We start from the raw sequence: 260,252 nt of genomic DNA on the forward strand, positions 1-260,252 counted from the left end.
CAGTTTCATGGTGTGTTGTGGAGGGTCATCTTGAAAGAATTCACAGACTCAGACCATCTCCAATCCAAGCAAAGGCATTATTGAGGATTATGCTGTCCATCAGGCTGAGTTCCAGGAGGAACCCACAATTCATTAGAGGAAGTCGGGGATTTTTATAGGGCAAAAGATGTAATTACATAACGGAATATATGAATATTAAAAAGTCAGGAGAGGTCTGTCAAGAGATTAGGTAATAGGGAAGGGACCCCAGCTTCAGTGGAACTGTGCATGCGATTACCCACAATACATGCAGAAAAACCCTTTGGGGGGAATGTATATATGATAATGATATTATAATAAGCCTCTCTATGTCATAAATTCACCTAAAGGACAGCTTTTTCTATTACTGCGTAGGTGCCTACTTAGGGAAAGTCCCTTCTGTTGTTTTGGGGTCCACACCCTACTCGGGCATCCTGGTGGTGCTTTCTGATTGTCTGGCTATTGTGGTCCTGTCTGAGATTAGCTGGATGCGGTTGTAATTGAGTACATGAACATACCTGTTGTTTCTGTGAGGAATATGAGGAATGGGTCTGGGGGCAGTGGCTGGTATTCCACTACATGGACGCGCCTGTTGTTCTAGTAGGGCATGAGTTCACGGATACGCTTACTGTTTTAGTGAAGCAGTGAGGCATAGGTGAGGAAGTTAGGATACTGAGTTGGGGGGCAGTGTCTAGGTAAGGGCAGTGGCTGTATTGAGTCTGGGGGCAGGGCCAACTAAGGGCAGTGGGCCTGCTGTTCAGTGAGGCCTATGATTGAGTCTGGGGGCAGTCTGGGTGTGGTTAAAGCCAGATTGTGTGGTTAAATCAGGACATGCCTGCTGTTCATCGAGGCCCATAAGGAAGTGAGAATATTGAGGTTTTATTAGGATTCCATCAGGGCGAGGTTGAGGTTTTTAAAGTATTCTGAGTTCTGATTCAAGCAACTTAGCAGAGTAACATATGCAAAACAAAACTGTCGCAACACACTTGGAATGTTCTTTCAAAGGAGCTAGAAAGGCAACACAATGTGGTGGGGGAAGAACAAGAGGCTCTAGATTGTTCCTAATTTTGCTACTTCTCATTTGGGCAACCTTTGGCCTGAGCCTTAGTTTCCCCATCTCTATATAACCTTTGTGTCAGAGGCTCCTTTTAGACACAAAAGATTCAAGTATTCTATGGGGACCTCTATAGTCTCTATCTAATTGCCACCACCTGGTGGGACCTAGAACTTCAACAATTAGCATTCTTCCTTACAAGCCCTCTGGCTCACAAGGCATCTAAACATATAACAGTCTGTGTGATCCTGGGAAAGTCACTTAACCTCTGCCTCAGTTTCTTCATCTGTAAAATGGGGATAATAACACAGGCTTCCCAGAGTTGATGGGAGGATACAGTGTATTTGTAAAGTGATTTACAAATCTCAGAGTACTACAAAAATGCTATTATTGTGTTAACAGTAAAGGAACAGAAACAACTCACATTCAAGCCATAGCAAATCAAGAGATTCCTCTTCCATGCCCCCATTACCAAGGACCTGGTTAGTCCATGTAATTTACAATATTACCTTGGGTTGGGGCTGCTGAACGAGGTGAAAGAACTCACCTCTCAGCCCATAGAGTCAAAGAGGACCCCTTCCCCTGCGCCAACTGGTCTCTCTGGGGCCTGCACAATCCTAATCTGGGTGGGGCTTTCAAAAAGGTGAAAGGGCTTGAGACTCATTCCTCCATACAAGAAACTGAGTACGGTGTTTGGTTTTCGCAACTCTTCCGCCATAGGTGTTCCCCTACTTTTGATGCTGAATGACAGCCAAACAATGGGGAGAACCCAAAAGGCCTCCAACAATTCTCTATTATCCTCTATAAAATGACTCACCATTGACAGCTGTTTACCTCTTTCCTCCCCCAGTCTCTATGCAATATTCCTATTACTGATATCAATACTTCTCACTGAGTTTTGGAAAAGCCAGGCAAGGCCAGCCTCAGGGTGCCTTGTTGGCTTAGGTCCAGGACTGGCACAAAACAGAACAGTCGGCTTAGGTCCAGGACTGGCACAAAACAGAACAGTCATACACCATCTAAGAGTTAATAAAAGGAAACTTACTTAGCTCTAGCATGGAAAGGCTATTCAATAACGATATAGCACTGATTCCACTGGGTACAGCTTCCCTTGCTATGTGTTGGCTATCAAGGAGAGCAATTTCTATCTCTTCAAGGCCTGACTTCCTAGCACCAAGAAGCCACCTCTGATGAGGATGGGAGCCAGACCCCAAAAAGGAAAAACCTTGGACTTTCCCACATGGCCAAATCTCTGGCATTTGCCTGAGGCTATAATCCTATCAACTGGCCTTTCATTGTGGCTACACCCAATTTGTTACCCTTAACCTACCCTGGCCCTCCATTGTCTTACCTCCGACCATTTCCCACCCTTAATCCTAGCTAGGGACTTCAGAAAAACCTGGAAAGACTTATATGGTCTGATGCTGAGTGAAGTGAGCAGAACCAAGAGGACTTTGTACACAATAACAGCCCCGTTATGCAATGACTAAGATTGTTAAACTGAACCCTTCTCAGCATTACAAGGATCTAAGACATCTCCAGAGGATGGAAAATGCTGTCCACATCCAAAGAAAGAACTATGGAAGTCGAATCGCTCTTACTTATTTTTACCTTCTGTTGAGTTTTGTTTCGTCTTTCTGATGGTTCCTCCTATTGGTTTTAATTTTTACTTACAATTTCACTAATGTGAAAATATGTTTAATGGGTATGTAAATGTAAAGGCTATATCAGATTATGCACCATCTTGGGGAGGGTGGGGGGGAGGAAGGGGGAGAAAAATTTTCAACTCAAAAGCATATGGAAGTGATTGTTGATATATCAAAATAAATTAATAAAATAAAAAATAAAAAAATAATAAAAATCCTAGCTAGGCTCCATTCTCTCTTGGCCACGAGTTCCAAGTCTGTTCACCGAGTTCTGTTCACCCCAGTTTACTGGCCACTCCCATCCAGATCCCCTTAGACCCCCTCCTCCAGTCACCCCAAACTACTTGGTCACTCCTAGATCCCTCCCAGTCTTTCTGTATATAAGTTCCATCTTGTCACCGTTAAGGTGCTTAGATTTTTAAAATCTAGCCACTGCTCAGATTCTTATAAAATAGCTTACTAATGTTCAGACTCCTTAAGAGTCTGCCCAATGTGCCCGATATACTAATAAACCTTGCCTTTGGCTGAAAGAAGGCTTGGGCCGAATTCTTTTGGACAGGACCTGTGTGTTGTGATTCTGGGGTCCCAGCACCCCTAAACCCCTAAACCTCAACACTTTAATGGCCCAAGTTTTAGTTCCATGGGTCAATTAAGTCTGGAGGACAGTTTTATTACCTTTTTAGGGAAAAATCTAGTTTTCATGGTAAGAAAAATAGCTAGTAAACTAGGTTTTCATTAAAGGGTATTAGAATCCATCGCTGAAATTTAGTTGGCTCATTTGGAACTATGCCCAAAGGGCTACAAAACTGTGCATACCCTTTGATCCAGCAATACTACTACTAGGTCTGTATCCAAAAGAGATCATAAAAAAGGGAAAAGGACCTACATGTACAAAAAATATTTATAACAGCTCTTTTTGTGGTGGCCAAGAGTTGGAAATTCAGGGGATGCCCATCAACTGGTGAATGGCTGAACGAGTTGTGGCATATGTATGGAATGGAATACTACAGTTCTATAAGAAATGATGAGCAGGTGGACTTCAGAAAAACCTGGAAAGGCTTACATTAACTGATGTTGAGTGAAGTGAGCAGAACCAGGAGAACCTTGCACATAGTAACAGCAACATTGTGCCATGACCAACTATGATAGACTTAGCTCTTCTCATCAATACAATGATCCAAGACAATTTTAAAAGATTCATGATGGAAAATGCTATCCACATCCAGAGAAAGAACTATAGAATCTGAATGCAGATCAAAGCATACTATTTTCTTTTTTTTTTCTTTCTTATGGCTTTTCCCTTTTGTTCTGATTCATCTTTCACAACATGACTAATGTGGAAATATATTGAATATGATTGTTCATATATAACCTATATCAGATTGTTTGCTGTCTCGGGGAGGGGGAGAGGAGGGAAGGAGGGAGAAAATATCAATGCTGTACCCTTGTTCAGTGTCTTTTCCATGCTATGGCTAAAGATCCTTTTGTGAAATCTTAGATGGTCTATGAATGTCTCGCTTCATTCCAGTTACAATCCTGAATATAATATAATCTTAAAACAATTGGTGGTAATTGACAGTATTTATATCAGAACAGCTTTGCTGAAGTTGGGAAACTCTGAGGCAAAATAGAGCCCAGCGCTTTTCTTGGTACTAATCAGCCCAATAGGTGTCCCCCTGTTGGTGACACATGAGGTATCCCCATGAGGATGAGACAGGACTGGAAGGAAAGGAAGCACCCAAAGACCATCAAAGAACTAATAAAAGCAAGTTCACTTGACTGTAGTGTGGAAAGGCTATTCAGAAAGGCTATAGCATTGAATTCAGTTGGGCACAGCTTCCTTGCTGTAAGTTAGAAGCTTGTGTCAATCCTGAGGGAGGAGCCCCAACTCTTTCATCTACTGGCTTTTGTACTCAAGCCACCAAGAAGCTAAGTCAGAGGTCAGAGTCATAATCCCCAGGGAAAATTAAGACCGAAGGGCAGGGGAAAATCTCACCTAAGTGGCAGAGAACCCTAATATAAATTCCTCCTACTCCAGCTGTGTTGGGAGAGGCACTGCAGCCCCCTTTCTGTTCTTCCACCTCCTGTCTTATTCTAGGACATCAGGGCTGCCCCCTAAAAGGGAGCCAAGTATCGGAAAAGGGAGGCTAGATGACAGCCCTCCCCCAGGTACCTTTAATCAAGGGAAAAGGCCCTGAACTAAGGGAAGAGATTGGTATAGCCCTGCTACATGTAAAATAAGGCTTTGGGAGAGAACATGGTCTAGATATTAAAAATTAAACTCTTAAAATTTCTAAAAGAAAATCCTATGCAATGGTTTTTTTTGGATTAGGTCAGTATCCTGGGCCCAGCTGCAGGGGAAAAAAAAAGGCAGCTAGACTCCTCTTAATTGTCCTCACCTCTGATGGAGGGACTCAGTACTCTGCTGCTTTAGGTTCTTAATTTGACAAATGAGGTCCTCACCCTTCCTCTTACCTCTCTCCTCCTCCTCCTCCAACCCCTATTCCTCTCTTCTTCATTTCCCTTATTCCCCTCCTCTCCCCCTCCTCTCCATTCCCCTTATTCCCATCCTCTCCCTCTCCCCCTCCTCTCCATTCCCTTTATTCCCATCCTCTCCCTCTCCCCCCTCCTCTCCATTCCCTTTATTCCCATCCTCTCTCTCCCCCCTCCTCTCCATTCCCCTTATTCCCATCCTCTCCCTCTCCCCCCTCCATTCCCCTTATTCCCCACCCTTTCTCTCCCCCCTCCTCTCCATTCCCCTTATTCCCCACCCTCTCTCTCCCCCTCCTCTCCATTCCCCTTATTCCCATCCTCTCCCTCTCCCCCCTCCTCTCCATACCCCTTATTTCCATCCTCTCCCTCTCCCCCTCCTCTCCATTCCCCTTATTCCCATCCTCATTCTCTCCCCCTCCTCTCCATTCCCCTTATTCCCATCCTCATTCTCTCCCCCTCCTCTCCATTCCCCTTATTCCCCACCCTTTCTCTCCCCCTCTCTCCATTCCCCTTATTCCCCACCCTTTCTCTCCCCCCTCCTCTCCATTCCCCTTATTCCCCACCCTTTCTCTCCCCCTCCTCTCCATTCCCCTTATTCCCATCCTCTCCCCCTCTCCATTCCCTTTATTCCCATCCTCTCCCTCTCCCCCCTCCTCTCCATTCCCTTTATTCCCATCCTCTCTCTCTCCCTCCTCCTCTCCATTCCCCTTATTCCCATTCTCTCCCCCTCCTCTCCATTCCCCTTATTCCCATCCTCATTCTCTCCCCCTCCTCTCCATTCCCCTTATTCCCCACCCTTTCTCTCCCCCCTCCTCTCCATTCCCCTTATTCCCCACCCTTTCTCTCCCCCCTCCTCTCCGTTCCCCTTATTCCCATCCTCATTCTCTCCCCCTCCTCTCCATTCCCCTTATTCCCATCCTCTCCCTCTCCCCCCTCCTCTTCATTCCCCTTCTTCCCCACCCTCTCTCTCCCCCTCCCCCTTCCCTTTCCTCCGGTTCAGTGGCACTCCCGCCACCGGCCGCCTGGGGGCGCTGCCAGCCGCCCGCCCCTCCTGCCCACAGCCTCGGGGAGGCGCGGGGAGTCACGCTGGGAGAGGCAGAGGCCTCCGGCAGTGGCCCTCCAGACCCGGGGACGCGGAGCTTCCGGGTGAGAGGAGGGGGGGGCAGGGAAGCGCGGGGTCCTCCGGCCGGGCTTTTCCAGGGCCGGTTTTTCCCCTTGGAACTTCCAGCCTCTGGACTCCTGCCTGCGGGCCTGGACCCTGACTCAGGCCGGGACTCCCCCACGCCGGCTGCCCTTGACCCTAGCGGCCCCCTCCTCCCGCCGGCCCCCCGCGGCGAGGCGGCTTAGTCCCGCCCCTCGTCCCGCCCGGGCCGCCCTGAGCCGGCCTTGGCGCTGCCTGCCTAGTTCCCGGAAACTCCTCGATTTCGCCGTCCGAGCCGGCTTTGCAAGAAACCGAAACTGCGGCCGGAGGCGCCCGGGGCCGAGGCGGGCGGCCGCCGCGTGCGGGGGGGTGGCGGCTCCCCCTGGGCTTGGCTCCGCGAGACAGTGACCGGAAAACCCGGAACGGAGCCCAGCGGGAGGGGCTGGGCAACCAGAGGGCACCTAGATGGGGAAACTGAGGCCCGGAGAGACGGGCGTGCCCCGGGTCACACAGGCAGTAAAGGCTCGAGGCTGCCCCGTCTACACTGCAGAGAGGCTGGAAGGCTTCTTCTGGCCCTCTGTTGCTCTTGTGTTACCTTAGGCAGCTCACTTCTCAGCCCTCGCCCACGTTTTCCTCCCTATAAAAGAGACTGGACTAGCTGAGCCCCTTCCAGTCTGGAAAGGCCGTGATGTCTGTGACAGTCTTAGGTACTGTCCCGTCTCTTCTCTGACCTGAGCCAGACACCCGCCTCAGTGACCCATCCTTCCTGTGCACGAAGCCCTACTTGTATGCATGTCTCCCTGCTGTCTGTGCTGAAGGGCAGAGGCGGAAAGGCCCCCAAACTGTGCATAATCCCCGGGTCAGTCCCTACAGAATATTTACCCTTTTAAACTGTTGATTTGCCTTCTGGATTTTGCTTGTCTCGGACTAATCAGTTAGCAGTCCAGGGCACCAGCCAGCCAGGCAGGCCTGAGAAGGAAGAGTCTAGAACCTGGCACAGTTGCAGGAAGGTGCTTAAAACCAGGGCTGGCTAGACTGTCCTGCCCCCTCCTTGTAACCCTTCCCGCCTGGTGCTGAAGCTTTTGCCGCAGGTGAGCTCATCTGACCTGTACAGCGCCCCCTAAAACAGCTGAGGCTTACTCTTCTTGCCTTTTCCAGGAAATCAGCCCAGTTATAACCTCCACAGCTTCCTCACCAGGACTCCTCCCTAGTCCTCCCTCTTCTTCTCTCCCCTCCCCCCTTCCTGGGTAGGAAATCAGCCTGTTTCCTTGCAGAGCCTCACAGAGCCAGGGAGAACAGCTGAATGCACGGGGGAACCAGAAAAAGACATTTTGCAAGAGGAACCAAAGTGATAGAATAAGCTGCCCAGAGAGCATTCACTTGCCACTCTCCACCAAGGGAATAGTCAAGCTCCATTCTCCCTGCTCACTCCATATCCGCTCAGTTCTTCCTGTTTAGGGTGTATTCAGGAATGTAAGCCAATATTATTATTGCTGTTTTGCCTCCCTGTGGGCAAGTGACTCTCACTCAGAGCCTGGCCTTTTTCCTCTCAGACAGGCATTTACAAGAAAGGAAAACCTGCCCTCCTTATCTCCCACACCAACCTCTTTTTATGATCCCTGATGTCAACCACTTGCAGATTTTGTTCTTATAAACAGTTCTTTTTAAAATTAAGTGTTTCTTTTTTTCTGAAAATAGTTCAAAGTTCTTCCTGATTCACGTAGGCACTTCAGCCTCACCACTTGTACTACATCACCTCTTACCTGGACTGCTGAAATATCCTGCTTCTTAAAGGGGCTCCCTTCAACTAGTAGTCTGTCCCCCCTGCAATCCATCCTCCCCAGTTACCAAACTGGTATTCCTAATTATATTATATTCCTATATATAATTATATTCCTATAATTCCTATACTCTCATCCACTAAAGCTTCAGTGGCTCCTCACTGCCTCTGGCATAAAATATAACCCCCCTGGCATTGAAATCCCTTCACAATCTAATTGCAGTCTCTCTGTTCAGGGTACACAACATTATAACTCCTGCCTTTGCCCAGGCTGCCCAGATGTAGGAATACTCCATTTTTCAGTCACTTGATGGCTCAGGTCAAATGCCACCTCCATCAAAGGACCTTTGCTGTTGCTAGTGCTCATGGAAAGCATTTGAATTCATCTGTGTCCCTGTATTGCCTCCACCAATGCCCCTAATATAATGTCTTTTTGAAGGCTAGGACAGGTTTGCTCTTGACTCTTGTATTCTGCACTGAGCAGAGTGCTTTGCACATAGGAAGAGCTTAATAAATCTTGTTCTTTGATTCGGTGACCTTGATCAAGTCTCTTAACCTTTTTAGGCCTGAATTTCCTCACCTGCAAAATGAAGGTGTTGGACCAGATATGCTCTTTCCTTTTCAAATTCTACATCTACCATTTTCTGATCACTGAGCCCTAGCCATGTCTCTCTTCATCCCCTGTTGTGATGGAAACAATGCTGTATTTGTAGCAGAAAGCTTGGTTTCAGATCTCACCTCTGATACTATCTATACCTGTGTGAGACAAGGAAGGGACTTTGCCTTTCTGGGCCTCAGTTCCTTAGCCATAAAATGAGGGGAGTGCCCAAAGGTCTCTTCCAGCTCTAAATCAGCACTATGACCCTATGATCTCCCTCCCAGAGGCCCTGAGACAATGCGATTGTCTCCTAGTCACAAGTTGGCCTGGTTTCTACCCCTCCCCAGAAAACCATATTCTCTCACTCCTAATCATAGCTGTGCCTGGCCCCTGTCCTTTTAAGAGGAGGTAGGCCCTTTCTGCTCCCTGTCAACAAATAGTTCCTCTCTAAGTACTCATGGTTCAGTGAGTTTTCAGATTTTTTTTGGTCTCCTCCTGTGCTTCCTCCTTAGAGTTCAGGAGTCAGGAATTCCTGGCAGCAAACATTCCTCCGATTACAATCAACAAAGTTGTTGCACTAGGGTGGAAGGCGAAGGAAAAGAGAGAAAAAAGGTGGCAAGGTAGTAACTCTAATTAATATTCAGCTGTTGTAGACCCTTCTGTTTAACTGTGGGGATGGAGATGAGGAGAGGGAGGTATTGAGGGGGGCACTATCCTTCCAATCACTGAGGTTTAAAACCTCAGTGTCATCCTTGACTCCTCTCTCCCTCATCTCTCCGTTTCTAACCAGTCATGAATATTTGCCAGTTCTACCCCCACAAAATCTCAGGAATCCATCCCCTCTCCTCTCTATTCACATGTTCACATCCCCTTAGTTCAGGCTCCTCTCCTCTGGGTTATTGCAATGATCCCCTTTTAGTCTCTCCCCTCTCCGATCTAAGCTTCGAAACAAGCCACAAGTCAGACTATGCCACTCTTTCCGAAGAACCTCCAGTGGTTCCCTATTGCCTCTAGAATAGAATATATATATATTTCTTAGTTTAGCACTTAAAGTCCATCATCTGACAGATTTAGAACCAAAAGTGTTTTTTAAACATATACTATGTTCCAGGCACTAAGCTAAGCACTGGGGATACAAAGAAAGGCCAAACAAATAAATAAGTCCATTCTCTCAAGGAACTCACAGTCTAATGGAGCAGATAATATGCAAACAGCTATGTACAAAAAAACTAGACAGGACAAATTGGAGGTAGTCTCAGAGAGAAGATACTAAGACTCAGGAAGACAGGTAAAGTCTTCTTGTATATGGGACTTTGCCTAAGACCTGAAGGAGCCAGGGGAGCAAGGAGGCAGAGATAAGGAAAAGGGTTCCTGGCCTTGGGGACAGTCAGTGAAAATGCTTGGTCAGGACTTAGAGTGTTACGTGTGAGGAACAGCACAGAGTAAGTGGATAGGAGTAGAAGGGTAGGAAATAAGCATTTATATAGCACCTACTGTGTATTATCCTCACAACAACCCTTCCAGGTGGATGCTTTTATTATCGGAATTTTACAGTTGAGGAGACAGAGGTTAAGCAACTCGCCTAGGGTCACACAGCTAAGGAAGATGCTAAGGTAGACTCTAAGGGCAGATTTGAACTCAAGTCTTCCTGACTCCAGGCCCAGCCCTCTATCCACTGGGCCACCTACCTGCCTCTGGAGGTGGTAGGGAAGGAGGTTATGAAGAGCTGGGAACAAAAGAGGATTTTACATTTGATCCTGGAGGTGATTGGGAGACACTGGAGTTTACTGAATAGGGAGTGACATGGTCAGACCTGCACTTTAGGAAAATCATTTCACAGCTGAGTGGAGGATGGGCCAGAGCAGGAAAAGACTTGTAGCAGGGAGATCAACTAGCAGGCAGGTATAGCAATAACCCAGGCTTCAGGTGAGGAGGTCTTACACCAGGTGATAGCGAGTAGCAGAATGGATACCAGAATGCCTCTTGAAGTTGAGGTAAATTAGATCAGTCACTTAGCTAATTAGCATGTGTTAAAGGCCCTACTCTGTACTGGGCACTGTGCTGAATGCTAGAGATATAAAGAAGGGCCCTTGTGACAATGGACAAATCACTCACTTCTCTGGGCCTCAATCTCCTCATCTATAAGATGAGGTTGTTTTATGTCTATTCTCCTACTGGATATGTAGCTATGCCAGTATGAACTACACTATTTTTAATGTTCGTTGAGTTGAATATGAAAGCCCTTGCAAAGTAAAGTTACAAGTTCTCTTCAGAAGGTACCATCTCACCCATCTTTGGAGAGGTGGAAGACTATGGGTGTGGAGCACTGCATAAAGTGTTATACTTTCTTGATATATTGTTTAGTTTTGTTGAACTTTTTTCATCTTTTTTTTTAAATTTTTTTGTTAGAAGGAATGGCTTCCTGGGGGAAAGGATACATTGGGAAATATAAGTCATATACAAATAAAAGATGTGAAAAATATTTAATTTTTAAAGTACCCTTTAGATAAGAACTATTTTAACTTCTACATGTCTGATCTGATCTTTGGACTGCAGTTATGATTTTGTTACTTGATTCTGCCTACTCTAGCCAAATGTGTTCACACAAGGGTGTTCCTACTTCTCCTTCCTATGGGCCTAGTTCCCTGGTTGTATTTTAGAGGGAAGTTTGGTCAAGTGACAGAGCCCCAAGGCCCTAAAAGGACCAAGAAGAAATTCCTCACTGGGGAGCCCACAAGAGCCAGGCTGAGAAGAGTTCCAGGTACTCTAACTCCTTAGAAGACATGTCCCCAAAAGCCTTCATCCCTCCCCTCCTGGGGACTTAAGTTCCTCTAATAAATATAAACATTCTGTCCACCAATCCCTCCCTTCTCCCCCATTGGCAGAAGAGTTTGGCCAGAAATTATCTCCTGGGAACACCTGAATTGAGAGCGTTAGGGACCGGATTGATAAGGCCTGTGAAGAGGGTGGAAGTAGCCTGGCAGTCTCCATCATAGTACATAGCTGCCATAAGAAGAAAAATCCCTTCCCTGAGCGAGTCCCTTGTGGGTGTTGGCTGTCCACCTGCAGTGGTCTGTGGCCATGGTCTGTGAGGGGAATTACCCAAGGACCATAGCAAGGGAAGTCAACTCATGGGGGAGGCCCAGGCTCTGTATTAAAGTCAATGAGTCCGGCCTCAGATTGTTGTGCAGGAGGAAAGGGGCAGAGCCAGTGAGTGACCTCTCTCCACAGACTGAAACTTGGATGAAAGCCCAGCAAGGGGCTGAGCTTCTCCTGAGCTGTTTTCCATTGCAAGACCAGGCATCCATTGCCACAGCTATCCCTGGTTCCCTGCTGATTGAGCTGCCAGAGATGGGATGCAGTCTTTCTCCAAAGAACTCCCCTTCTACCCTCCTAACTACAAGACATTCCCACTTGCTGACCCTAGCTGGAAGAAAACTCGTCATGCCTGGGTCCCTTGACACTGCAGCCAAGGCTGATTCCTACGGAAATGCAGGAAGAGGAGACAAGCAGTGAGGAGGCATAGGAATATGGGCAATTCCTCAGTATTTTTCAAATGAAAATGAATTTGGAAATCACACCTATTACATTTGTATTAACAGTTCACATAGTTAGAAATAGAATTGTAGCACTGATTTCAGTCTAGTATTCCTGGCTGGCCCTTCTCTTGCATTTGGAGAACAGGGTAATTTGGTTCAGATCTCATCCACAGCACCCAGTAAGTGGCTGTGCTTGGTGAAGAAGTTATTTTCTTTGGACATAACAGACCAGATGCTAGGCTCTTTCCCAATGTGGTTTCCCTGAAAGTATATCACATTTGTATAAAAATATGCCACACATTTTCCCCAAATCTGGCTTTTCTAAAAGCCAAGTGCAGGCTAGAGTTGCTGCTACTTAATAATAGTTACTATTTATATAGTGTCAAAGCTTGCAAATCACTGTACAATAGTTGCCCCTCACAACAACCCTATGAAATAGGGACTGTTATCTTTCTCATTTTACAGATAAGGAAACTGAGGAACTAAGGTGCCATAACTAGAGTATATCCAAGAAGTAAACTCAGTTCTTTCTGACTCCAGGACTAGCACTTCTCTGACGTACCTCCCCCACAGGCTAACTTTTTTCCTCCATCAGCCAGCCAATACATACAATTAGTTTACAGCAAGGGTATTTAATCAATAGTAAATGAGAAACATAAAAACAGAACATTTTCCCCAGAAAGTTGGGACAAATTTTCCCAAAACTATATGCCCTATCTCTGGGAAGAGTGAGCACATATAGGAATCATGCATGTGAAATATGCACATATGGAACATGTATGTGTGTCCAGGGCACATGGAAGAAGAAGTATTTTTTGCTGGCTAAAGTAATACATGTGTATGTGTATTTCCTATCAAATAGATCTCATTTTAACGGTGCAGTTGACCATCAGAGCAAAAGACATTTGCTGGGCAACTATCCTATCCAAGATACTGTGAGGATTAAAAACAACAACAACAACTATATGACTGTGGCCCCATGGAGCTTACAATCTAGATGGAGAAGGTGCCAAAACAAGGCCATAGAAGTTATGTGCCAAAGATAGACATGAAATAGTGATCAAGGAATTCCATGGAGGGAGCGATGAGTTACAGCTGTAAGGATGTGATTTTTGAGTTGAGTCTTGAAGAACCATCAATTAGACACAGGAAGGGACTTTAGGGGCCACCAATCCAACCTCTACTTTTTGTAGAGGAAATTGAAGCTGAGAAAAATGAAGTGACTTGCTCAGAGACACTGGGTTAATAAGTGTCAAAGGCAAGGTTTGAACCTAGGTTTTCCTGCTTTCAAGCCCAGTCTAACCACTCTACCACCTAGCTACCTAACCAAAATTCTCCTATGTCCATATTTTGTTAGGCAGCCCTAACTACAAGGACTAGAGTATGCCTTTTAGACATACCTAACTGGATGTCTTGTTCCCACCCCACACCCCTCAAACAAGGGCACCACCATCTTCCTAGGCACCCAGAGACTTGAAACCTAGGTGGCATCCTCTACTCCTACTCCCCACCCACTCCCCCACCCCTGCCTACACTCAATCATCGATCAAGTCCTGTAAGTTTCTGCCTTCAAAACATCTCTCTGTGTATGGTCCTTTCTCTTCTCTAACACTACCCCAGACCTGGTATTACCTCAGGCCATTATTACCTCACCCCTGGACTATTGCAATGGCCTTCTGGTGTCCCTACCTCAAGTCTCTCCCTACTCTAGTTCATCCTCTACTCAGCTGTCAAACTGATCTTCGTAAACCTAAGGTCTAACTATGTCCCCACCCACTCCACCTATTCAATACATTTCAGTAGTGCCCTATCACCTTCAGGATCCAATCTAAAAATCCTCTGTTTGGTTTTCAAAGCCCTTCATAACACGGCCCCTTCCTACCTCTCTTGTCCTCTCCGACTTTCCACATATTTCACAATCCAGTGATGCTGGCCTCCAGTCCAGCTCTTGACTCTGAGTACTTTCACTGGCTATCCCCCATCCCTGGAATGCTGAAATGCCCTGCCTCCTTACCATCCCTGGATTCCTTCAAAGTCACACCTTGTGCAAGAAGCCTTTCCCAATCCTCCTGAATCTTAGTGCCTTCTCTTTGAGAGTGCCCCCAATTTATCCTGTATCTCTACTGCTTGTACATGGTAGTTTGCATGCTGTTGCCTCAGTCAGACTGTGAGCTCCTTGTGTGCAGGGGCCAGTTTTTGTGGCCGTTTGTTTTGTCTTTCTTTGTGTCCGCAGGGTTTGGTGCGCAGTGCCTGGCATAGGGTAGGCACTTAATTAATGCTAACTGACTTCCTGACTCTCTAAGACAGTAAGTTGCAGAGAAGGTGAAAGACATCCATTTGGAGATGTCCAAAAAGCAGTTGGAGATGTGAGACTGTCCGAAGGGGTTAGGTCTAGACAAGTAGATCTGAGAGTCATCTGCATAGAGATGATAATTAAAACCATGGGAACTGATCAGATCACCAAGTGAAACAGTATAGAGGAAGAGGAGAAGAGGGCCCAGGTCAGAGCCTTGGGGGACTCTCTATGTTAGTGGGCATGATGTGGATGAAGAACCAGTAAAAGAGATAGAGAAAAGACAAGCAGGAGGAAAATCAGGAAAGATCATTGTCACCAAAACCCAGAAAGAAGAGAAAAGAGTGATCAACAGTGTCAAAGGCTAAAAGGAGACTTAGGACTGAGAAAATGCCATTAGATTTTGCAACTTAAAGATAATTGGTAACTCTGGACAGGGCAGTTTCAATTGAATGATAAGGTTGGAAGCCAGACTCCTGAGAGTTAAGGAGAGAGTGAAAGGAGAGGAAGTAGAGGCACCTCTTGTAGAGGGTCTTCTCAAGGAATTTGCCACAAAAGGGAGAGTCACGGAGAGGGTAAGTGACTTACCTGAGGTCACAGAGCCACTCTATGCCAGAGATGGGACATCTTGGTGTCAAGGTCAAGCTCCTCTCCCACTATCCATGAGCCTCTACACCAGGGGTGAGGAACTTGCAGCCTCAAGGCCACATGTGGCCTCGAGGCCTGAAGGTTCCCCATCTCTGCTCTACACCACGGGGCCTTTCTGAGCATGGATGAAGTTTCCATAAATAGACATGGGGAAATGGGGAAAGCATTCCACAAAGAGAGGATGGTATGAGCAAAAGCAAAGAGGCAGGAAACTAAAGGAGATGCTCTAGGAACAGCCATGATACAGGTTTGGCTGGAACAGAGGGTGCAGAGTAGGTATCAGTACAAGTTGGGTTTAGAATTGTAGGTTGGGGCCTTTTGTGTTTGAATACCAGGCTAAGGATTTTGGACTAGTAAGTGAGGAGCCATTACTTTCCCCAAATCAGTTTCAACATATCACAGATCTTAATTAAAAAATTAAATGGGAATTTTGGGGGAGTTTTATGGAAGCCGCACACATGAAGGCCAACACACAACGAAGAAAAAGTTTAGAAACTCAGAAATGCACAAAATATATGTATGTTATTATATAATATCAACCCAAATTTTACAATAAGTTACCATAAACAACAAAAAGAAAAAATTCAGACTATTTCTCTAGTTATGAAGGGATAGCCAAAAATTTTAGGGGGACTTTCCAGATCTAGGGGTGCCACACCCCTAACTCCCCCACCCCTCCCCTCATGTGGAAGGGATAACTGTATGTGCCAGGAACTTCGAAAAGCACTGAAAGACCAAAGGCAGCCCCTACTCTCAAGGAACTCTCAATCAAATAAAGCTTAAAGCCGCACTGTGACTTCTGAGATATCCTATGTTGGCAGACATGGGGAGGTCAAAAGAAGTAGATGTGTTTTGGGAGAAATGACTTCATTTTTGGACCTGCCGCATGTAAGGTACCACTGGGATAGACAGGCAGAGATACACAGCAGGCAGTTAGAAACTTAGAACTGGAAGTCTGGAGAAATAATCAGGGCTAAAGTTAGAGATCTGGGAGTCCTGAGCGCAGACCAGATGGTCAAGACCACGAACAGGATCTTTTGACCATTTGAACAAGAATAAGCACCAGGTTTTGAGTCAGCTCCCAGGTCCTCCTGCTCTTTGAACTTCACAACCCTGTTGCTCGATAGTCATGTGAAAGGCCTTGAGTCCAAAAGAGAGGCAAATTACTTCCCATGTACTCAGTTGACTAAAGGAAAAGGGTTATACAGTGTAGTTTAGAAAGACTTCCAACAAAAAAAAAGTTAAAAATAACTGGTACCTACAGAGTTACAGCTTACAGAGACTGGTTTTGCCTTCATTGGTCCCCAGTGCTTAACAGTGCCTAATACATAGTAAGTGCTTAATAAATGCTTGTTGACTGACTGAATGAATGAATGAATGAATGACCTGGAAAATTTTCTTAACAAGAATGCCTCCTGCTCATACACATGAGCTAACTAAGCAGTTACTGGGCCTAGAAACTGATTCTTAAAAGCTCTAATGTAGAACAAAAAATCTTTAAAATGAAAATTCCAACGGGACTCAAAAAGCAACCCAAGTCCAAACGTGAGAGGCAACCTGGTGAATACTGAAAATGAATATCGTAATCCAAGGCAAAAAAGCATCATTTCACTCATGAAAAGCTTTCATGAAACTGCTTCTTCATGATGAGTCCCTGTCACAAAGGAGTGAGTCATCAAGTCCCTGAAACCACTCACTCAACAAGAGGTTTTTTCTGATACCCTTAGCAGTTTCCTTCAGACCAAAAAAGCACATTCCTGTGAACTTCTTAGTGATGAAATCCTATTCTTTCTCCATAAATGGGAATTACCATTATCAGGCTCTGTTCTGTTCAGAGTTGAACACTTCCCTGGCATCATCCCATCAGCTAGTAACAATTTGCACAATGACCTTAGTAATATAAAGGAAAATAATACTCGAAGATATCAGAACTCTGATCAAAGTGACCAATTATGACCGCAGTGAGGGTGAAGCAGGCAAAGAGGTTGTAGACTACAGGTACAGAATGAGGCAGATATTGCTAGACATGGCCAGTATGTTGGTTTGTTTTACTTAACTGTGTTTCTGTTAAAAGCAGGATTCTGATGGGGTGGGGAAGAATCATTGAGAAGTGGTAAAGATGTTTAAAGAAAAGAATTCCAGTAAAATTTTTATTAAAAAAATAATAAAACAACCCAACCCATCTAAACTAAACGTCTAACTGGAGGATTGATTCTGTTTGCAAGCATTTTACCAAGAGAGGAAATTGTGGTTTCAGTAGATGTTTGACTTTTTCTCAGGTCTCACATATTCAGGGCCAGGGGCTTAGGAAGCAGCACAACCTCAGTCCCTCAGCTGCCAATCTTGTGGTTTTCTTCCTCCAGTAACCAGGGATATTGTTGATGGACAACACGTCTGGTACTGATCCTGGGCTAACCAGGGCAAACTAAGGCACCATCATTGGGTGATATCCAGAACAACAGGCCAAACTCAGTCTGGGTCATTGGTGTCCAGTGTTTGTTTCCCACCAGGCACCATGGGGCAGGTTGACTCACCCCAATCTTGCCTCAGGGAGAGCAGATCCTTCTTTTACTTCCAGCAATTGGACAGCTCTCTTCCATCAAGTTATCACCCTGAATAAGTTAAGATCATACAAGATTCCTTAATAAATCCAACCACATAAATAATCCTGTTCAATGACCAGTCAGTCACCAAGCATTTTTTCAAGTGCCTACCATGTGCCTGACAGTGTACTAGGTGCTGGGGTTACTAAGACAAAAGTGAAACTTTAGTCCCTGACCTCAAGGAGCTTACACTCTAGCTAGCTAAGGGAGACAACATAGACATATAAAGGAGTATGCAAAACTGATACAAGATATTGGGGTGGAGTGGGGAGAGTGTCAGTAGCTATTAAACTACATTACACAACCCTTCTCTCTTAGTCAACTGAGTCCATGAAAAGTAATTTGACTCTTTTTTTAAACTCAAGGCCTTTCATATGAATAGCAAGCAACAGAGAGGATCAGAAAAGGCTTCATGCATGCTACCCACCTCCTGAAAGTGAGGTGATGGAAGTAGGATGCAGAATGAGAAAAATTTTGTAGGCATGATCAATGCAGGAACTTGTTTTCCTAAACAACAAAAAATGGTTTTGTTTTTCTTTCATTTTTCCAATGAGAAGAGGGACAGAAAATAGATTTTTTTTCATTTAAATTTTTTTTTAAATTTGTGCTATTTTTTAAAAAAGATATTATGTAGAAGGTTCTGTCTGATGCTCAGGTAGCAAGAGCTGTTCATACCTTCTTAAATATTACTCATATCTACTAAAATGAGCCAGTAATTTTCGCTCCTCCTGTTGCCCCAAGGGCTCTGATCTCCAATCCCTAACCCTCATTTGCCTTTGGCTAAGAATCTTCTTTCTGTCCATGTACACCTCCTGATTTAATTAACTTAGCCTTGAGCTCAGTGCTTATCTACATCCTGACTCCTTTCCACCATCATACTAGAACCCCACCATTGCCAGCTGCCCCAGCTAACCTATTCCCCTAGACCACCAGGGGAATGTAGGAGCACAGATGGAGAGCTAGAAGGAGCTTTGGAGATCGTCTAGTCCAGAGGTGTCAGACATGACACCACAAGCCTCTCAAGTGCAGCCCAAACCAGATTAAAATGTAATTGGGAAATCTTTAACAATATAAATAAAGATACAATAAAACATAGATAATATTACATCTTAAAACTAAGTCAAGATGTGGCCCACATGGATTATTATTAGAGTTTAATGGGCCCCACTTCTGTTTGAGTTTGACGCCACTGATCTGGGCGTTCAGGGAAGACTGAGGTGTGAGGGCTACCAAGCACTTTTCAAGGCTGCTTATCCACCTTTAGCATCCACCTGATTCACCCAATTTTCACCTGTGGCTCCAAGAATCTTAGCATGTGCAGTGGCCATACCCCAGTAAACCATCTGGCAGATGGGCAAATCAGGTTGAGGTCTCAAACCCATTGGTGAGTTAAGAGGGTGTCTACCCCAAGCATGAGAAGACTTCCCCCCGGTGGCATGGACAGATGAAAACAATTTGTTCCACCAGTGACAAAGGTGGCTGAAGCACATACTGTGGAGTGCTTAGAGCTCAGTTAGAGAGATGTCAAAGATACCAAAGTCATCCACTGTATCCCAGGCCATCTCCAATCATCTTGACTTTTGCCTTGCCACTGGACTCCAATGACTCTGGAAGACAGAGTGAGGCCCATGACTTTGATCAACTCTGCCTCACTTAAATCCAATTTACATGCCAGTCAAAAGACAACACCTATACTATTTTACCATTTTTGCCTACCTCAAAGTCCTGTGGTGATAGGCAAGTGATGAGGCAACAGGTGTAGATACACTGGGAGCCCTGCATACAGGTGACACAGCCCACAGAGTTATCTTCTCACCATACTGAAGCAGCATTGGGATTTGTCAGCCCCTTGGGTGGCTGAGGTGCCTTTTTAAAAAATTTTACTTATTTATTTTTAGTTTTCAACAATCACTACCATAAGCTTTTGAGTTTTACATTTTCTCCCCCTCCTTCTCCACCTCCCTCCCCAAGATGGCGTGCAATCTGATATAGGCTGTACATATACATTCCTATTAAACATATTTTCACAAAAATTATTCATGTTGTAAAGAAGAATTAGAACTAATAGGAGGAACCACAAGGAAGAAGAAACAAAACAAAACAAGAAAAAAAGAGCAAATAGTATGCTTCCATCTGCATTCAAACTTCAAATTTCTCTGGATGTAGATAGTATTTTCCATCATGGAGATGTCTTAGATCCTTGCATTGCTGAGAAGAGGCTAAGTCTATCAAAGTCAGTCATTGAACAACATCGCTATTACAACATTCTTCTGGTTCTACTCATTTCATTCAGCATCAGTCCATATGAGTTTTTCCAGGTTTTTCTGAAGTCTGCCTGCTCATCATTTCTTATAGCACAATAGCGTTCCATTACATTCATATACTACAATTTGTTTAGCCATGACCCAATTGATGGGCATCCCCTCAACTTCCAATTCTTGGCCATCACAAAAAGAGCTGCTATAAATATTTTTTGTGTACATGGATCTTTTTCCCATTTTTATGATCTCTTTGGGATACAGACCTAGAAGTGCTATTGCCGGGTCAAAGGGTATGCACATTTTTATAACCCTTTGGGCATAGCTCCAAATTGCTCTCCAAAATGGTTGGATCAGTTCACAACTCCACCAACAATGCATTAATGTTCCAATATTCCCACATCTTCTCCAACATTTGTAATTTTCCTGTTTTGTTATGTTGGCCAATCTGATAAGTGTGATGTGGTACCACAGAGTTGTTTTGATTTGCATATCTCTAATCAGTAGTTATTTAGAGCATTTTTTCATATGACTATAGATAGCTTTAATTTCTTCATCTGAAAACTACCTGTTCATATCCTTTGACCATTTATCAACTGGAGAATGACTTGTATTCTTTTAATTTGACTTAGTTCTCTCTATATTTTAGAGATGAGGCCCATATCAGCGATACTGGTTGTAAAATTTCTTTCCCAGTTTTTTGCTTCCCTCCTAATCTTGGTTGCACTGGCTTTGTTTGTGCAAAAACTTTTCAATTTAATATAATCAAAATTATCCATTTTGCATTTCATAATGTTTTCTATCTCTTGTTTGGGCATAAATTTTTCTGTTCTCCATAAATCTCACAGGTAAACTATTCCTTGCTCTCCCAGTTTGCTTATAGTATCAGCCTTTATATCTAAATTGTGTACCCATTTTGACTTTATTTTGATAGATGATGTGAGATTTTGGTCTATGCCTAGTTTCTGTCATACTTTTTTTCCAGTTTTCCCAGCAATTTTTGTCAAGTACTGAGTTCTTGTCCCAGAAGCTGGGGTCTTTGGGTTTATCAAACAATAGATTACTATAGTCATTGACTACTGTGTCTTGTGTACCTAATCTATTCCACTGAGCCACCACTCTATTTTTTAGCCAATACCAAGTAGTTTTGATGATTGCTGCTTTATAATACAATTTAAGATCTGGAATGGCTAGGCCACCTTCCCTAGCATTTCTTTTCATTAGTTCCCTTGATATTCTAGACCTTTTGATCTTCCAAATGAATCTTCCTGTTATTTTTTCTACTGAGCTGCCTTTTTTAAGGACTCTACTGCTTACCTCTTGGCATGAGAAAGGGGCTAGAAAAGGTTCCCTAAAAATTGTCTGCTTCATCTAACCTAACCCTGGCTGGTTGCTGTAGCAGGCAGGGATCTAGCCTGTGGTCAAAACACAAAAAAAGTTCAAAAACTTTTGTGAAGATGAGTCCACTCTGCATTGGTACATGGAATGTAGGCATACTTATGTACAACAAGAAATCCAGTAGACTTGAAAAGACAAACAGCTCATGTTGCTAGAAAACTCAGCAGTTATTGCACACAATACCAGCCCTAAGTAAAACAAGTCTGGCAAATGAAGGCCAGTGCACTGAAGCTGGAGCTGGATACGTGTTTTTCTGAAGTGGTTGCCATGATAAGGAGCACCATGAAGCCTTCAGAGCTTTCACAATGAAATCTTAACTAGTCAATAAGGCCGCATGCCTCCCTGGAGGAGTGAACAACAGGCTCCCGACAGTGTGATTGTCACTTGCAGAAAAGTGTCATGCCACCATCATTAGTGTATATGCTCCCATCATGACTAACCTGATGAGGTCAAAGAAAAATTTTATGAAAACCTAGAAACCCTCATCATCAATGTGCCAAAAGAGGACAACTTGTAATTCTGTGTGACTTTAAAGACAGAGTAGGTACAGTCTATTAGACGTGGCAGCGAGTCCTCGCAAGGAACGGAGTCAGAAACAACAACAGCAATGGTCACTTACTACTGATGACTTGTGCAACTCATGACCTTCTCATCACTAAAATTGTCTTCTATTTACCTAAAGGCAATAAAACCTCATGGATGCAGCCTTGCAGTAAACATTGGTGTTTAATAGACGATGTCACTGTAAAGCAGAAGGGACAGACAGGATGTGAGTGTGCAGAAGATGATGTGTGGCATAGAGCACCAGACTGACCATAGATTTATCCTCTCCAAGTTAAACATTCCCATTCAGCAAAATTGGAGGCCCCAAGGCAAGACAAGTACCAGAAGATTCAATGCCAACAGATTAGAGTGCTTCTCCATGGGCAAACAGTTTGTTGCTGACTTGGAGGCAAGGCTGAGTCAACACATGGTTGGCAGTAGTAGAGCAGAAAAGGTGCAGGCAGCTTTCAGGGATTTGATGTACAACCCTACATTTACTCATTTGGGCCAGAACATTCACAAACATCAAGATTGGCTTGACAAAAATGATGGGGAAATTCAGAAGTGGCTAAATGAAAAATAAGGACTCCACAGGGTTTACTAGAAGGATAGTTTGTCTATTTCCAAGAAGGGAACATTTAGTTTTATCAAAAATTCTTGGCTTAGTAAGAAGGCAGATGAAATTCAGTTTTTCGTTGATGGTGACAATCCAAGGTGATTTTATGATGCCTTGAAGACTATTTATGGGTCAAAGACCTATGGTACATCTCAACCACTCAGTGCTGATGGATTGATTAGTGATAAGAATGTGATCCTGGAAAGATGGATTGAACACTTCCATAGTGTTCTCAACAGACCATCATCAACCAATGCTGAAGCCACTGACTATATATCTCAGGTTGAAGTCAGTCCCTCTCTAGCAAAACTTCCAACTGAAGAAGAGGTTTTGAATGCCGTTAGACTCCTCTTGTGTGGCAAAATGCCTGGTGATGATTCTATTTCAGTTGAGATTGACAAGGCAGGGGGTCGAGCTGACTGATGTCTTCCAGGTTAAATGGTAAGAGGAGGTTATCACCCTCCCCCTCCCCCCCCACAGGAGTTCAAGGTTGCCTCCATTGTCCCTCTCTATAAAGGAAAAGGTCATCATGTGACAATCACAGGAGAGTCCCTCTTAGTCAATGCTGGTCAGATTCTTACCAGAATCCTTAACAGGCTGATCCTTCACCTGGAAGATGGTCATCTACCCAAGAGCCTGTGTGGCTTCAGAAAGGACTGAGGAATGGTCATTATGGTGTTTGCTGCCTGATAACTCCAGGAGAAGTTCCAGGACAGAACAGAGGTCTGTACATAATGTTTGTCTATCTGACTAAGGCCTCTGGTATTGTCAATCATGAGGGCTTGGGGAGCAACATCACAGAATTTGGTTGCCCAGAGAGGTTCATCAGTACTGTACACTAGTTTCATGATGGCGTGCAGGCCTGGGCTCTGGTTAATGGCCAATGCTCTTGTGCTTTCCCAGTCACTAATGGAGTAAAGCAGGACTATATGCTTGTTCCCATGCTTTTTAATTTTCAGTGATATCAGTACCTTCAACCAAGACAAAAGCAGAAGGAGAGTTGATGCATGACTTTTTGTTTGCAGATGACTGTGTACTCAATGCAAGCCTCTGAGGCTGAGATGCAAGAGTTTGGAGTGATTCTCTGCCACTTTTGGCCTGACAATTAACACCAAGAAAACACAGCTTTCTCTACCAGCCAGCACCACCCCATCCAGATGTAGAACCACTGTTTACAGCAAATGGAGAAATTTTAAATGCTGTGGATAAGTTCATTTCCCTTGGCAGTATGCTTTCCAGAGACATACACATAGATGATGAGGTTGACACATGCATCACCAGAGCTAGCTCAGTGTTTGAGAGGCTTTGAAGGAAAATGTGGGAGAGAAGAGTTAGGCTGCCTAGCAATCTGCAGGTCTACAGAGGGATTGTGCTGATCTCATTGTTGTATGCCTCTGAAACCTGACAGTATGCCAATGCCTAACCAGGAAACTGAATCATTTCCACTTGAATTGTCTCAGGAAGATTCTGAAGATCACCTGGCAAGAGAAAGTACCAGACACTGAGATCCTTTCTTGAACTGAATTGTCAAGCATTCAAACTCTACCGCAGACAACACCACTCTGATGGGCTGGCCATATTGTTTGAAGGCCAAACATCGGTTTGCCTAAAGGACAGTTTTACAGAGAACTCATACAAGGCAAGTACTTACACACTTGGAGGTCAGAAGAAGCAATATAAGGACACCCTCAAGATCTCTCCAAAGAACTTTGGAATTGATTATGAGACATGGGAGACACTAGCACATCAGACCACTCAGCAAGGCATGCCTGCATCAAGGAAGGTGCTGTGCTCTATGAGCAAAGCAGAATTGCAGTAGCGCAAAGGAAACATAGACGAGCAAATTTGGAGATATCTCCATTCCAAATACTGGTATGGACTATTTGTACCTACCTTCTGGTGGAGGCTTCCAAGATCTTATTGGTCTGATTAGTCACAGTCAGATACGTGGTACCTTGACTCTGACATAATGATGTCATTTTGATTCTCTTCAGGCATGAAGGACAACAACCAACCAGGACCAGATACCACTTATCTAGGCCCCCCCCATTTTACAGATGAGGAAATTGAGGCCCAGAGAGATTACATTACTTGCCAAAAGTTACATAGGGTAAAAATAACAGAATTGGGATTCAAATGCAATCTGACTTGGGTCTATGACTTGAAATACGGTCCTCTTTCCATTCAGGGATGTGCTGCTAACAATTGGCTGGGGTGGGGGGAAAGGGGGCAGGAAATGTGTACAGGACTCACTTTTAAGTTTCATCTGCGTCATTAACATTTTCTCCTTCACTTTTCTAACTCTAGACAATCAACAAAACAATAAATCGAGCCCTGATCTGCAGTGATGTAAACGCTCATTCTGAAAATTTAACAGTAAGCTCTCACTAGACCTGTTTGAGCTGACTCCTGCACATCCTTGGTTTTCATACACCAAAGACAGGTGAGAGACACCACAGGAACGCTGGCTTTAATAATATTGACTCAGTGATGTACAAATTTGCTGTAAAGGAAAGACAAAGTTGATCAAGTGAAAAAGGAAAAGGGAAAAAATATGTATTTCTGGCCACAAATTACAATAGTCTAATGCTCTTAGAGGGGCAGTCAGAGGTTGAAGTAAGGGACATGATGAGCTAAGTCTCTGGGGCCAACTAATGAATCAGCAGCAACTCCTTGGAAGGTTGAAGGGCTTAGGCAGCTGGGGTCATCTGAATGCAAGATCAACCCCAATGTATCAGGAAGTCAAATACCACAGAGATTAACTGTGTGAGAACAATGTTATTGGCCTGAAATCTGATCTGAACTTGGCTCAATTACCACTCCTTCTGAGGTGCCACCAAGTAATAGCTAAGAACAAGAGAAGACTCATCCAGTCTCACCTCATAGGAACATAGATTTAGAATTGGAAGGAACCTTTGGGGCTACCCAGTTCAATTCTTTCATTTTACAGATAAGAAAACCGAGACCTACAGAGCTGAAGTGACTTGCTGAAGATTACAACAGTGGTAACAGAGGTAGGATCTGAATGAAGATCTTCTGACACCAAATCCAGTACCCTTTTCCCCTGTACCACACTAAGATCCACACATGGATACCCAGGCCCCTAAAGCCCTCCAACAAACTCTCCATGCCAAACGTGTCTGTGTATGCACAAGCTTCAACCCTTCCTCTTTTGTCTCTGAAGTACAATCAGTTATCTGAGCTTTCTCCCTCTGGGGATGGCTCCAGGGCCAACAAGGTAGTCTTCAAGTCTGTTTGAAGGCTTATGCTCCTCCCCTTGGCAAAGGTTCTTCAAGAGAGGTTCTTCTACAATTTCATTCAACATTCAACAACCACTGTGAGAGGTGCTGGGGTACCCAAAGCCAAAAATGAAACAGTCCTTGCCCTCAAGGAGCTTACATTCTATTGGAGGAAAACAATATGTACAGAGATAAAGAAATATGAAATAGATGTAAAATAAATATACAGTAATTTGGGTGTGGGAGAGGGACTGAGTGCCTGGGGGATATCAGGATAGGCCTCATGCAGGAAGGACCACTTGAACTGAACCTTGAAGGAAACTGAGGATTAAGGGAAGAACTTCCCAGGTATAGGGGTACATCTGGCCAGGGACAAGGAGAGAAGGGGAATGGAATGCTGTGTACTAGGAAGAGCAAGAACACCAGTTTAGCTGGGAAGCAGACTGTATGAAGGAGACTGACGTGCAATAAGCTTGGAAAGGCAGGTTGGAGTCAAAATGTGAAGTGTTTGAAATGCCAGAATGAGGAGAAAGCAACCTCCTGATGTTTCTGAGAAGCTCTTCACTCAGGTGTTGGGAGCTGATTATGAGTTCCACCTTTAGTGTGTGAGCTCCTTGAAGGCAGGGACTGTTTTTTACCTCTTTTTGTATCTCTGTCCTTTAGCACCACAGTGCTTGGCAGAGCACACAGTACTGTGAACAGCGAGGGGGCACAGTGGATAGAGCCTAGGCCTGGAGTCAGGAAGACTTGAGTTCAAAACTAGCCTCAGACACTTAGTAGTTGTGTGACACGAGGCAGGTCACACAAGCCTGTTTGCTTCAGTTTCTTCATCTGTAGCTGGAGAAGAAAACTGCAAACCACTTCGTTATCCTTGCCAAGAAAACCCCAAATGGGGTCACGAAAAGGTGGACATGGCTGAACAACAGCAAGTGGCACATAGTAGGTGCTTAATAAATGTTTATTGATTGAGTTTTGTATCCCCAGTGCTTATCACAGCGCCCAGCACATTGCGGGCACTTAATCAACATTTACTGACAGAGTTGAAGCTGGCGGAGTTGCTAAAAGAGAAAGGTGGGGGAGGGGAATCTTATGTCTCCCCCAAACAAATTATTTTTTTACTCCGGATTTGTACTGAATTGCAAAGTACTTGCATCCTACTTTGCCTCTTCAACACCCAGATCATTAGGGATGGAGAAGTTCAGTAGATTGAAGCCACTCCTATAGTTGAGAGACATTGTGAGTGGAGAGAGGCTGCCTGTAGAGTTCATATCTAGTGTTCTGTGATTCACAAAACACTTTCTTCACAATAACTGCAATATAGGTAGAGTAACAGAATCAGGACTGTAAGTTTTCTACTTTCAAGTTTAATTCGATGATAGATAGATAGATAGATAGATAGATAGATAGATAAGATAGATAGATCTGCCATCCAACTCTAATATCGTTTAGGGAATCAGGGGGCAAGATAAGAAGTAGAAACTCCAGATCTTTCACTGCCTGGTACAATGGCTTCTGCTGATTTTCCTGGTTTCAATCTCTGTGGCCACCCTGAAGGTGGCAGATACTACATTCCAGAGAAAGGTGAGTCCCTGGCACCACTGCTTAGCACCCTCCCCCTGGGGCAACACCCCTGACTGCTCTCTCACCTTGGTCCGGAAAGTGCAGAAAAAAGATGGCAAGAGGAATAAGATAATTGTGTAGAAGTAAGTGCAGGATTCCAAAGCCTGGTGTGAAAATGAAAAATCAGGAGCACGGTTTTCCTGAATGGCCTCTCTCCTCCTTTTCCCTGAGGGCAGGCTGCTGGAAGCTTGGAGCCTAAAGGGTTTCTCTCTTGGGTAAGCCAGATTGCCTATTGGGGGTGTGTCCGTAGCCCGCGGAGGCGGGGAGCTGGGGGAGGAAGGCAAAGGGAGATGTAGCAAGCGAGCTGGGGAGGAGGGAAAGAGGTTCTGTACTTCCCCCCTAGCCTCTAGCTCTACAACGGCCTGATTTCCCCGAAATGATGCTCTCTGATCAGCCAATCAGCGGTGGCGCGGCTCCCCATTGGGCGGGGACCGGCTCTGCCCAGAGCGGGGAATCCCGCTCAATGTTTAGTCTTCGCGGCCGGCTCCAGGACCTAGGCTCAGTGCGAAAGGCGCCGTCCAAGAGGTAGGAGGCCAAGAGCAGGACCGGGAGCACACTCCGTGCCACGGACTCTGCTGACTGTCCGCGGCTGGGGACAGTTGGAGCAGGACCCGCGGACTTCCAAGATTAGCCTTCCCTGCTTGAAGCCCGTGGAGCTGCCCCACGGGAGGCGACAGCGGGCCCACAGCTAGGCGGGCGAACACTGGGGACAAGGCGAGCTCCAGCTTTCCAAGCCAGACTTCTAAGGCAACGGCGGCGTGGGCCCCCGATCCAGGTAAATGGAGCCTCTAGCTCACATCCTTTTCTGGGAGACCTGGGCCATAACACTACCCTCCCCCAACCCCATCCCTCCTCCCTCGCACCTGGAGAGAGCGCTGGGACAGAAAGTAGGAAAGCTGTGTATGTCTGCAGCCGGGGGCTGACCCTTTGGGGGAGGGGGAGGGGCGCACTCCTAGCTAGGGCGCCCCTGACATTGCTCCTACTAAAGGCTTGGGCGTCGCGTCTCCTAGACCAGGAAGTGAAGACCATTAAAAAAGAAAAAAAAACCAAAAGAGCTAACCCGGCGTCGGCGCTGCTGCTGAGCTGAGTTGTAATGCGTTCCCAGGGCTGCTGTGTATGTGCCGAGCTTGCTGCGCTGTGTACTGAGCTGAGCTGAGCCGAGCCGAGTCGAGCTCTGCTCTGCTTCTCTTCTCTGCTGTGCCTGAGGAGCTTGGCCTTGGGAGGGCGTTTGAGGACAAGCAGCCCAGAGGGAGGGGGTGCTAGCTGCCCACGGAGAGGAAAGGCCGGGACGCGCTGACCCTCCCTCCACCCAACCATTTCCCTTCCCAAGCCCTCAGGCCAGAAAGCCGTTGGCTTTTAGTCTCTGATCCAGGGATCATTTGCGATCATTTGGCCCCGGCCTAAAGGTGATGATATCTGGCTGCTTCTCAGGGCAGACGTCGCCGTGAAACTACCCAACCCCAGGAGCACAGGGTCATTGCCCCAGGACAGCCACAGGCTGTAACTACCCTGCCAGGGAGCCACTGGGTGGCTACACCACCAGAGCCTGTGTTGCACGTGCCCCCAAGAGAAGGCCAACAGAGGGCCAACCTGCCCATCCCCCTAATTCTGGGAAGAATGGCCCAGTTGCTGACTAGTCCACAACTTTCAGAAAACCCAGCTCAAAGCCACCTGTCCCCGCGAAGCAAGTGGATAGGCTCAAACTCTAGTGACCCCATGCCAGGGCCGCTGGGGGCAAACTGTTCTTGCAGGGAAAGGTCTGGGGGACTGGTTGCAGGGATGAACTGGAACTCCCAAAACAGCCTTGGGAGGGGCTTCCTGGAGGAAGCAGAGCTCCTCCTTAGAACAAGGGGGTGGGTGGGGTGGGGGTTCTAATGAGACTGGAGAAATAGTTAACGCTCTGCAGGATGGCTGGCAGATCAAGAAAGCTGCGTTTTGAGAAGTTGTTTAGTAAATGCTAAAGTCTCCCTTTGAAAAATAGGGAGAAAAATCTCTGGCTGTCCAAAGTGATTAGTTTTGTTAATAACAGAGTGGAGAGAGAGTGGACTGTTCCTCTCTGTGGTGATAATTCATAGCTGGAGATACTTTTCTTGGCAACAGGTGGCCTAGAAAATGAAATGAAGGCCCCACCTTTACAAAGAATTTTGTATCGGTGAAAAAAGACAGGGTGGGCATTTAAACATAAAAGTGGGTCTTAATCTCCTCTTCTACAACATTCTCAATTTATTTCATTTCCTGTCCTTCTTTGGCTCATATGCCTTTGGACTGTTTGTTGAGAAGGGAAGAGCTCAGAACTCTAAATGTCTGCCCTGTGTTTAAGGATGTCCTCTTGCCTTAACTGCCCTTCACTATGCATGCATCACCCTTCGTGTTGTAGCTGCATATGTGTCTCCCTGTGTCTGTGGGATGGAGGTGGGTGTGTAGAGCAGTTACTTCCTTCAGCAGTTAAACCTGAGCCTTTTTCTTGGCTTCACAGACAACATGCCCATTGCCAGAATGCGCATGAGACCCTGGCTAGAGATGCAGATTAATTCCAACCAAATCCCAGGCCTGACCTGGATTAACAAGGTGAGAGCCCCACCTGTTTTGGTTTTTTTTCCTCCTCTCCTGTTAACCAATACCTCATGCTATATAAACTAAAGATCCAAACGGATCTGGGAGAGGAAAGAGATTGGGTGGCAGAAGAATGTGTTTTCCCAGGCCAGACCCTATGAAGTATGCTATAAGTGTGCAAAGTAGGTACCTGGTCTCATTGATGTTTGGGACTCCTGGGCACTCATCCCCTCCCCCCATTTTAGCACATACAAGACCCAAGCCGAACCAACAACTTCCAGTGGTATCCGTTTCCAGCATTTTGAGCTCCTCAAACTGGCCTTAGCCACTGCAGAATCCCACCCTTCGTGCTGGAGATAGACAAAGAACACTTTGTGACTGAGAGTTGTAAGGAATAAAGAGCCAGCCAGAAGAAGTGTATTCTACCTTTAGGACTAGGAATGAGCCTTTAATCAGTTACTTAGCTCTTTCCTAATGCAGGTGCATAATAATAACTTATATTTTCTTTTCTGGACCTGTGATTTCATCAGCATAGGGAACCCCCTGTGATGAAATTCCCTCTACAATGCAAGTCAGCAATTGGTGCAGTTTATATAATCTCCCTTAATTTAAGGGAACTGCCTGGGACATTAGGGGATTACGGGATCTAGTCAGGATCTCACAACCAGTATATATCAGAGGGAGTACTTGAACCCAGACCGTCCTGGGTTCCCTCCCACTTGTATCTATCCACTACCCCATGCCGCCTCTCATCTTGTATTTTTTACTTTTCAAAGTTGTCATGTACACCATCTCATTTGACCTTCATAAACCCTTCAGAGATAGGTATCCTCATTTTACTGAAGTCCAGAGAGTTGAGGCAACCTGCTCAGAGTCTGATAGCGAGTTAGCAGCAGAACCTGAACTCTAACTTGGGTCTCTTACTCTTCAGCCAGTCGTTGTGTGGGGTAAGGGGATCTGTCAGTTTAGGAAACGATATTGAGGATCACTGTGCTCAGAGGAGGACCCCATCTCAAAAGAATGTATCATCACTCATCTCTCTACTTAGATCCGACTGTGTAACCAGAAAAAGGATCCAGACAAAGCCCAGAGCCAGGGTCAGAGGGTTCCTTGTCAAAGGCAGGAGTAGGTTTGCTGTGAATATAGCATATATGCTCAGGAACTTGCCAAATAGCATCAAGTCGTATCATGGGGGTCTAGTTGGGAAGAGATGAAATGTTCTATCATGATTAACTTCCGATTTTATACTTGACATAAATTTCTTGCCCCTTGTTTTGTTACTGTATAGCTCCAACCTTAGTCTATATACTTTGCCTTTGCATGTTACTGCTTCTTGGTGACTTGTATACCCACAGAGGTACAGTTTTATATTCATCCTGAGCTCTGCTTTAAACTCCAGGAAGAGATGACTTTCCAGATCCCATGGAAGCATGCAGCAAAGCACGGCTGGGACATCAACAAGGATGCCTGTCTTTTTCGGAGCTGGGCCATTCACACAGGTAGGTAGGTAGGTGCCATGCCTGGAGCTGGGCCTTCGGCATGGGAAACCTCATCGATGATGCAGAGAATGGATCCAAACGGATGGGATTTGTTTAAAATGCTCAGAGCTCATTCTAGTCAAAGAGAGGACTGTTTCTCTTTGCTTTGAGTCCCTCATCAGGGTCCCTTGTCATTGCTCATCTTGAAGGAATATCTCTTCTGACTGATCCCAGTGCCCAGCCCAGTCTGGGCTTTTTCCTATACTATAGAAACATGTAGACATGGCTTTCTTACCTTATGTTGCTGGCCAGCCACTTACCCATCCAATTAGTTAATCAGCCAACCAGCTAAGAATTTATTGACAGCCCTTATGTTATTGAGCTAGATGTTTTTAAAAATCTGATTGGCCCCTTCCTTCAGGAAGTTTATAATCAAGCTGGAGAGCTTAGAATGTACCCATGTAAAACAATTAGAGAGTATTATATGAGGAAATGCCAAAGCACGGAGGCAAATATGGTGTTTTCGAGCATGCCAGGATGACCTAAGGTCATACAGTGGTTTACAATAGACTGTAAGGGGCATAGCAGACACTGCCTATATCAAAAATGAGCCTAAGTCTCCCCAGGGAAAATATAAGACATTCCACTTGCCTTTTCACAATGATCCTGACATCCTTCTTTTATCTTCTTTAGGCCGATACAAAGCCGGGGAGAGGGAGCCAGACCCTAAGACGTGGAAGGCCAATTTCCGATGTGCCATGAATTCACTCCCTGACATAGAGGAAGTGAAGGACCAAAGCAGGAACAAGGGCAGCTCAGCTGTGAGAGTGTACCGGATGCTCCCACCTCTAACTAAGAACCAGCGGAAAGGTACAGGGGAGGATACTACTAGGTGGAAGGTATGGAGGAGGTGAGGAGGGGAAGGGCAGATAGGATGGAGAAGGGAGGCTGTATTCAAGGAGAGTATAGATGCTCACTCAATACGTATGTTTCACAGAGAGAAAATCCAAGTCGTCCAAAGACTCCAGAAGCAAGAGCAAGAGAAAGGTAGGTATTTCCTTGAAGAGACTGTCTGATCGGTGACTTCCGGGAAGTGGGAGATCAGCCCTAGGCAGGGGCCTGAATCTCTTGTTCTCGGCAGTCATATGCAGAATCCAGCCCTGATACCCAGTCGGATGGGCTTAGCAGCTTGACTCTCCCCGATGACCACAGTGGATACACAGCTCAGGTTTACATGGATCAGGACATGGAGGTGGAAAGCTCTTCGGTTTCATTGGGTGAGTCAGGGAACGTGTGCACCACTGACTTGTGAGAGCCTTCCTGCTCTTTGTGGCCCTGAGGATGGAACTGACAGCCTCGCAGAGCTCAGTGTCCTGTGATACCTCAGCTAGAAGAGACCAGTAAGGCCCTTGGAGGGGAGGGAGTTAGTCATAATTCTACTGTAGTTAAATAGGCAGAGGCGGGACAAGAACCCAGGTTTTTCTCAAGACCATTGTTACTAAGGAAGGGGTCTCAAAGCTCTTTTTAGTGCTTAGCTATTTGTTAGCCAAGTCGATCCATTTATTTTTGGATTCAAAATATACTAGACACTAAAGGCACCCAGGAGCTGGTGCTTAGGAATTTAAACGTTGTGCCCTACCCTAGGCAATTTCACATTGTCCTGAATCATCACCAGTCAAGTTTGTGGTTCAAGGTCATGTGTTTTTCAGTGAATTCAGATCTTATGTGGGTCATATTTCTACAGCTTAGGACAGGAAAATCTGGAGGTCTCAGTGGATTCCAAGCTCAGTATGAGTTATAAGCATGATATGGTGGCCAAAAAAAGGCTAATCCAGTGTTGGGCTGAGTTAGGGCAGGAATAGCTTCCAGGAATAAAGAAGGAGTGGTCCCATTGTACTCTGCTGTGGTTTGACCACACCTAGAGTACTCTGTATAATTCTGGGCGCCACGGTTTAGGATAGCCATGAGCTAGTTAGCATCCAGAGGAAGATAACCAGGATGGTAGATAGTCCTTGAGTCTGTGCCATATGAGACTGGTTGAAAGACCTGTGATATTTAGCCTGGAGTAATGAATACTCTGGGCACATGATTCCTGTCTTCAAATATTTGAAAGGCTGTCACATGAAAGAGAGGTTAGCCTTGTTCTATTTTGTCCTAGAGGTCAGAATCAGGAGCGATGGCTAGAAATTGTACAAGAGCTTGAAATTAGGAAAAACATTATTCTAAACATTAGAACTGTCCAACAGTGGAATGAATAGGCTGCCAAGGGAAGTAGCCATTTTGGAAGTCTTCGAGCACAGGTTAGATGGGCCATTTGCCGGGTATGCTTTAGTGCAGACCTGTACAACTTGGCAGTAGGTAAGGGCCAAAATTAAAATAGGCTAACCTTCTTTGGGCCAGAGGTAGATTTTTAGCGGCTCACTTTCCAAGTAAAGGTTACTGGAGACAAACTGACTGTGGTTGGTTGTCTCAGGTCACATGACAAACAGGAGAGAGCGTGCCGTGGTGGGCTGTCTGTTGTGCAGGCCTGGCCTGCTTTAGTGGGAATATTTTTTTCAGCTACGGGTTGGTCTGATTGACCTTCTAATGCTAAGATTATCTGAGTCTGTGAATGGGAAGAGCTGTGATCTTTTGCACAGATCTGAAGTTCTGATTCCTGGCTTTTACCCATTCCCCAGATCTCTCCTCCTGTGATGTCAGCAGCACTCTCCCGGACTGGCAAGTCTCAATGGATATCATCCCTGATAGCACCAATGACATGTACCCCTTCCAGGTGTCGCCAATGCCTTCTAGCTCTGATGGTTTGTATCTCCTGGGACCCATACAGCTACTCCTGGTCTTGACCACAGACAGCACTTTAGGATTCCCATTTTCTGCCAAGGTTTCCTAGAAGGTTCCCTGGAGTGTCCCAATAGGATCGGTGCCCAGGAGGGAAATGTTAGCATTTCCTTTTTATTGGGAAGCTTCAAAGATAGGCCGGGAAGATATGAGGCAGCAGAGATATCCTGGCATTACAGGCCAGGGTGGACTACAGTAGGCATGGGAGGGAGGGAGAGGACATGGTAAAGAAACCCTCTCTGAGAGGGAATTATTGGTAGCACTGACAAAGGTTTGGCTTAGGAGGGAGGCAGCTTGTTTCTCTGGTTTCTCTGTAGGTTGTCACTGGTACATCCCTCTTCCAACATGGAGAAGATGGGGTAGGAACAGTGACTGGCTTCCAGGAATCTGACTGCCCAGACTAGGTTCCCGAGTGAGGACTGTTTCCTGGAGTCCGGTCAGTCCAGCCTGTGAGCCCGAGCTGTTAGGAGGCTGGTGTGCATTGTCCCATTGGGTGTAGGGAGAGTTTGGTGGGGCTGGCTTCCCAAGGAGAGTGCAGACATGACTCAAAAACCACCTTTTCTCTACCCTTCACCACAATACATTAGCAACGGACGAGGAGGAGGAGGAAAAACTACCTGAGGACATCATCAAGGTAAAAATCTCTTTCTGCTTTTATGGTCAGCTTTAAGGAAGTGGCAGTTTGTTAGTCTTGGGAAAAAAACCAAAAAACAAGGAAGTCTCTTGAAAAAAAAATGGCACGTGCTAGTTTGTTGCCACAGAGACAGAGGCACACACAGATTACTACAGGAATTCTCTGCTGTCTTTGTCTAACTGCAAAGAGGCTCTGTATTGCGGGGGCATTGCAGTAATGAGAGAAAATATCAACTACTTTCATATGGTTAATCTAACCTGTTCTGAGGTTCACAGCCTATGTTGAATCCTCAGCCAGCTTCCTCCACCTTTGTCAGTGGGCACTGAGGGAATGTAGGCTAATGCTTAATTCTGGCCCTTGGAATGCAAGATTGTATCTCTTCTTGCCCGCAGAAAACTTGTGTACCTACTTATGTCTTTCTAAAGAAAAATTTCATTCCATGAACATTATTAAGTGGCTAGCATGGCTGAGGCATCAGGCTAGTGACTAAAGTGCTAGACTTGAAATCCAGAAGACCTACGTATGAATCCTGCCCCACACACTTGGGAGCTGTGTGGCCCTGGACAGGTCACTTAACCTCTCTGATGCTGTTTCCTCATCTGTAAAATGGAAATAATAACAGCACCTATGTCACAGAGTTATTACAAAGCTCAAAAAGAGATGATGCACATAAGGGAGTCTGTAAAATGTAAAGCGCTACATAAACATGAGTTATTACTTCTAGATGTTGAGTTTACAAGCATAGAAAAGATACAGGCTTTCAGTCTAGCGAAGGGAGGAAGCTTATAATCTAGTGAAGGGAAAAGACACACAGAGCTAATGACTGCCTTTGGCATAACACAGTGTGATAAAAGCTGTGGGAAAGCCCATACAAGGTGTTATGGGAAATTATTTGGGATAGTAGATAGAGCTGGAGGAAATTTAGAGGTCACTGAGTCTCAGTCCCTTAAGGAGGAAGGGACTATTTCAGCCTTGAGCTGAGGGTGGTAAGGGAGTCAGAGCAGAGGAAGGAACACCTAAGTTAGGTCTGGAAGAAAAAGAGGGATGTGAGTGGATGGAGGTAGAGTTAAGGTCAGGGAGTCTATTCAAAGCATGAGGTTATATACCTTGAATCCATGGAATGCATGGAAACCAGAGAGGGCAAGAAGTTGAGAATGACTGGGGGAGAGAAACTCAGTTTGGCCACCACATAGATAAGAGTATGTGGAACAGATGAAATAAGGCTGAGAGGGTAGCTGGAGCCAGATTAGGGAAGAATTTGGAAGGCTCTGGAGTTTCAAATTTCATTGGTAAGCAATGCGGAACACTGAAGGATTTTGAGTTGAGGAGTTCTGTGATCAGCAGGTAAAGGCAGGAAAGCTAGAATGTGAGGAGACAAACCAGGACGCTATTACAATAGTCCAGGGGAGAAAATACGCAGACTGAACTTAGGTAGTTGCCGTTATACAGAAAGCAGAGGCCAGGTGCAGAAGATACTGTGAACATTAAAACCTTGACAACTGAAGAGATCAACAGAATGAGGAGCAGGAAAAAGTCCAAAAAGGCCTCCTAGCCCCAAGAATCTTTGAGGCTGGCAGGGCAAGGTTCCACTGAGAGAAATAATGGTGTTAGGAAAGATGGGGTTCAGCTTTAGACATGGGGAGTTTAAGGTTTCTGTGGGACAACCAGGTGAAGATGTTCAGCAGGCCTTCGAAAGTGTAGAGCGTGGTTGGCAACAAGGAGACACTGAAGCCTTTTAAGCAAAGGAGTGATGTGATCGAAGCTACCTATATTTCACTTCTGATCTTGTTTGATATCTAATCTAATTAAGCTCATCTAATTAAGCTAAAATACCATAGCATGGTAGTGTTAAGACTACTGAGTCCAATGACCTCAGTTCAAATCTTGATTTTGTCACTTGTTATCTGTATGACCTTGGGCAAGTCACTCTTCTTTGGCTTCAGCTTCCCCATCTGGAAAATGAAGGGTTGGACTAGATTTCTAAAGTACCTTCCAACTCTGACATTATGACTTGAAGATGAACTCCACACTCTTGGTAGAGCTCAGTGGAAAGGACGCCATGGAGAGAATGAATAACGTATTAGGGAGTTAATAAGCCTATGGGTCAGTGTAGCGGGCTGGCCATTTAGGTTTTTGCCATGGCTTGAGGGAATGTTGTCATTCAAGGCCCCTTATGCACTAGGCTTCAAGAGCTGAGTCTGAGGCCACAGCACTGGTCCTGGGTATTGGTCCCTTCTCAAGGGCACTTTGATTTGTCAAGGAGACTACGGGGAAACAAGAACACAGGATAACCCCTTCCTTTCTTATCCCTTCCAGCTAATAGAACAGTCAGAGTGGCAGCAGACTGATGTCGATGGAAAAGGGTATCTGCTTAATGAACTAGGCACCCAGCCTCTCCACAGTAACTTCAACTTAAAGGAAGAGGAGAGCGACGTGGACGGGTCAGGAGGTAGGGAGAACCTCAGGCTCAAAGTCCTGGGGAAGAAGGGAGGCCCCCAAGGAGAGGATGAGGCTTCATGGCTCTGTAACCTTGGGCAAGTCTCAGTTTCCTTCTTCAGAGAATAGGGATGATAAAATTTGTATTTGCCACCTTACCATGCCGTCAGGAGGCTCACATCTTTCCATTTGTCTCCACTCACCCAGACACCACCCCAGTTGAGACCCTTATCCCCTGCTGCCTGGGTTATTGCAGAAACCTAACTGGTTTCCCTGTCTGATGTCCCTCCACTCCAACCCATCCTCTGCAGAGTGTTTTCCTTAAAGTGCAGGCTACTCCCCAACTCAATAACTTCCAGGAGCTCCCTGTCACTTCGAGTTTCAGATAGGAATTTGTCTGTTTGGCATTCAAAGCTTTTCACAACCTAGCCCTTACTTAGCTTTTCTTACTCCATGTTACTGCCCTATACTCCGTGGACCAGCCATACCATCCTTATTGTTTCTCAGCCACTCTCATCTCCTGTCTCTACTCCTTCTCACTGGCTGTTTGTTCCCCATGGCCTGGAGCTCAAGTCCCACCTAATACATGAAGCCTTTCCTGGTCCCCCAGCTACTAGTGCTCTCCCTACACTCTCTTTAGCTTTCACTTGGTCTGACTCCCCTGAAGGTAAATTCCCTGAGGGAATTGGTAGTGCTAGCACCTAACACAAAGTCTGGCACAAAATAGGTGTTTAATAAATGCTTGTTAATTGAGTGATTAAATGAGATAACAAAGATGCTTTATAACTAAAGATTGACAAAATGTGAGGTATTATTAGTGGGCAAATCTCAAAGAATAACTGAAGCAAAACATCTCCAATTCTAAACGTCTTCACAGTGCGAACCATATCTCTAACACTGGCAGATTAAGAAATAGCTGCTGTTTCTTATCTCCTGAAATGCCCCTAAAATAAGAATGGCTTTCCCAGATGCTCCCTCACCCATTGGCATGCAAGCTTGGGCAAAACACACAGAATTCTTGTAGAGAAACATGTATCTCCTTCTCTTCTCTATTTCTGCTGATTACATTTGGGTCATATACCTCTGGGACCCATGGAGCAGTAGCCTTAGGGTCTGGGAGCCTTCTAAGAGAGGTGATTGGCATGCCTCTTAAATTTGCAAGTCTTGCAAAAAGGATTTTGTCCTTTTAGCCTGTGGCTGACGAATCTCACACCTCCTTTCTCTTTTTCGTGCAGAGGTTTTTGAGTTGAATTTACATCGAGCCTTCACAGAACTGAGGACCCTGGATACAAGTTGGATGGACACCCTGCTGACACCTGTCAGACCACCCAACATCCAGGCTATTTCCTGTGGGCAGTAACCACGTCCTCTGCCTCCAGTGAGCCCACAGGGCAGTGTTTTGGTGGCTGGTGAAGACAGCCCTTTTATTGCATAGCCTCAAGAAACTGAGGGTCAGAAGAGGGCCTGGACCTGCCTCCTAAGAAGACTGGTATCAGGATTTCAACGCATATCAGAAAGACAGTGAAGGCACAGTCTGCAACTCTGTTTCTACTCATTAGTTTCCCACTTCGTAAGCTCCCAACTGCTATATTCTGGGCTGCCCCATTGACATATAGTGGCTGTGAGGTCTGGGCAAACTCCTGTTCTGGCTGAGGGAAGAAAGGGTCAGTTCAGTCAGGCCTCTTGATGCTCCTGTGCTGAACAAGAGAGTTCAGCAATAACCACTGGTAACAGTCATTTGCACTAAAAAAAACCCAAATGATCCTATTTCATAATCATTTGCACTAAATGAGCCCTTTCCCCTAAAGACCGTTGGGCTGGCGTGTAAATGTTTGAGGGCCAGTGAAATGTGAAGGAAAAATGAATCACATACAATATTACTTCCTCCAGACTTTCTAATAGAGAGGAAGCCCTCTCCTGAATCCTAGTTCACATTGGCTGTGAATATTTTTCCTCACAGAGCTGTGTACACACTATTTCCCCCCCAAAATCTTTACCATCTACATTTATTTATACTGTCCCTTGAGGCAGTGCCCCCTCCAACTCTTCAGTAATGGGCTTGAGGAAGTGCTGTGTGCTGCACAGTGCTTAAGGAGGGAAGTGAATGTGCCTTGGCTTTAAAGTCTGAAATACCATCCATTCCTAAATCATGTATGTGATCCCATGTATATATGTAAATATGTGAATTGTTTTTATTAAAAAATGTTTACAGAGGAATCCTATGAGTATGGCCCTTTATGTGGAAATATAGCAGAAAATGGAGATGAGGATAAATTTATGCTTTATAGTCAACATTTATTAAACCCTTTCTATGTGCCAGGCATTGGTGCCAGCCCTGGGGATATAAAGAATGGTAAAAACAGTCCCTGCTCTCAAGGAGCTCATGGGGGAGACAAGATGTAAACAACTATGTACTTAAAAGAAATATACAGGATAAACTGGAAATGATAAACAAAGGGAAGGCATGGAATTAAGGAGATTGGGAAAGGCTTCCTGTAGAAAGGGGGATTTTAATTGACACTTGAAGGAAGCCAGGAGGTGGAGGTGGGGAGAGAAGAGCACAGGCATGGGGAACAGCCGGTGAAACGTCGGGAGATTGTATGTCGTGTAAGGAGCAGCAAGGAAGGCCAATGTTACTGGAATGCAGGGTAGATGGAGGGAAGTCAAAGTGTAAAAATAACTGGAAAGGCAAGAAGAGGTCAGGTTGTCAAGGGTTTTAAAAACTAAACAGGATTTTCTGTTTGATCTTGGAAGCAGTCAGGAGCCACTAGAGTTAAGCTGAGTAGGGAGTGATGTGTTCAGACCTGTGCTTTAGGAAAACCTCTGGCAGCTTAGTAGAGAATGGACTGGAGTGGGGAGAGACTTGAGCAAGAACAGCAAGAAAACTATTGCAATTGTGGTAAAAGAGGTAAAAGGCTCACTGAAGAAAAATCATCTTTTTTAATTTTGTTTTTTTTTGGTTTGTTTGTTTTTGGAGGGGGGCTAGGCAATGGGGTTAAGTGACCTGCCCAAGATCACACAGCTAGTAAGTGTTATGTGTCTGAGGCCAGATTTGAACTCATGTCCTCCTGACTTCAGGGCCGGTGCTCTATCCACTGCACCACCTAGCTGCCCCCCTCTTCTCTTTTCAAGAGAAAGAATGCACAGTAGGGCATTTAATTTGATAAACATTTATTAATATGTAACACAGTGCTAGGCATTGGGTATACAAAGGTAAAATGAAATTACACAGAATGAAGTCCTCAAGAAGCTTGTAATCTAACATATACACAAGGAAGGATGTTAAAAGAACAAAGAGGCCTGGCCAAAGCACACTGAAAAACTGTAGGAGAGAAATTTTCTTTTGGAGGAGGTTCAGGCAAATGGGAAGGTTTCATGGAGGTGATATCAGAACTAGAATTTGATGGATTTTAACTGAAGAAATGAAGGGGAGGCAGAAGAATAGATAGCACTTCTAAGTGTGAATAAACACAGATGACGAGAACAAAACAAGGAATGAGGCAGAGAACTACGGAAGGATTCCTTTCATTCACATGGATCTAAGATCTCATCAACATGGGTATTCCTTTCAAGGATACAAGATGCCATCCATCCATGCCAGCCCATCCCGTGTGACTCTTGTCTGTGTTCTTCTACAAGTTTCTTATGGGAAGTTCACCCAAAGTGCATCATTATGTCTTCTTGACCCTGTGACTATGATAGCAAGGATGAATGTGAGCTGTCCAGTAGGTAGCTCTCTTTCCCCTCACATACCTGAGCCATCTTTGATGACATCCTTTACTCTGTCACTCCAAAATCCTTGTTTGTAACATGTTGTCATCTGATCATACCCACTCCATTCCCTTTTGGGTGGTTTTCAATTTCAGTTCTGAAGAGACTGAGTATTCTATGACTCATGGCCATACAAAAACTGGGGACAGTATACACATCATTCCTTAGAAGCCAGAAGAGACAAGAGGGATGATTTATATAGAACACTCAGCAGAGGCAAAGGATAGTCCAGATAGCCAAGCCTATGGTCTTTCTACCACGCTATGCGTCAGAATGAAAAGCATGATTTATTTTGTGAATGAACATATCATTCTTTTTTTGTGTGAGACCAAAGGGAATGGGGAAAAGGGTTCATCAAGGCCATATAGCTATGGCAGGTATGACCCTGGCTCTTTTGGAGTGGTAAGGAGGATTATGGGCAAAACGTGGGTCAGGGAACCGAGGTAGAGAACACAAGTCTGGAAAATGAGGGAAGAGGCCTGAGTCAAGGGAAGGGATGTTATGACCCATCTCTCGCCTTTTCTGCTTCTTGTTCAAAATTTAACGAAGGCTTTCTCAGTTAATCTTGGAGATTTAATGAACCTTCCTCCACTATAAGCCCCTATAGCAATGTAATACTAACCATTTGACAGCACCAGGACCGAGGTTAATTTGTGTAATTAGAGAGGGAGAGAGGGAGAGAGAGGGGAGAGAGAGAGAGAGAGAGAGAGAGAGAGAGAGAGAGAGAGAGAGAGAGAGAGAGAGAGAGAGAGAGAGGGAGAGATTTCTTTGGCAAAGTCTCTTAGATCATGGTTGATTGGCTCAATTCACCTCATTTGACCTGAGAAGCTGTGAAGGAGATGCTCTTGCAGGTTCTCATCTATTAATCCCAATACCTCAATTATCAAATTAAAATAAAGAACAATTTCCATCATGTTCCATCCAAGGACCAAACACAATGCCCTTGGAGCTTCCCTCCTGAGCAGTATCAGAATGGAGACCTGAGGTCTTATGGCTTCAAGGACCGAAGTAATCCTATAAATAAGCATCAAATCCCTATCAGAACAAAGAGGAATCTCTGGGGTCCCTGTTCCAAGTGGAGTCACAGACTAAAGCTTGGAAGTCAGACACACTGTAGGAGCAGTTGCTGTAACTTTGTTCTGTGACCTCCTAGTTTTACAATCTCCTTATTCTGACATTCTGAGTGGCCTCAAGGCTATACATGACCAGGCCTGTGGTTTAATTAATACAGGGAGCTCCCAAGCAAGAACATTTGTGTAGATAGGGAGTTAGATCAAAAGACTGGAGATGGCCCCAATAGGTTACATAAGGAGTAGGTGCACTTGCACCTGCTACTTTGGAGGGCACTTCTTTGTGCCAATAAATAAGCTGATTTAAATGGTAGGATGGGGTGAGGGTGGTAAAGTTCTAGATTTTGGCTATAATATTCCAAGGAGTTTTCATCTTGGGGTTTCTTTTGGGAGGTGATTGGCAGATTCTATTTCCACTTTGCTGTCTGGTTCTAAGAGATCTGAGCAATTTTCTTTTAAGATTTCTTGAAATATGATGTCTAGGCTCTTTTTTTGATCATGGCTTTCAGCTACTCCAACGATTCTTAAATTTTTTTCTTCTTGATCTGTTTTCCAGGTCCACTGTTTTTACTGTGAGATACCTTACATTTTCCTCTGTTTTCAGTCTTTTGACTTTGTTTTAGTATTTCTTGTTGTCTCATGGAATCACTGATTTCTATTTGCTCCACTCTAATTTTCAAAGAGTTTGGGATTAATTGTTACTTAAATGTTTGATAGAATTCGCTTGTGAATACAGCTGGCCCTGGGAATTTTTTCTTAGGCTTGTTCAATTTCTTTTTCTAAAACAGGGTTATTTAAAGTATTCTATTTCCTCTTCTGTTAACCTGGGCAATTTATATTTTTGTAAACATCCATTTCACTGAAATTGTCAATTTGGTATATAACTAAGCAAAATACCTCCTAACAATTGCTTTAATTTCATCTTCACTGGTGATGGATTCACCCTTTTCATTTTTGATACTGACAATTTGGTTTTCTTCTTTCTTTTAAAATATTTATCACATAATTTTACTTTTAAATTTTGAGCTCCAAATCCTCTTCCTTCCTCTTACCCTCTCCCCCACTCACTAAGAAGGCAAGTAATATGATAGCAATTATACATGTGAAATCACGTAATTGAGAAGATTACACTTCAGTTTGTATTCAGAGTACATCAGTTCTCTCTGGAGGCAGATAATATTTTTTCATCATGAGTCCTTTGGAATTATCTGGGATCACTGTATTGATCAGAACAGTGAAGTCTTTCACAGTTGATCATCATTGATGTTGCTGTTGTTCATCTTCCAGTCTTGAAGAGGACCAATGACATTAGAAGGGTGATATCTTGACTTGCAAGTGAATTGGATTTAAGTGAGGGAGGGCTGTGCAAAGTCATCAGCCTCACTGTCCCCTTCAGAGTCATCTGAGTCCAGTGGCAAGACATAGGTCAGGATGACTGGAGGTGGCCCCAGATGGAGTAAGGGAGACCTTGGCCTTTTTAAGCTGAGGTCTTTCCAGGTCTCGGTTTATCTGAAGCAACACCCATTCAGTGACTCAGTTATTTAAGGCTAGGTAAGAAATGAGGCAAAGAATGGCCTCTTTTATCTAGTGAAAAAAAATCAATCTGAGAGGGGAAGACCCTCAGGGTTTCTGTCCAGAACAGAAACAATTGCTATTTACACTCACTCTGAGCCATCAAAACCCAAAGATGGCCAAATGAGGCTTGGGTTGGGACCTATTATTGGCCAATCAGTAAGAGGCAGCGTGATTTGGGTTTAAGGCATAGTCAAGCAGCTCCATGTGAATCATTATTACAACATTGCTATTACTGTGCACAACGATCTCCTGGTTCTTCTCACTTCATTTTGCATCAATTCATATAGATCTTGCCATGTTTTTCTGAAACCACACCCCTCTTCTTTCTTTTTTTTTAAATCGAATTGACCAATACTTTATCTTTTTACTTTATTTTTTTTTTTATAAAACTAGCTCCTAGTTTTACTTATAAGTTCAACAGCTTTTTTTAAACTTTCAATTTTATTAATCTCTCCTTTGATTTTCAGGATTTCTATTTTGGTTTTTAATTGCAGATTTCAAATTTGTTCTTTTTCTATTTTTTTTTTTTTGTAGTTGCATGCCAAATTCATTGATCTGCTCTTTCTCTCTTTTACTGATGTGTTTAGTGATATAAATTTTCCCCTATGTACTGCCTTGCCTGCACAAATTTTGGAATGTTGTCCCATTGTTGTCAGTGTAATGAAATTATTGTTTCTATGATTTGTTCTTTAGCCCACTCAGGCTTTATGATTAGATTATTTAGTTTCTAATTAATTTCTAATCTATGCTTCCAAGGCCTTTATTGAATGTATTTTTTTCTATGATTCAAAAATACTGTATTTAATATTTCTGCTTTTATGCATTTGTTTGTGAGGTTTTTATGCCCTAATACATGGTCAATTTTTGTGAAGGTATGAAAAAGCTATGAAAAAGGTACAACCTTTTGTATTTCCATTCAGTTTTCTCCAGAAGTCTACTATCATAGCTAACTTTTCTGAAATTCTATTTGTCTCCTTAATTTCTTTCTTATTTTGTGGTTGGATTATCGAGTACAGATATACACTAGTATAGTTTTACTGTCTAGTTCCTCCTGTAACTCATTTAACATTTTCTTTAAGAATTTTGATGCCATGCCATTTGGTGCATATATGTTTCGTTTTGATGTTACTTCTTGTCTATGGTACCCTTCAATAAGATGTAGTTTTCCTAATTATCTCTTTTAATTTAGTCTATTTTTGTTTTTGTTTTGTCTGAGAACATGATCGATACCCATGCCTTCTTTATTTCAGCTAAAGCATAATAGATTTTCCTCCAGCACCTTATTTTAACTCTGTGTATTTCTCTTTCAAGTTTGTCTCTTAAAAAAACATGTTGGATTCTAGTTTCTTATTCATTCTGCTACCCTCTTCCATTTTATTGGTGAGTCCATCCTACTCACATTCACAGTTATGATGACTATGTATTTTCCTCTATCCAATTTTCTTCTGTAATTCTTTTTTCTCTTCTTTTTTACCCTCTCCCTCCTCAAAAATCTGTTTTACTTCTGACCACTGCCTTGCTTAATTCACTCTCCTTATCACCCCTTTCTCTTAACCCTTTCCCCTCCTATACCATGTTGGGTAAGATAGATTTCTATATCCAACTCTGTGTGTGTGTGTGTGTGTGTGCGCGTATATATCTATATATGTGTATCTATCTATCTATCTATCTATCTATCTATCTATCTATCTATCTATCTATCTATGTATTCTTCCTGAACCAATTTTGATAAGAGTAAGGCCCAAGTGTTATTCTTTGCCCTTCTATTTCCCCCTCTACTATAAAAGCTCTTCCTTTGACACCTCTTTTATATGAGATAATTTTTCCCATTCTTCCTCTCCCTTCTCCTTTCTCCCAGTGCATCAATCTTTCTCACCTCTCCATTTTACTGAGATCATCCCAACATAATCAACTCACACCTGTGCCCTCTGCCTATGTAGGCTCCTTCTAACTGCCCTAACAATGATAAAGTCATTAGGTGTCATATGTATCATCTTCTCATATAGGAATGTAAACAGGTTAACCTTACTAAATCCTTTATGACTTCTCTTTCATGTTTACTTTTTTATGCTTCTCTTGAGTCTTGTGTTTGAATATAAAATTTTTTTATACAGATCTGATCTTTTCATCAGGAATGCCTGAAAGTCCTCTATTTCATTAAATATCCATTTTTTCCCTTGAAATCAGTTTTGTTAGATAGGTTATTATTGTATTATTGCTCCTTTGCCTTCTAGAATTTCATATTCCAACCCCTCTCTTCCTTTAACATAGTAGTTGCTAAATTTTATGTTATCTTGATGGTGGCTCCATGATATTTGAATAGTTTCTTCTTAATTGCTTGTAATATTTTCTCCTTGACCTGAAAACTCTGGAATTTGGCTATATTATTCTTGGATTTTTCATTTGGGGATCTCTGTCATGTGTCTAGTGGTTTCCTTCAATTTCTATTTTACCCTCTGGTTCTAAAATATTTGGGTAATTTTCCTTTATAATTTCTTGAAATATAATATCTAGGTTCTTTTTTTGATCATGGCTTTCAGGGAATCCAACAATTCTTAAATTATTTCTCCTTGATCTATTTTCAAGATCAGTTATTTTTTCCGATGAGTCATTTCACATTTTCTTCTATTTTTTTTCATTCTTTTGACTTTTTTTTTAATGTCTCATGGAGTCATTAGCTTGCATGTGCCCAATTCTAATTTTTAAGAAATTATTTTCTTGGGCAATGAGGTGGCGCAGTGGATAGAGCACCGGCCCTGGATTCAGGAGGTTCAAATCCGGCCTCAGATGCGTAACACTTACTAGCTGTGTGACCCTGGGCAGGTCACTTAACCCCATTGCCTAGCCCTTCCCCAAAAAACCAAAACAAACAAAAAAAAAGAAATGATTTTTCCTTCAGTGAGCCTTTGCACCTCTTTTACCATTTGACCAGTTCTGCTTTTTTAAGGGGTTCTTTTCTTTTCTTTTTTACATACATTTTATTCTCCCCCCTCAACCAATTACATGTAAAAACAATTTTTAACATTCAGGTTTTTTTTTTTAAGTTTTGAGTTCCAAAGGCTATTATTCTTCCCTCCCTCACCTTCCCTTCCCTAAGATAGTAAGCAATCTGATATAGGTTGTACAGGTGCAAGCATGTAAACATATTTCCATATCAATCATTTTATAGAAGAAAACTCTAACAAAAAAATGAAAGAAGGGAAAAAAGTAAAAAATAGTATGCTTCAGTCTGTATTCAGATGCCATCAGTTCTTTCTCTGGAGGTGGATAGCATTTTTCGTCATGATTCCTTTGGGATGGTCTTGCATCATTATATTGATGAGAATAGCTAGGTCACTGATAGTTGTTCATTATACAATATTGCTGTTACTGCGTACAATGTTCAAGGAGATCTTTTCTTCAGCAAGGTTTTGTACCTCCTTTTCCATTTGGCCAATTTTTTTTAAGTTCTTTTTTTTTCTTCAATATTTATCATGCTTCTTTTCACTGAGCTGTTAATTCTCTTTTCATAATTTTCTTGCATTGTTCTCATTTCTTTTCCCAATTTTTCCTCTACCACTCACATAAGTTTTCAAAAAGATTTTTTGCATTTTCTTTAGCTCTTCTAGGAATTCTTGTTGGGCTTATGTTCAATCTGCATTTTTTTCTTTGAGGCTTTACCTGTTGTTTTCACATAGTTGTCTACTTCCAAGTTTGTGTCTTGACCTCTGTTCCCATAGTAGCTTTTTATGGTCTGGTTCTTTTTACTCATTTCCCCAGACAATTTCTTGACTTTGAACTTTATGTAAGGTTGGACTCTGTTCACCTGAAGCAGTTCCCAAGCTTCAGGCTTTTTTCAAGCTGCTGTTTTCACAGCTAGTTCTGACGGTTTGTAAGTTTTCAGTACTTCTAATGTGGTACGATTTAGGGAGAGGTGTGGTCACTGGCCTGCACTCTGATTCTTACGTAGGAAGGGCCCCTATTTCCTTGCAGCTGCAAGCGCTAGCACGCTTCTGCCCTGAAACTGTGACTAGCAACTGGGTATGGGCAATGGAATTGCCAAACAATGCCTGGTCCTGTACCCACTGTAAGCAGAGGGATCCTCTTTAATCTCTTTCTGTCCAGGTGTCCAATCCCCTTACATCTCTAGGCTGAAAACTCCCGCTGCTGCTGCTGCTGCTGCTTCTGTAGCCACCTCCAAGGCCCAGAGCTGGCACTGCCACAGCATATGCTTCAGCCTAGCCTCTACCTAGGCATCACAGACCTCTCCTTCTGATCTTCTAAGTTGTCTTGGACTGGAAAAATGTTTCACCCTGACCTTTTGTTGGCTATGCCACTCTAGAATATTGATTTGAAGTGTTAAAGTTGTTCAGAGGGGAATTTTGGGAGAGTTTGGCTGGACTTCTCCCTCTACTCTGCCATCCTCACTGCTTGAAGTTTCACAGGCTCCTTTGATTTCCTTGCTCTGATCCCAACCCAAATCCTGTGCCTTCAAAGGGACATGCTTAGCAAGAGGTTTTTTCGGTCCCTGGAAATAGTTCAAAACTGGCTCTAGCTTTAAGGACAAAACTAGGAAAAATGGATCCCAAGAGGGATTTATGCCTTGTTTGAAAATAGATTTGATCCCACACGTGCTTTTGATGTGTTTCCCTGCTATGTAACAGTACAGTGTTATTCAACAAAAATTAATTCAGCTTTAAAAATATTTACTAAGTCCCTAAAGTGGGCCAACTATTATGCTAGGTGCTGGGGATACTAAGACAAAAGCAAAACAGTCCGTGTTCTCCAGAAGCTTATATTTTACTGGAGGATACAACATGCACAAAGAGAAGTATTATACAGAATAGGGAATGAAGGAGGGCAATGAAGAGCTCTAGATGTAGGCATGTGGAAATAATGATGATCATCCAACATATAGCAATGAAGAGGGCTAGTTATTTAATCTAATCATTAAAGGTAGGCAGGGGGAAGTAGGTAGGGAAAAGTAGGTACGGGAAAGAATTTGCTCGACCTATCTAGTAGGATAACTAGAAAATTAGCCTAACTGTAACAAACATCTGACTGTACCCACTTACCCTGCCCAGGTCCTTCTAGTATCAGTTTATGGTTTTAAAAAGTAAAAAATAATTTTCATATACTATTTTATAAAACTGGGTGGCACAGTGGATAGAGTACTGGATTTGGAGTCTGGAAGAGTCATCTTTGTGAGTTCAAATCTGGCCTCAGACACATACTAGCTGTGTGACCCTGGGCAAGTCACTTAGTTGCCTCAGTTTCCTCATCTTTAAAATGAGCCGCAGAAGGAAATGGAAAACCACTCCAGTATCTCTGTTAAGAAAACTCCAAATGGGGTCATTTGGTAAATAAGACAAGACTTAAAACAACCAAACAACAACATCACAAATTGGGCTTGTATCTCACTCCAGATTGAAATCCAGAAAAATCTCCCAATACGCTATTTCATTTCTTGCCTTAGGTCCATCTCAGTTTTGTAGAGCCCAGAAGGAAGACACATTTACATTATAACTTAGGCATATTTATTGTAAGAAATTAGAAGATAGTAGGACACACTGTAGAGACTCCCAAATGCTGCTTCTGTTGCTTGATAAAAAAAGGATCAGCCATGAGCAAACAGCACCAGCTACCAAATCAACGACTGAGTTCACACATTCACTCTTCCCAGGGGACAACTGGGGTATTCCAATCTGGACTCCTCCTACTGGCAAAGAAGAGATATTCTGTCACAGATACGGGAGAAGGGATAGTGTCACCTTGTCCTTATGGATGCAGTAGAGGTTCTCTGTCCAAAGCTCGGTGACTCTAGAGCTCTCCAGGGTCCTGCAAACTCAACTCCACATACAATAGCCCTGTTTTTCTGACTGTACTTAGGCACTTCTTGCCCCATCTCCCCAGCATTCTGGGTGGTTAGAACTCCAACCCCACAGGTAGCCAAGAAGAAAATAGGCAGATGGCTGCCATGTAAGGTAACCCATTCATGGTGGGTCACATGGTAGTAGGACCTTACTGTCTATCAGTGGTCAGCTAGCTTCCTTTGTAGTCACTTCTCAAAATCCTCTGGCATAAGCACCTACATTCTCAAACCTGAGCTTATGATAGATAGCTCAAATGTTATGGAATGCCTCTGTACTTTAAGGCTCTCCACAACCAAAATGAGCTGCCTGTAGGTTCAATCTTCCCCAGTCACCTAGATTTGAAGTCCTTCTCAGGCTAAGGCAGAGTCATAGTACACAGTGTCTTCTTAATCTGAATCATTACCTTCTAAGCTATCATGTAGTCAAAATAGTCCATACCACCAAAAATAGACACTTCTCTTCAGATACCATTTATGATTTCTTTTCTCCTGCTCACTAGGAAGGCTAACCAACTCCCCTATAGACAACAGACAGTTGTTTTTATAGCCTTCAATAGCCTTCAACCCATGATTCAACTTACAAAAATTACCTCATCTTTTAAGGCCTTTTTATAAAAAGCAAAAAGTTGCTCAATCTCCCAACTACTTAATGTAGACTAGCTTTCGATCTGTAGCTATCCTTTGTGTTATCTGATGAATAAAGCTCTGTAAGACTTTCATTTTGACAAAGAACTTGAACATCATCCTCTGTTAGAGCCCTTTTGAACTGAAATCATGCCTAGATGGCAGGATTCTTTCATGTGAGACATACATTAGTTATGAGTATTTACATCCTCTACATCTTCTAAGACACAAGTCCATAGGTAGGCCAAGTTCCCACTAAGAACATCAGTAAGTATGGATGTAAATTCCTGGCATGTATTGATTGAATCTACTGAGATTTCTACTCAAGCCTCAATGTTCTCAGAATGTTCATCAATGCATGATTAAAATGCTTAAGCTGTGGGTCACCTTGGGGATAGTAAAAGTATAGTTCTAGAATATTATATTATGTCCTATCATATTATATTATATTATATCATATCATATCATATTATATTAAGACCATTTCTGCCACCATTTCTTCAAGTAGTTTGTTTTCAAATTCTCTACCTTGATCACAGTGGGTTCTTGCAACGAAGCCATGTATAAAGAAATACTTCTTCCACAATATTTTAGCAATTGTAGAAATTTTTCTGTCTTCCTGATCAATTTTCTTCCAGAGGTCAAAAAATTAATGCACACCAGCTCCAAAGATTTCCTGGTATTTATGCCCTAAGTCTAGTTTTTTTCTTAGTGCTTTATGCTGCTGTCTGGGGCCAGGAAAGTCAGTTTCTTACTAGCTCTAGGGTTCTCTCTTGACCCACACTCCAAAGTCATCATGTAATGCCTTCATGACCACGCAGCACAGCACTAACAACTTCCTGGTACCATGTGTAGGCACAATTACAGTCTGCTGCAGTACTCCTTTGCCCAGTTCCAATTCCTTCCACTGTCTCCTAAGGAAGGTGCCTGAAGAAATGCTGCAGAAGTGTGTTATCTGATGAATAAAGCTCTGCAAGACTTTCATTTTGACAAAGAACTTGAGCATCATCCTCAGTATCTAATGGGAGAGACAACATGCAAATAAATATGTACAAATAAGCTACATACAGGATAATTAGGAAATAATCAACAGAGGGAAGGCACTGCAATTAAGAGGGATTGGGAAAAGCCTCCCATAGAAGGTGGAAAATTTTAGTTGGGACTTCAAAGAAACCAGGGAAGCCAGGAAGTGAAAACGAAGAGGGAGCATATTCCAGCCATGAGGGACAGCCATTACAAATTTCCAGGGCCAAGAGATCAAGTGTTTTGTTTTGTTACTATATCAAAGAGTACATGAGCAGGTGTAAGGTATAAGAAGACAAGGAAGGTGGGGTTGGGGTGGGGTGTGGGAGCTAGGTTGTGAAGATCTTTGAATGCCAAAGAGAGGATTTTATGGCTGACAGGGAGTCACTGGAGTTTATTGGGGGGGAAAGTGACATGACAAGATCTTCATTTTAGGAAAATCATTTTGATGGCCAAATGGAGGATGGACTAGAGAATGAAGAGAATTGTGGCAGGCAGACTAACCAGCAAGCTCTTGTAGCAGTCCAGGTGTAAGGTGATTAGGGCCTGAACCAGGGTATCAGAAGAGAGAATAGGGTATATTCAAGAGACAGTTCCAGGGTGAAATCAACAAGCATTAGCAATAGATAGGATATGACGGGTGACAGGCAATGATACTTGTCAGTAATTTCTCTTTGGGCAAATGCAATTAGCTTCTGATGATAATCATTCTTTTGGTATAGGACTGCTCTCAAGTCTTCTAGGTTAGCATATGCATGCAAGACAATTAGTTTGCTTGGATCTGCATAGACCAACACCAGAGTATGTATTTAAAGACCAAGTCTTAAAAAGCTTGTTCATATTTGTGAGGCCTGTGATTTCGAAATGGCTTCAGAGAGTACAGGGCAAACCGACTTTTTATATCCACCAGCTAGGTCACTCAAGTGAAGTCAATTAGCATTGAAGAGTCTACTATGTGACATTCACTAGTTCATCAATAGAAACATAATTCTTTCATTTTATAATTTTATTGACATCTTCTGTTTTTGTCACTTTTATTTCCAAATGTATCCCCCCTTCCCTACCCAATGAGCCATTCCTTGTAAAAAGAGAGCAAAAAAGAACAAAAGAACAGTTCAGCAAAACCAACTGTTGTCTGATAGTATATGCAATATTCTGCATCCATAGTCCCCACTCCCCCACCTCTGCAAAGAAAGGAGGGAGGTGCATTTTAGTTAACTCTTTTCTGAGGCCAAGTTTGGTCATTATAATTAATTACACAGGGTTCAATTGTGAGTTTTTTGTTCTTTTCATTTCCATTGTTAGAGCTATCATATATATTATTTTCCTGATTCAGCTTATTTCATTCTTCATTGGTTCATATAAGTCTTCCCAGGCTTCTCTGAATTCTTCATATCAATTGTTTCTGATCGTGCTTCTTTACACATTTGCAGTAACAACCAATAAATCCTGAAGAAGACCTTAAATCTTCGTTTTGTTGAGGCAACAAGGGTTAAATGACTTGCCTAGGGTCACGCAGCTAGTAAGTATCTGAAGCCAGATTTGAACTCAGGTCCTCCTGACTCCACAGACAGTGCTCTATCCACTGTGCCACCTAGTGCCCCAAGACCTTAAGTCTTAAAGATTCTTTGGATGAAGCCAATTGAGAAATATTTTTATCTTCTCTGGATCAGCGCTCACTCCTGGCGAAGATGCTATGTGGCCCACTCACTTGACAGAAGCTCTAGAAGAACTGGCATTTCTCAGTTGATAACTTCAGATCAGCATCCTCTGGATGATCCAACATATTTGGGCTTTTCTCGTGTTATTCCAGCATCTTTCCAAAGACAATGAGGTCACTGAGATTTGCCAGCTCTTCTATAAGCTTTGTGTTTCTACTATAAAGCCACTGAAAAGTGACAGGTGCTTCAAGATGCCTTGGGATATACACTTAAACTGGTAAAAATCTAGTTGGACAGACAAAAATTGTCTTCTCTTTGTCTTTCCCTGTCATAGGAATATACTAGCATCGGTTATGTAAACTGAACACTGAAAACCACTGCCAGCCTAGCAAACAATACGAGGCATCTTAAATTCTTGGTATGTTGTATTAGAGTACTTAATTCTCTTATTCAAAATTCAAAATCAAGGACTCTATACATATTTGCATTTTCCTATTCTTCTGTATTACCGCTACAGGCAATATATACAGAATAACAGCATTTATGATGACACCATTGAGAGCAAAAAAAAAAGGAACAAAGCAGTTTAGAAAAAACCCAACACATCAGCTGTATCTGACAGTATATGTAACAGTCCAGGTGGAATGGTTCCATAAACAACAGCTGGAGCAATTAAGATGAACATTTTCAGGGTCTAGGTGACCTCTGTACCTGACCCTATCCCTGTATGCAGAAGTGAGTTCAGTGGAAATCAGACTGTGCAGAGCCAAAGCTGAATTAGCCTGTCAAATACAACCAACATATTTGTTGCCTTGTAGTCCACTTCTCTAGCAGAAGAAAACTCTTGTCTCTTCATCTGTCTTCAGCTGGTGTTTTTGTAGCAGTCTTGCTGTGACCTCTGCTTCCTCTCTTTTTTCTTTCTTCCAATCTTTCTTTTGATTTTTCTCTATACCTATCTGTATGCCCACTTATTCTAAGTTTCTTTTGCTGGATCTGGAATCACGTTATGTCCAACTGCAGTGTTCCCCAAGGCTTTTCTTGGGACCCTCTTCTCTTTTCTCTCTATACTCTGACTTGGTGATCTCATCACTTCTCATGGATTCAATTAACTCTGTGCTGTTGATTCCTAGATATACAGATACAGATACAGATGTATATGTATGTATGAGCATATGTGTATAGATAGATAGATAGATATGTATAGATACATAACTATATATGTGCATATCTCCAGCCTTAGTCTCTTTTCCGACCTCCAGTCCTACATCGCCAACTTTCTGTTGGATCAAGATGGATGATATCTCATAGGCATCTTAAACTAAGCATGTCCAAAACTGACCTTATTATCTTTCCACTCAAATCCATCCCTCTTCTGAACATCTCAAATGCTATCAATAGCCTCAGACACTTTATACTTACCAGCTGTATGACCCTGGGCAAGTCACTTAACGCCAACTGCCTTAAAAAAAAATGCTATCAAATACACCACCATCCTCCCAGGTACCCAAATGATATCCTCGAATCTTTACTCCCAGTAACCCCATTTAACCAATCAGTTGCTATCTTGTTATTTCTAATTTCATAAACTCTCTTACATATGTTCCCTTCTCACATGAGCACTGCCCTAGTGCAAGCACTCATCATCTCTAATTTGGATTAGTGCAACAGCCAATTAGTCTCCCTGTCTCAAGTCTCTCCTCACTTCAATCCATCCTCTATATACCTGTCAAAGTGATTTTTCTTTCTTCAAAAAATATTTATTTTTAACATTCTTTTTCATTTGAGTTCCAAATTCTCTCTCTCCCTCCAGCCCCTCCCACACATATTGAGAAAGCAAGCATTATGATACCCATCATATACATGTGAAGTCATGCAAAACATTTCCGTATTTAACCATGTTGCAACAAAAATGCAAGAAAAGTAAAAAACAATATACTTCAGTCTACATGCAGAGTTCATCAGTTTTCTCTTGGGAGGAGGATAATATTGTTCATCATGAGTCTTTTGGAATTGTCTTGGATCATTGTCTTAATTGTGGTAGCTAAGTCTTTCACAGTTAATTATTGTTACAATATTGCTATTACTGTGTACAATGTTCTCCTGGTTCTGCTCATTTCACAAAGTGATTTTCCTAAAATGCATATCTGACCATGCCACTCCCACCACTAGTCAAAAAACTCCAGTATCTCTCTATTTCCTCTATAATAAGCTATATTTGGCATTTAAAGCTCTCTGTAACCCTGTTCCTTCCTATAGTTCAGTGTTCTTACACATTATTTTCCTCTGCCCACTCTAGGATCTAGCCATTCTGGCCTACCAGGCCCTGTGCTAAGCCTTTTACAAATATCATCTCATTTGATCCTCACAACAACCCTGGGAAGAGGGTGCTATTATTATCCCCATCTTACAGATGAGGAAACTGAAGTAAACAGAGGTTGAGTAACTTGCAAGGGGCACACAGCTAGTAAGTATTTGAAGCTAGATTTTAATTCAGGTTTGTCCTAACTCTAGGCCCAGCTCTCTATTCACTGGAATACTTGGCTGTATTTTTATTTACGTGGTTTCTCTCAATAGAATGTAAGCTTCTTGAGGTCAGGGACACTTTTTGTTTTTGTTTTGTAATCGTCAGTGATTTACACAGGGACTGGAACACAATATGTATTTAATAAATGATTGTTGATTGACCGATTCCTGGTTTGAGGGACTCCATGAATTTCATATTAGCTTTCTTTCATTGTTTTTATAATGTCCTTATTTTTGCAATCAGGGTCTGCAGGTCTAAGATGAAAAGACCCACTCATGTTTTTATTACCATTGCTCCTTAACCTTTTTATAAAATGGACTGACTTCCATTTAATTTAAATTCTAGTTCAAACTGCATTCGGCAAATCAATAATGCAAAAGCAAATAACCAAACATGCAGGTCCAAGTAGCAAAACTGATGTGCAAATGCAAACAACAATAACTGAACAAAATACGGCAACATTCAGTATATGTAAGACAAGCAATACCAATCAATGCAATGGCACGTGCAAATAACCAGTGATGTGATCAATAACGTACCTCCACACAGCAGTTAATTAACAGCAGTCGGTACTATCTGAACTAAGGACACAAGGCACTATATATACATTTGCAACATTTGGACCCAGCTGGGTTAGTCCAGAGGCAAAATCTCAATAGGAAAGACAAACACCAAATCCTAGGATGGAATTCCAAGATTTCCTGGGAGAAAGGAGAAAAAAATTTAAATCCTAATTAAAGTTTAATCGGTATTATTAACATTTTCTCCATCACTTTCTTCTAGACAATCCACAAAACAATAAATCAAGTCCTAATTTGTAGGGCTTGTGGGGAATTTGTCAATTTCTGAGGCGTAAGAGCTCACACTGAAAATTTAACAATTGAATCTCCCAAGCTAGTTTGTGTTGGCTCCAGCATGCCCCTGCCTTGACCCTGGCCACAGATCAGCAAGGCTAGCCATAGCTATCCCTTATATTCATGATATTAGTCACAAGGTCTTGGAACAGTAGGGATGGCCCAATGAACACCCACCCTCATTACTAAAAGCACAACTCTGTTTTGGGGCTGGAAATGAACAGGGAAGAAGGAGAAGGTGTTCCTCCTTCTCTAAAATCATTCCCACTGAGCTTTTGTCACACAAATCCTATACAAGTTACCTCCCTTAGTAGGATTAGTTTGCTGCCCATGAACTCCAGTTAAAGTTTATTTTTAAGTAATGAGTGGGAGGAAGCAGGGCAAGGAGGCTGTTCATAATCTTCACAGTGCTTCCTCAAGGGGAGAGCAACCATTTCAGTAGTTCGAATTATATTTTCAGTACTTTCCCCACCTCAACCTTTCAGAAGATTCCAGTTGGCTATTAGGGGCGCTCTTCCTCTCCCCATCAAAGAGCATCAAAGGGCCTTTCCTACCAGTCTCCGTGCCTAAAGCCAGTAGATTCCCCAGCCCCATTGGATTCCTCCTTGCATTCTTAGTCATAAGCTCAGCACAAGACAAATATCAAACATCAAGGCTGTGGTCATTGTGGCTTCCTATGTTTCAGCCATTTCACTACACTTTACAAACTGAAAGAACAATATATATAAGATGCTTAATAAATGTTTTTGGCTTTGGTTTAATTTGAGGCAATTTAATTCCCAAAAGGCTATGCTCCCCAGATGTTCCTCCAGCACTCCCACTTTGACTGAATTCAAACGTCACAGAACAAATCCCCTTAAAAGGATTTGTTCTGTAAAACTTGGACTCAGTCAAGAGGCTACACCCAAGGACCTAGAAGTCTACATGTGGCCTCAAGGCCACAGATTTCCCCATCCCTGGTCTAAGACATCAAGATCAGAATTATCCTCTGCTCTTCTCTCTAATTTTTTGGGTTTTAAAGTATAAATTAGAAGCTCAATTATGCTTCTTTTTCCTACCCATATTGGAGATCAATTCTGAATTAGAACCTGCTGTAAGGGTCCTACAAACTCTTTCCGTAGCAGTTTAACAACGTCTATGTATCCCTACCCTGATCAGAGAGGTTAAGGTACATATCAGAAGCACACAGCAGGATACTACCTATATTCAAATTAGAAAGTCTATGCCAGGGCTTCTTAAACTTTTTGCACTCGAGATCCCGCCAGTGCTTCTTAAAGAGTTTAAGAAGTAGGGAGGCGGAGCCAAGATGGTGGAGTAAAAGCAGTGACTTGCTTGAGCTGTCCCCCAAACCCCTCCAAATACCTGTAAAAAATGGCTCTAAACAAAGCAGCAGAACCCACAAAAAGACAGAGTGAAACAATTTTCCAGCCCAAGACAACCTGGACGGTTATCAGAAAGAGTTTAAAAAGTGCTGGGACTTGGTGATTTCCTCTAAGGACATGAATATATGTAAACTATTTGGAAACTTGGGAAGGGGAGGATGGTCCTAGTTCTAAGTGATATTCCTAGCATGATTCAACCAATGGCCAGCCTGGTCCTGAATTCACTGAATAAAAATATTAAGGGGAATGTTGTTACTTAATTAAAAGCAAAACTAGCCAGAGGAGCTGATTCTGACATTGTTAAACAGCAGCTTTGGGCTGATCATGGAATAAGTGGCAGAGATTGAGTTATCAGAAGTATGAGGAAGGGAGGGAGAAAAGGGACTCCTCCTTGACCTTTGCCCTCCATCCCAAATGCTTCTGAGATCCTTTAGGCAGTCGGTGGCTGGGGAATGAAGAAGGAGGCAATAATGTCACTTTACTTTAGCACCTAAGCTCACTGCAGTTAGGCACTGCAGTCTGAAATTTCTCTCTGAGTATGTTGCCCCCCTCCACTTTTAGGGACATCGGAAAGTTCCAAGATCTCTGAGAGGTGCCCAGTTTTCTAGACACAAACATTCCTAGAGCAATTCTAAGGAAGAGATCAGCCATGTGACTCATCTCCTTTCTCCTCCCAGGGCCCAGCTAAATTGGTTCTCATGCAGCAGCTGAATCATGCTGCCAAGAGAACAGCTGGTATGGAGCTAGAGCCTGGAATCTGTCACCAAACAGCCCTTTCCCTGGCCACTCAAAGCGTGGGGTGGGACACTGAATCAAGGCTCCTTGAGGAATCCCTTGTACACAGAGGCAGAGAGACCTTTCTAATCATGAACTCAGTTGGACCCCACAAACTTACGATGAAGCTAAATGAGAGTATAAAGGCTATTCCAGGGAGTATGTGCTCAGACACCCCTGGGAAATTCCAAGACAAAACAACTCCTTCTTTGAGTTTTAGGAGATTAAGAACTTCCAGGTTGCTCTCCAGCCATGTGGTGGCCCAGTGCTGAAAGAAGGATTTGGTATTTTTGAATGACCTGATGCGATAGACCCAGAGACCCTTGACCCTCCCCCTTCCCATGAAAGCAGGAAAGGAGCTGAGTGCTGCATCCATTAAAAGACTGGCAGCTCCCTTTGATCCCAAGAAGGGGTGGAGGATGGCCCTTCTCTCTCACTAAATGATGGCAGTGGGGCCTGCTCCCAAAGATCAGATTGAGTAGTTCTGTCCAGAAGCCCTGGCTGCCCTTGGCTTCTCCTGCATGCCATCTCCATTAGCATTAGCACTGAGCATCACCAGAAAGGTCCTGTGGGGCCTAGGAGGCTCACTGCACCTGCCACTGGTTTGGTTGATCTAGCTGCTTCTTCACAGCACTCACGGCCTTTCAAGACCACCATGCAAGCTCATAAGGTCAATGTTAAAGGGGCAAAGGGCAGCCAGAAGCCCCATGCAAACCCAACCAACTCAAGTCCATGCTCCAAATGGAGAAGACAGCAGCTCTGGAAACAGAGAGAGATCCTGGGTTCCAGTTCCTTCCCTCCCCCACCACTTCATACTGACTGTGATATCTGGCAAGTCACTTAACTTCTCAGGAAAAAACCCCAAGCATTTATTAAGCATCTACCATGTGCCAGGTACATTTGATCTCATTTGATCCTCATAACATGGGGGTGAGGAGTAGGTGCTATTATTCTCCTCATTTTACAGATGATGAAACAGGCAAGTGGAGGTAAATGACTTGCATCCGAGGCCTGGTCTGAACTCTGGTCTTCCTGACCCCAGGCCCAGTGCTCCAGCCACAGCACCATTTATCTGCCTGTAAGGCAGCTCTCTCAGGGCTCTGAGCACACAATTTTCAGAGATGGTAGAGGGAACTTCCTGACTTAGAAGAGGCTCTCTGTGCCTGAAAAATTCTAGGTCTAGTACCTAGCCAAAAATTATATATGTGGACTACTGCCCTAATATATGATATGCATTACAAAACATACATAAAGTAGATATTAAGAAGGATGAGATAAAGATGAAATAAGTAATGTTTTAAAAATGATTTATTAACAGTGCAAAAACCTTTTTATATTTTTTAATGAGAGTAATATGATTGGATATGTTTCATCATGTTTTTAAATCTTGGTTTAACATTTTGTGATGCAGTGATGTAAAAGGTCTTGTCCTAAGTTTGGTATATTTTGAGTCTTGCTTTGAATGGCTGTCATAGCCAAAAAAAGATACCTCACAAAGGCATAAGGTGAAGCATGCTGCCCACCTTCAGATAGAGGGGTGGTGGACTAAGAGTGCTCCCCTTAAGCATGGTGTAGTTTCTTTTCCAGAGCCCTTGTGGAGCTATCAATCTATATCTAGTCTGTAACTGGCTTCCAATCGCCAGCTGATCCAGGATACCACTAGGGCGCTGATGGGAAGATGGGAAGTCAAAAGTTCTCTGGACCGTTCGAAGCTTGTAAGGTCTTCCTCCAGCCAAAGCAAGGGGAGAAGCAGGAAGTCCAGGCTGAGGCCAAGGCTCCTTCTTCCTCAGCCCCACCAAGTTCCTCCTAAGGAGTTTTATCAGAATCCTGTAGTCACACCAATATCTTGAGTAACTCCAGATGTTCAACTAGCTTGATGTTTTATTGAAGTGCCAACCAAGTTTCTTGAACTTATCTGCACAATGTTCCCAAGCAACTTCACTCTAACTCCAAGGACTTGATCTAAAGCTTATGATTGATTCGTTGAAACTACAGCTATCCTTTCTACCTCTCAGGGGGGTTAGGGGCATGGGGTCCCTGCGATCTGGATGTAAAATGTCTTGGCCCTCTCTTTGTACCATAGGAGAAGTCTGAATTTTTTTCTTTTTCTTTTATGGGTATTTACAGTACCTTACTGTAAAATTTGGGTTGATATTATACAATACATTACAATATATTTTATGAATGCAACACGATATATTTTATGAATTTCTGAGTTTCTAAACTTTTTCCGTGTTGTCATCTGTGACTTCTGTAAAACTCCCCCCACATTCTCATTTAATTTCTTATGCCAACCCTGGATATTTTGAAACCACGATGGAGAAAGTCTCAATGAGGAAGGGATATCTGTAAAGCTTGTGATTGAGGGCAGTTGGTTGACTGACACTTGTTCTCATCTGGCTAAGATATGCAAAGCATCTTATCACTTATTTTAGGTGAGTGGGGTGACCTGATTTATTTACTCAACTGACATCCCATCCTTACATACATATACACACTCACATATGTCTGATCATATGTCTTCCCTTGGTAAGGAATAATCTGGGCATAGGAAAAGAGGTACAGAATGCTAATTTAATTATAGAAATTTATATCTACTGTATAATACATTGTCTCTACAGGGAGTACATTCACAGAATTTCCAACTTGGAAGGAATCTGAGGTATCATATAAACAGATATTATGCAAATAGTCTGTAAATAGACAAGCCTCTCCTTACAACATTCCCAATGAGAGGTTACACAGTGTCTGCTTGAAGACCTTCAGAGAAGGAGATTCTACTGTCTCCTAAGGCTATTCCATTTTTTGGAATAGTGTTTAGAAAATTTACCTCTCTAAAATGTACATGTAATAGGGATTTGATCCAGGAAGGCCCTGATAAATTTGATCAGTTCCCTTAACCAACTTGTTGAGATTCCAAGGTATTGAATTATATGTGAAGGAGTCCTCCCATGAGGTAGCTAGGTAGCCCAGTGGAAAGAGCTTTGGACCTGGAGTGAGGAAGACCTGAGTTCAAATTTGGATCTAAACACTTATTAGCTATGTGAAACTAAGTCACTTTTAACCTCTGTCTGCCTCAGTTTCTTTATCTGAAAAATGGGGATAATAATAGCACCACATTACCTAGGGTTGTTGTGATGATCAAATGAGGTCATATTTTTAAAAATGCTATATAAATGCTAGATATTGTTATGGAGGTAGACATGTGTCCTAGCCCCTTGCTGACAGGATATAGGAAACTTCTTTTCCTCGATACCCCCCTATTTTATTAGGCTTTCTCTTCCTTGTACTTCCAAAGAAGAGTGCAGTAAGGGAAGAGAGGAAGATTTGTCCTCCCTCTGACACAAGAGCAAAAAAAAAAAAAAGGTAACAGGGACTAGGAAAAAGTTCCTCATTTAAGGAAATGCGCAGAATGTTCCACTGATCAAGTCCCCATCTGGTCTATGGAGCATGTTTAGACAATTCTGTAACTGGTTCTGGTCAACTAACCATGTGGAGAAGAGAAGCCTCTTTGGCTCTGGAGCTGGAAGTGGACCTCATTCATAACTAGTCAACTCAGGCCTGTCTGTTTCAGTCTGACTCTTCCTGCTTGGCTGAATTCTGGTGAGAGAAGCGATAATGCTGAAAGGGGAGAGGCCTCAAGGTCCTCACCCAAGGTAATATGTAGCCTGGGAATATGGGTCTCTGCTCTTTGCTTCTTTGCATTTATTTTTCCTGGTTATAGGTGAAAGAGATTGGAAATGGCTACAACTTTGTGAGCTTCAAAAGCTCAAGACAGTGAATCACCTGAGGTCTGGGACTGGGGTACATGCCAGGTTTTGCAGCCAGCCACTCCAGCACTGACACCCAAAGTGTGCTTCATTAGTGTACATTAGCCTGCCTTTGGGATCCAGCTCAGTGGGAGCTAAGATGCAGATTCAACTAAGAGCTACATTGCATTTGGACACACACTTGGTGGGACCAATGCTATGTAGAAACTGTGTTAAGTTTAAGTCTACTTTCCCAAGCAACAGAGGAGGTAGAAGAGAAAGTGTGCCTCTCAGGTGCTAGGGAAAAATTTGTGTGCTTCTATTGTTTCTGTATCCCCTAAGTAAACACTCCTTTGTAAAAGCTAATCAGTGTTGCTTAAATGGAATTGGGTTGTTAACTACTGGTAGGTAACAGTTGGGGAAAGCATGTAGAATGGTGGCTTAAGATGATACCATTAGAAGAAGGATGCCCCAAGTCCCAGCGATTCCCCAAGAATCTTGAAAGGGAGATGTAGCCTGCCTCACTTTGCGAGCATGAGGTCAGAATCAAGGCTATAAAGGGTGAGTTACAGGAGAAGCACACAGCATGTAGCCTGAGAGGGGAGTTTCTGGACCTCCAGTTCCTCATTGCCACCTTCTGTCTTCCTATTTCTGAACAGTGATCCTTCCATCCTCAGAGGTTTCCTCATAAGGAATCCTCAGCTCTAGAGTTCCCAATTCTAAAGTTTTCCAGAGTCCATGGGGAGGGAGGAGGCCTATGGGTAGAACTTATTAAAAATATGAAAAGACTTAAGACTGGAGGTATTCTAATACGATCCTTTGCTGCTTAACTTTTTTATTTTGGGCAATCAAATACTTTAATCTGTAAGAGCCAACATCTCCCTCCATCCCTCAGCAAGTATCTCTCTTCAGGTCTAGCTTCATGCTGCCCCCTTATTCTTTTTGTTTGTTTGTTTGTTTTTTGTAGTGAGGCAAATGGGGTTAAGTGACTTGCCCAGAGTCACACAGCTAGTGAGTTTTTATGTGTCTGAGGCCGGATTTGAACTCAGGTCCTCCTGACTCCAGAGCTGGTGCTCTATCCACTGCACCACCTAGCTGTCCCTTTATTCTTAACCCATTATCTCAAATCTGTCCCCTCAGTCTTGGGTAGACATGGCTCCACTTCTGACTCTCTGGACTTTCTCTACTATGTCACAGCAGCCTCTTTACCCTAGAAAAAGGGAGCCTGTCATGGAGGTCAAAAGATAACAGCTAACAGAATTTTCATTGTTTGGTAGATATAGATTGAGGGAACCTCAAGGGAGGAGAGCTTACTGAGTGATGGTGGTGGGGAGTATTTCAACTCCCCCATCTTGACTAGTGAGAACAGATTAATGAACTGAGCATGCACGTAAAAAAAAGCTAGAAAACAAAATTTTTAACTCCAACTAAACACTAAAATAGAAATTAAATCAAAGGAGAAAATAACAAAATTGAAAGCAAAAAACCCCCCTGAAAACACTAAACTAATAAATAAAATTATGAACTGAATGAGGGGAAGAGGGAAGAAAAACAACAAAATAGATAAACTATTGGTCAATTTGACTTAAAAAAGAAAGAGGAAAACCAAATTATAAAAATCAAAATGAAAAAGGAGAATTCACACAACAAAATAATAAAGAGATGAAGGAAATCATTAGAAATTATTTTGCCCAACCAAATGTTAACAAAACTAACAATTCATATGAAATGGAAAAAATATTTATAAAAAACATAAAGTGCCTATGTTAAGAAAACAAGAAATGAAAAATTTAAATAACCCTTTTTCATAAAAAGAATTGAACAAGCAATGAATGAATTCCCAGAAAGGAAAAAACCCAGGACCAGATGGATTTACAAGCAAATTCCATCAAAATTTAAAGAAAATTAATTCCAATATAATACTAACTGTAAAAATAGGAAAAGATGGAATTCTACCTAGTTTTTCCTATGATACAAATACAATCTTGATACCTAAACCAGAAAAAGAGCCAATCCAGAGAAAGAAAACTATATACCAAAAAGTTTAATGCATATCTACACAAAATTTTTAAACAAAATATTAGCAAAAAGGATACAGCAACATATCAGAAATATTATACATTACACCATGACTGGGACTATACCAGGAATGCAATGTTGATTTGATATTAGGAGAACTACAGAAATTTATAATACTACATTAATATTAAGAGCAATAAAAATCATATGATTTTATTAATAAATACAGAAAAGGCTTTTTACAAAATACAATACCCATTTCTATTAAAAACACTAACATAATAGGAATAAATTAGCCTGTCCTTAATTTAACAAACAATATCTATATAAAACCAAGAGTCAGCATTATATGTAATAGGGATAAACTAGTGGCCTTTCCAAGAAGATTAGGGGTAAAGCAAGAAATTCACTATAATCAGTGTCCACTATCATCACTACTACTTTGTAGACAGGGTGTAGGGTATGCTCAGGGAGGACCAGTACCTCTGGTGTGAGGGCTGCTGAGCCCTTTTTAGGGCTACTTCCCACCGTTGGTGTCCACTTCATTCACCCAACTCTCATCTGTGGCTCCAAGAAGCTGTAGCACATGCAGTGGCCACACTTGGTAAACCATTTTGGCAGAAAGACTAAACCAAGTTGAGGACTTATGGAAAATTATGGCAAAATCTGGTTGCCTAGAGAAGTTCATCAGCATTGTACACTAGTTTCATGATGGCATGCTTGCCTGGGTTCCAGATAATGGACAATGCTCTAGAACTTTCCCAGTCACCAATGGAGTGAAGCATGGCTGTATGCTTGCTCCCGTGCTTTTTAGCATGATATTTTCAACAATGTTGTCCGAAACCTTCAACAAGGATGAAAATGGCATCAAGGTCAGTTACTGTACTAGTGGCAAACTGTTTAACTTGAAAAGGCTACTACAAGCCAAGACTAAAGTGGAGGAAGAGCCGGTGCGTGATTTTTTGTTTGTAGATGATTGTGTACTCAATGAAGCCTCTGAAGCTGAGATGCAACAAAGTATGGATGGATTCTCTTTTGCTTGTGCCAATTTTGGCCTAACAATTAATACAAAGAAAACACAGGTTCTCCATCAACCAGCACTATACCATCTCTGGAACCATTGGTTACAACAAATGGAGAAATTTTGAATGCTGTGAATAAAGTCACTTACCCTGGCAGTATTACTTTCCAGGGAGGTACATATAGATGATGAGGTTGACGCACTCGTTGCCAGAGCTAGCTCAGCATTTGGGAGGTTCTGAAGGAAAATGTGGAAGAGAAGAGGTATTAAGCTGCCTACCAAACTGAAGGTCTACAAAGCTGTTGTGCGCACCTCGTTGTTATATGCCTGTGAAATATGGACAGTATGCCAGTGCCTAGCCAGGAAACTGAATGGCTTTCATTTGAATTGTCTCAGGAAGATTCTGCAGATCACCTGGCAAGATAAGACACTGAGGTCTTTTCTTGAACTAAATTGCCATGCATTCAAACTCTATTGCACAGAGCACAATTCTGATGGGCTGGTCATGTTTTTCAAATATCACATGTATTTTTGCCTACAAGACTATTTCACAGAGAACTCATGCAAGGCACTCACATGGTGGTCAGAAGAAGCAATACAAGGACACTTTCAAGGTCTCTCTGAAGAACTTTGGAATTGATTGTTAGATATAGGAGACACTAGCACAGAACCACTCAGTATGGAGTGCCCTCATCAAAGAAGGTACTTTGCTCTATGAGTAAAGTAGAATTGCAGTAGCTCAAAAGAAACATGAGGTGCACAAATTTAGAGACATCTCTACTCCAAATGTTCACATGGGCTATTTGTGCCTGACCTCTGTAGAGCCCACAGTTGGACACACTGTACCTTGACTCCAACATAATGATGCCATTTGGGTCCTCTTTGAGAATGAAAGACAACAACCAATCTGTACACAACCAGGAATTCTAGCTATAGTAATAAGACAATAAGAAGAAAATAAAGGAACAAACGGGCAAAAAAAATTGATTTTTTTTTCAAATGGCTTACTTAGAGAACACTGGAGAGTACACTACAAATTAACTGAAACATTAATATCAGCAAAGTTGTAGGATATAAAATAAATTCAAATAAATCATAAGCACTTCTGTATATCAGAAACAAAAGCCAGCAGGAAGAAATAGAGAAAATTTATTTACAATAACAATAAAATACTTGGAAATTTACCTGCCAAGATACATGCAGTAACTATGTGAACATGACTACATGATTACTCATGAGTACCAAGCCAATATAATAAAAATGGCAATACTACCTAAATTAACTTACTTACTCAGTGCCATATCAATCACACTACCAAAAGATTACTCCACAGAACTAGTAAAAATAACAATGAGATTCATCTAGAGGGAAAAAAGGTCAAGAATCTCAAGAGGATTAGCGAAAAAAGTGGGACAGAAGAAAGCCTACCAGCACTAGTTTTCAAATTATACCACAAAATAGTAATAATCAAAACACTAATTTAAAAAGAAAGTTTTAAAAGAAAAATACGAATTGTGAAAGCAGAACTTAATGGCCCACACAGCAAAATTATTGACAAAATACAAATACCTGAATCCATTGTGGCAAGTCTCACCAAAGAAACCAAGGAGAGAATAAATGACTGTGAATGTGAATACACAGAACTGAAAGACAATCTGGGAGAAGCAAAAAACAATTACATTAAAACAAAATGTGATTTCCACAAAAGCAAAATATATCGATCTTAAAGACAGGATGCACAGTGACAACTTAAGGATTATAGGATGCCCAGAACAACATGACAAGAAAGGAAAAAAAAACCTAAGTACGATTATATAAGAAATAACACACTTGTCCCCAAACTTCTGAACACAGGAAACAAAGTGCCAACTGAAAGAACCTCCAGAACAAAAAAAAAAAGCTCTATATTATAAACTCCAAGACACATACATAGGGGTTAGATTTAACAATTTCCCTGACAAACTCTGAAAGTGACCAGGAGAAAGACCTTCAGATATAAAAGAAATTTAAATAACACAAGACTATCCTACACTCTACAGAAACTTCTAAAGACAATGGAATAATGTGTCCTGAAGAGCAAAGAAGGTCAGGATGCAGCCCAACATGACCTACCCTGAAAATCTGAGTCTAACCATTAATGAAAAAAGTTCACAAGAGAATTTTAGCAGTCTATAATGGAACAATTAGTACAAATACTTCACAAATTATTCTCAAAACTGCCAGATTTCTGTTATAAAACTAAGATAGCCCTAATTCTTAAACCAGGGAAGGATAAAGCACAGGACAACTATAGACCTCTTAATGAATACAGATTAAAAAAGTTAAATAAAACCCTGTCAAACAGACTAAAGCAATTCATCTAAGAAATTATTCATGATGAACAAGTAGGATTTAGATTGGAGATGCAAGGATGGTTCAAAATTAGGAAAACAATCAAGATAAACAATCATATTAAAAACAAAAACATCTAAAAATGCATGATTATCTCAATAGATAGAAAAAAACCTTTGACAAAGTACATTCATTTATTATTTTAAAAAAACCTCTATAAAGTATAGTTATATACTTTATGTAACATATACTTTATGTAGTTACACATACTTTATATACTGATATATGTACATATTCACATGCCTTTTTAAAAATATGATTAAAAAGTATCTAAAACCAAAGGCAACATCATATGCAATGGGAATACACTAGAACATTTCTGAATAAATGCAGGGGTAAAGTAAGGCTGTCCATTCTCCCTGCTATATATAGTTTGTACTAATACAGTTCTGGAAATGCTAGCAATATCAGTAAGATTAGAGAAATAATTAAAGATAGATAAAGAGGAGATAAAACAATTCCTTTTTTTCCCCCAATATGATGGCTTACTTCTTAGAAAATCCTAAGGAATTAGCAAAGATACTAATTGAGGCTATTAAAAGCTTCAGCAAAGTTGCAGAATACAAAATAAGTCCTCAAATATCAATAGTATTTCTAAATAATAATCACAATAAAATTCAAGAGTCAACAATAGAAAGGAAAACGCCATTCCAAATAATTAGAAAACGTATAAAGTACTTGTGGATCAATCTACCAAAGCACACAAAATACTTACATTGACTCAATTACAAAGTGATCCTTAAAGAAATAAAGAATAATTTAAACAGCTAGAGAAACATAGAGAAACATTCACTGCTCATGACTAGACTGTGCCAGTACAATGAAAATGACAATACTACCAAAGTTAATTTATAGTTTAAATGCTATACCAATCAAATTATCAAAATAATATTTCATAGAACTTAACAAAATAATTTTGAAAAATTTGAAAAAAGAAAAGATCTAGACTATCAAGGAAAATGATGAAAAGAGGTAGGGATGAAGGGTGAATAGCACTCCCAAACCTCAAACTACATTATTAAGCAGGAATCATCAAAACCATCTGGCACACGTTAAAAAACAGAAGATTAGATCAACAGATTAAACTAGACAAGGGAGAATCTAAAACAATGGAACAATAATCCAGTGTTTGATAAAGTAGAAAATATAAATTACTTGGGAAAGAACTCACTATCTAATAAAAACTGCTGGGAAAAGCGGAAATCAGTCTGTCAGAAATTAGGTTTAGACAGCACCTATACCATATTCTACAATACATTCTAAATGAATACATGACCTTAATATTAAAAGTAAAATAAAGTGAAATAAAATAATTACAAGAGAAGCAGATCATATACCTCTAACAGCTATAAGTTAGAAGGTATTCTTAGCCAAACAAAGGATAAAAGTAATTGCAGAATATAAAACACAACTTTAATTACATGAAACTCAAAAGCTACTATGTAAAGTTAATGCAACTAGGATAAGAAGGGAAATGTTCAAATAGAAAAAAAAAACTTTATATCAAATTTCTCTGATAAGGGTTTAGTGTTTAAGATATATAATCAATGAACAAATATGTGTGTATACATATATATTAAATATATATTACCATAAGTCACCCCCTCATAGATAAATGGTCAAGAACAAAGTTTCCAAAAGAATTGCAAACTACTAACACTCATATGAAAGAATGCTCAAAATCAGTAGTAATAAGAGAAATATAAATCAAAACAACCTTGAGGTTGGCAAACCTAAAAATTGCAAAGATGACAAAAGATGGGAATAGTCAATGTCAGAAGGACTGTGGGAAATAGGGACATTAGTGCATTGTTAGTGGAATTACGAATCAGTATTACCATTTTGGAAAGCAATTTGAAATTATGCAGATGAAGAGACCCTTTAACCCAGAGATTCTATCAGCAAGCTTATACCCCAAAGAGGCCATTGATAAGAGCAAAGTCCCATATACACCAAATTATTTATAGCAGCATTTTTTTTGTGATAGCAAATAATTGGAAATAAAGTTAGATACCTATCAATTAGGAAATGACTAAACAAATTGTGGTACATGAATGTAATGAATCTTAGGAAATGATAAGAGCATGGAGAGACAGACTGAGGAAGAGTGAAATAAGCAGAGCCAAGACTGGATAATGAGCCCAGTCCTTACGAGCACTCATAGTGTGCTCTGCTAATGAAATCCCCATGTGGACTTTAAGTAGGCACCAGTTTTGTTTCTGCTCAGTTTATCACATGAAGAAGAGCCTTTTTTGATTGGCTGCTAAGCTGGAATTGAAAAGGCCAAAGTGAAGCCATCTCTTCTTCACTCCTGGCTACTATATGCAAGCAAGGAGGCAAGAACTAAGCCTTTAGTGGGAGGAGAGGCCTCAGGTCTTCATCTCCACACTGTGACCACAAGGCCGGTGACCACATAATCCCCTTGTTAATTCTGTCTCTCATGTTTATTTTTTTTTTCTGATTTTAGGTGATGATGGGAAATAACTATGACCTTGTGAGCTTTCAAAGGTCTATCCTGGATTATCTGAGTTGCTTTTATTTTTTCATACTTTCAGTATATAAAATAGACCAAAGAATACATTTTAAAGTAAACACAGTCTTACTGTTACAGGGAAGAAGCAACCATAAGTATATGGGAACTGGCATCTATGCTGGGTTTTACAGCCATCCAGCTAACCCAGTGGCAAGGTCCTGAAGAACGACCTTCGGGACCCAGCCCAGCAGTAGCTGAGACAAAGACTCATGCAATGGCAACACTGTGTTTGGAAGTGAATTTGGTGGTGTCAGCGCTACATAGAAAACTCTTGTCAAGTCTGAGCCCACTTTCCCCAGGGACGGAGGGGCCATTGAGGAGAGTGTGGAAGGAATGTTTGCACTTCTGTTCTTACTATATCTTCACAGTAAATATCCCTTTGTAAAATCTAACTGATGTTAACTGTTTAAATGGAATCGGGGAGCTAATTACTGGTAGGTAACAGTAGAAAAACAATAGACTGGAACGGTATTTTCAGCTAATAGTATTAGAGAATAGACACCTCCAACTCTTCAACACCTATAACTCTAAGAGGGTGATAGAGATGGCCTTGCTCTGGGAAAGTAAGTCTAGTATACTGCTATACTAATTAACATGAATGTTTCCATATACAAAGACGAACAGGAAAAAAAGGCTTGTACGTGAAGCTGTGAATCTCCATTATAGCTTGCCCTTTTTAAAAAAAAAAGTACATAATAAATTCAACATGTTAGTTTTAAATTTATATTGCTGATCTGTCTCCCTCCATATCTCTTTCTGTTCTCTTATCTGGATATATTTTAAATGCTTTAATGTCCCTCTTTTCTTTCTTTTTCAGAGAGAGAGAGAGAGAGACAGACAGACAGACAGAGAGCGAAATAAATTGTGAAACTTACAGCACACTCACCATAAGTACTGACCAAGGGCTTCAAGTTTCTCTCCAGCAAAGCAATGTCCAGTTAAGACTACACACCTGCCAGAGACAACATGTCTGCCAGTATCCATCAGTGGATCCATCAGCAAAATTAATCAGAGAAGCATTCTGTTGAGACTGTGAAGCAAGCGGAGAGCATACCTGTCCATCAGAGGCTGAGACCCACGATACAGAAAGAGCATAATGACATCACTAGAAGACATCAGAAGTCCTTTAACACTGAAGGTATGAGTTTCCCTTCCATGCATGAGCCCTGGCCACTTATGTTTGGCACACACCTCTCCTAGTGTATTAGGTACGTATCTTTCCCACTCCTGTGTATATCTGTGGGGAAAGTACCACCCAGGTTTAGGATGAAATATTTTGTTGCTTTTTTTTTTTACTATGTCACATTGAACTAATTGCATCTTCTGGCTGACTATTAAAGATAAACACATTGCTGGGGGCTCTTGAACTATAGTTTTAGTGATTATAGACCTATATACAGTACCTTTAATGTGGAGTAGCTGTTTGGAACAGGGGAACTGCCTAAGAGTTCCCTGAGAGTTGCCTCTAGGTACCACACCATAATGAAAAAAATAACAAATTAACATCAACAATAGTTCTACCAGCAAGGCTAGAACTATCATAAGATACACCAAACTGGACAATAGATACTGAGACAAATAAGGGAAGAACTACCTTAAGCAAAACAGAATTTGACCTTAGTAAATGGAGATCTGACCTAAGAAGGAAAGAGACAAAACAAAAACAAAACTCAACATTTTCGAGGCAACAGTAGAAAATATAAATAAAAATATCAACTACAATATAAGATTGTTCTCCTGGAAGACAAAGTAAATGGTAAAATAGGAGGATTGAAAACTTTGATAAAGCTTAACAATTAGAAGACAGAGCTCAGAGAGACAATTTTAAATTAATTGTACTCCTTAAGAAATATGTACAATGTCTACCATATTTCAGGAAATCACATAAAAAAATTTCCAAGTATTATTTGAATCAAATTTAAACACACATCAAAGCAGAGACAGCAAATTGACAGGGTCCATTGGATAGGAACAGGGATGAATGCTGGACTCAGGTCAATAACACCCACTCTGTTATCAAAGTTCAGAGCTACAACAACAAAGACAAGCAGCTAAAAAGAAAAACATTACCTAACAACAGCTAACAAACCCTGTAAGTATCTGAGGCAATATCTGAACCCAGGTCTTCTTGACTGAGTATGCTGTCCACTGTCATGCTGATTCCCATACAAAGGAACACCAATCTGAACCACATAGGATCTGAACTGCACTTGCTATGGGACGTGACAAAAAAAGCTGAAGTGATATGTTGAAAATCAACGAACACGGGGATTCAGCCCAAAATTACAACTCAACGAACCTGAGGGAGTGGAGAAGAATGAACATGTGACATTGTATAACTATGCCAAGAATTTCTGCAAAAGAAAGCAACTTTTTCCAAAGCCTTGGATGCACGAATCAAATCAGATGCACACGTCCACAGGATCACAGATTTAGGGTTAATTTTGACATCAGAGATTATATAATCTAATTTCATTTTAAAGAGGTTTCCGAAACAGGCCCAGAGAGATTACTTGACTTGTTCAAACTCACAGCACCATCAGGATTTGAACTCAAGTCTTCTGGATACATTCCAATGCAAGGTAAAACCATGGTCTTGCCTCAATATACATTCTATAATCAGATGAGTGGCAAAACAATAGTAGGGTTGTTTTCATCAACAAAAATCCCAAGGCATTTTACCTTGAGAGCCACAAAGACCTGGTTAGGACTTTCTGTAGAGGGTTGATCAGGAGAACCTTTATTCCAGACCATAATTGCATCTAGGCCCAGCTCCATTTCATTCCTGCCTTTATTCTAGCCACCCAGACCAGAAACCAGTCTTCAATGACTTAACCCTTTCATGTCTAGAGTGCTCACTCTAGGTCCCCTTTGCCTGCAATGATTGCCTCAGCTGCCCACTACATCTAAGCTTGGTTCTCACAACAATTTACTTCACTCTTCAGCCACCTCCTTTCAACTTTCTGTATGCCCTAAACTCTTATCACCAGCCTCCCCCCCCCCATTTTACAGTTATGGAATTATAATCCAATCAATTCTTTATTCTGGTTAATCTACTGAGCCCCACCCAACATCACTGCAGCATAAATTCCCTCTCGAGCCTCTATTCTTCCCTGTGGGTTGTTTCCCTTATCAGAATATAATCTTGATGTTTGTGGGTGTTCTGGCCTAGATGAGTAAATGATGTACACCAAATCCCTGAAAGCTGCCTGCTCCTTTTCTGTGGCTTCTTGGAGCCACAGGTGAGAGTTGGATGAATCAGGTGGTCACCAAAGTTGGAAAGCAGCTTGAAAAAGGGCTTGGCAGCCCTCACACCAGAGTTACTAGTCTTCCCTGAAAATCTGTACACTCCAGAACTTTACATTTATCTCCGTTGTTAAATGTTCATCTCCATTAATGTGTCTTGTCATTAACTTGACTTGTCATTCTAACCTGCTGAAATCTTTGGGGGTCCTGATTCTGCCATTAAAAGTGCTCAGTTTTAAGCCCTCTACAAATTTGGCAAGCATGTCATATATGCTTTTATCCCAGTCACTGATAAAAATTTTGAACAACATGAGACCAAGGATACTAATATACACCATTAAAGATATCCCTGGGAAACAGCATAGTACAGTGATTCCCCACTGAACATTTTAAATTAGATGTCCTGTAAACATCTCAAACTCAACATGTCCATAACTGAACTTATTATCTTTCCCCTAAGCCTCACTCTTTTTTTGAACTTCCTATTTTTGTCATCACCATTCTTCTAGTTTCCAAGGTTTGCAATCTTGATTTATTCTTGATTCACTTTTCCTCATTTCAAAAGTCTAGCCAATTCTCAAGTTTTGTTGTTTCTATATCCACAACATCTCTTAGTTCCTTTTTCTCTACTTGGTCATTTTCCTAGTTCAGGTCCTTGTTACTTCTCACCTGGAATATTGCAATAGCCTCCAGATTAAATTTCCTGCCTCACAACTCTACCTTCTCCAAACTATACCCCATATTGCTGCCAAAATGACTTTCTTAAATTGCAGATATGACAGTGTCACTCGGTGGTGTTCTACTGCCTCTAAGACAAAAAAAAAACACAACTCTATCTGCCTTTTAAGGCTTATTACCATCTAGCCCTAACCTACTTTTCTAACCTTATTATACCTTACCTTTCTTCTTGCACTTAACAATTCAGCTACATTGGCTTTCTTACAGATCCTCACACATAACACTCCATCTTTCATCTCAAGGCCTTTGTACTGGCTGTCCTCCCTGCCTGGAATATCATCCTTCCTTCCCTCCCTCCCTCTCTCGCTTCCTACCCCTTAGAATACCATACTTCCTTCAAAACTCAGTTCAAGTGCCACCTCCTACTTGAAGTCTTTCCTGATCACTGCAGTTGTTAGCACACTTCTCTGCCTTTCTCACCCTCAAAAGTTTACCTTGTATTTAACACAGACATAGTGTGTATGTGCTTACTGTACATGCTATGTCCCTGGTGGAATCTAAGTTCTTTGAGGATAAGAAACCATAATGAAACCATTTTTGTCTTTGTATTCTCAGAGCCTACTATAGTACTCGGCCCAGAAAAAAGCTATTTAATAGATGCTTGTCAATGGACTGGTTTTCCATTATAAATAATGCAATAATCTCAAAATGGATAAACAACCTGAATATTAAAGTTCACACCATAAAAAAAATGAGAAGAGAACAAGATTAAAGTACCTTACAGAACTATGACCAGGTGCAAATGTTTAACCAAACAGGTTCACAAAAGAATAAAATACATAATTTTGTTTACTTGAAATTGCAAAGCTTTTGCATGTATAGCTAGACCCAGGGGATCTTTATGCCAACATCCAATCTCCAGACAAGTTAGGTTCTCAGAACTAGGCTGGCTGCATCCCCCACTCAAACCCTTGTGGCACTCCTGAAATATTGGGGATGTCTTTTCCTATAACATCAATTAGCTTTTACAAAGGGATATTTACTACAAAGATATAGCAAGAGCAGAAGTTATACAACATTGCGCCCAATACCTGTGGACACATTCTCTGTACTACCTTGATCCCTGGGAAGAATGGGCTCAAACTTAAAACAGTTTCTATATAGCATTCACTGGACTATATAGTTAATGAATGGATGGATGATTATGGATCTCTGCTATTGCTGGACTGAGTTAAGCAGGTCACTAAATAGGGTCTTGGCTACTGCCTCACCTGTGCTTGGCCTACATATCCTGGCATGAACTCTAGCTTCCGTACTTGCTGGTACTTGCTATTCTGACCTTTTGAAACTCAAAAGGTTGTATCCATCTTTGGTACTCCTTTAAGTAAAATAATAAAGAATAGAAACAACCAAGACAGAAACAACAAGGACACGAACTCATGGGCCACACGACAGAGACCCAGGTAGGGAAATAAATGCCCGAAGCCTCTCTCCCTGTTTAAAGGCTTATAACATCTCTTATTTCTACACTCACAGCTATGCAGGAAAGCAGAAGAGGCTCTACTTTTGTCATTTAGTGTTATCTGCATGCACCCTTCTTCTGGCTCAGAAACCGAACGATAGTCCATCTCTTTACCCCATGGCTATCAGATCAGGGCCAGTTATAGAATGCTATTCATGTTCCAAATAGGGAAATAAGAAACTTCTATTGCACACGATTTGCTATTCCGGAGTAGACTCCCCAGCCTCTTCTAAGTAGGCTGTCAGAAGGCACTGCACATATTCCAGAGGATGGAGCTCTATTGGCCAGGTCTATTACATACAAACAAAATCAATGCAGCTAGGATAAGAAAGGAAAATATTCATTGGGGAAAAAAAATCTTGGCATCAAATATCTCTGATATCTCTGATATAAATATATAAGAACAATATGTGTTTTCTTATATGTATGAGGCTATATATGAATATACACATATATATTATTCCTCAACAGATACATGGTCAATGGATATGAATAAATAGTTCCCAAAAGAATTCCAAACTAATTAAAACTATATGAAAGATGACCCCAAACTAATGATAAGAGAAAAATCAATCCAAACAACATTGAGGTTTTACCTCACACAGAAAAAACTGGCAAAGATGGCAAAAAAAAATGAGAATAATCAATAGTGGTGGAGATGTGTGAAGATAAGCACATTCCTTTTGGTCAGGCTGTGAAATGGTCCAGGCATTTTGCAAAGTAATTTGAAATTATGCTAAAATTAAAATGACCAAAGGAGGTTGAAGACAGAAATAGAGGTCTTATACAGACCAAAATAGCCATAGCGGCACTTTTTGTAGAAATAAAGAATTGGAAACAAAGCAGGTACCCACCAACTGGGAAATAGCTAAACAATTTATGGTACGTGAATTTCTAACAGTGATAGTAATAAGAGCTGTTTTGCTTCATTAAAGAATCATTTTTTCCCATGATATAGTAGGCTGTGTTTTGTAAGAGGTAGGTAATCTTCAGGTTCAAGTTATTTGATTTTCAGTATATATTAGATTCTAGGTGATTTCTTTTATTTTTGGTCACTGCTGAATAATCCTGTGTAATTCAAATTGACACTTGTTTCTTTAACTCACATTTATTTGATTTTCAGTTCCGTCTGCTCTCTCTCTCTCCCCCACCCACGGAGAAGGCAAGAAATACACTCATTATAAATATGAAGTCATGGAAAGCAAATTTCTGCATTAGCCATGTTCTAGATAGGGTAAGAGAGAGAGAAAAAAAGAGAGAGAGAGAGAGAGAGAGAGAGAGAGAGAGAGAGAGAGAGAGAGAGAGAGAGAGAGAGAGAGAGAGAGAGAGAGAGAGAGAGAGAATATGCTTTGATCTATTTGGACGTAAATAACATTTTTCATCATGAGTCCTTTAGAATTGTGTGGATTAGAGTTACTAAGTCCTTCACAGTTGATTATTTTGACACTATTGTTATTAATGTATAATTGCTCTCCTAGTTCTGTTCATTTTAGTTTGCATCAGTTCATATAAGTCTTCCCAGGTTTTTCTGAAACCATCCTCTTCATCATTCTTCTTTTTTATGTTGTTTATTTTTATTTTTTCTTGATTACATGTAACAAAAAATTAACACTAATTTTAAAAAGTTTTTTGAGTTCCAAATTCTTCCCTTCTTTCCCTCTTTCACTCTCTCCCCCCATGTTGAGAAGGCAAGCAATTTAACATAGATTATACATGTGATGTCTTGCAAAGCATTTCCACATAAGCCATGTTGAAACAGAGAACAGTCCAAAAAAATCAAGGATAATAAAGTTTTAAAAAAAAGTATGCTTCAATCTGCATTTAGACTCCATTTCTTTCTCTGGAGGTAAACAGCATTTTTCATCATAAGTCCTTCAGATCATTGTATTGCTGAAAATAGCTGTCAATCACAGTTAATCATTACACAATATTGCTGCTACTGTGTACAATGTTCTCTTGGTTCTTCTCATTTCACTTTGCATTAGTTCATCTAAGTCTTTCCAGGTCTGTTTGTTTTTTCAAAGCATCCTACTCATCATTTCTTATGGCACAACAGTATTCCATTACAATCATAAACCAAAATATGATGGATATCTCCTCAATTTCCAATTCTTTGCTACTACAAAAGAGCTGCTATAAACCTTTTTGCAATATAGGTCTTTTTTCCTTTTTAAAAAGTCTCTTTGGGATACTAACCTAGTAGTAGTATTGCTGTTCAAAGGATATGCAGTTATATAGCCTTTTGGACATAGTCCCAGAATGGGTCAGATCAGTTCACAACTCCAACAGTGCATCAGTGTCACTATTTTTCTATATCCCTTCCAATATTTGTCGTTTTCTTTTTCTGTCATATTAGCCAATTGATAGGTGTGAGGTGGTATTTCAGAGATGTTTTAATTTACATTTCTCTAATCAATAGTGATTTAGAGCATTTTATTTTCACATGTCTATAGATAGCTTTGATTTCTTTGTCTGAGAACTGCCCTTTTATATCGTTTGATCCTTTATCAATTGGAGAATGACTTGTATTCTTATAAATTTGACTCAGTTCTCTATATATTTGAGAAATGAGGCCTTTAACAGAGAAACCGGCTGTAAATTTTTTTTCCTGTTTCCTGCTTTCCTTCTAATCTTGGCTGCATTGGTTTTGTTTTGCAAAAACTTTTAGATTTAATATAGTCAAAATTATCCATTTTATATCCAGTAATGCTCTCTATCTCTTATTTGGTTCTACATTCTTCCCTCATCCATAAATCTGAGATGTAAAATATTCCATGCTCTCCTAATTTGCTTACGGTATCACCCTTTACATCTAAATCATGTAATCACTTTGACTGTATCTCTGTATACAGTATACTTCCTCATTTTTTTAACAGCACAATAGTATTATATCATATCACATTCACATCTCACAAATTATGGTATATGAATGACTTGGAGTGCAACTGAAGCACACATTTTCTTTCTTTTCTTCCTGGACATAGCCAATGAATGTATTTGTTTTGCTTGATTACACCTATTCGTAACATTTTTTCTTGCTTTCTCACTGGGGTTGAGGAGGGAGGAAGTGGGATAGAGAGGATGAAAATCTGAAAATAAAATAAAAAACAAGACTGAATTAAAAAATAAACAAAATGAAGCATTTGCCAGTCATTTAACACAGAAAGTTTGTGTTGCCAATGATACACAACAAGCATAGAGAGGCACTTAGCTTCTCTGGAAGCAATCTCCCTTGTCTCCATAGGGGAATTCACGTGGTCAGTAGAGCAGGGTAAGTTGTGTGTTCTCAGACTCATCAAGTGTGAGAGGCCTAGACATCATATGGTTGGGACTTCATATTGCCCATAGATGATCAGGAGGCTGCATCAGGGAATTTTGTCTTTTTTTTTTTCTTTAGGTAAAGATTCCCCATGTTGTGGTTGGAAGGAAAGAAGCTGTGTCAGGGAAATGCCAGTCCTATCACAGATGGTACATCGAGTCAGTACTTTACTAACCCAAGAGGGGACTGGCCTGAGCCAGACCCAGCCCAGAGCCATTGGTGCAGTCTTGCAGGATTGGAACATAATGACCTCACTGACATTGGAAGCAGGCAGCTCAGAAGAAGGTGACTGGCCTTGATGCTTTTCTGGTGATGCTTTTGGTGATGCTTCTAGAAATGGTGGTTCCTTACTGTAAAGCATCTCCTACTCCTAGGAAACTGGAGAGCAACCTGGTCATTCAGTAATACATGAAGAATGCGAGTGCACTTTCCCTTAAAAATATTGCTTTCTTTTTTTCCTCTTATTAGTATTTTACTTTTTCCAATTACATGTAAAGATAGTTTTCAATATTCACTCTTATAAGATTTTGAGTTCCAATTTTTTCTCCTTCTCTCCCCTCCCCTCTTACTAAGATGGCAAGCAATCTGATATAGGCTATTCATGTACAATCATATTAAACCTATTTTCACATTACTCATATTATGAAAGAAGAATCAGAACAAAAGGGAAAAACCACAAGAAAGAAAAAACCAAAAAAAAGTGAAAATGGTATGTTTTGATCTGTATTCAGACTCCATAGTTCTTTCTCTGGATGTGGATAGCATTTTCCATCATAAGTCCCTTGGAATTTTCTTGGATCACTGTATTGCTGAGAAGAGCTAAATCTATCATAGTTGATCATCACACAAAGTTGCTGTTACTGTGTACAATGTTCTCCTGGTTCTGCTCACTTCACTCAGCATCAATTCATAGATGTCTTTCCAGGTTTTTCTGAAGTCTGCCTGCTCATCATTTCTTATAGCACAATAGTATTCCATTAACTTCATACACCATGACTTGTTCAGCCATTCCCCAATTGATGGGCATCCCCTCAATTTCCAATTCTTTGCCACCACAGAAAGAGCTGCTATAAATATGTTTGTATATGTGGGTCCCTTCCCCTTTTTAATGATCTCTTTGGGATACAGACTTAGAAGTAGTATTTCTGGGTGAAAGGGGATGCACATTTTTATCGCCCTTTGGGCACATAAACTGTTTGAGTTTGAATGGCTTTTTGGAAATGAGGATGCAGCTGACCTAGCAATCCTCCGTCTTACAGCTGTATGTAGGCATGGCATGAAGGACCCAAACAGTGAGAATGCAAACCAAGCAGATGCTTGGAATTTCAAGACAAGTTTAACAACTGTGGTCATGAAATTGTTTGGGTTTTTTTGTTCTGTTTTGCTTCTTACAATGTGGAATTTGACAGACCAACCACAACGATTTTGTGATTCTTCGGTGCAAGCCACTGGGGGCAGCACTTGAAAGGACAATGCTAATGCTCTCCGAGGCCAAAGACACACACAGAATTGGGAATGTGGATAAATGTGCCAACTCTACTTATTTAATTAGCTGAGGATAGGCAGGGTTGCTTCATCAGCTTAAAAAGTTTACACGGACCTCCAAACCGTGAACTGTAATTCTCTCTCAGGAGTCTGCACTGAGGGGCCCATGAAGAGCACAGAGCATTTCCTTAATCCCAGTAGATATAGCTACTGCTTGCACAGAAGAGATAGACTCCACATACCTGCCCGGAGGAACCTCTATATGGTTGCTTTTTGTGCTGCTATGTCTTTCCCCCAGCCCAGGAAGGCAGAGTCAGGACCCAGCAGTAGCAGCCACCACGATGCTCCTGCTAGACTGGAGAGCAGTGGTAGTGCAGGCCCTCAGCAATCTTCTGCAGACAGGAAGAGTCAAGATTGTCAACATGGAACAGTTAGGGAGCACAGTAGGTAGAGTCCTGCACCAGGAGTCAGAAAGACCTGAGTTCAAATATGACCTCAGATACTAGCTGTTTGACCCTGGCCAGTCACTAAACCTCTGTCTGCCTCATTCTCCTCAATTAGTAAAATGGAGATAATAACAGCATCCAAGGTTGTTGAAGGATCAGACGAGATATTTGTAAAGATATTTGTAAAAAAAAAAAAACTTAGCACAGTTCCTGGCACACAGTAGGTGCTATATAAATGCTATTATTATTATTATTATTTATTATACTGGGGCAGAGTCAGGTCCCAGCAATGGCAGCAATAATAATAATCAGATCTAAAACAACACTGTCGTAGCATAGGGTTAAAGAGCTCAGACCATAGTAGTAGCAGTTTTCCTGCCCTGGTCCATGACGGAGCAGCAAGTCCTAGATGAATAAGCATTGGGCAAAGACTCAGGCTTCAGTGGCAGCAGACAGTGGATTAGCTCTCAGCCACAGTGGCAGCCCAGTGGCAGAAGAGGGGACACTGCCATGTGAAGTGGCAAAGGGCAAGCCCAAGAGAGTCCACTCCTTAATGTAATGTAAAACTTACTGGCCTCTATACATTGCTGCCAGTGATCCTTGTACAATTTCTCCTTGGGAGGACTTGGATGACCAGGGGTTAGCACTGTTGGGAGAGAGATTGCTTGAAGGTGAGAAAGTGGAAGTCAAAGTGTCTAATCTGCCCTCACAGAAGGAAAAGCAGCTCTTCAGAGGCTTTTCCTAAGGCAAAGATTTGTTTTCCCTCCCTGGGGATCTCCCCCATGGGACTCTAAGTGGATAGGGAGGTCTTGGTTGGTGGACCAGAGGATGAACACTACATGGGTGGTGGGACAGTGCAATTCTCCCTGTCCTGTGATGAGGATCAGTGACTTTGCAGGAAGTATCATCATCTTTGCTATCAACCTGATGTTCCTGGTCACTGTCGCTGCTGTCAGGAGGCCCACTATGAACTGCAAAGATCTGGCATCACTGAACACAAGGACCTGATAGTTTAGACCTTCCTAAGACTCTCCCGAATTCAATCGCTCCTTCAAAAAGGGTTACATTTTCTTTTGTTTTTATTATGTTTCTGTTTTAGTGTTTCTCTTTGTCTTTTAGTGCTGCCTATAGCAATCTTCCTAAATATGGAGGTCTGGGCCCAACAGTAACAGACCTAAAGTAATTTTAAGTGGTGGAAGGTCCCTTAGAATAATGGTATCAAATTCAAATAGAAATGGATACCTATATCCCCACTTGTTGATTAGAAGACTACAAATTAAGAGTATCGGTTGTATTTTTATTTCCTTTACTAAACATTTCTCAATTACATCTTAACCTGGTTCAGGCTTGCAGTCAAGAGTTTTGCAGGAGTTTGCAGCAGAGGCCTCAAGTTTGACACCTCTGCTCTAGAAGGCCACCAAAGGGTGGAGTAGGAGTATGATAAGAGCAACATCCTCCCCACCCTCCTCCCCAAGCAGTTTAGCCTAGTTTTTTTTTAAATTTTATTAATTTATTTTGATTTATCAACAATCACTTCCATATGCTTTTGAGTTGAACATTTTTCTCCCCCTTCCTCCCCCCCCCTCCCGAAGATGGCACATAATCTGATACAGGCTTTACATTTACATACCCATGAAACATATTTTCACATTAGTGAAGTTGTAAGTAAAAATTAAAACCAATAAGAGGAACCATCAGAAAGATGAAACAAAACTCAACAGAAGGTAAAAATAAGTGACAGCGATTTGACTTCCATAGTTCTTTCTTTGGATGTGGACAGCATTTTCCATCCCGAGGCCTCTGGAGATGTCTTAGATCCTCGTAATGCTGAGAAGGGTTCAGTTTAACAATATTAGTCATTGCATAACATGGCTGTTATTGTGTATAGAGTCCTCTTGGTCTGCTCACTTCACTCAGTATCAGACCATATAAGTCTTTCCAAGTTTTTCTGAAGTTAGCCTGTTCATCATTTCTTATAGCACAATAGTATTCCATTACATTCATATGCCACAACTTGCTTAGCCATTCCCCAATTGATGGGCATCCTCTCAATTTCCAATTCTTTGCCACCACAAAAAGAGCTGCTATGAATATTTTTGTACATGTGGGTCCTTTTCCCATTTATTTGATCTCTTTGGGATATAGCCCTAGAAGTGCTATTGCTGGATCAAAGGGTATGTACATTTTTGTAGCCCTTTGGGCATAGTTCCAAATTGTTCTCCAAAATGGTTGGATCATTTCACAACTCCACCAACAATGTATTAGTGTTCCAATTTTCCCACATCTTCTCCAACATTTTATCATTTTCCTGTTTTGTCATGTTGGCCAGTCTGATAGGTGTGATGTGGTACCTCAGAGTTGTTTTGATTTGCATTTCTCTAATCAATAACGATTTAGAGCATTTTTTTCATATGACTATAGACGGCTTTAATTTCTTCACCTGAGAACTGTCTGTTCATATCCTTTGACCAGTTATCAATTGGGGAATGGCTTGTGTTCTTATAAATTTGTCTTAATTCTCTATATATTTTAGAAATAAGGCCTTTATCAGAGAGACTGGTTGCAAAAATTCTTTCCCAATTTTCTACCTTCCTTCTAATCTTAGTTGCATTGGCTTTGTGCAAAAACTTTTCAATTTAATGTAATCAAAATTATCCATTTTGCTTTTGATAATGTTCTCTATCTCCTGTTTTGTCATGAATTCTTCTGTTCTCCACAGATCCGATAGGTAAACTATTCCTTGTTCTCCCAGTTTACTTATGGTATCAGCCTTTATATCTAAGTCATGAATCCATTTTGACTTTATTTTGGTATATGGTGTGAGATTTGGGTCTATGCCTAGTTTCTGCCATACTCTTTTCCAGTTTTCCCAGCAGTTTTTTTTTTCAAAGAGTGGGTTCTTATCCCAGAAGCTGGGGTCTTTGGGTTCATCAAATAATAGATTACTTTGTCATTGACTACTGTGTCTTGCATATTTAACCTATTCCACTGATCTACTTCTGTATTTCTTAGCCAGTACCAAGCAGTTTTGATGATTGCTGCTTTATAATACAATTTAAGATCTGGAATTGCTAAAGCCTAGTTTTTTCTTAAAAGGTAATGAAACATTTCTCAATACTTAATTGGCTCAAGGGATTAAGGTCTCAGACTATTGACATCACTTCCTCATCACCTCAGTACAAATGAGCCACGAGGAGCTGGAGCCATTCTGCGTGCCTGGCTGGTGAACTGGTGTTGGGATCTTTACTCACCTGAATCAACTCAAAGGGTTCTTAATGCCTATCCTTGTTGAATATCCTTTTCCTGCTACTGCTAAGCAAATCCCCTTTTGTTAACTACTGAACAACCTATGGAGTATCTCATTTTGTCCCAGTATCAAACCCAAACTACCAGGGGACTGGCCTGAGCCAGGTCTAGCCTAAAACATCATGTTAAAATCTGGAAGCCTCCAGAGAAAGCCAGTGAGGAGAGGGTCCACCCTATCCTGACCCTGGCTATGGAACCATCTCAAGATATCATGGGTTCAAAAATCCTATGCCCACACACCAAAACCCTGTTCCTCAGATTGGTGAACTCCAAAGAAGGTATTGGAAGGGCTGCAAGAGATCCCTGGGACTCAAGGCTGTTATTACACCCAGACCTAGCCAGGGAAAATCTGAAATGTTTGACTGGCTTCTTGTTCCAGTTACATTCAATACATGTCATCTAAATCCCCACCAATCCACATCTCTGACCCAAAAGTAATGTTTAGGAGCTATGATCTCTAACTTCAGGGACAACAAAACCTTCAACTCTCACATGGTTGGAGCTATATCAACCATGCTGCTCCCTTCACAAGATAGGTTGGATTGGGATTTTTTTTTGGGGGGGGGGTCCAAGAGGTTGAAGTGGGGCAGGGGGCTAGACTGCCCCTTTTAGCAACCAACTAGTTCCTAGCACCCCAATATGGAGCTGGAGTATAATTAGTGAGGAAGGTACTTACTATTTTTAAAGGAGAGCCTCACATTACAGCCATGATTCTGATTCCCAAAGTATTTGTGTCCTTTCTATAGTTCCCTCCGAAGACTCAAGACAGTAGGACATTCCCTTCCCTAAGCCTAAGAGGAGAGGGAAGTAGGATGGCAGTGATATCTCATCAAGGAGGGAGGAGGAATCATTTCTGAGATTCGAGCTGATGCACTTTCTTCCATCTCTCAGCATAAACATCCCTTCCAGCCTGGAAGTCTTGAGCAGCCCTTTCCTAAGAATCATAGGATTTTACTGGCCCAATCAATCAATCACCAAGCATTTATTACTTGCCTGCTATGTGCCAGACACTGTAGTAGGCACTGGGGATATAAACAGAAAGAGTAAAACAACCTCTATTCACAAGGAGCTTACACTCTAATGATGGCAACAAGTACATATAAAAGCATATAAAGAAAAAATACAAAGAGTTAAGTATGAAGTAGTCAATTACACGATAGCTTGGGAAGGAGAACACTAGCAGCTGGGGAGATCAAGACAGATTTCAAGGAGAAGCTGGTGCTTGAGCTGTGTCTTGAAAGAAAAGGAGGACTCTGTGAGCTGGAAGGAGAGAAGGAGTGCATTCCAGGCTTGCAGGATGGCCAGGGCAGCACAGAAATCAGGAAATAAAGAGCCCTGGCTAAAGAACACAGAGAAGGTCAGTTGTGTGGAAGGAAGAGCCATATTCAATGAGGCAGAAAGATATGCTGAGACCAGACTGTGAAGGGCTTCAAAAGATAAACTGGGGAGTTTGTATCCTAGAGGCAACAGGAAGCCACAAGGAGCTTACTAAGCAGGGGAGGGACATGGTCAAATCTGCACTGCTTTGGTAGTGATAATTAGGCTAGACTAGAGTGGGGAGAAACTTGAAGCAGGGAAACCAGTTTGGAGGCAGCTGAAATAACCTAGATGATGAGGCCCTGAGCTAAGGTGGTAGCTGTGTGAGGAGAAAGAAGATACCAGGTGCTGGAAATGTTGTGGAGGAAGAAATGACAAGACTTGACAACTGGATATGTGTGGCAAGGAAGTGGAAAATTGATGGTAATACCAAAGTTATGAATTTGGGGGACTAGAAGAAAGGTGGTTTCTGACAGAAATAGGGAAGTTTGGATGAGAGGTGGGTTGGGGAAGAAAGATAATCAGGTCAGTTTTGGACATGTTGAATTTGTGATATCTACAGGACATTCAGTTTGAAACATCCAATAGATAATTAATGATGAGAGTTGGGGAAGGCTGAAGCTCAGGGGAAAAACTGGAGCTGGATATACACATCCGAGTCATTTACACACAAAGATGATAATTAAACATTTGGGAGCTAATGATGTCAACAAGAAGGAGAGAGAGTACAGCTATTCAAGAGGGCTCAGGATATATCCTTGAGAGATACCCACAGTTAGAGGATGTGATATGGACGTTGAGTCAACAAAGGGGACTAAGGGACTTCAGGGAACTAAGAAGGCAGAGTAAGCATGCCTTGGCATAACCAGGGGAACCTGCAGACACCAGCACAGAGAACCACCAATTGTGAGGCAGATGGGCGTCCACCAGAGGCTAAGCCTACCCATGCTCTAGTGCAGCCCTGGCTGAAGAGGTGACCTCCAGTGGCCAGACTACCACACCTCCACCCCCACACCCCAACCCATGAGCTTCAGTGTAACCTTGAGGAAATGCAGAAAAAACCCACCTGGCCTCAGCACACACCAGCCACCACCAGCAGCTCTAGCTCAGCACCAGGTAAGCTACAGCCTCTACAGCCTCCAGCTGCCAGAACCTGAGGCCTCAGCACAAAAAGCCAGTAACCAGGCCTCTAGCCCCCAGCACAAGAAATGTGGGACAGTGCCCCTGTGCCCCAGAAGCAGAAATCAACTTTAAAAGCCAGGAAAAAGGCAATCACCATGAGCAAAAAGCAAAAGCAACATAGAAAAACAAAGACCATAGATTTTTACTATGGGGAAAGGGAAGATCAAAACACAAATTCAGAAGAAGACAACATTGTCAATATATCCATATTTGATTCTTTGTTTTGTTTTTTTAGGCAATTGGGGTTAAGTGACTTGCCTGGGGTCATACAGCTAGTAAGTGCCAAGTGTTTGGTCTGAGGCCGCATTTGAACTCAGGTTCTCCTGACTTCAGGGCCGGTGCTCTATCCACTGCGCCACCTAGCTGCCCCCAATATATCCATATTTGAAACCTCAAAGGGGAATATGAGTTGGTCTCAAGCCCATAAAGCCTTTTTTTTTTAGCTTTTTAAAAAAATTTATTTTAGTTTTCAACATTCATTTCCACAAAATTTTGAGTTCCAAATTTTCTCCCCATCTCATCCCTCCCCCCACCCCAAGATGGCATTCATTCTGAATACCCCTTCTCCTAATCTGCCCTCCTTTCTATCTCTTCCCCCTCTTCTCTTATCCCCTTCCCCTTCAGTTTTCCTGTAGGGCAGGATAGATTTCTATACCCCATTTCCTATACATCTTATTTTCGAGTTGCATGTGAAAACAATTTTTTTAACGTGTATTTTTAAAACTTTGGGTTCCAAATTTTCTCTCTTCCTCCCTCTCCACCCACCATCACTGAAAAGGCAAGCAACTCAATACAGGTTATACATGTGTAGTCATGCAAAACACTTCCATAGTAGTCATGTTGTGAAAAACTAAGTATATTTACCTTAATCCTATCCCGCCCCCCATTTACTCTATTCTCTCTTTTGACCCTGTCCCTCCTTAGAAGTGCTTGCTTCTGATTACCCCCTCCTCCAAACTGCCCTCCCCTAGATCATCCTCCTGCTCTTTTGATCTCTTCCCCACCTATTTTCCTGTAGGGTAAGACAGATTTCCATACCCAATTGAGTGTATATGTTATTCTCTCCTTAAGCCAAATTCAATGAGAATAAGATTCACTCACCTTCCCGTTTCCCCTCCACTGTAAAAGCCTGTTTTTGTCTATTTTATGTGAGATAATTTACCCCATTCTACTTCTCCCTTTCTCCTTCTCTCTGGATAATCCTCTCTCACTCCTTAATTTTATTCTCCAGATATCATCCCTTCATCTTCAATTCACCCTGTGCCCTCTATCCATCTATCTATCTATCTACACATATGTACATATAATTTTTTTCCCTCCAACTACTCTAATACTGACAAAGGACTCATGAGTTACAAATATCATCTTTCCATGCAGAATATAAACAGTTCAACCTTAAAAAGTCTCTTATGATTTCTCTTTCCTGTTAACCTAATTTTGCTTTTCAAAGCATTCTTCTCCTCATTGGCTTTTTGGACCTTTTGCCATTTGGGGTAGGCTATTTTTTAAGGTGTTATTTTCTTCAGTATTTTTTTGGGTCTCCTTTAGCAGGCTGTTGACTTGTTTTTCATGATTTTCTTGCATCACTCTCAGTTTTTCCTCTACTTCTCTTACTTGCTTCTCAAACTCCTTTTTTAGCTCTTCTATCACCTGGGACCGATTCATATTTTTCTTGGAGGCTTTGGATGTTGTCTTCTGGTTGTATGTTTTGATCTTCTTTGTTACCAAAGAAAGATTCTATGGTCTGATTCCTTTTGAGCTGCGAGCTCATGATCCCAGCCAATTACTTGAGTTATAAACTCTTTGTTAAGGTAGGAGTCTGCTTCCAGGGTGGAGAATGTACTGTCCCAAGCTCCAGGGGTTTTGTCTAGCTGTTTTCAGAGATACTTCTAGGGACCTGAAAATTCTTAGTTCTTCCAAGGTGCTATGATCATGGGTGAGATATTTACTCCTTTCCTGGCCTGTGCTCTGGTCTATGAGTGACCACAAGCACTCTTTTCTGTCTTGGAACTGTGAGGAGGATTTTCTATTCACACGTACTACAAGCTCATGCCAGTGCTCCTCCTCTCCCCAGAATTGTGACCCAGATCCAAGCACAGGCAAAGCAAGAGAATCCTACACCAGCAGAGAGATCCCTGCAATCTCTCTCTGATCAGCCACTCAATTCTCCCTTAGTCTGTGGGCTGAAAGCTCTGGAGTCAGCCACCACCCCATGGCCATGCTTGGGGAGTGGGACTGGGACCCAGCGCTTCTCTCTCACCGCAGTCACAGACTTTTCCTACTGACCTTCTAAGTTGTCTTTGGCATTCATGCGTTGAAAAGTCTGGAAACAGCCACAGCTGCCCGTGATTCAGTCCTCTGAGGCCTGCTCCAGGTTCACAGAGGCTTGCCTTGCAAGCATGCCCACGCTGAACTGTGCTCCTCTTCCCGCCCTGCACGATATACCTTTCTGATCAACCATCTAGGTTGTCCCGGGCTGTAAATTTGTTTCACTCTATCTTTTTGTGGGTTCTGCTGCTTTAGAATTTGTTTAGAGCCATTTTTTACAGGTATTTGGAGGGGTTTGGGGGAGAGCTCAAGCAAGTCACTGCTTTTACTCTGCCATCTTGGCTCTGCCCCACAAAAAGCCTTCTTGGAAGAGCTCAAGAAGTATTTAAAAAGTCAAATAAGAGAGGTAGAAGAAAAATTAGGAAAGGAAATAAGAGGTATGCAAAAGACAATCAACAGCTTGGAAAAAGGACAAAAATTGACTGTAGAAAACAAGTCCTTAAAAAATACAATTGGCCAAATGGGAAAAAAAGTACACTTCAGAAAACATCTCCTTAAAAAATAGAATTGGCCAAATGGAAAAAGAGATACAAAAGCTAACTGAAGAAAACAATTTGTTAAAAATTAGAATTGGGCAAGTGGAAGATAATGACTCTATGAGCCATCAAGAATCAAACAAAATCAAAAGAATGAAAACAATGAAGAAAACGTAAAATGCCGCATTGTAAAAACAACTGACCTGGAAAACAGATCCAGGAAAGACAGCTTAAGAACTATTGATCTGCATGAAAGCCATGATGAAAAAAAGAGCTTGGACAGCATCTTCCAAGAAATCATCAAAGAAAACTGCCCTGAGATCCCAGAACCAGAGCATAAAACAGCCACTGAAAGAATCCACTGAGAGATCCCAAAAGGAAAACTCCCAGGAATATTATAGCCAAATTCCAGAATTATCAGGTCAAGGAGAAAATACTGCAAGCAGACAGAAAGAAACAATTCAAATATTGTGGAACTACAGTAAGGATTATGCAGGACCTTGCAGGTTCTACATTAAGAGATCAGAGGGCTTAGAATATGATATTCCATAAGGCAAAGGAACTTGGATTACAACAAAGGATCAACCACCCAGCAAAACTGAGCATAATCTTTCAGGCAAGGAGATGGACATTCAGTGAAATAGGGGACTTCCAGATCTTCCTGAAGAAAAGACCAGAGCTCAATGGAAAATTTGATCTTCAAATACAAGACTCAAGAGAGGCATAAAAAGGTAAACAGGAAAGGAAAAAAAAATGTTATTCAATAAGGGCAAACTGTTTACATCCCTACATGGGAAGATGATACTTGTAACTCTTGAAAACTGTATCTTTATTTAGAAGGGATATACATAGTCAGAGGGTGTGGGTGCAAATTGATGTGATGATAAAAAACCTAATTAAAGGGTGAAAAGGTATTATAATGGGAGAAGAGGAAAGGAGGAGGTAGAAAAGGGTAAGTTAAATCACAGGAAGAAGCACAAAAACATTACAGTAGAGGGAAAGAAGGGAGGGGGTAAACATTATTTGAACCTTACTCTCATTGGATTTGGCTCAAGGAGACAATAACATACTCAGGTATAGAAATGTAATGTGCCCTACAGGCAGTAGGAGGTAGAAGGGGAAAGAAACAGAAGGGAATGGTTAGAAGGGAGGGAAGAAGTAGTAAGGGAAAAGGGAAAGAAAAGGGAGAGGGTTGATAGAAGGGAGGGAAGATTGAGAGAGGTGGCAGTCAACAAAGGGGACTAAGGCACAGGGTCCACCTGGATCTAAGCATCCTAGGATGGGTCCTGGGCACTGGGTCTTCAATAGTAATCATCCCAGATGGAGGGATTTAGTTGTATTTCTTCCTTTTCCAGGTCTTTTGTTTTGATTTTTCATTTTACATCCAGAATCTATCAATCACTAATCAAGGGCTCTGGGCTACCATCAGACAGGGGCAGCAACTCTGGTCTAACTTCCAAGGTTACTTTGATGTGGATGCGCCTCAAGCTCACAAAGGTGAGAATATGTCTCCTATGCCTCCCTTCCCCTACTTTCTAATTTTTTTTCATTGCATGACCCCTCTTCCCACACACATTCACAGACAGGCAGACAGACAACACACATGTTGGGGACACAAAATAAGGAGAGAAACAAGTCCTTGTGTTTGAGGAACTTCTAGTTTAGTGGGGGGGGGGGAAGGCTGATAAACATAAGACAGTATAAATGAGTGTTAACATGTGTGGTTACTGCCTAGGTTACTGCTATAGGAGTTCAGGGTAGGGAGAGGTCGGTGAGATCTTCAACAGTCAGGGAAGCCTCCATGAACAAGACACTGGGGCAGGTCCTTGAAGGATGGACAACAGAGAGAAAGTTATTACAGGCAAGAGCAAAGGCAAAGTATGAGAATATAAATGGCATATCCTGGGGACAGTGAAGGAAGCAAACTGGACAATTTTGTTTTAAGGAGTAGCAGGAGGTAATATTAAGAGATAGGACTGGGCCAAATTATGTTGGATCTTGACATAGGTAATGAAACAAGTCCTGGAAAGAGTGTGAGGGGATCTGAGTTCTAATGCCAGCTCTACCACTAAATTCATAATACAGGGCCAGAGATTAAGAACTGGAAGGGACCTAAGAGACTGTCTGATCCAATTCTTTCATTTTACAGAAAAGGAACTTTTTTTTTAGGAAGGTAAATTACTTGTCCAAGGTCACACAAGGAATGAGTGGAAGAGAAAGAATTTGAACTTGGGTCCTCTGACTCTGTCACTGTCTCGCTTGTGGCCCTATGGTTACATAATGCCTCTGGGCCTCATTTTCCTTACATTTAAAATGAGAGCACTGAATTAGAGGTTCTCAAAGTTCTCTTCTGGCTCTAAATCCCACCAGGGATGGGACTACGGGGGAATATCCACAAGCTTCCCTTCCAGGAACCTCAAACAGGATGTAAGAGACCCCCACCCAGCCACCATTCAGGATGTGACCAGATGGGCTCTGCTCTTTGCATTAAAAAAAAAAATTTTTTTAAAGGAAGAGGGCAGCTAGGTAGCGCAGTGATAGAACTCCAGCCTTGGAGTCAGAAGGACCTGAGCTCAAATCTGGCCTCAGTCACTTGACACTTACTAGTTGTGTGATCCTGGGCAAGTCACTTAACCCCAACTGCCTCACCAAAAAGCAAAAAAATACAAAAGAGAGAGAAGAGGAACCTTTTAAGAGTTCCTCTGTACCAAAAACAGTCACTCACACCTTGTATGCCAGAAAACATGACAAATTCAGCTCAAGAGGTTAAAACGTGATCTTGTACCCAGTATGACACAGTAGGCGAGGAGAAGCCTTGGGTTCTAGTTCTGGTTCTAGCCCAAACTAGCTGCGTGACCATGAGCAAATTGCTTCATCCTCACCACAACATCCAGTTCTTAGCTTCCTCCCCTTCTTCTTCCAGTCTGAACATCACCCTCTGCTCTGTTCTCATTTTTCTCACTTTGCAGTTTTGACTCCACAAAGATCTTCCACCCTTCCATTCCTTGCCTCCTTCTCCTTCACGCTCCACTAATCCTCTAACCTGGACCACCGGACATATTCATTTTCCATTTCTGCTCCTGTGCTACCAGAAGCTTACGGAAGCCACAAAGCTGACAGGATCTACCGCAGGTTCCTAGTTTTGAACCTCAGCCAGGCCCTCACTGCTGCCCAGCAATCCTTCTTATCCAATACAACTGACTCCCTATCACACTCCCTGAGACAGCTGATCCAAACCTTCACACTTTAAAGAAAGGGGTCAGGCGATATCTCATATCCCTTTTTCCACACCTCAAAAAATGGACATTTTCACTCATCCCCTTCTCCTCTGCTCCAATCTCAGAGGATGAGGGGACATCTTCTTGCCGTCTTATCCTCCTACAAATCTGTGCCCTCGATGCTATGCCCCTCCCATCTCCTTGAGAAGTTTGCCCTGTCAACCATCCCTTCTTTTTTTTTTTTTGGCTAGGCAATGGGGTTAAGTGACTTGCCCAGGGTCACACAGCTAGTGAGCATCATGTGTCCGAAGCTGGATTTGAACTCAGGTCCTCCTGACTCCAGGACTGGTGCTCTATCTACTGCACCACTTAGCTGCTCCTATCATTACTTCTTTCATCTGCAGTCCCTCTTTGTCTATTGGCTCCTTTCCCACTGACTATACTTTTTCTTAACTCTACCATCCCCTCAAGCAACTGTCCTCTATCTTTCCTTCTTTTCAAAACTCCTACAGAGTAATCTATTTGCTGCCTCCACTGCCTCACTACTCATTCACCCCTCAAACCCTTGAAATTGAGCATTTACCTCGGGGTGTGCTGGGTAAATGTTTAGCATACTGCTCTCTAGGAAAAACATGGATATGAGACATGCTTTTATGTTTAATCTGCATTATTAACATTTTCTCCATCACTCACCTTCTTTTTTTGGGGGGGGTCATATATCCATTTTGAATTTATTAGAATATATAGTAAAAGATACTGACCTAGACCTTACATTTTCCACCAAACTGCTTTCCTTTTTTCCCAGTAGTTTTGGGTAATAGGGAGTCTTTACCCTAGTATTTTGTGTTCTTGGGTCCTATGACCATTTTTTCCCTACAACTATACTCACATTTAATATGATTCTTAATTATACAGCCATTCTTTGGGGCCTGGCTTACAGTATGTTCTATAGTAAAGAGATGGAGCTGACATAAAGTTTAAAAAAAAAAAGGGGACTTTTAAAAAGCCATTTTAAGCCATTCTTTTTCTTTTAGAATTAATTAACTAATTTTTAGTTTTCAACATTCACTTCCATAAGATTTTGAGTTTTAAATTTTCTTCCCTTCCCTCCCCTCCCCTTTCCCTAAGATGGCACCCAATGTGAAATAGGCTCTACTTATATATTCATATCAAACATTTTCACATTAGTCATATCTCCATCACTTTCTTAAGTCTAGGCATTTGTAGCATTTCTCAATTTCTGAGGTGCAAATGCTCTAGCATAGCCTGGTTCTATTCCACTAAAATTGCTCTTTCAAAGGTTACCAATAACCCTTAATTGCTAAATCAAAGGGCATTTTACTCAGTCCTAATCCCGAGCAGCTAGGTAGCACAGTGGATGGCAGACTGGGCCTACAGTGAGGAAGACTCATCTTGAGTTTAAATCTGGCTGCAGACACTGACAAGCTGTGTGACCCTGGGCAAGTTACTTAACTCTGTTTACCTTGGTTTCTTCATCTATAAAGTGAGAAGGAAATGGCAAACCACTCCAATATCTTTGCCAAGAAAACCCCAAATGGGGTTATGAAGAGTCAGACATAACTGAAAACAATCCTCCTTTGTCCCACTGTAGCTTTTGATGTTGTCAACCACCTGGATCTTACTGGAACTCTCTCTTTCCTTAAACTCCAGATATTAGTGTCAATTCAATTCAACTCTCTTCCTAGTTGTCAGACTTCTCCTTAAGTCTCCTTTGCTATAACATCATTTATATGCCATACCCTAAGCATAGGTGTGCCCCAAGGTTTTCTCTTAGGCCCTCTTTTTTTCCTACTCTCCTCTCTTCGTTGACATTTTCTGTTCACATGGATTTAATTATAACCTATATACCCAGTCCTAATCTTTCTCCTGAACTCTAGGCCTACATCTTCAACTTCCTGCTAGACATCTTCACCATTTTGTATCACCAGAACTCATCATATTCCAAATTGAACACTATATCTTTCCTCAAAACCTGCTCTTCTTCAAAACCTTTTATTTGTCTTAAATGCTGTTGATGGAAATACTATCCCCCAATCAACCAAGTTCATTATCTTTGACTCTTTTTTTCTCCATACCTAATCCCCACTTGATCAATTGCCAAACACTATCAATTCTCCCCCATGTCCCTGGTATCTGACCCTTTCTCTCCAGACCCACTGTCACATTCAGACCATTTCTTTGCCTTTAATTTCTTCTCTCCCAACCATATTTCACACACCTACTAAAATAACCTCTCTAATGCACAATTCTGACTACCTCACTTCTTCTCTCAGAATCCTTCACTAGCTCCGTATTGTCTACAAGATGCAATGCAAACTCCTTAGCTTGACATGTAAAGCCCTCCACAATTTGGTTCTGATTTACCTTTAAAGTCTTACTTCATATTATTATTCTTTATTGTTTCAGCCAAACTTGACTACTTACTGTTTCCAGAATTCTACTTGCCATTGCCCATTTTGGGCTTTTGTGCAGGCTGTCACTCACCCATTCCTGAAATGAACTTCCTTCTCATCTCACTTTAGTCCCTAGCCATCTTTTTACTAGTCACCTTGACACTCAGGCAGAGACCTTGTTCTGAGACCCTACTGCCTTGATTGCTGAGATCCTCATTAGGCTCACTACTTCAGACATGCCCCACTCCCTGACCACCTCATCATATCTTGCCACCTTTTCTTCCCTTCCTCACCTGCCAGTTCTGGAACCATAATAAAATCAACTCTATCATCACCCCTGGAGGGAGCATATCAGTTTCCTCTTCTATGGCTCCATTCATTTTCCAGATCAAAGTGCCCTTCCCCTCCACCATATTTGTTTTCTCCATTAAAAAGCAAAATCCTTGAGAGCAGGGGATGTCTTTGCTTTTGTATTTGTATCTCCAACACTTAGCACAGTCTACGACACAAAGTAAGCACTTAATAAATGTTTTAAAATTTATTTATGCCTGATATTCAGAATCTTTCCAGGCTCAGTTGAGAAGCCACCTCTCATGAAGCCTCCTCATTTCCTCCAGTTGAAAGTGATCTCTTGCTCTTCAAATTTTTCTTAGAGGCTTTGTCTTCATCTCTCCTTTGCTCCTCCATAATACTCTTGTTATGTTTATCTCTGAACATGCTGTTTTCCATCCACGGCTGTCTCCTAGTAGAAAATAAGTTCCTTTTCTTTCTCTTGGTTTTTCCCTTTTGTTCCGATTTTTCTTTTACAACATGACTAATGTGGAAATATGTTTGATAGGATTGTATATGTGTAGCCTGCCATCTTGGAGGGGGGGAGAGGAGGGAGGGAGAAAAAATGTGAAACTCAAAATCTTATACAAGTGAATGTTGAAAACTATTTTTACATGTAATTGGAAAAAAAATACTATTAAGGAGGGAAAAAAGTAAGCTCCTTGAAAGCAAAGGCTGTCATTTAAAAAAATTTTTTTTTGGTCATCTCTGGGGTTTAGCATAGTGTCTTTATATAAACAGAGTAGGCACTTAATAAATGTTTAACTGAAGATGAATTAAAATGTGATCTTCCCTAGCCCTATTCTGTAATTCCTATGGAGTCATGCATCCTTCCTTTGTTTTTTTAAAATGTATTTTATTGATATATTCTATTTTTATATTACCTATCATTTCCCTCACTATACCTTCCATCACCATATCTCTCCTTCATACCTTCTTTCAGAAAGCCAGGACTTACAGTAAAGAAAAAAAGTTCAGCAAAACTAATCAACATACTGAAAAAGTCTGATGTTTCATGTAGTATTCCACCCCTCCATCTCTTCGACGATGGAGTGAAGAGTCTTCTCATTTCTATTCTTTGGAGTCAAGCCTGGTCATTATAATTCTTCAGCCAGTCAGTCAAAAAACATTAAGTGCCTGTGATGTGCCAGGTACCGTGCTAAGCACTGGGGAAACAAAGGCAAAAGCCAGTCCCCTCTCTCAGGAAGCTCGAAGTCTACAAGAATGACAAGAGGAGAGAGGAACAATATGCCAATAATTAGGTACAAACAAGATAAACAGGAAGTAGCTGACAGGAAATGCACTAAAATTAAAGAAGGTCAGTAAAGTCTTCCAGCAAAAGGTAGAACGTTAGCTGGGGGCCATCTCCAGTTGTCCTGATCTGTAACTGGCCACTGGACCCAAATTGCTACAGAGGAGAAAGTGAGGCTGGTGACTGCACAGCCCTGCCTTAATTAAATCCAATTCGCTTTCAAGTCATGGCATCATTTTCCTGATATATGGTCTTCTTCCAAAACAAAGGACAAAGAACAACAGCAGCAGAATTTTAGCTGATGTTTGAAGGAAGCCGGGGAAGCCAGGATGCCAAAGAAAATTCCCAGAGCCAGGATATGGATCATCTTGTTGACAGGAAGAAGGCCAGTGTCACTGGATTGCAGAGTGTGGGGGTGGGGGGAGGGGGCAGAGTGAAAAGTGTAAGAAGCCTGGGAAGTTCTGGGAAGTGGGAGGTTATGATGAGCTCTGAACGCTAAGCAGACTTTTATGTTTGATCCTAAAGGTGATAAGGAGCCAGTGGAGTTTACTGAATGGGGGAGTGATGTGATTGGATCTGTGCTTTAGGAAGATCACTTTGACAGTTGAGTGGGGAGGAGAGTGGGGAGAGACCCCGCTTGAGGCAGACAGACCCCCAAATAGGCTCCTGAATAATCCAGGTGTGAGATGATGGGGGGGGGTGGTACTGTCAGAGAAGAGGAGGCAGAGGAGAGATTTTACAAAGGTGAAATGGGCAAGCGTTGGCAACAACTTGGATGTAGGGGATCGAGGACTCAAGGAGGACTTATAGGTTGTGAGTCTGAAGGATTGGGAGGATGGTGGTGTCCTCAACAGTAATAGGCAAGGTAGAAAGACAGGAGAGTTGGGGGGGAGATAATGAGTTCGGTTCTATTGTTTTATTTTTCTTTTCATTTACACTGTTGTAGCTGTGTATGTTGTTTTCTTGGTTCTTCATTTCTTCAGTCTTTCTTTGCTTCTCCACATTTAACACGTTCACTTTTTCCTACAGCACAATAACATTCCATCACATTGATGTACTATAATCTATTTAGCCATTCCCCACTTGATAGATACCTACCTTTTCCCCAGTTCTTTGCTACCACAAAAAGTGCTACCACAAATATTTTGGGTAATAGAGCCATTTGTTTTGTCATGGACTTCCTTGGGGTATACGCCTAGCAACCAATCTCTGGGTCAAAGGGTAGGCATACTTTAGTCCTTTTCTTTGCATAATTCCAAATTGCTTTCCAGAATGGTTGTACTAATTTATAGCTCCATCAATAGTGCACTAGTATGCCTGTCTTTCCATAAACCCCACCCTCAACATTTCCTATTCCCGTCTTTTGCCACATTTACCAATTTGCTGGTTGTGAGGTAAAACCTCAGATACATTTTAGTTTGAATTCCTCTTATTATTAGTGATTTGGTGAGCTTTTCTTTAAATTATTAGTAATTCACAATTCTTTTAAGAACTGTTTGTTCCTGTCCTTTGACTACTTATTTATTCTATTGGGAATAGCTCTTGGACTTATGTTTCTGTTAGTTGTTTATGTCAGACCCTTATCAGAGATATATGATAACAAAGATTTTATCCTAGCCAAATACTTCCCTTCTTATCCTACTTTACTTAATGTGAAAATTTTTCAAGCAGTGAAAATTATCTCCTTTATCTTTTGTATTTGCCTTTATTTGTTGTTAAGTAAAGATTTCACCCTCTTCATCTTATACAAGACGATTTCAGGGGAAAGGCACTGGTAACAGGGTGGAGGTGGGGGTGAATCAGGAAAGGTCTCCTGTAGGAGTTGAGCTTTGAAGGAAGCTCGAAATTCTAAAAGGCCAAAGCAAGGAGAAAGTGCAGGCCAGGCATAGAGTCTGTACAAAAGTACAGAGATGGGAAATGCAATATCCTGCGTGACAAACAGCAAGGTAGCCAAGGTGGCTACACTGCAGAATGTGTGAAAGGGACAGTTTAACAGAAAGATTACCACGGTCAGGGCAAATATGGGCAAAGTGCCTGGAATACCAACCTCTCTTTTGTACCTTACACTTGTGAAGAGACATTGACAAGCTGGAATATGTCCAGGGATGGGCAGCCCCTGTAGTGAGGACACTGACAATTATGTCATATCAGGAGGGAAAGGCTGAAAGGATTTGGCATGTTTCTCCTGGAGAAGCCCTGGGAGTAACTCCATCACCATTTTCAAGTATTTGAAGGGCTCTAACACGGCAGAGTAAGCCGATGTAGCCTGAGTACCTCCGAAGGGGAGACCTGAAACTACTAGATGCAAATACAGGAAAGAGAAATTTGGCTGAACGTAAGGGAAAACTTCGTAAGTGTTAAAGCTGTCCAATAATGGAAACATGCACCTGAAGAAGTAGTAAGCTTTGAAAGTTTTCATACAGATGTTAAATGTTATCCTTTGGGGATGATATAGAGTAGTGCTTCTTAACCTGGGGTCTGTGATCTTGTTGTTTTAAATATTTTGATAACTATTTTTTAAAATGATTTCCTTTGTAGTTGTATTTCATTTTATGCATTTAAAAACACGATTCTGAGAAGGAAGGCGTCTAAAGGCTTCACCAGACTGCCAAAGCGGTCCTTGATACGGAAAAAAAATGAGAATCCCTAGGTAGAACTTACTATATAGAGTGTAGGTTAGATTAAATTATATCAGTGGTTTCTTCTAACACTAAAATCCAAAGAATGTATCTATTCCATTTCATTTCAATCTAATTCAATAAACACTTATTAGATAAAATTCAAAAAACAGACAATTTAATACTAGCCTTAGAGAGGCTAATGGTGGATACTTAGGCTCTTGCCTTCAGGTACCTGGTGAAAAATACACCAAAGTGAAAGATCAGGAGAAAGGAATTAAACAAATTATTAGCGATTTGGTGAATTTTTTCACAGGTACAGGGAAAGAATGTTGGATCTGGAATTCAAGGAGTTTGAATCCTGATTCTCTTACATAATACTTTGGGTCATGTAACTTCTCTGGGCCTCAGTTTCTCATCTGTAAAATGAGGGAGTTGAATTAGATGACCTCTAAGGTTCCTTCTATGTCTGAACCTATAATCCTATGAAATACTCATTAAAGGCCTACTATATATAAAACACCATATTAGGTGCAGAGCTACAAATAGATAAGACAGAGTTCCTGCTCTCAAGGAGTTTATAATCAAATTGAGAAGGGGGAGAAGTATGTTAAATGCAAAGATGCAAAGGAAAGAGAAATCAGAGGAAAGCTCATTTTTACCTTTTCAGAATAGGGATGGGAGTATTAGCTAAGGAAGGGAGAGATGTTAGCACCCAGTAGATGAGGAAGAGGAAGGAAAAGAGCTATCAGGGGAGGGCAAGTTTTTGCTTTTGCAGAGGGTTCCAAGTTCATTTTGGGGTATTTTTGAGTGTGACATGCTATCAGGACATACAGGTGAAGATAATCAGCAGGCTTAAGGAGATGTAGGACAGGAGCTCTTAGAAGAAGCTAGAGATAAAGATTTTGGAGTCATCTGTATAGAAGGGATGTCATGGGGATGCATGAGGGATGACATGGGGATGGAGGCAGCGTTGAGTGAGAAAAGAGGGCCTGGTATGGAGTCTTGAGGCATCCGTGCTTAAGGGGCAGGAGAGAGATGTGAAGCTAGCAAAAGAGGCAGGAAAATGGGCAGAGATGTTGAAAGAGACTCATACAGATTTGGTTTTCTGTCTTAGGTACAGTAATATACAATCCAAGAAAAAAGAGAGTATCAAGGAGGGGGTCCTACAGAGAGGACAAGGGCTCTTCTACCTACATTTCTTGGGGCTGTGTTCTTCTCACCAGGAGTAGGACTTCATTTATTGTTCTCTCCCTGCCACTAGATAGGAGACTGCACAGAGACGGCCTAGGGTTTGGGAGAGGGCACTATAGACCCACTATCAGAGAGGGGAAGGAAAAATGAGGGTCCAAAAGTTTGTGTTACCATGTTACTAACATGGAGAACCTGGTGCTCAGGACACTGCTGCTCTGTCCCTACTGTAGAAAAAGCACAACCAGTGTACTGGATTTGATCCAGGCTTCTGGGAGAATCTCCAGGGCCGTAGTCTTTGTTCCCTCCCTTTTTCTCCCCTCTGATCAAATGTAAAGAGAATATAATCCAAGATTTCAGAATCAAAAAGCCTTCAAAGATCTTTTACTTTGATTCCTTGCCTTTCACAAAGCCATGGCAGTATGGTAGTAATCTCCTTGTCAGCTGGTGGGGTGTGAGGGCAGAGGAAGATGGAGGAGGGGTGGTACACAGTATGACCAGGACTGTGAGAACGGAAGCCCTGACTCGGGAAGGAAGGGCCTAGAGCAGGCGCAGGGGCCAGAAGCTGGAGACAAGTACTCAAGAGGCTTGTGAATAAAGTTTCATATGCTACTGACAGGAAGAGGTTTCTTACTTCTGTTCCAAGCTGTATACTCCTTGCAACATGTGTGAAAAAAAAAATCAAGTTAGGTACTTCTGCTGCACACAATAGCCTTAAACTAGGCTGGTCTCCTCCCTCCAACAACGGTTCTTTATTTTTTTTTTTTAGGGGGACAGGCAAAGTAAGAAATCCCTGGCAGACAAACGCACTCTCCATCTATAGAGACATGGTTCTTCCTAGGTACCTCCAGCAGCTAAGATCTCTCTTCTCCAGTCCCTGCCTCAACATTCACTTCCTAGGAGCCAGCCTGAAGTGTCTCTAAGCCAAACGGACAGGGCAGAGCAAAGGGGGGCTCAACACAGTGGAACTTCCTTTGTAAACCTCAAGGTTCAACTCTTCTCACTGGATGTGTCTCATTCATAGGTCATAGGGCCACCTCTCATCCCTAATTCCAGGGCACTGGGTGTGGGTGGGGCAGCCTGGGTGTGTGTGTGTGTGTGTGTGTGTGTGTGTGTGTGTGTGTGTGTGTGTGTGTGTGTGTGTGTGTGTGTGTGTGTGTTTTTAAAATGATAAGACCCAGATGGGAAGAGATGGATAACAGAGGTACAAAGTACTATGGGAGTAGAGAAGAAGAAAGACTACTGCTGGCTGAAGGATAATGAAGCAGGTGGCATCTGAGTTGGGTCTCAAAAGATAAGTAAGATTTTGACAGGTGGACAGGGGTGAGAGTGGGAAGGGCATTTCAGGCAGAGGGAACAGTATAAAGCAAAGCCATGTTTAAAGGGTAGAAGGGTAGGTTGGAGCCAGATTGTGGAGAGCCCTCAGTTTGTGCATTATCCTATGGGTAAGGGCAATTCAAAGTGGGGTTTTGAGCAGTGACAAGACCAGTAATACCATGGTAAGCAGATCTGAGGTCAAAGAGAGGGTCTGGGTTCAGATACCTATGTGACTATGGTAAAGCCACTTTATCACACTCTTTGGAACTCAATCTTTTTAACTGAAGATGGGCTGTGGTGGATTAGATAACCTCTAAGGTCCCTTCCAACTTTAATCTATGAGCCTACACCTAAAGAAAGAAGTCGGGTAATGTAAAAGATGGTTTGGAGAAGGGAGAGGGGAAGCATGAAGACCTGTTTGAGAGTTACTAAAGTATTCTGGGGCTGACAGTAATGAAGGCTCAAACTAGTGCAACAGCATGGGGTGGGGGAGAAGGAGTGGGGGCGGATTCCAGAATGTTATATTTGAAGGATAGGCCTTGGTAACTAATCATATTTGAGAGGTGAAGGAAGGAGAGAAGTCCAATGGAAGCAAAGTTGAGACAAAGGAGAAAAGACATTATCCCCTTACTTAGACCCCATTCCAGACTGCTCTGGGTTATGCAAAGATAAATAAGTCTTAAGTTCTATGTACTTCTCTTCCCATCCCCACCACATATGTGCGCGCACACACACACACACACACACCCTACACCTATACCATTGGTACTAGACCATACACAGTAAACTCTCAACACTGCTGAAATGTTGTTTAACTCAGGGCTGTGCACAAAAAGTAGGAGGAACAGTACTTAAAATACTTGCTGACTTTTTTGCTACAAAACAAGGGCACATACTCATTTGTAATAATAACGGCAAGAGTATACAAGTCTTAGGTTTTTATACAGTGGATAAAGCACTGGGCCTAGATTCAGGAAGACCTGAGTTCAAATTCAGCCTCAGACACTTACGAGCTGTGCAACCCAAGGTCAGTCACTTAAACTCAGTTTGCCTCAGTTTCCTCTATTGCAAAATGGGGTTAAATAATATGACCTACCTTACAGGGTCATCATTGTGAGGATCAAATAAGATCATATTTGAAAAGCACTTGGCATATTGCCTGGCACACAGTAGGGGCTTAAAAAAATGCTTGCTCCCTTCTCCCCTCCTCATGTCTGTCTTCATGTACAGGGAGTAGAGGGTAAGCCAATTCACGCATGTTCTAATTAGCACTGACCAGCTGCACTATTCTTGTGGCCCTGACCATATGTTGCCTCAGATTATTTACCTCTCCACATGTCCCATGTCACCCATCCTGGACTAGCAGGATGTGTATATAGTAGTAGCACATATTTCTATAGGACATAAAGGCTTACAAAGTACTCTCCTCTCAGCTATACTATGAGGTTGATACTTCAGGTATTATCCTGTTTTAGAGACAAGGAAACAGTCTCAGAGAAGTGACTTGCTCAAGGTGGCCTGGCAGTCTGTTCCAAATTGCTTCAGCACTGCCTCCACAGCTCAGTGACCATTTATTGAGTGTGTTTGTAGTTTCCAACTCGCCTCCAAGGACCTGTGTCTGCCCAGAGCTACTAAGGGCAGTGATTTCTCGTTAGAGAGGTTCTTTTGATCTGTGGAAACCACTTAAGGCAAGTGAAGGTTCCATGCTAGCTCACTGCTAGGCCCATGGTGGGGATTCAGTAAAAACATGATGAATAATGGGTCCTCAGCTGTGGAACAGTTTTCTTACTTACTGTTAGTCAACTAAGAGTCTTATCCACTCTGGCCTCCCTCAACTCCAGCAGGGAAAGGGGAAACTGAGACTGAACATAAAGACTGAAAGGTGGTCTGGTCACCAAACCACAGAGTTTCAGCAACATCTGTGGGAAGCTCATGAGGAACTTGGCCCCATTCCCTTCCCCCTTTCCTTGGGGTGGGGGTGGGGGAGAGGGGCATGCATAGTACAGGAACCTATAACCAAATTACAGCATCTCTCAGTTTTACTCAGACCAATCAGTTCTTTTGGGGAGGTCCTTGGGAAGGTATCCTGTGTTGTGGTCAGGAGGTAAAGGAGGGTATAACTTCCATTTCGGGACTTGTCTCAATTTCTAATTACCACTATCATAAGAAACATTAAAACTGCATGAACTAGCAGTGCCTAGGAATAAGTTCCATTGAATTTAACACATTTGTTAAATACCTATTATGCGCTAGGATCTGAAAATCAAGACCCTGTTCTCAAGAAGCTTACATTCTGGGGGCAGTGAGGTGGCATAGAGGATAGAGCACTGGCCCTGGAGTCAGGAGGCCCTGAGTTCAAATCCGGCCTCAGACACATAATACTTCCTAGCTGTGTGACTCTGGGCAAGTCACTTAACCCCAATTGCCTCACAAAAAAAAAAAAAAGGAAAAAAAGCTTACATTCTAAGAACAACTGACTTCCTGTGCCTTATGCCTCTTTTATTTCCTTTCTCAACCCCCATTAGACCTAAATTTCAAGGCTTGTGGGTACCCTTGGACAGAACAGTAGAAACACAAAGCAGCTGCTCTGTGGTTTAGGACTTTGGTCCTTAAGAATCTGGCTGGATTTACTCATAAATTAGGGGAAATTTATGATACCATCCCCTTAACACCTCTCTTAATCCATCTCAAAGAGGCGAGCCTTTCGGTATCTGCTGACAACTACAAAGTACAGTGATTTTGGGTGGGGACCGTTTCTCTTTGTCTTTGGAAACCTCCAAGTTTGAGATAAAACTAAATCCCAAGTTCAGTTACAGCTTCAAAGCCATAGACATTTAGTGTTCAGGAAGCAAGCTGAGAGGACAGAGCCAGAGCTTCAAGTGCCCTGAGCCTGTTGCTAAGGTCACTCCAAAGCCTGTTTTGGCCGCTTCTCTCTGACCCTACATTCACCTCCCAGCACCCTGGGAAACATCAACCACAGATATGAAATTAACATCTCAAAACCACAAGTGCATTTCCTTTTGACACAAGGCTCTGCTCCTCTTTTCTCTAATTTGGCCTTTTAGCTGGGACCACCAATTCATAGTGTGGGCCTAGCTCAAAGAAAACCCCTAAACCTGGGGATGTCGTTTGTGCAAAGCCAAAGAACTAGGGAAACTAAAGCAGAAATTGCCCTGCTGGCAGTACAGCCCTGACATCTTCCAGCCCAGCCTCCTGGGCCTATTTCTCAGCTGCAGCTGTTAGGCCTTACCTAAGATTCTCCTCCCAAGACCCACACACCACATAATGCCCACTCCTGGGCCCCATTTCCTGCAGGGGCAGGGCTGGGGACGTGAGATGAAGACCAAGGTGGGAAGGAAATGGTGCCAGCAAGTTATCTTCATAGGGGCGAGGCACCGGGAGGAGGCTGGGGAAAGTGTCCCTGCTGGGCCTCCACAGTCACCTTGTTTTGTGATCATTTTCAAAGTCACTCTTTCTGCTTTTACTGACTCTTTAGTTTATCTTTAATTAGCCCAAGAGGCTGAAAAGTCTCTCTATCCCCCGACTTCCCCAAGCAAATCAAGGAAGGATGTAGCTTCTTGAAAGGATCCATGGTCTAGGTACTACCCATCCTGATTGCTCCCCCTGATATCTCAAATCCAAGGTCACTCTGTTACCTTCTCTAGACACCCAGTTTGGAAATAGGCATCTCAGCCAGTAGCTCCCATACTGAAAGGCTCATTGTCACAGCTGTGCCAGGTAGATGATCTAGTCTTTATCCCAGCTTTTCTTTCACTCCCATTAAAAACTTCCTCAGGGAGACTGGAAAGGGACTGGAAGTTAGTTTCACTCCCATCCCCGTGGGAAGCAGCTTCATGTAGTCGTTCCAGGGGGCTGGCCTTGGAAGTCAAGGGTCAAGACATCAAATTCTGACAACCTATCTGGGCTTGCTTCTTCATCTGTAAAATGGGGGTGGGAGTGGGGAAGGAGAGAGAAAAGGACTGCTTTACATGACCTTTAAGGTTCCCTACTCCCCCATGGCTGTCATTCTCAACATCCTGGCCTGATTCAAGAAGGAGGAGGCACAGGAGGCTCATGGGGAACAGAGAGGCAATAATGTAGCTAACTTCTTTGGTCATGCTTCTCTGGCCTGACTTTCCTTGCCTTCACATCTTACTCCCCCATCCCCCATTCAAGCTTCTTAGAAAATATGCTGCTCAATAATTTTAAGGATAATCAACTGCAAAAGACTTAGCTACTCTGATTAAGACAAATGACCCAAGACAATTCCAAAGGACTCTGTGGAAACCACTTAAGGCAACTGAAAGTTCCATGCTAGCTCACCGCTAGGACCATGGTGGGGAGTCATTAAAAATGTGATGAATAATGTGTTGGATTCATGTCCTCACCTTTCACCTTTGGCTCCTTCCTAGCAGTCCCTCAGCCGTGGAACAGTTTTCTTACTTACTGTTCAGTCAATAAATGATGAAAAACGCTATCCTCTTTCCAGAGAGAACTGAAGAACTTTGAGGACAGATTGAAGTATCCTTTTTTTTAACTTTTTCGTGTGTGTGTGTATGTGTGTGTGTGTGTGTGTGTGTGTGTGTGTGTGTTTTCTTCTGCAACATGGCTGATATGGAAATGTGTTTTACAAGACTTCACATGTATAATCAGTATCATATTGCCTGCCTACTCGAGGGGTGGGGGAAGGGCAGGAGAGAAGACAATTTAGAACTCAGTATTTTAAAAAATGAATGTTTAAAAAATTTTTATGTGTAACTGGGAAATATTTAACAAAATAAAAATATATTTTTGAAAAAGAAAAAAAAACATGCTGCTGCTGTCTTGCATTCAGCTTAGCTATGCTAACTTCATGTTGGAGCTATCTTACTGGCTAGAAGCTGGTACCTCTGGTAAGGGGAAGGTCTGGGGCACTTGGTGGCCCAGAATTCTCAGCTAGGTCCAAGCTTTGTGTGGGAATTAAATATTCAAAGCAACAAGTGTGTCAAAGAATAGTATGTATAGGGAGTGGGACAGGGGAGGAGACCCCAGCTGGGAAGGTATATGGATAGATAAAGGACTCAGGGTCAAAGAGGGAACCAAAGTAGGAAGAAGTTAAAAACTCCTAAAAAGCACTGTATTTCGATGTAGATGTTTAATTAATGCTAATTGAACTGAATTTGGGATAGATTACTTACAGTCATATCAAGTCCAATCTAATCTTAAACTGAAAACATTTTTTTGAGCCTATTCATACAAATGAAGCTCTAGATAGAGCCAATATCTAAAAAAAATCAGCCTCGGGCCAAAAGGAAGTCAAGCAACAGGCTTAAAAGAAAGCTATTATGCTCATCCTCTCCTTGTGTTTCTGAAGAGTTTTAGAAAGTATGAGCTGCAGTAAAGCCTAAGGTTTCTCAGCCCAAGGATGTGGGAAGGTCCTACCATTCAGGCCAGAAAGAATGTTTAGGGCCTTCTTCCCTCTCCTACTTCTGACTGGGAAAATCCCAGAAGAAAATCACTTCAAACTTCTGCTAGTACAGAGTTGTTTCCTGTTTCAGTTTCTAGTTTCAGTTTCCAAGATCTAACAACATCTCATCCAAGATGCCCAGGGGAGGCACCAGAGGGTTGGCTAACCAAGAAACCTGACCAGCCACAGGCAGACTCCTTGGCCTCAGCAGCTCTTCAGCCCTCAAACTGGTCTGGACCCCAGTGACTGGCTTGTTATCAAGCCCAGTCTAGAATATACCCCAACACAAGGCCCCAGTGCCAAGTACAGAAGAAAACAAATATCTATTAGCATGTTCTATCTCCAAAACAAATGAGTATACTGAGGTCTCCTGGGTCATCACCGACACTGAGGCATGAGCTCTTGAGAAATCTCAGGCTGCCATCATATGAGATTTTGTCACACCACTTCAGGTTTTCCTTTAATACAGATGTGTGTTCTGTGTAATTATAATGATCAAACTTGGCCTTCAAGAAGATGGGAGAAAATGCACCTCCTTCCCTTTTTGCACAAGTGGGGACTATGAGTGTGAAACACTACATACTTTGCCAGACTAGGCACTGGTTAGTATGGCTGAGCTGCCTTTCTTCCTTTTTTTGTTTTTGTTACAAGGGAAGGCTCTCCAGGAAGCAGGTGAGACTGGATATATGAAAATTAAGGTGATGCAAAAAAAAAAAAGGCTATCAATAAAATTTTGATTAAAAAAAGCCAAGATGTATTCCAAAGATAGTTAAAAGACAGAATAACAAGAAAAAAAATCCTGTAACACCAACTTTAGGGGGAAGGGGTGTCAGGGGAAGGTCTCTACAGACAGCTCTTGTCACAGTTTATAGTCAGCAGTCAGTCTGAGAAATGGTTGGGTGGGGAACTTGTGTCTGCCCAATGTCCCCTGGAGACCAGCAGGTGTAGCAATATGTTAATCTAGTGCAAATTTGCTCTTCAACATGGCTGTTATCAGACTTTTGATAAATCATTAATCAAATACACCATAAAAAGATAACATGTTCAGAACTTGGCTGTAAAGATCCAAGCTAAAACATTAAATAAACCTGTCTTTGGGATTGCTTCAGAGCACAGAAACAAACGCAAGTTTATTAGGTCTAGTTCTGACAGAAACAAAAATATAGTCCCTCCCAAATAAGTAGATGTTAAAATTCACTTCTGCAGCAATCCATAAGTGTGGCTGGATTCTCACCCACTTAAGTCTGGTTTAGAACATAAATATTTCTACCTAATTGAAAGCCAGACAGCAACAGTTCCTCTGATGTTCAAAGGTCCAAGTCAGTCAGGTCCGAGGCCTGGGACAGGAAAGCCATTTATCCATCTGCCTAGGAAATGAGACAGAACCATCTTGTCGGGGCACAGGCTGCCATGCTAAGCTGTCTGGTGGTCAATGAAAAGACAGAGCAATCAAGTCTGCGCTCCATGATGCCGTCTGGGTGTATCTGAGTCAGCATCTGTTTACACGCTCACTGGTACCATCAGCTGGACCCTGAAAGGAAATTTCAAAGCAAGAGCTTTTAAGGAAACATGCTCAGTATGGTTTTCACAAGCATATAAGGACTCACAGTGCTCCCTCTGACCCACAGTAACATGATCTGCCATGGGGGGAGGGGAAGGGTTGGGGGGAGTCAACAGATCACAAGAACTGCTCTAAAGGAGGAGAGTATTCCATAGATGTATTTGTCTAGAAATTAATCACTAATACTAGTCCTTCCTTCTCTTTAAGGCACATTGTGGACCTAGAGTCCACAAATGAAAGAAAAAAAATACATCTTTATTTCAATATAATTGATTTCCTTTGTAATCTTACATATTTTATTTTACGCATTTTAAAACATTCTGAAGAGTTCACAGGATTTGCCAAAGGAATCTATGACACAAGAAAGGTTAAGAACCTCTGTTTTAGAGGATGGCTGGGATCTGAAGATTCTAGTCCCAGCAAAGGCCTAACTAAAAACTGACAAAGAAGTGACTAGAATATTAAAAGTAGGGACTGATGGGAGAAACATGCCCAAAAGACTTGGTTGCACTGTCAACCTCTGAGGTATTTTATCAGACCTGGTTTCTTCTGTTATCAACATCTCCACTAATTGATACCTGGCAGCTCTTTCCCTGTCCCCCCCCCTTCATTCCCAAAGCTAGCTTTGAGCTACAGAACAAAGAACTGGCTCTCACTTTACCTTCTTACTCTTGCTCTCAAAAGACGAAAGAGGGAAGAGCAAGGAAGCTACTGGGTTGCAACCTGCCTGGAAGCTCTCTTGGGAGTCAAATATCTTAGTTATATGCACAGACTTTCCAGAGAAGCTGGTTAAGAGACTTCTCAGGTGAAAATTAGAAGAAAGGGCTGAAACTGGGTCAAGAAACAGTAACTTCAATCGTTCATTCTCACCTCATAAACTGTGAGTCAACAGGGAAACCCAAAGGCCTGGTGAATAATGACTTATTTTTCAGTCAGTCAGGTAACGCCATCTATGTATGCATGACTCCATTTCAGTCACTATAATAGCTAACAGAAGTACACAGCTTTATTACTGACCATATATTAGCTCAAAATCAGTGTGAATCAGCAAATGGCCTTAGGATCTGGTTTCCATCCCCCAAATGATGTCCTAATACATTCTAGGACTTTGTCATGAATTAAAAATCTCACTGGCATGTAATTTGCAGGCTCCATCCTTCTCCCCCCCCCATTTTTTTTCGTGGGGGAAGGGGTTCTACAGGTGAGGTGGAGGGAATAGGAATCAGGATATCTGCCCTCGTTCAGTGCTGAGACATTGTTCCTATTGTCCATAACTTTTCAAATATGACTGACAGCTACTCAGCAATCATCTGTAGATTTATTCATTTAGTTTCAACTAATCTTCCATCAGAAGAGAAAAATCTCCTTGGAAGAAAAATAGCAACAAAAATAAGAAGTGTGTAATTCTTTCTCTCCATCATCTGCTCTCATCCCATTGATCCCAAGCAGTAGTCCTCTCCTTTTTCTGATCCTCCTCTTGCTCCCAACACAGATCAAGAAAATTTTTCTGTTGTTCTTTATATTCAGAGCCAACCTCCACCAATTCTGAGATTCAGTGCTCTTAACAGTATTCTTACAGAACTACGCCTCTCTAAAATACTCCTTTCCTGTTTACTGCCTTTACTTCCGTCTTTTATATATCTTTTTAAAACACTAACTTTAAAAATCATTTGGTTCCCAGAGAAGCTATGTGGGTCTCTTTAGTTGGCTCCCCCTTTTCTCCCTCATCATGGTCTCTGTGCTTGTGTTCTCAGAATTTCATTTTTGAAAGTCTCCCATGTCTCTTGTTCCAATTTCCTCTGTCAAATTTTAGACCATGGAATCCCACCTGATTCCATTTCTCTGAACATTTTGAAATCTGCTTTCCAAATTCTAGGGAAATATGTTTGGTTTTCCTCTCCTTATTCATTATAAATTCTAAGATGGAGTGACCATTTCCCTCCACGGTTCCCATCATTTCTACTTCAGCAGCCAATTCTTCCTTGTTGGTCCAGAATGAGATGTAAAAGTATAGTTCCCTTGGTTGTGGGGTTTTTTTTTTACCTTTTGAATAATAAAATTATCATTAAAGGAAGTAAAAAATTGATTAGCTCTTCTATTTTTGGCAGAGGAAGCTACAATATATATTCAAACAGTTTCTGTACCAGGCCTCCACCGCAGCTTTGTGATGTGTTTCCTGAACATCTCATCAATTTTCTCCTCCTATTCAGAAGGGGGTCTATAACGTACTCCATCAAGAATATAGTTTCAATCTTTTTTCACCACTCTACCACGCTTCTCCATTAAATTTCTAGATTTCCTCACAAGTTAATCTTTTCAAAACACACTGCTACACCACTGACCCTTCCTGTTGTTTTTTAAAATAAGTTATAACCTTCCATATCTATATTTCAGAGTCACTAGTTCCATCACTTTATTATCTAAATTTTGAGCTTCTGAGTAAAGGCACATTTGAGGCCATGAGTTTTACTGCTGGTTCTCTTTTTATATATTATGTCCAATGACTTACTGGACCTTTCCACTGATTCTTCCTATGATAACAGCTACTTTTTCTGTATATTTGGGCATTTTTTTCTCTCTTACCCTTCAATTTTAGTTTAAAATACTTTTGGTCTGATTTGCAAAACTGTTTCTTCCTTAAGCCAACTTTAACTCAGAGCAAATGAGGGTAAAGTTCTTAAGAAGCAACACAAACCAAAACAGGTAAACTACAGCTTTAGACATGGATATTTATTTGTGAGTTCCTGGCTAAGAGTCTTGTTATTAAATACACAAGTAAAATAAACCTTGATCCTTCCATTTCCTACAAAAAGATTCGGAAGCAAAAAGACTAGGAATAGAGAGACTGGGGATCAAAGCCCACCTCTGGCATTAAATGTTACATGGTTATAGTTGCTTTGGACAAAGGCACCTTTTCTCAATCTTCTGTGATGTGTGGGACAAGTGTGGATCCCTCTTCCTGTTCACAAAGATTGTGCAGAAACATGAGCAACTGTGATACCAGAACTCTCCTGCTATTCCATCTTCATGCACACTAAAGTCGATGGCCTGTGCATTCCCTCTCTGATCTTGACCTCCCTTTTTCACTGCACTCTCACTTTTGGACTTTGACACAAAGATAAACAAAGGCTTACAGATCACGTTACACAGATAAGTTGTTTCAATAACATTACCTCTTCCTAATATTTTCCCAAGACCATGTTAATTTCTATAGCTTCAGAAATCTCAACAGCCAGACAAAAAAAATTATCTTTTGGCTATTCTGAATAAAGCAGAGGTTTCTAAGATTTGCTAATTTTCTCCTTAAGACATGTACACTTCAAAGCAACAAGAGATTAAACAAAGGCAAAGAGCTAACTAGGATGAGTAAGAGAGAGAAAGCTGCTAATGGTCAGAAGTTCTCACTGAGTGAGTAGAGAATCTAGGCATGGGAATCAGGGCATCCACTTCTATTACTGGTTCTTTCATTGACATGGATGACCTCAGGTAAGATACTTCACTTGAGGGCAAACACACCTGCCTGGCAAAAAGAAAATAAGAATAGTACGTGCCCTTCTTAAGAGAAAAGATGTTTTTTAAATGGGAACAACAGTACTGGTACTGTAGCCTAAAGGTATCATGAAAACATTAAAACTATTACGGTGAGTCAGAAACTTTCTCTACTTGACTGTGGATTCTGCCTTTAATGAGGTGCCAAGGGATATGCTATATGAGTCATGATTGTCCTTCCTAATATCAACTTCAAGGTTTAGGGATATGCTCTAGGTGTTGCAGTGGATAAAGCACCAGGCCTGCAATCAAGAAAACCTGTGTTCAAGTTCAGCCTCAGATACTTACTAGCTGTGTGACCCTAGGCAAGTTACTTAACCCTGTTTGCCTCTGTTTCCCCAATCTATAAAATGGGAATAACAATAGCACCTGCCTCCCAGGGTCGTTGTGAGGATTATGTGATGACACACACAGGACTTTGCAAACTTTAAAGCTATCATTATTGATAAAACACTGTTATTTCCTCCAAAAAGTCCATTACAATAAAATTATTATCTCATGTTTATATAGTATTTTAAGGTTTGCTCAAAACCCTCTGTGCAAGTATCATTCCCATTACATGGATGAGGAAATCCATGCTCAGACACGTCAAGTTACTCTTACAGTAAATGTCAGAGTTAAGATTTGAACTCAAATCCTTTGACTCCAAGACTAGGGGGTGCTCTTTTTGCTACTGTTTGTTACTTTTTAAAAAATGTAATAATTATTTTCCTGAAATTATTGGTGTTTTCAACCTATATCTGGTGAAATTTTGTCAAGAGTTGGTTCCCTTCTTATCTATACATCTGCCCTTTGAATAACTTACTCTCTTGGAATACACCTGAGAACCAGAAAGAAAACCCCAAAGACCTTTATGCAGCCAAAAGAGATGCTACAAAACTCATGCGCAAACAGATACCAGACTCAAGAGAGTCATCCACGCCCTCAGGCAGAGTCACTTTACTTTTACTTTAGATAAGCTCCTTTATCCAGAGGTTCACTAACCACAAAGGATTACAGTAAGGTTATACGTACAAAAACACTACCCTATAGTAGACACAGGAACTGGTGGCATTAGCATTTTTACCTTAATAGCCGCTTCTTAAAGAAGTTTACAAAGGGCGTTCAAAGTGATATCCAAGTCCCTAATAAAAAAGGCTAAGTCTTCAACAGAATACATTTAAGGCAGGAAAGTCTACAACCGTTTTTAAAAAGATTTCCATGAGGAATTATTAAAAATAAAAGTGTTTGGGTATGTAAAGGTCTATTTCAATTATCTGGAAATTTCAATTATGTGGAATGACTTATTTCTTTCAATGCTGATTAATGAAGGGTTGCTATATTTTACTGTGGTCTGGTCTAACTTTCCCTTAGAGCAACAACTCTTCTGTCCCTGAAATAAGTTATGTTTGTTTCAGGAGCCTTTCGTTGGTTCTATCAGCTTGACAAATGGCTTGTGGTTTGGAGGGTTAGGTATCCATGGAGTAAGCACATACACGTGGAGGTAGGCGGGTAAGATAAGTCACCTGAGTTACAGGACCATACATGTAGAGCTAGAAGAATTCTCAGACATTACTTACTTGTTCTAATCTCCTCATTTAGGAATCATTTGCAAAAAAGGCCTTCAAGTATGTTACTTTGGTATTACCCTGGCCTCGGCCATTGTGCCTAAATCTGGGCCATCCCAAAGCAGACAAGATAAAGTAAGAAGTGTCTTTCAGATCCAGAATGAAGATTCTACCACTGACTGAAGTTAAGGGACATGTTCCTAGGTGGAGACAGTGAAAATCCCATCCTTCAGTTAACCAACCATTTATGAAGCCCACAGTGCTTTGTTCTAGGAATGCAAAGTCAAAACAGAAGTCTCTGCCCTCAAGGAGCTTACATGTGTATTGGAAGGAAACAATACATGTATTAGTTAAATAAGAAGTGCTAAAAACCAGGGATAAAGAAAGGACTCTTATAGGAAGTGACTTGAGCTAGCTCCCAAGAAGGAGAGATGAGGAAGGGGAATATTTTAAGTTGGGGGGTGGGGGGGTAGGGGGGGTAGGAGGGGGCCCGCGGGGCACAGCATGCCACCTAAGCAAAGGCACAGAGATGGGAGACAGACCATATGGAGAAGAACAAGTAGGCTACTTGGCTGAGGTGTAGACTGAAGGTGAAAGAAAGATGGGTGCTCAGCCTTCAAAGACAGGCTGGAGTCAGATTTTGAAGGGCTTTAAATGCCAATACGAAGAAGATATATTTTATCTTCAAAACAATGAGGAGCCACTTAGAGGTTCTTGGTAAAGGGAATGGCACAGTCAGACCCATGCTTTCAGAATATCAATTTGTCAGACTGTAAAAGATGAACTGGATAGGGGAGAGACAGGATATAAGGAGACCAATTAGGAGGCTACTACAGCTACACAGCCCCTGTGTGCAAGGGCACAATGGCAGGACTCAGGGTAATGGTGATGTGAACTGAGAAAAGGGGCCAGATACAAAAGACGTAGAAGCAAAATCCAGAAGAACCAGCAACCAACAAGAGAGGGCCTGTGGGAGAGAAGAGCCCCAGTGCGGGACTGGGTAAATGGAAGGGTAGTAGTGAACAAACATGTGCACCAAGAGAAACCAAACGGTAAATATATTTGAGCAATTAAAATACTGTGATGAAGTGTTTACATTCTAATTAGGGGAAAAGAAACAAATGTCTCTTTCAGAACCCTATGTCTTCAAGGTTCATAGAGGAAATTAAATGAGAAAAACAGAGGGACTAGGGAAGATTCTGTTCTGTTTTGATAGTCTGAAGACCGAAAAGAAAAGCGAGGAGGAAAAAATAAATATGCTAGAGAAGAATGGAGGGAAAAGGGGGTGGAAAGTGCTATTTCTCATAATCAAGTCACAGAGAAGAGCAAATAAAGGGAGAAGGATGAGGGGAACAGGTACCACATGAACCCCACTCTTACCTGAAACAGACAAAGGAGGGTTGAAAACACATATAAGTTTGGATAGTGAGGGGGAGATTAAAAAGGAAAAGAGCATAAGAACTGTTGATCAGGGATCAGGGAAGACAGCTGAGGCAACTGAAAGCCTAAGCAGAATGCTTCAATAACAGATCACTAATGCTTAACACACTCCTTTTCCTCTATTTTCTTCCCCTTCATAAAGAGAGGGAGAGAGGCAAAAAGAAGGTATAAGAGGATAGGATGCTGAGAAATACCCAATTAATAATCATAACTATGAACACGAATGGGATAAACTCAACTATAAAAGGGAAGATGACAGCAGTAACAAAGCAGAAGCCAAAAATATGTTGTTTACAAGAAATGTACTTGAAACTGATATGCAGACAGAGTTAAAATAAGGAATTGGGGAGGAAAATCTATTATGCTTCAGATGAACTAAAAAAAGCAGGGACAGTAGTATATGAATGTAATGGAATACGATTGTTTCATAAGAAATGATCAGTGGGTGGACTTTAGAAAACCTGGAAAGACTTACATGAACTGATGCTGAGTAAAGTGAGCAGAACCAGGAGAACATTGTACATGGTAACAGCCACATTATGTGATGACTGACTTTGATAGACATGGCTCTTCTCAGCAATGCAAGGGTCTAAGACAACTCCAAAAGACTAATGATAGAAAATGCTATTCACATCCAGAAAAAGAACTATGGAGTCTAAATAGAGATGGAAGCATACTATTTGCTTTTTTTTATTTCTTCTTTCTCGTGGTTTCTTCGATTGGTTCTAATTCTCCTTTACAACATGACTAATGTGAAAATGCTTAATATGAATGTATATATAAAGACTATATCAGATTGTATGCCATCTTGGGGAGGTGGGAGGGAAGGAAGAGGGGGATTTAGAATTCAAAATCTTATGGAACTGGATGTTGAAAACTAAAAATAAATAAATTAATAAGAAAAAAAAGGGGATAGCAACAATGACCTTAGACAAAGCAACAGTAAAGAAATGCTTGGGAAAGCTACATTACACTTAAAAGCACCACAGACAGTGAATTCAATTATATATATATATACATATGTATGTGTGTGTGTGTGTATGTGTGTGTATGTATACAGATATGTGTGCACACGCACATGAGTTCATGTGTACTAAATGGGAAAGCATATAAGTACCTAGAGGAAAAGTTAAGTGAAGTAAAGAGATAAAAGAGATAGTAAAACTGTAATAGCTGGGTACCTCAATGAAACCCTTTTAGATCTAGACAAATCTAACAAAAATATAACGAAGCTAAGGATCTGAAGACAATTTTAGAAAAGTTAGTTATGATAAGTCTCTGGCAATTACTGAATAGGAAAAGAAAGGTATATATAAATTTCTTAGCTGTGCATGGCACCTTAACAAAAACTGACCATGTGCTAGGGTAGAATCTCTCAAACAAATGCAGAAAAACAAAAATACTGAACACATCCTTTATTGACCACAATGAAATACAAATAATGTTCAATGAAGTGCATTTGAAGAAAGGAAACTTAATTGGAGACTAAATATTCATAAAGAATTGGTAGGTCAGAGAAGAAATCATAGAAACAATACATAATTTCATGAAATAAATGACAATGAGACAATATAACAAAACATTTTAGAAGTGCCAAAGCAGTCCAGGGAGAGGGGAAAATGGGAGATCTTTATTTCTAAACACTTCCATCAACAAAGGAAAGGACAAACCAATAAAGTAGGAATAAATAAAGATTTTAAAAACCTCAGAAAATAGCACATTAAGAAATACTAAACACCAAATATAAAGTCTAAAAATCAAAAAATATATTAACAAAATTGAAAGGAAAAAACCTACATTCAATTAATAAATAAAACTAGCACCTTTATTTGGGAAGGGAGGGGAGCTAATCAAATAGATAAATCATTAGGGAGGCTAATTTTTAAAGGGAAATGAAATTGTTAGTATCAAAAATTAAAAATGAAGAATTCACAGCAAATGAAGATGAAATAAAAGAAGTTACAGGAAATTATTTTGTCTGCTTATATGGCAACACAAATTATAACTTAAATGAAATGGATAAATATTTATAAAAATAAAAAATACCCAGATTAACAGAATAAGAAATATAAAATTTAAATAAACCAATCTCAGAAAAATAAACCGAATAAGCCATAAATTCCTAAAGAAAAAATTTCAAGACCAAAATAGATTTTCAAGTTAAGTGTATCAAATATTGAAAGAATAATTGATTTTTATGCTACACTGTTCACAAAAAAAAACAGGAAGAGATTCTACTAAATTCCTTCTATGAAATGACTATGGTCTTGATATCTCAACTAAAGAAAGCTACAAAGCAATATTCCAAAAGAATATTAATGCAAAAATATTAAATGTTAGCAAAGAGGCCATAAGAACCACCATATTAAAAAGGTTATAAACTATGACAAAGTTGGAATTATACAAGGAGTGATAATTGCTGGAGGGGCTATGGGAAGTCAGATATACTAATGCATTGTTGGTGGAAAAGTGGTCTAACTATTGTGGAAAGCAATTTGCAGCTATACCCCAAAAGTCAGTGAACTTGGACATATACCCCAAAGAGACCAAAGGCATAGAGAAAAATATTTGTAGCAGTATTTCCTGCTGTAACAAAGAAATGGAAACAAGATGGGTGCCCATTTATTAAGGAATGGCTGAACAAATTATTGCCATAAATGTAACAGTATATTATTCCCCATAAGAAATGAGGAAATTAACAAATTCAGAGAATTCTGGGAGAACCCGTACAAACTGATACAGAATGAAATAAGCAGAACAATTTATACAATGAGTACAAAGTTGTAATGGAAAATAAACATGAAAGACCTAAGAACTATGATCCACAAACTTAATAATCAAAACCCCAAGAGACAAGAGATGACAAATTATGCCCCCCTCCCCCCACTTCTTGACAGAGGTGACTGACCAGAGGTAAAGAATGAGACATATATTTTTTTGCATGACTATACTTATTTTTTGTAAGGGAGGGCTTTTGAGGGGAGGGGAAGAGTTAGGATAGTGACAGTACACTAAAAAATAGAAGAAAAGAGCATCAATGAATTATTAAAAAAAATGCAAAGGGAGCAAAAGTTCATTCAGAAGGTGACACCGACAAGTTGGATAGTGTTGGAACTACCATGCTAAATTTAAAATATTTTTAAAAATAACCCTAAGCTGTATAAATAAATTGTGATTTGTGTTTTCATATGTAGTCCTCTTTTTTTTCTGTTGTTCTTTGCATAGGGAAATGTTTGTATCTGTTGATGTTGTCTAATTCACAATGATGAAAAGGAGAATTTTAAAGCAAATCTTCAATCTAGAGCGGACAGATTCTTGGGGTATTTCCAGCCCAGTCAACTCGAGGTTCCCTGAAGGTGGTGAACAAACTGACTCAGAATTCACACAAGCACTAAGTACGAAGTGCTAGTGATACAAAAAACCCTGCCCAGAAAGAGCTTACATTCTAGTGGAGGGAAGACATAGAAACAAATAAGTAACATAAATTAATTGTTAGGCAAGAGCCACTAACATTTGGAAGAACCAGAAAAAAAGCATCATGTAGAGACATGGCACCCAAGCTAAAACTGGAAGAGAGCTAGGCATTGTAACAGACAGAGAGGAGGGAGAGTATTTCAGATATAGAGGAGAACATGTGCAAAAGGACAGAAGCACAAGATGCAATGCTGCTAGGTTTGGAGAATAAGCTAGCAGGCCAGTTTAGCTGGAGATTGTTTTATCAAATCACACAAGAGATTTCATCAAATGCTTCAATAAAATCTACATACATTATAGTATTTCCTTGATCTACTCATTTAGTAACTCTATTAAAAAGTTAGACTGGCATGGCTTGATTTTTTTTGCATGGAATAGTATTTTGGTTTTTTCCAATTACATGTAAAAATAGTTTTCAACATTCATTTTTCTAAGATTTTGAGTCCCAGATTTTTCTCCCTCCCTCCCTTACCTTCCCCTGTCCCAAAATGCCAAGCAATAAGATATAGGCTATACATGTACAATCACATTAAATATATTTCCACATTAGTCATGTTGTGAAAGAATCAGAACAAAAGAGAAAAACCACAAGAAAGAAAAAACAAAAAGGCAAAAATAGTACGCTTCGATCCGCATTTAGATTCTGCAGTTCTTTCTCTGGATGTGGATAGCATTTTTCATTACAAGTCTTTTGGGATTGTCTTAGATCATTGTATTGCTGGGAAGAGCTGAGACTGTCATAGTTGATCATGGCACAATATTGTTGTTACTGTGTATAATGTTCTGCTGGTTCTGCTCATTTCACTCAGCATCAGACCATATAAGTCCTTCCAGGTTTTTCTGAAGTCAGCCTGTTCATCATTTCTTATAGCACAATAGCATTCCGTCACATTCATATACCACAACTTGCTCAGCCATTCCCCGACTGATGAAACTAAGTTGGCTCTTAGTGAACACTCTTTCTTTTCCAAATGTTCAATAACCATCTCTTTAGTAATCTATTCTAGAATTCTACCAGGAATTGAAGTCAAACTCACTGGCCTATAGTTTGCAGAAACCATTCCCCTCCTTTTTTTTTTTTTTGAAAATTGATACATTTGCTTTCTCTAAACCTGCAGTAGCTTTCCCATTTCTTCACACTTTTCAAATAATGCACTAACAATGGTTCAATAAATATACTTCTTTTGAGGTTCCCTTTCTATTTTTGGTGACCCTCCCTTGCTGGCTTCATTGATATGTCACTGAACTGACATCAAGAGGCTTCAGGTTTGCTCACTCTGCCACTCCCATTTTAACCACTTTCCTTTCTTTTCCTTTTCCCTCTTCTCCATTCTTTCCTTCTTCCAGGCCTGTACCTGGGTTCTTTAAGGTTATCTATATTGCTCACAAGTGAGTTGTTTTTAGGTATTTTTGTTTTGGAAAAAAAGCTTCTGTAACATTCCAGGAATAAGTGGCAGCCAGTGAAAAGGCAAGGAGATGGGAGATATGAGTGTCATTCATACAGGTCTGTAGGAGACCAGTTTGGCTGAACTATAGATTGCATGAAGGAGAGTAACAGGTAACAAGGATAGAAAGGTAGGATGTGGCACGGCTGTGAAGCATTTTAAATGCCAGTAGTATACACCTGCCCCTAGAGGCTGATAAGTTTAAGAAGGGATATTAGCAAACACTTAGTATTCCTTATTTTCCAGATAAGGAAACTGAGGCCTAGACCTACACTTTAGGAAACTCACTTTGGCAATACTGTAGAGATTGGAATGGGGTACACAGAAAGACTTGAGGAAGGGAGACCAACTAATAAAGTACTGCAATAGTTTAGGTCAGAGATGAAATTAGAGTGGTGGTTGTGTGATATAGAGAGGGAGATGTATACATGAGGTACTGTGGAGACAGAATCAACAAGATTTGGCAACTGAAGGAATATATAGTGTGGGCAAGGGTGAGGAGTTGAAAATAACAGTCAAGTAGGTGGTGCAGTAGACAGAATGCAGAACTTGGAGTCAGAAAGACCTGAGTTCAAATCTGACCTCAGATGCTTACTAGCTGTGTGACCCTGAGTAGGTCACTTAACTTCTGTCTGTTTCAGTTTCCTCATCTATAAAATGGGAATAATAATAATAGTACCTACCTCCCAGAGTTGTTGGAAGGATAAAATGAGATAACACATGTGAAGTACTTTGCAAAGCTTAAAACATGATATAAATACTAGCTATCATTATCAACACCATCATCATCATCATCATCATTATCATTATACCGAGTTTGAGAATCTGGGTGAATGGGAAGCATGGTAAAGCTCCATCAAAAATAGGGAAATCTGGAAAAGGGGTACACTTTTGAAGAAAAGATAATGAGTTCTGTTTTGCACATATTGAGTTTGAGATGCCTATAGGACATCTAGTTTGACCCTTTTATAAGATGGTTATGTGGCATGTGGTTATGTGGAAAGATGAAGAGTAGATACACAGATCTGGGAGTTATTTGCATAGAGATGATAATTAAACCAATGAGAGCTGATGAGTTCATTAAGAGAACTCCACTGCAGCAAAACATGTAGGGCTACGTGTCTGGTGGGTAACAATAAGGATTTCTTTTAGGTCTGAGTTGCACTTGATGGCCCCTCAGGGTCCTTCAACTCTGAAATTCTGTGATTCTGTGAAGTGGGAAAACTAGTGACTGGAAAAGTATCTTCTCTAGCTCTAAATCTTTCTTAAGACAAATGATAATAGGATGCCCTGGACTCCTAACATTGACCTTTTCCCACAGTAGTGGCAAAGATAACTTTCTACTCACTAAAACCATATTTGGATCAGAGCCAAAAGAAAGTACCTTGAAGGGAAAGAGGGCAGGAATCCCCATCTACTGCTGAGGAAGAGTAAAGCACTAAAGACAGTTTCAATTCAATTAAGGGCCTCTTGTGCGCAAGTGAAAAATAGAAACAGTAGTGAATCCGGTATAAAAATGGAAGGCAGGAGTGTTCTCTGGGGTTTTACTCTAATGCCATAGAGGCTGATTTGATCCAATGATTCACACAGACTAATCTTTCCTCCCTAGCACTGGAAAAATCAAATGGCTTCTCCTCAGACCCAGGGAAAATTTAAAGAGGATTCACTACACTAGCCAAAAAGGAAGAAGGGTCACTTCCAATGTCCTTAGCAAAGAACACCCTCTGTTCCTCCCCTGGTATACTCCCAGGTTTTCTTCTTCCTCCCATCCATCAGGGAAGCAGCAGCTGTAGCTGTGGTACTTAACCTCCCCATGAACCATTATGTCTTTGATATAGTCACACAAGTTATGCCTGTGTCTGCCAGGCTCTTTAACACATAGGAACAAAGAGGATGAGAACCTCTGGCCCTTCAGAAACACATGCCAAGGAAGGTAGGCATGCAGAGGGAATGAAGAATGAAGGTTGTAAGGAGAGGGGCAGGGGTAGAATGCCTTAGGGAACACACTTGCAGCATTTCAACGTTGGTTACCCAGCAACATGCAACAACCCTGCCCATCACCCTTTGGCCCAGAGATCTGGGGTTTGGCTTGGAGCAGCCTATGTAAATATAGAGATGCCTCCCAGTAACAAATTCTCAGGGGGGGAAAAAAAGATCCTTTGGACAGAAAAACAAATCGGGGGAAGCCGGGTCACTTCTGCTTCAGAGTATGGGCAGCTGGAGACAAGGCAGCAGAAGGACTTTAGTGACCTGGTCACCTGGGAACAGGAGAAGAGCCATGAGTGCCACAGCCCAGTAAGCCAGGCAGAACGTCCATCCTGCTCCATAAACGTAAGGGGTATTGGGAACTACCACCTAGAAAGAAGGCAGGGAGAGAATTTGTTCCCAGGTATAGTAGGCATGAAATAAAGAAGGCTTCCTATATTGTTTCTAACTCAGGTCAATAAGTTTATAACAACAAAGCATGTCACTGGAACCCAACTTCATCAAAAGTAGAATATCCCAAGAATTATTATCCAGTTAGCCAGGTTCTCTGACTTTATAATCATGAATTAACTAATAATCCAGACAGTCACCTGACAGCCAATGCTAACTCCTGGCCAGTACTGTATCTCTGCTGTTCAGTCACATACACAATACAAGATGCCCGCCCTGCAACAGAGTAGAGTTGTTTGCAGAGGCTCAGAATTTGGGGGGGAGGGATTGCTGAACATAAGTAAAGGGTGATAAAATAGGAAGAGAGCACTGGATTTGTATCTAGAAGACATGAATTCCAACCTCAGCTCAGCCACTTATTATTTATGTAAACTTAGGTAAGTCGTTTAACCCCTAAAGCCCTCAATTTCTTCCTCTATAAAATGAGGGGTTTAGACTGGAATATATCAAAGGTCCATTCCAACTCTATGCCCATCAATAAACATGTATTAAATGCCTACTATTTATCCTATGAATAATCTACAAGTGGGGAGAATGACAGCATCACTTTGCATTTCTGTAGTACTTAACAAAACTTAACAGTTCTTCAAAAAGGGTTTCTATGTACATTATCTCATTTGATCAGCACAACAGCTGAGTGAAGCAGGTAAATGAGATTTTCCCCATTTAACAGATGTGGAAGCCAAAGCTTCAAGAGTAGAAGCATCTTGCTTACAACCACAGGACTGGTGAGCAGAAGAAAAAGAACCAGAACCAGTTTTCCTTCCTAGATCTTAGAATGTCAGTACTAGAGAGATCTAGTACAACCTCCTCATTTTACAGAGGAGCAAGCAGAGGCCTAGATATAAAAAGCGATTTGTCCAAAGTCATAGAATCAACCAACAAGCATTTACTGAGCACTTAATGTGTAGCAGACACTAAAGATACAAAAAGCAAAATTTAAGTAGACCCTGCCATTGATGAACAGGCAGAAAACACAAACATGGATAGGTATATATAAAATGAATAAGACAATTTTTTTTTCTTGGGGGCAAGGGGTTGCTAGTAGCTCTGGGGATCAAGAAAGGTTTCATGTAGAAGGCGTTGCTTAGGCTAAGTCTAAAAGCAAACTAGAGAATCTAAGCCACAGAATGCTCTCTAGGAAGGAGGATGGAGTGCCACATGTGAAGTACAGCAAGAGGGCCAGCCTGGATGGACTGTTATGTCCATGAATGTAGTGTGTGATGTGACTGGAAAAGCAGCTGGGGACCAGGATGCAAACAGCTTCAAGCATCAAAAGAAGAGCTTATATTTGATCCCAGAGGTAAAGGGGAGCCACTGAAGTTTACTGAGCAGAGGGCTTACATGGTCATGAGAGGAGAATGGACTGAAGTGGAGAGAGATCTGAGACAGGGAGACTAATTAGGAGGCTACTGCAATAGCGCAGGTGATAAGTGAGGAGAGCCTAAAGGAGGGTGGTGGTCAGTATATGGCAGACAGGATGAGATATATATGAGAAAGAAGGTACAGCAACTAACTGGATAGGTGGGGTGAGAATAAGAGCTCAAGGATGACACCAAGGTTGGGAGCATGTAAAAATGAGAGGATTACAGTGTCCTCAGTAAAAAAGAAGTTTTAAAAAGTGTTGGGTTGGGTGGGGCGGGTAGAAGGAGAGAAGACAGTGACTTGTTTTGGACATGTTGAGCTCCAGAGGCCACAAAACTAGTGACAGAGCTGGGACTGATGGTGAGGTCATCTGGTTTCCAGTCCTCTGTGCTTTCAACTACACTAGGCCTGAGCAAGACGTAAGACAGTCTCCTCGGATTTGGAAAAGTTAGAGGCCACACATCACAAAAAAAGATCATTTAAATCAGTGGTGTCAAACTCAAATAGGAATTCCTTTCTACTGGCTACATACTGACTTAGAAAACCACAAATTAACATTATCTATATTGTATTTTTATTTATTTGTTAAACATTTCCCAATTACATCTTAATCTGGCTCAGGTGCTGATCTGGGAGTTTGATACAGCTGATTTATTTCACTGAGTTCTAGGTTAAATCCCAAGATACCAACTTCCTTTCCCTATTATTCCTCAAAAACCCCCATCTCCCCTACACCTTGTGTATCATACTAATACCACACTATTCAGTGGTTATCTGTTTGCTAACACTCTCTGGAGGCTCTGTAAGGAGCAATTGTCTAATTCAAATTGTACAGTGTCAAGGATGGCATATTAATCAAGACTTTTTGGACCAAATACTTCTATGGACAAAGAATTGCCTTCAAATACCAATAAGGGCTATCTCTCAGAGATCAGAGATCAAGATGGTACATTTACAAAGCAAAACACACTCACCTGGATATGAATCATCAGCATTGAAGAGACCTCCCAAAACATGAATGAAATCAGAATATCTAGAAGTAAGGGTACTAAGTCACCACTAGCACATGTATAAAAACTGCATAACATCCCCTGTCCCTCAACCTTGGCCCTGCTGAAACAGAGTACAAGTGGAGGAAAGTGTCTTAGCTTGGAGAACAGGACCTCAGCATACCCGTTCAAAGCAATAATCAAAAACGTTTAGCATCTTAGTAAAGTTAACTCGGACACATAGGAGCTATTAGGGACAATTAGAGGCAGAGGAATCAGCCAGGTTGACATCTGAGTTGAGCAAATCACTCTGACAAAAATACAATGAGCTCTGTCTTCCAGAGACTGCCTTTCAGACACAGATGAGTGGCTGGTCTGAAATAAAAGAAAACATATTCCTATGTGGTATGAAAGGGCTACCCCCACATAATGTAAGAATTGTGGTTAAAATAATCTGCTTCAAGGTTTAGAAGTAAAATGGTATATTTGATGTGTGAGTGTATTTATGGACCCCATTTGAATTACTAGCATCACTTCCATGACATAAATGGGAGAAGGATTTGAGGTTTAGATTAACAGTGGTCACAAAGGTCTCCATAAGCTGACTTGGAGACACAGTATTTTGACACTCTCTTTTTTGCTATCAAATTCTAATCAATGACTCTGAAGCCCTCGGGAACTGCCCAGCAGACAGGCTCAGACCCTGAGTCCAAACCAAACAATAACAATAACATTACTTATTAATTCTGGCTCAAGACAGAAAAATTCTCCAATACCTGAGTCACCAAAATGAACTAGAGGAGTTCTGTATAGCAGAAGCTGACCCCAAAATAGTTTGCTACAATAAATCAAAGTTGAATCATTTTCCAAAATCCCCTATGTTGCTTTTAAAACCACTCTAGTTCTAAAAACTTTCCCTATGTTTCCCCTTCTGCACTGGGAATCACAAAATGCTTTCTTAAAAATTCTGGCCCAGAAGGAATACAAGAGGCTCAACCTCAAGTTTAAAATTTGCAGTTCAGAAGCCAATCTAAAAAAATTCCAAACGGTTTAGAAGCAACAAGTCATTCATTACATCCACACACATACCCTAAATGAGCACACAACTCCTCACCTCCCACCCAAACAATTTTAGAGAAGAAAAATGAGCTTTGAGGGTTCCCTCCTCCCAGTACCTAGGAGCAGTCAGTCTCTTGGGCATCCAGCTATATGTAAGCTCAAAGTTTGGGAGGCTTGTCACCACCTACACGTATATAACAAAACTAGGAACGTGAGCTAGGATTATAATGCCAGCCAATTATACTGTCCTCTTAGCTTAGCTTTTGTATTAAGGATTTGGCAGCCCTGACCTAGAAAGCCCTTTGTGGTGAGTTAGAAGGCAGACTTGGAAATGACTTAAACAAGGTGCAAGTTGGTAATCAGGAACTAACAGAAATTAAAGGGGACTTTCTAACTCCAAGTCAGAAAGAAGCTTGAGGCAGAGACATTAATTCTGCTAACAGGTGGTACTCTAAGTAGGAGGAAGCAAGTAGTTCAAAGACAGTCTCAATGACTGTTGGCTCAAATTAAATGACTGGTTAGTTTCTGCTCCAAAAGCACTTGGTCCTTGGAGGCAAAGACTAAGAGCTCCCTTTAAGGAAAGAAACTGAGGTTTTCTTTCATCCTCATCAGAGGATAGGCTTTATGAGGACCCTGCCTTTTTAAAAGAAGGCTGGGGGGTGAGGTGTTTAAATAATAGAGAGATGGTAAAGCTTACTCTTCAGCTTATGGAGAAGAAATAGCATCTTTACAGAGGATTCCAGCTGAAGTTCAGTAGAAAAAGAGAAGCAAGGAGTAGCCAATGAACAATACCCAACAAAGAACGGCAGACAAACAATGGTCAGGTGCCAAGTCCAACCTAGAGAAGTGCCCAGCAGGAAAGAGACAGAGAGAGCATCAGCACAATGATATCAGCAGCCCTACAACATCAGACGCATGAATTGCTCCTCTCTGTATGAGCTCCTGTTACATGTGTTCTCTTTTTAAATCCTCTCTAGACACAGGAGTTCCCTATGTGCCCTCCTCTACATGATCCCTAAGAATGTTCACTCTTTCCATGATGGTGCGTATGTTTGTGGAAGAGAGTGCCTCGATTTCATTTCATGGAAAGAAGGGCATATTCTATTGCTACTTTTCTTACTAGGCTACTTTACTAAATGCCTTTGTTTTGGGCTGTGTTCTCTGACTAGGAAAAAGTAAACCAAATTTTCTATTCTCAAAAACCCTTAACAACACTCCCCATTCTCCTCCTTTTTATCAGTCTCCTTGTCAAGGCCCACTCCTCAGCATTTGCCCTTGATCACATTCCTTCCTGTCTTCTCCTTAGGACTGCCTCTATAATCAATTCCTCTCCCCCAACCTTCAGTCTCTCCTTATCCATCAGTTCTTTCCCTAATGTTTATAAACACACCTTCTTCTGTTTATAAACACCCCATCTTCAAACCTTCACCGGACCCTACCAACCCCTCAAACTACTATCCTATATGTCTCACCCTTTTCACAACCAAACTAGAAAAGGCTATCTATACTCCTTGCCTTCACTTCCTCACCTCTCACCTCTCAATCCTTTGCAATCTATTTTCCCACCTCATTACTCAATTCAAACTACTCTCTGAAAAGTTACCAATGATCTTTTAACCAACAAATCTAATGGCCCTTTCTTATTCCTCATCTTTCTTGACCTCTCTTTGCAGCCAGTAACCACCTTCTCCTCCTCCATACTCTTTCTCCTCTGGGTTTCTGTGACACCACTCACTCTTTTCTGGTTCTTGTACCTCTCTAACTACTCCTTTTCAGTCATTTGTCCTACTCCATCATTTGTATCATGCTTCCCCCTTGACCAGGGTATATTGCAAGTCTCTATTATAGGCCTTTTTCTGTCCTGTTTCTAAAGTCCTCCTTGGCGACATCAATAGCTCCCAGAAGTTTAATGACTATCTCTATAAGGATGATGCCTAGACCTATGTAATCAACCCTAGTCTCTTCTGAGGTCCAGGATATCTCCAGCTGCCTAGAGGATATTTCAAGCAGGATGTCCCACAGCCATCTTATTCCCTAAACAAAATGCATTATTTTTCCCCCCAAAACCCACTCCTCTTCCAAAGATGTTGCTGCTATTCATCCTTTGTTTTCAAAGAGGAACAATGCCATCATGGGGGATGTCTTGACTTGCATGTGAATCGGATTTAAGTGAAGTAGAGTTGTGCAAAGTTGTCAGCCTCACTTTCTCTTCCAAGGGTCATCAGAGTCCTATGGCAGAACAAAAGTCAGGCCAACTGGTAATGGCCCCGGATGCAGTGGATAACCTTGGAATCTTTGATGTCTGACCAAGCTGTGAGCACTCCACAGCACCTGCTTTAGCCACCTTCGTGGCCACTGGAACAAATTGTTCTCACCTGCCCATTCTGCTGGGGGAAGTCTTCACATGCTTCACACCAGGTTTGAGGCCTGTCAGTTACCCTTAACCTGGTTTAGCCCATCTGCTGAAATGGTTTACTGGGGTGTGGCCACTGCACATGCTACAGCTTCTTGGAGCCCCATATCTGATAGAGTGACTATAGCTGACAAATATGTACTATTCAGTCTTAGCATTCCTCCACCATTCCGCAGTAAGGGAGAACGTATCTTTCATCATCTGTTCCTTGAGATCTTTGTTGGTTTTTCAGTTAAGCATAGTTTGACTTCCTTTTAGTGATCTTTTTAAATTTACAATGCTATACTATAGTCACTGTGTATGCTATTCTTCTGGTTTGGCTTATTTTACTCTGTATCAATTCGTACAAATCTTTCCATATTTCCCTGGATTCCTTGTCATTTCTTACTGTACAATGGAATATTAATTCTATTACATTCATATGTGATTTTTTTCAGCCATTTCTCAATTACTGGGGACCTATGTTGTTTCTAGTTCCAATTCCTTTGATAAAAAGAATGCTGCTAGGAATATTTTGGTTCACTTTTTTGTTTCTGCCTTAGACGTCCTTGAGGGATCTGCCCAGGATGGCCATTTGAGCCAGAAGATATTGCCACATTTGTCACTTTTCTTGTACAGCTCCAAATTCAAGTCCAGAATAACTAACTGTTCCATAAAATAGTTCCACTTATATTGGAACAATTTTACTTTCTTCCCATCCTCTTGTCTCTTCAACTGTGACCACTGTCATCTTTGTCAGTCTGTCTGTCAACTACAGAGTTGTTTTAATTTGCATTTCTATTGCTATTAGTGATGTGGAACATGTTTTAATGTTGTCGTTTATAATTTGCAAAAAAAAAAATTTTTTTTTTTGCACGAGGCAATGGGGTGAAGTGACTTGTCCGGAGTCACACAGCTAGTAAGTTGTCAAGTGTCTAAGGCCAGATTTGAACTCAGTTTCTCTTGAATCCAGGGCTGGTGCTCTATCCACTGCGCCATCTAGCTGCCCCCAATTTGCAATTTTTTTGAAAACTATTCATGGAATGACTCCATGTATATTTTGCAATTAGTTTTCTCTATAATATCTGATGCAAATGTTTTTCCTACGTCACTATTTCATTTCTCACTCTGTCTTTACTGGTTTATTCCTGCAAAAACTTTTTAATTTTTTGTATTCAAAACTGTCAATTTTTTATCATCTTCACTGTCCCTTGTTTGGCTAAGAATTTTTCCCATAAGAGGAAAGGAAACTAGTAGTACTAAAATTTAAAATATGCTAGAAAGCAGTAATAAACAAAACCATTTGGTACTGGTTAAAACATAGGAAAGCTGGTTGATGGAACAGATTAGAGACACAAATCCAGATGCCATTAAACATAGTAGTACAGTGTTTGATAAACCTGAAGGCTCTGACTACTGGAGCTTGGGAAACAGATGACAAGCATAGCACAGAGGCATGATACAATAAGCATGGGGTTCACACATTTAATAGGAATCTTACTCTTTTCTGCCAAAAGCAGAGCAATTAATAAATTCTTGACTTTTCTTAGTGATCATTTCATCTTTCAAAAGGCAGAGAAACCCACAAAAGAAAATGCTCTTCTGGATTTGATTCTCACTAACAGGGAAGAACTGTTTGTTGGGGTGGAAATGATGAAAATCCTGGGGGAAGTGACCACTCCTTTTTAGAATCTGTGATAGAGGAGAGGAAATCTGTGCATAGTTGGACATGCACTACAGATTTTGAGAGATCAGACTTCAAATAGTTCACAGCAAAGGTAGGCAGGACTCCCTAGGATAAAATACTTCGGGGGAAATTAATCCTGAATAGATGGGAGATGAACAAAGATGAAATTCTGAAGACATAAAGGGAAATAATTCCAATGGCAAGAAAAAAATGGAATTTGTCTGAAGAAACTCATATGGTTTTACAGGGAATACACCAACTAACTTATATTTTAAAAAGAAATATGCTCAAGAGAGAAGCAAAGTGAGGTTAAAGAAGATGACTATTAAAAAGATGGCACGTTTATTGTAAAATAGCATCTGGAAAGCTAAAGCTTGGCATGAACTGAGGCTGACAAAGGAAGTAAAATACAATAAGGACCTTTTAAAAAAGCTATATGTGAGGAAAAAAGGAGATCAAAGAAGGGATAAGACCTTTGCTTGGAACAGATAGGGATAGGGGGCAGAGGCAAGATGGCAGAGTAAATTAGGGACTTTTCTAAGCACTTCCAAATTCCCCTCTGAACAACATTAAAATAATGCCTCAAAATGAATTCTGGAGTGGCAGAACCAACAAAAATGACAGAGTGAAACAATTTTTCAGCTCAAGTCAACTTAGAAGCTCAGCAAGAAAGGTCTGACTCCCTGGGGCGAGACTAGAGCACGGTCAAGCACAGGCCCTGACCCACAAGCAGGCCTTGAGGGCAACTGAATTGGCAGCAGTGGCTTCCAGAGCTCTCAGACCACAGATGGTAAGGGGGTCAGGCAACTGGTCAGAAGGAGATCATAGGGGATTATTTGCTGGCACTGGAAGCAGGACTCTGTTGTATTGCCCATACGCAGTTCCAACTTTCAGGGCAAAGAGAGAACTAGCAGGAGCAGTGACTCTGGTCACAGTTTCAGGGTGTAAAAGAGTGCTTGTGGTCACCCACAGACCAGAGCACAGGCCAAGATAGCAGTGAACAACACCTCTCCTTCGATCACACCACCCTGGAAGAACTGAAAACTTAAAGACTTGCTCCTTCCCATTCTCCACCCCCCACCCCTGAACTAGCTCTGAAAACAGCAGCCTGAAAAACTTGAAGTTTGGGACAGTGCTCCTTCCACCTGGGGAGCATAATACAACTTTAACATAAAATTAAAAGTCAAGAAATAGGCTAGAAAAATGAGCAAACAACAATAAAAGAGCTTGAATACAGACAGTTACTATGGTGACCAGGAAGATCAAAGCACAAACTTGGAAGAAGACAACAAAATCAAAGCAGCTATATGCAAAGCCTCAAAGAAAAATGTAAAGTGGTCTCAGGCCCTAAAAGATTTACTGGAAGAGCTCAAAAAGGATTTTAAAAATCAAATAAGAGAGAGGAAAAATTTGGAAAGGAAATTAGAGTGATGTAAGAAAATCATGGGGAAAAAAATTAACAACTTGGTAAAGAAGGCATAAAAAAAATAAAAGAAAATAACACCTTAAAAAACAGAATAAGCCAATTGGGAAAAGATGTAGAAAAATTCACTGAAGAAAAGAACTCCTTAAAAAGTAGAACTGGACAAATGGAAAAGGAGGTACAAAAATTCATTGAAGAAAAGAACTCCTTAAAAAGCAGAATTGGGCAAGTAGAAGTTAATGACTTCAAAAGACATCAAGAAACAATCAAACAAAATAGAAAGAATTTTTTTAAAAAAGAAGAAAATGGGAAATAGTGGAAAAACAACTGACCTAGAAAATAAATTCAGGAGAGATAATTTAAGAATTATTGGATTACCTAAAAGCCATGATCAAAAAAAGAGCCATCATCTTCCAAGAATTTATCAAAGAAAACTATTGTGATATCCTAGAACAGGGTGGGGAACCTGCAGCCTCAAGGCCACATGTGGCCTTCTAGGTCCTTGAGTGCAGCCTTTTGACTGAGTCCAAGTTTTACAGAACAAATCTTTTTATTAAGGGGATTTGTTCTATGAAATTTTGATTCAGTCAAAGTGCCGTACTTGAGGACCTAGAGGGCCACATGTGACCTCGAGGCCATAGGTTCCACATGCCTGTACTAGAACCGGAGGGTAAAACGGAACTTGAAAGAACCCATTGATCACCTCCTAAAACAGATCCCAAAATAAAAACTACTAGGAATATTATAACCAAATTTCAGAGCTCCCATATCAAGGAGGAAATATCACAAGCAGCCACAAAAGAACAATTCAGATATTGTAGAGCCATTTTCAGGATAACCCAAGATTTATCATATTCTACATTAAAGAATCAGAGGGCTTGGGATATGATATTTTGGAGGGCAAAGAAGCTAGGGTTACAACCAAGAATCACTTAGCCAGCAAAGCTGAGTATAATCTTCCTTTAGGGGAAAAAAAATAAGTATGTAATGAGGTAGAGGATTTTTCAAGCATTCTTGATAAAAAGACCACAGTTGAATAGAAAATTTTACTTTCAAATACAAAACTCTAAGAATCACAGATTTACAACCTTGGGATTACTTTCTAATTCTTCAGTTGCCAAATCTTCTCATTTCTACCTCCACAGCATTTCTTGCACCTACCACCACCCAAGTTCAGGTTCTCATTTCCTACAATCTAAAATAGGATTTTATCCTATTTTAGAAAATGCCTCTGTTTGACATTAAAGCTATCCACAACTTAGTCTTAAACTATCTTTTTATTGAGGGGATGCCCATCTATTGGGGAATGGCTGAACAAGTTGTGGTGTATGATTGTAATGGAATATTATTGCGCTATAAGAAATGATGAGCAGGATGATTTCAGAAATACAATGGAAAAACTTACAAAAATTGATGTAAAGTGAAGTGAGCAGAACCAGGTGAACTTTCTACACAGTAACAGCAATATTGTGTGATGATCAACTGTGGATGCCAATACGATAAAAATTATAATTAACAAAGGGCCTCTGAAAAAATGATTTAAACTTAAATGGAGACTAATTCAATCCTAAAAAATTGGTGAGTCAATGAACAGATTACAGGGGGGAAAGGGTTATTTCACTAAATAAATCAAAATAATGCAACATCATACCAAAAACTTTAGGACATACCCAAACAATTCAATCCATATGGAAAAAATTATATTTTTAAACATTGTCTTTAACAAAGAACAGAAAGAACATATTAATGGATTGAGCATACAAATAAAACCAAAAAAGCAACAAATCAAAAAACCCCAATCAAACTTACAAAAATAACAATTCTGAAAAAGAAAATGACAAAATAGAAAAAAAAACCCAACCCTATTAAAATGATAAATAAAACCAAGAGCTGTTTTGACAAAGGTAAAATATTAATTAAGATAGATATCACCTAATCTCATCAAAAAGGAGGGAAAACAAAATTGCCAATATCAAAAATGAAGAACTCACAATAACAATTATACTGGCTAGCATTTATATAGTGCTTTAAGGTTTACAAAGCACTCTACAATTATTATCTCATTTTATCTTCACAACCTGGGGAGGTAGATGCAATTATTATCCCCATTTTACAGAAGGTGAAACTAAAGCAAACTTAGGTTAAGTGACTTTCCCAAGGACACACAGTTAGTATGTGAAACTGGATTTGAACTCAGAACCAGTACTCTAACCACGGAACCATCTAGTTGAAGAACAAAGAAAATTTTAAAAAAACTTTTTATATATTAGCAAAAATAATTTAAATAAAATAAAGTTTACAAAAATATAAACAACTTAGAACAAGTAATAGAAAATTTAAATAATTACATCTCAGTAAAAGAAACTGAAATGGCTATAAGTGAGCTACCAAAGGTAAAAAACTCAGGACAAGATGAATTTAAAAGTGAATTCTCTCAAACCTTCGAAGAACAATTAACTCAAACTTTATGTAAACTGTTTGCAGAAACAGGGAAAGAAGGAATCCCACCAAACTCTTTCTATGTGACAAATATGGTCCTGATACCTGAACCAGGGAAAGGCAAAGAAGAAAAAAAAAAACCATAGACCCATATCTCTAATGAATATCAGTATAAAAATAGCAAATAAAATATCAGCATAGAGAGTACAATATATTAAAAGGGTAACTAGTATAAGTAGGTTAGATTGGTACAAAGAGTGTAGGGTTGACTCAGTATTAGAAAAATTATGAATAGATCATATTAAAAGAAAACCAATAAAAATCCCCTGATGATATCAACAGACGCAGAAAAAGCTTTTGATAAAATATAATACCAATGTCAATTTAAAAAGCACTCAAATAAATGGACTTTTTCTTAACATGGTAAACAAATATTTATCTTTATTCATTTTATTATCATTATTCATAATGAAGAAACACTAAAGGCTTTTCCAATAAGCTCAGGAGTAAAGCAATGGCTGTCCATTGTCATCATTACAATCTGATCTCGTTCTAAAAATATTAGATATAATTGTAAGACACACACAAAAAAATTTTAAAACAAGCGCAAAGAAACAAAATTTTTGTTTTTGCAAATGGTTTACTTAGAGAAGATTTGACTCAAGATTTAACTCAAAATTAATTGAAAAATAAGTTCAATAAAAAGCAAGAAATAAAATATACCCACAAAATACAAAAAAAAATCCACCAGAAAGTGTTACAAAAAAGAAAATTCCACTCAAAACTATTACTGAAGTATATATAAAATACTTCAAAACTTTCTTTACAGAAATAAAGACAAATAATTGGAGAGAAATTCATTGTTCATGGTTGTGCTGTGTTAATATAGTAAAAATGACAATACTATTTAAATTAATATGCAGATTCAGTGAAATACCCATCAAACCTAGCAAAGAATTACTTTATTGAGCTTAAAAATAATAATAAAATTAATCTGTACAAACAAAAGGTCAAGAATATCAAGGGAAATTATGTACCATAATAAAGCACCAAATAGATATATGAGCCAGTTATAAAAGGCTTTATAAAAAATTACAGGAGAATGAAAGGAGATACCTTGAAAGAAGGAAATGACCCATATAAAATTTTATAGTATCACTTTTTGTTATAGCAAAAATTAAAAAAACAACCCAAAAAAACAAATTGGGTAATGACTGAACAATTATTGCATATGAATAATAATGTTATATCATGAGAAATTATGAACAGGATTCAGAGAAGTTTGGGAAGACTTGTAAAAACTGACGCAGAAGGAATTAAGCAGAACCAGAAGAACTATTCATACAATGTCCACAACATATACAAGAAAATGATCAGTCACTACTCCAGAAAACTGATGAGGAAGCATGCCTGCCTCCCATCTCTTGGTGGGAAAGTAATGCATTATAAATACAGAACTAGACATAAACCTGTTAAAATGAGGGGCTTTGGGGGGGGTAAAGGGTGGGGATTCAGCTAAAAGGAGTGTAGTCATAACAATATCCAAAAAAGAAAAAAAAGATTAACAATAAAACATTTTTAAAATAACACAGAAGAGTGTGGAAGGAAGTTTGCAAGGGAATACAGACAAGTAGGACAATGTTGGTAGTATACTGCTGAATTTAATATATATTTTAGAAAATAAGCTGTATGTAATAGATTCACTATTTCATATATAATTCCCATGTTCTGGTCTTCTTTGTATATATTCTGAAATATTCATGTTTGTTGATTTTCTACTTCAAAAAGATTGTTTTCTAAATAAAGAAAAGCAGTGTTCAGAAAAAAAAAAGGAGATACTAGTTCTGCTATTATCTGCTCTGGTGAGACCACATCTAAAATACTTTGTTCTGCTTGAATGCAAATTTTACTAAGGGCAATGACAAACTAGTCAGAGTCCATTAGAACTGACCAAGGTGGTGAGAGGCACATGCCATAGGAGAGTCAGCTGAAGTAACTCAGAATGCTTAACCTGAGGAAGAAGATGGGGAGGGACGGGACACATGATTGTGTCCTTCAAATATTTAAAGAACAATCAAGCTGAAGCATAATTAGATTTTTTCTGCTTCACTCCAAGGAGTAAAATTAAGATGGACAGCTGATACCGAAAAGCAGTATTTTTAGAAGGTTCAATTTAAAACAAACCTCTCTACTAATTAGAGTTATCCCAAAGTAGAAGACAGTGGATACCCCATTACTAGACATCACTGAAGATTTTAAGCAAAGTCTGGGCGACCACTTGTCAGGTATGTTATAGAGGTGATCACTACATGATAGCCTCTGTGGTCTCTTCTCATTCTGACATTCTATTAAGTCTATTTGTTCTTGGGAAAAGTTCTTAAGGCCATCAGAGGCTGCCAAGAGCTTAGGAAAAAAGGATGATTCCTACCACAACGTTCTGGTCCAAAAGAACACTGCTATTCAAAATGAAAGGTAATCTCCCACCCCAGCTCAGAAAACATGCTATGTCACCATTTGAAAGCACAAACTGGAGAGAGAGCTAGCTGCTAAAGCTATCCACATTCAGAGAAAGAACTGGTGAAGTCTAAATGCATATTTTTCATTTTATTTTTTTCTTGGTTTTTTTTGTTCTGTTTCTTCTTTCACAACATGACTAATATGAAATTTTTTTTACATGACTGCACATATATAACCTATATCAAACTACTTACCATCTTAGGGAATGAGTGAGAGGAGGGAAAAGATTTGGAACAAAATTTTTTTAAAAAAATGAATGTTAAAAATTATCTTTACCTGTAATGGGGGGGGGGAATACCATTTTTTTAAAAAGAAAGAAAATGCCCAGAGCTGAGGGGGAAAAAAAAAAAAACCAGAGCTAGCTGATAGAAAAGGAATGGTTGGCAGACCACATATGCCTCTTTCAGGGGGCAGACTACTTGGTAAGTACTTGTTCAACTGAATCTTTCCTAACAATAGAGCATTGTGGATTTGACTTCCTCTAACTAGTTTATATGATGCGCTATTCCAAGACTACCTTCCTGCCTCCAACAAGAATGGAAAGGTGATGGTTTCTTATTCTCTATGCTTGTCTCTTTCCTTCTTGATTTCCCCTCATGATGTCCTCCCACAGCATATTCAGAAGGAAGAGATTCTACATAGTTCCTCAGGGAACTACCATGGTTGGCTCAGATATTAAGGCAGTTAAAATAAATGGAATTTCTTCTATGTCTCCAGAAACTATGCTTAAATAAATTTTTTTTTAAAAAATGAATTATTTATGCAGCTCCTCAAATGCTACACAAGTGTGTGATTCCAAATTTATAACCTGGCCAGAACCAATAAATAAATTTGAGAAATTGTCATGTTACAAGTCTAGACACAAAATCAATCAAGAATTAAGTGCTTATTACTATGTGTCAGGCTCTGGAGAGTTGTACATTCTAATGAGGGAGAGATGATTAGAGAATATGTATCTATAGGCATCCACAAGAGAGTGATCATATACAAACCAATCTGAGGTAAGCTTTCAGGGAAAGACACTATAAACTGGGGGGACCAGGAGCTTTGTGCATAAGGTTTCACTTTGTGTCAAGAAGAGATCAAGGGATACCAGGAGGCTGAGGCATGTGGGGAGAATATTCCCAGTATGGAGGGAGGGAGAAAAAGGAGTCAAAGATACAGAGAGGGAGAGTAGAGCATCTTGTGTAAGGAACAAGAAGTAGGCCAGTATTCCCAGACCACAGCGACCATTTAAGGGAGTGATGTATTGAGTAGACTGAAAAGGCAGTGAGAAGATTAAAATTGATCCTGCACCATTTCCTTATCGGTCCTATTTACAAGTAATTGATTTTGCCTGTAAACTGCTTTAAGTCATGGTTCTTTGTCTCTGAACTTAGTGCAAAGTTCAGTTGGCCTGTAACGGGCTAAGTTTAAAAATCCAGTTCTCTTGCCTCAAGGAATTTAACTGACCTTGGATAATGTGTGAGAAATCAAAGGAGTTTGGGGCTGGTATCTTTATTCCATCAAGCTATCCTTCAAGGATGTCTGGTCTGCTGTCTAAAAGTGTGTGCCAATATCAAATGATTGTTCTGCCATTTTTCAGTCATGTCTGACTCTTCATGACCCCATTTGGGGTTTTCTTGGCAAAGATACTAGACTGGTTTGCCATTTCCTTCTCCAGCTCATTTTACAGATGAGGAAAACTGAGGCAAACAGGCTTAAGTGACTTCCCTAGGGTCACACAGCTGGTAAATGTCTGAGGCCAGAATGGAACTCAGGAAGATAAGTCTTCCAGACCTCAGACCTGGCACTCTATCCACTGAGTCACCTAGCTGCCTGGCACTTCTTAGTCTCATGAGAGAAAAAGGGGAGTCACTGCTAGCCCCCATTACCAAACTTCCAACCAATCATGCTGTTCCCTATGCCTCAACTCTACAACCAACCATGTAGCCTTTAATTCTATGATGTCATCTGCCCTGCTCTGTTCTTTGTTCTGTACTCCCCAAAGCCCCATATAAGGGGGACTGTCCTCCTGCTTAGGGTCTTTGGCATTAATGGAGGCAAGCCATCAAACCTTTTATTGACAGGCAGCATACCCCTGCTAATAAATATTTTGCTCAGAGATCTGTCTCAGTTTACTCTTTCATTAAAATTCAATTGCCACAGTAGGAAGGGGCCAGGTTGTAACATTTTAAATGCAGAATTTATATTTGGTAGTAGAGGCAACAAGGAGCCACTAAAGTTTACTGAGTGGGTATGTGTCTGGATGTGCATGGGTGGGTGTGGGTGCATTTGTGTGAGATAATCACAGCTGTACTTTAGGAAAATCACAAAACAAAGAGATTGAATTAAGTTGTTTTATTCTAAAAATTTTTATTAAAAAATTTTCATTTCTCACCTTTTCTTTATAATCTATTTGTTTCCATAGATTTAACTATCATTTGTATACATTAGATTCTCAAATCTATTTGTCCAATCTTAATATCTCTCCTGAGCTCAAGTTTCCAATCATCAACTACATCTTGGACATTTTGAATTGGATGTCCCATAGACATCTCAAATTCAGCATGTCCAAAACAGAACTTACTAACTTTCCCCTCTTCCAAACTCCCTTATTACTGTCAAGGGCACCAATATCCTCCCAGTCACCCAGGCTAACAATATCAGTGTCATACTTAATTTGTCTCACACTCAACCCATATATCCATTCTTTCACCAAGTCTTGCTGTTTCTACTTTCACAACACCTGTCCTATATACTGCCACCTGTGTGCTCTCTTCCCTCCTCTAACACTGCCACCACCCTGGTGCAGGCTGTCATCATCTCAGTCTGGACTACTGCAATGGCCTTCTGGTCGGTCTCCCTCCCTCTCCACTCAGCTGTAAAAATAATCTTCCTAAAGCACAGATCTAACCATGTCAACCTAATACTCAAACTCCAGTAGCTCACCATTACCTCCAGAATCAAATATAAAATCCTCTTTGGCTTGTAAATCTCTTCACAACCTGGTCCTTCCCCACCTTTCCAATTTCTTAACCTTTACTCCCCTCCATGTAGTCACCATCAAATGACAGTGGTCTTCTTGCTGTTCCTCCCACATGGCACTCCATCTCCTGTCCACCATGCGTGGAATGTTCTCCCTCCTCATCTCCTTAACTCCCCTGGCTGCCTTCAAGACTCAGCTTAAATCCCATCTTCCACAAGGGCCCTTTCTTGGTCCCTCCCACTGGTACAGCATCCCTCTGAAACTGCCTTCCATCTATTTTGTAAATACCTTGTACAATTTCTTGCATGTTGTTTCTCCCATTAAAATATGAGCTCCTTGAGGGAAGACATTGTATTTTTGCTTTTCTTGGAATCCTCAGCACTTAATATGGTACCTGGCACATAATAAAGCCTTAATAAATACTTCTTGTTGTCAACGATGATGGTGATGGTGGTGGTAATGATGATGACAATAAATTACTGATTTCATGTGAAAGCTACTTAACAAGGATGCCAGATGTGAGGGTTTCCTATAATCTAATGACAGATACAGCATGTACATTTAGGATTTCATAATGTGCCAAAGGACAATGAAGCAAACAACATGAAAGACCCCAACTATTAGTACTAGGTCTCTAACATGGTGAAAAAAGACAGTGTATTCTGCAAAGATATAGTGAGAAAATGGCACACACTCACTGATCACTCACCAGTGGCTAAAATACAGATCAGAAAACATTAGAGCCCAAAGAAACATGTTAAAGGGGATCTTACTATGGACTACCTCATCTTGAATTAGTGAATTTGCTTTTGTGTTTAAGTGGGAAAAGAAGTTTTTGGTAACTGAAGTTAATTTTTATCAGAGGGAACTGAGAAGAGACAACGTGCCTGACTACATTTAGGGGCCAACACAAACAAAAACCTTTATAGGTGTATGAGCACTAGATTCAGTACAGCTCACGGACACCACTGACCTATCAGCACCTATGCATTCAACCACCATCACTATGCAAATGCCTGCCAAATCTCCACATCCATCCCTCATTTCTACTCTGACCTGCAGTTCTGCATTTCTAAATGTCTGTTACACACGTCAAGATGAACGTTCCATAGGCATCTCAAAACTCATGTGTCCACAACAGAACTAATTTTCTTTCCCCCAAACCTGTCCTTTATCATAACTTCCTTATTTCTGTTAAGGGTACCATCATTTTTCCCATCATTCAAGTTCACAACCTACGAGTCATTCCTGATTCTTCACTCTCATTCATCTATCATATTTAGTCCACTGCCAAGTCTTGTTGACTCTACCTCTACAGCACCTTTCACCTTCATCTCCTTTCCTCCACTTACACCACAACCATCCTAGCTAATGAATGAAAGAAAAGCGCTTATTAAGCACTTATCAATTGACAGATACCATGCTAATTGCTGAGGATACAAGTATAACAAGACAGTCCCTGCCTTTAAGAAGCTTACATTCAGAGGGAAGAAAGGGCGGAAGAGTATACTCACTTGTATGGTCTAAAAATGGCTGGAAAGTGATACAGGGGCCTGGTTGTAGGTAAGATAAGGCAAAAAAGCTCACATATCAGGACCCAAGGTTTCAGAGACATAATCTGAGTTTTGATGGGAGGAGGAAAACTAGAGTACAAGTGGCATGGTTTGAAAATGGTCAGAAAGGTCAAGCCAACATCATGTTTCATCTGGACTACTAAAGTAGGTTAACTGGTGTTCTTGCATCTAATTTTTTTTATATTAATTTTTTAAAATTAATTTAAATTAAATTAATTAATTCACTTCCATAAGACTGAGTTTTAAATTGTCTTCCCTGTGTCCCCTCTCCCCAAGACAGTGTGTAATCTGATATAGGCTCTATATATACATTCATATTAAACATATTTTCACATCAGTCATGTCGTAGAGAAGAATTAGAACCAATGGGAGGAACTACGAGAAAGAAGAAACAAAACAAAAAAAAAGGGAGCAAATAGTATGTTTTGATCTGCATTCAGAATCCGTAGTTCTTTCTCTGGATGTGGATAGCATTTTCCATCATGAGGCCTTCGGAACTGTCTTAGATCCTTCCTACAACTAGTTTTTATCCCTTCTAATCCATCTTTCATACAGCTACCAAACCGATATTCCTAAAACACTGGAACAAAATAGAAACTCTGTTTGGCATTTAAAGCATTTCACAATCTGGCTCCAGTCTATTTTTTTTTCCAGGACGCTATGTATTATTCTCCTTCACGTATTCCACTGCTGTTCATTATTCATGACATTCCATCTACCACCTCTACACCTCTGCTATATCCCCTATTTCCTTAACTGTTGGAACCTCTGGTTCCTTTTCAAGCTACAGCTCAAGTGCCACTTCATATTTTTTATATGTTATTTTTATTTGCTTATTTGTAAAGATGGTCTATCTCCTCAGTAGGATATAAGCTCTGGGAAGGCAGGAACTATCCTGTTTTTATATTTGCTACTCCCCAGTGAGTAGCATGAAGTCAGGCACATAGCAGGTACTTGAAAAATGTTTGCTGATTTATTGCTCTTCACAGCATCCTTTTCTGCCCTGCTTTACATACATACACACACACACACACACACACACACACACACACACACACACACATCTCTCCTTTCTTTCTAGGGTCTGGGGCAAGTATCACCATAATATATGCTATGTCAATTATAAAATAATTTTTAAAATTTAAATATTTTGTTTAAACAAAGTCCCTTTTGGAGGGCATCACAGTATTTTCTTGTTTTGTGAAAGATTTCTAATGATCTCACAAAAAGTCAATCTAATGAGCATAACGCGTGTTATGTTGTCAAAAGATTCCACTGGAATGGCTACAAAAGTTGTGGTGTATGATTGTGACAGAACACTATTGTGCTATAAGAAATGATGAGGATACTTTCAGAAAAACCGAAAGACTTACATGAACTGATGCAAAGTGAAGTGAACAGAACCAGGAGAACACTGTACACAGTAACAGCAATATTGTACAATGATCAACTGTGAATGACTCAGCTATTCTCAGCAATACAATGATCTAAGAAAATTCTGAAGGACTAAGGATGAAAAATTCTATCCACCTCCAGAGAAAGAACTGATGGACATCGAAACATACTTTTTTAAACTTTATTTTTCTTTCTTTCTTTTTTTTATCTGTGTTTTCTTTTGCGACATGGCTGATATATTTCTCATGATTACACATGTATAAAATTACTTGCCTTCTCAATGGGGAGAAGGAAAGGAGAGAATTCAGAACTAAAAATTTTTTTAAATGTTAAAAATTTTTTACATGTAATTGGAAAAAAAATGAGTGATTCCATTTTGAGATCTTTAGAATTGGTTCCCTGAAATAATGACCAGAACTTGCCCTAGAATCAGAACTGCATTAGAGGTAGGGGTTTTTTGCATCATGTGTTTTTTTTCTTTTTAAATAACCACACTGAGATTCCTATAACTCAGATTGCAACACAATGTATGAGGAACCCAGATAGCTTTGCTCTCTCTTCCCTTACCTCATACCCTTGATATCCCTCTTATACTCACAAGGAAAATGTGCAATGCAAGAATTCTAAAAGCCCAGGCAAATGAAAATGTGGTCAAGAAAGGGAAGTCCCCAAAGTTTCCCATCTCCTGACCAGAGGCCAGTTTTTTTTTAAATTAAAAAAAAAAAACCTGGGGCTTTTCTAAGATGGCAAGGAAAATGCAAACAGAGTCAGACTCTACCTAGATTGAAAAGAAGCCATGACTTTGCATCCATTGACAGGTATTCCCCAGAAATAAACAAAATCACAAAATCCCCTTATCAGTTTCAAAAAAGTCTTAAAAGTCAACAGCACAACTGCCCTAAAGAAATGAGAAGTCACCTCCACTGGATGAGAGATCCATGGGTGTGGTACACTGCATGTGTATTTTCTGAATCTTTTTGAAGTACTGATCAGGTTTGCTGATATTTTTTCTCCTCTTCTTCCTTCTCTTTTTCTTTAAAAAATATTATTTGTTATATGATATGGCTCTCTGGAAGGGGGAGGAGGAAGGGAGGTACAGGAAGAAATTTTTGTGATTTATAAAATAAACAAAAGATAGCAATAAAAATGTATTTTTTAAAAAAGTTAACAGCACATGTTACTAAAAGATTCATGGTTTAGACTGAACTTCACCATACCCCAGGTGGGTGATCTTCTGTCCTCTTGTCCTCTGTAATCCACCAGTATGAAGGACAGCCTCAGTTAAACGATCAGAAACCATGATTTTAATTTTCTCTATGATAAAATACACTCAATAGATATGTCTAGCTGGACAACATATTTCACACATAGACCACATAGCTACCCCAACTCTAATTATTTTTAACAAAATAAAAACAGCCTCCTAGCTGGTATTCTTGCCTCCAGTCTTGCCATTTTCAAGGCATCATAAAAATTAGCTCCAGCTTAAACATTCTGAATCACTGGTCTAATCATATCACCCATTCTCCATTCAAAAATCTTCCATAATCCTTCACTACCTACAGAATATAGTTCAAACTCCTTAACTGGGCTCCACCCTACCTTCCCAGTCTTATCTAAAACTACTCCTTGCATGTACCCTTGATTACAGTCAAATTAGACTCCTCAGGACTGCCTAAACATGCCTTGTACTCTCCAGTTTTCACATGTTAGCTCACGCCACTCCCTATGCCTAGGGTATTTCCCCTCTGAACAACATAGCACTGTAGAACTTTCTTGCCATTTTTCCTTTAATTTCTTGTGCTATAGCTTATCAGTCTACATTTCACTGTGAGATCCTGAGGGGGAAAAAAACCCTGTCTTACTTATCTTTATATCTCCTACAGTAATGAGAAAAAAGTAGTAACATTTTAGATTTAGAGCTGGAAGGGATCTCAGTGGTCATCTAGTAACCCCCATTCTACACTTAGGAAATTGAAGCCTACAGTAAGTGCTTAATGTCTGTTAAAATGTGAACGGACAAAGGAACCTGAAGGTGATACATGGTGATTTATAAGCTGTTAATATTAAGTTATATAATAATAATAGCCAATAATTATTTAGTGTCTACTATGTGCCAGGCACTATGTAAACGCTTTTACAAATATAATCTCATCTGATCCTTACAACAAACCTGGGATGTAGGTGCTATTATTGCAATTTTTATTTTACAGATGGAGGAAACTGAGGTTGAAAGAGAGCAAGTGACTTGTCCAGGAACACACTGCTACTACGTGTATGAGGCTAAATTTGCATGCAGGTCTTCCTGACTCCAGGCCTTGTACTCTATCCACTGTACCACCTGGCTGCCCCATTATATCCTTTATTATAAAAAAAATTTGAATATATGTTCATATTAATTTTTGTAATGTATCTAGCAAAATTAATTTTAGATGTGAATCAAGAAAAATAAACAAATATTGAACACTGAACGAATGACTTCTGGGGCTCTTTTCAAGCCTCTATTAAGCCAAAATCATTCTATCATCTTTGCCCGATAAAGCCCTGAAGGTGACTCTGTCATACTGCAGATAATCCAAAGGAGTTTATGTTCATCCATTTGCAGCTAAATGAAAGATGATTCTTTGATTCCATCTCCTGGTATGGCCACTCACCTAAAGGGCTGCCCGAGGATGAAAGGTAGTTTCTGTCTAGTGGATTTCTCTAAGATAAAATCAGTTTCTCTAGCATTTTCTGTCTTCCCACCATCTATATCTGAGCAATTATACCAGATTTATGCAATTGCTTAGATATGCAGAAAAATTCTGTATCCAAGAGTTCTCTAAACAAAACTGTAGCTAGAAAGAAAGTTTAGGTGTTTTTAAAGGTTTTTTTTTTGAGGGGCAAGAAATATCTTGCAAAAACAGATTCAGCAGTTTGAGCTCTAAAGCAAGAAACTATTCTGTGATTGAGATGTTAAGGTCACAATCCTGAAATAAATCTTTCAACTGCTTCATTCTTTTTTCAGCTTCTATGGGGTTAGAAATTATCCATACTGAATCACAAAGTAATTCTCTAGATTATGCCATTCTCCACAATCCATACAGAGCAGATATCTTATCAACACTTCACAACCGGCTTTTCCATTGTTCTCTCCTCATTCTGTTTGGACATCATGTGGTCTAAAGGAAGCACCTTTTTTATCTCTTATAATTTTGTACTCCAGTTGTAGATCACATCCACACACTCAACAGTAAGCTCCACAAAGCTAAGGACTGCCTCATGTCTTTTTGTTACTCGCCTATGTTGTAGTACATGGTAGGCCTCTTAACACAGGGCAGCTAGGTGGTACAGTGGACAGAGCACTGGGCTTGGAATTCGGAAGACTCATCTTCATGAGCTCAAATCTGGCCTCAGACACTTACTAGTTGTGTGACCCTGGGCAAGTCACTTAACCCTGTTTGCCTCAGTTACTCATCTGTAAAATGAGCTGAAGAAAATGGCAAACCCCTCTAGTATCTTTTGCCAAGAAAACCCCAGATGAAGTCACAAAGAGTCAGATCACAACTGATAAACGACCAGCAACAACAACAAAAGGCTCTTAACAGGCATTTGTTGAACTCAGTTTCATGACTAAGGACCATACACAGGACATTAGAAGTTGGAGCTTTTTTTACTGCTGTACCTCTCTTTAAGATAGGGAGAAAGAGAAAGAATGAGTAAGGGGGCTTTTGAGGGAAGAGAAGGGGGAGGGAGAGGTGAAAGAATAACAAAATCATGGCAGGAGTAGGAAGAACAGTGAAGAAGAAGTGGAAGAAGGAAATAAGAAGTGAGCACATCTGCTTCATCACACTGGGGTGTATGGGGATGGGTCCCAATCTGGTATTTCCATTCAACTGAAAAAAGACCTAAAAGTTTTAGTGGCCAGCAGACTAAAAGTACAACTTAACAGCCAAAAAAAGCTAACGTGGTCCTGGCTACATTGGAAGGCAGACATCCATTAAAAAAAGGACAGGATATTCTGCCCTGGTCAGAACACATCGGGAGTGCTGTGATAGTGTGCCTAGGTTGGGACACATCTAGAGTGCTATGTTTAGTTCTTGGCACCATATTTTAAGGATGATAAGCTGGAAAGTGTTGAAAGTAAAATGACCAAGGTTGTAAAGGGCCAGATCATGTCACATAGGGCTTGTTGAAAGAATTGGGAGAGAAATCTTGGAGAAACATAATAATTGTCTTCAAATACCTGAACGGCTGTCATAGATAAGAGGGATTAAACTTGTCCTGCTTTACTCCAGAAGGCAGTACCAGGGGGAAGTGAGAGAGAGGCAAATTAGGCTCAAAGAAAGAAATATTTCCTTCCCATTAGAGCTATCCAAAAGTAGAATTTGTTTATCTCACTAGAGGTCTTCAAGTAAAGGCTTTGGGACACTGTAAAGGGTATTCTCAGTCAGGTATGAGTTAGACCAGATGGCCTCTAAGGTGCAATCTATATGTAAAATTCTGTGGTTCTGTAGAAATCTCTCTTCTTCATCCACAACAGTCCCATACTTTTAGTGGCCTGCTCTAGTTTCCTGCCTGCTCTATTGAAATAACCTAAGCCTCTCTGCTACTATTCACCAGTTCATACTTGATGCTGCTACAATAAAGATCTTTTTAATCTATTTAGCTTTGCTCACCTCATATTAGTATTTTTAAAAAAATCTTAGCCATTATTTACTGCCGAGAGCTTAAAATTCAAACTCCCTGACCTCAACGCTCAAGACCCTCGAAAATTCTGCTCCAATTCCAGCTCGATATTATACATAATACAGCATCATGTAATAGACGGTCAGCCTTAGAGTCAGGTCGACTTGTTTTCAAATTCTGCCTTTGACCTACACTGGCTGTGTGACCATAACCAAAGTCACTTAACTTCTCAATGCTTCAGACAACTCTATGACTCTAAGTGACAGATGAGCTGGGGAGCTACATTAGCAGACAGTTTCTTTACCAGGAGTAGCTCACAGAGATAAAATCACAGATCGAAAACAAAGAAATCATACTTCTCTATACTCTAGCCGAACCAGACTTCTCACCATTCTATGACCATGTCCAACAATCTCCCACCTCCACATTTGTTCCCAATGCCTAGAATTCCCTCAACCTGGTGTTCATATATTCATCCTTTAAGGCCCAATGCAATCTCCATGAATCAATCTTTGAGTCTCCCCTCTACAGACTAAGAGAAATCCTTTTTTTTTCTGAGGTCTCATATCACCATTTTTGTTTCTCTCTCACTACCCTGAAGGATGTGTGTCTCTGTGTGTGTATGTGTGTGTGTGTGTGTGTGTGTGCATGCGCACACATATATACATGTCTTATTCTTCCCTATACAACTCCAGAGACTCCTTAAGGGCAGGAACCATGTTTTATGCATCTCTCCCTCTCAGCTCTCCCTTATGCCCCACTGCTAGAGCAGTCTTGAACATAGTAGGCACCAGACACCTATCTATTTAACTGAATTTTTGTTCATTTATTACTCTCCCTAGCCACCAATGTATCCTCTATTTATTTGTCAGCCAAAATCAATGCATCTATCTGACTGTTAGTTCCCCAATGGCAAGTTCTATTTTTCAAATAAATTTTTATAGGTAACTTTTGTTTTTACATAACCTAAATTCTCCTCTGTAACCTTCCCTCCCTTCCTCTTCCCCTTCCAGAGAACCATCTCTTGTAACAAAAAAAAAATATTTTTTTAAAGAGGAAGAAGAAAAAAGTCAGCAAAACCAATCAATACATTAAAAAAATTACAATGCAGACCTCCTCACCTCTGCAAAGGATGGTGAGGAGGGAGGTATCTTCTCATCTCTTTTTTGGGACTAAGCTTGTTCTTTGTAATACAGTAACATTAATTTTCAATTTTTTGTGGTTGTGGTTATTTCCACTTACATTGTCACAATCATCATGTTTATGGTTTTCCTTGGCTCCACTTACTCGATTTTTCATCAGTTCATTTGAGTCTTTTCCATGCTTCTCTGTATTCACGTTTGTTGTTTCTTGCAGATGTGCCTGTAAGAAACATTACATTCATTTGCCACAATTCGTTTAGCCATTCCCCAACTGATGCGTATCTTTGTTTCTGGTTCTTTTGCTATCCTAAAAGGGTTTCTATATTTTCGTGTACCGCATATGGACTTCTTTTTCCAAATGACCTTTATGCCATGGGCAAATTCTGTGTTCAGGAACAATTATGATGCCATGAGAGTAATACTATGCTCTTCTTGTTGACCTCTGGTTCACACATTTGTGTACAAGACTCTAGAGGTCAAAGGTAATAGCTACAATAAATGTTAAAAGTTTGCAACTACAGCTTATGTAACTCTAGTTCTACAAAGACAAACTTCCTGACCTAAACTGGAAACCTTGTAGTTTAAGAATTAATAAAATCCTAGCAAGAGAAAACAGTGAAACTTGTCTGCACAACTTTGCAAATGAATATGACTTGGCCCTCATGTCGTTCTACTTAGGATGGTGCAGACTCTCTTATACCTGGTAAAACTGACAGGGGTCTGCCTTGAGCTAAAGCTACTGCTTGGAGCTTAGGATGTCTATTATCAATATCATCTCAGCATCTCAGATACTTAGAAATTGTGAAGAACGTAAGCCTTTTTGTAACATTTAACCAGATGACATGAGAAATCCTATGTAAAGTGGGAGTGCTGAGGAGCTGGGGGTGATGGTTAGGGTATAATATGGGGTATGAGGCTGTTCTCCATAATCCCCTGGGCAACCCAAGATTTTCCAAGTGCTGACACTGAGGCGAACTCCGATCAATAGAACTGACTGGTTTAGGTCCTGAATTCTTCACTTAACTATTTCTAGAAATCTTTAATCTTTCACCCAAATGTTTACAATATTATTCAACACTTAACAGTTTCCTCTGAGTGCAGCTGAATGCATTTCACAAAGTCCATATAGGATCAGACCCTGACCCAGGTAATTTTGTTAGAAACTGGGAGAAACAGTTGAAGAGAACTACAAAAATAACACCTCTACTTTCATATTCTTCCTGCAGAAGGCAAAGGAAAATGATCTTGATAAAGTGTGAATCACCACTATTCTTGGTGATCATGGTCAGAGAAAGAGGTATAAAAATGAATTTCATATAAACCAAAGGGCTGTGCAATAATCAACCTCTACTTTTGAACCTCTATACTAATGAGCCCCCCGGCCTCCTACTCTTGTTTCTCCAACACCTCTACCTTCTTCTTAGCACTCACATACAAGGTAGAACCAACTATGCAGTTGTTCACATGCATCTGATACAGATTTGAGCTGCGTTATAAGCTTGCATAAAATATCTGTTCTCTTTGACCACCATCACCAAAGAATAATCCTAAGTATGACAATGGGGTAGGAGTTTCTGTTCCCCTTATTGATTCTATTCAATGTGCCCTGCACTGAATACTGACCTCCTCTGGCAATATTCAGCTACAAGGGCCACCAACAGGTTTTACAAGTTCTGTAGGGGAAGACCAGGGGTTCCTCAAACAAATACAGAGAAATATTGGCCAACTCTCTCTCAGCAATCTCTAACATCAGTTTCAGACTCTTGGCCCTTAAGTCTCAGGAAAAATTTCTAAATACCCAGACAGATGTGAGAAATGTACCGAAGAAATGATAGGGCTGGCTACCAGCCAGAAGGTGAACACACCATGCTATACACAGTAGCTAGCAGACATTTAGGATCTTCTTTCCCTTTATCATATAGGGGTGGGTATATTGAGGCTCACTGGCCAAACTCCAAGAAATGAGAATACCACAGAAACTGGCTTCAGCTTTGGATGACTCAAGGCTTCACCTCCTTCTAAAGGTGAACCAGTTCTGCCAGCTCATCCTGGCTGTGGATTTGGAGTCTACGAGCTGAATTTGCCACCTGGTTCTTTCCTGAAAACTTCTGATTTACTGGAAGCAATAAACTGAGAAACAACCCTTATCCCTGCATAAGGGATACTTTAAGGGCACTGCCTTCTTAATATTTAACCCCATGGTTTAAAATAAGAGACTCTGGCCTCCTAGTCACTGTAGTTACTGATGCTGTACCTGATAATCAAGGGCAGGTCTGATTCTCTGAAGTCACATGATGTACCTTAGACAGGGCAGGTGTCAGGGGCCACTTTCTGCCAAGGGGCCTAAGAAGTAAACAACTAGTGATACAAATGTAGGGGGAAAAGGGTATACTTTCAACTGGATTCAGTTTCTGTACAAGTGAGAATTTTCTCTAGGATTAGCTACTAGCATGTTTAGGACTGCTTCTGTTTTGGCCCTATAGACATAAACACTACTGTTATTCTCATTCCATACTTTCCAAGGAAATGTTACATGAGAAATATTAGGACGAAGAATGAGCCAATATTTCCCTACACTATCATCTATGCCTACAGAGGCAAGCTATGTTTAATATATAACAGTAGGTAATTTCAAATAACCTACATTTGGATTTGCATGCATATAAGTCATAAATTCAGAGAAAAACTCATTATCTTCTATGCAGACCTTCGTACTCCTTCTTTGACTCATTCTTACTGCTCGAAGTCTTGAGATGACTGGTCAGTACTTGGAAGGAGGACTTGGATTGTCATGAATAAGCTACATATAAATAACTGAGGAAGAAAGGGGGCATCATCATAAAATGGGGTAAGAGGTTTGGGATCCAGAAGGAAGAATGAAATCCTGAAGTCATTTTGAGAAAAGGAGACAAAGCACACAGACTAACGAGACTTGAGATCAGAAGTCAGAAAGTCAGGTCATCAGTGGGGATGATCTCCTTAAGTTAAACAGATGGGATTGGGAAAATTTAAATGTTTAAATCTAAAAAATACAAACAAAAAAGCCCTTTTTGCATACAGCCATGCCCAACCAGCAGAACCTTGTTAACATGGCTTACTGTTACCTGAATGCAGATAAACCAGAATTAATCATATTCTGGGAAATATAAAACTCTCTACAATAAAATACAATACTGACATGACTGTCTACAAGGATATGAAAATCTGATTTTTCAAAACAGATACATTACAGAGTCACTACTGACACTGCAAAATGATTGTCTAGTTTATAGAAAGATTTATTGCATGCTCTTTTTTGTACTGAGATTGCTTTAGTGCACAAAGAATGAGTTACCAAAAAGCTGCTTTATATTGCATATTTCAGGAACACCATTATTGTGTAAGGCAAAGCACAAATGCACATACACAGACAGTCTTGCTTTTAAAAAGCGCACTTGGTCCTTGGAGGCAGGTGCCTAAGAGATCTCATTGTACATCCTAGGAAGTCAAAACTTTTCATAATAATGATAACAACTAACATTTATATAGAGTTTACTATGTGTCAGGCACCTTGTTAAAAGCTTTCTATAGTATCTCATTTGATTCTCACAACAACCCTATGACGTAGGTGCTATTATTATCCCCATTTTACAGATGAGGGAACAGGCAGAGTTAAGTGACCTGCCCAGAGTCACATAGCTAATAAGTATCTGAAGCTGGATTTGAACTCAAGTCCTCCTGACTCCAGGCCCACCAACCACTCACTCTGCCACCTAGCTGTGTTCTGACATACTCTGGTATCCCCATCCTAAAAAACACCTCTTTTACCTTGTAATCCCCTCAAATCATTATCATCTCTCTTCTCCTTTCAATCTAAACTTCTATAAAGAATATTCTACATTCTGTCTACTCTACTTAACTTTGTAAAAAAAATATTTATTTTTCAACATTCACTCTTTTTTTTTTTTTGGTGAGGCAATTGAGGTTAAGTGACTTGCCCAGAGTCAAACAGCTAGTGAGTATCAAGAGGCCGAATTTGAACTCAGGTCCTCCTGACTCCAGGGCTGGTGCTCTACCCACTGTGCTACCTAACTGCCCTCTCCTTAACTTTTAAAATCAGGCATTTTATCTCCACCACTCTACTGAAATTCCCCTTTCCAAGGTCACCAATGATTTCTTACATGGTAAATACAATGACCCTTTCTCAGTCCTCACCCTACTTGACCTCTCTGCCACATATGACAACCCCAAACACACCCTCTTCCTTTATACTGTCTCTTCCTGGCTTCTATAACATTGTTCTCTCGGTTCATCTACCACCTGGACAAGTTCCTTCTTGGTCTCCTTACCTAATTCACCTTTTTCCTACAGCATCCTAGACATAGGTGTCCCTCAAAGCTCTATTCTAAGTCTTCTTTTCTTCCTCTAAAATACTCTCCCTGAGTAATCTCATGTACTGCTTTGGCTTCAATTACCATCTTTATGCAAAAGACAGCTAAATCTATGTATTTAACCCCCATCTCTCCCTAGAACTCCAAACCTATATTTCCAATTTCCTGCTGAATATATCCACCTGGATGTTTTATTAGCATCTCAAAAAACATTTAAAAAGAAAATTTTCTCAAACCTCCTTTCAACTTCACTATATTACCTTATTGTTTGCCCTTAGCTTCCAAAGAGGAACAAAGACATCAAGGGTGAAGTCTTGACTCACATATGGACAGAACTGAAGTGAGGCAGAGTTGCACAATCAGCTTCACTCTCTCTTCCACAGCCATCAAAGTCCAATGGTAGGACAAAAGTCAAGACAATTGGCAGTGGCCTGGGATGCAGTGAATGACTTTGGGATCTTCAATGTCTGACCAAACTCTAAGCACTCCACAGCATCTGCTTCAGCTTCCTTCATGGCCATTTGAACAAATTGTCCTCTTCTGCCCACTCCACCACATGGAGTCCTAATGCTTAGGGCAGACATCACCCTAACTCACCAACTGATTTGAGATCCATCGAATACCCTCAATCTGGTTTAGCCTGTCTGCTGAGACAGTTTAGTGGAGTGTGGTCACTACCCATGCCTGGCTTCAAACTGTGAAGTAATCGTTGATTTCTTTCCTTTTCCATTAACCCCCTACAACCAGACTTGCCAAGTCCTTTACATTCTATTTCTTATAATTTCTCTCAAATCCATGCCCTACCTCTCTACTCACATTCTTTATCACTATATTTGCAGGCCCTTATCACTATTTAGCTGGTCTATTGCCATAGCATCCTAACTACTCTCAGTGTATCCCCCTTTCAATTTGTCCTTACATTTATGTCCAACAATATCATTCCCTTGCTCAAAAACATTCAGCAGCTCTCTACTGACAAAATGTAAGACGTTTGGTATGAAATGTAAGGCTCTTCACAATCTATCAAATATATATATGAAATCATGAAAAAACATATTTCCCTATTAGCCATATTGAAAAAAAAACTCCAAGAAAAATGAAGTGAAAAAATTATACTTCAATTTGCATTCAAAATTCATCAGTTGTCTTTTTAGATGTGCATAGCATTTTTCATCACAAGTCCTTTGGAATTGTCTTGGATCACTGCTCAGAGCAGCTAAGTCTTTCATAGTTGATCATTCTTACAATGTTTCTGCTACTGTATAACAGTAATTATAACAGTTAACTGTTACTATGTAATCTCCTAGTTCTGTTCATATCACTTTTCATCAGTTCATATAGGTCTTGCCATATTTTTCTGAAACTATACCCCCCTCCATAGTTTTTTACAGCACAATAGTACTCCATCACAATCATATGCCACAACTTCTTCAGCCATTCTCCAACTGAAGGGCATTCCATCAATTTCCAATTCATTCACACCACAAAATAAGCGGCTATAAATATTTTTTGTACATATGGCTCCTTTTCCTTTTTCTTTGATCTCTTTGAGGTACAGACCTAGTAGCAGTATTGCTGGGTCAAAAGATATGCAGTTTTATAGTACTTTGGGCATAGTTCCAAATTGCTCTCCAGAATGACTGGACCAATTCTCAACTCCACCAACAATTCATTAGTGTCCCTATTTTCCCTCACACCCTCCAGCACTTACCACTTCTGATAGGTGTGAGGTGGCAGCTCAGAACTATTTTAATTTTCATTTCTCTAATCAATAGTGATTTACAGCATTTTTTTCATATGACTATAGTTTTGATTTTTTCTTCAAACTGTTATGTTCATTTCCTTCGACCATTTATCAATTGGGGAATGGCTCTTATGTGGAAGCTGTTAAATCTTGTGTGATCCTGACTGTGGCTCCACGATAACTGAATGGTTTCTTTTTAGCTGCTTGTTCTCCTTGACTTGGGTGCTTCGGAATTTGACTATAATATTCCTGGGAGGTTTTCATTTTGGGATTCCTTTCAGGAAACTATAAGAGGTGGAGCCAAGAGGGTAGAGTAAAGGCAGAGACTCACCTGATCTCTCCCAAATTCCCCTCTAAACAATTTTAAAATAATACCTCAAAACAAATTCTGGAGTGGCAAAAGCAACAAAAGGACAGAGTGAAATAATATTCTAGCTCAAGACAAGTTAGAAGGTCAGTAGGAAAAGTCTGTCTCAGATGGGTAAGAGGGGAGCACAGTCCAGTGCATGTCATGCCCAGCAAGCCAAAGCAAGGCTCTGAGCCCTGGCACAAGCCAGCAGCAGGTCTTGGGGGCAAATGAATCTGCAGCAGTGACTTCTGGAGTTCTCAGCCCATAGACAGTAAGGGGGCCAGACAACTGGTCAGAAGGAGGCTATAAAGGACCCTTTGCTGACACTGGGTGCAGGTATCTGTTGAATTGCCCATACTCTGTTCCTGGTCACAGTTCCAGGGCAAGGAGAAACACCAGCACACTACAGCTCCCAGACACAGGGAAGTGGGGACCCTGGTCACAGTTCCAGGGCAGAAAAGAGTATTTGCGGTCACTGACAAACCAGAGTATACGCCAGGAGAGCAATGACCACACCTCTCTTTAGAGGATACCACTTCAGAAGAACTGAAAATTTACAGACACCTGAAGCATTGGATAGTGCCCCCTCCACCCCAAGAGCAGAGCCCAGCTTTAACATAAAGTTAAATTAGTTTCAAAGCCAGTTCGGGGAGGTGGGGGGAGGTGGGAGAAGACTGTTAAATTAGAAATAGACTGCCTGAAAGCTATGATAATAATTTTTTAAAAAAAAAAACGAGCCTAGAATAGATCTCAAAATGAAAACTCCCAGGAGTAGTATGGCTAAATTCCAGAGCTCCCAGGTCAAGTAGAAAATACTGCAAGCAGCCAGGAAAAAAACAATTCAAATATTGTGGAGCCACAGGTCAGAATAACATAAGATTTAGTAGCTTCTACATTAAAGACAAGCATGAAAAGATATGAACAGGAAAGACAAACGATAAGGGATTCAATAAGGTTAAACTGTTTTCATTCCTACATGGGAATCTCATATGTGTGACTCCTAAGAACTTTATAATTATTAGGCAGTTAGAAAGCATATACATAGACAGATGGCATGGGTGTGACTTGATTATGATGGGATGACATCCCCCCCAAAATAAATTAAGAGATGAGAAAGAGTGATGCACTGGGAGAAGAGGGAAGGTAAGCAGTAGATTCTTTCAATTTCTATCTTACCCTCTGGTTCTAAGACATCAGAATTTTCTTTTATAACATCTTGACAAATGATATCCAGACTTTTTTTTTAATGTCATGGCTTTCAGGCAATCAAATAATTCTTAAATTATCTCTCTTTGATCTATTTTCCAGGTGAGTTGTTTCCTGATGAAATCTTTCACATTTTCTTTTATTTTTCCATTCTTTTAATTTTATTTTCTTGCTGTCTCATGAAACTCATGGAGCTTCCACTTGCCCAATTCTAATTTTTAAGGAATTCTTTTCTTCAGTGAATTTTTCTATCTCCTTTTCCATTTGACCTTTTCTGTTTTTTAAGGAGTTCTTTTCTTCAATGTATTTTTGTGTCTCTCTTACCATTAGACCAATTCTGTTTTTTTAAAGTGTTATTTTCTTCAGCATTTTTGTGCCATTTTTTAAACCAATCTGTTAATTCTCTTTTCATAATTTTCATTCCCCTACTACTCTTAGCTCTTTAACTCTTCAAGAAATTCTTTTTATTTCTTTTGTTTTGCAGAAATTCTTATTGGGCTTGTGTCTGATTAGCATTTTTTTTCACAGAGGTTTTGGTTGTAGCCGTTTTCACATTGTTGTCTTCTGTGGTACTATATTTTGCTTGAGTTTTCCCATCATATTGTAAGCCTTCTCCTTGTGAGCACTCAAGCAACAACACAATTTCTGGCCACCTACAGGTTTCTTCTATTTATATGCAAATCTTATGTAGGCATATTTTTTCTCTTTTCTAGCACTAGTGTCACTAGTGCCACATGGGGGTGGGTTGGGGGTGGCTGTCTAGTGGAGCTTTCTGTGGGCTTCTAGGTATGTGCATGGGGGCTGGTGCTTGTGCACCTGTGTTCCCTCATCAATTCTTCAGCTTCTTCCTGCCACCTGTGGAATGAACAATCTGGAAAACCTTAAACATTTCTGGTACCTAGAGTCATTCAAGATTAACCTAAACAGAAGCCTCCTCCTGTTCTGGCATTTGTTTAACCTCAGGAATAGATATCTCCAAATTGTCGTGGAAGCAGATCAGATAAAGCAGCAAACACAGTAAACTTGACCTAGAAAAGTCTGCTTGAGAGTTCCAAGTCCATGGCTAAGGCTGATCTCTTAGAAAGCACTGGAGCTCTCTAGTGGCCACAGTCCAGCCTTACTCAACGGAATTAAGGAATGTATCAAAACTGAGCCTACTAGAATGTGACCGAGAGAAGGTTCTGACCACCACTGATCCTCTCACTGGTCCATTCCTGTGCCTACCATAATCATGGTAGGTCTGGGCACAAAGGTGTTCAAGGAATGCTTGGTAAATGAATTCTTTCCAATCCAGTAACATATCAGGTTGTGACAGATAGTATAGTAAATTATTAAAGCTTAAAACTGCAGTAAGACTTTTGGGACATCCTATATGGCTGAAAAAGTACTAGACGTGAGTTCAAATCCTGCCTCTAATACTTAGGGACAAGTCACTTAACCCAAGTCTCAGTTTTTTTAATCTATAACGCAGATAACACCTATCTTACCTCTTTCCAGATGTTTTGTAACACTCAAATATATTATCTGACATCAATATAGTGTTTTAACATTTGCAAAGTGATATATACATATGTGTGTATGTGTGTCCATTACAGTCTCATAATACACCTGATGTATTCTATAAATGACATAACTGTTATAATTAGTATCCATTTTTCACACAACTACTAAAACAAACTTCCTAATGAAGAAATGTAAACACATCTTATCCCTATCTATAGACTCAAAATTTAGAGTTAGAAGAACCCTTAGAGGCCATGCAGTCCAACCTGTGCCAGGAAGGAACTGCCATTATAAGATGCACACACACACACACACACACACACACACTCCTTCCAATAAGTGTGTACATACATATACAAAAACTATATACACACATACACAATTCTTGCAAGGTACCTCCTCCATTAGAATGTAAGGTCCTTGAAGACAGAGAACATGTTTTGTCTTGTTATATACTCAGCATTTAGCACAGTGACTAGGTAGGACCACTTAATTAATTCTTTTTTGACTATTTCATACCTTTAAAAAAATGAGAAAAGAAGCAGACCTTTCACAGCTTTGGGAAGGGGACACTTTTTTTTTTGGTGAGGTAGTTGGGGCTAAGTGACTTGCCTAGGGTCACTCAGCTAGTAAGTGTCAAGTGTCTGGACTGAGTGCATTTGAACTCAGGTCCTCCTGAATTCAGGGCAAAATTCTTTTCTTTTTTTTTCCCTCTAATTTTTAATTTTTATTTTTAACATGTGTTTTTAAAATTTGGGGTTACAAATTTTTTACTTTCCTCCCTCCCCACCCACCCTCATTGAAAAGGCAAGCATCTGGATACAGGTTATAGATGTGTAGTCATGCAAAACACTTTCACAGTAATCATGTTGTGAAAAACCAAGTATATTTCCCTTCATCCTATCCTACCCCCCATTTATTTTATTCTCTCTTTTGACCCTGTCCCTCCTCAGAAGTGTTTGCTTCTGATTATCCCCTCCCCTCTATCAACCCTCTGCTCTCTTGTCCCCCTCCCCCCTTATTTTCCTGTAGGGTAAGATAGATTTCCATACCCCATTGTGTATGTTATTCCCTCCTTAAGCCAAATCCTATGAGAATAAGATTCACTCATTCCCCCTCACCTTCCCCCATTTCCCCTCCACTGTAAAAGCCTTTTCTTGTCTGTTTCATGTGAGATAATTTACCCCATTCTACCTCTCCCTTTCTCCTTCTTCTAGTATAATCCTCTCTCACCCCTTAATTTTATTTCCAGATATCACCCCTTCATCTTCAACTCACCCTGTGCCATCCATCCATCTATCTATCTATCTATACATATAATTTTTTTCCTCCCACTACCCTAATGCCGACAAAGGACTCATGAGTTACAAATATCATCTTTCCATGCAGGAATGTAAACAGTTCAACCTTAATAAGTCTCTTGTCATTTCTCTTTCTGTTTACCTCTTCCATGTTTCACTTGAGTCTTGTATTTGAAAATCAAATTTTATATATGGTGTTTTCCTCAGGAATGCTTGAAAGTCCCCCATTTCATTGAATGACCATTTTTTTACCCTGAAGGATTATACTCAGTTTTGCTGGGTAGGTGATTCTTGGTTGTAATCCTATCTCCTTTGCCCTCTGGAATATCATACTGCATGCCCTCTGGTCCCTTAATGTAGAAGCTGCTACATCTTGTGTTACCTGATTATGTTTCTACAATACTTGAATTGTTTCTTTCTGGCTGCCTGCAATATTTTCTCCTTGACCTCAGAATTTTGGAATTTGGCTACAATATTCCTAGGAGTTTTCCTTCGGGGAATCTCTTTCAGGAGGTGATTGGTAGATTCTTTCAATTTCTATTTTGCCCTCTGGTTCTAAAATATCAGGGCAGTTTTCCTTGATAATTTCTTGAAAGATGATGTCTAGGCTCTTTTTTTGATCATGGCTTTCAGATAGTTCAATAATTTTTAAGTTCTTTCTCCTGGATCTATTTTCCAGGTCAGTTGTTTTTCCAATGAGATATTTCACATTCTCTTCTATTTTTTTCATTCTTTTGGATTAGTTTTACAATGACTTGATTTCTCATATTGTTACTAGCTTCCAATTGCTCCATTCTAATTTTTAAGGAAGTATTTTCTTCAGTAAGCTTTTGGACTTCCTTTTCCATTTGGCCAATTTTGCTTTTTAGGGCATTCTTCTCCTCATTGGCTTTTTGGACCTCTTTTGCCATTTGGGTTAGGCTATTTTTTAAGGTGTTATTTTCTTCAGTATTTTTTTGGGTCTCCTTTAGCATCACCCTCAGTTTTTCCTCTACTTCTCTTACTTGCTTCTCAAAATCCTTTTTGAGCTCTTCCATGGCCTGGGACCAATTCATATTTTTCTTGGAGGCTTTGGAGGTAGGAGCTCTGACTTTGTTGTCTTCTTCTGGTTGTATGTTTTGACCTTCTTTGTCACCAAAGTAAGATAATATAGTCTGACTCTTTTTGTGCTGCTTGCTCATGATCCCAGCCAATTACTTGAGTTATAAACTCTTTGTTAAGGTAGGTGTCTGTTTCCAGTGTGGAGAACGTACTGTTCCAAGCTTCAGGGGTTTTGTCCAGCTGTTTTCAGAGATACTTCTAGGGACCTGTAAATTTTCAGTTCTTCCAAGGTGCTATGATGAAAGGGCAAGGTGTTTACTCCTTTCCTGGCCTGTGCTCTGTTCTGTGAGTGACCACATGCACTCTTTTCTGTCTTGGAACTGTGAGGAGGAGTTCCCCTATACTACCACTACAAGGTTCCCCACACCAGCACTCCTCCTCACCCCAGGACCACCACCCAGAACTGTGACTCAGATCCAAGCATGGGCAAAGGAAGAGATTCCTGACCAGCAGAGAGATCCTTGCAATCAACCACTCTATTCTCCCTCAGTCTACAGGCTGGAAGCTCAGGAGGCAGCTGCCACCCCAGGGCCGAGCTTAGAGAATGGGGCTGGGACCCAGCGCTTCTCTCTCACCACAGAAATAGACTTTTCCCACTGACCTTCTAAGTTGCCTTTGGTGTTCATGGGTTGAGAAGCCTAGAAACTGCCACGGGTGCCCATGATTCAGTTCTCTGAGGCCTGCTCCAGGTTCTCTGCTGCCTGCGAGCCCACGACAAACTGTGCTCCTCTCCCAGCCCAGCACGATACACCTTTCTGATCAACCACCCAGGTTGTCTTGGGCTGGAAATTTGTTTCACTTTGTCTTTTTGTCCGTTCTGCTGCTTTAGAATTTTTTTAAAGCCATTTTTTATAGGTATTTGGTTACTCTGCTATCTTGGCTCAGCCCCAGGGCAAAATTCTTAACCAAATAAGGGACAGAGATAATTATAAAAGATAAAACAGATCATTTCGATTCCATGAAATTGAAAGGCTTTTACAACAATTAAGTTAATTCAAGCAGGATAAGAAAGAAAGTGTTCGCCTTGAGAAAAATCTCTGTAACAAATATCTCTGATAAGGGTTTGATAGCCGATTTATGAAGATAACTAACAGAAATACATTCCTCAATAAATAAGTGGTCAAAGGTAATGAATAAACTATTCTCAAGATAAGAATTGCAAACCAGTAACAACTCTGAGGTTTTGCTTAATGTCCAGGAAATTGTGGGGGGGGGGAATGTGACAAAAGGTGGGAAGAGTTTCAGGGAATGTGGAAAGACAAACATTAATGCACTGTAGGTTGAGCTTTGAATTGGTCCAACCATTTTGGAAAGCAATTTGGAATTATACAAGTAAAGTGACTAAAATATACCCCTTGCCTCAGAGTTTCAAGGCTAGGCATATAGGCAAATAGATCATAGATAAAAGAAAGATTCCATATATGGTACACCAAAATATTTTGAACAGCACTTTTAGGGGTAGTAAAAAACTAGAAACAAAGTATATGCCCAACAAGTGGGGGAAAACTAAAGAAACTGGTATACAAATAAAATGTATTCTTTCTGTGCTATAAGAAACAACAACCACGATAAATACAGAAAAGCACAGAAATATATGAACTGAGGAAAAGCGGAACCAAGAAAATGTGCACCACACACACACACACACACACACACACATACACACACAACACAATGACTACAACAATGCAAATGAAAAGAACCACAATCACAAAACAACTGAAAATAAATGTTGCAAAATTACAAGGAACAAGCTTGGTCCCAAAGAAGAGCTATAAGAAGACACCTCCCTCCAATTCCTTTGAAAAGGGGAGGCTGGATCAGAGTTTGCACCAGGTGTGAAACATTGCATATATTGTAAGATTTTTTTTTAAAAAAAACCTATTACTCAGTTTTGCTGAACTGTTTTTTTCTTCTTCCTTTATTAAAAAAAAACTTTATACAGGATGATCCTTTGGGAGCAAGAAAGGAGGGTACAAGTGAAAATTTAAGTGACATTAAAATAAAACAAAAGCTATTATTAATGATTTTTTGCCTTTTTTTTTTTGCTAGGCAATTGGGGTTAAGTGACTTGCCCAAGGTCACACAGCTAGTGCATGTTGTGCATTGTGTGTCTGAGATGGGATTTGAACTCAGGTCCTCCTGACTTCAAGGCCGGAGCTTTATCCACTGTGCCACCTAGCTGCCCCTATTAATGATTTTTTAAAGGAACTAAAATGTGCATAACCTTAGACTGCTAGGCATATAGCCCAAGAAGGTCAATGACAAAAAGAAAGGTCATACATACCTTAAAACAGGTGGGGAACCTGCAGCCTCAAGGCTAAATGTGGCCTTCTAGGTCCTTGGGTGCAGCCTTTTGACTGAGTCCAAGTTTTACAGAACAAATCCTTTTGTTAAGCGGTTTTATTCTGTGAAGTTTGTATTTAGTCAAAGGGTCACACTTGGGACCTAGAGGGTCACATATGACCTCAAGGTCACAGATTCCCCACCCCTGCCCTAAAATATCTATAGAAGTACTCTTTCTAGTGTCAAAGAACCAGAAACTGAATAAAAGTCTACTGCCGAGAGAATGGCTATCACATTGGGGAACACAGAAGTAGACGTCTGTGAATTAATATAAAATCACAGAAGCAAAACTAGGACATGGAAAAAATGACAGACATTAAATGCAAATTATAATGACAAAACTCAGCCTCAAAGAACAGAAATGAGAAGAAACTTCCTCCTGTGTCTCCTGTAGAAGTAAAGGACTACCTATGTGGTCCTTTCAGATAGGTTGGTTAACTTTTTTTCTTCCTCTCTTAAAAACTCTTTATTATAAAGAATGACTCTCTAGTGGGTGAAGGGCAGGCTACAGAGGGAAACATAAATGATACAAAACTAAGTTATCAACAAAAATTTATTTTTAAAAAAAATCTTCAATTGCAAATGGAATACACATGCTTCAGATTATCATTCAAGGCTCTCAAACTGGCTTTAACCTACCTTTCCGCCTTATTTCACAGTATTTCCCTTCACCAGTGTTCAAGTCAAACTTAACTCACCATTTGTTTCTAGATCTCATCATGCCCTTTGAATTAGGGCCACTGACTAAAGCAACTATAATGAGGTCCAGGGTTGGAGAAGTTTAAAATTGGAAGGAAATTGGATCGGTTTTTCCTATCCATTTCAATTTGTTTATGTGAGAAAAAACCTCTACAAATGAATGATTACATGGTTATGCAACATCAGCACTAGAAACAGAAGAAAGCACAAGAATTATGTATGCAAAATAAGGTTTTTTAAAGAATATTTTATATAGCCAGCTGGAGATAGAAGTGGAATGCTATGGGCTTCCAAATCTGCATCCAGATTTGAGCAAATATATTGTTAGTCCTTCATTTTTTAAGAGGAACAATGACATTACAGGATGGTGTCTTGACTCACCCGTGACCTCACTCTATCTTCCAGTCATCTAAGTCTAATGACTTGGAATGCAGTGGATGGCCTTAGCATCTTTAATGTCTGACCAAGATCTAAAGTGCTTCACAGCACCTGCTTTAGCCTCCTTTGTAGCCAATGGAACAAACTGTTCTCATCTGCCCATTCTACCAGTAGAAGTCTTCTCAAGCCTATGGTAGAGCCCCTCATCTACTCACAAAGTGGTTTGCAGCCCTCAACCTGATTTAGCCAATCTGCCGAGATGGTTTACTGGAGCATGGTTCCTGCACATTATGGTTTCTTGTAGCCACAGGAGGGAAGTTGAGTGCCAAGTAGCCAAAAAAGGTGGATAAGCAGTCCTGAAAAGGGCTTGGCAAACCCTCACACCACAGTAATGATTATAAAACTTATGGAGGCTGACCAGGCCCACTCTGCCCCAACTAATCCAGGGATCCAGGAGTCTAGAGGCTACATCTGATGACCAAAATCCATTAGAGGCTGGATCAGAGTTTGCACCAGGGAAGCCAGTGCAAGCTCCAGAAAATAAGACCTGAGTGCTGTGAGCACTGAGAAAAGGGACACAACTGGAAAATGAGTAAACAAACAAACAAAAAATGCTGAAGAAATGCTACAGATTAAGAGAAATCTAAGAGATAATTCCAGACAAGAATTAACTCCTCAATAAATATAAGCTGAGCCTCAGGGGGAAAAATGGTTTGATCACAATAAATTAAAAAATGGCTGGAAGGAAATACCAAGAGATTAAATATTGAAATTGGAACTGACATAAGAGCTCTGGAGGAAAAATGCAAAAGGAGAATAAATAACTTAGAATATACATCCTGAAAAATGCAATGGAGCAATCAAAATTCAAAGACCTAATGAAATGATAAGAAATATTACAACAAATTAAAAGATTGAAAAAATAAAATAAAATTTAAGGTATCAAAAACAAGTGACCTGGGAATCAATGGGGGAAAAAATGTGAAGGAGGGTGACCTAGTCATATGAGATTTCAAACTGTATTACAAAGTGCTAATCATCAAAACAATGTGGTATTAGGTATACAATATATTGTAGTAAATGACCATAGTAATTTAGTGTTTGATAAAAACAAAGATCCAAGCTTTTGGGACAAAAACTCATTATTTTGACAAAAACTGCTGGGAAAATTGGAAAAGAGTATGGCAGAAATTTGGTATAGACCAACATCTCACACTGTATACCAAGATATGGTCAAAAAGGGTATATGATTTAGACATAAAGGTTGATATGAAAATTAGGAGAGCATGGAATAGTTTACCTGTCAGGTCTATGTATAAGTGAAGAATTTAGGACCAAATAAGATATAGAGAGCATTACAAAATGTAGAACAGATTATTTTTATTATATTAAATTAAAAAGCATTTGTACCAACAAAACCAATGCAACCAAAATTCTAATTTGGTTGGAAAGCAGAAAGCTGGGAAAAAATTTTATAGCAAGTTTCTCTAGTAAAGGCTTCATTTCTCAAATACATAGAGAACTGTGTCAAATTGATAAGAATAAAGGTCATTCTCCAGTTGATAAATGATCAAAGGACATGAACAGGCAGTTTTCAGAGAAAGAAATCAAACCTATCTATAGTCATATGAAAAAATGCTCTAGGGGCAGCTAGGTGGCGCAGTAGATAGAACACTAGAGGACCTGAGTTCAAGTCTGGCCTGAGACACATAACACTCACTAGTTGTGTGATGCTGGGCAAGTCACTTAATCTCATTGCTCAACCAAAAAAAAAAAAAGAAAGGAAAAAATGCTCTAAATCTGTATTGATTAGAGAAATGAAAATTAAAACAACTCTGAGGTACCACTTCACACCTATGAGATTGTCTAATATGACAGAAAGGAAAAACAAGAAATGTTGAAGGGGATATGGGAAAACTGGGACATTAATGCAGTCTTGGTGGAGTTGTGAACTGATCCAACAATTCTGGAAAGTAATCTGGAACTATGACCAAAGGGCTATAGAACTGTGCATACTCTCTCATGCAGCAATTCTACTACTAGGTCTGTATTATCCCAAAGAGATTTAAAAAAAAAAAAGGAAAAGAACCAATTTGTACAAAAATATTTACAGCAGCTCTTTTTGTGGTGGCTAAGAATTAGAAACTGAGAATTTGAAAGGAGTTAACCAGGAAGATCTATACATCATTTTACTCTGATAAAGGCCTAAAACCTAAGATTAATATGTACCACATACAAATATAAAATAATAAAAACCACTCCCCAATAGAAAAATGGTCAAAATATACAAACAGGCACTTCCCACAGTAAGAAATCTAAGCTTTCAACAATCATGGGGAAAAAATGCTCCAAATCATTAGTAATAAGAAAAATGCAAATCTTTTTACAATAACTTTGTTTCAACTGACAAAAATCTGTGCCCACTCAATTAGGGAATGGATGAAGTTATGGTATACAATTGTAATGGAATATTATTGCGCTATAAGAAATGATGAACAGGATTTCAGAAAAACCTGGAAAGACTTACATGAATTGACACAGAGTGAAGAGAGCAGAATCAGGAGAACACTGTACACGGTAACAATAAAATTGTATGATGAACAACTGTGAATGACTTAGCTCTTCTCAGCAATATAATGATCCAAGACAATCCCAAAAGACTCACAATGAAAAATGCTATCTGCCTCCAGAGAAAGAACTAATGGTGTCTCATTATAGATGGAAGCATACCATTTTTCACTTTTTAAAAAATTCTAGTTTGCTTCCATAAAAAGAGAAAATATGAAAATATTTTATATGACTGCACATGTATACTCTCTATCACATTACTTATGTCCCAGGGAGGGGGAAGGAGAGGGAAGGAGAGATATAATTTGAAAATTAAAATTTAAGAACATGTTAAAAATTATTTTTAGATGTAATTGGAGAGGGGAATAAAATATTACTTAAAAAAACCTAAATGACCTCAAAAACAAGGCAAGGAGAGAATTTAAGAATCCAACTCTCTGAAAACCATGACAAAAAAAAAAACTACATGCCACATTTCAGAAAATGATAAAAGAAAACTACTGAAATCTATCAGAACCAGAGAGCAAACTGAAAGTAGAAAGAATTCATCAGTACTTCCTGAAAACACTCAGAAACATCACAGCCAAAATTTAGATCTTCTAAGTTAAAGAAAAAAGTACTATAACTAGTCAGAAAGTAAGAATTCAACTATCAAGGAAACATACTCCAGAATCACACAAGTCACACAAGCAACTATAAAAAGGAGAGAAAATCTTGGAATACAACATTCCAAAAGGCAAAAGAAAAAGCCTTATTTTCAACAGCCTGCCCTGAAAAACTGAGTGTAATCCGATAGGAACAATTCTGAGTTCCTGTAATGTCATTTTTCCCCCTCCATGTAAGAATATAAGTATTTCATTATCATTTAGGCAATTCCAAGTGCTCACATTTATTTACCTTTCTAGGTTTCTTTTGGCTCCTGTGTTTGCATTTCAAGGTTTCTACTCAGCTCTGCTCTTTTAACCAGTAATGCTTGAAAGTACTCTATTCTAACAAAGTTCCATTAATAAATTAAAATGACAGTATGCCCTAAGTTAATTCATATAAAATTGAAAACTATGCATAAACAAAATCAAGTGAGAATTAGAAGAGAGTTAACCAGGAAAACCTACACATCATTTTTCTCTGATAAAGGTCTGAAAACCAAGACTAATATGTAACAGATCACTTTTTGATTTTTTTTTTTCTGCTGGTTCTATTTACAATGCTGTAGTCACTATGCAAGTGTTTCCCTCAGCTTTGCTTATTACTTCATTTTGCATCAGTTTATAAAGATCTTTCTATGCTCCTCTGTATTCCTCAAATTCGTCATTTCTTACTGCACAATATTTCATTATAGTCATATGCCACAACTTATTTAGCCATTCCCAAATTGATAGGCATCTACTTTTCTTCCCTTCAATTCTTTAGTATCACAAAAAAGTGCTGGTATAAATATTTTGGTGTATAGTGAGACTTTCTTCTTATCAATAGCCTCTTTGGGGTACAAGAGCCTAGTAATGGAATCTCTGGGTCAAAAACAATGAACATTTTAGTCACTTTATTTATAAAACTCCAAACTGCTTTCCAAAATGTTTGCAATAATTCACAGTTCCACCACCAACGTGCTAGTGTGCCTATTTCCCCACAATCCCTCCAATATTGCCTATTCTCATCTTTTATCATTTGGTCAATTTGTAGCATTGACAATGTCAGAATTGTTTCTATTTGTACTTCTTTTTTAAGTAGTGATTTAGAGCCAAGAATCAGATAATGTTAATATGTGGTTTTCTAAGTCAATACGCAGCTAGCAGGGATCCTTATAAGTTTCTATTTAAGTCTGACACTGCTTTTTAATCCATTCTTTCGTGTGATTGTTAATAGTTTAAAATTCTTTTGAGAACTGTTTATTTAGATCCTTTGACCACTTATCTATTATGAAATAGCTTATGACCACACACACATCTGTTAATTGTTTATCTATCTTGCATACCAAACTCTTATGAGAGAAATGTGAGAGAAAGCTTTTTTTTCCTCAGTCAACCATTTCCCTTCTTACCTTACGCATTAATTTTGTCTGTGCAGAAGATTTTAGTTTCATGTAGTCAAAGCTATTAATTTTATATTCTGTAATCGCCTCTATCCCCTGTTTGGATCTCCCACCCATTGCTGTGAGGGGTACGTGATCTATTTCTCTTCCAATTTTCTCATAGTATGATCTTTAATATTAAGATCATGTATCCATTTAGAATGTATTATCAAGTACAGTGTAAACAGCTGGGCTAAGCCTGATTTCTGCCAGACTGCTTTCCAGTTTTGCCAGTAGTTTTCATCAAATAGGGAGCTTTCCTAAGTAATTTGTGTTTTGCATTTTGCCAAACATTGCATTACTAAATTCAACTGCTTCTGATTCTCCCTTGCCTAGTCTATTCCACTAATCTTCTCTATTTTTTAACCAATACCAGATGGCTTTGGTGATTGCTTTTTTTAATACATATATAGTTTGACATCTGGAAGTGCTATTCCCCATTCTTCCCTATCTCTTTTCATTATTTCCCTTGATATTCTAGATCTTTTTTTTTTCAAATTAATTTTATTATTTTATCAAGGACTACAAAGTATATCAAAGACTATGGAGAGTAGGGGCAGCTAGGTGGCACACTAGATGGAGTGCTGGGTCTAGAAAGAGAAAAACTCATCTTCCTGAGTTCAAATCTGGCCTTAGACACTAACCACGTGTATGACCCTAGGCAAGTTACTTAACCCTGTTTACCTCCATTTCCATTTCTGTAAAATGAGCTGGAGAAGGAAATGGAAAACCACTCCAGTGTTTCTGCCAAGAAAACTCCAAATAGGCTCATGAAGAGTAGAACACAACTGAACAAGAACTGAACAACAACAATAAGGTATACCTTTGATAATCTGATTGGTGTAAGTATTAAAACTGTAAATTACCTTTGGTAGTATCATCATTTTTATTATATTAATATTGCTCAGCCATGAGCACTTTAGCTACTTGTTATTTTTTTAATGTCCTTAATATGCATTTCTAATTGAATCTATACTAGTATTTTGTGTGCTTTGGTAGATCTATCCCCAGATGCTTTATGCATTTTGTAGTTATTTAATGTGGGATTTCCCTTTCTATTATTGCCTCTTGGATTTCTATATAGAAATGCTGTTGAATTTTGATGGTTTACATTGTAGCCTGTAACATGGCTGACGCTATTGTCTATATTACTATCTTTGCTTATTCCCTAGGATTTTCCAAGTAGATGATCACATCATCAACAAATAGAGATATTTTTATCTTCTCTTTACTTATCTTTATTCTTTAATTTCTTTCTCTTTTCTGATTTCTACTGCTGGCATTCCTAGAAATATATCAAATGACAGTAGGGAGGGTTGGCATCCTTGCTTTAGTTATGTATATAAAGGGAAAGGTACATTCCTATCGAATATACTTGCTTTTTGTTTTAGATAAATACTTTTAAGGACTTTTTAAAATGTATCCCTAAGCCTATACTTTATAAGGAAAGTATAAATGAGTGTTGTATTTTGTCAAAAGCCTTTTCCGCTTCTATGGTATAATTATGTGGGTTTCTGATACTCTTGTTTTTAATATGATTGTTTTGTTTCCTTAATGGTGATCCATCCTTGTATACCTGATATGATTCTAACTTGGTCATACTGAATGATTTCTTGGATGAATCACTGAAGTCTACTTGACAGGATTTTATTTTAAAATTTTGAATCAATATTCACTAATGATATTAGTCTATAATTCTCCTTCCGAGCTTTATTTATCCTTCCACATTTTAGGTATTAGAACTATATTTCTCTCATAAAAGGAATCTGGTAGGGTACTTTCCCAATTTTTGAGAATAATTTGAATAGTATTGGTAATTGTCCTTCAAAAGTTTGATAAAAATCTCCTGTGCCTAATTGATTCTCTAGTCCTCTATCCACAATGGTTGTTCCAAACATTCCTTTTCTTTCCTCAAGCCTTCCACAGCATCTTCTCACCTCACCCGCTCAGCTGAGAGGCTTGACTCATATTTTACCAACTTGAAGACATTTCCCAAGAGTTTTCCCCTTCTCATACCCTCTGACATCCTCATTATTTTCTTTTTCTCTCATCTCTGATGAAAATAAGGTTCTTCTTGCCAAGACCAACCTCTCTACGTATACCTTTAGTCTCATCACTTCTCACCTGCTCCAGCAGTCTGCTTCCATTATTCTCCTCACATTCCTGCCTCCCTCCCCCCAGCCAATTTTCAATATCTTCTTGTGTACTAGTTCTTTCCTTGATGCCTACACACACACACACACACACACACACACACACACACACACACACACATCTAGCCCACTCCTCACAAGAACCCACTATTCCTGCTAAGGTAACATATCTCTCTTCCTTCTCCCAGCCAATTTTCTTGAATGAAGTGTGTGCACTCAATGCTTCCTCTTCCTCTCTTCTCACTCCTCTTCTTAGCCCTCTACAATTTGGATTCTTACCTCATACTGAATTGAAACTGTTTTCTCCAAAATTATCAAATCTTGTCAAATTTAATGGCCTCTCCTCAATCCCTATCTTTTTTGACCTCTCTGCAGCTTCTGCCATTGATTAACTACCTCATTGTTACTCTCTCTTTTCTAGATTTTTTGAGACACTGCCCTCCTGGTTCTCCTCCTTGTTTGACTCCTCCTCGGTTTCCTTTGCTCCTTCATCTGCTGCATCATGCCAACAACCTATGAGTGTGTGATAAGAGAGTGTGATACACTCATGAAACTTCCCTATTACTGCCAAAGGTGCTACCATCTTTCAGTCATCCAAAGTAATCCTCAATTCCTCTTACTCCACACATCCAAATGGTTTCCAAATTTTAACATTTCTACTTTTACAACATCTCTTATTTTCCTACTCTCCATTCACATAAACACCACTGCTAGTTCAGGTTCTCATCATTTCTTGCCTGGGCTATATTATAATAGCCTCCTACTTGGTCTCCCTACCTCAAGCCTCTCCAAAGTGATTTTCCTAAAGCACGGGTCTGATGTCGCTTCCCCACCCTCCCACCCCCCAAAAAAACCTCCAGTGGATCCCTATTACCTCTAGGATCAAATATAAACTCCACTATTTGGCACATAAAGCTCTTCACAACCTGGCCTTTTCCTACTTTTCCAGTGTTCTCACATATTACTCCTCTTCATGCACTCTACAATCCAATCATACTAGTCTGATTCCTGTTCTGCATACAGGACACCCCATCTCACCTTTCTGTGCCTTTGTCCTGGCCTCCATGACTGTAATGCAGTCCTTCCTTATCTCAACTTTTAGGAATCCCTGTTTTCCTTCTAGATTCAGGTCAAGCACCACCCTCCAAATAAGGCCCTGCCTGATCCTCCTAGTGCACTCCTTCCCCAAACTTCCCTGCATTCATTTTGGACACATTATGTGTATACTTACATATGCACATGTTGGTTCCCCTTTAGAATGTAAGCCCCTTTATGGCAGAAGCTGTTTGCTTTTTATTTAGTCTTTGTATCCCCTGCACTTAGCACAGTGCCTGGAACATCGCAAGCACTTGATCAATGTTTCTGGATTGACTAACGGAATGTATCTCAGCTACTAAACCGTAAGCCTCAAAGAGCAGAAATTGTCATCCTTCATCTTTTTTATGCTTGGTACCTAGAACAGTGTCTTACACGCAGAAGGCTCTTAAGAAACGCTTTGTGGTAGAAGCAGCATGAGCACAGAAAATGGAGAGCTGGTTTCTGAGTCAGAAAGATGGAGGTGAAGTCTCACCACAAACTAAAAGTATGGTCCTGGACAAACCACGAAGCCTTTCAGGGCCCCATGTTGCAGAGCGGCTGCTGGTGTGTGCAGGTGAAGAAGTTCTGAAGGCACTAGTAGCAGCAGCCCCTGACAAAGATAGGGTCAACACACACACACACACACACACACACACACACACACACAAAATATGGTAGACTAAATGGAAAGAATTCATCAAGGGTGAGCATGGTGGGGATAACTCATTCCTCCAGACTTTGTAGGCCTGGGGTTATGTGGGAAGTTTGAATGCAGTCACTCCTATCTCTTAATATCCAGGAAAAGTTTATGTCCTACATTGGTCTGAAGCAGTACTGGAGACTACAAAATCACCCCAAGAAGTGGAGTTCATAGAAAGCCCACCTCCTAACTAAGGTGTGTGACTGTTCCAACAGGTATCACTAACTCCACACTCAAAGATTTCAACAACCTTCTCTCCTTCAAGCTTCTTCCTAAGACCAGACTGATTTTATCACAGAAGCCTGGAGACAGAAGATCACACTATGAAGGAAGTAAAATCCAATTGGGAACCCAAGCCACAGAGCAGCTTGAGGCTAGTGGATGACTCTAGAAAACAGACAAGTTCTTAAAAGGTTAACAAAATGTTAAATTCCCATGTTATAATTTCTGTCAGAGATCAACACATACTATATAATATCTGTATCCTTTTCTTCAGTCAAGAAGATAGAACTTTCAAAATCTCTATAATTCTAGGATTCCAGGAAATCGGTTCTTTTCTATTATTCTTTCCTAAAGGCTGACAAAATGGAAAGTGAAGCAAATGAGCCTGGGTGATCCACAAACTGGCGGAGATCCTAAGAGATGCTTATAAATGATAGCATAATTCCAGTTCAAAATTCCGTAGTTCTTTACAAAAGCAAAAACAGAATTAACTATGGGCCATGCCATACAGGACTCCAAATTTGGGGGCTAACCACTGACCTGCCTGAAATGTAGTCCTAAATCTCCCTAAGTACCCTCTGCTTCTAGAAGGGAGCCGCTCTGGTGAATACATGCTCAGTTAAACAGACTAGCAGAAGCAGCAAGCATGAGGAAACACAGCAACCAGAACTTCCTCAGCTTGAAGGGAGGGAAACTGATTTCAGGCCAAGGCAAAAGTGGTTTCCTTCTGCTCATCAGCATGTGGCAGAAAAAAAAAACATCTAGCAGAGAAGCTGTGACTTTTCCAGGAAATGGTCTTGAGGGGCCCTTGGAAAAGCCTCTTAGCCACATGAAGAAAGAATATTGTCCTAGGACAAATATTCCATCCTCTAGTGTCTTGTCGAGGCCTCAGTCACACGGAGACATGCACTATTTTCTACATCGTGTCTCCCTCTTCCTTAGCATCTTAGCATCTAAAGGGTGATGGCCAGCTTTCTCAGCTTAGAGGTCTACTACAAGTCAGATGCTATAACCCCACCAAAAGACTATTTTATACAGTAAAAAGACTCAACTCTACTAATAATCTTACTTCTACATGTGAGGAAAATACCAATATACCCACAATGCAAGAGAAAGAAGAATAAAAGCTGGCTGGATATGAGGGAAGATTTTGACAAAATGGAAATGGAGGGGCAGCTAGATGGCATAGTAAACAGAGCACTGGCCCTGCAATCAAGAGGACCTGAGTTCAAATCCCACCTCAGACACATGATACTCGATAGCTGTGTGACCCTAGGCAAATCACTTAACCCCAACTGCCTCGCAAAAAAAAAAAAAACAAGCAAACAAAATGAAAATGGGTATGTGCTAACTCCTTTCCCCTTGGGTGAGTCCCAAACCCTAGTGTTTAGAGACATATATCCCCATCCCCCCAAACTAAAATCAACCAACTAACATACACTGAGGTGCCTGACACCGTCTCTAGCTGGATGCTAAGGATACAAATACAAAAGTGGAAGACCCTACCCTCAAGAAGCTTACATTCTATAGCCGAAGACAGCATGCACAGGTCACAAGGAGAAAAGAGAAATGGCTAAGTGAGGAAAAAGGAAAAGAATCTACATGTTCTAAAATATTTTTGGCAGCTCTCTTCACGGTGGCAAATAGCTGGAAATTGCTGGGAGACCCATCAACTGGGAGACAACTGAACACGTTATGGTATATGATCGTGATGGAATACTACTATGCTATAAGAAATGATGAGCTCAATGGTCTTGGAAAAACACGGACAGACTTGCACAAAATAATGAAGAGCAAAATGAGCAGTACCAAGAGAACGTTGTATACAGTAACAGCAATACTGTTTTAAGAGCAACTCTGAGCAACTAAGTCATTTTGACTACTACAACTACCCAAATTAACTAAAAAGGATTTATGAAGGAAGATGCTATCTGCGTCCAGAGAATGAACTGATAAATATGAGTATTGTATAGAATGGTTTTACACACACACACACACACACACACACACACACACACACATTTGTGTATAAAGGTAGCCATCTCTAGGGTAGGAGGTAGGCAGAGGGAAAGAAAGGAAAAGAAGTTACATGAAACTTTCTTATATATTTAAATGGAATAGTAAGATGCATATAATAAATTTGCAGTTTCATGTGCAATCATCTTTTTTTTCTATTCTACCATGTTATGGAAATGTTTGTTTTATTTCTTAAATTAAGAATAAAAAAATTGAAAAAAATTCAATATAAAAAAGGAAAAATGAAATCAATATACTTAGAATAAATGGTTGAATGAGGAAAAAATCTTTGAATCAAATCTTTCCAATACAAGTTCAATAACACAGGTATTATTATCCCCATTTTGCAGATAAGGAAACTAAAGCCCAGAGAGATTAAGTGACTTGCTCACAAAGCACTCTGTGTGGTAACAAAAAACAAAACCAACATATCTAAGTGCTCATCAACTGGGGACTGACTGAAAGAACAGGGGTATATGAATGTAATGGGATAATAACTGCAATATAAAAAAGTAAGGGATTTGAAGAAACATGGCAAGATCTTTTGAACTGAGGCACAGCAAGCAAGAAAAATCATGGAAAACAACACATACAGTAACTGCAAAAATGTAAGTTAAAAACAATGCAACTGAAATTAGATTTAAAACAATTACTAGTAAAGATTCTAAGACAGTTTATGAAGCATACTTCCCCAGAAAAGTAGGGGAATATGAATAATGGTTGTATCACTGATTTTAATGTTTTCTTTGTGACAATGAAATGCTGGGGAAGGGGATGAAAACATCAGGAATTGTGAATCAAAGGGCATCAATAAAACTTCAAAAATCGAATTAAATAAAGGGATCAAAAAATGGGGGTGAAATAACCCACCCCAAAGCTGACTTCTTGCAAGGAAAATACTTGTAGCTTTTACATGCACTACCCTTCCCCTTAAAACAAAGGTCTGTATGTAAGAGAGAGGGTGGGTCTAGTAAACATTCCTTTTCTTCCCAGAAGCTAAGGCAGAGCAGAAGAGAAAACCAGAATGTTTATTTATCAATATGCAAAAGGGTTTAGCCTCAACCAAATTTTCACACGCAGTTCATTGGCCTATACCTGGAAGGTCTGGTAAAGAACATGAGGTGACTTGTGCTGTGGCTCTAAGTAATACAGTTATTCTGCTTTATAAAGATCAAATCCCATGTAAAACCCATGAAGGGAGGAAAAATTGAAGCTGACTCCAAGGAACTAACAGACAGAGTTAGGACCTCTCGACTTGTCTGGGCAGTCTCCTGGGATGCTGTCATAGTCTGCTTCAGTTGCTCTTTCCCAACCAGTAAAGATGACTTGCAGATAAGACCTAAACAGAAACTTTCTCCTCTACTCATCTTTACCTTTCTGGAGATGCTGGTATAGCAAAATCATACTTATCTAATATGAGAGCAAGAAAAGAGTTTAAAGATCAAGTCCAACATTCTCAATTTACATGGGAGGACATACGTCCAGAGCAATTTTGTGATTTGCCCATGATCTTACAAGTAGTAAAACAAAGAACTTTCTAACTCCAAGGCCTATATTCTTTGCTCTATACCAGGCTGTCTTCTTTAAATGTAAATTCCCATGTTTGAGTTTTTAAAAATCAACATCAAAAGTACAAGGGACAGGGAGAGGATGGGGATTTGCAACAGTTCATGTGGAAAATACCCCCCAAAAATTAATGCAATCTTCACTTGCATTGAGGCCTAGTATCCAGAACAAGAGAGGTGGCAGTTCTACCCACCCTGTCCTAGTCAGACTTCATCTGGAACACAGTGTTCACATCCGGGGATCAGAGTTTGTGAAGGGCAGTTTTTGCTGGATGCCCAAAGAAGGGTGAGGAGGATGACAAAGAACTTAAAAATCATGCAATGCAAGGATTATTTTAAGTGATAGTGGATATTAACCCTGCAGAAAAGGTTATTTCTGTTGGGGGTACCACTATCTTTCCAATCACATCAGACCCAGAATCAGTGTTTTGGAGTTCAAAGGGACTTCACCACTGATCTAGTACAATCCATAACTGAAAAAGAATCTCTAATCAATACACCCAGCAAGTGATCAACCAAACTGCTGGACTCGATGGGAGGGGCTCACTACCTCCTGAGGCAACCCACTCACTTCTGAATAATCATCTCGGACTCTTCTGACTGCATAAATAATCAGAACCCTACATTCTCTCTCACAGGTACCGCCCCATTACCTCTTACTTCCTAACTGCTCTCTCTGCTTCCAGTCTTTCTTCTCTCCAAACCATTCTCCACACAGCGGCCAAAAATAACCTCCCTAAAGTACTATTCACTTTGCGAACCTTCAGGGGTTTCTTTTTGCCTCTGGGATAAAATGCAAACTCTTGATCTTGATATTTAAAGCCCTTCACTATCTGGCTTCCAGTCTACTTTTCAGACAACTCATCTTCATACACTTCATATTCAGGCTAAACTGCACCATTTGGTGTTCCCAAGACTTGCCATTCCATTTTCAACCTCCGAGCCTTTGCAAAGACAGTTTCTCACACCTAGAATATACTCCCTCCTTACTTCTGCCTCCCTAGCTCTGAATTCGGAGGTCTCTTCAAGACTGAGCTCATATGCAAACTCCTCTAGGAAGCCTTTCCTTGTCTACCTAGGTGTAGATAGATACTCTCCTTCTTCCTCAAATTACCATGTGTTATATATAATTTTCTGCTTGCATACTGTAGTAACCTCTCCTACACCTGAAACAGAATATGAATTATTTTTTGTTTTCTAATTAGAAATAGTCCCAAGTAGAATGCTGTTCTTCAGGAAGTAGTGTTTTCCCCCTTACTAGAGGTCTTCCTTCGATCAAAGGCTGGAGGGTCACATTTTGGGAGTATTTCTGTTCAGGTATGGGTGGCACCAGATGGTTTCTGAGGTCCCATCCAACTCCAGGATGACCTATGATTCAGATTCAAGGAAAAGTGCCAATAAGAAAAGAAATAACCATTAAAAAGGGAGAAGGTGGAAAGAAAGCAAAAAATATTGAAAATGTACCGTTTGACTCAAAAATTCCTTAAGGGCAGAGAGTTTACAGTCTCAGCTCCCATGGATTCAATCATCCTATCTACGAAGATGATTTTCAGATCTATTTGTCGAGCCCTAATCTCTCTCTCAACCTCTAGTCTTGAAGCTCCAACAGCTCACCTTTAGACATTCTGAACTGGATGTTTGGTAACATCTTAAACTTAGCACATCCAAAATGGAGCACATCATTTTCCCCCAAATCCTAATTTCCCTATTACTTTCAAGGATACCATTATCCTCCCCATCACCCAAGTTTGAAAACTTAGGTGTCATCTGACTCCTCTCATAGCCTAACCCCTCATATCTAGTCAGTGGCCAAGGCCTGTCATTTTTATATTCACCGTCTCTCATATATGCCCCTTTCACTTTTCTGAACACTGCTACCACCTTGGTGCAGGCCCTCAGAACCTCACATCTAAACTAGGTCTCCCTGACTCAGGTCTCTCTCCACCTTAGTCCATCTTCTCCTCAGCTGTAAAAATTATCTTCCTAAAGTGCAAGTCTTACCATGTCACACACATCCCTGTCCAATAAACTCCAGTAGCTCCCTATCACCTCCAGTAACAAATATAAAAAACCTTTTGGGAAGCGGAGCCAAAATGGCGGAGTGAAAGCAGTGACTTGCTTGAGCTCTCCCCCAAACCTCTCCAAATACCCATAAAAAATGGCTCTAAACAAATTCTAAAGGAGCAGAACCCACAAAATAACAGAGTGAAACAAATTTCCAGCCCAAGACAACCTGGATGGTTGATTGGAAAGGTATATAGTGCCGGGCGGTAAGAGGAGCGCAGTTCAGCTCGGGCCCACAGGCTCCAGTGAAGCTGCAGCAGGTCTCAGAGGACTGAATCGTGTGCAGCTGTGGCAGTTTCCAGACCTCTCAACCCACAAACGCCAGGGACAACTCAGAAGGTCCTTAGAAGTATCTCTGAAAACAGCTGCACAAAACCTCTGAAGCTTGGGACAGTACATTCTCCACACTGGAAACAGACTCCTACCTTAACAAAGAGTTTATAACTCAAGTAATTGGCTGGGATCATGAGCAAGCAGCGCAAAAAGAGTCAGACTATATTATCTTACTTTGGTGATACAGAAGACCAAAACATACAACCAGAAGAAGACAACACAGTCAAAGCTACTACATCCAAAGCCTCCAAAAAAAATATGAATTGGTCACAGGCCATGGAAGAGCTCAAAAAGGATTCTGAGAAGCAGGTAAGAGAAGTAGAGGAAAAACTGAGGGTGATGCTAAAGGAGACCCAAAAAAATACTGAAGAAAATAACACCTTAAAAAATAGCCTAACCCAAATGGCAAAAGAGATCCAAAAATCCAATGAGGAGAAGAATGCCCTAAAAAAAAAGCAAAGTTGGCCAAATGGAAAATGCCCTAAAAGGCAAAATTGGCCAAATGGAAAAGGAAGTCCAAAAGATTACTGAAAAAAATACTTTCTTAAAAATTAGAATAGAGCAATTGGAAGACAGTGACTTTATGAGAAATCAAGACTCTGTAAAACAAATCCAAAAGAATGAAAAATTAGAAAACAATGTGAAATATCTCATTGGAAAAACAACTGACCTGGAAAATAGATCCAGGAGAGAGAATTTAAAAATTATTGGACTATCTGAAAGCCATGATCAAAAAAAGAGCCTAGACATCATCTTTCAAGAAATTATCAAGGAAAACTGCCCTGATATTTTAGAACCAGAGGGCAAAATAGAAATTGAAAGAATCCACCAATCACCTCCTGAAAGAGATCCCCAAAGGAAAACTCCTAGGAATACTGCAGCCAAATTCCAGAGTTCCCAGTTCAAGGAGAAAATGTTACAAGCAGCCAGAAAGAAACAATTCAAGTACTGTGGAAACAATCAGGATAACACAAGATTTAGCAGCTTCTACATTAAGGGACTGCAGGGCATGGAATATAATATTCCGGAGGGCAAAGGAGATAAGATTACAACCAAGAATCACCTACCCAGCAAAACTGAGTATAATCCTTCAGGGGAAAAAATGGTCATTCAGTGAAATAGAGGACTTTCAAGCATTCTTGATGAAAAGACCAGAACTGAATAGAAAATTTGACTTTCAAATACAAGACTCAAGTGGAACATGAAGAGGTAAACAGGAAAGAGAAATTGTAAGAGATTTAAGGTTGAACTGTTTACATTCCTGCATGGAAAGATGATATTTGTAACTCATGAGACCTTTGTCAGTATCAGGATAGTTGGAAGGAAAAAATTATATGTATGTATAGATATAGATATAGATATAATTAAATAGATAGATAGATAGATAGATAGATAGATAGATAGATAGATAGAGGGCACAGGGTGAGTTGAAGATGAAGGGATGCTATCTGGAGAATAAAAATAAGGGGTGAGAGGATTATACTGGGAGAAGGAAAAAGGGAGAGGTAGAATGGGGTAAATTATCTCACAAAAAAACAGAAAAGAAAAGGTTCTTACAGTGGAGGGGAAACAGGGGGAAGGTGAGAGGGAATGAGTTAATCTTATTCTCACAGGATTTGGCTTAAGGAGGGAATAACATACACACTCAGCTGGGTATGGAAAGCTGTAGAAGGGGACAAGAGAGCAGGAGAATGATAGAGAGGAAGTCAGATTGGGAAAGGGGGTAATCAGAAGCAAACACTTCTGAGAAGGGGCAGGGCAAAAGAAAGAATAGAATAAATGGGGGGATGGGATAGGATTAAGGGAAATAGAGTTAGTTTTTCACAGCATGACTACTATGAAAGTGTTTTGCATAACTGCACATGTATAACCTATATTGAGTTGCTTCCCCTTTCAATGACGGTAGGTGGGGAGGGAGGAAGGGAGAAAATTTGGAACCCAAAGTTTTAAAAACACAGATTTAAAAAAAATGTTTTCACATGCAACTGGAAAATAAGAAATACAGGAAATGGGGTACAGAAATCTATCCTGCCCTACAGGAAAGCAGAAAGGGAAAGGGATAAGAGAAGAGGGGGAGAGACAGAAGGGAGGGCAGACTAGGGGAAGGGATATTTAGAATGCATGCCATCTTGAGGTGGGGGAGGGGTGAGATGGGGTAAAAATTTGGAATTCAAAATCTTGTAGAAGTAAATGTTGAAAACTAAAAATAAATAATTTTTTTAAAAAGGAATAAACCTTTAAAAAGAAAAAAAATTAAAAAAAAAACTTTTTGGCATTCAGAGACCTTCGTAACCTGGCCCTTTCCTACCTTTCCAGTCTTATGGCACATCACACTCTTTACCAAACAGTCCACTCCCCAATCCCTGCACGTACTCTGCAATCGAGTGACATAGGCCTCCTTACTGTTCCTAGCATCCAACATTCCATCTTCTAACTCCTAGCATTTCTGCTAGCTGTCACCAATGCCTAGAGCACTTTCCCTCCTCATCTCCACCTCCTGGCTTCCCTGGCTTCCTTCAAGTATCAGCTGAAGTTCTACCTTCTGCAAGAAGTCGTTCCTAGTCCTCTCTAATCTTAGTGTCTTCTCTTTGAGATTATCTCCAATTTATCTATCTATCTTGTTTGTATATAGTTGCTTGAATGTTGTCTTCTCCATCAGACTGTGAGTTCCTTGAAAGCTGTTTTTATTTCCAGTGCTTGGCACCGTGCCTAGCACAAAGGAGACTCAATGAATAAATGCTTACTGAACGACCTGATTCATTTCATTTTGGGTCCCCCCACAACACTCAGTATAGGGTATTGTAGCTAGAGTAAATGTTCATTAAATAACTTCTCACTCACCAATAACACTGCTAAATAATTTTTACTGAAACACAAAATCACAGAATTTAGAGCCTGACAGGTTAGAAATCATTAGTCCAACTCCCTCATCTTCATTCATGTAGAGACTATGGCAGAGAGAAGTCGAGTGACTTACCCAAGGTCATACAGATCAAACTATTGCCAGAGGTAGGACTACAATCCAGGTCTTCTCACTCTCAATCCAGTACCTTTTTCATTACACCATTTCTGATGGCGGCAAATCCAAACTCCACTCACACTAGTCTCCAAAAATTGTGCTTCATTCAGGCTAGTCTCTTCCCTGTCCCTAGTATATGCATATATTCTCCGTTTTCCATTACTTACATCTAAAATCCCCTTTTCCCTGCTGCTCATATATTCAAATCCTATCCATCCTTAAAGAATCAACTCAAACACAAACAGTCTCCATGACGGCTTCCCTGAATACCCAAGTAAGGAGCCACTCACTTTTTCCTTTCTCTCTACATGCCCGAAGCCGCTACAGATCCTAAACCACACTACACATCCTAAACTATACACTCTCACTTGTTCACAAGTCTTCTGTCATTATCTGTCTCATTTGTATTAGTCTTGAATACCCACCAGACAATTTCTTAAGGGTAAAGTCTTCTGTTTTTGTACCTTGCCTCCTACCCTCCCCACCCCCAGAATATGTAGAGTAGGGATGGCGACACAATTGAAGTTCCCTGGATGAATGCTGACTGACTTATACTTTGAAATAAGATAAAATAATACTAGCTGACATTTATAAGCTTCAGCTTTTGGAAAGCGCTTTACATTTGATCCTAAGAATAACTTTGCTAGTTAGGCATTATTAGGGGTTATTGTCCCTATTTTACAGTTGAAGAAACTAAGGCTTGTGGTGGTTAAGTGACTTACCACAGTCACATACTTACTATCAATAGTACAATTTACCCCCAAGTCTTCATGACTTCACTTTACCCACTTTGCCACATTCATTCTCCAAAAAAAGGATCAAGATTATTGCTTCCCTTGCATTTCTCAAGTACTAGATCTGTGTTGATGTGAAAAATATTTGAGGCTTTTAGTGCAAATTAAATATGGACTTACAGGGTGATGTATCACCTACAAAAAAAAAAATCTAAAAGGAAGAGAAAGTGACAGAAGGCCCCTGAGTGATAGGAAATGAGGAAGGGTGAAGAGGGAGCTCATGGTGAATGGTCTCAATTTTTTTTTCAGTAAAATATGGGACAAGGTTCTCAGCTAAGAGAACGAGGGGAAGAGGAGGCATGAGAGGTTTAAGGATGGATGAAAAGGTTTGGAAGAGCTACTCCGGACAGAGGGATTGCAAATGATGCACCAGGTATAGTAGTATTGCCCAGCAGCAATGAGAGCCCTGTTGAGGTTGTACAACATAAATTTATAGAGGACCTAAATCAGAATAGTTGCTTGCTTTTCTCCAACTTTGTTTAGCAGCACGTGTATACATGTGAAGACTTTCTCATTCTATGTGAATCTTGTCCATATCCTCCCATAAACAGAGGATCTATTGGACATGCTAGGAGCCATCCTTCAGTGTTCCTGACATTGTATGGACACCAGTGAAGTATGTGAACTATCCACTGGCTATCCCTTGCTCTTACTATGTAACCAGCTCACTTCCCCTTCTGGAAATACATCAGTCTGATGATATTGACCATGTCACTTCTCAAGCACAATTCTTTGTTGGTAATAAGATGCAATCTACTCACATCCATCTATCTCTCCACTGAACCTTCGGTAAACCATAATTTCAATTCTTTGGAGATTGGCATTCCATGACTCAGTCATAAAGTATCACTGGAAGGATACAGATGTCAAAAAAACTAGGCCTCTATTTCAGAAAGAAAGCTCATGGAAAGAACTGTATAATTTCCCAAAGACAATTTGTCTACTTTCTTCTATCTAACTCTGGGTTCAATTCCTTGTCCTTTCACAGTATTTGTCTAATATACATGCACTACTATAAAACTAGCTCTATACCCTCTCTATTCCCGCTATTCAAATATTACAACTGATTCATACAGGTCAAACTTCCAGAGGAAATGGCAGTGGTCTGTGTTTCTGACCATTTCTTTATTTCTCCATCTTTCAATGTCAAAAGCTTATCAAAATAGGGCAGGCTGGAGTTGTCTCAATTGCACACCATATTTTTTCATTTTAAATTCTTCCTTCTAATTTGGTATTGATTACATTTCTTCTAGTAAGTTGAAAGTCTGACTATGCATAGACAGCTTATATTAAAACATTACTCCCACATCAGAAGCAGGAACAGTTTTCTGCTAAAATACAATTCTATTTTTTTGTGAAGTTATTGGTTCAATATATATGCGAGAAGTTTCTATGAAAACATTTTCTCTCTAGTCCCAAAGCAAGGTTAAGAACTTCTTAATATGCCCTAGTTAGAATTTCATCCTTTAAAAGCTGAAGAAACCAACAAGGGGAAATCCTATTTTGAATCTGATTCTCACTAACAGGGAGAAATCATTTGCAGGGGGGTGAGAAACCTGAAGGGAAGTGGTCAACCTATCCTAAAGTTTGTGAAAGGGGACAGCAAATTAGGAAATAAGCTGACACGCAACTCAGATTTTAGAAAAGTGGATTTCAAAAGATTCAAAAGAAAGACAGATAGGATTCCATGGAATAAATACTTCAGAGGAAGTTAGCCCAAGCAGGTTGGGAGACATTCAAGAATGAAATTCTAGGTCAAGTGTGGTTGCACCACACCAGCTAATGCTGGTGGATTCCTTGAGCTCAGAAGCTCTGAACTAAAGAAGAGCTAAAGCTCATTGAGTATCTACACTAAGTTCTGTACTAATATGGTGAGCCTCTGGGAGCAAAGGATCACCAGATTGCTTAAGGTGGGGTGAACTGATCCAGGTCAGAAAAAAGGGGGGGGGGCAGGTTAAAGCTTCTGTGTTAGTAAGATCAGGGTGAGACCCTTGAGTGGCTGCTGTACTTCCAGTCTGCATGAGATAGGGAGACCCACGTTCAGGAACTTGTCTAAAGAGATTGATGTAGATAAAGAAGGAACTTACCAACAGATTTACATAAAAAAGAAACAGACAAAAGATGGAAGCAAAGAAAGTTACTGGTTTTCTCCTTGATGGCCTTCAAGAAGAGGCTAGATAGGGGCAGCTAGGTGGCACAGTGGATAGAGTGCTGGCCCTGGAGTCAGGAGGACCTGAGTTCAAATCCAGCCTCAGACACATAACACTCACTAGCTGTGTGACTCTGGGTAGGTCACTTAACCCCAATTGCCTCATTAAAAAACACACACACACTCCCCCAAAAAAGAAGAGGCTAGATAACCACAAGCCACTACAGTGCGTCTCTCTTTTATGTATGGCTTAGACCAGCTGGCTGCTGAGGCCCATTCCTGTTCTCAGATCAGGTGACTCAATCTCCTACAAACCAGGGCTCTCTCTCATTTCTTATTCCCAGCCTACATTGTCCACAATATTTTTCGCTGTCCTCTTCTGTATCTACCTTTATTGAAATCAAGAGTATCGAGGTATATGCTGATTTCATTTGGGAAGCTGTATGAAGTATCTATAAACTCACTATCTCATCACCTCGTGCAAAGCTGCTAGAACACAAGCTGCCATTGTCTTTGTGGGTGTCTTTTCACAAATGCTCATCATGAGCAATGCAATCGAAGGGGCCCAAATGTCTCGTGAACAATATTCTGAAACCAACTCCATCAACTCTTCTGTTTGCCTCTCCAAGGAAAACCGTGCACTAGCCTTCCATTTGGCTGAAACATCCTCTTGTCTTCCGGTTTTATGTAGTGATAATGTCAAGACTCATAAGATTCAGTTCTTCCAGCAATATGTCCATTTTTTTTATTATTGGGCAAGGATGTCATGTTAAGAATACCAAGAATTAACACTCCTAGATGGTCTAAAACCCCTAACTTTAGCATTTGATAGAGTAATTTGACAAATTCTGCTCCTTTGTATGGTCACAGCATTGAGGTAATCCCGGTTCTTGAAAGGTATGCCAAGGGAATACAGGTTCTACCATGCTGGAAAGACTTCAAGTATGGTCCCAACAACAAGCCATGTTCCCTTTCCCACCACTCTGTTACTTTCACTCCAGAAGTGGAGAAGAGCCACAGAGTACTGAGAGTGATCTTGTTATTTTCCTTTGTTTTATGAGTTGCTATGGTCAAAGCACTAATTCACTATCAAGTGGCTGAGTTATTGGTGATGGGACCCCTCCATACCAAGCTAAACTATAAATGAAAAACCATTTACTAAGCATTTAGTAGACACAAAGTACTGAAGGATACAAACAACAGCAAAAATAGTCCTTGCTCTCTAGGAGCTTGTATTCCAAAGGGAGAGACAACACATATAGGTAAGAAGTGATCAGAGATGGGTATTTTGGTCTTTAAAGTTACAAGGATGGTGACTGAACAAATGAAGGAATGAAAAGAAAAATGTTAAGTACTCACTACATGTGAAACACTGTGATGAGTGCTGGGAATACAAACAGAAAAGCAAGACAATCCTTGTTCTCAAGAAACTCACATTCCAACAGCTGAAAACAACACATATAAGAAGTTTTAGCTGCAAGTCAGGTAGAAAGGCCCAGTAGTTTTTAAAGTGCAATGGCAAAAGATAAGCTAATGTATCTTCTTTAATGTCATACCCATTGATAAAACCATGTCTATTTCTGAGGATGAACCATTTGAAGGTGCCAAGGACTTTGGCGACTTGAGAATCTTTCCAAGTCTTCAGTAACTATAGCTGCTAAGAAGATAGGGACTGCAGCATCTATAGAAGAAACTGACAGGTAGCTTCTCCACAAGGGTTGCTCCGCTGAACAATGGTTGTGGGGACTGTGCCGATAGCAGGGTTGGTGGTCTGGGGGCCCTGCTATTCCTTTGGCTCTTGGATTTATCTACCTGTCAACAACTGGTCAGCAGTTGGTATTGGTGGTAACAGGGACAGTGGGCTCCTTCTCCACTAAGACCATAATGGCTATGGAGGCTGGGCTGGAAACAGGACCAGTGGTCTGGGAGGCACTGCGGTTCTTGGAAGATGTTGGGCTCTGAGCTGTTTCCACTGGGGTTTGAAGGAAGGTGGTGGTGGTGATTTGACCTGCTGGCCACATTATGCTTTTTTTTTCCTCTCTCAGGATACCTTACTTCTTCAACTGGGATGGCTTACCTCCCCCATCAACTGCTGGTGTTTAGCAGGTAATGGTGATGGTGGTGGGAAAGAAGGAGGATACTCTTCTCCAGAAGATTTACTCCCCTAGATGATGGCTATGAGTTTGGCTAGAAGTGAAGCGATAAGGGAGTAAAGTAACATACCCTCCTAACACCTCCTTCCCAGCCACCTCCCTCCCCAGTCCCCAATAGCAGCACTGATTCAATTATGGCTCCAGAACTGAAAAGTAGACATATGGAGTTTTTCCAGCATGGTAGAACCTGTACTCCTCTGACATGGCCTTTAAGAACACAGGGTTGTTTCCATGAAAAGAACACAAAAAGAAGTAGGATCCTGTAGCATTAACATATCAAAAAAGGAAATGAAAAAAATCTGGTATGACCTGGTCTTGATGAAGTCACACTGGTTTTTTTTATTTGATCATGGCTTCACAAACATGTTCACTAATGGCTTTATAAATGTTCACAAAACATTGTAAATTTTGCCAGATATAAAAGTTAAGCTCATTGGCCTATAGCTGGTAGATTCAATCCTCTTCTCTTTTTTGAAAAGCAGTCAATTAGTCAATAAACATTAAGTGCCTACTATGTGCCAGGCACTGTGTACTGTACTAAGCAGTGGGAATAACAAAAAAAAAAAAGGCAAAAGACTGCTCTCAAGGAGCTCACAATCCAATTGAGAAGACAACAAATACGTCCAAATAAGCTATATACACGATATGTAAAATACACAGTTTATATGTGTATGTGTGTGTATGTATATACATACACAAACTTACAGGGGCAGCTAAGCGGCACAGTGGACACAGTGCTAGGGTCAGGAAGACTCATCTTCTGGAGTTCAAAACCAGTCTCAGATACTATCTGTGTGACCCTGGGAAAGTTCCTCATCTGTAAAATAAGCTAGAGAAGGAAAGGGCAAAACACTCCAGTATCTCTGCCAAGAAAACCCCAAATGAGGTCACAAGGATTCAGACAAGACTAAAAAACAACTGAACAACAACAAACAAGCTATATACAGGATAAACAGGAAATAATTAACAAAGGTTAGTCACTAGAATTAAGAGAGGTTGGAAAAGGCTTCCTGTAGAAAAAATTTCAGTTTGAACTTAAAGGAAGCCAGGGAATTTAGTAGGCAGAGATGAGGAGGGAAAACATTTCAGGAATGGGGAACAGCCAGAGAAAATGCCCAGAGTCAAGAGATGGAGTATTTCATTTGTAGATCACCAGGAGACCAGTGTCACTAGATTGAAAAGTACATGATTAAGAGTAAGCTATAAAAAGTTCGGAAAGGTAGAAGGGGGCTAGATTATGAAGGGCTTTGAATGCCAAACAGGATTTTGCATTTGATTCTGGAGGAGATAGTTTATCGAGTAAGCAGGTGACGTGGCTGAACCCACATTTTAGTAGCTAAATGGATTGGAGTGGAAAGAGACTTAAGGAAGGCAGATCTACCAGCAGGCTATTGCAAGAGATCAGATGTGAGGTAGTGCGGGCCACATCACCAAAATGATGGCAGTATCGGAAAAGAAGGGGGAGCATTCAAAAGATGTTGCAAAGGTGGCATCAACAGAATGGATATGGGGGAGGGGAAGGAGGTAAGAGACAGTGACAAATCAGAGATGACAGGATGGTGCTCCCCTCTACAGCAACAGGGAAGGTAGGAGGAAGGGAGTGGGGAAAGATCATGAGTACCATTTTAGAAATGTTGAGTTTAAAATGTCTACACGACGTGCAGTTCAAGATGTCTGAAAGGCGATTGGTGATGAGAGACTGGAGGTCAGCAGAAGCTGGGGCAAGATAGGTAGATTTGAGACTCATCAGAAGAGAGACAATAATTAAATCCATGGGAGTTGATGAGATTACCCTTGTTCAACCTAGAAGCACATATTCTATCCTCCAAGATCTTTCAAAGATAACTGATAGCGGTTCTGCAATCACACCTGACATTTCTTTCAGTAGCTTAGGATGTAGTTTGTCCAGGCCTGGTGACTTGAACTCATTAATGGCAACAAGATGCCATTTAATGCTAAGTAATCCATGAAACAACCTTCTATTTCCCTGAGTCAAACTCAGCAGAAGAAATATCTGTGAATAAATCATAAGAATTACCCCCACATACTAGATTTCAGGAAGGAAAACGCAGTTAACTGTAAAATGTTAACTGGTATTTTTGAATAGTCCGGAAATGTTTTTTAGAACTGTGTCTTTCAAAGGTTCTGCAGAGGCTTAGTCTCCTTTCAAAATAGCTGTAGCTACACTGCACCTGCTTTTACTAAAAACGAGGCACTCAAGGAATCAGGTCCAGGGTGAAAAAGAAGCCACTGGAATATTGCTGCATGCGGCTGCTACATGTCACATCCTCCAGAAAGTGAAAGAGCAAACACACAGAATAAGTCAGGCCTGTCTGAGTCCCTTGATGCAACCTGGGAAGGCAGCTGATTCTGCTAAATCCTTTCAGTCTCCTCTGTTCCACACATGAGCACAATAGCTCTCATTCTTTCCTCAGGCTACCAGGCATGAAATTGCATGAAAACTCTTTGCATGATTTCCATAAAATCTAATGCGAGGCTAAGTCAAATGCACTATAATACATCCTCAAGACCAACAGTTTTTACCCCCACTTTGGTCAATTTCATTGTCCTTGTTACAAGGAAGAGATCGATGGAAGAGTATATGTAGATCAGAAAATTATTGTCTTTTTTCTTTAACACCGGAAGAACAGCTTAGAAAATATGGCTGTCCTGGGGAAGAGGTAAATCCAATTTCTTTTGAGTTTTAATCTCTCAATTTTGGAAGCATCCTCCCTTGGGACAAAACCCTGCCATGCAAAAAAGGGAAAAATTGGGGCCCTTTTTATTTCCTTCAGCATGAAACTAGCACTCTTTTAAAACAGGGCTTAAGGCTTAACTATTACAAATATATTCAGCATACAGCCAGAAAAAACACTAGGGTAACATTATGGTCCTTACTGCTACAGTGATCTTGGAAAAGCCACAACATCTGTAGACTTCAGTTTCCTTATCTACGAAATGAGAACAAGAATGACACGAAATGAGAGTGAGAATGATAGTAACAAATGACTTCCTCTTCCCTCACTCACTCTTCAGCCCTTAAAATCTGACTTTCAACCTCAATACTCAACTGAAACTTCTCTCTCCAAAGTTACCAATGACCTTGCAATTCCAAATGCGATGGTCTTTTCTCTGTACTCATACATCTCAACAATCTACTGACACTGTCCAGCACCCCCTCCTCCTAAATATTCTCCTTTCTAGGTTTTCTTGACATTATTCTTTCTTGGTTCCCTTACCCACCTAATAGCAACTGTATCGACATCAGACCCCCTAACTGTAGGTGTTCCCCAAGGCTCTGTCCTTGGCTCTCTTTTGTCCTCTCTATATTCTCTTTCTTGATGATCTCATTAACCTTCATGAGTTTACTTATTATCTCTAAACAGATGATTTATTGATGTATATATCCAGTGTTTCAGTCTCTTATCACCAACTGCCTCTTGGGCAGTTAAAACTGGACAAATTCAACTTATCTAAAAGAGAATGCATATTTTTGCCCCCAAATCTATCTCACTTCCAAACTTTACTACTTTTATCAAAGACCTCCCAGTATTCCAGTCTCCCAATCTTGTATTCTCGGTCTCTCTCTCTCCCTCACCACACATCCAATCAGCTGCCAAATCTTGCTATTTCTACCTCCATATCTCATCTAGTCCCTTCTCTCTGTTCATACAGCCAGTCACCACCCAAATTCAAGTTCTAATCATTTCTTGCCTAGACTATTGCAACGGCTTCTTAATTAGTCTCCTTGCCTCAGATCTCTCCCCACTCCCTTCTATCCTCCACACCACTGCCTCCCAAAGTGATTTTCCTAGGTGAAGATCTAACCACGTCACTCCCTTACTTAATAAACTCCAGCAATTTCCTATTGCTTGTAGGATAAAATGTAAGTTCACCATATGCCAAGATACGCCCCAAACAAGTATATGACTTAGACATAAAGGGTGATATAAAAACAACTTAAAGAAGCAAGGAGCAAATTACCTTTCAGATCTCTGGGTTGGGGAAAGAGTTCATGACCAAATAAGAGATAGAGAAGATCACATAAGACACACTCTTCAACCCAGCAAAACCACTACCTATACCCCAAAGATACCAAAGAAAGATGAAAAGAATCCACAGGTACTAAAATATTTATAGCAACTCTACTTGTGGTGACAAAGAATTGGAAACTGAGGGGGTGCCTATCAATTGGTGAATGGCTGAATAAGTTATAGGAATGTTACAGAATACAAAACACTGCTCTATAATTAACAATCAAGGGGATAGTTTTAAAGAAACTGGGAAAAACTTTGTACAAAATTATATAGAAGAATCAGGAGAACAACATATGCAATAACAACATTACTGTTAAGACAATCAACTTGGAAAGACTTAGGAACTCTGATCATCACCACAGGGAACATCTGAACATCACCACAGTTCCAGAGGACTCATGAAGAAACAGGCTACCCACTTCCTAACAGAGAGGTGAGAGACTCAGAGTGTAGATTGAGACCTAATTTTTTTGAACACAGTCAATTCAGGAATTTATTTTGCCTTGACCATACATGTTTGTAACAGGAACTTTATTTATTTATGTATTTATTTTGCTATCTCATCGTGGGGTAGGGAAAAGGTGGGGAGAAGACAGATTTCATTTGAAAAAAACTTCATTAAAAAATGTAAAAATAAGAGGGGCAGAGCCAAGACGGCAGAGTAAAAGTAAAAAATGTAAAAATAAAATATAATATAAACTCTTCTATTTGACTTTTAAAGTCTTTCACTGCCTGGCCCCATCTTACTTCTATAGTGTCATTACATTTCACTCTTCTTCCTACAATCTTTGCCAAATTGGCCTTCTTTCTGTTCCTTGTACTATCTTAAACCTCTTTGTCTTCATACTGTCTCCCATGCCTGAAATGTGCTCTCTTCCTTCAAAATGCAGCTCAAACAGCACTTTCTACACACAGTGTTTTCTGACTCTCTCAACTGCTTAGTGCCCTCCATCCCTACTTTTGTTTTTATTTTGCGTATATGTGTGTATGTATCTACATGCTCATTGTCTCTCATTAGAGGGTAAGCTCCTCAAGAGTATGGCTCTTTTCATTTTTTGTATTTGTATCCCTAGCATCTAGCACAGTGCTTGTCACATAATAATAGGTGCTTAATAAACACCTGTTGACTGATGAATACGTGGCTTTTTTTTTTGCAAGGCATATGACATATATTACCTCATTTGAACAACCCTGAGAGGTGGATCCACATTTACAGGGGAGAAAACTGAGACTAAGAGAGGTTATATACGTCACTCACAGTCACATAATAAGTGTGAGAGGTGGAATTCAAATCCAGGTCTTTCTGAGTACAAGCCCAGCTCCCTACAGACTACATATACCATGGTGCCTCTCTAATACTGGCCCTTCCCACTTCCCAGGGAACTTATAAGGGTCAATATGTCACCTTGTATGTGAGAACTATACTCCACCAGAGCAGACTGATCAGACTTAGGAAACTACTTGGACCTCTGAAAAGTTAAGTGACTTGCCCACAGTCATAGGACTGGTGTCAAAGTTGGGATTTCTACAGTTCTTCTAGCAAGTACCCAATCTGCTGTTACACTGACCCTGAAAACTAATGTGAAATGCTTTGTAATCCATAAAACATTTTTGTCAGGTATTACTACTATTATAATAACATAAATATAGGAGGACTGGGGATTTCTCTAAGCATAGAGTACTCCCTGGCTACTCCTTCCACCAGCAGGTTACAACCTAAGAGAAGAATATGAAAGCAGCTTTTCCTGATTCTAAGCCTAGCACTGTATTCAAGACAATACATTACCTCCAAACCATTATAATTGTCATCAGCTAATTCTATTATTTTTATTATATTATTACAATGTTTTGGAGGCCATCTGTATCAAGTTGATCATAGAAAGAATTCAGTTTAAGAATACACAGAAGTGCTCATACATATACAACTTGCTAGAAAGTTTCAGCCTTTTCCTCTGCAAATAAAAACTTCCATTAAGTAGAGGACCACTGGATCACCTACCTTTCAGTCACTGATCCTCCAAGTTGGTACAGCCCACTATGTATACCCCAGAATCAGTAGCATAGGGGCCTATAATGACTTCTTAGCTAGCTAGCATAGTTATCTTCTGATCCTATGTATCCTTACATTAAACCTAATGTTTACCGAATCCTAACAATTAACAACTGTTGATTGCCTCTCACTCCTATACCTCTAGAACACATACAGGCGGTATATAAAATGATTATGACATTATCTTGTACTATGGCTATGAGAGAAGGTCCTCTGCCTTAATGTTCACCAAAACAAGAGACAAGTTCAATTAACACTGAAGGACTTTCAAATTTGGAATATATATGATCTTATGCTCAGCAGAGGTGGCATTAGTCCCATTCGCTTCCTTTCTAGCACAATGTTAAGCACAATTCAATACACATTTACTGAACTGATAAATTACACTGAGTACAAAGTATACTCTGTTTTTCCCCTTTTTTAAAAAAAATAGCTTTTTATTCTGAACTTAAGAAATAAAACATGCATTTTCATTAAAAAGTGGAATAGAAAAACAGGATTGCCTGAAATTGCAAATCCAACTTGCTATTCCTTTCAAATATACAATAAACTTCAAGATGGCTACCATTAGATAAAAGTGTGTGTGTGTGTGTGTGTGTGTGTGTGTGTGTGTGTGTGTGTGAGAGAGAGAGAGAGAGAGAGAGCGCGCGCGAGAGAGAGAGAGAGAGAGAGAGAGAGCGCGAGAGCATGTGAGTTCTTTTTCTGGACGCAAACAGTATCTTCCTTCATAGGATCTTTGTGGTTAATTTGGGCATTTATAATAGAATAACTTGGTCACTTAAAGTTGTTCTTAAAACAATACTGCTGTTTAAATAACATTCTCTTGGTTCTGCTCACTTTGCTCTTTCATTACTCTTCATTATTTCACGGAGGTCTCTCCATGCTCTTCTAAAAGTCATTGAGGTCACCATTTCTTATAACAGAGTAATGTTCCATCATGAACAAATACCACAATTTGTTTCGCCGTTCCCCAACCGACAGGCATACATCCCAACAATTTCCAGTTCTTTGCCACCACAAAAAGAGCTGTTATAAATATTTTAGAACATATAGGTTCTCTTCCTTTTTCCCTAATCATCTTGGAAAACAGACCTAATAGTAGTGCTGGGTTAAAGGGTATAGGCAGTTTAATAATTCTGAACATACTTCGAAATCTCTCTTCAAAATGGTTGGATCAGGGGCAGCTACATGGCACAGTGGATAGGGTACTGGCCCTAGAGTCAGGAGGACCTGAGTTCAAATCCAGACTCAGACACATAATACTTACTAGCTGTGTGACTCTGGGCAAGTCACTTAACCCCAACTGCCTTGGAAAAAAAAAAGGAAAAAAGAAAAGAAAAACGGTTGGATCAGCTCACAGATCCACCAACAATGAATTAAGGTCCCATTTTTCTACATCCCCTCCGACATTTGTCTCTTTCCCCTTCTATCATTTTATCCAATCTTATAGGTGTAAAATGATATCTCAAAGTTGTTTTAATTTGCATTTCTCTAATCAATAATGATTTAGAGCATTTTTTCACATGACTATAAATTGGGGTTTTTTTCCTTATCAGAAAACTGCCTATTCATATCCTTTGACAAAGAATACTCTCAATGGTGACCAAATCAAAGGCCTAAGATGGAGAAAAGAAGGGGAAACTGACATGTAAAAGCATCATCCTACTTTGTAACATTTTTTTGGTTTTGTCTGTATCATGAAGAAAAGCTCAAAAACCAAATTAAGCGCTCAAAATATGGACATCCTTGATTTACATGAACTCCTACACTAAAATAATTGGAAGAAAACTTCAGATCTAATTCTCAAATTACATGGAAACAACAATCACCCTTAAAAAGATTATGGGCACCATTTCTTGCCTTGGAGGAGCAAGTAAATCTAGAAAATGGTGCCATCTGCAGGTAAAAACAACTAAAGGTGAAGAAAAAAAAAAAGCAGTTAGCACAAGGTGCTGTCCCAGTGGCTACCTGAAGGCTAGGTACAAGTATACTAACCGTGATTCATTCTGTTATGACTAGGTCTACTCCCAGACAATTTTTAATTTAATAATCTTACTATGGTAAGGTAGATTGGCATTGAGAACAGAGTTGGCCTCAGTCAGGGAAACCTAGTTCATGTCTCACCTCTGGCACTACTAGCACCTTCAAAACCCTGGGCAAGTTATATAATTACTTCCCCCTTGTCAAGACCTGGAAAGGTTACTTAATGCCTCCAGACAATTCTCTAAAGCAAACTGCACAACAATTGCAACTCTGCACTGGGAAGAGTTCCCAACACTGATGAAATCACAGGTCCTCACCACAACCAAAAATGTTACGATTGCTTTCTCAGAAAGGTTCATATTTTAGAGTTCTCTTTTCTCTATTCTCCACCCTTTGATGCATCATTGACTCAGTGGTTCCTATTCCATAAAAATAGAGGAGATTGCAAAACAGGGGGTAGGGAAGTGGGGGACATAGAGAGAACCATATAATGAACACAAAGTGAATGATCCTAATTAATCAACAAACATTTACTTATCAAGTATTTTCTATGTGCCAGACCCTGTACTGGGGATACAAACACAATAAATGGAACAGTCTACTATCAAGGAGCTTGCATTCTAAGGGAAGACAACAAAATAGATGAAGGTATGCAGAATAAATACAAAAGCAATAAATATTAGGCAGTTTGGGAAGGAGGCACTAGCAGCAGGCAGGATCAGGAAAGGCTTCATGAGGCTGCTGTTTGAGTTGAACCAAGAAGGACTACAGGGACTCCATGATTTAAAGGAAAGAAGGAAATATACTTCAGACACATGGACAACCAATACAAAAGCAAAGAGACCTGAGATGAAATGTTATAACTGAGGAACAGAGAGAGAAGGCCAGTTTGGCTGAATCACAGGTCAGGAGGTAATTAATATTAAATGGGCCTAGAAAGATAGGATGTGGCCAGATTGAGAAGAGCTTTAAAAACTAAACAGTGGAATGCATGTTTTATCCTATAAGTAACAGAGAATCACTGGGGCTTATCAGGGGAGTGACATGGTCAGATGTGCACTTAGGAAAATCACTTTGGCAGGCAACAATGTAGAGGATGGACAGGAACGGCCATTACAGTTATCTAGGCAAAAAGCAGGTGGCTGGCTGCATGAGCAGAAAGGACCTGGAAGTGAGAGATGTTATAGGAGTAGAAAAAGCAAGATTTGGAAGCTCATTAGATATGTGGTAAGGGAGAGCAAGACACTGAGATTTCAAGCTTCGGATTCTGGAAGAGTAGTAGTACCTTTCATAGAAATAGGGGAGTTTGGAGGAAGGATGGGTTTAGAAGCAAAGATTATGAGCTCTGTTTTAGATAAGTTTGGAATGCCTCTGATACATCCAATCTGAAATGTCCAAGAAGAAATTGGTACTGAGACTGAAGTTCAGTGGAGTTCCTGAGGCTGGAAACAAAAGATTTGTGAATCATCTGCTTAGAGATGATAATTAAATTCATTAAAGTTGAAGTATAGAGGGGGGAAAAAAAAAGAGCCCAAGACACAGCCTAGGGCAGGGGTGGGGAACTTTCAGATGTGAGGCCACAAGTGGCCTTCTAGGTCCTCTAGTTCGGCCTTCTGACTGAGTCCAACAAAACCTTTTATTAAGGGGATCTGTTCGGTGAAGTTTGGATTCAGTCAAAGGGCCCCACTTGAAAACCTAGAGGGTCATATATGGCCTCGGCAGGCTCCCCACCCCTGGCTTCGGGGAACACCAACACTTAGGGTGTCAGATATGAAACAGACAGGTAGGAGAACAAAGAAAGAGGAGTGACTGGAAAACCCAGAAAGGAGTGTCCCTTCCTCTCCAGAATCTAGTCTAGACTCTTCTGGACTTTACCATGCCCCAGACACCTCTACATCCAGAAGCTCACTCCAGCCCTGGAATTCACACAAGAGGATACTCCTCCACTCCCACCCCGAGGCCACTCCCCATGACTGGACAATTCCTCCCAGAACCTTCCTTTGAAGGAGGGTGCCCAGGTCCACTATGTCTTCAGTCTTTTCCAGGCTCTATTCCTGACTCTCTGGACTTTCTCTACCCCAGGTCCAGGTACCTTCAATTCCTTCCCTCCTGCCCCGCCCTTTTCAGCTTCCTCTTATGTGTGGTCTTTTCCCCATTAGAATATAAGTTTCTTGGGAGCAGAGACTGTCTTTTTGCTTGGATTTGTATTCCCAACACTTAGTATAGTGCCTGGCTCATAGTAAGGGCTTAATAAATGCTTGCTGACACAGTATTCAGCAGGAGGATGGTCAGCAGTGCCAAATGCAGCAGATTGTTGAGGAGGACCTAAATGGTTAAATGTGTGTTTAGGCATTAGGGAAGAAACCAGTGGAGTGGGAGAGACTGAAAATTGGCCAGAGGTGAGAAGAGGGAGAATAATGGAGGCTAGCTATAGGCTGAAGCAGATGAGGGGATGGGACTTTTTAAAAGTATATATAGAAAGAGAGAGACTCAGCTTTTACTTCAACTACCTCCTCTCAGTTATACAATCAGCAAATAAACACTTATTAAACAACTGTTATGTGCCAGGCATTGGGGATGCAAAGACAAAAATGAAACAGTTCTTGCCTTTAAGGAACTTAACCTTCTCACAGACGAGACAACATGTACATATACAAAACACATACAAGAGTAACCTTAGGAGAGAAGATATTAGTATCTAGCAGGAGTGGGGAACCTGCAGCCTCAAGGCCACATGTGGCCCTCTAGGTCCTCAAGTGCAGCCCTTTGACTGAATCCAAACTTCACAGAACAAGATTTGTTAAGGGCAGCACTTGAGGACCTAGAGGACCACATGTGGCCTCTAGCCCGAAGATTCCCCTCCCCTGAGGGGGAGACCAGGTACAGAAAATGGCAGTTGAGTGGAACACTGAAGAAAACCAGGGCTGCCACAAGGGGGGAGGTGAAGGGGAAAACCATACAAGACAAGGGGGTCAGGCAGCTAAAATCAGGTTGACAGGCATGTATGAAAGAAACGCAACATGCCATGCACTCAAATACTTCATTACTGAACTGCAAGGTTTTTTACAATTAAATTAATTTTAAATGCTATACACACCAAAGCTTTAAGAGTACATCTTAGGAGTTAGGAGGACCTGAGTTCAAAACCGGCCTGGGACACTTAACAGTTGCTAGCTGTGTGATCCTGGGCTAATCACTTAACCCCAATTGCCTCATCAAAACAAAAAAAAGTACATCTTAGTTGCAGAAGTATTTTTTAAGATCCATGGTAAAGAACCTAATGATCTTGGCAAAGAGTTATTATAAATGAAGAAACCCAACAACGGCAATTCCAGGGAATCAACAGAAGGAAGATTGTGTGTGTGAGAGACAGAGGTCTTTAATATCAATAGGTTGTCTAGAAACACGTTTGGTTGAAAAAGCACAGTACATTCTTCCCACATCCATCACCTCCCAGTGTCCACATATGGCTGGAATATCGTCAGCGAGCAGTTAGTTCTAAACAATGAAGAAATTCCTTTTTTTTTCCAAAGGGGGTGAGGGGGTCCTTTAACAGAAAACTACGTCAAGCTCCCTTTCCCTTTTTTCTTTTATATTCTGGTGCAGTAAAGATCTAAGAAATCCACTCCTATATTGGAATCATAGAAATGTACTATCCCAAGGTGGTAAGGTAGTATCACACCAAATGATACCCGAACAAAGGTTATTACAAGTTTCATTATCCGCACCCGTTCTCGAGGAATTAAAAGGGGGAGAAAAACTGGGTATGGAAAACCCTGATTCTAGCCTCAGTTCCTTCATCCTTTTACTATCAAAAGGCAGAAAGTGTTAGAAGCACACGTTGTTAGTGATGGCAGACGCCGGAAAAGGAATGTCAAAAAATCAGGAATGAAAAAGTCCATTCCATTGACAGCAAAAAAAAACAAAAAACAAAAAAAACCACAGAATTCTCTTCTGTGTATTTTAGGTTCGGTAAACCCAGGAATGGGGTGGGGTGGAGAACAAACTGTCATTTTAAAATTTAGCACAATCAGGTTACCAAATGAAAACGGCACTTCCCCCCCCCCCACTTATGGTCACAGATACTAAAGCAAATCCGTTTCTCTCCAAGGGTTAGTGCACCCGCCAGGGCAGAGGGAGAGGGGCCGCAGGACTAGGTCAAGGCTGCAGCCTGCGGCAGCCAAGCGCGGAGGCCGGACCAGGCGCTCCGCACACAACGTTGGCCTAATTAAATCGCACACATTCGTAACCCTACCTGAGCTCCGGGCCCTCAGGCACACACCCCAGGGGGAGGGGGTTCCCCCCGCACAGCCTCTTTTGTCCAGGGCCCTTCATATCCCAATTCCTTGCCCTCTCCTCCAGAAGCTCCCTCCCCCAAAGACCGGTCTCCCCTCAACTCCCTCCCCCAGCCTCCCCGCCCCAGAAACTCTCCTCCCTCTCCCTTTCCAAGACCCCTCCCCGTCCTCGACCTCCCACCTCGGATGAAAGTACTTACTTGGCTACCTCACGAAGCTCGGCCAGCTGCGGGCATTCAAGTCCGGCTTCCAGCGGTCGGGGAAAAGCAGAAAGCCTCCCCCTTTCATTTTCCATCTGACCCCCAGACCAAGCAGTAGATCCCTCAGCAGTTGGGAAAGTGAAAGCGAAAGCGAGGGGAGGCGGAGCCTGGAACTAGAGCTCGCCCCTCCCCCAGCTCCGGGCCAACCCCTGGTGCGCAGGCGCCATGGGGGGCGGGGGGGGGGCGCTAAGCTTGGAACGCTCGCCAGGTGCTGGCGTAGTAATGGGGGCGGGGGACGCTCAGAGCTGTCCCAGGTGAGTAGTGTAGTATCCTCGTGCCCTGTGCTGGACATACTGCGCAGACTCCAGAAATTACTAGGAGGAGAATGAGCAGTCTCCGGAGGGCGGGGAAGAGAAAGAGGTCTGTCTCTGGGATGCAGTGCACTTTGCTAGGTCTCCTGGGGTTGTGAGCTGGGTCCAGGGCGGTCGTCTGCGCCCTTCTTGGCCCAGTGTAGAGTTTGAGGGCAGCCCTCTGGACAAGTCACTTAACCCTATTTGCCTCAACTTCCCCATCTGTCAAATGAGCAGAAGGAAATGGCAAACAATTCCAATATCTTTGCCAAGAAAACCTCAAATGGGTCAAGAAGAGCAGGACAGGACTGAAAGCAAAGAACAGGTCAGATCACCTCTGTAGGCCTCAGTTTCCCCCTCTGTAAAATGAGGATAGTAATAGCACCTACCTCCTAGAGTGGTTGTGAGGCTCAGATGAGATGATATTTGTAAAGTGCTTAGCCCAGTACCTGGCATATAATAGCTGTTTAATAAATGCTAGCTATTATTAGCTATCACCCAGAAAAGAGACATGTCTGGGGCTTAAGTCCCGGGCAATCTGGTTCCTCCAGGTCTCCTTGCTGAGCTGGCTGGCTCTAACATCCTACCAGTAATTCTGGCTACAAGGCTATGATGGTTCTAATTCCTGGGTCTAGTGGGGATTACTACCAGCACCTGAAACAGAAGGACAAACAACATAGAGCAAAGACCCCAGACCCATTTCTTGGAGCCAAAGTAAAACTTAAAGGAAAGAGCAAGTCCAGAAAAGAGATTGTCCCAGTATGGCCAGTTTTAAAGACACAGCCTGGGGTAGGGGACATGAGGGTTCCTCCATGCTAGGTGATCTGAGCGTGACCTTTTATACATATAAGAATTGATGCAGGGTAATGTAAGCAGAACCAGACATAAAAACTCATATCAATAAAGTAACAAATTATGACTTTACAGAACTTGATGGAGAATCATGTTTCCACCACTTAGCCCAGAGGTAGTAGAGAATAGGTTCATAATGAAACTTACACTTTCATAAATGGCCATTTTTGCTGGACTGTACTTTTCTGTTATAAAAGAGTATTCTACTGAGGAGAGAGAATCATTGGAAAGTTACAATCGTGTACAACAAGAAAGGAAAACAAGCTGGAACCAAATTATGATGGTTTTCAATACCAATCAGAGGTCTTTGAGGTAAACTCCAATTCTAATAGATTACAACCACATGAGAACATTAATCAGAAGAATATCGATCGATATTAGAAAACACAGGCCTTTACTTCAAAAAGAAACATTAGGAAATTTTGTAAGTTCCTAATGGTAATCCATCCTGGCCTTCCTATTCAATTCTAGGCCCAACTTACTGTCCATTTGAAGTGTCTGCCCAAAATAGAAGTGATGTTAGCATACAGCTGGCTTGGTATGACTTTGGAAGATATTCCCTCTCAAACATGACACTTGAGACATTACCAGAGCAACAAGAGTTTGCATCAGGCTTATTTCACTTTCTATGAGTCTATAAGGTATCACACACATTAATTCACTAGTGGAGTAGGAAATCTCTGAATTGTTCTAACCCATCAGGCCTCTGCCCTGAACTGACTGTTGTTGTTTATCCTTCCTTCTCAAAGAGGACCATGACATCAGGAAGAGGATGTCATGACTTGCAAGTGAATTGGATTTAAGTAAGGTAGGTGTGCAAGGTGACCTGCCTCACTTTCTCCTCCGGAGCTTTCTGGGTCCAGTGGCAAGATACAGATCAGGACAACTAGAGATGAATGCAGTAGGAGACCTTGGCCTTTTTAACAACGTGTGAGTAGTAGTAGTTGCCCCACTGGGGACCCAACTAGCCAGTTCCAGTTGGGCCACACAATTCCTTCCTTCCTTACTTCTTTCCTTCCTTCATTCTCACCCTCCCTCTCTCCCTCCTCTCCCACCCCCCTTTCCTCTGTCCGTGTAGGGAATCATACCCTCACTTCGGGTGCTCTGCCCAAAGGAATATGAATTTTGATCACTGAAACCTTGTAAGATATCTTGGAGCTTATGGGCTAGACTTCTTTCTTAAGAACCATGCCTTCAATCCAAATCACTGTGACTCTCATTGATTGGCCAACAATATGCCCCGCCCAAGCCTCACTTGATCATTGTTTGGGCCCTTGATGTTCAGAGTGAATTAAATAGCAATTGTTTCTGTGTTGGCCAGAAACCCTGAGTTCTTCTCCTCCCAGATTATTATTATTATTATTATTATTATCATCGTTATGGCAATTGGGGTTAAGTGATTTGCCCAGGGTCAAACAGCTAGTAAGTGTCAAGAGTTTGGTCTGAGGCCAGCCTTGAACTCAGGTCCTCCTGACTTCAGGGCCAGTGCTCTATCCACTGCACCACCTAGCGCCCCTATTATTTTTTTTAAACTAGGTAAAAGAGGCTATTCTTTGCCTCATTTCTTACCTAGCCATAACACTAAACAGGTGTTGCTCCAGTCAAACAGACTTGGGAAAAACCTTAACTTGAAAAGATTAGGCAAGAAGGAAGCCCCCATTGGCCCAGGTTCTGAATTCTAGGGTATGATACAGCATACATTCCAAAATTACTGCAATGCTACTTCATTTCTATGTTCTCAAACCCTCATCCCAATTTCTGGGTCTTTCATACATGACCCTCTGTATTTGTTATCATGATACACACAATTTATTGGGTGGAGTAAAATAAATTGTTCCATTCATCATCACCCCCACACCTCCTCCCAGCCTGTAGATTGTGAGAAATATCAAAAGAAGGAGGTTCATATTTGAGCTTCCTAGAAATGTAAACAAGGCAAAGAGGTGAAAGTTCACAAGGTAAAAGTTTAATAACCAGAATTAGAAATCAAATCCTGTCTCTAAATCTAGTGCTGTTGCCAGTACAGTGTAGAAACACTATAGGGTTTCTCTGCAATAGGAAAAAAATATTCATTCCTCAGGGGCTTAGCCCTGACAGTCATTATTTTGCCTAATCAGAAACTTCAAAGGGAGGTTTCCATTTAAAGAAATGTAACCCCTCCTCCAGATATGTCAGCTCGTACCAGGAGGACCAAAGGCCACACCAGAAAAGCAGCAAGTCCTTCCACTTTCTGAGAAGCCAGGCATGCTGACCGACAGAGAAGGAAGGAGCCCTGCTGCAAGAATCTGTGTTGGCCAAGCTCCCCTCACTTGCGCAGACACAGGAACAGAGAGGAGAGTAATATTTGGTCTGATGCTCGCCTGTAGACCATTAACAGAGGTGAGGAGACTGGAACTCAGGTACTGACTAAACACTGGAGATACAGAAGGACTAGGACTACTAGCCAGAGGAACAGATGAGACATGGGCCTAGACATCAAAACAGCAGACGAATGGTTGGTAAATCACTCAGAGTTTTGTCTCTAGCTCTCTTTGCTTTCCTGCCCCCCTTTCTCTAGAATGTTGCCTAAGGAATCCAGTACCCCTGACCTTGTTTACCTCACTTCCCATTTCTCCTCTGACCAGTAAAGGGTGTGTGTGTGTGTGTGTGTGTGTGGTGTGTGTGTGTGTGTGTGTGTGTGTGTAGATATATGTTACTTGAAGCTGCTATTAAACTACATGCCCATTTACTATGATTTTTGATTTAGTCTCTCTTCAAGATTGAAAATGAGGAAATTAACCCAAGGCAAGACAATATTTTTCCCAGAATTGCCTCATATCCAGCTGAACCTGATTTCATCCATATGCGTTGTCTCCCCCTACTAAAATGTGAGTTTCTAGAGAGTAGGACTCTCAATTTTCTATTTGTATTTCTAGTGTTTTACACATAGCAAGCATTTAATACACTTCTTTTTCATTCACTGATTTATCCATTCATCCTAAACCAGTGGCCTCTTGGAAACATACGGTTGTGGTTTTTTTTCTTTTTCAGGTCCGATCAAACTGTTTCACTGTTAAAGGGGAAGGGGACAGACAGAAAATGTAAATCATACAATTGAAGTATGTGGACAAGGATGACAGATTTTAAGCTCTCTAGGGGAAACAACTAGGACTTATTTATTTTTGTAGTCTCCAATACCAAGGTAGAATATGTTTGTAATAATATCTAATATTTATATAGCACTTACTACATGCCAGGCACTGGGCTAAATGCTTTACAATTATTATCTCATTTGATCCTTACAATAACCCTGCAATGTAGGTGCTATTATTATGCCCATTTTACAGATGAGGAATCTGAGGCAAAAAGAGGTTAATCGACTCATCCAGGGTCAGCTAATAAGTGCCTAAGGTTGAATTTGAGTTGAGGTCTTCCTGACTCCAGGCCTAGTGCTCTATCCATTGCACCACCTAGTAGCACTTAAGAGTTTGTTAAATGAATGAAATGAAATACCCATCAACTCCTCCCAGAACAAGTGATCCTTTTCTTTGTAATGATTTCTGAAGGGTTTACATGTATTTCCCCCCGTTCGGTATCCTGTCACCAGCAGAGCCTGCTGATGGCTTCTTACCATGACCATCTTGCCATGGCTCATTGTCTGTGACCAAGTCAGAGGTAGGACTCACCAATAGGCTGCGGCAAGGAGAGGCTACTGCCCCTCTTCCACCCTGAGCCCTTCATTCAGAGTTTCCAGTGGCCAAGAGTTAGCTCATATCCCCTCAGTCTCTCTAAGCCTTTGGCCTCCTCCCTTTTAGCAGCCACAACTCATGACTTTTCCTCTAACATCTCTATTCTAATCAAGCAGCTGAAGTCCATTGGCTCTACAGAGAGGAGAAAATGCTGAAGGACAAGAGGGGTGTTGAGTCATCATTAATGGGCCCATATCCTCTTGGAAGATCTCTTATTAATGCCTCAGGAATCTGTCTTCATCCTTGGGATTCTTGACTTTTTATCATTGACTTCCATAATGACATAGATGGCAACCATCAAATTTGGAAAATTTTCATTAGGTTTACTGGTCCTAAATATTTGACTTCATGAAGTCCCATATTGGCCATCTTATGGGTGGGTCTCTTTTCTAGGGCTACATTGGACTTTCATGTTACCTATGACTATGAGTTTGTTTAAAAGAAAAAATTCATAAGTAGTAAGGTACTCTTAGCAATAACTGGAAAGATCATCTTACTGCCTATACCGAAAGTTAGAGCCAAGTGATTAAGTTACTGAAATTAGAGATGACAATAGGAAGCATTATAAATGAATAAGTAAAATAGCCGAGCTCCGGCAAGGTTGCATGAAATCATGTGCCCAGACCTAGCTTTCACCAGGATTGCCAAGAAATCTTGAGCTCCGGTGGTCAGGGTGATGTAATGACAAACTACGACCGATATTTGGCCCAGAGAGGCTGGAAAGTGTCCAGGGAAACTCCAGATGTCGTAATAGTTAAGCAGGTGCTCCTCATGTATCACAAGGCATGGCTAGTGTTCCCTTCCCAGCTGGCTGGTGACTTAGACCCTGGGAATCTCCATGTGGCTGCATTTGAAATAAGGATTCACCCCTTGTATAAGAACGAGGCAGGAAGTAGATCCCATGACCAGTTACATTTCAACAACCCCCTCAGTCTTTTCTCTTGTTTCTTAAAACAGGCTTTTATGATTTGTTCTATTTATTCTGTGGTTCTGGGACTTATTCCATGCTGATATTGGGGAAGGAGGGAAAAGAAGTTCCTCAATATACAAACAGTCTTCCCCCTATGAGCATTTGAGTCTAAGAGATAGAAAGACAGGATCTTAATCTTGTCTCTGGACTTGGGCCCAGAGGTATGTCCTGATGGTGTCTGTTAAGTAAACAAGTATATATTAAGTGCTTTACCAGGTGCCAGGCACTTTGCTAAGTGCTAGGGATAGACTACCGTCAAGGTACTTGCTTCATTCCAGAGCTTTCAAGAATTCTGATATTCCAACCTGGAGCCTATTCCAAATAGCTCTTCTTGAAAATACCAGCAGGGATGTGTCTGCAACAGGAGTCAGAGTCAGATCAGATCAGTACCAGGACAATTAGTCCTGGGGACACAGTGCCCTCTGAGAAGTTAATGCCTATCATTTCTTTTGCTCTGGAACTGGTAGAGTCCATTCAAGTCAATAGTTATTAATTAAGTATCTATTATGTTCAGAAAGTTTAAGAAAAACACATGATACCTAACTTCAGAGAACTGAGTCAGGTCAGACTCTAGTAGAACAGTATAGTCAGTGGACCTAGGTTCAGATCTTAGCTCTGCCACTTATCTTAGGGTACTTCACCTCTCTGGGACTCAGTTCCCTCATCTGTAAAATGAAGGGGTTAAACTAGAGGGGCTCTGGTGGCTCTTCCAGCTCTGAATCTGTACTCCTTTGACTTGGGCAAAAATATGACCTCACAATGGGAGGAAACCATGGCCCACTAAGAGGCACAAAATTTGCCCCTGTGGTAATTCACTACACCTAGTTGCTATTCTTCATGTCTGCATGGGCTCAGGCAGGTATTTGGGAGAAACTTCAGAGCCAGGCCCAACTCTTGGAATGCACCTCATATGCTTCCTGGAGCACATGATGAGGGGGTGTTTGCTGCCAGCAGATTCGTAATCAATTTCAATGCATTTTAGGGAGAGCTAAATCAGCTCTATTAAATATCTGATAGCCCTTAGCAATGTATAAGCTGTAATGGCTGATATTTGGTTTTTTTTACTAGAAATCCATTTTTATTCCAACTACTATAATTATATTAATTGCTAATTAATAACAATTATAGTATACATTTATCAAGTGTGCCAAGTGTTATATAGGCACTTTGTACACTGAATTAGTTAAGTAACTGCTGATGTTTTTGAAAAGCCATTGAATGCTGCCCTCTAGGGTCTACCAGAGGGATCATAAGAAATGAGCCTTGACCTCTACAGGAAAACTAAGGGCCTCAGAGCACCAGGGAATTTGGGGAGTTAGGGAGGAAAGAGGCTACCTCTGACTCTAGGTTGTTTGAGCTCCAGCCTGTCTCCTCCAGCCTTGCTGAAATACAGCCAACATAGTCACGATATGCCCAGGGATACCCAGTATACACAGATGTGTGTAGGCTTGTGTGTCAAGCTTACCTTTACCCCCTTACCCTTCTGGTTTGGCCAGAAATTGTGGGGGAAATGGCACTTTTGAAGTTTAAACCAGCTCCTGTTTTGTTTTTACCTTTTCTTCTCCTGTCCTTACAACCTAATAACAATGATTGTAATATAGAACTGTCAAATGAGATAATGTATGCAAAATACTTAAAGTTCTATGTGAATGTATTACAATAGGGGCCCAGGCCTTGGAGCACACTTAGTATTCTCTATCTAGTGAGTATCCAAATGGAGGCTTCTGCGTTTACTTCTGGAAATGTTTGATGATGTATAACAGATGGACCCTGCTCTTAATTCAGAGGATGCACAGGTAATATTGACTATTTCTTGTTCACTTACTATGTGGGGAAGGAAAGCCTTTTAAGTGGCTGGTGAGTTGGAACCCAGTGTACTTATAAAAGGCATGAATAAGCAAAATTCTCTTGTCTTCCCAGGTGGCTTTTAAATGTGGAAGACAAACTTCTGTAAGCCTCCAGGTAGTGAGTTCCAGAGCAGCTTCACCTGCCTTGTCTTCTTACCCAGGCTACCATATAGCCTGTATGGATCACTGCTGTGTTTTTTTTTTTTATCTTAGTTGTGTTTCTTCTTTCTTGATTTTAGGTGAATGAATGATTGACGTTAGGGAGAATATACCAGATAAGGCCTGGTGAGCTATGGTGTTAGAAAAAGACGTACCAGATTCCTGAGAGTTGTCAGTAGAACCCTGAGGGAGAATTACTTTTCTTTCTCAAGGAACCCAATCTTCTAGTCTTAGTAAAGATTAGGAGAGTAGCAGAACTTATATGAGCTATACTAATGCCCACACCCCCCTTGCCAATATCAGTCATGAATTAACATCTCCCCAATATCAACTGATCAATTAGGATTTCCTTGATATCATCTAACCAGTGATTACTGCTCCAATATAATTTTGATTGATCAACCCGATGATCAAATTGATTTGCACTTCTTCTGCATCACTATTAACCAATTAAAATCACTTAGCTTTTATGTAGGGATATTTAACTAGTCAATAAGCACCTACTGTGTGCCTGATGCTATACTAAGTCCTAGGGATACAAAAAAAAAAAAGCAAAAACATGGTCCCTGCCCTCAGGGAACTCACATTTTAAGGGAGACATCTGGCAAATAGCTATGTAGGCACAAGATATATACGATGTAAACAGGAGATAATCTCAGAGAAAAAACCCTAGCAGTAAGGAGTACAAAAACCTCTAAAACCCAGAGCATATTCTCCTCTACCATCTTGGTCCCTGGGGAATGGGGGCTTCAAACTTAAAGGAACTTCCCACCAAATTCACTTCTAGGTCCAACCTAGCCAATGGACACGTCACTCTCTTACTTGCAGAACGTAGTGTCTTATTTACCCGGCCAATCCACTGCTAGAATAGCTCAGGCAGTTCATTTCTCAGGGCCATCTCCTCACTAGGCTTGGCTGCTGGCAAACTCTGCTGTGGACTCCAGTTCTTGTACCTCTGATGGCTCTTCCCACCTTGCAAAGCTCTGAGTCCATTGTATCTCTAATACCCATTCACCTAAGATCAGGTAAGAAGAGACAAGAGATGAAAGAGACAGAGCCAGGCATTCATGGCCACATGGTGGTCCAGGGGGAGATAAGCCTTCTGAAACAGTGCCCCTTCCTCCTCAAGAGGCTTATAGCAATTCTTCATCATCACTCAAAAACCTCCAGAAAAGAGAGGGCGATTTTTCTTGTTCATGACTTCTGTAGGCACACTCAGTTCTAACTCTGCAATAAATTTTAAAAAATGTTTTCTTCATCACACAGTTAAGTGGAAAGAAAATGGTTGTAGAATATCTGTGCATCCTCCGAATGAAGAGCAGAATCAATAGCCACATGTATCTAGAGGCAGTCTCTGATGGATTTGCTGCAGGCAGAGAACATTACACATGCGGGACCAAGCCCCCATTGGCTAGTTCCTTCTCCACATTATAATTGTTATGGTGTTTGCTCTTGTTCCTAGGAGGAAGCTTTTGGGTTTGATTTGTTTTGTTTTTTTCTTTTTCATCAGGAATTCTCTACCCTTTGTTTTGTTTTTTGGTGTGGCAATTGGGGTTAAGTGACTTGCCTAGGGTCACACAGCTAGTAAGTGGCAGGTGTCTGAGGCTGGATTTGAACTCAGGTCCTCCTGACTCCAAGGCTGAAGCTCTATCCCCAGCACTACCTAGCTGCCCCAGGAAGCTTTTAGTACAACTTTTTTTGACGCCTAGTGTGTATCCCACCCAACCCTCAAAACCCCACTCAATTCTGTTCATTCTTTATTTTTTGGCAGATGGGGTTAAGTGACTTGCCCAGAGTCACATAGCTAGTAAGTTTTAAGTGTTTGGTCTGAAGTCATATTTGAACTCAAGTTCTCCTGACTTCAGGGCTGGTGCTCTACCCACTGTACCACCTAGCTGTCTCAATTCTGTTCATTCTTGAAGAAACCTATGTGACATTGCCCAGTACTTCCAAGCAGGCATCCGCTCATCTTTTCTTCCACTCAGGATCCACCCATGACCTGACCCCTAGTTTAAAGCTCAGATTCCTTTGCAAAGAAATAGGAAGGTCATATAATTTGCCCAAGGTTGCATTAAAAGTGTGAAAAAAATAGTTATCTTCAAGATTAAGATGTGAATTGATATAAAGTAAAATAAAAAGAACCAGGAAAATAATATACACATTGACAATAGCAATGTAAAGAGGAAGAATCTCCCAAAAGAAACTGGATGTCATGTAATTATAATGACAACACTTGGCCTCAGAGAAGAGATGACAAAATTCACCTCCCTCCCTTGCAGAGGTAGGAGGTTATTTGTGTGAAATATTGTGTATACATACATAGTCAAGCACAGTTGATATGTTGGCTATCTTGTTGAACTGCTTTGTGTTAGCTTTCATTTGTATTCTTTATTATAAGGGATAACTTAGGAGAAGGTACATTCAGAAAAATGAAGGTGATGTAAAATAAAAAATAATGATAAAAAGTTCATTTTTAAAATTTGAGATTAAATGGCAGAGAAGACAGGATATCTTTCTTATTTGTTGCTTCATTTAATATATTCACCACTAAAAAGCCATCTGTGCTCAACTAGTGCTTGAAGTTTTCCCAATCCAATGCTGACACCAAGATTCTATGATCCTCATTATGGCTCATGATTTTAATCCCGTATCAATACTAAAATGTGTGTGCCAAGCCTGTCTTAACATACAGGTTGGAAAGCATTTCACATTCATGAACTCATTTAATTCTCACAACTTACTTGTGAAGGAGGTAGTGCAAGTGTTATCATCCTCAAAGTGTAGATAAGAAAATTGAGGTCCAGAAAGATAAAGTGCCTTGTCTGAAGTCAGACAGCTAGTAAATGGCAGAACTCAAACTCAAGCCTTCTGACTCCAAATCCAGGGGGTAAGAGAGGTTGGATAGGGGATGACATTGGCGTCGAAGGGAACTGGGGGGATGACAATCAACAGGAAATAACTTAATAAATTTTTAAATTTGTATTTATTTTTAGTTTTCAACATTCACTTCCATAAGCGTTTGAGTTTTTAATTTTCTCCCCCTCCCTCTCCAGCTCGCTCCCCAAGACAGCATGCAGTCTGATATAGGTTCTAGATATACATTCCTATTAAACGTATTTTCACATTAGTCATGTTGTAAAGAAGAATTAGAACCAATAGGAGGAACCACAAGAAAGAAGAAACAAAACAAAACAGAGGGGGAAAAAAGAGCAAATAGTATGCTTCGATCTGCATTCAAACTCCATAGTTCTTTCTCTGGATGTAGATAGCGTTTTCCATCATGAGATTTTTGGAGATGCCTTAGATCCTTGCATTGCTGAGAAGGGCTAAGTCTATCAATCTTAGTCATCGTACAAGGTGGCTGTTACTGTGTACAACGTTCTTCTGGTTCTACTCATTTCATTCAGCATCAGTCCATATGAGTTTTTCCAGGTTTTTCTGGAGTCTGCCTGCTTATCATTTCTTATAGCACAATAATATTCCATTACATTCATATACCACAATTTGTTTAGCCATTACCCAATTGATGGGCATCCCCTCAACTTCCAATTCTTGGCCACCACGAAAAGAGCTGCTATAAATATTTTTGTACATCTGGGTCTTTTTCCCATTTTTTATGATCTCTTTGGGATACAGCCCTAGAAGTGCTATTGCTGGGTCAAAGGGTATGCACATTTTTATAGCCCTTTGGGCATAGTTCCAAATTGCTCTTCAAAATGATTGGATCAATTCACAACTCTACCAACAATACATTAGTGTTCCAATTTTCCCGCATCTTCTCCAACATTTATCATTTTCCTGTTTTGTCATCTTGGCCAATCTGACAGGTGGAATGTGGTACCTCAGAGCTGTTTTGATTTGCATTTCTCTCATCAGTAGTGATTTAGAGCATTTTTTCATATGTCTATAGATAGCTTTAATTTCTTCATCTGAAAACTGCTCGTTCATATCCTTTGACCATTTATCAACTGGGGAATGATTTGTATTCTTATAAATTTGATTTAGTTCTCTATATATTTTAGAAATGAGGCCCTTAGCAGAGGCACTGGTTGTAAAATATGATTTAGTAAATTAACAAATAAAATTTTGTGTTCCTTCCATATCTATATGGAACCCATGTATTCTCTACTTCGACTTCTGAGGTAGCAGAATAGGTTCAAGATCAGGAGCTTCTCTCTAATAATAATCCCGGTAGTTTATGCTACTACCAAGGGATCTTCCCTGGGAGTATCAGAGTCTTTTTCCAGAATCTCCAAGGGCCTTCAGCTCCCCTACAAGCATTCAGAGCAACAAAGGCATTAATCATAGAACAAGTTTAGGTAACCTCAACCATGAGCACAGAAGGACTAAATCTTGACGTCAGCAGTCTTACAGCCCCAAACCTAGGAGAGTATGGTGACGCTAAGTTATCCTTTAAAGGGGAGGAAAAGCAAATAGATAATCAATCAACAAGTATTTATGGATATAAGTAAATAATATAAATATGAATATAAATAAATAATATAAATATAAATCAATAAATTCAATCTGCAGACAATTCCCAAATCTCTTTAGCCTACTTACTCTCCTCCAATGTGACAACTCCCCCCAAGAAGTATGCCTTGCGCGTCCTCCTTCTCAATCAGGATTGCTGTTGATGTAAGGAGCCTTTTTGAAAAATTGTCATATTCCCACAATTCTTTGGGTCTGTTGCTGTCTGAGAGATTTCGATCCCTCAAGGACCAGAGTACAGAGCAGTGTAGTCTGGAATGAATTCATAGACTCAAACATTCTTTGAGTCAAGGTAGCAAAGATTTATTGTCATGCTACACAGTGGGCAAAGACTCCCAAGGAACTGCCATGGTGGGCAGAGCTCCCTAGGGAACTTGCAACCTAACAGGAATGATGCTAAAGCTTATACAGGAAAAGTAGTGAATTATGTGCCAAGTATGCTAATTAGGTGATAACATACAATCTTAGTCACAGGCATCATTCACTACTGGAAATCGAGAGGAGGCAGGGAAGAGAGGGTTCCTAAAGGGTATGTTTTTGGTCTGTTATGTCTGTAACAAGATAGTTTGGGGAGTTGATGTCTCTAGCTTGACCTCTGGATTGTATACGGTAGCTGTGGGCATCAGGACTTGATAGTTCTGCTAGCACAACATAGTCCTGTTCATACAAGGGAAATTCTACAGAGGTCAGCTTGTTCTTGCAACAGGGAGAGATAGTTTGCCTCACTGGGCCCACTCATGAGTCACAGCCAGAGATAAAGTCCTTGGGCTGGAAGGAAACTGCCAGGGATAGCATTTCTGAGGCTAGGAAGGAATTGGGATCTAAGCATAGGCACCCAAGCACCCCATCAGGTCCAGTGAAATTCTTTCATTGGGAAGAGGGTCCTAAACTGGCTCTCAGAAAAGCCTGTGTGTGAGCATACAGTGTGGAAGCATCTTTGAGAGAAGAGGTTTTGAAAGAATTAAAGAAGCCAGAAATGAGTAGGGAGACAGATGAAAGAGACAGAAAGAAATGTCAGTATTTGGACAAGACTAAACAAAGGACCTTAGGCTTGACTGGAGAGAATTCCAGGTGTAGAGAAGAAAGAAAATGCCTAAGTGTGCCATACTGTCAAATTCTAGTGCCTACTGTTCTACACACCTGAGGCAGCCACATGACATGAGATGGGAAATACCTCAGTGAAAGACTGCTGCCATTACTGACCAGTAACACTTGGGCCATGAGTTGACTGGCTATATCCTACACCTACTAGGTTGTATGAACTGTGGGGGCTTCAACAGAAAGCAAGAGTCCCCAGAGAAGTTTGAAGGGGTCAGAGTAGGAGTGCCAGCTATATTTGCAGCTTATGCTAATTCTTTATTATTTACCTTAAACATTTCTATTTTAAGTAAATGTCCTGCTGTGAGGGTATAACTTTGATCATGAGATTCAGAGAGGAAGAGAGGATTTATGAGCAATAGAATTTGGACTGAAATAGATTCCATGAACCTGAATGTGGCTCGGAAGACTACACTAACATGCTATCAGTGAGAAAAATGGGAGGAGAACAATTCCTGGAGTACCCACGAAATAGACAATGTACCCCTGAATACTTGAGGTTTTTTTTTCTGCTTATGTTGTAAGGAGCCAATTTCTAAACCCAGTTGGTCTGTCAGAAGAGGGAGCTATTGTTGTATATTATACTGGATCCGATCCCTATGAGTGTCCAAATGACGGGGTTGATTGTTGCAGATAATGTTACATATGTTAAAGATCAATTATAAGGGACTTGATAGGTTGAACTGTTTACTTCTTATATGGGAAAATGTTATCTGTACTTTGAAGATTGTTATCTTTATTTGAGTAGTTTGAAAGATGATACATAGATAAAAGGCTTGGGGTTGAGTATGATGGGATGATTCTAAAAAATAAAGTAGTTCAGGAAGAAGTAAAATGTAGTAATTATACGAACAAGACATGGATGGAAGAACTGTTACAGTGGAAGCAGGTGGGGTTGGAGGGTTGATAGTGCTGGAATCTTACATCGGAACTGGATTAAAAAGGGAATAACATATATATCTAGAATAGTATAAAAGTCTTCTAAATTTATAAAGAAAAAGGAGGGTGATGGGATAGGATGAGGGAGGGACTTTTAGAAGGGTATGTAGATCAAGAAGTAGCAGCGTAGGGAGAAAGTATAAGAGAGGTACTTTTAGAGGGGTGGGTAGGTTAAGGAATAGGAGGGCGAGGTAGTGATTAAAAGTATATTAGATGCCTGAAGAGGGATAGGATAAATAGGCAAGAAGGATAAATAGTGAGAAAAAATAGAATGGAGGGAAATATACAACTAGTAATTATAACTTCAAATGTGAATGGGATGAACTTACCAATAAAATGGAAACAGCAGAATGGATTAAAAATCAGAATCTCACAATAAGTTATTTACAATTACATTAAAAATGAGAGATACAGAGTTAAAATAAAGGCTGGAGTAGAATTTATTATGCTGCAACTGATATAAAAAAAAGCAGGGATAGCAATCATAAACTCAAAGAAAGTTAAAGCTAAAATAGATTTAATTAAAAGAGATAAATAGGGAAACTATACTGTGTGTCACTAATATTATTCAATATTGTTTTAGAAATGCTAGCAGTAGCAATAAGAAGAAAAAGAAATTGAAGTAATCAGAATGGAAAATTAAGTAAAACTATTTCTTTTTGCAGATAATGTGATAATATATTTGGAAAATCCTAAATATTCAACTAAAAAGTTAGTTGAAACAAGTAATAATTTTAGCAAAGTAGTAGGATATAAAATAAAACCACATAAGTCATCAGCATTTTTATATATCACCAACAAAACCCTGCATATTGAAGGATACCCCATTTAAAATAACTGTAGAGAAATTTTGAGAAGTATTAGTTGTTCGTGGGTAGGCAAAGCCAATATAATAAAAGGGACAATTTTACCTAGCTAATCTATTTATTCAATGCCATCCCAATTAAATTACCAAAAATTATTTTATTGTTACAAAAAATACTGCAAAATTCATTTGGAAGAACAAAAGGTCAAGAATTTCAAAGAAACTAATTTTTTAAAAAAGGTGAAGGAGAGAGGTTTATCACTATTAGATCTGAAACTTTATTATCAAAATGATCTGGTACTAAGAAATAGAAAGGTAGCTTTAAATATATAAACTACATATAATAACTATAATTAATAAACTACATCATATATGTATGTTTATATGTACACATATATATGTAAAACCATACTATACATACTTCTGTTTATCAGTTCTTTCTCTGGAGGTGGATAGCATCTTCCCTCATAGACAGAGCTGGAAGGGACTTCTGAGATCATTCCTTTGCAATTGGTTTGAGTACTTATGATACTTAAGATTAATTACGTATTCAAAGTTATTCCTAAGACAATATTTCTGTTACTATGTACAATGTTCTCTTGGTGCTGCTCATTTGACTTTTCATTATTTTGTGTAAACTTTTACTCATTTTTCTAAAAGCAACCAGCTCATTATTTCTTATAGCATAGTAATATTCCATCACAATATATACCACAACTTATTTAGCCATTGCCCAATTGAAAGGAATCTATCATTTTAGCCAATCTGATAGGTGTAAGATGACATCTCAAAGTTGTTTTAAATTGCATTTCTCTAATCAATAATGATTTAGAGCATTTTTACATGACTATAAATTATTTTGATTTCTTAATCAGAAAACTGCCTGTTCAAATCTTTTGACAGTGTGTCAGTTGGGGAATTTGTATTCTTATAAATTTGACAAAGTTCTTTACATATTTAAGATATGAAAACTTTATTGAGATACTGTCTATAAAAACTTCCCCCAATTTTCTGCTTTCCTTCTAATCTTGGCTACATTGGTTTTATTTGTGCAAAAACTTTTAAATTTAAATTTAATGTAATTGAAATTATTCATTTTACACTTCACAATGTTCTCTTTCTCTTGTTTATGGACAAGTTGTTCTCCTGTCCGTAAGTCTGATAGGTAATACGTTCCATGTTATTCTAATTTTCTTATGACATCTCCCTTTATATCTAGGTCATATATCCATTTTGACCTTGTCTTGGTAAATGATATAAGATATTGGTCTATACCCAATTTTTGCCAGAAATTTTCTGTTTTCCAGCTTTCCCAACAATTGTTTACCAAATAATGAATTCTTATCCCCAAAACTTAAATCTTTATATTTGTCAAATACAAGGTTACTATAATCATTTACTACTGCATATTGTATGATATTCTGTCTCCTATCTATATGTGCATTGTGCATTTGCACAATTCTGCATTTATACAATCCATTTCTCATGCCTGGAATTTCCCTCTTTCTCTCTATCTCTTTAAAATCTTGTCTTCAGAGCCAAGATGGCAGAGAAAAGGCAGGAACTCACCTGAGCTCTCCCCAAAATCCCTCTAAACAACTTTAAATAATGGCTTAAAACAAAATCTGAAGCAGCAGATCCCACAAAAGGACAGGGTGAATCAATTTTTCAGCCTAAGATAACTTAGAAGGTCAGCAGGAAAGGTCTGTTGCACCAGGGTGAGACCGGAACACAATCGAGGACCAACCAGCAGTAGGCTTTGGGAGCTGCTGAATCAGTGGTAGCAGTGGCAATTGCCAGACCTCTCAGCCCACAGACAGTAAGGGAGTCAGACAACTGGTCAGAAGGAGATTACAGGGGTCCCTTTGCTGGCACCAAGGGTAACACTCTGTTGCTTTGCCCATGCTTGGATCCAGGTTGCAGTCCTGGGTCTCAGTTCCAGGGTGAGGAGGAGCACTAGCACACCAAAGCTTGCAGCCACAGGAGAGCTGGGACCCTGGTCACAGTTCAAGGGTTGAAAAGAGTGGTTATTGTTGCTCATAGACCAGAGTACAGGCCAGGAGAGTAGTAAACACAACTCTCCCTAGATTGTACCACCTTGAAAGAACTGAAAACAGTGTCCCTCCACTCCAGAAGCAGAGCCGCACTGTAGCATAGAGTTAAAAGTCAAGAAATAAGCTGGGAAATGAGCAAAAAGTAGAAAAAGATCCTGACTATAGAAAGTTACTCTGGTGTCAGGGAAGACCAAATTGCAAACTCAGAAGACACCACGTCAAAACCACTACCTCAGAAGCCTCAGAGAAAAATACAAATTGGTCTCAGGCCATGGAGTAGCTCAAAAAGGATTTGAAAATCAAGTAGGAGAGGTAGAGGAAAAATTGGGAAGAGAAATAAGAGTAATGCAAGAAAATAATGAAAAAAGAGTCAACAATTTGGTAAAAGAGGCACAAAAAAATACTGAAGAAATTAATAACTTAAAAAGTGTAATAGCCCAAATGGTAAAAGAGGCACAACAATCCAATGAAGAGAAGAATGCCTTGAAAAGCAGAATTGACCAAATGGAAAAAGAGGTACAATAGCTCAATGAAGAGAATACCTTAAAGAGCAGAACTGGCCAAATGGAAAAGGAGGTACAAAAGCTCATGGAAGAAAATAATTCCTTAAAAATTAGAATCAGGCAAATGTAAGCTAATGACTTTATGAGACATCAAGAAACAATAAAACAAAATCAAAAAAATGAAAAAAAATAGAAGAAAATGTGAAATATCTCATTGGAAAAACAACTGACATGGAAAATAGATCCAAGAAAGATAATTTAATAATTATTGGACTACTTGAAAGTCATCATCAAAAAAAGAGCCTGGACATTATCTTTCAAGAAATCATCAAGGAAAACTGCCCTGATATTCTAGAAATGGAGGGTAGAATAGAAATTGATTAACTCTTGAAAGAGATCCCAAAATGAAATCTCCCAAGGATATTATAGTCAAATTCCTAAGCTCCCGGGTCAAAGAGAAAATGTTGCAAGCAGCCAAAAAGAAATTATTCAAATATTGTGGAGCCACAGTCAGAATAACACAAGATTTAGCAATTTCTACACTAAAGGATCAGAGAACTTGAAATATGATATTCCAGAGGGCAAAGGAACTAGTTTCACAACCAAAAATCATCTACCCTGCAAAACTGAGTATAATCCTTTAGGAATATTAAAACATAACAGAGATAAGACTATTACTATGGGGAAAGGAGGATATTTAATGAAATAGAAGACTTTTAAGCATTCCTGATGAAAAGACCAGAGCTGATGAGACTATTCAACAAGGCTAAACTGTTTACATTCCTACATGGGAAAATGATACTTGTAACTCCTAAAAACTATCTCATTATTAGAGAAGTTAGAAGGAGTATACATAGACAGAGGACATGATTTGAATCATGGGATAATTATCTAAAAAAATAAAATTAAGGGGTAAGAAAGAGGGATGCACTGGGAGAACAGGAAAGGTAGAGGTAGAATGAGATAAATTATCTGACATAAAAGAGGCACAAAAGAGCTTTTATAGTGTAGGGGGAAATGGGGGAGGTAAGGAAAGGGAGCATGAGAACTTTATTCTAATCAGAATTGGCTCAAAGGGGGCAGCTAGGTGGTGGAGTGAATAAAGCACTGGCCCTGGAATCAGGAGGACCTGAGTTCAAATCCGGCCTCAGACACATGCCACTCACTAGCTGTGTGATGCTTGGGCAAGTCACTTAACCCCAACTGCCTCTCCAAAAACAAACAAACAAACAGAAAAAGAATTGTCTCAAAAAGGGAATAACATACACACTCAGTTGGGTATAGATCTATGTTACCATACAGCAAAATAGGAAGGTAAGGGGTAAGAGAAGTGGGGGAGGGGCTGATAGAAGTGAGGGCAGATGGGGAGTGGTAAAAGTCAGAAGCAAAGCAGTTTTGAGAATGGATGAGATAAAAGGAGAGAAAGAGAGTAGGATAAACGGGGAAAATAGGATGGATGAAAATACATAGTAATCAACTGTGAAAAAAATTTTTATAGTGTTTTCTGATAAAGACTTCATTTCTCAAATATATAAAGAACTGAGTCAAATTTATGGAAACAAGAGCCATTGCTCAATTGAGAAATGGTCAAAGGATATGAATAGGTAGTATTCAGATGACGTAATCAAAGCTATCTATAGTCATGAAAAAAATGCTCTAAATCACTATTGATTAGAGAAATGAAAATTAAACAATGCTGAGTTAACACCCCACAGCTATCAGAATGGCTAATATGACAAATGTTGAAGGAGATATGGGAAAATTGAGACACTAATGCATTGTTGATGAAGTATATACTGATTCTGTAGAGCAATTTGGAACTATGCCCAAAGGGCTAAAAAAAGTATACCCTTTGGCCAAGCAACACTACTACTAGGTCTATATACCGAAGAGATAAAAAACAAAAAGGATAAGGACTGACATGTACAAAAATACCTATAGCAGCTCTTTTAGTGATAGCAAAGAATTGGAAATTGAGGGGATGTCCATCAATTGTGAAATGGCTGAACAAATTGTTGTATATGATTTTGATGGAGTACTATTGTGCTACAAGAAATGATGAGCAGGATGCTCTCAGAAAAAACCTAGAAAGACTTACGTGAACTGATGCAAAGTGAAATGAGCTGAACCAGGAGAACATTTTATTGTATGATGTATGTATGTATTGTATGATGGTCAGCCATGAATGACTTAGCTGTTCTCAGCCATACAATGATTCAAGACAATTCTGAAGGACTTATGACAAAAAATGCTACCCATCTCCAGAAAAAAGAACCAATGAAGTCTGAATGAACATTGAAGCATAGTTTTTCATTACTTTCTTTATTTTTCTTGGGGTTTTTTTTGGTCTGTATTTTCTTTCACAATAAACACTAAAATATGTTTTGTATGACTGTATATGTATAACCTGTATCAGATTGCTTCCGTTCTCAGTGGAGGGAAGGAGAGGAAGGGAGAAAATTTTGAACATTTTTGTTCAAACTGTTGAACATGTTAAACATCAACATTTTAAAAAAACAAATGTTAAAAATTGTTTTTACATGTAATTTGGGGGAAATAATTAAAAAAAAAAAAGAAATCTTGTCTTACTTCAAGGCACAGTTCAGGTGCCATTTCTTCCACAAAACCTTCCCTTCCTATTTAGCTTTCTTTTGTCTCGTTTCCCCCCCCCCCATTAGATAGTAAGTTCCTTGAGGGGAGAATTGATTTTTCTTTTTCATATTTGTATCCCAACATGTAGCATATCCTTCTTTTTTGAAAAAGGACCAAAGATATCATGTATGAGTGATGCCTTGACTTGTTTGTGAATTGGATTCAAGTGAGACAGAGTAACACAAAGTCATCAGCCTCACTCTCTCTTCCAGAGTCATTGGAGTCCAGTGGCAAGACAAAAGTCAAGATGACTCGTGACGGCCCAGGATGCAGGGAAGACGTTGGGATCTTTGATGTCTGACCAAATTCTAAGCACTCCACAGCACCTGCTTCAGCTGCCTTTACGGCGGTTGGAACAAATCTGCCCATTCCACCAGAGAAGTCTTCACATTCTTGGGGTAGACATCCCTTTACCTCACTGACAGATTTGAGGCCTGTTACCCTCAACCTGGTTTAGCCCTTTGCTGAGATGGTTTTACTGGGGTGTGGCCACTGCACATGCTATTGCTTCTTGGAGCCACTAGTGAGAGTTGAGTGACAGGTGGACACCAAAGGTGGGTGAGCAGCCCTGAAAAGAGCTTAGCAAGCCCTCATGCCAAAGATGCCAGTGCTCTTTGAGCACCCCATCCACCCCACCTGACCCATAATAGGTGCTCGTAAATATTGATTAACTGACTGACCAACTGGCCATTTATTGAATTCCCACCCATCCTTCAAGTTTCACCTCAAATGTTGCTTCTTCCATGAAGGCTTCATTCCTTGATTCCCTCCCCTACCTACCCAGATGTTATGTCCCTGTCATATAAACTTTTATAGCATCTGCTATGTGCCTTTCTTTTACTCTATTTTTATTCTACCTTATAAATATTCTTCCATATTCAATTGTAAACCACTTGAAGGCAGGGACTAGGAACCTAGCATAGGCTTTGCCTGTAGATGATGTTAAAAGAATAGTTGTTGAGTAAAGGAAAGACCAGATCCTGATCACAAATGAACATCATGAACTAGCTATAGTACGCAGGGAGAAACTTAAGGAGAAGAAGGTAGGGGAGGAAGCACTGAGACAGCAGCAGCTTCAGAGTTTTCTTACTTAGCGATGCTGATTTATTTATTTAGTAAAGTGACCTATTTTGAAAATGCCTGAGTTTGCATTTCCTATCACTGTGGTATCTCTGAGTGTTCATAGGAGCCTACATGATCTCTCACCATCAGGAACCTTACTTAGCTTTCATCTTTATACCCTATCTATTGGTTTTCCTGTCTCTTTCTTAGTGTTTGGGAACTGGATGGGAGACCCAATCCAGGGAGCTTAGAAACTGGGCATGTTGTTATGGTTTGGGATGATGAGTTAGCCTCGATAAACAAGGCAGGTTCCTAGGGGTAAGTATTCTACATTCTCTTCTGTAAAAGATATCTGCATAGGCTTCTGCTCCTGAGAAACAGGAAATACTATTATATGTGACTGGATTTGTAGAAAGTGATAAGAGACACAAAGAAGTTCATTTTACTTGTGGCTTAAGAGTGACTGTTCTTTGCTGCATTTTGAGGTCATTCCTTGAACTAGACCCTGTTTCAATGTGTGAGGACAACAGGAAAAGATTGTCTTGAAAAATGGTGAAGAAACCAACCTTTTTTAGAGGAGTGTTATTAAGTAAGAGAGATTGAACAATGACATGTTTTCTTTAATTCGCCCAGTCCTGAAGTAGATTTTGAGTTTGCTTTTGTCTTCTTGGAAGTAAGTAGTCAGTAACTGAGAAACTGTTCTCTTCTTTTGTCCTCAGCCTTGACTGGAAATTCTGTTGCTATTATGTCAGCCACCCCAGCTCTAGCCCTTGACTAACCTTTGGCCACTATTCCCTGTGATATCCCTCCCTCTCCTGTTCCTTCTGCTTCTGCCGTGAGGCTCTGCTCACCACCTTCTGTGATGAGTCAACAAGAAATCCTATCTTTTCCTCTATGCTATGGGGTTTGCAAGAGAAGGAGAAGCCACAGCTTCTGCCCTGAAGGAGCTCACACAGTGGTTGGGAAGACACTGTCATACACACACAAAAAGAACTAAAGGACAATGCATGATAGTATGTAAGCGAATGCTACCTTGAAGTTTAAACTGTGAGGCCTGCAAGAGGTGAGAAAATGTAAGAAAAATGAACCCTGGTGGAGGTGTTTGAAGAGGAGCTGAGTTTTGAGCTGGATTTTGAAGGATAGGTAGGGTTTTAATAGGTAGGATGTGTGTGAAGTCTTTCTGAAGGAGGAGAGAACATTAGTAGCAAAGATGTAGCAATGGAATGAGATTGGAGGATGAGAAGCCTGGGGGACGTGGGGTACAGTAAAGAGTCTCTCCCAACTGTAGCAAGAGGACATGTAAGGATGGAGTAGGGGATGAGGTTTGGAAGTAAGAATGTGGGCAGACTGTGGAGATCCTTGAAACCTGGGCTAAAATAATTGGACTTTATTCTGTAGACATTGGAGAGTCATTAGGGCTTTTGAGTAGGAAATTATATAATTGAAGCAGCCGGTGTGACACTCTGATCAGAAATCATATAATATCTCTCCCCTGGACTCTTGTCTCCCATCTCCACGTGCCTGAATCTAGATACCTCACCAGCTACAGATCCCATTATCAAACAAGATGAGTTTGAACTCATCTCGTCCAAAAAAATTGGGGGAGGGAGAGGCAATTGGAGTTAAAGGACTTGCCCAGGGTCACAGTAAGTGTCTGAGGACAGATTTGAACTCAGGTCCTTCTTGACTCCTGGGCCAGGGCTCTATCCACTGCACCATCTAGCTGCCACATCTCATCCAAAATTGAACTCATCTTTCCCATGAAATCAGTAAGAGACCCAACGTCCCTATTCCTTGATGGCACTGCTGTACCCCTAGGCACTTGGGCTCAACACCTTGAAGACGTCTTAGACTCCTCCTACTGACCTCTTCTCTCCCCTCACACAACCTCATCCCTTCTCTCCTAAGAGTATTACAACAACCTCCTGGCTGAATTCCTTGCCTGAAGTCTTTCCCCAATCCAGTCCATTCTACACACTGCTGTCAAAGTAATCTCCCTTGAGTGCAGGTCTAACCACACCACTCCCCTTCTCAATAAAACCCAGTGGCTCTCCATTTCCTCTAGGATAAAACATAAACTCTGTTTAGCTTTTAAAACCCTTCACAACATAGTTCCATTCTGTATTTCCAGGCCTATTTATACATTAGTTCCTGTTCTGTTTTCTGTATATACACACACAAAATAGCTAAATAAAGAGCAGCTGGGTGGCAAAGTGGGTAGAGCGCTGGGCTTGGAATCAGGAAGACTCATCTTCCTGTGTTCGCATTCGGCTTCAGAAACTTTGGTAGCTGTGTGACCCTGGACAAGTCACTTATCCCGTTTGTCTCAGTTCTTCATCTGTAAAATTAGCTGGAGAAGGAAATGGCAAACCACTCCAGCATCTTTGTCAAGGAAACTCCAAATGGGGTCACGAAGAGTCAGACGTCACTGAAACGACTGAATAAAGTTAAATAAAAGATAGTTTGGGAGGGAGGGCCCTGGCAGTTGTTGCTGTATGTGTAGTAACAATGCTCTGGCTCATTAGCTCAGAGCCAGGATGTTACATTTGCCCTTCAAAGTTCTAGGTGGCGTACTACCTTGTCCACTAGTGACTAGAAGAATCCCAGCTCCATTTAACATAAATTAACTTTTACAAAGGGAGATTTACTTCAAAGACATAGCATCAGAAGTGGGAACATTTCCCCCCCCACCCCACTCCAGGTACATACTTTCGTCCTTGCTCTCTGGGGGAAGTGCCTTGAAGCTTGACACAATTTCTCCATAGTATTAGTTTTACCAAGTTCATGTCCAAATGTGATATCATTTCCAGCTGAATCCTTGTCTCAGCTACAGCTGAAACGGTTCCCAAAGGCTATTCCTCAGTTCGTTGGTGATGGGCTTGCTGGAAAACCCAGTGGGGATTTGATTCCCAGAGTCCTAAAACTCTCAGACACCCGGACTCCCAGATACCCAGATGCCTGGACAGCTAAATCTTCTGACTATTTACAACTCACAAGGTCTTTGCCTCTACATTAATCTCCTTCACCTAAAACAAAAGAATAAATATTGATGTAAGCCTCAACTAAGTCTGTGGTAATTACCTTTACCTGCTTTGGTGAGCTGGGCAGGGACAGCTGACTCTAGCTTTTATTTATTCAGCCAGTAAACATATATTTATTGCCTATTATGTGCCAGGCACCCGTGCTAAGTGCTGTAAGGCAATCTGACACTCCATGACTATCAGATGCTTGGATCAGAAGTCAGAAGCAGCTCAGAGGCTATCTTCCTCAAGGGATGGTGACACAAAAGGGGTGAGGCAGAGGAGGAAGGAGGTGAGAGGTGGGGGGTGGGAGAGGAGTTAAAAATAATGTTCTCTCTCTCCCTCTGGTGGGGATTCCCAGGGTGAAACTGAGGGCAAAGTAAACTTCTTAGAAGGGGAAAAAGATGAAATAATTGTTTCCTGTGAATCAAGGCAGAATTAATGTCTTTCTTCATTTAGGTTACTTTTCCAGAGTGTTCAGGAAATTAGGGGCAGAGACAAGTAGGGGGGTGAAGAGCAGAGGAGTCACTTTGTCTTTGAGCTAGAGTGGGTCCTTGGGACTTTCCCCTCAAATTTGCCCCAGGGTGGGAAATGTAAAGGATGACAATCAGTTATATTCCTCTAAGCAAAATGGTCAGAGCCTGGTTGGTTGCAGGGCAGGGGTACAGCCTTATGGTGAGGTGGAAGTGAAAGTGAAGGGCCTCCTTGAAGCCAGGGGAAGCCAGCGATGGGGTCTTAAGAGCAGAGGCCAGAAGAATCTCTTGATAAAGAAACAGATTGAATGATAGTCTAGAAGCGTTCCTTAGGCAACGGCAGAAGCTGGTGGGACCCAAGCTCTGGCCCTTCCTACAGGTTGAGAGAAAGGCCCATCTCTTGTGCCCTCATTGCAGACAGTGGGTAGCACTTTAGGGACCACTTCACATATCACATCCAGTCCCCTGGGGAGAGAGGAAAGGCTGGAGACCAGAGGCATCACATTCCGTCATTCCCCGACCCATGTTCTATCTGTAGAGAGTGGAGAAAGGAAGAAGAGAGAAGAAACAGGGCCGATTTCAGCCCTCAATTAGCTTATGTTATTCTGTGAGGAAGTCAACGTGTGTTTCTGTGTGTATAATCTATCTATCATATGTATGCATGTATATGTGTGTATGTACATATTATTTTTTGTTGGGGGAGAAGGCATAGCTTTTGGGAAAATTAGGGGAGGCTTCATGTAGAAGGTGATTTGAACTGAACTTTTAAGGAAATCTCGGGATTCTAGGAGCCAGAGTTAAGGAAGGAATACATTCTAGGTAAGGGGCAGAGCCTGTGTAAAAGCCAGAAGAAGAGAGATGGAATGTTAGGTATGATGACCAGTAAGCAAACCAGCTTGATGGGGCTGTAGGGTAGATGAAAGAAAGCAATGAAAAGGTAGTTGGAGACAAGTTGTGAGAAGCTTTTAATGCCACAGTAGTTTGTATTTAGAAGCAGGTAGGGCTATAATGGAGCACTGAGCTCAGAAAGACCTGAGTTCCAATTTAGTCTCAGACACTTACTAACTGTGTGACCCTGGGCAAGTCACTTTGCTCTGTTTGTCTCAGTTTTTTCAACTGTAAGATGAGGATAATAATAGCACCTGCCTTCTAAGTTTGTCATGAGGATGAAATGAAACATTTGTAAACTGCTTAGCACAGTGGCTGACACATAGTAGGTGCTATGTAAATGCTTATTCCCTTCTCCTCACCCCTTGATCTCCTAGAGATAATACGGAGTCACTGTAGCTTATTGAGTTGGGCAGTGACATGGTCAGACTTATGCTTTGGGAAAATCACTTTGGCCTCGATGTGGAAGAGGAGATCCTCGTAAACTTTTATGTTCCCAATAGTTTGCCCTCCCCAGCTTCTTAAACTTTCTAGAGGCAATTTTTTTTTAAAGAACAAAGTTAAAAATAGGAAAATCAAGGGAACAGAAATACCCGAATAAAAGAAAGGGCCGTCAACCTTTCTGTTCTTTAAATTCAGAGGGAAAAAAAAAGTTTTAGGTACATCACTTCCTAGCTAGTGTTTAAAAGGAGTTTGGCTAGGGAGGCAAACACTTGGGCTGTTTCCTCTTTTTTTTTTTTCCTACCTAAATTAATCTCTTTATTCAGTGCCATGCCAAAATATAAAAAAAATGTATATTTTATAGAGCTAGAAAAAAATATCCTCTTATTTTTAATGAGGAGGTTGGACAAGGCATTCTCTAAAGTCCCTTTCAGTTCCAAAGATTTGTGACTTCATAAGATTTGTGCTACATTTGTCTTTACTTTAGTCAGGCTCAATCTCAATAAAGGGTTAATAAACCATTCATTTCTGTTGGGCAGCTCTTTGGGTTCACTATCTGGAATTTTATTTTCCTGCTCCAGGGGATGGACTATATAATATCTAAGGTCTCTTTCAGTACCAAAATGATACTTTGAAGATTTGGGAATTTGGCTTTCAAGCCTTCTTTCAATTTCTTCTGAAAATTTTTGTATTTACCACTTTCCCCATACAAATCCTATCCCACCCCTAGTAATTAGGCTTCTTGGATGTCAAGTGTGAAGAAATAACTAATTATTACTTTTAAAAATAAGCTCTACTGGTATCTTTTTTTTATCACCATAGTTTCCCCCAGTATCCCTCCATTTCCCTCTCTCAGAAAACCATGCGATGTAACAAATAATATTTTTTAAAGACAAAAAAAAGTAAAGGTAAAAGAAGATGAAAATGAGCATAAGTGATTGGTACCTGAAAAAAGGATGAGAATATGTGCAGTGTATACTTGTGGACCTCTAACCTCTGTAAAGGGGTAGGGTGGGAATGTCTTCTCATATCTTCTTTCAAGCTAAGTGTGTTCTTTATAATTTTGCAATAATCACTTTTGATTTTTTTGTGGTTCTTTCCATTTACATCGTTGTAATCATCATATTGTCTTCTTGGCTTCGTTGACTTCACTTTGTATCATTTCGTGTAGCCCTTTCCATGCTTCTCTGTATTCATCACATTTATCACTCATTTCTTCTAGCATAGTAATATTCCATGATGTTCGCGGACCATAGCCATTTCCAGAGGATGGGCCTCGACTTTGTTTCTAATTCTTTACTATCACAAAAAGGGCTGCTAGAAATATTTTAGTATATGAGCGCTTTATTCTCATCAGTGGCCTCCTTAGGTATAACTCCAGTAATAAAACCTCCAGGTCAAAGAGTATGAACATTTTAGTCACTTTATTTGCATAATTCTAAATCGTTTTCCAAAATGGTTGTATTGAATCATTGCTCTATCAACAAGGCACCTATGTCCCTATCTTCCCACAGCCCTTCCTACATTGACTATTGCCATCTCGGCCAATTTTCAAGGTATAAAGTGAAATCTCAAAGTTGTTTTGATTTGCGTTTCTTTCATTATTAATGATTTAGAGCATTCTTATGGTTGTTAATATATTGGAATTCTTTGTTTAAAACTATTCATATCTTTTGACCACACACACATATATTTATGCATGCACATACATATAGAAGTATGTATAAATGTATATACATACTTACACATGTAAGCATGCATAAAATGTGTATTGTACGATACACATATATAGATTATATGGGTGTGCACATATGTATGTGTAAATATGTGTGATATATAACATATATATCTATATGTATACCTATATCAGATATGTTAAATTATTTATATATCTTAGATACCAAACCCTTAACTGAAAAATTTGTTTAAAAGATTTTTTTCCAATTTGGCCATTTCACTTCTTATCCTAGATGCATTAATTTGGTTTGCACAGCTTTTTAGTTTCAAGTAATCAAAATTATTTATTTTACATTCTATAATTTCCTACATGTTTTATTTGATTAAGAATACATCTCCTACCCATATCTGTGAGAGTTATATGATATTCTTTTTAATTTTTTGTAGAATGATCTAGAGATTAATAATGATATTGGAGTTAGACGGAGAACAATTTAGAAATATACCCAAAGGGTAATAAAAGTATACATACCCTTTGACCTAGCAATACCACTAGTAGGTCTGTATAACAGAGAGATCAAAGAAAAAGTAAAAGAATCTGTATGTATAAAAATATGTATAGCAGCTCTTTTTGTGGTGGCAAAGAATTGGAAATTGAGGGGATGCTCATCAATTGGGCAATGGCTGAACAAGTCATGGCAAATGAAGACCTATATGAACTGACATAAAGTGAAATGAGAAGAATTAGGAGATAATTGTGCACAGTAAGGGCAATGTTGTAACAATGATCAACTGTGTATCTTATGATGATCCAAGACAATTCCCAAGGACACATGATGAAAAAATGTTATCCAACTCCAAACAGAACTGATGAATTCTGAGTGCAAATTGAAGTGTAATTTTCCTTCTTTCTTTCTGTTTTTGCTTTGTTTTTGGTAATATGACTAATATGGAAATGTGTTTTGTATAATCTCCCTTATATAATTGATATCATTTTGCTTGCTTTCTCAGTGAGTGGGAGATGGTGGGAGGGAGGGAGAGTATTTGGAACTCAATTTTAAAAGAAAAGAATGTATAAAATAAATAAATAATATTTTCTTAAAGAGTCAAAAAATAATGATATTAAGGTCATATATTCATTTAGAATGTGTTGTGGAATATTGTATACGCTATTAGTCTAAACCTAATTTCTGCCACACAATTTCCAGTGTTTCCAACAGTCTTAATCAAATAAGGAATTCTTTCCCAAGTAATTTAGGTCTTCTGGTTTATCAAATGCTGTATTATTGAATTCCATTGTCTGTGATTCTTCCTTGTCTAGTCTGTATTATTGATCTACTCCTCTATTTTTAACCAGTACCAGATGGCTTTGATGACTGCTGCTTTATAATATGGTATGAGGTCTAGAAGTACTATTCCTTCTTTATCTATAGCTCTTTCCATTGTTCCCCTTGATATTCCCTATATTGTTATTTTTTTTATCAAGTCCTAAAATATATTCTTTTAATAATTTTATTGGTATAACATTAAAGCTTGGTAGTTTTGCCATTTTTATCATATTAGCACAGACCAGCCATCATCAGTGAATATTCCTCTAGCTATTTAAATTATTCTTTATTTCTTTAAAGAATACTTTGTAATAGAATCTAATAGAATCTTTGTAATAGAATAGAATATATTGATTCCCAGATGTCCTATATATTTTGTAGTTATTTGGAATAAGATTGCCCTTTCTGTTATTGCTTCTTGAATTTTGTTATTATTATTATGCAAGAATATTTTAGAAATTTGAGGGTTTATATTGTAGCCTACAACTTTGCTGAATTAATTGCCTCATTTAGTATCTTAGCTGATTTCTTAGGATTTTTATGTAAACTATTATATCATCAGCAAATAAAAGTAGTTTTACTTCTTCTTTACGTATCTTCATGCCTTTAATTTATTTTTTGTTTCTCATTGCTGTTGCTAGCATTTCTATGACCATGTCAAATAATGGTAGGGAGAGGGAGCAGTTCTTGCTTTACTCCTATATTTATTGGGAAAGATTCTAGTTTATCCCCATTGCATATGATGTTTGCTTTTTGTTTTAGATAGCTACTTTTCATAATGTTTTTAAAAAGTCATTTATGACTATATTTTTTACAGTTTATGTATATATACAATATATATATATAAATGTACTTTGTCAAAAGACTTTTTCTGCATCCATTGTTATTCATGCGGTTTTGTATGATTTTATTTTTAATATAATTAATTATGTTGATTGTTTTTTTAATGTCAATCCATCCTTGCATCCCTGGTGTAATTATGACTTGATCATAATGAATGATTTTTTTTTTGATAAATTGCTTTAGTTTTATTTTAATTTAATTTAATGAGATTTTATTTAAAGTTTTTGTATCTATATCCATTAATGATATTGGTCTTTGGTTTTCCTTCCATGCTTTCTCCTTCCTTGGTTTAGATATTAAAACTATATTTTTCTTGTAAAAAGAGTCTGGCAGGGTGCTTTATTTCTGTGTTTTTCAAGGATAATTTGTGTAGTATTACTCTAACTATAAAGTTGGATAGAATTCTCCTCTAAATTGATTAGGACCAGGGGCAGTTAGGTGGCACAGTGGATAGAGTGCCGGCCCTGAAGTCAGGAGGACCTGAGTTCAAAATCTGGCCTCAGACCAAACACTTGACACTTAACTAGCTGTGTGACCCTGGGCAAGTCACTTAACCCCAATTGCCTAAAACCAAACAAACAAAAAAATAAATTCATTAAGACCAAGAATTTTTTCAATAGTTCCTTTAGAGCTAGTTCTATTTTCCTTTCTGGGACTGGGTTATTTACAATCTCTATTTGGTCATCTGTCAGTTTGAATATTTTGTATTTTTTAAGATATTCTATTTCTTTTGTGTTCTCAGTTTTGTTAGTATATAACTATGTTAAGTAGGTTCTAATTATTCTTATCATATCTTCTAGTTTTGTTATTATTTTGGTGATTTTTCTCCCTTCTCATTTTTAATAAGATTGACTGAAGGTTTACTGATTTTATTTCTTTCATCAAAAAACCAACTTTTAGTTTTACTTATTCTTATACTTTTTTTCAGTTTCTCTTTCAATATGGTATCTTTTAGTTTAGTATCTCTTGCCCATGGACTTTATTAGTAATATATAGAAATGCTGATAATTTACGTGGGTATCCTGTGACTTTGCTAAAGTTAATTATTTCAACTAGTTTTTTAGTTGATTCTCTGGGATTCTTCAAGTATACCATCATACCATCTTCAAAGAGTAATAATTCTACAGTGCCTTTTAGAATAATATAGTTCCCTTGTTTATTCTTTTCTATGTTTTGAATGTTTTTGCTTTATCCAATAGTATGATTACAACTTCTGCTTTTTTGAATTTATCTGCTGCATTTTTACATACCCTCATTTTTATTTTATATATATTTTTACTTTCTATATTTTTTGTTTTCTATATTTTTTACCTCTTGTGAACAACAGATTGTGGGGGTTTTGTTTTCTTATCCAGTCTGTTGTTCTTTTTTTCTTCTACTGGATTGTTTAATCCATTTATATTTACAGTCATGAGAATTAGATTTGTATATTCCTCTCAATGTCACTGACAGTTTTTTTTTTTCATATTAGGATTTTTTTACTCTTTCTCAGGTGAACACAGTACTAGATCTCTTCAGTTATTTTATCTTTATTATTTTAAGGCAACTCTCTTCCCATTGGCTCCCTCCTATTTGTTACCCCTTTACCTAGTTTTGGAGCTTTGTTTAACTTATTAGATCCTTTTTTCTTTCTTGCACTTATTAATTCTTCCTCTCTTTTTTCTCTCAGTTAAATAACCAAGTAAAACTCCCCTTCAACTTGTTTCATTTATTAGTTTTTTAGAATTTCTGTGCCTTTTTCTAAAAAGGATTTCTTTTACTCATTATCTTCATCATTTATCTTCTTTTTCTGTCTATCCCATACTTTTATTCTTTGATTCCTGGTCCTTATACTTTTGTAGTCCTTTAGTTTCTGTATTTCTCCTGGAATTAAAACTTCTAAGGTACCTGTTCTGGGTTCCTTCTAAGCAATGTTTATGTTATTGCCTTGTGGACATCGCCTTTTTTCTGTTACACAGAAAAAATATATATATACACAATATACAAAAATATAGAATTTATAGTGTATATATATATATATATACTATATAATATATGTGCTATATATACAACATATAAATATATGTAAAATACACAAAAATATACAATTTTTCTGCAAATGATAGAGAGGATATCACCTCATTGCATGAATTTTCTTATGTCCCTGTTTGTGCCGTTCACTATTAACTTTTGCCTTCCTCTTGGTCATTTTTCCCCATTTGCCTTGAAATCTCCTCCTTAGGTCCTTGCTCTCCTACTTTTTTGAGTGTCAGTTATCCCCAGGGTCTCTGACTCCCCTTCTGCTGAGGCAGGATGAGTGGTCTTTCTAAGCATCAAATCTTTGCAAATTATACCCATTGAGACTCCAAGTCTCCCTTTATAGACTATTTCTCTTCTTCCATGGCAGCATTCATCAATGGCACCTCCTCCCTTCACTAAGACAATATTTTCCCATTTTGTTACCCTTTTTAAAATCCTTCCGTTTGCCTCTTTTCCTATTCTCTTGTAAGCCCTCTTCTTCCTGAGAGACTACAGGAATTATTTCCCCTTCGTTGTTAGCCTTTAACTTGATTAGGGTAAATCACATATTCCTCTCTATTTTCTTCTTCCCCTCCCCATCTTTCATGTAATTTATTCTGTATTTTAATTTAATTTAAATTTATTCTGTAATTTAATCCTGCATAAAACCTTGATTCACTTGTCAGTGGCGTGTTGTCAGATTTAGTCTATAAAGTGTTAGGCCTGTGTCTCCATCATCTCTTCTGCTTGACTTGTGGTTTTAATTGTCTGTTCATGTACATTTAGAAGGAAATCTCTTCATGATCTCTGTTGTTATTTCGTTGTTGTCTGCTGCTGTATTGTTTAGCTATTCTGAGGTGTATTCAAAGCAAATAATTTGTTCACATGTGGTTTTCTTTTGAAGATGCTTTGAAAGTCTCTTGGATTGGCTGCCTACCCTTTTGCATTTGCCATCAGGCTCACGTATGCAGAGTACATTTCCTTGGGTTCCATCCAGAGTTTCTTTTCTCTTCAGAACACATCATACATTTCCCTCCTGTGCCTTCCAGCAGTTGAAAAATAGTCTTCTGTTATTCAAATTTCCTTTATTTTATATTTGAAGGTCTTCCCTCAAAGTCACTTGGAGAATTTGTTTTTTGTCATTGGAATTGTTACATGTTACTGCTATGTGTCTTAGAGATTGTAACATAAATTTGTTTTGTTTTGTTTTGTTTTCCTGGAGGCAATCTCGAGATTCATTTGACTCATGCTTTATTTTTGGTGTTGAAAAGTTCTGGGCAGTTTTCTTTTATTACTTCTTGCATTATGATGTTCAATTTATTTTTTTTAACCTGTTATGTTCTTCTGGGAGACTTATAATCCTTAAGTTATCATTATGCATCCTATCTTCAATATTAATATGCTTTGCTTGTATACAGTGTTTTCTTTTAATGTTATTGCTTTTTCTTCTCTTTTTCCAGATGGTTCTTCAATTCCATGTACTTGCATTCCCAATTATTTATTCTCTCTTTTGTTTTTCTCTATGAAAGTTGTCACCATGGATTCAAGTTTTTCTATTCTGCCAATTGTTTCTTCTGTGCAGGCTACAAATTCTGCTTTTACAATACTTATTTCTCTTTTAAACAAATTAGCAATAACCTACTATGGTTCTATGATCTCTTGGGAACCCACAGGGTTTTCTGCTTCATCAAGTATAATTCTTACAATATTTATTCATAGATTCTCTTCTTTTAGCTTCTTTGGAGTCCATGTTTCCTTCTTTCTTAATATCTTCCCTATTAGTTGACCTGCTTATTCTCAAGGTCTTTAACTAAGGTGTTTTGGTTTTATTTTTTTCCTCCTGAGATCTTTGGGAATTTCAGTCTTTCCCTCTCCTTATATTCTATTGCTCACTTTCCAACACCTTCCCATTTGACATTAGTTTTCCTGGGAGCTAGATCTCAAAGCTATCTCAGCCTCTTTTTGCATTGAACAATTCATATTCCACAGGCCTTAGCTTCTTCACCAAGTGATTTCTGGGGGTACAGAATTGGACACAGCTGGATTCTGAGCTCTGAGCTCTTTCCCTCAAGTTTAGTGGAATCTCTGTCTCTCTCTCTGTCTCTCTCTCTGTCTCTCTCTGTCTCTCTCTCTCTCTCTCTGTCTCTCTCTCTCTCTCTCTCTCTCTCTCTCTCTCACACACACACACACACACACACACACACACACACACACGCTGCTCCAGTGCCCTCAGTTCTCTGGCTTACTTTCGTTGTAGCATAGTCACTACCATGTGGCTGTACCAGACAGGACAAACTTCTACCAGAGTGTGGTAAGTACTGGGAACTGAGTGTGTTAGGGGCTGGTGAGTATCCTCTGCCATTAGCTCATTGAATTGTTTCTTCATTTGGGTTCTTGGCATCCTACAACATATAGACAGCTGAAATTGCTTTATCTCATGCATGATTCCTATTTTATAGAAGTTTGAGAGGTTGAGAAAATGTCTAATCCTTCATCTTGTCATCACATTCTTAATCTCTTTCTAAGTAATTATTCTTTATAATTTGGTAGGGACGCTGGCTTGAATAGGACACTACTTACCAGCTTCCTTTTCCTCTAGTTGGGAGGAGGATGAGCCACCTTCCAGAGGGGATTCTTGAAATCTCCTCAAGGTTCTTTGTCTTCTCACAGCATGGTGTCCAACTTCTCACCCCCAAGGTGAGAGTAAGGGACCTTAGAGGTCATCTAGCCCAATCCCTTCATTTTATAGGGGAGGAAACTGAGATACAGGGAAGTTAAGTAGTTAGATAAATACCTCAGAAATGGTATTTAAACTCAATTGCTCTGACTCCAAGCCTGTCCTCTTTACACTAGACTAAGCTCTTTGGTACTACTTGCCCTGGGCAGGATTTGGGGTACTTGCCCCAGGCACAATCATTCCTAGCTGTGTCTCCAACTGCAATTGTCATGAGCACAATCCCCGGGAGGAGTACTGTTTGGTTCCCAGTGCTATGGGCATCCTGTTGGAAGGAAAACAAAGGCTTTTGGCGTTCATCATCAGTCAGCTTTGGCTTGCTGTAACAAAAGATGAGCATCCCAAATTAGCCATGTCTAGGTCAGGGTTCAGTTTTTTTATGCAGTTTATTATGGTCTTGGTCAGATCTTAGTTGTTCAGAGTAACTTATTCTTTTTAAAATATATATGGTATGTATATTTATAGTTTTCACGTTCACTTCTGCAAGATTTTGAGTTTTAAATTTTCTCTCCCTCTTTCTCCTCCTCCCTTCTCGAGATGGCATGCAATCTGATATAGGCCATATATGTACAATCATATGAAACATTTCCACATTAGTCATGTTGTAAAGAAGAATTAGAACCAAAGGGAAAAACCACAAGAAAGAACGCCCCCCCCCCAAAAAGGAAAAATAGTATGTTTCCATCTGCAGTCATACTCCATAGTTCTTTCTCTGGATATGGATAGCATTTTCCATCATGAGTCTTTTGGAATTGTCTTAGATCATTGCATTGCTGAGAAAAGCTAAGTCTATCAGAGTTAGTCATTGCACAGTGTTGTTGCAGAGTAACTTATTCTTAGGGAGAGGGTTTTGTGTGGAAGACAGAGGAGGATGTTAGATTAGGAGACAGTTCTAGTTCCAACGGTACCTATGGTTTCTCTGCCTCCTCAATTGCTGAGAAAGGCCCTTCATCCTGAGGCTCTCCTTATCCCCATCTCTAGTGGACTAATGGGCAGCAGACGTTGCATTTGAGGATTATGCTACTTAAGGAACATGAAGCAAACACAGTTTTCAGGATGCCTACTACCATGGTACATGCTTTCTGCCTTTTCACCATATTTGTAAGATCCTTGACATTAACCCCTGAACTAATGATTTTGAATCCAGCACCCTCAGAAATGTTTAATAACAAGAAGGTATGTGTATGTGTGGCTGCATGGCTGTGTGTGTGTGTGTGTGTGTGTGTAAGAGAGATATATGTACATAATCAAGGGACTTCCCCATTCTTAGAGGCCAAGTTCATTATTCGTAAATTACCTGTTGGGGTTAGAGAGAAAGGAAGTAAAAGATAACTTAGTCGGGGGGCAGCTAGGTAGCGCAGTAGATAGAGCGCTGGACCTGAGTTCAAATCCAGCCTCAAACCAAATACTTGACACTTACTGGCTGTGTGACCCTGGGCAAGTCGCTTAACGCCAATTGCCTAAAACCAGCTAACAAACAAACAAACTGATAATGTAGTCAGTCAATGAGCATTTATTAAGCACCTACTAGTCACCAGGCACTGTGCTAAGTTCTGGGGCTGCAAAGAAAGGCAAAAGTTTTTGCCCTCGAGGACTTCACAGTCTGATGTGGAAGATCCCATGCAAATAATTACTTACGAACAAGCTATATATAAGATGATGCCATTCCAGGGTTGGGAAGCAGAGATCATTCTTGGTGACCAAAGACAATTGGGGCTTGGACCAGGAAAGAGAGCTTGGAAGCGTTCTGAAAGGAACATCTTTCTTTGTTTTTTTCCCTTCAAGTCACTGAGTTCGCCAAGTAAAGAACTGGGCAAAATAATCATAAGAAAACTGCTCGAGAAGTGAAGTTCATCTATGCCCAAAGGGCTATACAAATGTGCATGCCCTTTGATCCAGCAATAGCACTTCTAGGGCTATATCCCAAAGAGATCAAACAAATGGGAAAAGGACCCACATGTACAAAAATATTCATAGCAGCTCTTTTTGTGGTGGCAAAGCATTGGAAATTGAGAGGATGCCCATCAATTGGGGAATGGCTGAGCAAGTTGTGGTATATGAATATAATGGAATACTATTGTGCTATAAGAAATGATAAACCGGCTGACTTCAAAAAAACCTGGAAAGACTTATATGGTCTGATGCTGACTGAAGTGAGCAGAACCAAGAGAATACTGTACACAATAATAGCCACGTTGTGTGATGACTAATATTGATAAACTTAACCCTTCCCAGCAATACAAAAATCGAAGACATCTCCAAAGGCCTCATGATGGAAAATGCTATCCACATTCAAAGAAAGAACTATGAAAGTTGAATTGCTATTTTTTTCCTCTTCTGTTGAGTTTTGTTTCCTCTTTCTGATGGTTCCTCCTATTGGTTTTAATTTTTACTTACAACACCACTAATGTGAAAATATGTTTAATAGGAATGTAAATGAAAAAAAAAAGTGAAGTTTCATTTGTCTTTGTTGGCATCTAAAAAGAATATTTTTCAAACATTTACCAAAAATTATCAAGATCCTGTGTGTCAGATACTGGTATTAATGAAAGTAGAAAGAAGCCCACAGTGGGAAGCATAGTCTTTTAGGGTTTTGGGTTTGTCTTTTTTTTTAACTCATCCAAATAAATTACTCAAGCATAAGAGTTTTAATTCTCTCCTTCAATAGCAATATTAGTCTTTTAGCAAATAATATGATCATTCCACTTTCTAAGCCTATAGCTACATTATTCTAAAACTATATGTAAGGGAAAATCCTTTTCATCAGTCTCTTCTCCTTCCTCAGTTTCTCCTGCATTTAAAGTAGTACATGGACTTCCGCTTCCAGGAGCCAAGATGGCGAAGTAAAAAGGTGGTCGCTCTCACCCTCCCCTATCAACCTTTGAAAACCCAGAAAATATCACCCCAGAAAAAAAACAAACCCTGAAACAGCTGAACTAGAAGAAAGACAGGGAGCAGCAGTGCAGCAGTCCAGCAAACGGGTCTCCCAGTGCCTCAGCAATAATCAAAGCAGCACTACAAAGGGCCCCAGGCAGATAAACACCCTGCAGCATTCATCTGAAAGGAGCTGAAGAAAGCAACCTAAAGTCTTCCTAAAGTCTGAGCTGCTGATTCCAGCCCAACACCAGGTAAGCTGTCAGAACCTCTAACAGTCAGCCAGGAAGAGATCCTGAAGCCCAGGTGGTAGAGCAGGCAAACACCAACACCTGGACCTCCGAGTGCCTCAGTGAGGGTGGGGGGGGGGGACACGACACCAGTGGAAACCAGCTCAAAAAACACCAGGTGCCTCTACACTCTACCTCAAAGGAATCTCCCAGTGCATTAGCAGAAATGAGGGAGACAGCCCTGCAAGGGGCCTCAGGCAGATAAACACCCTGCAGCACCCATCTAAAAGGAGCTGAAGAAAGCTAAAGGAAAGGAAAAGCAGGCAACCTAGAATTGCCTGAAAGTTCCAGCCTTGCTGATTCCAGCCCAACACGAGGTAAGCTGCCAGAACTCTACAGCCTCCAATTGCCAACATAAGAGGCCCCAGCACACAAAGCCAGTGACCAAGACCTAGGCTCCCAACACAAGAAGCTTGGGTCAGTGCCCTCTGTTCCCCAGCAGGAGAGCTCAATCTCCTTAAAGGCCAGGGAATAAAGAAACCATGAGTAAAAAGAAACGTGCCATAGATTCATATTATGAGAAGAGTGAAGATCAAGACAGAAATTCTGAAGAGGACAACATTGTCAACAAACCCACATCTGCAACATCAAAAGGGAATATGAACTGGTCTGAAGCCCAAAAAGCCTTCTTAGAAGAGCTCAAGAAGGATTTTAAAAGTCTAATGAGAGAGGTAGAAGAGTCCTTAAAAATACAATTGGCCAATTGGAAAAAAAGTACACTGAAGAAAACAAGTCCCTAAAAAGCACAATTGGCAAACTGGAAAAAAAGTACACTGAAGAAAACAAATCCCTTAAAAATACAATTGGCCAATTGGAGAAGGAAGTACAAAAACTAACAGAAGAAAACAATCTGTTAAAAACTAGAATTGGACAAATGGAAACTAATGACTCTATAAGAGAGCAAGAATCAGTCAAACAGAAACAAAAAAATGAAAAAATAGATGAAAACATAAAATACCTCATCGGTAAAACAACCGACCTGGAAAATCGATCCAGGAGAGACAATTTAAAAATTATTGGACTACCTGAAAATCATGATTAAAAAAAAGAGCCTGGACAGTATCTTTCAGGAAATCATAAAGGAAAACTGCCCTGAAGTCCTAGAACCAGAAGGTAAAATAACCATAGAAAGAATACACTGGTCACCACCTCAAAGAGATCCCAAATTCCCAAGGAATATAATAGCAAAATTCCAAAATTACCAGATGAAAGAGAAGGTGCTACAAGCAGCCAGAAAGAAACAATTTAAATATCATGGAATCACAGGATTACACAGGACCTTGCAGCATTAAAAGACCGCAGGGCGTAGAACGTGATATTCCAAAGGGCAAAGGAGCTTGGATTACAGTCAAGGATCAACTACCCTGCAAAAATGAGCATGATTTTTCAAGGGAGGAAATGGATATTCAACGAAATAGGGTACTTCCAAAACTTCCTGATAAAAATACCAGAACTCAACAAAAAATTTGATCTTCAAGTACAAGATTCAAGAAAGACATGAAAAGTTAAATGGGACAGAAAGATACAATAAGTTGTTAATAAGGGTGCACTGTTTACATCCCTACAAGGGAAGATGACACTTGCATTTCTTGAGAACCGTATTGTTATTACACCATATTAAAGGAGTATACATAAAAGGGGGTGGATTAGTTGACTTTGTTGTAATGATAAAAAAAAATATAATCAAGTGGGTTAAATGGATCTAAGTAAGTGGATTAGTCTGATCTTAGAAAATGTACTGAGAAAGGAGGAGGCAGACAAGGGTAAATTACATTACAGGAAAAGACAGAAAATCCTATTACAGCAGAGGGAAAGAAGGAGGGGGGTGAGCATTGTTTGAACCTTACTCTCATCAGATTTGGCTCAAGAAGGGAATAACATAATCAGTTAGGATATAGAAATCTAACTTGCCCTATAGGCAGTAGGAGGGAAAAGGGGAAAGAAAGGAGGGGGTAATAGAAGGAAGGGAAGAAGCAGTAAGGCTAAAGGGGAAGAAAAGGGAAAGGGAGGGAGGGACTGAGGGAGGTGGTGGTCAAAAGCAAAACACTAGTGAGAATTTGTACTTACAATTTCAATAATGTGAAAATATGTTTAATAAGAATGTAAATGTATAGCATATAGCAGCTTGTGCACCGTCTTGGGGAGGGTGGTGGGAGGAAGGGGGAGAAAAATTTTAAACTCCAAAGCATATGGAGGTGATTGTTGATAAATCAAAATAAATTAATAAAATAGAAATTAAAAAAAAGTGGTACATGTAAATGTTTACAGATGACATTGTACTGATTGCCTCATATTCCAAAGCATTGTGGGGCCTCCAAAATTAAATGTATGATAATTCAAAAGAGTTTGGCTTAACCATTCACACAGCAAAAACCAAGTGGATCAACCATTAAGCACCAATCATGTTCTAGGTATTGTAGTAGACTTTGGTGATATAAATACAAAAATCATTCAGTCTCTTTTCAAGGAGCCTACATTCTGTTTTTTTAAAAATTGATGCTTTTTATTTTTATATAACATTTATTTCCATATATGTTAATCTCCCTTCTACTTCCCTACAAATCATTTACTGTGATAGATATTAAAATGGAAAGCAAAGTTAGTTTGCTTAGTCCAGGGGTTGGGAACCTGCGGCCTTGAGGCCACATGTGGCCCTCTAGGTCCCCAGATGTGACCCTTTAACTGAATCCAAACTTCACAGAACAAATTTCTTGGATTGGATTGTGCAAGACACAAATGTTTTTCTATCTCTGTGTGTCTATTATTTCCTGCTCTTAGGTGAAAGAGTATTGGAGACAGGAAGGATTTAGCTATAAGTTTTTGAGCTTCCAAGGGTAAAAAAATATACCAGAGGTCTAGGATTTCCTCTACTTGTCCACCAGTCTGAGAAAGTGTCATACTGTTACCCATGTAATGCATAATGACAGGTTGGCCCATTTTATTAAAATTTAAAATGTGTTATTCAAAATTCATGAAACTATGTAAATTTAAAATTATGTTTTTTGTTAATTTTGTAGGACTTGTATTTCTGGTTATTATAGCATAAAACTATGCTGACTTTTGTGACATTGTGAGTATTTATGTATGTGTAACACTTAGTGATTAAGGTGGGGCAATAACAACTAGAGAAGTCAGAGAAGACCTTTTGAAGGGGATGGAACTCGAACTGAGCCTTGAAGGGACTATTCCAGGCATGTGGAACAGCCTGGGCAAAGATATGGAGGCAGGAAATAAAATGAGGCCCATGGAGAACAGTGTAGGTCATTTGACTGGAGGGTAGAGTAGATGAGGAGTACCATGTAAACAACCTGGAAAGATAGGCTGGAGCCAGATTGTGAAGGTCTTAAAATGCCCAATAGAGGAGTTTTTATTTTATCCTACAAGTAGAGGTTCTTCACCATTTCTTTGTGTGTGGAAGTTTTTGGCAGACTGGCAAAACCTATAGACTCCTCAGAGTAATATTTTTAAATGCATGATGTAAAATGTATAAGATTACAAAAGAAATCAAATATATTGAAATAGTAACATATGAGGGGGGGATTTGTCTTAATTGTTCATATTTGTACCCCCAATGCTTGGCATAGCATAAATGATTTTTTATTAAAGATAGCATTTTTTAAAAAGTTGACAGACTCCGTGTTAAGAACTCCAGTGCTGTTAGCAATGGGGAACTACTGAGGCTTTTTCTTCAAGCAAGTAACACAGTCAAATCTATTAGGAATATCAATTTGGCATCTGTATGAGAATGGATTGGGAATGGGAGAGAATAGGTGAGGAAGACCAGTTAGGAGTCTATTTCAATAGAATAAACAAGAGGAAATGATGGAATAGACTAGGGTGGTTGTGGTGTGAGTGAAGAGAAGGGGACACGTAAAAGATTGAAGCAGTGGGATCAACAAAAGTAGACAATTGACCGGATGTGAGGACAGTGAGTAAGGGAGTAAGGGAGAAATTGAGCATGTTTCTAAAGTTGTGAAACTGAGAAACTGGAGGAATGATTCTTCAGTAGAAATAAGGAAGTTAGGAGGAATGCTGGATTTAGGGGAATAGTTACTTTTGTTTTGGATGTGTTGAATTTGAGATGCCTATGGGCATATCCAAATGGAAATACCAAGCAGACTGTTTGAGCTGTAGGAGTTCAGAAGAGAAATGAGTCAAAGCCTAGATATATAGATTGGGAACTATCTTCATAGAGATGATAGTTGAATCTAAGAGAGTTAATTATATTAACAAAAGAGAGGGTACATATGGAGAAAAGAAGACCAGGACAGAGCTTTGGGTTCCACTTGTACATAGCGGTTATGACATGACTTATAATCCTGCAAAGGAAAATGAGAAGGATCAGTCTTACATATAGGAAGAAAAATACCGAGAAGAGACAGAGCAATGTCACAAAAACTCAGAGGAGAGTTTCTATTGAAAGGGGATAATCAACAGTATCAAGTACTATAGAGAGGTCAAGAAGGATGAAGTCTGAAAAGGTCATTGGCTTTAGCAATAAACAGCTATTTGGTGAATTTGCCAAGAGTAGTTTTAATCTGGCAGCTAGGTGGCAAGTAGATAGAGTGCCAGGCCTGGAGTCAGGAAGACCTGAATTCAGATATGATCTTAGACACTTTCTAGCTGTGTGACCCTGGGCAAGTAATTTAACACTGTTTGCCTCAGTTTCCTCATCTGCAAAATGAGCTGGAGAAGGAAATGGCAAACCACTCCAGTATCTTTGCCAAGAAAACTCCAAATGGGGTCATGAAGAGTCAGATACAACTGAACAACAAAAGTTTTGACCTAGTAACAGGGACAGAATTTAGATGGCAAGAGGTTGAGAAGTAAATGGAAGAAGGAAAAAATAGGGCCAGGGGCATAGACAGTTTTTTACTAGGAGTTTGACTGAGAAAGGGAACAGAGATATAGGATGATAGATTGAGGACATAGTAAGTTTAGATGAAGATTTTGTAATGATAGGGAAGATCTGTGCACATTTAAAGGCAATAGATGAAAGAAGTAGATAAGGAGAAGTTGAATATTTGGAAGAAAAGAGGGATGATCACAAGGGCAAGCTGCCAGAGAAGACAGGATGATAGAAGTAGAAGAGTTGTTGTTCATCTTTTGTTTTTGAAGAGGACCAATGATATCACAAGGATGATGTCTTGACTTGCCGGTGAATTGAATTTAAATGAGGCAGAGCTGCACAAAACCATCAGCCTCACTCTCTCCTCCAGAGTCATCAAACACCAGTGTCAAGAAGACTTAAAAAGAGTTGGCAATCATGAGCACAAGGTCCTGATATTCCTTCAAGCCTAGAGCAAAGAAGGAGAAGATGGGGAGAGAGGGTGAGAGGAGGGAGAGAGAATAAGATGGTTCAAAGTGTTGAGTTAGTGAGGAAAGAGAGCTCTTCTCAACTTGTCAATGAACTATGATGTCCTCTCATAAGAGGCATAAGAGTCTCTAAAGAAGAGAAAAGATTTGGCATGGTCAGTGGATAAACTATGATAGAGAATGAATCAGAAAAAAGTAAAAGGATGGATATGCATCAGTGAGGGCTGAAGTGGATGAAGAATGTCTATTGCCCATACAAATATAGAGTTTAGTCATCAGTACCTTAGACAGATACTGCAAATAAAGAATGAGCTGGGCTCAGAATTCAACAGTTGGAAGAGTGTGAGCTGGATTGCCCTTGGAAAATTGCACTGTTTTTTTAAGAGTCTAAGCTCCATGAAACAATGGCCTATCTTAAAAAAAAGTTTTAGACTGATATATTTTGTTTTTCCATCATTATCCCTCCAAAAATATACCATATACTTAAAACAAAGAGGAAAAAAATAGGGAAAATCCACCTGCAAAACCAATCAACATTTTAAAAAATATATAACACATGCAGTATTCCATACCCATTGTCTCTTACTTCTGCCAAAAAAAAAAAGTGGAGGAAGGTGCCTTCTTATATCTCTTCTTTGGGGCCCAGTTTGATCATTATAATTTCATAGCATTCAATTTTTATTATTTTGCTCTTCCTGTCCTTATTTACATTGTTGTAATTATGCATATTGTTTCCTGGTTTTGCTTGCTTCACTTTGAATCAGTTCATGAGTCTTCCTATGCTCCTCTGTATTCATCATATTTTTCATTTCTTATAGCACATTAATAACTTATTATGGACTCATCTTTTTAACACCAATAAACTTCCAGTGATTTCATATGGTTTTGAGTCATGTGCTATTATCTTGGAGGTGAAATGGATAATTTCCCAAAAGACAATAGAAAAGCACATGATATGTGTGTGTGAACATTACAAATGAGGAATTACCTAGTGTTAGTGTCTAGAATGTCACCGAAGAAATGTAGAGCCAGAAAAAAAAAAAAGATGGAGTGATCATGTAGAAGGGCTAGAAGTAAAAACAGTTACCAAAAGGATATTTACTTGACCATAGCAAAAGGTGGATATTCAATAAAGATATGAATTGAGGACATCCCGAATTGATTCAGTGGAGCAAAACTTCCCTCCCACAATGGCTTGAGCTTCCTGAGCCCAGAAATGGAAAGGACAAACAACAAAAATGCCAAGCCTGATTCTTGGGAATGCAGCGCCTAGAAAGGGAGGTGGGGAAAATAGTTCTTCCCTCACACCTAGCTCAATGCATGTTGCCTAAACTTCCGGTGAATAGGACCTTTATTCTTTGGACACTCCAGAAAAGAGAGAGTACTACCCCAGTCTGGTAGTTTTAAAGATGCACCTTCTTCCAGCTATGCAGCCAATGGAAAGAGACTGCTTCCACCTATGTGGTAGGGGAGCATAGTATGTCTCTTCCAGGAGCAAGTCCCTGCCTCTTCCCACATAGATGCCTTGTGTTAGGTGATCAAGGCATGCATAAAGCCCAGTTATAAATATGGTACAGATGAGTGGTCAGACAGTTAGGAGGAGGCCTAGGAAAAGGTAGTGTCACAAAAACTTAGAGAAGAGATGATGGTCAAGAAAAACAAGAACTGAGAAAAGACCATCATATTTGGTCATTAAGAAATCTTTGTTAACTTTGGAGAGAATAATTTTGATATGAGTGTTGAGGTACAGAGCTAGATTGCAAAGTACTAAGAAGTGAATGAAGAGAGAGAAACTGGAGGCAAAGAATGCAGACAGATTCTTTAGTAGTCTAGCTGAGAAAGAAAGAAGAAATATAAGATGACAGCTAGAGGGGATGACAGGGTCTGGTGAAGGGCAGGGTTTTTTTTTTTTTGTTTTGTTTTTGTTTTGAAGCTAGAAAGACTTGGACACGTTTTGGGGAAGCAGGGAAGGGACCAGAAAATAGGGACACATCAAAAACTGGAGAGGATGGGATCCAGAGTTGGGACTGGAGATTAAACCTTCTTACTCTAAGACAAATGATCTTTCCACTATACCAGGTGGCCTCTCAATTAGAGCAGGGGGGGAAGGGAAGAAAAAAATGGACATAAAAAAGAAATTTACACAATAATTTTATTATATATTTAAAAGGAATAGCAAGTTGTACATAATAGTTTTTCAGTTTCATGTGCAATCATCTTTTTTATTATACTATGTTATTGAAATGCTTGTTTTATTCTATAAATTAAAAATAAAATAAATTTAAAAAAGAATTACTAGTAAGTACTTCTTCATAATCCTAAAACTAATAAGAGAGAAGCAAAATACAGAAAATGCTCAGAGTACTTAACTCCAGACAGCAGAGGGGTTGGGCCTTGGTGAGGAACAGGTTCAATTCTCCACCAGAGACTGGAGGATAGAAGGAGAAAATGGGGGATGATGTCAAGGGATTTAGATATGTAGAACAGGGGGAGAAGCACGAGCTCACAGTGTTTAGTCTAAACCTCTAATTTAAAAAAAGTTTTATTGATGCTTTTTTCTCATCACTTTTTTGAGGAGCATATTTATACACACATGTACCCTCACACCTGGACAGGAAATCTTCTCTTGTAATAAAGTTAAGCAAAAAACAACCAATACCTTGGTCACTTCTGACAGTCTATTCAAAATACTACACCCATAGTCCCCTACCTCTTTAAAGAAAGAGGAGAGTTTTCCTCATCTCTTATCTGGAAGATTAGTCATTGTGACTATGTTTGTAGCATTGCTTTTTTTACCATTATGTTAGTTTACATTACAATCCTATTGTTTTGCACATAAAGACACTGGAGCTCAGAGAGTAACAAGTCCATAATCAAACAGGAAGGGTCCAAGTGGCTCTACATTTAAACGTGTCAAAGCAAATAAATAAAGTATGACCACGTAATTTCCTGAGGCCACAAATGCCACAAAATCCATAGCCAAGGTTGCTGTCATTGCATGTGCAATCTATGAGGACAACACCAAATAGAAATAGACATCATAGCTGCATTTGGGAGCAGAAAGCAGGCAGATAAAATTGCCAGTCATAAGTCACGCTGTGTCATAAGGTATCATTTGGGTAGCACTTGATTTAGTATTTTTTTTAAGAGGAATCAATTCCTTTCCAGAGTTTTCTAAAAACCCAGTTGGACAAAACTAATATTTGAACATATGAAGAAGAAATCAGAAAGGGTACCATAAAAATAAAAATAAAGAGATTCTGTTTCACGTAAAATATTTATAATAACCAAAAGATTTCACTTGTTTTGGAGGAGCCTTGGAAGTATCCTCCATCCCATCCAGGTAAGGTTCATTTACCTCCCCCAAATCAGTCCATCACAGCCTCCCTCTTCATTCTTAACTTTCCACTGTCCATTCAGCGTTCCACTGAGTGTTCACTATCCGAAGAAAATCTTGCAGGTAGTCCAAGAACTGTTCTACTCTTCTTCTTTCTCCTCCACACTGTTTCTGAAAAAGGAACGAATAGTATTGTTAGGCTATCCCTTCTCAGACCACAGTCATTTCAATATCATCGATCTAAGGATCAATGTAAGCAACTCACTTCTTTGGCTGTTATGTATTCTTTTAGAGAAGACAAGTTTTGAAAAATTTTTTCTACCACATTGTCTTCAGCAGTTTGGCTCTTTAGTGCTTCTATTCCCTGGAAGATTTCTTCAATACACAATGGATGCTAGAAAGAAGTATAGCAAAAAACAAAGGGTAAATACTGATTTTAAAATATATGCTTTGTTTGGCACTAACCTCATGCTTGTAGTTCCCCCAAATTTTCCTAGATCCACTTCTCATATTATAACTAACACATAGCCTACTGGAAATATACATTTTATAATTTTAATATAATTATATAATGACAAACCTAAATGTGGCTAATTCAATTAAGTTGTCATCATTTATATTAAGATGTATATATATAATATGTGTAATACATGTAGCCTTAAATCACTAAGACTGTCAGAAATCAATGCATGGGTAAATACTTTAGAAAAATATCAGTCAATTGGTCAATTAAGCATTTATAAGCAGAGACTATACCATAGTAAGTTACCATTAATACTGTACTAAGCACTGAGGATACAAAGAAAGGTACATGTGCATATTCTCTCTCTCTCTCTCTCTCTCTCTCTCTCACACACACACACACACACACACACACACACACACACACACACACACCCCAGAGAATCTCAGAGTTAAAAGTGACCAGGTTGGCCATATAATGCTATGAAGGAATTTGCTGTGTGATATCCCTGACAGGTAGGACTCACTATCTCATGAGACAGCCCATTCTATTTTTAAACAGCTATTAATAATGAAAATAATAATTCACACTTGTATGTTATTTTTGTGGTTTACAAAATGCTTTTCTTATGGTAGACAAAACAAATATTTTCTCTATTTATAGATGAGAAAACTGAGGATCAGAGGTTAAGTGATTTGCCTGTGATCACACGGCTAGTGACTATCAGAATTGTTACTGTAACTTGGACCTTCTGACTCCAACCCAAGTCATCTTTCCATTACCTAGGCTGCCTCTCAATTACAAAGAATTAATAGAAAGTTCTTCTTCATAATTCTAAAACCATAAGGGAGAACCAAAATACAGAAGATGTCCAGAGTACTTAACTCTAGACAGTAATTGCTGTTTTACATCATATAAATATGACATTTCTTTACAGATGATTATTCTGTGGCCATAATTTCACTTACATTTTGTGGGTCAGGTATCGAAATCCTCAGAGTCTAAAAATAAAAGCAAATACAAGGGTTATCTTTTGAGATACTTGGTACTTGTGACTGACAATAGAATGGCTTTAATTATTAGTTGTTAGATGTAATTGTAAAAACTTTTCTCTAAAATATTCTATTATTTCATTATTAATATCAACAATAAATGGTAAGCAAAACACCAAAATTATGACATCATTTTAAAAAGAATCTGTTAAATGAATTGAAAATTACCCCATTGCCTATCAGCAAAGTTCGGTGAGCAGTGATTAGCGATAGAGTTTCTGTAACCAGACTGTTCACTGGATTTCCTGTTGCAATCCCATAAGCATAGCCTGCACAGAGAGCCAGCAGTGGAAGGCACACAAGCATTTTCATCATGCTGAAGTGTTCAAGGTTATTCTCTGGCAAAGAAAGTGTGTACTACAATTTATTCTCTCTCTTTGAGGAAATGAATAATTTCTAGTGATCTTTGCTACTGATAGGGAATTCTGAATAGGGGCACATGATGGAACCTAATATTTCCATTTCTCCTCTAATTATTTTGCTTTTATCTCCTCATAAAATGATATAACTCTTTCTTAATTTTACTAAGATGATTCATAGGGATAGGGACTAGCCCTGTGATTTCAATACTATTGAGGAAACTCCCTCTACCAATACTGGTATTGGCTGGCACTTTCTCTGTTATGTCATAGTCTTAGAGCATTGCCTAGAGCACTGAGAAGTTAAGTGACTTGTCCAGGACCTCATAGCCTGCATGTATCATGGGGATGGAGGGGGGGACTTGAACCCAAATCTTCTAAGCTCCAAGAACAGCTCTCTGTCCATCATTCCATGCCACCTCTTTCATACTAAAACCTCTTTCATACTGCCTAGTCCCCTCTAATTATACTTCCTAAAACAGAAGTTTGCTCCTTAAAATCAGAATAATTTGAAATATCTCAATTATCTAATCAATCAATTTATGAAGTACCTGCTATGGATTGGGTATTGTGCCCTTAGGATACTATAGTGAGACAGTCCCTTCAAGAAGCTTATATTCTACTAGGGGCAAACAACATGTTTACAGATAAATACAGACTAGATTTAAAAACAAATACAAAGTGATGGGGCGATGTGTGGTTCTAAAAAGTAAGGGAATCAGGAAAGGCCTCTTGAAAGACATAGTGTTTGATGATCCAACCATTTTGGAGAACAATTTGGAACTACGCCCAAAGGGCTACAAAAATGTGCATACCCTTTGATCCAGCAATAGCACTTCTAGGGCTATATCCCAAAGAAATCAAACAAATGGGAAAAGGACCCACATGTACAAAAATATTCATAGCAGCTCTTTTTGTGGTGGCAAAGAATTGGAAATTGAGAGGATGCCCATCCATTGGGGAATGGCTGAGCAAGTTGTGGTATATGAATGTAATGGAATACTATTGTGCTATAAGAAATGATGAACAGGCTGACTTCAGAAAAACCTGGAAAGGCTTGTATGGTCTGATGCTGAGTAAAGTGAGCAGAACCAAGAGGGCTTTGTACATGATAACAGCCACGTTATGCAATGACTAATATTGTTAAACTGAACCCTTCTCAGCACTACAAGGATCTAAGACATCTCCAGAGGCCTCGGGATGGAAAATGCTGTCCACATCCAAAGAAAGAACAATGGAAGTCGAATCGCTATCACTTATTTCTACCTTCTGTTGAGTTTTGTTTTGTCTTTCTAATGGTTCCTCGTATTGGTTTTAATTTTTACTTACAACCTCACTAATGTGAAAATATGTTTAATAGGAATGTAAATGTAAAGCCTATATCAGATTGTGTGCCGTCTTGGGGAGGGTGGAGGGCAGGAAGGGGGAGAAAAATTTTCAACTCAAAAGCATATGGAAGTGATTATTGATAAATCAAAATCAATTAATAAAATTTAAAAAAAAGACATAGTATTTGAGATGAGTCTTGAAGGGAGCTTGGAGTTCCCAGGGGCAGAAGGGAGGAGGGAGAGCATTCCAGGCATGAGGTAGAGCCTGGGCAAAGGTGCAGACTCAATATGGAACATGGGGAAACAGCAAAAGAATAAAGTTTGCTATAGCCTAAAGTGTACATAAGAAGAAGAAATGTGGGGACAGCTAGGTGGTGCAGTGGATAGAGTACGGGCCCTAAAGTCAGGAGGACCTGAGTTCAAATCTGGCCTCAGACCAAACACTTGACATTTACTAGCTGTGTGACCCTAGGCAAGTCATTTAACCCCAATTGCTGAAGAAGAAGAAGAAGAAGAAGAAGAAGAAGAAGAAGAAGAAGAAGAAGAAGAAGAAGAAGAAGAAGAAGAAGAAGAAGAAGAAGAAATGCATGATCGACTTGGCAAAGTAGGCTGAAGCTAGATTAGGAAGGACTTTACATACCCGATGGAGGAGATTGTGTTTTTAATCTAAAGAGATTGGTGAGCTCTTAGGAATGTAGCATCCTTTCTTGAGGGTGACCAGTGATGAAGGGAGGTTTTTTGTTTGTTTGTTTTGTTTTAGGCAATTGGGGTTAAGTGATTTGCCTAGGGTCACACAGCTAGTAAGTGTCAAGTGTTTGGTCTGAGGCTGGATTTGAACTTAGGTCCTCCTGACTTCAGGGCCGGTGCTCTATCCACTGCACCACCTAGCTGCCTCTGATGAAGGAAGTTCTGCTGGAGCTCCTCACGGCCTCCCCTCAGTCTGCTTGCTGACTTCTTGACCCTTGAGAGATTTTAGCTCCTCCCTCTCCTTTAGGATGAAGGAATTTTCAGTAGACTCTTCCTTTTAGACAGCCACTATCCCTGCAGTCCTTGGTCACCCTCAAAATGGTGCTACAGTCAAAAAGCAACATCAGCCAATGCAGGAAAGCAAATGGATTCCAAAAGGGAAATAAATACAACCAAGACAGTAAAGGACAAGACTTGAGAAAACTAGTTAAAAGGCAACTAAATGTTATTAAACTTGAGGTTATTAATAATAAATAATAATAGCTAGCACTTATAAAATGCTGAAGGTTTCTAAAGTGCTTTGCAAATATCTCATTTTGCTCTCACAACAACCCTGTAAGGCAGGTGCTATTATTAATCCCTATTTTATAGATGAGAAAACTGAGGCCAAGCCACTTGCCCAGGGCCATAAAGCTAATACATGTCCAAGGCAGGATTTGAATTTCATTTTCCAAGTCCACCATTCTATCCACCATTTCACCTAGTTTAGGTTTGTTCTATTTTTAAGAGATGACGCTAGAAATAATACTAGCTCTGAGTGGCATTGATGTTATCTAAAATGCCAGCATCATCTTGAACTGAAACCTTTTTATCACTGAACTGTTTGACTGCAAGTTTTGGTTTTGCTTGGTTTTACATTAGTTTGGAAGGAATATGGAAGCTTGGAAATGGTGTTAAGTCAATAGAGATGGAAGGCTGTGCCGATGTCATCTAGTCTAATCTACGTTCAGATCATGAATCCTGTCTACACCATTCCTGGAAAATAGTTATCCAGCCTCTGCTCGAAAGGTCTCTGGTGATCTATTTATCCCGAGCAATACAGTATATTTTTGGACACTCCAACTGTTAGGAAATTTTTCCTCATTTTGAGCTGTTCTATTTAATCTTCCACCTCTTGGACCAAGTTCTTCCATCAGAAGTCCAGCAGAATAGTCACAGGTGACATTCATGTAGCATTTTTAGAATGTCATCTCATTTGCTCCTCACAACAGCTCTGTAAGGAGAAGAGGTACTATTGAACTACAGGATATTACAAAATTACAGAATCTCAGAGTTGGAAGAGACCCCAGAAGCCATCAAATATAGCTGGTATAGGAATTCCCTCGTATAGGAATTCCTTCTACAATATTCCCAACTAGTCACTCAGATTCCCTTTGATGACCTTCATTTAGTAAGGGGAAACCCATTACGTCTCAAGATGGACCATTCTGCTTTTAGAGAGTTCTTACTGTCAGGAAATTTTTTCTTACATTGAAGCTGAATCTGCCTCTCTGCAATTTCTACCCACTGGGACCCAGCACAAAAAGTCTAATTCTTTTTTCATTTGATAGTCCTTCAAACATTTGAAGATTGCTATCGGGCCTCCCCTATGTCTTTTCTTTTCCAGGCCAAATATTTGCACTTCTTTTATGAATCCTTTTATGAGTTTCAAGGCCTCTCACTAATACAGTTGCCTTCTTGTGGACACTTCCCCATTTATGAATGTCCTTCCTAAAATATTACATCTGGAATAGAACACAGTACTCTGTATGTGGTCCAATCTTGGCAGAGTACAGTGGGTCTATTAGCTCCCTTGTTCTGGACACTAGGCCTCTCAGTGTGGCCTAGCATGGTGTTAACTTTTTTGTGGGGGAAAGGGAACTATGTTATCCTCTTGACATGTTGAGTTTGCAGCCCACTAAAGCCCTCAGATCTTTCTCATGCAAACCTTCTTCTAGACACACCTTCCCATAAATTAGATAGATGGTTGCTCTTACTTCCCATAAAGGATCTGCCAATGACCACTGGGTCAGACCAGCTCCGATCAATATTTGCCAGGGATGGCAATCATTATTTCTCTTCGAGTTAGGAAAGGAAGTGAACTCATTTCACATTCTTCTCTTCCCTAAGGAGGTTTCTCTTTCAGATTTCTTGTGGGTGGGGGGGAGGGGAGCTAGGTGGCCCAGCGGATAGAGCACCAGCCTTGAAGTCAGGAGGACCTGTGTTCAAATCCGGCCTCAGACCAAACACTTGACACTTATTAGCTGTGTGACCGTGGGCAAGTCACTTAACCCCAATTGCCTAAAAAAACAAACAAACAAACCAAAAAAACCAGATTCCTTGCCCAGGAAAAGCTTCTGGAACAAATTGAATCTTGAGCTTTTCATTATTTTGAGGCTTCCAGACCTGTGGGTGAGTGGCCCAGTCTGGAGTTGGGCAGTTGAGGAGGAAGCCAATAATTCTCGTGGGCTCAGAAATTCAATATTCTCACACCTTAACAGAAAGGTAGGCTGCCACAAACATCTCAGAGCCATAGGCAGCTTTTAAGGAGTTACCCCCAAGGAGGAAACATTTGTCTAACTTTCAATTATTTGTGTCCCATTGGCTGAGGCAACCTGCTTTCCTTTCCTACCTTGGGAACTTAATAGAAGATGTTTCTCTAATAAAGGTCAAAGTTGGGAGTCCAACCAAGGTCTTTTCCGACTACAAATTCAGTGTGTTTTCTATTATATAATGGCCAATCTCTCTCCTATATGACAGCCCTTCAAATACATGAAGTCCCCTCAAAGTTGTCTCCAAATTTATTACACCTCCTCTTCCTCCCCTACTCCTTCAGACTATCTTCAAATAATTTTTAGCATGGGATGGTTTCTGAGACCCCTTATAATCCTGACTGCCCTCCTCTGGTTTGCTTCTAGTTTGTCAATGTCTCCTCTAAAATATACAATTTTGGACTAGATACAATATTCTAGATGTGTCCTGGCAAAGTATGGAGACTCTGTACTTTGTATCACTCCTCCCCTAGCTTTAGACAGTATACGTCTATGGGGATATGACTATGAGAGGTTGGTCAAATTGACGAAATCACAGGATGAGGCCTTTGCTTTATCTTTAAGGATGTCTCCTCATGGAAGGTACAGACATACCCATTAACATCACACTGAGATATCTGATGACATGTAGGGGGTCTGATTGTTTAGCAATCCCAAGTGTATTTACTTTCTGGGGGCATGTCAATTACAAAGTGACGCTGTAAGTCTGGAGAATTGCTCGTGTCTCTGGGAGAGAGATAGGGCTCATCTTCTAATGTCTGTCAACCATTTTTGCATTTCTCTTTTAGAAGAGTCAATCATAGGTTGGCATCATTAGTCCAGAGGACTGTATTTGTCCCTGAAAGGGAGAAAGGGAGAGAATTTGGAATTCAAAATTAAAAAAATTTTTTTAAATGCTTTCACATATAACTGGAAAAATTTTTTTTATTAATTTATTTTGATTTATCAACAATCACTTCCACATGCTTTTGAGTTGAAAATTTTTCTCCCCTTTCCTCCCCCCTCCCTCCCCAAGAAGGCGCACAATCTGATATAGGCTCTACATATACATTCCTATTAAACATATTTTCACGTTAGTCATGTTGTAAGGAAGAATTAGAACCAATAGAAGGAACCACAAGAAAGAGGAAACGAAACAAAACAGAAGAAAAAAAAGGGCAAATAGTATGCTTCCATCTGCATTCAAACTCCATAGTTCTTTCTTTGGATGTAGATAGCATTTGGAAAATATTTTTAAAGGCTGTCAAAGTTATTGGCTACCATATCATATTGCTGAATCACATTAGGCATGCAATTCACTAAAAACCTCTAGGAATTATACATATGAACTCTCCTATACATCTCTCCTAGGGTGCACTTTTGTAATTGAGTTTTATTTTTATTTTTCTTGGTGAGGCAGTTGGGGTTAAGTGACTTGCCCAGAGTCACATAGCTAGTAAATGTTATATGTCTGAGGTCACATTTGAACTCAGGTCCTCATAACACCAGGGCCAGTGCTCTCTCCACTGTGCCACCTAGCTGCCCCCTTTAATTGATTTTTAAAAATCAATATGGAGAACTTTATTCTTTAAAATTTCATGGTATAAACTTCAGACTACTTGTAAAGATGTTTTTGGATTTTGATTTTGTCATTGAATATACGAATTATCCCTCATAGTACCTTGTTTAGTTTGGGTTCACTGAATATATGTGTCACAACAACAGGGATGTGATAAAGAGAAAGGGAGCTTAGAAAATGTAATCCATTCAGAACCAAATGATAATCTATTAGTGAAAGACATTTAATGTAGAAACTGCTCCTTTTCTTCTCCCTTCCATTTTTATTTACAGGCAAACTTCCACTGTTTGGGCGACAATTAAATTTAGAAGACAACCTATTAAGCACTGTTACCAGAAATGACTCCTGGAGAGAAAAGATCAAATCATTAAAGGTGCTGTGGTGGCTTAGGGGAAAGGGAAGAGAGAGGATGAAGTACTTGGAAACCATTTCTATTTCAATATAGACAATGACTGTATGTTTTTCCAATTAAGTTTGTAATGAGTAAATTCTTTTCTGTGACCTCTTAACATAGTCCTTAAAGTACTGGAGGAAAAAAGTCCTGTGACTAAGTTTACATGATGAAAGTGATAAAAATCATGAATAGTTCTAATGAAGCAAATGTAGTGGCCCCTCTGATCTACCTCCCAACTTTCATTCATAGATTGGGTCCCCTGGAGGATGACTACTCCAGGTTCAAGATACCAAAGGAACCAAAGATGGTACTACACTTCTAAAACTATAGCTAAAAAAGTCCCCACATATTAATTTGCCATACATAGTTAGTTATTCATAATTAGCTCAAAGCAAAAGCATTTGCTGAATTGCATAGCAGTAGTTTGTAACAATAGTTACCATAAACTCCCCGTAAACAAAGGGTGCAGTGTCCCACAAATACAAAGAGTAGGAAAAATGGGCACATAGAGTACACTAGTAGAAAGGCACATATGTAAGGAACACAATGTAACCACGGCAACCCATCGTCAATACTATAAGGGCTTAAAGTTTTTTTTTCTTTTCTAAGGATGTCCTTACACTGCTTTTCCTGAACACAGTATAATGGTTGCACAGGTCACTCCACGGTGCTCTCTGAGCCAGTTCTTTTCCTCTATAGGCCTGCTTTCTGCAGGAAGCAGTATCTCCTACTGGTTGAGTTTTTCTGCTGCCAGATGATAATACCAATTTGAGAGGATGGAAGATAGGAGAGAAATCCCCTCCTCCTGCTGCACTCCAGATGAAATACGAGGGAAAATGTGAAGAGCGGAGTTCTTCTCAAGAGCTGGGTTCTTCCTCTATAACTGGCCTCCTTGACTGCCAGAGATAACTCTTTTTGATCCTCAAATTTGTTTTTTTAAGTCACCAGAGATGTGGCCGATCCTTCAGCCAGCCAATGGTCAGTCACCCATTCCGTCATGTTGATTTATGAATTTCTTCACACCTTCTAAAGAAGAGTAAGGAAGTATAAACTCTCCTTTACACTTCCTTTTTTGTTGTGTTGCTGTTCAGTCGTGTTTGACTCTTCATTTGGGGTTTTCTTAGCAAAGATTCTGGAGTGATTTGCCATTTCCTTCACCAACTCATTTACATATGAAGAAACTGGGGTAAGCAGGTTTAGGTGACCAGCCCAGAGTCACACAGCCAGTAGTGTCTGAGGCCATATTTGAACGCACAAAAATGAGTCTTCCTGGGGCAGCTAGATGGCGAAGTGGATAGAGCACTGGCCCTGAAGTCAGGAGGACCTGAGTTCAAATCCGGCCTCAGACCAAACACTAGACGCATACTAGCTGTGTGACCCTGGGCAAGTAACTTAACCCCAATTGCCTAAAAAAAAAAAAAATGAGTCTTCCTGAGTCCAGGGCCAGCACTCTATCCAGTATACCACCCAGATGCCCCAAAACTTCCTTTACAGTGGTCAATTAAAGTCTGAAAAAGGAAAACCATTTACAAGGGGCAAATAGACAAATTCAAAGACAAAGTCAAACTTTAAAAGTAAACCCTTACATTTTATTGTTTCAACTGCCTGTCCCTTTCATTCTGTAATTTCACTGACTGGGTTGAGGGGACTCAATTGATCAGAGATTCCCTGATGAAGCCTCCATTACACAGACACTGAGACTTAGATTGGCACTTTGAGAGATTGTTCCTAACCAATCAATAAATCAACCAATATTTATTAAATATTTAATATATTCCAGATACCATGCCAAGAACTGGAGATACAAATAAAATGAATGAAACGATCCCTTATGCAACAGGAGCTTACATTCCAGTGTGGATACGGGGAGATGAAGGGCGAATAAAACAAGGACAGAAATAAGTACATACAAAATAAAGACAATTTTTTTTATTCATTAGTCCTGTCTGACTCTTTGCAACCCCATTTGGGGTTTTCCTGGCACAGATACTAGAGTGGTTTGCCATTTCCTTCTCTAGCTCATTTTACAGATGAGGAAACTGAGGCAAACTAGGTTAAGTGACTTGCCCAGAGTCACAGAGCTAACACGTATCTGAGGCCAGATTTGAATTCAGGTCCTCCTGACTCCAGGGCTCCATCCACTATGCCACCTAGCTGTCCTTATAAAGATGAGATATACGAATAAAAACAAACTAGCTAAATACAAGGTCATTTGAAAGGGAGGGTACTAGCAGTTGAAGGGATCAAGAAAATGCTTCATATAGATGATTCTTGAACTATGACTTTAAGGAAAAGGAGGATTCTGATGCAAGAGAGAAGGAATGAGAGATGGCCAGTGCAAAGACAGGGGGACAGGAAATAGTAAAGAACAGAAAGAAGGCCGCCAGTTTGGCTGGGTCACAAGAGTATGGGAGGGGAGGGATAGGAATGTCCAAAGATGCTAGAAAGATAGTTGTGACATGGATGTGAAGGGCTTTAAAAGTTTAACAGAGGGGGCAGCTAGGTGGTGCAGTGGATAAAGCCATGGCCTTGGAGTCAGGAGGACCTGAGTTCAAATTCAGCATCAGACACTTGACATTTACTAGCTGTGTGACCTTGGGCAAGTCACTTAACCCCGATTGCCTCACTAAAAAGAAAAAAAAAGTTTAACAGAGGAGTTTATATTTGATTCTAGGTACAATAGGAAACCTAGGCTGTGTGCATGTAGAGAAGAGGATAGATGTGAGAGATGTGAACAAAGAAAAACAGCAAGATTTGGCAACTGATTGGATATTTGGGGTAAGGGAGAGTGAGGAGTTGAGGATAATGGCAAAGTTATAAACCCAGGAGACTCAAAAGAGTGGTAGTACCTTCAAAAGAAACAGGGAAGTTTGGAAGAGGGGAGGGCTTAAGGAGAAATATAATTCTATTTCTGGCATGTCTAAGAGATCCAGTTTAAAAGGTACTTTAGGCAATTGGTGACATGAGGCTGACAAAAGAAAGTGAAGAATCCCTTGGAGCCCAGCAGAAAAGCAGCACCACACTTAAAGGAAACATCATAAGGACCCTAGTAAAAGGACTTCCAGCAGCTGTTATCACGTTGACCACTTCCCCTGGATTCCCCTGCATGTACTGGTGGGAAAGTATGTAACAGACATTTGGGGGACATTTTATACCAACTGTCCCTAATACATCTTCATAGTAAATACCTGTTTCTAAAAGCTAATGGAGTCTGGCTTTTTAAATTTACTTGCTATCACTGATAATCAAGGGGGCATACCAGCGGAAGCTCGTGAGCTAGAGCATTAGCAAGATACCCTCCCATGCACTTCAGAGCTACCTGAGGGAAGATGTATCGGTCTTGGTTTGACGAGCCAGTCTGCCAACATGAAACCTGACAATAATAGCTCCATAGCATTGCTACAATGGCATGAAGATGATGCTGGGGTCTTGAAGGTTATGAGTACAGATTGCAAACTCTGACAGGTCTTATCAAGTTGGAAGGACTTAAGAGTATGGATGCCTGGTGAGTAACCATGTCTATTAATTGAAGAGTGGCTCAGCTAAGTTCAGAGACTTAGATTAGGTTGGCTTAAAGCTGCTACTGTGAATAATGATCTCCTGGTTCTTCTCATTTCATCCGTTCATTTGCATCAACTGATGCAAATTTAGGTTTTGCCATGTTTTTCTAAAACCACCCCTCATCATTTCTTTGGGTAGAATTCTTGAACAATAATGCATTCTGGTTATATTTCTATAATCCATAGATTCAGGGGATAGGGGCTGGTGGAATTTAGTGAAATCCTAAGCAGGGAGCCACAGGAGTCCCAAAATTGCTTTTAGTACTCAAATCAGGGCATACAGGCCAGGGAACATGAGAAGAGTGATTTGGAATGAAATTATATAACCCAGCTGGTTTAATAAGATAAGGGTATGTGTGTGACTGTCCACACTAGAACTTGGCTAGCAAGGCAGTTATCCATGTGTGGATGAGACAGACTCCCATCTCTTGATAAGAAGCATCTGAACAAACCAGTGGCCTTGGGTATCTCAGAAAACCTGTTCTGCTAGTTTTGTTAACTTTGCATCTGACAATACATTTATTTTTCTTCATCATAAAACAGGTCAAAAAGACTTTTCTTGTTTCTAATGCAAGAAGCATCTTAGTGCATTGAATGAGAATATAGATAAGGATAGGGACTGTGATTTCATTGGTATATGGAATTTCTAGATAACAAAATTCCCCCCACTTACATTAGTAAGTTGGTACTTTCATAGCAACTTAGTCTTAGTGAGGTACTTAGAGCACTGAGAGGCCAGTAGCTATCAGGGGCAAGACTTTAACCCAAGTTTTTCTGATTCTGAGGATGGCTCTATCCACTATGCATGGTGCCTCTTTCATATACAGAACATAAAGCAAAAACTAAAATGGGAACATAAGGCATATTTTAAGTACAAATTTTAAGAACTACTTTTCAATTACATTACTCATATTACTAATGCGCATTAAACTAGGCTAAATGTTCTTTCCATTAACCTTTGGGTACAGGCACAAAAGCATTAAGAAAATTCAACTTTTTTTTTGGCAAAGGGAGGAAAGTTCATATTATTGATATTTTATCAGGTGTCCAATCTTTCAGGTACTCGTTGGATCATAGCTTTAAAATGAGAAAAGCCATCCAACACCATCCAGTTCAGCATCCTTACTTTACAGATGAAGAAACTGGGGCTGTTTGGTGTAATGCAGAACATTATTTTACCATTTAGGTAGTAGGGCCCTTTAGGCCATGGAAAGCAGAAGTTGCTGCTTAATCTTGCCCTAGACCTCTTTCCTCCTAAATCTAAACAATAGTGAAATGAACTCTTGCATAGCTTAAGCACAGCCCATACCTCCAATGCAAATGGTAAGAAAACTTGCAATATAATGGCTTTAGATAATTATGTTCATACCAGAAACCAGGACACCTGGTCTGGTTTGTGTGATCCCTGACCTGTAATGATGGGGTGCTCAGATGCTTGTGCTTATACTTTTGCCCCCAAAATGCCTCCCTAGTCTCAGAAACACTATCTCTGACAACCACTCCCCAGCCCAAGGACACTGTGCCTAGCAGTATTCATGCATGGGCCTCAGCACGACCCTTATCTGGCTGCTCAGGCCCCAGCCCTCAGATCATATCTCTGGAAGCCTCCATTGTGAGAAAGTTTTTTCCTTTGTTGTAGAGCATTATCATGTCTAGACAGAGGGAGAGGGGTGTCCTTGACCAGCCCAAAAACTCTTCCTCTTGCCAGACTTCAAAGATCCATCCCCCTCCCTATACTCCCTATATAAACCCTAGCTCGACCCCTGATGGGGGCTGCTTGATTTGGATGTGAATACCCCTGGCAGCCGCGTGCTAATAAAGTCTACAGTTTAAATTAGTCTGGGTCTATCTCGCTAATTTCTCGGTATAACATGGTTAATGCCGTACAGGTTTTAAGTGGCAGACTTGGGAGGCTGCCGGGGAAGCTGAAAAATATTTTGTCATTCTATTCATTACTAGATATTTATTAAACACCTAAGCCCTTATGCAAAGCCCTGAGCGAGGAAGACAAAGTTTAGACAGAGCAGTGCCTGTCTTCTGAGAATTGCAAAGAAGGTGACAAAATGCATCAGTATAAGAAGTTTCCTCACCCAGGAGTCCCTGATGCCAACGAAATCAAAGTCCCTATCCTTATCCTATGTTCTGTATGCTGACCATAGTCTGACCCAATGCACAAAGTTGTTTCCCGTGTCAGAAACAAGAAAGGTCTATTTGACCAGCTTTATGCTAAAGAAACAGAAATGCATTGTTTACGATGATGCTGGAAGATAATTCACAAACGAAAATAACGCCTAGTATCTCACGGAAGATGCATTAGAGAGGTACAAAGCAAAATGATATTCCATCCATTTTGAGCAAAAAAATAATAATAATCAACTACTTGTTCCTAACTTTTTGAGGGTTCAATTTTGCAACTTTTCCCTGGCTATGCAAAATGTCAAGACATTAAACGATAGTATGGGTATTTAACTGGAGAGGCAGCACAGCACAGAGACCAGAGCGCTGGACTCGTGTTCTCAGGCCGTGTAGGGCACACTGGGCAAGTCCCCTCAACTCCGTCTGCCTCAGTTTCCTCGTCTGTAAGATGAGGGGTTGGTCACCGGGACCTGTCGTCTGCATCTGCCTCGCGGCATATTTACAACCTAGTCTCGGTCACTTCTCTAAGCTCGGCACCTAGAG

At 40.2% G+C, this 260,252-nt stretch overlaps 2 protein-coding genes and 2 long non-coding RNA genes across 11 annotated transcripts; 2 read left to right on the plus strand and 2 right to left on the minus strand.

Annotated features, from left to right (window-relative positions):
• The first annotated feature begins 27,956 nt into the window (after positions 1-27,956).
• IRF1 (interferon regulatory factor 1) lies at positions 27,957-39,643 on the plus strand. Of its 2 annotated transcripts, XM_020991138.2 has the most exons (10): positions 27,957-28,262; positions 29,964-30,055; positions 31,440-31,539; positions 32,212-32,388; positions 32,516-32,565; positions 32,660-32,795; positions 34,197-34,319; positions 34,944-34,990; positions 37,307-37,439; positions 38,662-39,643. In XM_020991138.2, the coding sequence occupies exons 2-10, from the start codon at positions 29,969-29,971 to the stop codon at positions 38,784-38,786; spliced, it is 978 nt and encodes a 325-aa protein (XP_020846797.1). In that variant the 5' UTR covers positions 27,957-28,262; positions 29,964-29,968; the 3' UTR covers positions 38,787-39,643. The 2 variants fall into 2 exon arrangements, with proteins under 2 accessions (XP_020846797.1, XP_078006497.1); XM_078150371.1 differs by lacking the exon at positions 29,964-30,055.
• Positions 39,644-40,580: 937 nt separating this feature from the next.
• Positions 40,581-199,188, minus strand: LOC110211700 (uncharacterized). Of its 7 annotated transcripts, none has more exons than XR_013484835.1 (6): positions 198,853-199,188; positions 148,510-148,629; positions 108,610-108,870; positions 65,475-71,278; positions 56,065-56,226; positions 40,581-54,127 (listed from the first exon to the last, which is right to left on the minus strand). It is a non-coding gene; the product is annotated as an uncharacterized LOC110211700 (long non-coding RNA). The 7 variants fall into 7 exon arrangements; XR_013484837.1 differs by having other exon boundaries at positions 71,135-71,278; positions 198,853-199,150; XR_013484836.1 differs by lacking the exons at positions 40,581-54,127; positions 56,065-56,226 and having other exon boundaries at positions 64,314-65,561; positions 71,135-71,278; positions 198,853-199,132.
• A 3,040-nt stretch (positions 199,189-202,228) lies between these two features.
• Positions 202,229-220,123, plus strand: LOC110211822 (uncharacterized). The gene is made up of 3 exons (XR_002325506.2): positions 202,229-202,548; positions 202,801-202,921; positions 219,513-220,123. It is a non-coding gene; the product is annotated as an uncharacterized LOC110211822 (long non-coding RNA).
• Positions 220,124-245,568: 25,445 nt separating this feature from the next.
• Positions 245,569-247,437, minus strand: IL5 (interleukin 5). Its single transcript, XM_020991408.2, has 4 exons — positions 247,265-247,437; positions 247,013-247,045; positions 245,847-245,975; positions 245,569-245,752 (listed from the first exon to the last, which is right to left on the minus strand). The coding sequence occupies exons 1-4, from the start codon at positions 247,409-247,411 to the stop codon at positions 245,642-245,644; spliced, it is 420 nt and encodes a 139-aa protein (XP_020847067.1). The 5' UTR covers positions 247,412-247,437; the 3' UTR covers positions 245,569-245,641.
• Positions 247,438-260,252: the final 12,815 nt, after the last annotated feature.

This window comes from Phascolarctos cinereus, unplaced genomic scaffold (assembly GCF_003287225.1).
Source record: "Phascolarctos cinereus isolate Bilbo 61053 unplaced genomic scaffold, phaCin_HiC Scaffold_2;HRSCAF=192, whole genome shotgun sequence".
NCBI classification, from domain to species: Eukaryota; Metazoa; Chordata; class Mammalia; order Diprotodontia; family Phascolarctidae; genus Phascolarctos; species Phascolarctos cinereus.

What these genes read in the sequence shown, in the direction of transcription:
- IRF1 (XM_020991138.2), top strand. Translation starts at nt 29,969, where the DNA reads ATGCCCATTGCCAGAATGCGCATGAGACCCTGGCTAGAGATGCAGATT. An exon ending in GAAGCAAGAGCAAGAGAAAG is followed by an intron (nt 32,566 to 32,659) that starts GTAGGTATTTCC and finishes TGTTCTCGGCAG; the next exon opens with TCATATGCAGAATCCAGCCC. An exon ending in TACCTGAGGACATCATCAAG is followed by an intron (nt 34,991 to 37,306) that starts GTAAAAATCTCT and finishes TATCCCTTCCAG; the next exon opens with CTAATAGAACAGTCAGAGTG.
- IL5 (XM_020991408.2), bottom strand. Translation starts at nt 247,411, where the DNA reads ATGATGAAAATGCTTGTGTGCCTTCCACTGCTGGCTCTCTGTGCAGGC. An exon ending in CTTTGCTGATAGGCAATGGG is followed by an intron (nt 247,046 to 247,264) that starts GTAATTTTCAAT and finishes TTTTATTTTTAG; the next exon opens with ACTCTGAGGATTTCGATACC. An exon ending in CGATACCTGACCCACAAAAT is followed by an intron (nt 245,976 to 247,012) that starts GTAAGTGAAATT and finishes ACTTCTTTCTAG; the next exon opens with CATCCATTGTGTATTGAAGA.